This window comes from the organism of the source record quoted next, unplaced genomic scaffold (genome assembly GCF_019419815.1).
Source record: "Pyrus x bretschneideri cultivar Hongxiangsu unplaced genomic scaffold, Pyrus_bretschneideri_v1 Contig66, whole genome shotgun sequence".
NCBI classification, from domain to species: Eukaryota; Viridiplantae; Streptophyta; class Magnoliopsida; order Rosales; family Rosaceae; genus Pyrus; species Pyrus x bretschneideri.
This window is the reverse complement of record NW_025999805.1, coordinates 877,290-1,145,141: the sequence shown is the minus strand read 5'-3', so window position 1 is coordinate 1,145,141 and position 267,852 is coordinate 877,290. Positions and strand designations below refer to the sequence as shown.

General features: G+C 36.0%; 22 protein-coding genes, 2 long non-coding RNA genes and 5 pseudogenes across 48 annotated transcripts; 17 read left to right on the top strand and 12 right to left on the bottom strand.

Annotated features, from left to right (window-relative positions):
* Positions 1-21,932: 21,932 nt before the first annotated feature.
* Positions 21,933-28,458, bottom strand: LOC103951462 (annotated as a pseudogene).
* A 5,121-nt stretch (positions 28,459-33,579) lies between these two features.
* LOC103951463 lies at positions 33,580-34,746 on the top strand (annotated as a pseudogene).
* LOC103941666 (uncharacterized membrane protein YuiD-like) lies at positions 34,563-37,295 on the bottom strand. Its single transcript, XM_009351868.3, has 5 exons — positions 37,029-37,295; positions 36,573-36,729; positions 35,708-35,758; positions 35,012-35,104; positions 34,563-34,876 (listed from the first exon to the last, which is right to left on the bottom strand). Exons 1-5 carry the CDS (start codon positions 37,169-37,171, stop codon positions 34,817-34,819), a joined length of 504 nt encoding a protein of 167 aa, XP_009350143.1. The 5' UTR covers positions 37,172-37,295; the 3' UTR covers positions 34,563-34,816.
* A 15,086-nt stretch (positions 37,296-52,381) lies between these two features.
* Positions 52,382-55,476, top strand: LOC103941667 (GDP-L-galactose phosphorylase 2). Its single transcript, XM_009351869.3, has 7 exons — positions 52,382-53,183; positions 53,490-53,611; positions 53,718-53,777; positions 53,907-54,149; positions 54,238-54,423; positions 54,537-54,785; positions 54,884-55,476. Exons 1-7 carry the CDS (start codon positions 53,054-53,056, stop codon positions 55,238-55,240), a joined length of 1,347 nt encoding a protein of 448 aa, XP_009350144.2. The 5' UTR covers positions 52,382-53,053; the 3' UTR covers positions 55,241-55,476.
* Positions 55,477-59,135: 3,659 nt separating this feature from the next.
* On the top strand, positions 59,136-60,148 carry LOC103941668. 3 transcript variants are annotated; one of them, XM_009351871.3, is made up of 2 exons: positions 59,136-59,304; positions 59,643-60,148. In XM_009351871.3, the coding sequence occupies exon 2, from the start codon at positions 59,662-59,664 to the stop codon at positions 59,866-59,868; it is 207 nt and encodes a 68-aa protein (XP_009350146.1). In that variant the 5' UTR covers positions 59,136-59,304; positions 59,643-59,661; the 3' UTR covers positions 59,869-60,148. The 3 variants fall into 3 exon arrangements, with proteins under 3 accessions (XP_009350146.1, XP_048429300.1, XP_009350145.1); XM_048573343.1 differs by having other exon boundaries at positions 59,629-60,148; XM_009351870.3 differs by having other exon boundaries at positions 59,141-59,304; positions 59,649-60,148.
* A 4,895-nt stretch (positions 60,149-65,043) lies between these two features.
* LOC103941671 lies at positions 65,044-65,870 on the bottom strand (annotated as a pseudogene).
* A 1,885-nt stretch (positions 65,871-67,755) lies between these two features.
* On the bottom strand, positions 67,756-68,391 carry LOC125472184. Its single transcript, XM_048573310.1, has one exon. It carries the CDS (start codon positions 68,389-68,391, stop codon positions 67,756-67,758), a length of 636 nt encoding a protein of 211 aa, XP_048429267.1.
* An 8,541-nt stretch (positions 68,392-76,932) lies between these two features.
* LOC108866805 (uncharacterized mitochondrial protein AtMg00810-like) lies at positions 76,933-77,328 on the top strand. Its single transcript, XM_018646093.2, has one exon. It carries the CDS (start codon positions 76,933-76,935, stop codon positions 77,326-77,328), a length of 396 nt encoding a protein of 131 aa, XP_018501609.2.
* An 11,194-nt stretch (positions 77,329-88,522) lies between these two features.
* LOC103951466 lies at positions 88,523-88,984 on the top strand. The gene is made up of 2 exons (XM_048573309.1): positions 88,523-88,588; positions 88,643-88,984. Exons 1-2 carry the CDS (start codon positions 88,523-88,525, stop codon positions 88,982-88,984), a joined length of 408 nt encoding a protein of 135 aa, XP_048429266.1.
* Positions 88,985-95,080: 6,096 nt separating this feature from the next.
* LOC103951404 (adenylyltransferase and sulfurtransferase MOCS3) lies at positions 95,081-100,039 on the top strand. Its single transcript, XM_048573356.1, is given in 12 exon segments — positions 95,081-95,522; positions 96,266-96,358; positions 96,496-96,551; positions 96,784-96,848; positions 97,320-97,394; positions 97,542-97,620; positions 97,823-97,861; positions 97,994-98,102; positions 98,382-98,503; positions 99,187-99,300; positions 99,446-99,746; positions 99,749-100,039. Coding segments are annotated over 12 exon segments (1,548 nt in total). The 5' UTR covers positions 95,081-95,116; the 3' UTR covers positions 99,838-100,039.
* A 2,657-nt stretch (positions 100,040-102,696) lies between these two features.
* LOC103951406 lies at positions 102,697-103,854 on the top strand. The gene is made up of 2 exons (XM_009362762.3): positions 102,697-102,879; positions 103,395-103,854. The coding sequence occupies exons 1-2, from the start codon at positions 102,784-102,786 to the stop codon at positions 103,659-103,661; spliced, it is 363 nt and encodes a 120-aa protein (XP_009361037.1). The 5' UTR covers positions 102,697-102,783; the 3' UTR covers positions 103,662-103,854.
* A 7,791-nt stretch (positions 103,855-111,645) lies between these two features.
* LOC103951407 lies at positions 111,646-112,319 on the top strand (annotated as a pseudogene).
* A 3,850-nt stretch (positions 112,320-116,169) lies between these two features.
* LOC103951408 (endoglucanase 11-like) lies at positions 116,170-118,836 on the bottom strand. Of its 2 annotated transcripts, XM_048573353.1 has the most exons (6): positions 118,617-118,836; positions 118,243-118,455; positions 117,887-118,087; positions 117,437-117,691; positions 116,812-116,972; positions 116,510-116,723 (listed from the first exon to the last, which is right to left on the bottom strand). In XM_048573353.1, the coding sequence occupies exons 1-6, from the start codon at positions 118,815-118,817 to the stop codon at positions 116,648-116,650; spliced, it is 1,107 nt and encodes a 368-aa protein (XP_048429310.1). In that variant the 5' UTR covers positions 118,818-118,836; the 3' UTR covers positions 116,510-116,647. The 2 variants fall into 2 exon arrangements, with proteins under 2 accessions (XP_048429309.1, XP_048429310.1); XM_048573352.1 differs by having other exon boundaries at positions 116,170-116,972.
* A 3,550-nt stretch (positions 118,837-122,386) lies between these two features.
* LOC103951409 (small ubiquitin-related modifier 1) lies at positions 122,387-123,606 on the bottom strand. The gene is made up of 3 exons (XM_009362766.2): positions 123,442-123,606; positions 122,761-122,910; positions 122,387-122,657 (listed from the first exon to the last, which is right to left on the bottom strand). The coding sequence occupies exons 1-3, from the start codon at positions 123,520-123,522 to the stop codon at positions 122,592-122,594; spliced, it is 297 nt and encodes a 98-aa protein (XP_009361041.1). The 5' UTR covers positions 123,523-123,606; the 3' UTR covers positions 122,387-122,591.
* Positions 123,607-132,313: 8,707 nt separating this feature from the next.
* Positions 132,314-134,491, top strand: LOC103951410 (glucan endo-1,3-beta-glucosidase 14). Its single transcript, XM_009362767.3, has 3 exons — positions 132,314-132,473; positions 132,726-134,018; positions 134,255-134,491. The coding sequence occupies exons 1-3, from the start codon at positions 132,404-132,406 to the stop codon at positions 134,287-134,289; spliced, it is 1,398 nt and encodes a 465-aa protein (XP_009361042.1). The 5' UTR covers positions 132,314-132,403; the 3' UTR covers positions 134,290-134,491.
* A 1,286-nt stretch (positions 134,492-135,777) lies between these two features.
* LOC125472199 lies at positions 135,778-136,149 on the bottom strand. The gene is made up of 2 exons (XR_007254124.1): positions 136,093-136,149; positions 135,778-135,995 (listed from the first exon to the last, which is right to left on the bottom strand). It is a non-coding gene; the product is annotated as an uncharacterized LOC125472199 (long non-coding RNA).
* A 6,775-nt stretch (positions 136,150-142,924) lies between these two features.
* LOC103951411 (ethylene-responsive transcription factor 3-like) lies at positions 142,925-144,353 on the top strand. Of its 2 annotated transcripts, none has more exons than XM_048573274.1 (2): positions 142,925-143,762; positions 143,997-144,353. In XM_048573274.1, coding segments are annotated over exons 1-2 (675 nt in total). In that variant the 5' UTR covers positions 142,925-143,089; the 3' UTR covers positions 143,999-144,353. The 2 variants fall into 2 exon arrangements, with proteins under 2 accessions (XP_048429231.1, XP_048429230.1); XM_048573273.1 differs by having other exon boundaries at positions 143,987-144,353.
* Positions 144,354-147,644: 3,291 nt separating this feature from the next.
* LOC125472182 lies at positions 147,645-150,866 on the bottom strand (annotated as a pseudogene).
* On the top strand, positions 149,963-153,681 carry LOC103951412 (nascent polypeptide-associated complex subunit alpha-like protein). The gene is made up of 5 exons (XM_009362769.3): positions 149,963-150,117; positions 150,864-150,924; positions 152,305-152,386; positions 152,894-153,021; positions 153,134-153,681. Exons 2-5 carry the CDS (start codon positions 150,865-150,867, stop codon positions 153,464-153,466), a joined length of 603 nt encoding a protein of 200 aa, XP_009361044.1. The 5' UTR covers positions 149,963-150,117; position 150,864; the 3' UTR covers positions 153,467-153,681.
* Positions 153,682-154,031: 350 nt separating this feature from the next.
* On the top strand, positions 154,032-159,253 carry LOC103951413 (EH domain-containing protein 1-like). Its single transcript, XM_048573293.1, is given in 18 exon segments — positions 154,032-154,247; positions 154,396-154,475; positions 154,931-154,970; positions 154,973-154,998; positions 155,095-155,152; positions 155,349-155,407; positions 155,525-155,567; positions 155,648-155,709; positions 156,188-156,301; positions 156,459-156,561; positions 156,662-156,711; positions 157,500-157,628; positions 157,712-157,963; positions 158,083-158,162; positions 158,286-158,412; positions 158,534-158,677; positions 158,760-158,811; positions 158,814-159,253. Coding segments are annotated over 18 exon segments (1,635 nt in total). The 5' UTR covers positions 154,032-154,162; the 3' UTR covers positions 158,945-159,253.
* A 3,799-nt stretch (positions 159,254-163,052) lies between these two features.
* LOC103951414 (upstream activation factor subunit UAF30) lies at positions 163,053-164,835 on the top strand. The gene is made up of 3 exons (XM_009362771.3): positions 163,053-163,380; positions 163,997-164,202; positions 164,468-164,835. Exons 2-3 carry the CDS (start codon positions 164,029-164,031, stop codon positions 164,594-164,596), a joined length of 303 nt encoding a protein of 100 aa, XP_009361046.1. The 5' UTR covers positions 163,053-163,380; positions 163,997-164,028; the 3' UTR covers positions 164,597-164,835.
* A 4,338-nt stretch (positions 164,836-169,173) lies between these two features.
* LOC103951415 (mitochondrial pyruvate carrier 4) lies at positions 169,174-171,221 on the top strand. The gene is made up of 5 exons (XM_009362772.3): positions 169,174-169,352; positions 170,069-170,167; positions 170,257-170,309; positions 170,728-170,801; positions 170,985-171,221. The coding sequence occupies exons 1-5, from the start codon at positions 169,298-169,300 to the stop codon at positions 171,028-171,030; spliced, it is 327 nt and encodes a 108-aa protein (XP_009361047.1). The 5' UTR covers positions 169,174-169,297; the 3' UTR covers positions 171,031-171,221.
* A 1,898-nt stretch (positions 171,222-173,119) lies between these two features.
* Positions 173,120-176,246, top strand: LOC103951416 (MATH domain and coiled-coil domain-containing protein At3g58370). The gene is made up of 4 exons (XM_009362776.2): positions 173,120-173,280; positions 173,378-173,506; positions 173,856-174,013; positions 175,311-176,246. Exons 1-4 carry the CDS (start codon positions 173,273-173,275, stop codon positions 176,123-176,125), a joined length of 1,110 nt encoding a protein of 369 aa, XP_009361051.2. The 5' UTR covers positions 173,120-173,272; the 3' UTR covers positions 176,126-176,246.
* A 1,670-nt stretch (positions 176,247-177,916) lies between these two features.
* Positions 177,917-181,262, top strand: LOC103951418 (grpE protein homolog 2, mitochondrial). 2 transcript variants are annotated; one of them, XM_009362779.3, is made up of 6 exons: positions 177,918-178,392; positions 179,083-179,284; positions 179,372-179,565; positions 179,706-179,873; positions 180,279-180,407; positions 180,897-181,262. In XM_009362779.3, exons 1-6 carry the CDS (start codon positions 178,255-178,257, stop codon positions 180,978-180,980), a joined length of 915 nt encoding a protein of 304 aa, XP_009361054.2. In that variant the 5' UTR covers positions 177,918-178,254; the 3' UTR covers positions 180,981-181,262. The 2 variants fall into 2 exon arrangements, with proteins under 2 accessions (XP_009361053.2, XP_009361054.2); XM_009362778.3 differs by having other exon boundaries at positions 177,917-178,392; positions 179,083-179,565.
* A 97-nt stretch (positions 181,263-181,359) lies between these two features.
* On the bottom strand, positions 181,360-183,806 carry LOC103951417. 5 transcript variants are annotated; one of them, XM_009362777.3, is made up of 3 exons: positions 183,318-183,804; positions 182,694-182,839; positions 181,360-181,758 (listed from the first exon to the last, which is right to left on the bottom strand). In XM_009362777.3, exons 1-2 carry the CDS (start codon positions 183,597-183,599, stop codon positions 182,708-182,710), a joined length of 414 nt encoding a protein of 137 aa, XP_009361052.2. In that variant the 5' UTR covers positions 183,600-183,804; the 3' UTR covers positions 181,360-181,758; positions 182,694-182,707. The 5 variants fall into 5 exon arrangements, with proteins under 5 accessions (XP_009361052.2, XP_048429235.1, XP_048429236.1 ...); XM_048573278.1 differs by lacking the exon at positions 181,360-181,758 and adding an exon at positions 181,782-181,944 and having other exon boundaries at positions 183,318-183,805; XM_048573279.1 differs by lacking the exon at positions 181,360-181,758 and adding an exon at positions 181,992-182,219 and having other exon boundaries at positions 183,318-183,806.
* A 761-nt stretch (positions 183,807-184,567) lies between these two features.
* LOC103951419 lies at positions 184,568-194,427 on the bottom strand. 16 transcript variants are annotated; one of them, XR_007254096.1, is made up of 10 exons: positions 194,148-194,427; positions 191,408-191,645; positions 189,068-189,158; positions 188,873-188,943; positions 188,326-188,435; positions 188,166-188,218; positions 187,867-188,024; positions 186,239-187,541; positions 185,951-186,087; positions 184,568-185,759 (listed from the first exon to the last, which is right to left on the bottom strand). It is a non-coding gene; the product is annotated as an uncharacterized LOC103951419 (long non-coding RNA). The 16 variants fall into 16 exon arrangements; XR_007254086.1 differs by having other exon boundaries at positions 188,166-188,213; positions 194,148-194,426; XR_007254094.1 differs by lacking the exon at positions 188,166-188,218 and having other exon boundaries at positions 184,568-185,502; positions 185,677-185,759; positions 194,148-194,425.
* An 8,512-nt stretch (positions 194,428-202,939) lies between these two features.
* Positions 202,940-207,421, top strand: LOC103951420 (65-kDa microtubule-associated protein 1). The gene is made up of 10 exons (XM_009362780.3): positions 202,940-203,093; positions 204,014-204,107; positions 204,209-204,412; positions 204,534-204,782; positions 204,888-205,103; positions 205,201-205,356; positions 205,437-205,748; positions 206,176-206,263; positions 206,452-206,600; positions 206,838-207,421. Exons 2-10 carry the CDS (start codon positions 204,036-204,038, stop codon positions 207,135-207,137), a joined length of 1,746 nt encoding a protein of 581 aa, XP_009361055.1. The 5' UTR covers positions 202,940-203,093; positions 204,014-204,035; the 3' UTR covers positions 207,138-207,421.
* A 2,584-nt stretch (positions 207,422-210,005) lies between these two features.
* On the bottom strand, positions 210,006-214,172 carry LOC103951421 (indole-3-acetate O-methyltransferase 1-like). The gene is made up of 4 exons (XM_009362782.3): positions 213,917-214,172; positions 213,392-213,808; positions 211,304-211,579; positions 210,006-210,542 (listed from the first exon to the last, which is right to left on the bottom strand). The coding sequence occupies exons 1-4, from the start codon at positions 214,025-214,027 to the stop codon at positions 210,189-210,191; spliced, it is 1,158 nt and encodes a 385-aa protein (XP_009361057.2). The 5' UTR covers positions 214,028-214,172; the 3' UTR covers positions 210,006-210,188.
* An 18,518-nt stretch (positions 214,173-232,690) lies between these two features.
* LOC103951422 lies at positions 232,691-236,606 on the bottom strand. The gene is given in 4 exon segments (XM_009362783.2): positions 232,691-234,099; positions 234,101-234,366; positions 234,495-234,888; positions 235,813-236,606. Coding segments are annotated over 4 exon segments (2,364 nt in total). The 5' UTR covers positions 236,242-236,606; the 3' UTR covers positions 232,691-232,824.
* Positions 236,607-267,852: the final 31,246 nt, after the last annotated feature.

The window sequence follows — 267,852 nt, the reverse complement described above, 5'->3', positions numbered from 1 at the left end:
TATGAAGCGTGTATTATATAGAAAGTAACTGTGTTCATACCTAAACTGGACTAAGGTTCATCTAGAGGTAATATCACTCTTGCTATGGGTTATTTGCAAGAAACATTTACCAAAGACATCTAATCCATCACTGCGTACTCAGATGTCATGTTACATGACATGAGCTTTCCTTACTTTACTCTTCATCACCAATAGCCATGCATTAGCCACCTTAATTCTCTTTCTTTTATTATCCTTTACTCACTCTTTTAACGTCATTGTTTCTCTTCATCAAATAAGGAGGGGTCATCTCCCTCTCCCAACTTATGTGGATGAAACAATCATTCCTATCGAACTTATGCAACATTGATCCTTGACTTTGGTAAAGACTTGGTCATCGCGTCTGAACTATTGTCATTAGAGTGATCCTCTCAAGCTGTGGTTAATGGGCTATTGTGATGGAACCTTACATTTAAAATAAAGTATCAGAAAAACCGAACTAAGGAGAACGAAGAGATCCTGACTCGTATATAGGAAGAGAAAGTCCTCTCGAGAGAATGTATCACTTTGGACCTAGAATGGGTAGAAAAATTGAAATCTGGTACACAAACTAAAATTAAACAAAAAGAAAAACGGAATAAAAATTAATTTCCTCTTATAAAAACAATCCATTATTCTTTATGAGGCTAAATTAAATGAATACAACTTCTATCATCATGTCTAGTTCAATATCATCCCAAATATGATATGAATAATGAATAGATGTTTATATTTCAAACTACCGTATAGGAAATTAATTAAAAATAATTAATAAGGGAAGTGTTATTGACACTCCAAAAATCACATTCTACACTCCTCACAAGTGTATTTTTATTTCCTAATATAGAAAGTTTGGAGTGTAGAATGAGATTTTTGGAGTGCTAATAACAATTCCCATTAATAAATGAAAAAGATTAAGCAGGTCATAATTCAAAGGTAGATGAAATTAATTGCAATAACTCATTTATCTTGTGACAGCCCGTTCCGAATTATTTGTACCGTATGTGTGAAAAGACGATTTTGCCCCTGGACGTTATTTAGTGTTATAGGGTGTTTGGCTTGTTTTGTTTTTGGTTGGTGAGCTGCCATCTGGACCACATACCACACAAACACGCACCGTGACTTCCTTCTCTCCCTTCTCTCTCAGACTTTCTTCCATTTTCTCCCATTTCCTTTGCAAGTGTACGGACGAACTTCAAACTAACTTTCCACGCACGGATCGAAGGTTTGAAGGTTAGTTTTGGACTCTTTGCAAGCCCAGGAACTCATCCATACCATTTTTAGGACGTGAGACCTTTGAAACCCCGATTTGGTGCACTGTTCATGCACACGTGATCGTGAGGTTTTTAGATGTTTATAAGGTTATAGGGAGCTTTAGAACCTTTGCACGAAGCTCGGGGAATAATTTTGAAGTGTTTTGGATGTCGAGAAGCTAGAGTTCATCGAGTTGCAGGTTTGGCCGAAATATCGAGGCTTCTCCGACGAGATTCCATTGGTTTTAGGTCCCCCAAAGTGGTAAGGTTTTGTTGTACTCGTTGTAAGCTTTATTTTGGTACAAATTTCATGGAATTTGGTTGAGACATGAAGAAGATATTAAAGGTTGAAGTTTTTCCCAGTTCTGTCGAGAATTCGAGTTGCAGACGGCGGTGACCGACGAGGCTCATCGGAGAAGGAGGAGAATATTTCGTCAAAGTTAACGGAATATTCTAACTAGGTCAGGTAACGGCTGTTAACATCTGTTAGGGTTTTAATGCAATATTCCCTAACGGTGTTAGGGTTCCACACGCGTGCCAGGCACGTGGCAGGCGCGTGGTAGCATGTGGGAGGTTAGAAAATTATTTTAAAAATATGAGGATGTTCGTGAGGTTGAGTAGAGCATGTTGGTATATTCAAACACCCCATTTGAGCAATATATGAAAAGTTATTGCCTAAGGTTGGTTATATGCGTTAAATTGACATTTTATAGTTGTTTCGCATATAGGTGAGGACTATCCGAAGGATGAGCGCAACCACTTGAGGCTCGGGGCTTACGACCCTTCTACATATCAGTGAGTGGGTTTTTGGTTTTCCGTAAATACCTGTATACTAGAGAATTTTTCTAGAAAATGAAATTAAATGTTTTTATGTTTTTAAATGCCATGCATAGTGTTGCATATTTAGTTATGCATCAGTAGTTGCATACATGTATGCTTTGGTGCCGCGAACGCTCAGGTAAGTCAGGTGAGTATGTTGTTAATGTTAGATTTGGTGATGATGAGATTGAGTTATAGCTTATATTCCTGCACCTCAGTGATTGTGCTTTGCCAGAGTAGGGCCTAGCCTTCACGTGATCGTTTAGCTCCTGCACCGTACGCTCACCTTGGATCCAAGGCACCAGCCTGTCGTACAGACCACTTTAGGTGGTTCCGACTCGTAGGTAACTTGCGATACATCGCACAGCCTTCACGTGATCGTAGCACTGAGCGTAATTAGATACACCAGCCTATCATACAGACCACTATAATTGGTTTCGACTCGTGTGCAGGATATTGGTTGAGGAGCTATAGTTTCAGCCGTACAGGTCATTGTAGGTGACTCTGGCTGACATATTGATATTACTGGCATATTGTGATTTTGTTTTATCTCACCTGTTTGATGTTTATACTATTTGTCTGGATATTCTGACACAGCATATTCCGACATAACATATTTGAGCTTTATCGTTTTAGCATGATTTGATATATGAGTATGTATAATATTTTCTAGAAAGTATACGAGTTTTACAGAGAGGGGTTATTACTTGATATTGAAATGGTTTGAAAAACAAACTTTGTTTTTGCCCACTCACGTTTTCTGTTTTGCGCCCCTCCAAGTTTTAGGTAGCGAGGACGTGGGTGACAGAAGAGGCATTGAGGCATTTCTGACAAAGTACCCTCCATGTAGGATTTTCTAGTTTCACTTGTGTAGTGTTTGTTTTTCTGGACTGCATCTAGGATACTTGAACTCCTACTTTGCATTTTCCTTCCGTGTTTGTCACTAGTGCTCATTGATCTTTTTATTGTAAATTATCTTGTCGACTTTATTTTTCTCGTATTTTCACTCTTTTGCTTCCGCATTGTGCACTTGGTTACATCACCTCACGTGATGGCTAGCACGCTCCAAATTTTTTATCGGGGTGTGTCATATCTTATCTTTACACCCAACTTAAAAAATTATTTAATAAAATTCCAAATGTGGCCTGAAATAAATAAAAAGATTTTAAAAACAATTAGAACTTGTATATGCTCAAAGTCATCTACAAAATAAAATAGTGGTGGTGGGTTTAGGGTTATTGGGTTTGGAAAGAAAAAAACACCCATTTGATTTTCTTTTTCTTATCTATTAAGACTATCACCAACTCTTGGCCTAAAACATAAAATTTTTAGCTCAGAAAATTTAGGTTTTAACCCAGAAACAGCTTTCTACTCCAACCCTTCTAGCCTAAAATTTTAGCCCTAAATTATTAAAGAATGAATTTAGACTATTTTTTTAAAATTAACTTTTAAAAAAAGATTATGTAGACTATCCTAAATTAATTTTATGAACATTTTAACCTAAAACTATTTAAATTCCAATAAATATTAAAAAATCACTAAATCGATACATGAAACCCTATGGAAGAACATGAAAATCATGATAGAGATGTATAAACACAAAATACATGAAATACACAAGACACACATAACACATATGAAGTTGTTGACCCTAAAAACTACCAAGCCTACGTGGCGCTCATGCCGAGTAATTAATAAGCAAACTACGTCCTTCGGTTGTGTCGGCCGAGCTTGGCCGGGGAGTAAAATATGTTGATATGGCATTGGGCGCGCTATCGACTTCTTGATCTTGCCACTGCGGCCAAGGAAGGAACACGTCTCGGCCTTCGGGTTCTAGAACCTGAAGACAAGGCTGCCAGTTCTGCGAAGTTCAATATCAAATTCGGCTTTCAATGTGCCGAATGTAGTAACTTGGTAACAACTCACTTCACCGAGAAAGCTAATAAGATGGCCTCTACCAACAAGGACTCGAAAATCCTTGTCAACCGAGACTTGGATAAATAACAGTCAGTCTTGAAGCAGTGTTGTTTATCCAAACTAAAGGTGCTCCTTGATCGGCTAATTCTACGGCTCCAGTGCTGTTTATCCAAACTGAAGATGTTGTCGGTTGCCTTCACAGTGCTGTTTATCCAAACTGAAGATGTGTCGGTGGAAAAAGAAAATAAAACCCTCAAGGTGTTATAGAGGTTTATGCAGAGCAATTTATGTGTTGAATTGGAAGGGCCTTGAATGTTGCACCCCCTCTTCTATTTATAATAGCAAACCTTTTCCTGGCTGAGCTAGACTTATACTTGGACTAAAACTCTTCATCCTAATCTGGTTAGTTTTTGGCCAATCCTAAACCCAATAGGACTTTGACCCTAGTTCTCAAACAAACTAGATTCATTTCCTAAACCTCAGCATCCTTAGCCTTGAAACCCCATGTTGCACTAAGTCTCGACTACCTCATCGTTATCCAAACCAAACCTCTTCGCAGTAGGACTCAGCCGACCCATACCGGACAACCCAAAACAAGATAAGGCCAATGCTACTAGGCCGAGAAGCTATCACCGAAATGTTAAAGGCTCATTACCTAAAACCCCATGGTGCACTAAGTCTCAACTACCTCATCGTTATCCAAACCAAACCTCTTCCCAGTAGGACTCGGCCGACCCATATTGGACGGCCCAAAACAGGATAAGACCAATGCTACTAGGCCTAGAAGCTATCACCGAAATGTTGAAGGCTCACTACCTAAAACCCTTGTTCCAAGGGTATAAGTGGTCGAAATAGGAATTGGCCAAACCCCAAGGTGTCTGGCCCTTGACCACTATAGCCTAGGATGCTTAGGTCACTCGAATGGAGCCATACTTTGGCAACGAATGGAGATCTCTCGGCATCTTTGATGCCATCAAACTCTCGACTATCGAGATGAACCTAGATTGAGAGCTCGTGATGGCTGCCCTAAGCTTCTAGTGTTCTGCCACCAACACGATGATCTTTCCCTTTGGCTCCCTTAGTCCGACGATGCTGGACATTATGGCCATACTTGGCACTTCCCCCTCCGCCCTCCCAATTGACATTGTTTTTTCCGGGTATAAATTCGACTTGGACCTAAAGACAGTCTTCGAGGAACGCGTCATCGAAGCCTTGATGAAAGGAGACCAACGGTAGTCGAAGGACGACACATAAAAGCTGAACAAGAACTTCTTTAACTATAACACCCTGATCACCCATTTCACTGGCTCAGAAGGTGAAGACCTGAAGAAGGAAGAACACGGGGCCTTTTTATTCTATTAGTACAACAAGTATATCTTCTGTGCCAAGTTGAATAAGTGCCTAGCCGAGAACATACCAGTTGCTGAAGCCTTGGCCAGTGGTCATGTTCTGGCCTTTAGTCTGGTCATCCTTGCCAATCTCAACCGATGCTTCTACGGGGAAAATTGACCCCCACCAAAACGGTCCATTCTAGGTCTTCCAACTCTAGCTGCAGGTCTATTTCTCAACATTACGGCCAGAAGTCCTAGGCTTCAATTCATCTGAAGAAATGGACCTTAAGCTGGCCTCACGCCTCATTCCTTCTAACTCGGCCGAAGACATCTTCAAATTTTTCATCAGCCTAAACGAACTCTCAGACACCGAATTCCAAATTTGCCGTCGTCGGACGTACCCATCATCCATCATCCTTCCACAATCAGTGTAGGAAAAGGCCGAGGAAGCTAATCTCTGAGAGTCTTAGGTGTCTTTCATCATCAGCTGCGACCTATCCTATGGTTGCAAAGCTCGGCGAGGAAGTTGGGAAGTCTATCATCCCAATTTTCTGGCTTGTCAACTGGGCTATCTCTAAGGATGCCTCATGCCGTATCTCGATTCTTGCTCACTTTTAAGCAGAGAACGCCTCTCCGTCTCCTCGGAGAGGGAATGTAAGATCATCGAGAAGAAGTTTAAGGAGCGATGTACCAAAACTTTTTGGCGAACAACCAAAAAAGACTCTCGCTCCAAAATCCAAAGAAACGGCCCAAGGTATACATCTACTTTTATTATTTTGTTTGTTCATCCATCCAGACTTTGTTCTAACTCAAGCTCAATTTTTGTAGGTAGCCATATAATAAAACGGGTCGATGTGGTGGCGATGGCCATGACAAAAAAGAAACTTTCCCCTTCTCCTAAGAAGGCCGCAACCATCGCTCATCCTTTAGCCGTACCAGCTCTAACAGTGGCCCTTACTGCACCGGTTGTGCCGAGCAAACAGCCTCACTCAGAGGTTGAAACAACAGGCAACGTTACCCAGCCTCAAAAGCAGATCAAGAAAAATGCAAAGAAGGGGGAACGGGAAATTCTAGTCATATCAAGCCAGACCACGAGAGCAACCACTCCGAGTGTCCCTCTCCCTTCTTTTGTCGTCCAGGCCTCAACGGGAGTGCCGCAAAACCCTGTAACTCATACGGCTGAAGTTCATCCCACAACAAAAGCTGTGGTTGAAAAGGTCCTCAGTAGAGGATGGAAGTTCGGCCGTGTCAATATCAATGTATAGATCTACATCGAAATCGAGAACTTGAGCTTCATGTATATGTTGGAACCTGGCTTTCATCCCCGTATCCAATGTCTTTTGGATAACCCGTTCAGCGTTGGGGCAAGTTAGAACGAGACCAATATTATCTTGGCACGCTTTTGGTAAGCCATATAAATCATTCATCGAATGCTTCTTGTGAAACTCTCGCATGTATTCCAAAGCTTCGCTAAGGAATGGTGGGTGGAGATTCCGTCTGACTTTGATCAACGGTTCTTGTGTAGGTAACAAGGGAAGTTTGCTCTCAACTTCCTTCCAAAAGTGCTCGAGGTGAGCTTTCATCTCCCTAGGCCAAAGGAAAAGTTTGATGCGCTTTTCAGATTCTTCAATTGTGGTTTCAAAGTCTCGGTCGATCATCCTCTTCCTTGAAGTAACTCGGCCATGATTGCTAGAGGTTGTCGGTCATCTTCGCTGCCCACTGTTTCTTTCGGCTGGCATTTAGTAGCCAAATTAGCCTAGGTTACTTGTCAGCGAGCCATACAGTCTATTCGCTAGCACCTGTATTTTTGCGATTTAGATAATGCAGTATATACGCTGGTAGGAAAATTATAGCTATACCAACGTTGGTCGCGTGGCTCAGGTGGCTTAAAGGTTTTCTAGTTTGTGAATGAACTCGAACTGTTAGAGTTGCGTGCATAATAATCCTCATTATAAAACGGTACGTCGAAATCAAGTCACCGTTTGGTTGAATGTGGCCTGTCATTTCGTGTTTGAGGATCGAGCCTATCGAAAACTTTCTGACATTGGCCTGTGCTGAGCACCTTTTGAGGTGTCGTTGCAGCCACAAATGACTGTTGTGGCATTGTAGCTCCAAGTGGCTTCTCTTTTGGCTCAATTAAGATTACGTTTGCTTTGCACCGACTACACAAAACCATTGGCTTATCGACTTCCTTTACGCTGGAGTATGACATGGACTTAACAATAGCCGATCCTGAAAAGTCTTTGGGTGGTTTATTGGAAAACAAATCAATCTTTAGCCGTGGCCAAGAGTTTTGCTTTGGGACGAATTGCATTGGAATGAACTTGGCCTTCCTTTTTCCTTTGTCTTTGGGTAGATGAGCATCTACCATGCTTACCGTTGCTGAAGGGAAATGATCGACATCAACTACCATTTGTTTTTCAGGAAATTTGAGCTTACAATTATCAATCAGCTCTAAATGGCATCGCGAAATACGACACATTTGTTTGTCGTATGTTTGTTCGAGTTGTGATATTTGGAATAAGTTTTTCCTTTTAAGTCTTCGGCCTTAGGAATATTATGCCCTGGCCAAAGTTTGATAATTTTCACGAGTAGTAACTGGTCGAAGATGGCATTGGCCTTGGTGATGTCAAATGTGTACACTTTTGATATTTTAACAATAGTTTCCATAGAGGTCGAGCGGGTTTTGACATCTTTGGAGCTAACGTGAGCCAACGATTTGCATACATATGGTTTGTCAATCACTATCTCGGCCACATTTATGCTGGCGTATTGGGAGTCTTTCCCGTCGGCCGATGCATAACTGATTGTAGGGTTCTTGTAGATTGTTCCTCGGGATGGGGATTTTGATATCTTCTCTTCTCGAAGCAAATAATCATATTGCTCGACATGTTGGGCCAGTTCGTACATATCTTAGAAGTTGCCCCCAAGAATTTCTTTTTGTACTCTACATCCAGGCCATTTAAAACGAGTCTAAATAACTTGACTTTAGGGAGAGGTACTCGACACCAGTTTCTAGCCGACTTAAACCTCATAAGGTATTCTATTAGTGACTCGTCAGAAGCCTGACCCATCTTGGTTAGAAAAGACACGGACATGTCCATCCCTAGTCGGTAGAATTATTTATGAAACTTCTCGACTAGTTCCTCCCAACTTTAGATAGAGTTAGGTGGGAGGTTGATATACCATGAGAATGCTGAGCCTGTTAATGAAAATTTGAACAATCGCAGCTTATGAAAATCATTGTTGACGTCCCCACATTGAGCAGTGAATCGAGTCACGTGTTCTAATGACAATAAGGATGATTCTCCAGTGAAAAGACTGAAGTTCATGATCTTGAATCCCTTGGGGTACTCAAACTTTTCCACATAAGCAGGATATGGGTGAATGAATTTCAAAAACTTCGGCCCCTTTTTCAAGGCCAAATCAATCATTCTTTGGACTTCGACCATATCAACAGATGTCATTTTTGCCCTCTGATTGAAGCTGTCCGATCTACTGGTTGACCCACCACTTTTTTCCAAGTCAATCATTTTGAACCCAGTAGATCATGTCTCGGCATATGTCGCTGGTAATGGGTTGCTCTTGAAAAAAGGCTGGCTAATTCGATCGGCAGGTCCACTGTCATGAACTTTAAATAACATATCATGCATTTCTTCACGTACGTTCTTTATGTCATTCACCACTGTCCTCATCATAATCCTTCATTATTCCTTCAACAAAAATTCTTTTTGTCATTCTAGTAGTGATCTTCGCATCACGAGGCTGACCACCAAGACTAACTTCATTTTCTCAACATGTCGCACTTATGGCCCCGGGTGTGACGGCATCAAGAGGATTTTAAGCCAGTGACAAGTCGTCTTGACCTAGGTTTTGGGCTGTAGATGGAAGATTAGTCGCTGATTTACCCATTCCTATTTTCTTTTTACTGACCGTGTCTTAATGGTCAAGAACTTCATAGCTTTAGCACTGGGTCCCACTGGGCATGCCAAAATATTGACCCTAAAACTACCAAGCCTACGTCGCAAGCATGGCGAGTAATTAATAAGCTAATTACATCATTCGGTTGTGTGCAGGACATGCCAACTCGTCAGCAGAGCTCAGCCGGGGAGTAAAATATGTTGATGTGGTGTTGAGCGCACTACCGAATTCTTGATCTTGCGACTGCGGTCGAGGAAGGAACACGTCTCGGCCTTCGAGTTATAGAGCCTGAAGACAAGGCTGCTAGTTTTGCGAAGTTCAATATCAAATTCGGCTTTCAATGTGCCAAATGTAGTAACCTGATAACACCTCACTTCGTTGAAGGCTGATGACATGACCTCTACCAACAAGGACTCAAAAATCCTTATCGACCGAGACTTGGATAAATAACCAGTTGGTCTCGAAGCAATGCTGTTTATCCAAACTGAAGATGCTCCTTGATCGGCTAATTCTACGGCTCCAGTGATGTTTATCAAAACTGAAGATGTCAACGATTGCCTTCACAGTGCTGTTTATCCAAATTGAAAATGTGTTGGCGGAAAAAGAAAACAAAAATCTCAAGGTGTTTGAGAGGTTTACGCAGAGCAATTTGTGTGTTGAATTATAAGGGCCTTGAATGTTGCACCCCTCTTCTATTTATAGTAGCAAACATCTCCCTGGCCGAGCTAGACTTATACTTGGACTAAAACTCTTCATCCAAATCTGATTAGTTTTTTGCCAATCCTAAACGGAATAGGACTTTGAACCAAGCTCTCAAACAAACTAGATTCGTTTCCTAAACCTCAGCATCTTTAGCCTTGAAACCCCATGTTGCACTAGGTCTCAACTACCCCATCATTATCCAAACCAACCCTTCTCGCAGTAAGACTTGGCTGACCCATACCAGACAGCCCAAAACAAGATAAGACCAATGATACTGGGCCGAGAACATTTCTAAGCTCGGCTCAAAATAACATGTTGGGCCCAAACAAAAGCACATACAAAACACATGATAGAGATGTATAACACACCAAACATGTTAAACACATGATACACACGAAACACATACCAAATACATACAAAACACATGAAATGCATGAAACACAAACCTACACACATGAAATGCAAACCTTCAATCATCCTCTATATAAGCATAGGTTGAATATCTAACCATCACACAACATATTCACCAATCTTCTAACTTTCAAAGTGTTTTTGTTTTCTCAAAATCATCAATATCTCATCAATGGGTGATAGAAGAAGGCGTAGCTTGGCAATGTAGATGACATAATACCAAGCAAGCCTTGCAACTGCGGATGCAGAAAACCTTTTTATTTTAATTTGTGCCAACGGCACCATCTTCTCTAATAGAAACCCATGCCAAGCATAAAGCAACATCTTCCTCAAAGGTCCAATTACGACCTCTAATATGTTTTTTTGCCATCTTGAAAAATTTGGAAATGGGAAGAAATGGTAGAAAGAAAATTTGGAAGAATTGTAGGAGAAAAGTGAGTTTTGTGTGGATGTTTGAACAAAGACATAGATATTTATAGAGTTTTTGGGTGACTTTTGAGTTAAATAAAAAAATTAATTATTTTAGCTGTTGGATTTAAATTTGGGCCGTTAGATCTTCTTCTTTTTTTTTACCGTTAGATTTGATTATATTCTATCTCAGCCGTTGGATTCAATAAATATATAAGTATAAAACTTAAAAAAAAAAATTGAATATAGGCCGTTGGATAAACCAACGGCCAATTGATCTCAACCATTGGAGTCTAACGCAAGTGGCTGACATGCCCACGTGGGTGGGGCCATGTCGGTCTATCCCTTTAGCGCATCGCAACCCTTCGTATGGCGTTCAAGCGCTGAGTTTGACTCTAGCTAGTGGGGCCCACACCATTTTCTGAGCTAAATGTTGGCCGGATTCTGGCATTTTTTCAAGTTTTAGGTTCTAACTTCAAATTAGAACTAGGGTTGAAATGGATTGGGGGTTTAGGCCATGGGTTGGAGTTGGTCTAAAGGAAAATTGAAGAATTTGTTGGACAAAACTGTTTAATTGGACGTAAAGATAAAACAAATGGATCCACATAAAATTTCCCTAGTTAAAAATACAGGTCTTCACAGAATGTGAGAGATAATATGGCGACTTTTTGTGTAATTATACTCTGTATTTCCATTTTTATAGTGGGAACTGCTGAATTAAATTACACAAAGGCAAAAAAAGTTAGATCCAGAGACTGTCACTTTACTTATCAACTTTTATTAATTGCTATTTTTCTCAACAAATATTTTATTGGTCCCAACAAAAATGATCGTATGTATATACCATGCTTATCTTGGATTGTTCCCTCAAATTGTCTATTTGCTTTTTTGGACTTATATGTGCTACGTACTAAGTAAGTTGTTACTTGTAGAAGTTTTGAGCAAAAAATGTCAAACCTAAACCTAGGATGAGGATAATTGTATGTTAGGTAGGAGCTTGATGTAATACGCATATTATATATTTTGGTGAAATATCTAAATGAGTCTTGCTTTCGTCATTTCAGTTAGATTGAGTGTACGAGTTCAAATCTTCTACATCTATTTTGCGTATGGCGTCTATGTGATTTTTATTAATAATTGACACATGTAAAATTTTGTAAAATGTCCATAATGTTGATTTTGCCCATGGCAATCGACCGGACTAAAATAGCGGTGGGTCGTCCATGCCAAACTGATGAACTCAAGCTCCTGAAAAATTACGACTGATCAAATGAATGTTAATGATCGGTCAGCTTGCGATTTGAATTTGAATTTCTCATACATTTTTTATTAATATGGTTGGGTTCTTTGCTATCAAACTTTGATATTATGTGTATCGCATTGAAATACCTTCACAAACATATCCTAAGCAATTGAAACACGACTCCACCTAAAGAGACAAGTTTCATAGGAAGTGGTATTGGTACTGGTACGTACCTCTTGGTGAAGAGATGGTTAATTTCAACACCAATTCAGTTTTATCTTCTATACATAGGGAAGATTTTTGTAGAAAATAAACATTCTCTACTTCCTCCATATATTTCTACAACAATAAAACTCTAGACATGTCTAGTCCGAGAAAACTTTGAGACACGTCTAGTTTGAGAAAAACATTATTGATTACGGAGTGAGTTTGCGTTTATTATCACAAGGCATAGTTGTGGTTCCTTTTTTCCACAACCGTAAGTTTTAGGAGCAAACGTAAGATACATAATACATTCCTTGAAGCAACTTATATTTATTTTAACCCTTCTCCTAGCTGTTTCCCACTATATATCCAACATAAATGGTGTTGGGGTTTTTGATACAAATAGAATTCAAAGTCGATGGAGAATCGAATACACGATCTTGAATGCGAGAATAAATATCCTAAACCACTTGCTACGAACCCTTAAAATAAGTGAGGGATTCAGTTGATAACTTGATCAAATGGTCCATTCCATTGTGCGTAATAGAGAGATATTTGGGACCATGCGATCATTCGAATGCTCAAATGACGAATATTGTCCTTCTTGTTCACTCACTCACCACACCACAACAGAGATAGAAAGAGAAAAAGGGATTCAACTTTCTATATGACAAGAAAGATAAGATACAAAAATAAAAAATAAAAGGACAGAAGAGAAAAAAGATGTTTAGAAAATTTGGACACCAAGATCCTTCCAATTTCCAGTCTACTGACACCGGACGCACTACACTCCAGAGAGCAGGTGGAGATGCAAAATATCACCTTCTTTTTTTAGAGTTTGTATTGGTAGCTTGTAAATGTTACCATCAATATTTTTGTGGGAAAAATAATATTTAACATTTTGACTTTTTTAACTTTCTCCTTCTTTTTTATTTTGAAGGATTGTCCTCTTGGCACATCCAAGAAATTATGCTCTTTTTTCTTTCTAAGCATTTTAAATTGCCTCATTACTCACTAAATAATCAAACTTTCAACAACTAAATCTTCTCTTCTTCAACACTACATATGTTAATAGAATTGAATTTAGCCAAGTTGGCTAGATTGCAGAATATATGCTCCACCTTTTGCATCCAAATTCGAACTTCCCCTCTCATAATTTAGATGAATTAATTAGTGTAAGTATCCTATCGTTTGTAAAAGAGAACACACTAAATATGTATATATCCTTGAAAAAAATTTAGATGGTGGAAATAATGCTCATGCATGCATAGCGGATCCACATAGGTAACCGGTGCTCCTGGAGCCCTCCAAAAATCGAGAAAAAAGCATGTAAAGGTCTTTTAGGAATCTCTGAATGTCTGATATACGAAATAATTTTGTGTCCATCAAGTGTTTAATAAACTGCCTTCTTGCAATATCTTAGCAATATTTGGTAAAATGTGTTGACAACACTCGACATGGGATCTTGATATCCTTCGGCAAATTGCTTTGGCATTTGTCGACATGAATACAAATGACTATAGGCCCACCTACTGCTTGACAAATTTCCTCACTAAAAAAATTTTGCACAGTGCGTGCACAATTTCTATCTAAATAAAACTTAGATATTTGATACTAGAGTACCCCCAAGATTAGAATTCTGGATTTGTCACTGCATACATGTCTACTTAATTACCTTCTAATAAAGAAAATATTATTTGTATGTTATAACCTTTTAGATTCTGCCGACATCCTTCTCCACAACACCTTAATATCGTAATTTAAATTTTTTAGGCAGTACCGGAGCTAGGGTTGACTAATTTTTCGCTGATGTCAACAGTTCTTGGATTGCAGATGAGTATTAGACACAACAACTGCAAATGTTAAGCTGGCAAGAATTAAGAAGAGAAACTCGATATCAATTTATAACATGTTTCAGTATGGATCTAATAAAACACACAAAATTTCATCCCTCATTACCAATAAAATAATATTTAAACATTTGTTGAATATATGGAGATTCAGTACAAGGAATTCTATATGCATCAATATTTTTCTTTCTTTTTTTCTTAATATGTCTAAACTAGTAACTTCAGTAGTTCTGTACAAACCCAAATAATGAAATTAAGGAAGAAACATGACTTCAACTACATGGATTGTTTCCCTCTGACCCATCATAATCCCCAAAAACCAATGACATAGATTATGACATACGATAACAACATTTATAAAGTTGCAGCAGAATTATTAGCAGAATTATTAGAAGGCATGCGATAAAACTCATGAATATTCTTCCATGAGTCTTCTCTCTGCATTTTCAGCTGCTTGTAGAAGTTGCCAATAAAGTTCTCAGCTTTTGCAAAAAGCTCTTGCCCGCTAAGCTCCCCCAAAACTTCTTCTTCTTCTTCCTCCACATAACGCTTTTCCCCGATCACCTCATAATCTCCATGATCCGTCTCACCTCCCCCTATGAAGAAAAGGCTAGGCATAGAAGTACACTTCTTCACACTCTCCACTTTCACAGTGTCCACAATCTTCTCAGACTTGGATTTCTCAACAACCCTAGCCTTCTTTTCAGCATATTGCGGAGCAACAACCGTCTGATTTTCATCGTTACGGGCAACAACCCTTCTGTCGGAGGAGGCTAATTCCGTGGGAACCACAGGATTGGGAGCAAAAGAAAAACCGGTGCCGGAGCCGCTTTTCTTGTCATGGTCTGAATTAGGTTCGGTAAAAGATGAGAGGAGGCCAGCTTGCGCTCCGAGGGCGATGATAAGGAGGTTAGTGATGATGTAGAGGTAAGGAGTCCTTAGGGATGAGGACAACAAAGGTGCAAGGACGAGAAGAATAACTAGCAGAGAAAACATAAGAATCTGAAATTTTTCATTAAACTTGCTCATTGGCGTCTGCTGAGGGACTGAAAAGGTGGTGCGGGTAAAAGGATTAGAAGGATGAAATGAGAGGAGTATGAAGAATGAGAGGAGTGAGAGGGATGTGGTGTTTAGTAGTAGAGAACAAGTAAAAGGCTAGGGACATATTTATAAAGAGAGAGAGAGAGAGAGAGAGAGAGAGAGAGAGAGAGAGAGATGGAATTGTCTTGCATATAGGATCACGGCTGCAGAATATTATTATACTAGTCAAAGAAGTTATACATAAGAAATTCATAGGGAGCCAGCAGTGCCTTAATCACACTACAATTTTTATCTCATCATGCATGTCATTTTCACGATCAATTCATTTAAGCAAACGCCAATCAAATTATATACTCAAACTCACCTAACGGAGGAACATTCACTCATACACCTAAGGTTGTATCCTGTATTCAAATTCACTATGCATCTATTAGAGCATCGTAAGGAACTTGTAGTTCGTCAAGAACTTTCGCTTATGTTGTTAAGGTTCTATGCTTGATTCCTCCCTTATATAGTGTCAAGGTAAATAACTAACAATTTAAGTGGCTAAGAAGCATTCAACTTTATATCTGAGATTTTATATTTGATTCTTCCTTCTACAATCTAGTATCGACAATATCATCGTAAGTCACTTGTAGCTCATGTAGTAAAGAACATTCAACCTTACATTTGAGACTTCTACAATATTATTGTAAGAGCATCACCAATCATGCTCTCTATTTTTTATTTAAATTTTAAGAGCATTTAGCCTTACATTCGATGCTCTATGTTTGATTTCTATTTTTTTACAATATTAAATAATTAAGAACATTCAACATTATATCGTAAGTGGTCATTACTACAATGGTGGAAAGAAGTTGAACCCTTGTATGACGGTATGGGTTTGAACCCCGTCGGTAACTAATCTAACAGCTAATCTAACAAAATTTATTGTTTGACAAAAAGAAAAACCATTATATCTCAAGTTTCGTATTTGATTCCTCCCTTCCCCAACATAGAATATCATCCATTTTCTGAGCACGTTCTATAAAAAGAAAGATATAACAGCAGAGAACATGCAAGAGGGAGCGAGATTTGAATGTGATTGGACAAGGTTGATAAGGTCGGTGAAATCATATTCTTCAATTGCTTTCTTTTGTTCTTTTTGTTTCCACGGTTAACCACCTTTAGCAGAAATGTGCGGTTTCCAAGGATTAAGCTTATCGGGTCCCAAAATGAAATACTTGTGTTTAAAAATTACTAATTCACGCGTTATAAAAATGAACACGATATAATTCATATGATATAGATTCATACTATTAAAAACTACATTTATTTCAATGACATAAGTAAATCAATCATAATACGTATAGGTGTGACTGTCAGCTAATTTGAAATCTTCTTGTGGACCACCCCCCTCTTTCTCTCTCCTCTCTCTCTCTCTCTCCAAGAGAGTCCCACTTGTAGCACTAGTGCGCATGTGGTGAGTGGTACCTCACAACCCTTCCAATTCCAAGGCCCACTTGTCCATGTACTTTGGGCTTTTAGCCTCTCACAATCAAAATAAAACGACCCGATTTAAGATGCACCTGGAAGCGTCCTCAAACTTTGTCCTTTTCTTCTGTATTTCTCTGTCTTCAACTATTACAAGTTCTAGTTGTCTCGCACTCCTTAGTACAATGATAATCTCATTACGATTTACAACGCAAAAATACACGACGTTTATTTTAAAGTGTCGATAACAATCTATTAAAAATAATCTTGAAAATAAAGGTGAATTTATTTACTAAACCCTAGCTTTCAATATTTCTCAAAAGATAACCTATAAATAGATGGCTCCCAAAGAAAAGTGGATGAGGAAAAAGGATGCAAAGAGCTCACGGATTTTACTATTCAAATCAAACTTTTCTAGTTTATCCACAATTTTTCAAAAGCAATTTTATCAACTTTTTGAACAATCTCTTATCTTAAAATTTAATGGTCCAAAGAACTAAATAGATAGCTAATGTGAGAGAGTTTTTAGTTTGTTCAGAACACAGGATAGTATATTTTTTGTTGCTATACAAGCGGTGAAATAGTTGTATTAAATAATTAACAACTTAAAAAATAAAACTTTCCTTCACTTATATAAGAACAAGTGGTGTGTCAACTATATTTCGATCACAATGAAAAATTTATCTTTTAATATAGTCAATAATATATGTATAGACAGACAATTATAGGATCCACATCAGATAGCCTACACAAACATGTTGGTTGTAAGATGAGGATTTCACTTTTCCTAGGATTGGAGGTTGAGGATTCACTTTTCTACTTGGAAGAGATCCTTGGGTTGAAATAGAAAGGAAAGAAAGCAATGTTCAACGTGCTTTGCACCAACGTATCTTTTCCACGGATTTAGATTCCCCCTTATCCTTTTGATCCAAGCGCCAGATATGTCACAGTTTTCTTCGTGTATTTTTTGACCGCTATTTCGTTTAGTATGTATAATTAGATTGGAATGATTAAATCTTAATGCTCCCTTCTTCATCGCTGCCCGTTCTTTCTTCACCGACACGCAAGGAGTCCCATTCTACAAGGATAGTTGTGGTTAAATCTTTATTTTTAAGGCTGTTAAAAGTAAAAGCAAATAATTTCTCATTTGGAGGAAATTCAAAGAGGAGTAGGCATGAAAAAAAACTCGTCCCTTGTAATCTTGCAATTTTAAAAATGATTGGAATGGATAAATTTTCTTCGTGTGTAAATCATCTTAACATACCTTAAAATTAGAAGTTACCCAGTCCAATCTAATTCTACCTATCAAACGAGCCCAATTATGGTATAACCTGTCCTGGCAGCGAACAACTTATTGACTTTTGAGTTGAGAGCCTAGCAGTTAAAAATAGCTACACCGCATATAATTGGTCCCATGAAACTAGAGTCCCAGCTCACCTTGCATCCCTTCTCAATTTCTGAAAATTGACACAAGGGTTTGGAATAAAATGTTGGGTTGGAAGCAACAATCAAATAAAATTAGTACACGGGAAGCAATTGGGAGCTGATATTTCATATCAGAGCATTTCCATCCTTAAAAACTTTGCACCAGCATCCAGCGCATTTATTCACTCAAGTGAACAGTAATAGACTCCAGTGAACAGTAAAAGGTCAAAGCATCTCCACCCCTGAAAAAATGCGCTAGCACCCAGTCTAAAAATGCGCTGGCACAAACAATCTCCACTCCTACAAAATGCGCTGGCACCCGCCCCATTTAGAATTTTTTAAAATTTTATATAAAAGAATAAATAAATAAAATAGTTTTAATTTTGGATAAGATTTTTAACCAATCTCGTAATGCCACGTGTAATTATCCGAACATACTATTTGTGAATAGATTTCCGCTAAGATTTGTAACTAATCCCTATCTGTCACGTGTCACTATCTGTTTACAATAATTGAGCCAAGATTACGATAAGATTTTCAACCAATCTTATTACGCCACGTGTTATTATCCGAACGTACTATTTTGTGGATAGATTTCCGATAAGATTTTCAACTAATCCCGACGCGTCATGTGTCACTTCCTGTTTGCAATAATTTAGCCACGATTTCGATAAGATTTTCAACCAATCACGTAGTGTCACATGACATTGTCTAGAACCTCATCCTTTCTCTTTTTGTCCATATAAACCCTACATCTCTACATTCATCGTCACACCAAACTGAATCCTTCTTTTTAGCTCAGAATCCTTCTTCATCGTTTTCAAATCTTGAGTTTTTTTTTTTTACAATGTCTTCTTCAAGGAAAGTGCATAAACAATTAGTGGAGTAACAGAAAAGCTTGTTGGCACAACAGGAAGAATTGATTAAGCTCGATGAAGGTGGAGGTGGAGATGAGGCTTTTGCAATGGAGGAGGACTCGGATTATGACCATAGAAGGCAAAAGGCCTCACATTCCCGCTGTGTCATGGAAGCTGTGGGTCAGATAGCCAAACCAAGACGTGCCGCAAACTTCAATAGAAAAAGGGAAAGACGAGGTAAAGATCTCTTAGAAGATTATTTGATTCGCAACAACGTATTCCCTGATCATGTCTTGAGACGTCATTTTAGAATGCAACGAAGTTTGTTCAACAAAATCATGAGTGCTATTTGCAACCATGATCCATATTTTGTGCAAAAAGAGGATGCTTTTCGTGTTCTAGGTCTTCTTCTAGAGCAAAAAATTACAACTGCCTTGCGAATGTTTGCGTATGGAACATTTGCAAATCAAGTGGATAAGATCGCGAGGATGGGAAAAACAACTGTTCTGGAGTCCCTGATGCGGTTTTGCTCTACAATTGAAGCCATGTAAACCAATGAGTACCTCCGGACACCCACAACAAGGGACATGCGAAGGCTTCTAAGGAAAGGTGAGATGCGAGGCTTCCCTGGCATGATTGGAAACATCGACTGCATTCACTGGACTTGGAAAAACTGTCCAAGTGCGTGGCAAGGAGCTTATGGAGACAGAAAATGAGCCAAACGTATCATTTTGGAAGTGGTGGCTTCATTTGATATATGGATTTGGCATGCTTTTTTTGGTGTTCCAGGAGCTCAGAATGACCTAAAGGCCCTTGCTCAATCTCCAATGTTCGACGATCTGCTGCAAGGAAAATCACCAAGATGCACATATTGGGTTAATGGCACTAAATACGACATACCATACTACCTTGCAGACGGCATTTACCCAAGGTGGTCTACCTTTGTCAAAACAGTGCCACATCCACAGATTGAAAAAGAAAAACACTTTGCAAAATGTCAAGAGGGGTGTAGAAAGTTCGTTGGGCAATTGTCAGGTCTGCTGCTAGGCTGTTTGATGTCGAGGCTCTTCGATCCATCATGATGACGTGTATTATTCTCCACAACATGATTGTGGAAGATGAGTATGATTATGATGCCGTCAATGAATATGAGCCGGATCCGATGAACAACTCAAGAACACGTATCTATTATGCTCATAACCGGACCGAAGATCCCGTGCAACATGAGCCGTTGGAACATGATGGACGTTACAATGAATTGATCGTTCAGTGGTACACTGATGTGCAAGACCCATACTGGCACGTAACCCGCCAGAATGACTTGATTGAGCACTAGTGGGGATTGCAAGAAGGTGAAGATAATTAAAATGAGCTTGTGGTTGAAGAATAAAGTGCATTTTTTTTATTTATTTTATGTAATTTTATTTGGTGTATTTTTTTTTTTTAAGTTTATTTGGTGTTATGTAATCTTTTTTGGTGTGTGTAAATAAAGTACAAAAAAAAAATTTGAGATTGCATAAAGTTCTAAAAATAAATAAGAAATTACATAAGGTACTAATAATAAATAAGAAATTACACAAAGTACTAATAATAAATAAGAAATTACATCTATAAATAAAAATAAATAAGAAATTATACAAAGTCTCTGGAGCTAGGATATGTGGTGCTAGGATCTTCATTGCTAGGATTTGTGTAGCTATAACCCCCTCAACTTGTTTCCACATCTCTTTCACGCCTCCTTTGCACGAATGTCTCTTTTTTCCGATGTCCAAAAATATTTTGAATTTGGAGACCGTCCTACTAGAGACTTGTTCATAATGTCACAATCTGCTTAAGCTATCCTTTGTTCTCTAAGCATCTCATGTTCTCGATTAAGTGCTTCTCTAATCATCTCGTTCTCTCGATTAACTATTTCTCTTTGTCTCTCAGTCGCCGCATCACGTCTCTCAGTAGTTGCTAATATTGCTGCCATAGCAGCAACTTTTTCCTCATCTCTAGCCGCTTCACGCGCCATGTTCAGTTCACCTTGGCGAGCAAGTTCCTCCATGTATTTAGTGTAGTCATTTTTGGAAGAATTACCTTTTTTCTTTGATGCCTTTTTACCTTGAGGCCTAAGGGACTGACGAGTCGGTTGGGTCTTCGGCACTTCTTCACACGTCTCTTCCGTGTCTTCAAATGTGTCGCCTTCTTGTTCGGCCGTGTCTGGTTCTGGCGAACTGTGTAGACCCATGTCGTGCATGACAACTTCTGGACCGATTGACACAATTTTGTATCTGGGGCAATCTTTGACAATTTACCAACATTCCCATTTGTTGAATGATTTGTTGTGATTCTTCGCATTGTAGAAAGCTTGTGCTTGTAGTGTCTATAAATGTGGCATAAAACAGTATTATAAAAAATGTGGGTGTAACACAAATACATAAATTAAAATATTGATGTCGGTGGAATACATATAGATAAATAATAATATTGTCACCTAATCTACTAAACTTGTCCCACTACGTAGACTAACGGAAGCATGAGAGATAGCGTTTTTCCAACAAGTAAAGGATGCCTTGAGTTTTTTCCAACGACCTTGAAGACCTTGACTACTTCTGGAGTCTTTTCCATGTACATCGCAAAACGCTTTTGTAATTTTACTCCACATTTCTCGCTTATCCATCTCATTACCCGTAATCGGGTCATGAGTTGTGTGAACCCAACATTCACACAATGTAACATCTTCAATGAGCTTCCACGAAGACATTTTTTCTCTCAAAGTGTGGAAAATATTGAAATGTAGAAGGTGTAGAAAGTGTAGAAAATATTGAAATGTGGTGTAAGTTCGAAGATGAGGGTTAGGTATTTATAGGAAAAAAATATTTTAATTTTCTATATTTTTTCATAATTTTTAATAAATTTTAATTTAGTTAATTAATCTGAACCGTTGGATTTGAAAAATATTCAAATCCAACAGCCTATAATCTGCCACGTGGCCAACAATCATAATTCTAACCGTTGGGCCTTTTAATTTTTTTTTTTTTAATTGTGGGGGGGGGGGGAGAACATGGACCGTTGATCTGTGATCGGACGGTCCAGATCAAAAGTGAAATTCCATTTTTTTTTTACTGTTGGAAATACAACAGTCTAGAAAAACTAACCGTTAGAAATCCAATAGCAGAAAGTGGGCCACATCGCCTACCCGGGGTGGGATGTGAGTGCGCCTGCGCCGCCAGCCCCGCCTCTAAATGGCTGTTGAGTACTCACGCCCACGACCGCATAAAAGCCACGTGCCAAACAAATAGCCCGGTTCCTTGGTTAGTCAAGTTTGGACTGGCCTGGAGACCAGCTTGGGCTGGGTGCCAGGCAAGTTTGTGGGCTGGAGTGGATGGACAGAGTCCCAACCTGGTTTTCTGACTGGGTGCTGGGCTATTGTGCCTCCGATGGAAATGCTCTCATATTCACAAAAGATGCATTGGACAGCATATACAGAAGCTGGATTAGCTTAAGCAAGTTCAGGGCATGCTCACAATCAACACAGCATAGCCAACAAAACATGATAACGAAGGCGACTAAAATAGGCTTACGTTTCTTTCAGTACTGCTCGAAAGGCCCTGGCAGCTTGCATATCGCGGAGGCATGCTAGTCTCAAATATTCACATATCAAAATGTACACTGCATCTTTGGCTACGATGAGCGCTGGTCCACTCCACCTGAGTTTCAACGAGAGGGGAGATGAATGCTAACGTCATCTAAAGTCGGGCAGTCGTGTATGCTTAGCCCGTGATCGTTGGCCAAATGCAAAAGACAGATGAAACACAAATGGGGAGTGATGTCCTGAGCCGCTGCAGCACGGGAATTCACAGGAAATGTAGCCAGGATATACTTGAAGGATACGTTGTCCTTCAATTCCTTCTGTAAGTAAAATAGTATTCAGAATGAATGAAAAACCTCATTAAGTAGATAAAACAACAAAGTATATTCCTGCGGAACTTGCAAATAGATACTTAAGTTATGAGCTTGGAAAAAAAAAATATTCATGAACGTGTTGAAGAAAAAGAAAAATAATTCAGCACATGCAAACAGAATATGCTTATCACAGTAGGAGCTTCGGCAGATTCTTGCATATAACCCCAAAGAGTTTCCTTCAATGCATGAACATCAACTTGTTTTGAAGTTCTGTCGTACTGAAATTCAATTTTGCTTACCTGAAACGTCACAAGTCACAACTCAAGACGAGCAAGACTAGCACTGTTTTATGAAGTAATTTGTCTGGTGACCGTCTTTAACCAAAACTTCCTATTGCAGAACCACAACGCCCACAAGGGCGGAGTCAAGATTTTTTCCTTGGTTGGGCAAATTGAAAATAGTACTATAAAATCATATGTTTATTTTTTGCTTGTATAAACTTATATAATAATCAATATAAAAGAACAACAATATAATATAAACTATTCTCAAAATCATAACCCTAACCGATAAATTCATGGACCATATAAATAATTAACCTACTAATTAAATCAAGAATAATATAGAGATTAAGAAAGTACCAAAGATGACATTTATTGGAAAATCGCAACAGAAATTAAGGAATTGCGGAGACAAAGATTTAATTGTGGATTTAAAGAAATTATTTTTCTTTTCTTGAGTAAGAAGCACAAAGGCTAAATTACATAGGGTAAATGGTCTTTTTCTTAAAAGAATATGATAAAAAAAGGATTGTAGATAGAACTAATTTATAATTTTTAGCATAAAATGTATTATTTATTACCTATCCTCTATAAAATATACATTAAATAATAATCTCTATTGAAATTGAGTAAGCTATGAACATGATTTTACAAAAGAATAGTTCTATTTACAAACCCATTTTTACTTCCAACACAGCCTTATTAATTTTCTATTAGTGATCATCTCCAACTTATTCGATTCGAACAACCAAAAATTGGGAGGGGTGTGTGAGAAGTAAAAATAAGTGCATAGATAGCACTACTTTTACAGAAAACCTCCCTAGACTACACAGCCCATGTTAGCCTTGTGGGTGGCTACGCCATTGAACGCCCAGAATTCCCAAAAAAGTTGATTTTCTTAGTGCGTTATTATCATTACACAATGAGGACATTGTAATTTCAGATACAAAGCAATTGCACATTCAGGAAAGCAACAAAAAATGAACAAACCCAGCAAGGTAAAGATAGCGGCGTTTTCCCAACCTAATTTCAGTGGCACCCTGTAACCCATTTCAGAGAAATCTCCACTTTTTTCTTATTGCAGTTTCGCCCAATCTATTGGAACATCTACTGACCTAATCCAAAATTCCAAACGAGCACCAACTACCAATGATAAAGTTTTCATGTTCACAAAACAAAAGAAAATTTTGAAACCTGACGAGGTGGAGAGGCAAGAGTATCCGAGTCCTCAACATCGCTATGAATACATCCATCGTAATATTGGCCACTAAGCACACTCTCATTGTCCCATGATGGCAATGCTTCATCAAAATTATGACTTTGTTTCCAGGAGTTATAATCCGAAAATTAAAAATAAGAGTCATACTTCAATACTAGTAACAGTTATGCAGTAAGCGTTTTTCGTTCTAGATTAAAATAAGATTACTATCATAAGCCAATAGAACAAAAATCATTAAAAACAATACCACAAGTGGATGCTAAATGGACATATGAATCATGATGGATGTTTAAACTGAGATATACACACACACACACATATGCATACGTACGAAGAAGCTGATACCTGTATGCTGTTGTCTTCTCTTCCCGAGGCACTGCAGTCAAAATTGAAATTTTACCATTAGCCACATCAAACATAAGGATCCAGAAACTTATGAAACCTGGGCAGAAACATGAGAAAAATTGTCCAAAGCCCAATATTAAGCCTACAACTAGGACAGGCTAACCATTTGGCCATTGTTTCGAGGCACAAGACCATTGTATGATTTTAGACCTGAGAACCAGCCCTTACCACATTATGAAATTAAGCCTGTACGCAAACACAATATGAAACATGGAATTGCACAACATATTATGAGCAATAGCATGTTATCATTTGTATTCAATTCTAACTAAGTGGCAAATTTTACTTGCAGATTCTTACTGTAGCTATCACAAACTCAATCAATGGATTATCTACCCCAGATTGGCGTCCTATACTTGGAGTGAGATCATGATCACGACAGAATCTCAATCTTTCCTTGATATTTTTATCATGGATAACAACAGATTTGTATATTATAGGACTACATGGAGAAATCATTACCAGAACACTGGGAAGAAGAAACAACTTGATAAGATTCTCAGGTTGATAATGGCAGTCATCTGGTAGCCTGTTACTGACTGGTACTCTATTTGTAGGTTGAAGTAAAGACTTGGAACTTTTTGGCACAGCAAAGATATTTGGAATTTCGTCGTCTAGAGATGCTGTGAAATTAAGTTCAACTTCCTTATGGTTTGTGTTCTTTGATCTTTTAGTACCAGGTCTGCTTGGAGTGGCAGGAGCTTCCTCCGAACCTACAGAATAGATAAGAAAGACAGCAAAATCAAGGCTTACCCACAAGAAAGCAAACCGAAAAGTCATTTCCTTTGTAATACCAACCCTTAGGCCTCCAATACTTCCAGTGATCAGGACCAGCCCATAAATTTTTCTCTAACCCCAAACCTTGAAACGAAAACGTGGAAACTTTCTCAAATCTGTCATCCACATCAGCTTCATTTGATGTATGAGAGTTACTATCCTACACAAATTAGAAAACGCATTCCATTTATCTTATCCCAGGGATCCATAGAGAGGATTAGAGAATTGTTGGCGGAAGCGTGTTATGTAACAAGCAATTTATCAAGGTCTAACTGACTTCAGCATATAGCCATAACAAGTACCCTGTGATGATTATGAAATGAGAGATCTCCGAAACTCATATTCTCATGATCATCACCCAGTATTATCATTATGATAAATGTTCGATGTGTCAAAGTTTGCACCGTTAAAGGCATCCGTTTTGAGATCTGCATTCTGGCTTATATTAAAATCTAGAGATGATCGATGATTATTTTCATCAAATTGGTAAAATATCTCCTTGGGAGTAGGACATATTTCATTCTTTGCGCATATGCCCACCACCGTCTGCTCAAGAGATTCTACATAGAGACCAAAACCAATCAATGGCTGAAAGAGAAGACAAATAAAAAAGGCAAGTGAGGGAAGAAGGGGTAAGAAAGAGGTGGCAAATCAACAGATAGGGTTGTTAATGGGTAAAAGTGAGGTTCTGACAGAGGAATCCTATTATTCGTCGTGTAGTAGGTCAAATAGAATTATTATAGTTTTATTTTTCATACTACCATTAAGACCCATTTAGTTTGATTTCACCATAATCGGGTATTACACCTTCATCACCACTACCAATCTCACCACCATATTATGGTGAAATCAAACTAAACGGGTCATAATGGTTATCCATTACAACCGAATGGGTTGATTTGCCACCTCTAGATGGTTTTATTGGTCAAATCAAGCAAGAGATTCTAATCTCACTCACCTTTAGCAAAAGAGAGATCAATCAATTCCAAGGCATTACTGAGCAATGAACACTATCTGCACTTCACTGGAACTTCGTATGCATCAAAAAGCACCTGGCATCCTCCATATACTCCAAGGTTATTCAGTACCAGACCCTTGGCTCCACCATCATTCAACTGTGCAGATGTCTGATGATATAGAGGATCCGCCACCAATGTGACTAAAATTCAAAAATAAACCAAGTTAGTGTTGGAAAATCAAATAAAAACAGGTTGTTAATGGTTAAAACAAGCTGTCAGTTTCTTTCCAGGGTGTTTTTTTTCAGCAACTACAAAGATCATTGCTTCCTCCATGTGTTAGCCGAAAGGAGATTGAAAGACAGCAGAGATGTGAGCTGCTGTGTGCAAGCCGAAAGGTGGTTATTACAACCTGCCATGATGCAATGCATGTGTATGCCAACTATCAAAGTTGCTGCATGTGTTTGAAAGGGTGTAAAGATGTGGAACACCATCATTCATTATATGTATTGTTGGATTGTTTATTTTTTCAGTTTTGTATAAATAGGCCATCTTGCTAAGCCTTAGAGCATCCCATCCAAATCCCATTTCCCATTCATTTAATTTCAGCTTGTAAGCTTTAAGAGTTGTAAACTCTTCTAATATTTCAAAGTGTTTGTTATCACCAAGCTTGCTACTTCTTTCCTTTCTTTGTCCAATTTTATTGAGAGTGAAAGTGAGAGGTGTGATAGAGTTTGTAAACTTATCACCCACATATTTTGGTATTGAGTTAGCAAACTCTTGTGAATACCAACAGTTAGAACTTACAAAAAAATAAAAAGATAATAACCAAAATGGTCGTCTACGTTACCATCAAACTTCTTTATGTTAAGAGCTTTGAAGGACGATTCCACTGTGGACATCGGATCTATCTGTTAAAACTACATTCATTACTTTCAACTTGCAGTCAAATTTTGTAGTAAACAAAAGTTCACACCTTCCTCTCTGACTCTCTCCCTACCCTGCTTGTTGATGACATGGTCAACCTCAAAGCTACTAAATCCGAAAACTAACTGAAATAAAGAAAAACAAACCGCAAAATCTGTGACACAAAAATAATCAGACCTAAACCAATGTCTAAAACCACCAACCTTGCTCATCTTCAAGACATCGATTCATCCCACTTAGGACCTTATATGCCTCAGCGTGCAATGAATCCACCCTCACCGAGTAAATTTTCAACCCGGCTTCCAATGTACAACTTGCCTAGCCACTCAAAACCAATAACGTATTATCTGCATAAGTACATAAACCCAACAATCTCAAATACCAACCAATTTTCACAATAAGTGCTCCAAACCTTTTGGAAATTAGCCTGCGTGCCATTTTCGGTTTCAACCTTAATAATATTGCTAGATGATCGATAAGCTTGAGCTTCCACTGTGTTCTTCTGGGTTATTTTCTAGTGAACAGAAAACAAAACAAAAAATCACAACAACATCGAAAACTTTAAAAAATAAATTAATTAATGAGCCTCATATCTTTTCATTTTTAGCTTTAGGAATGAAAAAACTAAGAAAGGTATGATTTTTAAATATATGCTTCTTATTCCTTGTCCTTGATATGCTGATTCTAGTTCATTTTCTTGTCCGCATTTTCTCAGCAATCAAACAAACCCTCATAAAATCTAGTCAATAACAGCAAAAGTTCATAAATTTTTTCAAGATAGTAGTAATTATATTACTAAACGCAATCAATAATCTATTATTTGTATGCGATTTCATAGATTAGAAGCAGAGCGTGTGTGACTATGTACGGACATTTTCTCTGGCAAGTTTGATGCATTCTTGGAAGAGTTTGATGATCTGCTCTCTACTGAGACAATCGTCAGGCGGAGAAGAATGAGCTACAACTGTAGCCGCCTTGCGACGAATCCCGGCGGTACCTGTGCACGTTCGAGCTGGTGGTCGTTGGACCCCAAAACGAAGAGTGGACTGGTGGTGGGAGAATGTGGACGGTTCGCCACCGACCCCGTATTCCTCGGCGCAGCTGGCGGTTTTGGACTCATTGCCTCCGCCATTGATGAGAGAGAGAGCAGGTGAAATTTTGAAAAGAGGGGAATATGTGCTTGTGGGTGCAATTTCAAAACGGTTAATATTCCGATTCCAATCCCCGAGACGGGAAACGACGTGTAGTTAAAAAAATTGCTGTGGTTCCCGCCAACATGGGACTGAGAGGAGACGACATGTCGTTTATTCTACAATTCCAACCCCTTCCTCACGCATAAACCCTAAACCCTCCACGTGCAGCTCATCACTGTTCGTCAGAGGACTCTTCAGTCTCTGGTGATTTCTGTTCGATCTTTTCTGTATTTCGTGTTTTAGGGTTCCATTCTATCCACCCAACTTTCTTACATTTCTGCATTTGTTTGTCTTGTGTTCGGATGGTGAGAAAGTTTTTTAGCAAACAAAAGAAACTTAAGGGAAAAATCGAGAATTTGGATCTTAGTTTTAAACCGATGGTTGTTTAGTCGTTCTTTGTTTACTGTTAGGCAACAAAACAATGAGATTTTCAAATTGGGTTCGTTTTCTTCTGATTTTCCTCCAAGTTTCTAGGTTATGTTTGGCAGGTAAGAAAATTTTAGGAGTAGTGAAAAATGAGAATACCTTTTGGGATTTTTTTTTTTTTTTTTTTGGTTGCCTTGGCCTTTAGGGTAATCCACATTTCTGCATTGTGTTCTTTATGGTAGCACTGAGTGTTTTGGAAAGTGAGAACTGGGCATTCTTAATTGGTAATTTTGTTGTCGATGTTTCCTTTTTGTTTCTCATTTATCTCAGATCCAAAAGGAAAGAGAATTTTATGAGAAAATTGTGCAAGTATATTACATTGTGCAAGTATATTAGAGAGATTTTAGAGAGAGAAGTAGAAAAATGAAGAATTTCAGTATATTGATTTCTTAGAAATTGAGCAAGTATATTACACTGTATTTATACACTTCTCAATACTTCTATCGACCTAACTAACTAACAGACTCTCTAATCTTCATACAAGTGGCATAATCTCAGCCACACAACCTATCTCTATCATCCTCCCTCAATCTGATGCTTGGAAGATCCTAGCATGAGATTGTTACAATGAACACGAAACAATGGAGCACTAAGTCATTTGGTTAAAATGTCAGCAAACTGCTCCTTTGATGACACAAACTGCACCATAAGCTTGTTTGTTGCTACTCTCTCCAGAACAAAATGTACATCAATCTCGATGTGCTTGGTCCGTTGATGTTGTACTAGATTAAAGGACAGTGCTATAGCAAAAGGATTATCACAAAACAACACAGGAGGTGCAAATATTGGAAATTGAAGAAATGCAAGAATTTGTTGAATCCAATCAAGCTCTGCTGCTGTAGAAGACAAAGCTCGATACTCAGCCTTGGTGGAGGACCTGGATACGGTTTGTTGCTTCTTGGAAGACCAAGAAATGGGATTATTTCCTAAGAACACAACCAATCCGGTTGTAGAGCGTCAATCATTGGGATCACCTACCCAATCCGCATCACTAAAGGCATGTAAAGCCAAATCACCTCGTGAATAAGAAATACCAACATCCATAGTGCCTTTCAAATATCTCAAGATCCGTTTTACTACAGTGAAATGAGAGACCATTGGATTTTGCATGAACTGACATACTTGATGCACAGAGAAGGCAATATCAGGTCGTGTGAATGTGAGATATTGCAGGGCACCTACCACACTTCTATATAAAGTGGGATTAGAATAAGGCTCACCATCATCCTTTAATAACATGTTGTAGGGAAGCCAAGGTGTATCACAGGCCTTTGAATCCAGCATTTCTGTTTTCGCAAGTAACTCTTGGACATGTCTTTGTTGTGACAGAACCAAACCATTGGAAGTCTTAGAAATCTGAATCAGAGGACCTAAGTCCTTAATATCAAACTCAGATGTTAAATCAGTGATCACTTGTTGTATCTCAGTGGTTGCACTTCATGTGATGATTATGTCATCAACATATGACAATAATATCACAATGTGTGATCCAACAGTTTTCACAAATAAGGAAGAATCTGAGTATGTATTGTGAAGTCCCAATTTAAGCAGAAAAGTAGTGAATCTATCATTCCATGCCCCACATTCTCCATGACCTAAGAATTGACTTTAAGAAGACTGTTGAGGTTTGCTGTAATCGCTTATATAGCCCACATGAAACTGATCTATGTCGAATTCAGCACACACTTTGCACAACATAGAAACAAAAGTGGACTACGACATTACTACGAATTGAACAGTGTTTTGTTCTATACTTGTATATCCATAACTATATCTATAGTATGTCTTTTTTCTGTATCTACTATGTCAACACAATATAATTACATCTTAAAATTGCATGTTTAATTATCCTAAAGGAACACACCTAATAATTCCATGGTATGAAAGGCCAGTCATCTATGATGTTCATGCAAAACCTTATGTAGTGGAGAGTAAAGCTGGAAGCCGTGACCTCCAGATGGTATGTATATTTCCTAATCCTGTTCCAGGAAAATTCTAAGGTGTAGTCAATTTGGATTTCAAAGGATTTTAATATACTCTTTTAAGTGATGGATTCTATAGGATTATGCAGACTTCTACAAAATCCATATGATTTTAGAAGATTTGAGAAGATTCATTTAATATATTTATATGGATTTTGATAGACTTATGCAGCACTTAATCTTGGCCGTCAAATAGATCAAATGGTTATAAATGTGTCTAGGTCATAAATCTAACCAAACTGTCACATCAACCACATTTTTAATCCACAGCTTGTCCCCTCCCTCATGCTATTTTTGTCAAATGTTTTATGGGAAATTATATAGAGCATTCACACAAAGAAATGCCTCTCAGTTACATCTCTCATTCAGATACAAATCTTGATTTCGAAAACCCAAGAAGAACGAATCGATACAACTAGAGAGAGAAATGGGAAATTACCAGTAGAAGCACATTCAATATCAGCAGCACAACACCAAATCAATAACAAAAACCTAATATTTTTTTACACAATAGAAACCGTCATACTGTTTACAAATAGTTTTTGAAGTCAAATGGGAAAAACTCAAAAACCATAATCTTCAAAAAAATTTTAAAAAAAAATGGAAATTGACCTTCTTAACAGATGCAAACCAAGAAAGAGTGAGACCCAAGAACACAATGAAGAAGACAGATCCCAGAGTTCACTTTGGTGCTTATATGATAATTTGGTTAGTTGGCTTGAGAGAGAAAAGTCAGATTGAAGTTTGAAAAGATGGCTTTAAAGTCTTAAAGTAGGACATCCTCTATCTCGATCAATATTTCAAAAAACTCGCCTCGGAGTGCGCTTAGACGGTTTAGAGGTGAGGCTTAATATTTTTGCCTCTATTTTGTGGAAGTTGGTGAAATATTCGCCTAGGCTTCGTGGGGCACACCTAGACGGCTGAGGCATCCCTTTTTCATTTTTAAGTTGCAGAAATCTAGAATTCTTTGAGTTGCAGAGTCTGCTCAGCGAAGAAGATGAAAATAGCTAGGGTTTTTTTTTCTGACTTTTCATTTTTCTAAATTTTTTTATTACCCATTTTGCTAACATTTATTACTCCTATTTGCTAACCCCACTATCTTCCTTTCTCTTCACTTTTTGTTTTTCTATACTTTTTATTATCCCACTTCTTAACATTTATTGCCCTCACTTTGCTGATAATTATTACCTCATCATCTTTCTTTCTGTTCATTTTTAAGTGAAGAGCTTTTGCAAAGTATTATATATTTATATATTATATCCTATATATCTAAAAATTTAGGTTTCGTGAGGCAAACTCAAGGCTTTTGCCTAGGTGGAGCTATCCATGAAACGCCTTCGCTTTTTAAAACATTGATCTCTATGAATTTGATCGGTCATTTTCCATATGAAAGTTAAATTACGATTTACTTTCGGATAGGATACTATTGTAAGGTACAAAAGCAATCCCCACGAACAACGTACACGTCAAAGGTTAAAACACTTGCATCACCTTTCATTACGTCTATAGAACACTTCATAACCCCCTTAAATATTGTGATGAAGTTATCGTGGTGGCTAATGCCTACAGTGATGTTTCATCAACTTATCCTTTATCAAAACCCATGAGCACTTGTCATAGACTTATCCTAAGTGCTCTGCATTATTTGGTGTTTATTATTCTACCCATCAGTTCCCCAAAAGTTTCAGAATTCTTATGAAATCTTGTATCGTTAACTCCTCCCACCCATTATGTTTGGCACCCATTTTCCCTCTCAATCCTGGATATTTATGGTAAGAATTGTAATCTGCTGTCGTATTGAGTTGAACCTGGCATATTAATATCCTTTGTAGTTTCTGGTTTCCAATGAAGAGTTTATTTAAGAATTTAAGGTACATAGGTTTAAAGGGTAGTAATAGTTTTGGTGAAATTTTTCTAATAAATTTTATTTCTACGTGATTGGGTTTTTCTTTTCAGGTGTCAGTAGAGCTTCGAGTGCTGACCCGTCCCGTACCAGACTAATTACCTACAGTTTATCGAACTCTGGGTGAGAATTATGTTGAGGGTCCTGCCTTCAATTATCCATGAAACTTTGCAAGGTGTAGTTGCAAAAGCCGGCCAACTTATTACTCGGTCGGATCAGAAACAAAGATAGAAAATCTTCCATCAAATCCCTCACAGTTTACAGAGAAACACCACAACCAATTCGCCAAGAATCCGAGTTCGAGTGCAAGAACTTGGATTAGATAGTTGTATCCTGCAAGATAGACGTCCAAAGAACTGCTGCACTGGTGTAGGGACGAATTTCTGTCTTAGGAGATTGTTTCTGCAAGCCTCTATCTTCAAAAAACAAGTCAGTGATTTGTGATTTTATATATAATTACACTAAGTGTTTATGTTTTAATATATTGTATTTGTTGTTGAGTTTTTCCTTCGAAATAAAACTGTGCAAATTGTTGTATAATATATACTTAACATTTGATTGGTTCTAACAAGAGAGAGGTAAGCAGAAGGTTTATCATTTTCTTTTGGCTATAATTAGGACTATTTGGTTATGTTCAGTGGCTAGTGGGAAGTGTTTCTTGGATTATTTTGCATCTCCGGCGATCCATTTATTTCTGATGCAATTCAACTGGATGATTTTCATAACTCAAATCATTTGAAGCAGTACTGATGATGAGTAGGGTCTATTATTTCCTCTTCCTTCATGGTACATCGCAATGTACATATTATCCGAGGGAGAACTTACTAACTGTTTATTGACTGTATCTTTTTATTTCGTAGGCCGTCATGTAGGGAGATACGGAAAATTTTGACAGAATGGCAGCGAATTTTAACATTGCACTGGATGATGTGTCTATCACTAACCTGACCTTTGGAAAGGAGTTTCTGAATGCAATTGAAGCGAAACAGGTAGCTGCACAAGAGGCTGAGAGGGCAAAATTCGTTGTGGAGAAAGCCGAACAAGACAAGAAAAGTGCTGTTATCAGAGCAGAGGTGAGATGGAGGAATGCTAATTCCTCAAATTTGAATATGGTTGTCTATTTAGTGTATGTTTTTGCAACGTCTACTGATCCATAAAGTATTTCAAAATCAAAGATAGCATGGTGGTACTGGGGCGGCAACATTGATCAGTTGCCCATCCTTTCCAGGGTGAAGCCACCAGTGCAAAGCTGATCAGTCAGTCATCGCCAACAATCCGGTGTTTATCACTCTAAGGAAGATCGAGGCTGCAAGAGAAATCGCACAGGTTATCTCAGATTCCAAAAACAAGATTTACTTGAACCCCGATGAACTTTTGCCGAACATTCAGGAGACGAATGTACTGTAGTTAAGTAATCAAAGTTGTTTGAACGTGGCTGATGCATCAAAAACTGAGAAATGAAGAAACTGGATATTCCTCTTTTGTGACCACTTGCGACTTTTAATTGAGATTCACTGGTTTCATGTGTTAATATTATCTGGGAATACTGCATTTTCTTTTCGTTTTGATATTTGATGGTTCCATCACAAGTAACTGTCTCGGCAAGCTTGTATGCGGCCTTGTATGCCGGACTATTGAACCCGACCAAATGTCCCGGGCACGGTTCTGTTCAGCCAGTTATTTGGCCGGGTTGTACGGGACTTTTGAACCTATCAGATGAACCGCGAACGAGTGAAAATGCACGGCACTGTAAGTATCCGAGCTGAAAATCATCTTTATATAATTGGGTCAACAATCATACTATCATACAGCCAATTGTTTAAAGAAATTAAAACGCACTTTCTAGCGATTTTACAGTTGAATTCCTGAGTACAAACTTGGCATTCTTTTTGCTAAATCCTTACACTATCGGCTGGGAAAAAATGTTGAGAAGTCTTTTGTGGAAATGCAAATCACCGCTAAAGCCTGTGTTGTACTAATTATCTGCTAGCTGGAACTTTTCATGAGATACGCTACTATACATCCCAACACTGCACCTGCAAGAACCTGCAGCAATATGAATCGGAACAAAACAGAGATACAGGTTATGATCATACGTATTTACTGTTCATCACTGACGATCAAGGGCATAAATAAACAAAGGCTCAGCTAAATGAACACGAAGACGCAAATGTAGCAGACCTGCAATGGAGTATGACCAAGTGAATCCCGCAGAGGTCTAACACTAGAAACAGGGTGTTCTGGAGGTAGCTCACACACTATTTGATTTAATAACTGCAACAAGCAACAGATTGTACGGAATTAGAAAAGAAAAATACAATAAAAACACAATTTTGTAATAAACCAAATATACAGCAACACTTACACAAGTCACGTGAACAAGTACACGCTAAACAACCACCAAAATCAAATCACTAGTCTTTATATATAACAAAAAAACAACTAAGGTTTTGAATTGAAGATGAAAGTTTGTAACTTCAAATATAAAGGCTTGACACAAGTCCACAATCCCCAGGGCTTATCCAGAATTTTAGGTGAAGTTAACATGAAATGTCGGTAATGAATGAACACATCATGGATCCATTGTTATATGGCTTTTTTCTCTCTTTAATATAAGAGTTAACTGTGAACATGTGTGTCTACGTAATATATGCTACAAGGATAAATAAAACAATGCATAATAATAACTGATGTAAAGAGAACAATTTTAACATAGCATCCACAGAAAATAAAACAGAAGAAACTTGAAAGCAAATTGGCTCAAATGGGCATATATTCAATCAGTATGCATCCCATTCACCAAACTACCCCCAAACTTTAGTTAGTGGAATTGTACGTGTAATATCAACAAAGCATGTGGGGTTCAAAAATTCTTACTTCAGCTTGACGACCAGCATGAAGTCTTACACCAGTGGCATCATACATGACCTGCAAGAAACAGTCACCTTAGATGCATGAAACCTAATTCCACAAGAAATTGTGCATGGCAAGTAAAGTCACAAAAAAGATTGAGAACTGGGAATATAGGTATCATCTCTTTAAATTATTATCAGTTTTGATTGTGATTCTCAAGTTTCATCTTTGTTTAAGGTCAATTACCGCCTATAGTAACTTTTGTATCAAGGGCTTCTAGGACTCTACACCTATAACTGGTCAAACCTCACGTAAGACTCACATTTTCCCAGGAAACAAAAGACAACTGGGTGAGTTTAAATATCAAAATAGACAGAGTAAAAACCATAAGAAACAACAAGTTAATGGTACCAGTAAAAGGCTTCATTAGATCTTAAATCTATATTATTCACTTGACGGTTCACAAATGTGTTAGAGATCAACATTCTGGTACTTATCTTTTGTTATGTTCTCTTCAATCAAAGAAGATTGTTGGTCCAAGATTAGTCGACTAAGTTGTACAGAACCAAGATAAATGATTCCATACAAGTGAAGACAATCCAATCACAAACGGAAAGTTGATGACAAACAGGCAAAAAAGAGATAATCCTCTTGCAGATGTAGGAGTAATGAGTGTGTGAAGCAAAACAAATCAATTGCAGTTTCAAATATGACATTAATAAGAATTCGGGGTATTAAATCTATAGAGAATGCAACAAGTTCAAAAAACAAACAAAATGGGACTTTGGCGTTATGCGGAGCATTTCACATGACAATCCGAAAGATATTAAACGTGAGCATGCGAGCCTACCCAAAAAGAATGAACAAAACCTGGTTAAGAGATACATACAACACATGCCAAAACCACGGCAATGGCAAATGCAGACCCTCCGGTTCCCTCCTGTAAACCAATAGCAACTACCAACGCCGTCACAGTTGAGGAATGCGATGAGGGCATTCCTCCTGACCCAAGCATTCTTCTGGAATCCCATCTTTTCTCTTTGTACCTGCACGTCAACGACGAAATATTTTAAAACCTGAGCAAACTAAACTTTACTAAGCACACCCAAGATGGAAAAACAAAAGCCCAATATAGAATTAACAAAACCGAACAAAAATTCATCTACTTTTTAACAGAATAGTGCGTTGAGATTAACTTAATCATCCAATTAACTCAAATTGTCACGTAATTTCACAAAATCAAAAGGAACCCATAATTACTCATCTAGCAAATTTCCAGAAAATGCAAAATAACAAATCACTAGCATAAAAGTACATGTTCAAATGCAGAGAGGGAGGATGTTACCAGGTAGTGAAGAGCTTGAGAAACTGAGCAAGAGCGCAGGACAGGAAGGCAGAGAGGAGGGGGAGATTATAGGGAAGAATGGACGGCTGTGATGATGTAGATCCATTTGATGAGGCATCAGCGGCAGTGAGTACCTCGTCCATGGAAGCCCCGATGATCTGAGTCAGGGAGGTATAGAGCTCGAAGACGAGGAGATCGATGCAAAAATAAAACTAAAAATGAAACCGCGTGGTTGCGTGCCCAGCTGGAATTGGATTCGGATACTGACTCTCGAGACGTCAAAATTACAAATTTTTGACTTTCTTTTTTTTTCCCCACATATTTCTGGCTTCATAATCCTCTTTTTTTTTTTTTTTTTTTTTTTTTCAAACCAATAAGTTAAAGGAGAAAGTTTGGCTGCTGAAAAAATCAGCAACAGCTCCTACTGCTAACGAATCACGGTTGGACACGCGTTCAAGTAATTGATTTTAATCATAACTTTGACATGTGTTCATCCGTGATTAGCTAGCAGCAGGAGCTGCTGCTGATTTTTCAACAGCCAAGCTCCATTCTAAGTTAAATTTGTATCTCGCTATTCACACATCAAATTTACATCCCATACATATTTGTTAATTTGTTTTATTTTTCTTTTTTAATTTATTCGATCTGATAGTTGAAAATTGAGAGAATTTGTGTGAGAAGTAAAAATTGATGTGTGCATAGCACTACCTAATTTTTTTTTTTTTCTTTCTAAATAGTTAATTAAAGATGGTGATTATCCAAATCTAAAAAAGTTCGAATTTTTAATATACATTACTGAGTGAGTCTCATAAAAATGTATGTTCAAATGTGTTTTCGAATCTTAACCCTTTTAATACAGCATTAAATAAAATAAAAAATAATTAACTTTATTTTCATATTTGTTATGAGAACAACTTATATGAGACACGTTTACAGTTATCGTGGTGTCTCGGCACAATGGTACGTTGTCATGTGAAGAAAAACTTACACATGAGAATGCATTATAGGATGAATCGTAAAGTAAAGTAAAACACATTTACTGTTGTGTGTAAGTTCGTCTCGTTCGTAAGGACAAGCGTAGTTGGTTAAATAGCAATGACCAATCAAGGGCAACTAAATATAGGGATGGCTATTTTCTCAACGGATTGGGATCTTCGTAGGTTTTTTCCCTTAATGAGTCGAGTATGAAGAATAAAAAACATGGATGGGGATTGGATTGGAGGCAAAACTTGAATGATATTTTAACCTTATGCGTGAATAATGGCAGATTCAGGAAAAATTATTTAAAAGGTCACATGTAAAAGTTTACTAACATTTCTTAGACATATAATAACCTTAAAAATTAGCCATAGTTTAATCATTCATAATTTATAAAACAAATAACAATACAAGTTACAATTGTCTACAATGGTTTTTATATTTTGAAAACCCTGCATTATAGCTTCATTATCAATGGAAGAAAAAACATTGTTCTCAATATAAACCGTCATACGATTACTCAACCATTGGTCTCTATTCAGTTACGCAATGGACTTTCTACAATATTCATAGTGGAAAAAGCTCTCTCCACCAAAGCATTAGCAATTGGTAATAGTCAATGTAATAGCAATTAAACATGATTATATACTCCCTTCCTCCCTTCTCCACCATTTTTATTTTTATTTTTATTTTTTTGCAAGATTACCAATTCTTTTCAATTGAGAAAATTCACTACTCAAATACATATCAAAAATATAATGCCTAAGTTGATATTGAAGTGCCAAGAGTTCACAAGTAGAAAATTCATCATACCATTCAGAATTAAAGCATCGAGGAACTCTGGAAAAAGTCTTTGTGGAAAATGCTTTATTATAAGCAACTCCTCTAGGCTGACAATTCTCCTTTTGTAGGTAATAAATAAATTTAAAAAAAAAAAAAGGCTAACTTCTTTTTGAGGCATTTTATCAAGCAATTGGAAGACATGTATAAAGAGCAAATCTAACCTTCGAAAAGGTAGCACCGAAATTATTCATGAAAATTTACTGAAATTCAAAAGGACAGCTGAACTCCTTGCCCTTTAATGCATCCGTCCTTGTCTATGAACTGACCCCGTTTAGAATAATACATAATAAAATAAAGATAAAAACTCTTTTTTCACCCTTATACTGAATCTAGTTTGAAGGGCTCATGTTGTAAGTAACACGTTGGTACGGAGAAAAAATTGGGCCGCAAATGAGAATGCATTATAGAGAGCCGGGTAAGATGAATTGGGCCGAATCCTTATGCTGGCATGTTTCCACCCGAAAATGACACGCTCTTCTCAATGACATTCTTTTTTATAGGGTATAAAACTTATACTTTGCAATGATACTTTGCAGCAGTGAAAGATCAATTTTTGTAAATAGTTCAGACTACTCAATAATGTTGAAAATAAACGGTGATCGTGATTAGATTGAGAAAATAATATTTTTAATTTGTGGTCAATCTAATGGATATAAAACTGGACTACCCAGTAGTCCGGCCTATTAAAGACTTACTTATGAAACAAACTATGAGATGGGCGTATTCAAGTTGATTATATTAGTGTGCTTCCTCAGTTCAAATCATTCTATCTAGATTAGAGTATTAATGTATCTTTTTTGTAAAAAAAAAACATGTGAGATCATATTAAAAAAGTAAATAAGAAAAGAAAATTGGAGTATTGGTCCCTAAATTTTAGTCAAATAGCTTTGGTTTTTGAACTAAAAATCCATGAGTATTTAGTCACAGAACTTGTCAATATAGAACAATAATTGTTTTGAGTAACATTGTTAGGACTTACGTCACTTATTTGCCCCCTTAACCATGTATTTTGTATTAAAGTTCTAAAGATATTATCAAAATAAATGTTGCTCCGCATTGTGACAAACTCAAGGAATCTCTCAATTTTCTTTTTTCTTTTTAAAAGGGTACTAGTTGGTGACTTTGCTGACAACCCACTCTTTCGGAAGCTGGAAAAACTCACAGAGACATTTCAGCCTCCTCTTAACTATCATCGTGTGACTCAATAAAATTAATCAGGCACAATATATCTGTGTTGTTGATTACATGCTCAATGTAATAAAGTTTAGAGTTGGATACCAATATATAGGTGTTTAGGTACAAGCTTAAGAATATAAGAATAATGCAGCCATGTAGTGATAGTGGCATGAAGACCCACCCAATTCATTTTTTATGGTGATCACCTACACCCATGTGAGGAAGATATAACAATGCCAATGGATAAGGTAATCGTCCTTGGATATTCTGGTGTATGTCCTTTAATTTTTAGGACTACTACTAGCACTGTTATTTGATGGAAAAAAGACAACCTTGTGGCATGGTACATGTCACAGGTCACGTGAGTACCTCTTTGGTTGGGGAGTTGCAGGCAAAACAACTCGGGCATGTGAGCACACCTGACATTTGAATATGTAACCCGGGCATGTGGGACGTGCACATGTCCCTGTTTAGATTAACTCAGCTAAATTCAAAAACTGCTTCAACCCATATATATATAACGAACGATAATATCTAGGGTGTGAGCTTAGGGCATCTTCATTGGCTATAGGCTACAGGTCAAGATCCAACCCGAAATGTTATAAAATTCAAGCTGGACTAAAAAAATAAAAATAAAAAATAAAAAAAAGGACCCACTAGGCCAAGCTTCAACCCTTTGGCAAGTCGGGTAACCCGTTTGAGAGGTCCATTTTTTTTTATAGGCCGAAATTTAAAAAAAAAAATTAAATTTTTTTTTTCCTATAAATACCTAAGCCATTTCTCACATCCCTTTCATAAACACCCCTCCTTTACCTTTTCCAATAATCTAACTTTAAAATTTTCAATATTTTTTCAAAATGCCACATCTTCAACCAAAGGATAAATTATTGAGGGGCTAAAAAATAGCCCCCTTTAGTTGGAGTTGGTATATAAGGATAATCTAGCACTGTTCTTTAAAAATTATTTCTTGCAGAGCTATAATCCGAACGAGGGCTAAACATAGCCCTTTTGGTTGGAGATGACCTTAGCTTCACAATGGGCTAGCAATAATGTGCTTCAAATCTGCATGTGGTGGGAACCGAACCTAAGACCTCTTGTCACAACCTGTCTCTAATTTTACGATTTTATTAATTTTAAAAGAGTGAATTGACAAAAATGCTCTTGAGCCGAGATTGTTGACTTTCGCTGACCATCTTTTCATGACGCGTATGAGCTACTATTTTACCGTATTCTCGAAGGACTCGACGGTACGAACGCGTAGGTGCAAACGGAATCAAAATCGGAGTTACGATGGAGATTTTACAAAACTACGAATCCGAAAAATACTTTTGTAAAAATTACTATTTATTATTTTATATATTTCTCATAATTATTATATTTGGGGATTTTTTTAATAGTTTAATAATATTTTTAGGTCCATGGGACCCACACCTCACCCAAGCTCTCCTCTCATTTTCTGTCGTGTGTCTCATTTTCCTCCAACAAATTCGAATCTCTCTTTCTTTACTTACGCTCTCATCTCTTAGCTCCTTCTTGTCTCTCTCTCTCTCTATGCAAGTGCAGAGAATCTTGCAAACCCGATCACCATCACTTGCCGACTTCGGCGAGCCAAACCACCACACCTCTGTTAAACTAAGATCTTCATATTGAACCCAAACTATACCTTATGCGTCATTGTAGCACCATTTCTGTTCGAGGAGTTTTTCGACGAGTTCTCCACGATCCCGACCAAGGTAAGCCTCGAGATTTCCTCAATATTTCCCTTCTTGTTGCTCTAAGTTTACTTTTGAAGTTACGTGTCTGTTTTGGTGGTGTTCAAGAGTAGAAAAACCTCGAGGACAATTTTCCAGAAAATTGGTAGGGAAAAACTGTGGCTATCCGATCACTTTCAAACCAACTTACTGGCCAACACTGACCACAACTGGGCTACTAATAGGTATAGATCAACTCCTTACATTTGTAGCTTCAAGTTGGTTTTTGTATAATCGATTTTGGTGGTGAATCGAGCTAGATATTAGCCCTGGAAGTCGGCCTAGAAATCAGGCCGAATATGTGCTTCACGAAGACGGCGAGTATTGTTGTACTTGCGGGCGTGTGGGCTGAGCTTGGTGTTGCAGTGCTTGGCACGTGGAGCACACGCGTCTCCCGGGAGGTACTATGCTCCGTTGCCGTCCACGGCGGTGCCAGCGACTTTTCCGATCAGCTTTATGGCGACTCAATTCAACATGTGCGGTGGCGCGTGGCCTCCCGGGCCACCATCCCGTGGCGCGTGGGGGAATCCAAGGTCTCTCCTTAAGTTTCACGATGTATTGAATCCAAATCCGCCATCCATTCTTCGAAAACGTGTTTATACTGTTGGAAATGTGCCCTAAAACCAATCATATGATGATACTTTATGGACATTTCACATGTTAAACTAATCTAGTTTAATATTAAGGGCAAACATTATTGTTTGAGCCGTCTCATATAAATGTTATATGCTTAAACGATAAGTCCAAGGAATATGTGATTGGGAGAATGCGATCTAAAGAAGTTAGATTCATGAGACCATTCTTTCGTAGACACATCCTAAACATTCCTGATCATAGGATTGCCAATTGGGCATTGACAATCCGTTAAGATCAGTACGTGCTGTGTCTTCTCTCAGGGAGAGTGACTAGTCTCGAGTCATTGGTGTGAGTGACACCAAGACAAGCATGTAGGTGCTCAATAGAGAATGAGTTCACTGAACACGATCAACGAGGAGTTCTCATATTCATGTCACATGAGAACTCATGGTTGGGATAATGCAAAGTAGTCCTTTGACCTGAGGCATCACAGCTATCTTGTGGTTAAGTACTTGATCTTTGATTATGTCAAAGTCACTCTATCAGGGTGTCCACGGCATCGTCGGGGTTAAGCCACTTACCCATGGAGGCAAGTGAATGCGCAACAAGGGATCTCTAACCTTCAAACTGTTTGAGGGAGAATACTCTATGATATGATTTAGAATCTCTGGCCAGAGTATGAATGAGATGTTGGAATGCGTTCCAGATCACATTCAAGGTAATCATATAAGTACAAGATTCACATTGGATAGAAGACATGAATAAACTATCAAACCAAACAATGTGGTCAAGAGTATTGTATTAGAGAAAGACCGTATTGCATTTGTAATCCTAAAACTGAATAGGTTCTCCACCTCTTCTGATTAGCTTGGGTAACCATGACATGCTGCTAGGCGTCAACCATGGTTTGTGGAAGCCCTAAACGTGTATAATCACTAATGGGAGAATTGAAAGTAAGTTTCAATTCACAATCGATTAGAAAGAGTTTTTAATCGCCCACTGCCTCACTAAAAGGAACCTAATGGATCGTTCACCGAGTAAGGTAGAGTTTGAAGAAACAACGGAGATGAGTAAGAATAATTAAATGGTTTAATTATTTATCTAAGGCTAGGATTAATTAATATGTTAATTAATCAAACGAATAAGTTCGTTAAAGACCTCGGGTTAGTTTTGGGCCGCAAGGCCCAATGGGATTTGAATGTCAAGCCCATTAACTCAAGTTGTATGACAACTTGAATAAATAAAGGGCTTGAAAGCCCAATAAACCCTATAGGCCGGCCATGTTAGAAGAATAGTGCTTTTGGTCTATTAGGTCACTTATTTGAAGGGACTATATAAAAGACTTTATAGCCTAAAATTGATATATGGTAATTTTTGGGGAAATGATGAGAACACAAGCTCTCATTTCTCTCTAAAATTTCGGCCACCTTGGAGGGATCATCTAGCAATCAAACTCCTCCAATGTCACTCATTTCTTCTTCATTATGCCTTGGTGATGAATCATTAGAGGTTCTCAATTTTGGGAACTTGGAGAAACCTTTTCATCCATCCAAATCCATGGATCTAAGATGCAAGGAATGAAGGCCCTCTCTTTGGGTGATTAGCTTTTGCTTATGCAAAGAGGAATCTACAAAGGTATTGATTTCTCAACTCACTTTGTTTTGAGTTGAGTCTTGGTTCACCTATCTACTAGGCTTTGAAGTTCATGGGTTAAGTTTTGTTTTTGAGTGCATATAAACATGATTCCGCCTTTTAATTGTTAATTGCATGTTGTTGATGTTGCTCAAATGAACTTGTTTTTCACAAATCTTCCTTCATATACGTTAGTACGTTATCTATTTACGTAAATAGTTTCGTTTCTAGGTGAAACGCATTTCAAGGATCTTTGATGCCTGCGAGGCGGGTTCGACTTGATGATATGTGATAAGGTTTTTACCACCTGTAAAAGTAGGAATAAAAACACTTAAAAATACTTGCAAGAGAACAAGGTAGTTGTAGTATAAACAGCTCAAGCAAGGTCGTTTTCCGCAGGGATTGAACGAATAATTCATGTAAATACCAAATCATAATTAATTATTTGAAAACAAAGTTTGGAAGAAGTTGATTTTATGACCTATAATATTAAAAAAAAAATTTAATTAAACAATTAAATAAATTAACAAAGTAAAGAAAACAAAAGAAAACGTTTTGAAAACCAAATTGTAAAAGCCTAGGCTTCCACCGTCCACTTAACAATCCTATGTAGATTTACCAATTACTTATGAATTACCTATGCAACTTTGAAGGTTAGGTTTTCCTTATGCATATTCTACTTGTAGCATTCAAGCTAGAACGTATATCAAACATGCAATTCGTCTGTGGCATTCAAATCAAATATAAACATGCATGACTCATTACGCTTTGTGAAATCCCTTTGAAAAACCATGCAACCCCTACGACGTGGCATTCACCCTAGGTGAACTTACAACTATCAATCACAAGAAGCAATACTCAATTCCCCGGTGGCATTCCGACCGAATTGCATCCAATTACTTTTCTAAACATCCTAATGGTAGCTAACCATTAAGATATAGAGACAGTTTAAAGCACAGTTATTAATAATTCAAAGTATGCATGTATAATATCATAAGCAATTAAATAAAAACTACATATTCATGCTAAGGCTCAAGGCATCACCCTAGCAAACGAAAATTAGTTACAAACAACCATAAAACAAAATAAATTTTATTGAAATAGAAAAAGAATAGAAAACACCTAGAAAATAAACTTCAAAAACCCTATAGAGTAGTGCGTGCGTTCTCCTATGCTGTGTAGAGAACCTAATGGCAAACAAGCCTTATTTATACTACTACAAAAGAAAACCCTAAAAGGTCTTAGAATAAAATTAGGAAACATAATAAAACAGAAAATAAAAGGTTTCCTATTTGAACTAGAATTCGGGCTTCATCAGAAAATCCATCTTTTGACCAACCAAATTAACTCCAATTTGGTCCCAAAAGGTCTCTTTTTAAAGCTGAAGACATCCCCTACAAATTCTCAGAAGGAATCTTCCTCAAAATACGCCATCTTGACCTCCAAAATACTCAAAACGTCCAGAAACGTCAATCTGGGAAAGCTGCGCGCTAGGCCTTAATTTCATCGCCACGGTCAAACGGCCAGGTAGAAAAATCTGGAATTTTGGCACAATTATCTTGAAAGACTCACAAACATTCTCTAATTAGAATCACTCCAAAATTCATCCGTTTGGTCACTTTTTGCTCCAAAGGAAGTCGAATGTCCTATATTAGAAATAGATAACAAAGTATGAAAATTCTACCAAAATAACCAATAAATTAATACTAAGATTAGGGTAAAATATATGATATAATATGGACTCATCAACATGATTTTATGAATGGGTCTTTGCTTTTAAATACTATATATGTTTATCTAGTTTCCACATATATGTTTAATAAAGAATTTACTACGTATACCTAGATTAGATTAACGCTTATAAGAATTAGCTAAACGACGGAATTTACAAAAGTATGCTAAATCCTACGAGATGCACAGGTATGTGTACTGTTATGGAATTTTATATACAAATCCTACGGGATGCACAGGTATGTGTACTATTATGGAATTTTATATACGACCATGATCAATATTTTATTAGAATAATATGATGTTGACTAGATATATCAAATCATTGTGGTAGGACTATATTTACGTTGTCTGCTCATTGCGTGCTACACTGGTGTTTGTACTCACTCAGGCCAGGGCCAGGCTTCACGTGTATGGTCACATTGCACCGTACGCTCACTTTGGATCCATTGTAGGTGCCAGCCTGTCCTAGATTGCTATAGGCAATTAAGACTCCTACATTGCACCGTACGCTCACTTTTCAGCAACTCAATTCGGCGTATGCGGTGGTGCGGGGCTTCCCGGGCCGCTATCCAATGATGGCGCATGCAGAGACGGGTGGGGAAACCCAAGGTCCCTCATTAAGTTTCTCGACGTGCCCAATCTGAATTCGCTGTCTGTTCTCCGAAATTCAGCCGTTTTAAAATAGTTTCTTTATTTGCCGTACTTTGTACAAAAACACATTTATAAGTTAGTATGTTATATATTTACGTAAATGGTTTCGTTTCTAAGTGAAATGCATTGCAAGGATCTTTGATGCCTACGAAGCGGGTTCGACATGACCACATGATTTGTGAGTGGGTCTTTGCTTTTAAATACTATATATATTTATCTAGTTTCCATATATATGTTTAATAAAGAATTTACTACATATACCTATATTAGATTAACGTTTATAAGAATTAGCTAAATGACGGAATTTACGAAAGTACGCTAAACCTATGGGATGCACAAGTATGCGTACTATTATGGAATTTTATATACGGCTATGATCAATATTTTATTTGAATAGTATGTTGTTGACTAGATTTATCGAATCACTGTGGTATGACTATATTTACGTTGTCTGCTCATCGTGTGCTACACTGGTGTTTGTACTCGACCGAGTCAGGGCCAGGCTTCAAGTGTATGTTCATTTCGCACAATACGCTCACTTTGGATCCATTATAGGTACCAGTCCTGTCCTTGATTGCTATAGGCAATTAGGACTAGTATGTGAGGCACATAACGCCAATCTTCACGTGATTGTAGTACTAGAGCGTAAATCATTATTACACCCAGTCATGTTCATGTCAGAATGCCTCTGCATAGACTCGTGTGTTAGCATATGTCGATGAGATTATGTGATTTCTAGACGTTAGATGTTTATTAACGAAGTATATTGTGATGTATTGAGTTCTTGAGAAATTACAAGCTATGGTAAGTAATTTCATACTATACATAGTATGTATATTTGGAAACTATACTTGTTTTACAGCGAAAGGTTATTATGTTTTGGAAAGGATTTACAAAGTTTTATTTTTTTAGGCCCACTCACCTTTGTTTTTCGCCCCTTCAGGTTGTAGTAACTGAGCTTTCGTATTGACCAGGATTCTTGGCAATGGAGATTACCTTCGATGGTATAATTCTCAATCTACTCTACTATACTTTACTTGTGTTTTGCCTCATGTGCGAATTGGGTTCAATTTTGCTCATAAGCGCACTCTTATATTTAGGTACTTTTAGGTTTAAATTTATCCACATTTTCTACATCACTAGAATTTATGGCTTCGTTACCTCCCGGTGTCGACCAGCACAACTCGATTTGGAGTCCAAGTGGACCTCCTGGGTCGGGGTGTGTTACCTCTTACTTACAAGTAAAGAAGAATATCATTAGACCGTAGTACTAATTAACATTTCAACTTAATACTTGAATACAATTAAACTACAAATCAAATACCAATTTCATAAAGAAATAATTAGAACTGTTCAACTTATTAAAGGTAGTGTTATCTACACACTCATTTTTATTTTTCACACACCTCTCTCAATTTTTGGTTGTGTGACTATGAATGGCCGAAAATTAAAAAAGGTGTATGAGGGTTAATAATTTGGTATCGAGTTCGCCATCTACACAAATTAAACTTAAGTAATCCCGCTTAAATATACCAGTGAAAATGAATACGGTAGTGCTAAGTGAGTGACTTGAGCATCAAGAAATTGATTAATTCTTGCTTGACGTCCCCATCTCCCATTAAAAAAAATATTATTGAAAATGACTTGAAAACTTTAAGTTTTAATGAAAATGAAAAAAAAATTGTTGTAAGTGAATAGTACCAAAAGTAAATTTTTAGAGTAAAAATATTTTTAACGTTAAAAGTGAATAACATTAAAAATGTTTGGTTAAGACTTCTTAAAAAAAAAATCTACAAGCATGACGATGAGGGTAGTTAGGCTCGTAAATACTTGAAGGGCACACTGTCCATCATCAATGGTAGGTATGAAGTTGCAAGTCCATGTCATCCAAAACACAACATGGGTGGTACGAATAGTTTAGCAATTGCATCAAAACACAACATGGGTGGTACGAATAGTTTAGCAATTGCATCACGTAGTATGATTCCTCCTCAGATCCCGAATCATCAAACGTTTTCAATCAATATTTGTCTGCTTGCTCTGTGGACCGTGTACTTGTAAATTTCTTACTCGGCTCCAATTTTTTTATGATAGAATACGCGGCCCTGGTATTCTTCGTCCAGTTACCAACAGGCAAGCGTACAACCCACGTGTTACCCTCTTTGATTGGTGGGTTCCCTAAGTGGGATTAGATTAAAAGTTTTATTTCTTTTTTCTTATCTAAAGGTTTTTATCAAGAGATGTGTTATCGGCACACACATTTTTATTTCTCTCACATCTTTTTAATTTTTAGCCGTCGGATTAAATGAAATGAAGAAGATCAAATGACAGAAATTAATAAGGGGTATGAGAGAAGTAAAAAATGGTGTGTGAATAACACACCCCTTTATCAAAGACGGTATTTGAAATTCGAGAAAATTGTAGTATTGTTACTTTATTTTTAACTCAATTGCAATAATGACTTTTTAATTAAAAATTTATGATGATTGGTTCCTTACTTCATCAAAACGTGCAGTTATAGTCTTTTTCGTCAATCAGTAAGAATTTTGTCAAAATGAAACATGTTAGAATGATCATTGCTACAATTAGGTTAAAATTGATGGATCATTGCTCCAATTTGGTTAAAGTTGATGGATCATTTCTCCAATTGGGTTAAAGTTGAGGAACTATTGCTACAATTTTTGTCATTTCATTTTCCATATTTACCCCTTGATAACCTCCTCACATGTGACACATGACTCATTTTAACGGAAATTCTAACAGAGTTAACGAAAAAAACCATAACTGCACGTTTTGAAGAGTTAAGGGACTAATGGTCATGAATTTTTAGTTGAGGGACCATTACTCCAATTAGGTTAAAGTTAAGAGATCATTACTACAATTTTTTCTTAAAATTCAGATACCATTAGCCTTCTTTATTTTAGTCTTTCAATTTAAAAATTCATCAATGTCTTTCATGAAATTTACTCATACATCCATTTGGTTATTTGTTGGTATTCCTCTTCACCGAGTTTTAGGTTCAAATCTCGTGGATGACAAATTCAATACCAAATTAAGTTACATATTGTGTGGCTTAGACGAACTCCCTCTTTCCTTAGTGTAAAATTTTCGATGTATTAAAAAAAAAAATCTATCAATTATCTTGTTGGGATGCTAATGTGACACAAATGTTGAATAATATTTTTTGATTATTTAAAAAATAGTCCTCTTTTAGAATATTCATTCTTTCTTATTGGTGGATTCCTTTAAGTGGGACTATATTAGGAGAAATTTTCATTGTAACGGGAACACGGATAATACATCACGTGTTTTTATGTAAGTGGTGAGAAATTTTATATTTTAAGTTATTAACGTTTTAACACACATATTCCACAATTTATATAATAACACATAGTATATCACCCCTTGTGCAAGTTATCCTGAAAAATCTCTCTTAGATTAGATATTTAGTTCTTTTTCCTACCTTTTTGGGGCCAATAAGGAATTAAATAATGATTCACAATATCCAGAATTTGTAAAGGGGGAAGCTTCGGAGATGCAGCGCGAATTTTGGTTTTATGGATTGGGATGGTGCGATGTGGTGGTAGATCAAATGTTGCCTTTGGGGTTGGGAAATTTCCTATGTGGACGCTTGTGTTTGTGACATAAGAAAACGCGGGTTACTTTACTTGGGGTATTGCTATACTCTCTGCACTTGAGGTTGAATCGCTCTCAGTATTTGTTCCGAATCCTCTTCCAAAGGAACAAAATCTAGATTTTATTAGAGCGAATGCTTATGGGGCTCATCATGTTGTTTTGTTTATAAGATGGAGAGATGTAAGAAAGGGGCTTACTGTTTTTGGTAGATTTATCGTTTCTTGAAGTAAATGGAATAAAAAAGACTTTGATTGATTTTTGTTTTGTCATATTTAAAACTCTGTGCGGGTTAACCCATCTTTTTTATTTTGTTTTTTTTTTTTCCAAAGTTAATCCTTCTAGTTATATATGAAAGACTATAAAAATGACTCGTAAGTTAAGTGATTAAAAATATTTCTTTGTACTTGAGGTTCTAGGTCTATAAAAGAACAAAGGCTAGTACGTGGATACATCCTTAGACTTTACTATATAAAATAAAAATAAAAAATTTGTAACACACAATTAATTAATAGATTAAGATAAAAAAAAGAAAACAAAAAAAAAACCTAGGTGTCAAATTTTACATTAGAAAACCCCTTCTATAGCTAACGAATAGAAATGACATAAAATTACAATTCGGTTTTTTTTTTTTTTTTTTTTTTTTTGGGAAAATAAATTTATTAAAGAGAAAATCATCTAGGACAATATGTTCTAACTGTCACATCTCAGTCTGCATAGCAAGATATTATCCGTTTTGGGCCACGTCCTTACGGTTTTGTTTTTGGGCTTCCATCCAAAACGCATCTTACTATAAGGAGGTGAGCATGTACATATAAGGTACATCACCTCTCCTCTCCCGGGCGATGTAGGAACTTACACAAACTCCCAATTCAAATCAAAGTAGCAGGGAGGCAATAATTCTAAAAGTGGGGATTGGACACCAACACCCCAACGTTAGCAAGCTTATCGACCACAAAATTGATTTTATTATGTTTCCAGAAGTTAAAGACGATTGCAACACTTGGAAAATGAACCAACAGCTACGGAAAATCAAAACAAACACAACAGAATATCTATATTAAAATGCTTGTACACATTGCCATACCCTAATTTTCACCATGTTATCAAATTTTCAATCAGAATTTTAGCAATTGTAAATTTCCGAAATCTTGAACAATTTTTTTCATTTCAACAAAAGAGAAATGTTGTAAACAGGGATTGACAGAGTTTTAATCCGATAAACCCTTTCTCTTTCCCAATTAATTCAAGGTGGTTTAAGTATTGTTATTTGTTAACCATTAAAAACCCGTTAAACCCATTCTCTTTTTCAATTAAGGGCTAATTTGGTATTGTTGTGCTTTGGAAAAAAAAACTGTTTCTGATATACTGTGAGAATAAACAGCTGTAAAATAAAGCAGTAGAGTGTTTGATAAACTTTTTTGTAAAAGTGCTTTTGGAAAAGAAAAACAGGATGATAGTGTTTGATAAACTTTTATATAAAACAGTTGTGACTGTATGAAATGACCAAAAAAAGTATAATACTAGATATGTCATTAATTTAATTTTCTTAACATATAAAGGTGAATTTCTAAATATACTTTATTTTAAAAATAAAAATATTTATAACTTTATCTCAAATATTTATAATTAAAATATTTTAAAAAATAATTTTTAATGCCTAAAAATTAATAAATCTCTCTCTCTCTCTCTCTCTCTCTCTCCCTCTCTCTCTCTCATCTTCTTCATTCTTGTGTTTTCCCTCCCTTATCCCCTTCACACTGCAACAGCAGCCGTCATGAACAACCCTCCATTTGCTCGTCCGTCATCACCTTCACAAACAACCCTCCATTTCCATTTCCAATCCCATCATCTTCTTCTGGGCTCTGCAAATTCTAGTGGATTATTTGCAGCCGCTGCTCCCCCATCATCCTTCCCAATCAATTTGCTGAGTTGCTTTTTCTTCAACTCGCTTTTCCTCTTGGGTTAATGGTCTGTGGACGCGAGGAGCGAAAGGGAAGAGAGATAGCTGATTTAAAGTGTTTTGCCAAAATAAGCTATTTTACCAAAATAAGCTGTTTTGTTGAAGCTACTATTTCGAGCTTCTAGTTTTCAGCTTTTTTTCACCCATAACTTTGAAAAGAAAAAACTGATTTAAAGTGTTTATCAAACACTTAAAATGCTCCAACTTTTTTTCATACCTACTTTTTAAAAAATTAAGTTAAGCCAAATAGGGCTATTTCAAAGCGGTTATATATTTCAACCCTCATTTTCTTGCGTATAAAGCCAGTCTTTTTTCCCTCCATCTGTACACAAAGGGGTCCATGTTATATGGCAACCATAAGTACTAGTCAATTATTGTCCCAAAACATACACCATCAAACCAAACCAAGGCCATGGAAACCCCCCAAAATACAAATACAAACCTCACGGCACATCCTCAACCACAACCCCCCTTTTCCTCCCCATCTCTATAAATCCACGCCCTCGTCTCCTCTCCACACCCCCACAACCACAAACCCCGCCTGCTCCCCCAATTCCTCAATACCCATTTGTGTTTTTCGATTCAGTTCGAAACCAGGCGATCTTCACCTTTCTGGTTGTTTTCCTTTCTGGGTTTTAAGGAGGAAGAAGAAAGGGAGGCGTTTTGATCATTTTCTTTTCGAATTTCGTTTGGGGTAAGACCCAGGTTCGACGAGTTGTAGACATCACGGCTATACCCAGAGCTCCTCGGCCGCTCATTCATGTCCGGGGTGTCGGACGAAAGGGTTGTGTAATTGAGAGCAACCCTTCGCCGCACGGCGGGCGTGGTGCTTTGCCTTCCGAAGGCGGTAGCCCCTCTGACCTCCTCTTCCTCGCCGGTGGCGGTTCCCCTTCCTATGTTTTTCTCTTCTGCTTTTATTAGCTTTTTTTAAAGAGTTTCTTGCTTAGATTTTTAGAGATTTTTTGTTCTACAAAGCGCTCGAGTAGATCGCATTGTTGTTTTCGGGGGGGTTTTAGGTTTGGTGGTGTTTGATTTTTACTGGGAAATCGAGAAAAAAAGGGGAAAAGAGAGAGAGAAAGAAGGCGTGTATGAGCATGACTTTGAGGATCAAGAGGGTTCCCACCGTTGTTTCGAATTACCAGAAAGATGAGGCGGAGGAAGGTGCCCGCCGCGTCGGGGGTTGTGGCCGCAACTGCCTTAACCAGTGTTGCATTCCAGGTATTTGTTGAAACGTCCTCCACTTTGAATTTGAATTTTTGTGCTTTATCTTTTACGTACTTGAATTGGCGTTTTGCAAAACAAACCTCCCTGTGTGATATGTTGTCAAGAAATTGCTTCATTTGGTTATTTTCGTGTTTTTCGACGGGTTCGGGCGTTATTTTTTATCTGGGTTTTTGTCAGTTACTCAATCTATACGGGTTGGAGTAGTAGCGAAGCTTCTTTCTTTTCTTTATTTTTTTGGCATTCGAAGAAAATGATTTTTATGTTTATGACTGGGTTGTGTACCATTTTCGGTTTGCGTAGGTGCAAAACTTCCATTGTATGCCTTCAAGAAGCTGAACGTGAATGATGGTGACACGGGTTTGCTCGGACATGAGAAAAGAGAGCCTCCCGTTGCATTTCTTGACTCACTGCTTCTCGGGGAGGTAAATTGATTTACAGGAGATGAAGAAAGACTCACCAGCTTTGTTTGTTTCCTTTTGTAGTTAACAATTATTATGGAATAAAATTGTTTACCGCTCCATGGTACAGTGGGAGGATCGCATGCAGAGAGGGCTATTTCGCTATGATGTCACTGCTTGTGAAACCAAGGTGAATTCACTTACTGTTTCCTCAATTTTGTAGTTTCCATAAACGGGAATTGGAATTCGAGCTTAGGAACATACACACTATATACTTATTTGGGATATGGATACCAATTTCTTTGATAATTTGGTGTAGGTGATCCCAGGGCAATTTGGTTTCATAGCCCAGCTGAATGAGGGTCGCCATCTTAAGAAGAGGCCAACTGAGTTTCGAGTTGATAAGGTCCTCCAGCCCTTTGATTGCAGCAAGTTTAACTTCACTAAAGTTGGACAAGAGGAGGTTCTGTTCCAGTTTGAAGCCAGCGAAGATGGTGAAGTTCAGTTTTTCCCCAGCGCACCCATTGATGTTGAAAGTTCTCCAAGCGTTGTGGCAATTAATGTATGCTCTTTCTTCTTATGCATTGTTAGTTCTTTACCAGTTATTTGAGGATAAAAAGTTAAATCGTTTTTCGTCCACCATTCCACAGGTCAGTCCGATTGAATACGGCCATGTGCTGTTGATTCCTCGTATTCTTGAGCGATTGCCGCAAAGGATTGACCGGGAAAGCTTCTTGCTTGCACTTCACATGGCAGCTGAAGCAGGGAATCCTTACTTTCGATTGGGTTACAACAGCTTGGGTGCATTTGCTACCATCAATCACCTTCACTTCCAGGTTTCTAACTGCGTACCTCTCAATCAAGCTGGCCTTAAATATTGGATTCAGTTTCTGATATGGTTCACTACCATTTATAGTTGTCACTCAACAGTTTTTTCTTCCATTTATAGGCTTACTACCTGGCCGTAACCTTTCCCATTGAGAAGGCTCCTACCAAAAAAATAGCCACTTTGAATGCCGAGGTGAAGGTCTCTGAGCTTCTGAATTATCCAGTCAGAGGTCTTGTGTTTGAGGGTGGAAATACTCTGCAAGATTTGTCAAACACCGTCTCTGATGCCTGCATATGCCTTCAAGAGAACAACATACCTTACAATGTCCTTATCTCTGACTCTGGAAAGCGAATATTTCTCATGCCACAGGTATGTAGTTAATGAAACTTAATATTTCATTTGGCATATTTGTGTTATTCACGGACCGTTTCACTAACCCTGCGCGCGTATGGTCTTATGAAATGCAGTGTTATGCTGAGAAACAAGCTCTTGGGGAAGTGAGAGCAGAGATTCTGGATACACAGGTGAATCCAGCTGTGTGGGAAATTAGTGGGCATATGGTGCTAAAGAGGAAAAAGGACTATGATGAGGCGTCGGATGAAAATGCTTGGAAGCTCCTGGCAGAGGTCTCCCTTTCTGAAGAGAGGTTCCAAGAAGTGAATGCTCTTATTTTCGAAGGTATTGCTTCGGGTGATAACGGGAATGAAAACTTGCTCGAGGATCCAGAAGTTAAGCCTCGTTCTCATGAAGAAGTCAACACCATCAACAAAAGAGTGCATTGTTCTGCAGTAAATGAGCAGATTTGTCGGGTGTTTACAATGTGAATCTACTATTGCAGTCTGCGATTTGGGTTAATGTATGTGCCTTTGTTGGATGCTAGCCGATGCCTAAATAAGCAAAACTGGTTTTGCATAGTGAGCTTTTCATTGTTTGCAGTGTCTTGTGCATGTATACTGGATAACAACATTGATCTATTTTAGGGTGCTTTATGGATATGTAAAATGCTTTGTTGTGGTGGTTTCGTTTGTGGGTGAATAAATGTTTACATAATGTCGATAAATGATACCATTCTTGTAACATATTCCTTATGGATATAAAGCGTAGGCTCCTTTTGGGGTCACGACTTCACTAAAAAGTTTTGGACAAAAATGCTCTCTAAACAAAAAAGTTGAAAAGCAATCCAAAATAATACATGAAATAAAGCAGGGTAATTTCGTCATAAAAACAATGCTTTTTTATCTTCAGTATATATGAGGCCATTAGGCCCCTTAGACCATCTGCAATGGTGGGCTAAATGCTAAATTTCCCTCCAAATTCCCCCCCCCCCAATGCGAGTGGACTCGTGGGTTGTTGGACCAGTCTTGGCCCACCTACACTCCAACGCACCCCACGCGGTGCGCTTGCAAAAGTTTCCCGATAGGGGTGGGCCCCACCGTCAGGTGTGTGTCGGCCACCCACAAAAACCCAACGGCTATAATTTTGATCCTATGGCTAGGCATTAAGGACCGTTGGTTGATCCAACGGTCCAGATTCAAATTTAATTTTTTTTGGAATATGTTATTTTAAAATACATTGAATCCAATGGTTGAGATCGAATATAATAAAATCTAATGGCCCAAATTTAAATCCAACGGCTAAAATAATTAAAAAAAATTATTTAACTCAAAATTCACTCAAAAACTCTATAAATACCTATGTATTTGTTCAAATATCCATACAAAACTCAATTTTCTCTTACAATTCTTCCAATTTATCTTTCTACCATTTCTTTCCATTTCCAAATTGTTGAATTGTTGGTGAATTGAAAGTTAGCCCAGGGTTGAAAGATTGGTAAAAGTTGAAGGCTTGCTTTGTGGAAAATTTAGTGATTTTTCAATATTTATCAAAATTTAAATTTTTTTAGATTAAAATGTTCATAAAATTAATTTACGATAGTCTACATATTTATTTATTTTTTAATTAATTTAAGAAAAAAAAATAGCCTACGTTCATTCTTTAATAATCCTGGGCTAAAATTTTAGGGCAGAACAGTTGGAGCAGAAAAATTTGTTTCTGAGCTAAAAGCTAAATTTTCTGGGCTAAAATATTTGGCTTTTAGCCCAACCATTGGAGAAGGTCTCATGGGGTCATGGCTTCACCAAAAAATTTTGAACAAAAATGCCTCCCAAGCAAAAAAGTTTAAAGGCAGCCTAAAATAATGCATGAAATAAAGTAGGGGTAATTTCGTCATAAAAACAGTGCTTTTTTAAGATATATATATATACATATATATTTTTTTTAATATACTTGGAGAAAGTGAGAGGAGAGAAAAGAATAAAAAATAAAAAAAACGAAAGACCGGTGCGCACGTGAATGGGAAAGGAAAATATAATGAAAAATAAGCAAAATCATAAAAGTTGTATGATAGTGTTAGAAGGAAATGAAAATGAAATTTCAACATTTTCCTGTTTAGCGTTTCCATTTTCATTTTGTTTACATTAGATAGTGATGATGATCGTGTTTCCTTCATGTTTCCAATTTGACTTGTAAAAAAAAGGAAAATAATGAAATAAAAAATATTGAAGCAATTCACACATATAAATACATTTAAAATGTGTTAGCCGCGTTTAGCGTCACATGATTCAAAAAATGTTTGCATGCGCGTGAGCGTGTGCATGAAGGCTAGTATTCCTTCTAGACTAGGTAGCTAGTTGAGGGTCCCTCTAATCATTACCTTCTCAAAAGCAATCTTATGCTTACGTAAAAGATGACTATCAAAGTGCGCTAACGAACATACAAACAAACTACAATGATTATTTGATTAAGGAAAAACAAAGTAAGTCGAGATGGTTACAAAACCTCAAGACGCTACATTAATTGTGTCTAACTAGTTGATGATTGAATAACAAACATGGTATTTATAATAAACTTATCCTAATCCTAAAAGATCAGAAACCAAATCCATAATACTAATGGGCTAAGCTCAAAAAATCAAAAGTAAAATAAATCGAAATACTAATATTTTCCAACAATAAATAATGTAGAAGAGGATCCGAACTCGAGTCTCAGGGGAGCACCTAGCTAATGTGGTTATGCCCAAGTATGTTGTTTGCCTAGTATTGGTGCAATTAGTTCAAGATAAGGACTATGTAAGTGGAAGGACTAAGGTTTTATACCTGAAAATGTGAATGACAAGTTCGATGTTAATTATTATAGTTGCCCTATATTGTGTAACTTAACTCAAATTCTTCACCCGTAATTGAAAATTTATTGTTGTATCTTAAATATTATGAGGGGTAAGGTACAAAAAACTACCTCAACTATTGGTGTCACGACACTTTTATACCTTATCTTTTAAAATTGACAATATCATACCTCATCTTTAGAATTTGGTCCAATATTATACCTTCTGTTACTTGGCCGTTTACTTTTTAGTAAAATACTGACGTGGCTTGATTTGGGTCCCACTTTTTAGTAAAAAATTAATAAATATTATTAAAAACTAAAAAAAATCATTTAATAATTTTTAAATATTAAAATAATAAAGAAAAGTTTAAAAGGAAAAAAAAAAACCTTATGTTCGTACCCCCCACCCCTCTTCTCTCTCTTCTCCCCCATCTTCATCTTCTTCTCCCTTCCAGTCCCCTTCCTGCAACCCAAAAAAAAAGGAGGAAGAAGAAGAAGAAGGCAAAAAAAAAAAAAAAAACCGAATCTGCAACCTAGAAGAAGAAGAAGAAGAAGAAGAAGAAGAAGAAGAAGAAAAAAAAAAAAAAAACCCAAATCTGCAAAAGAAGAGGGAGGAAGAAGGAGGAAGAAGGAGGAGGAGGAAGAAGAAGAAAAATAAAAAAAATAAAAAAAACCCGAATCTGCAAATGAAGGAGAAGGAAAAAAAAAAAAAAAACCCAGATCCCATTGAGGTGGAATCGGGAAACCTTCGTGACCTCCTTTTTCTTCTTCTTCTTCCTCTTCCTCCTTCTTCTTCTTCCTCTTCTTCTTCTTCACACGGCCCGGGGGGGTGTTACTGGGTTTTTATTTTTTTTTTAAATTTAATTTTTTTTCTTTTCTTTTAATATTTAAAAAATATTAAATAATTTTTTTTAGTTTTTAATAATTTTTTAATAGAAAGTGGGTCCCGAATTAAACCACGTCAGCATCTAACTGAAAAGTAAACGGCCAAATAACGGAGGGTATAACATTGTATCAAATTCTAAAGATGAGGTATGACATTGTTAATTTTAAAAGATGAGGTATGAAAGTGTCGTGACACTAATAGTTAAGATAGTTTTTTGTACTTTACCTATTATGAGATATGAAAGAAAAATGATTCCAGGTCATTAAACAAAAAGGGTGAACTTGTCAATAATTTTTTTATCGATATTTTTTCTCATGTGTGGTCTTCTTCGGGAAGTTACTTATTTATTTATTTTAGAGTTCCACTTGTTTTCATTTCTTGCTTTTGCTCCCGATATTAATGTTGGGTTTTTTTTTTTTTTTTCTTGTCAAATAATAGATTTTGTTGAATTAAATATTAGATTAGCATTGATCGGTTTTGAACTCATACCATCTTATAAGGATTCAACATATTTTTACCATTATAGTAAAATGTCACCTGCATTTATATTGGGTTTTGAGTTATCATTTTTTGACCGTCTCTTTTTAATAAAGCATCTATTTAATAAAATAAAAAATAAAAAATAAAAAAAGGCCCTAGCCAGTCGGATTAAAATTGTAAGGTGGAGGCCCAAATGTCAGCCCGCGACAGCAAGGCCGTCGATCACATTTTGTTACACTCTGTTTTGACGACCACCAAAAACAAGGGCGGCGGAGAGGCTGATTCTGATTTTGTCCAAACCACACGATCCATCTATTTGGAAGATCTCATTCTTTCCTCGGATTTGCTTTGATCTCGGTAAGTACCACCGTACTTCGCACTTCGCACTTCGCACGCCAGTATTGTTCCACTTCGCACCTCGCACGCCATCAGATTTCTCGTACTTTCTTTATTTAAATTATATTTTGGAACCAAACCGATGCGATAAAATTTGAATGAACACCAACTGTTCGATGAAATGCTTCTACCAACCATTCGATACTCTGAATAATGTTGTTTTTTCGAGTTTTAGTATTTATTTTTGGTGATAGGAGAGGAGAGTGATTGTTTCGCGATTTTGTTTGCTTTTTTGTTACTGTTTGGGTGTGAATTTGTGAAAGGCGATGTTTGGATTGCTGACAGGTTATGGTTTAAAGTTGCAGATTGTTAGGGAAGATGAAGAAAGGGTTGCACCCTCAGATGCAATGGATATCGTACGTGACGCAGAGCGGCAGATTGATGCAGGTTATGATGACCAAAATCCACCCCGTTGGTAAAGTCTACCACTTGAAGGCGAAACGCCAAATGGCTGAGAACATCGGCCAGGTTGCCAAGTTTAAGCAGCGGTACGAGAAGCAGATTGCCCCGAAAGACGAGCCTTGAGAGCTACTTCAATGTGCATTCGAAATGCCAGAGGGGTTTGTATTCTGAGACAACTTCTAAGCACTTTTGCTGTTCTGATTATGTTTTTCATGTTGACTGCCATTGATATTTTTGGTTGGAGAACTTTTCCGATTCGTGAGTTTGAGTTCTTACCGCTCGTTTCTACTTCTGTTGTATAATTTGGCTTTGGATTACCATGTCTATTGTATGCGCATTAACAGAGTTTGTATGCCACGGTTATATTATCTACTTTGTCATCCATATGATTTGGTTTTGATCATTTTCGTCATGGATCAGTCACTGGCAACAGGGTATAGTCTAGTTTACATGGTAATTAACCTAGTTCATGTAAATAAGGAGAGCTTGTTTGTGTCTTACAAACTCATGCCACCAGCACGGGTCCGTGCTATGACCGTCCTTCAGAAACTTTTCTCGTAGACCCAGTAGGATTACTCGATACTCCATCTCTGGAAGAAAAAAAAATCATTAGATTCTCCTTCTACCATCCACCCGCGTTTTCTTGGATGCACGTTCATCTTGCAGATGCTCACTACTTGACTGAACCTGGTAGAGAATAAGAAATGCCTTACATTTCTAACAAAACCTAGAATAAAGGCCAAAGAAAAAGAAGATGCCATTGAGGTTATCACCTCATTGAGCTTCTCCCTCACCATCTTGACAGCTTGATTCATAGATTGGGAAGGAAAATACTCTCAACGAATTACAAGAGGATCGAGTGTTAGTCTAGCCAATTAACCAGCAAGATAGCATAAGAGTATGGTTTGTTTGGTGTCTAGGATTGTATTGCAACGGATAACCCCAATATATTCAAGCTATGTTGAATGAAAATATGCAAAAATTGGGTGTGACTTGAAGGCAGAAGATGAAATTACTCATTAAGGAAAATTATCCCGACCAATCTTTCCAAAAATTTAAAAATAATAACAAACCTGGTCAGAGGAAATCCATGAAAGTGGAGGATTGGTAACGTGTGAAGCAAGTTGTGATTCTCCGGAGTCCCTGAATAGAAAAGAAAGGCAATTCAGCATACCAAGTTCACAATACCTTCGACTCGAGTTTACATGCTGGGGATAACATTCAGTTGAAGTACCTGACTTATTGAGTGTAGACCCCTCAGATCTTCCAGCTGAAATCACAAATAAATATGTCATGTTCCTGGGAGATATGATAAGTTTGAACCTATTGGTCACATCACTATGCAAAAGAACATACGGTTCAGTCGTCCTACAACTTCTCTTCCCCTCCTTTCCAGCTTGTCCTTTGTATCAGAAAGAGTCTCAAATTCAGGAGCGTACGAAACATTAAGTCGATTCCCGAGGAAAGTATACTCATCCAATTTTCTCTTTGCAAACCTAAATTGTTAAAACCAAGACGGAATTGCATCCAGTCATTATCACAGTAGCCGACAAGATTGCTGATTTTCCCTTCTCATACTCAAAACCGTAATCAATCGTTCCTTGAATATACTGAGTACTCTTTTTACAGTTCCAAAATGTTTCTTGGTTAGATTGTGCACAAATCTTGACAATAGATTTCCTGCAAATATTATATTAGGTCTTGTGGCAGTGAGATACAAAATACTTTGTCTATAAACTATTCATCAGCTGGTTCACTCCCATCACCTTTCTTGAGCTTGTCATTCACAGCCAGATGAATACTTACGGGTTTACAATCTTTCAAATCAAATTTCTCCAAGAGAGTTAAAGCATACTTCATCTGATTGATAAAAATCCCATGTCCAGACTGCACAATTCCCATTCCTAAGAAGTGATATAACAAACTCAGATCTTTCATTTCATACTTATTCATCATATATATCAGCCTTGAATTCATTTATCATCTCCATACTACTTCTAGTATACACAATACCATCAACATAAATTGATACAATTAGTGACTCTACACTTTATCTTCGGAACCAGGAACAGTGAATCCCTAAGGTTGATCCACATAACCCTTTTCAGTTAGGACCATAATAAAAAATGCTGATTTAACATTTAGATGATATAATTTCCAGCTTTTCTGAGCTACAAGAGCAATAAATGTGCTTATGGTATCCAACCTAGCAACATGAGCAAAAGTCTTATTGTAATCCACTTCAGACTTTTGTGAATAGCCCTTAGCAATCAGCCTTGCCTTACGTTTCTGGTTGGTGTCATCCCAATTCAATTTGGTCTTAAACACCCATTTCACACCAGCAATGGGTTTATCTGTTGGTCTATCAACAACTCTCATGTTTCATTCTTCTTGATCATCTCAATTTCACTATCCATAGCATTCTTCTAAGCTTCATCAGTGACAACATCTTCATATTTCTCACTTCAACAATACTGAGATTACATTTTGCATAAACATCACTCAATGATCTTAGTTTCACTGGAGTAATGCTTGCAGAACTGGATTCACCAACTTCAGTCACAGATTCAGGAAATACAACCACATGATGTTTAAGCTGTCTATCTTCAAAGATTGCCACCATGTCATCAACAAACAACATAAAATATCCATGCTGAATCATATGACTAACACTCAAAAGATTTTCATCAAGACCAAGAACCAACATTACCTCCTTAATGTACCTAGTTCTATCTTTGGTTTCAATCACCGATGTACTCTTCTCTATGGCTTGAACAATTTGTCCATTGCTCATCTTGATCATGGTATTCACTGACCTGCCAACATATATCAGCAAGGATTTATATGAAGTCATATGATTACTACATCCACTATCAATGAACCACACATGCTCATTCTTTATCATTGTAGCTGAGTAGCAGGCAAAAATCTCGCTTCTAGTGGCATTTTCGTAAAATTCACTCTTTTAAAATTAATAAAATCGTAAATTTAGGGACATGCTGTCTCATTAAACCTTATATTTCAGGTATATTCTTAATTTTAATGTTTTTCATATTCATTTTAAATTGATTTATGTGTCAAAAATGCACTTAATAATGTTAATTAATTTATCGCTATTTTATGGAATCTCATACCTTCCTCAATTTAAGGATTCAATCATATATCTAAATTATTTAAGAAATTAAATATATCTAAATTATTTGTAACTTTGTTTTACACAAAAATTGTTTGTAACTTTTTTCTTCATTACTGTAACTATTGTCGTTAATGGTTATTTCTCATTCTTTTGTTTCGTCTCTAGAAATTCAATTGTGATTTGAATTGAAATGTGTCATCGTTCTTTAAAAATAAGCATTGACATGTACCAACACAATTTATTCTCAAATTGAAACATACCTATGCTAAACTAAAATGTATTCATACGAATTAAAATATATGCTTACTCAATTGAAATGCACACATGCCGAATTGAAATGTACCATATAGACTTGAAACATACCAATAATTTACACATAATGTACCAATAATGTACCAATGATGTACCAATAATATAACAAATTATCGGTACGGTATTTTTCAATATATTTTTAGAGCTTAAGATGTCCTCAAGGAACCTTCCTAAAAATATACCATATTGACCTTCAAAATACTCAAAACGTCTAGAAACGTCAATCTAAAAAAACGGTGCGTTGGGCCTTCTTTTCTTCGCCACCGTCAAACAACTTATAATTAAAATTTGGAATTTTGACACAATCACCTTGAAAGACTATTGAATCTACTCCAATTGGAATTAATCCAAAATTCCTTCATTTGATCACTTTTTGCTCAAAGTAGATTCGCATGTCCTACGATTGAAATATATAACAAAATATCAAAATTCAACCAACATAATTGTCAAAACATACTAAAAATAGAGTAGAATATATAATATAAAATCGACTCATCACATGTACGTTTCCACATATTTCGCCCTATAACGAACTATAACTTTTGTCCCAATATAGTTGAGGCAAGGAAGAAAATCGATGCCAAATATTGATAAGTGCTTTTTGGCTACCTAAGTTCCTCATTACAGTGAAAGAAAATTATTTTGTGGAACACACACACACACACACACACACACACAGGGTTATATATATATGTATATGTATATATATATATATATATATATATATATGTATATGTATATTTACACATATTTTGTCACACATTTTGTAGGGCCTATTCCATAACTTTTTTTGAAGAATTTGAACCGTCTATATTCAATTCATCATTCATAAATCATCCTTGCCGAAAATTAGAGAACTCCAAAACCATTAAGACATTCATTTGAAATGAAGAAGAAAGACATTAACACTAAAATGACTATGAACAATCATATAGTTTAGGATTTGGATAATTTTTGGTACACATGATCTTTGAGGGAAAACAATTAGATCCTTGAAATACATAACGAGCTGGGGTCCTACAAAATGTGTCAAAAAATGATTGTCACCCCCCAACCCACCCCCCACCACCCCCCCCCCCCCCCGCCCCGCGGATATGTGTGCAGGCGCGTGGGTGTGGCAAATAATGTCGTACTCATGCAAAAATTGCACGTGCTTAAAATTTTCACTATTACTATTAGTTTATTATGAATTGGATACTCACATTTTGTTATGTCTAACTCATGCCAAATTGGTGCTTGACACTACACAAGAAGAGTATATATAATTGTAAATGATCTTTAATCTAGAGATCCAAGACCACATTTACGGGTCATCTATCTATTAGGTGATGTGTTCACTTATTACTAAACACAATAGATAATAGTTGATGCAGTAAGTAAACATGTTCCATAAAATGGCTTGTTAATGTGGTCCCTTTAACATTGCTCATGCTATGTAAGAATTTTGTTTAGTGGTTAACCTACGGTACTGGCTCTTATTTTCGCCAAGTTGTTGGATGCTTAGAGACCATATGACTACACCTAATTATTTGCCGACTTGCTAGTTTCTTACAAAACTTTTATCTGCATGGACACTTTCAGATTGTAATGCTCAAGTTGGCATTTAAACGTATAAGGCAGGTAATGAAGAAGTACTAGTCTTGCAAGTTTAGACAGTCTTTGTGGACAAGTCAAATGCAATGGTATAGTCCATTGTGGCTACTCAGGCATTTTAGCTTTTGCTGCTTAGCATCAACACCCCGCTGCTCAACTCAGATTTGAAGTGTTTGAAACTATATATCTTATATTGTTAGAATTTTGTGAATGCATGGAAGATGATTTATAAGCATATGTTTCTATGTTCAATCATATAAAAGAAAAAAGAAAGTACCATCTACAATAAATCCAAGGCGTACAGTGAGAAACATGAATAAACAAATAATAGTAATAATCTTAATCTCGGAAGTCTCTTATCATTTGCACTGCAAACTTTTGAGCGTCTTGGATGACAGATCGAATGCAATGGCGCAGTCCATGGTGGAAGCCTTCTTCTTCTTCATTATAAGCATCAATTCAACCTTTCCAGTCAATGTAGCCGTGCTGTTGATAGTCAACACTCCGCTGCTCAATTCACTCCCAAAATTGGAACTGCTTAATGCACTTGAGCTCAAGCTCACCTCAACGTTCATTTTTTTGGTGGAAAGCATTCCTGCCTTGCTCTTTGGAATAACAACTTGTCCGATAGCTGTGCCTTGGTACAGAAACGTGACAGTGCTAGCATCAAACTTGTAAGGACCCCAGTTTGTGTTCTTGACCCTGATTTGCGTTGTGAATTTTGTGTCAAATGAAGGCGTTGCTGGGACAGAGGTGAGCTCTTGGACGTTGATGTTGCCTAGCCTGACCTTGGGGTCTTAACTTTCATGACTGTGAGACTAATCACAGTTATGACAATGATCTGAAACACAACGAAAATAGCAACATAAATGGCCAATTTGATTCTCTTCTTGTGTTTCAGCTCATCAGCGGATAGCAAAGACTCTGCATCACTTCTTTGGTAGCCATGGTTTTCTGGGGGTGAAGGATAAGCCTGTTGGGTCTTCTCAGCCATGTCTCTTCTTTTCTGATATAGAACTGATTAGCTTTGAGTTTTAAACGATGAAATTTTCAAGTGAGGGAGTTGTTTGCGGAATGATGGACGAGGTGTGTTGTTATATATAGCGTTTGGAGTTTGACCAATTTCAAAAAGTTATATAGTGGAATGAACTTCCTGGAAATTGAGACTTTAAGGGAAGTATTTTATCCCAAACGCAGACGCAAACGCAAACGCGTCCAAAGCCATGGTGCAAATTGTTGACTTCTAGATAATCGGTGCAGATTGTTGACGTCTAGATAATCGGTGCAGATTGTTGACTTCTAGACTAATGAATCTACTTCAATTGGAATTACTCCAAAATTCCTTCATTTGATCACTTTTTGCTCGAAGTAGCATCACTTTTTGCTCAAAGTAGATTCGCATGTCCTACGATTGAAATATATAACAAAATATCAAAATTCAACCAACATAATTGTCAAAACATCCTAAAAATAGGATAGAATATATAATATAAAATCGACTCATCACATGTACGTTTCCACATATTTCGCCCTGCAACGAACTATAACTTTTGTCCCAATATAGTTGAGGCAAGGAAGAAAATCGATGCCAAATATTGATAAGTGCTTTTTGGCTACCTAAGTTCCTCATTACAGTGAAAGAAAATTATTTTGTGGAATACACACACACACATAGGGTTATATATATATATATATATATATATATATATATATATATATATATATATATATATATATATAGACACACACACACACACACATATATATATATATATATGTATATTTACACATATTTTGTCACACATTTTGTAGGGCCTATTCCATAACTTTTTTCAAGAATTTGAACCATCTATATTCAATTCATCATTCATAAATCATCCTTGCCAAAAATTAGAGAACTCTAAAACCATTAAGACGTTCATTTGAATTGAAGAAGAAAGACATTAACACTAAAATGACTATCAACAGTCATATAATTTAGGATTTGGATGATTTTTGGTACACATGATCTTTGAGGGAAAATGGTTAGATCCTTGAAATATATAACGAGATGGGGTCCTACAAAATGTGTCAAAAAATGATTATCCCCCCCCCCCCCCAAAAAAAAATGTGCGCGCACATGCGTGTGGCAAATAATGTCGTACTCATGCAAAAATTGCACGTGCTTAAAATTTTCACTGTTACTATTAGTTAATTATGAATTGGATACTCACATTCTGTTATGTCTAACTCATGCCAAATTGGTGCTTGACACTACACAATAAGAGTATATATAATTGTAAATGATCTTTAATCTAGAGATCCAAGACCACATTTACGGGTCATCTATCTATTAGGTTATGTGTTCACTTATTAGTAACTTGTCATAATAGATAATAGTTGATGTAGTAAGTAAACATGTTCCATAAAATGGCTTGTTAATGTGGTCCCCTTAACATTGCTCATGCTATGTAAGAAAGAATTTTGTGTAGTGGTTAACTTACGGTACTGGCTCTTATTTTTGCCAAGTTGTTGCATGCTTAGAGACCATATGACTACACCTAATTATTTGCCGACTTGCTAGTTTCTTACAAAACTGTTATCTGCATGGACACTTTTAGATTGTAATGCTCAAGTTGGCATTTAAACGTATAAGGCAGGTAATGAAGATGTACTAGTCTTGCAAGTTTAGACTGTCTTGTGGACAAGTCAAATGCAATGGTATAGTCCGTCGTGCTACTCAGACATTTTAGCTTTTGCCACTTAGCGTCAACACCCCGCTGCTCAACTCAGATTTGAAGTGTTTGAAACTATATATCTTATATTGTTAGAATTTTGTGAATGCATGGAAGATGATTTATAAGCATATGTTTCTATGTTCAATCATATAAAAGAAAAAAGAAAGTACCATCTACAATAAATCCAAGGCGTACAGTGAGAAACATGAATAAACAAATAATAGTAATTATCTTCATCTCGGAAGTCTCTTATCATTTGCACTGCAAACTTTTGAGCGTCTTGGATGACAGATCGAATGCAATGGTGCAGTCCATGGTGGAAGCCTTCTTCTTCTTCATTATAAGCATCAATTCAACCTTTCCAGTCAATCTAGCCGTGCTGTTGATAGTCAATACTCCACTGCTCAATTCACTTCCAAAATTGGAACTGCTTAATGCACTTGAGCTCAAGCTCACCTCAACGTTCATTTTTTTGGTGGAAAGCATTCCTGCCTTGCTCTTTGGAATAACAACTTGTCCGATAGCTGTGCCTTGGTACAAAAATGTGACAGTGCTAGCATCAAACTTGTAAGGACCCCAGTTTGTGTTCTTGACCCTGACTTGCGTTGTGAATTTTGTGTCAAATGAAGGTGTTGCTGGGACAGAGGTGAGCTCTTGGATGTTGATGTTGCCTAGCCTAACCTTGGGGGTCTTAACTTTCATGACTGTGAGACTAATCACAGTTATGACAATGATCTGAAACACAACGAAAATAGCAACATAAATGGCCAATTTGATTCTCTTCTTGTGTTTCAGCTCATCAGCGGATAGCAAAGACTCTGCATCACTTCTTTTGTAGCCATGGTTTTCTGGGGGTGAAGGATAAGCCTGTTGGGTCTTCTCAGCCATGTCTCTTCTTTTCTGATATAGAACTGATTAGCCTTGAGTTTTAAACGATGAAATTTTCAAGTGAGGGAGTTGTTTGCGGAATGATGGACGAGGTGTGTTGTTATATATAGCGTTTGGAGTTTGACCAATTTCAAAAAGTTATATAGTGGAATGAACTTCCTGGAAATTGAGAGTTAAGGGAAGTATTTTATCGCAGACGCAGACGCAAACGCGTCCAAAGCCATGGTGCAAATTGTTGACTTCTAGATAATCGGTGCAGGTTGTTGACTTCTAGATAATCGATGACTTTGGTAAAGTGTAGGACTTTTCAGATGTTTGCTTTCAGCCGTCAGGAGATGACATTATCTCTAAGAGTCGGCACAGTATTTTTTATTTCTCACACTATTTATTAATTTTTATCTTTTGATCTTCTTCAATCCATTCAATCAAATAATCGAAAATTTGAAAGATGTGTGAAAAGTAAAGAAATTGTATGAATATCACATCCCATCTCCAAATGACAAGTGAGAACGTGATGTAGGACCTATATTTATTCTAACTTGATTTATTATTTTCCTTTTTTTGAGTAAGATAGGCAAGCAGGAATTATTTTTTCCAGTTTTCCATCTGCATTTTATTTTGAGAGCTTTATATGTAGAAACAATAATTTTTATTATATTTTAAAGAACTCCACTAATTTTTAAACATGTTAGAAAGAGATAAAAGTATAAAAATACATAAAACCCAGCTCAAAAACAGGAGAACAATGTTTGAAAATACCAACCATACCCATAAGATTTGAGGCTTTTAATAAAACCTAGCCCTCACAACTACAACAAAATTAATATGTGCTATAAGCTCAACCAATCCTCAACTATTGATGCAGAATAAGTTTTGAAACTATATGAAGTATAAGTTTGTATCATATATTACTATAATCAATTCAATCAGGCCTAAACCATTTTTGCAAAATCAGTTCAACCCGTATTTGACAATTTTTGAAGAACCAATTCAACGTTTCTTCGACAATTTTTGCAAAATCAGTTCAACCCGTCCTCGATCATTTTTGCATAATCAAATGAACCCGTCTTCGACCATTTTTGCATAATCAATTTCAAATACATGTAAAATCAGTTTTGTATACTTTTTTACTTTAAAAAAAAAAATGCAACTTAATTGACTTTAATACTTTCAAAAAAAAAAAAAATGCAACTTTCTTACTCATGTGAGGGAGGTGAGGGTTATGGAAGAACCAAGAGCATCATGGAGCACGAAATTGAATCAGTTTTATATGTTTTTTTAGTATAATCAGTTTGTATAGTTTTAGAAGAATTAGTAAATGGGGAACCCTAGTTTGTGTTGGGTTTGGTTAGATTGATTCCTACTCGGTACTTGTAAGTTCCAAAGAATTTACCTTTTTATCAATCAAATTAATTTCAAAGTTAAGTAACATCCTCCTTCAAATTAAATTAATCACTGTGTATTAATTTCATTTCTCTTGTGCAGGATCCATCATGTATTCAATCCTTGGAAAGTTGATTGAACAATGTCCAAATGTATAAGGATATACGTTTGACACTCGGTTTGTAATTTGGTCTTTTGTTCACTTGGATCAAATTTTTTTATCCTTTTAAAAATTTTGAAGGCATATTTGATGTACTTGATGAAATAATAAATTTGAATTTGGTTTTCTAAAGTCTCATTTCCAAGTGTAAATATAATTGTTTTAGCTTTTGTACTAGTCAACCTCAATGAATGATGGGAAGCTCCTTCTTGCGGCAAAAAGTTGTAGATACCCAACCTCCACATACTACATCATCTCTTTGAAGTTTGAACCCGGAGAAACAAGGCATCTAGGTGGCATGAACAACTTCAATGCTGGGGAGAGAAGTGTGAAAAGATACCAAAACTAAAGGGTATTTTGGTAAGTTAAACTCTAAAGGAAAAAAAAAAAAAGAAAAGCAAATGATGTCATCTTTTACATTTATTATTTTTTGTCTGTCCTTGAAATGTTTAAAAAGTATTGTCTCAATATTAAATTAAGTATTAAAATTATACTTTATGTGTAATTTTTTTTTCTTTTATTTAATTAATAATTCTTGTTTATTTATGCCATCTTAAATATATAGGGAAAAAAAAAAGAGAGTGCGATCGGAGTGTATAGGAGAAACAGAGTGTTGCTTCAAAGAGGATAGAATGTTCTAATTATAAAATTAAAGATTGAAAGAGCCCTGGGACTATTCATTCAAATCCAAGAGATTAAGAACTTAATTTATTTTTATAGCTAATTTTTTTGTTCACGGGTGATTGAAATGATGAATATAAAATTTGTGGCGCAACAATTCTAATTTATAATGGTAATGGAGATATCACCCCATCTGACACACTCCGACCTAGAATGTCCACCTGGATTCTGAATCGAGTTATGCTAGTCAATATCAGGAATATGACAAAATCATAAAGTGTAGTGAAATGGAAAATATGAATAAATTTAAACCTAAAAGTGGCTAAATATAAGAGTGCACTTGAGAGCGAGAATGAATCCATTTCACAAATGATGTCAAAGCTTAAGTAAAGTACAGTAAAATTAGAATAAGAATTATACCATCGGAAGTAGTCTCCGATATCCGTGTTTACCAGAAATCCTCGTCAACACGAACATTGCCATTAAATCCTGGAAGGGCTAAAAATAAGGGTGAGTGGGCCTAAAAAAATAAAACTTTATAAAAACCTTTTCGAAAACATAATAACCCTTCATCGTAAAATAAGTATAGTTTCCAAAATATCCATACTACGTATAATATGAAAATGCTTACTGTAACCTGCAATATCATAAGAATGTCATACGTCGTAATATTTCGTAAATAAACACATAACGACTGATATCACATAATCTCACATAAACAAACATATCATATCGAGTGCTCATCAATATATGCTGACACATAAGTTCATGTAGAGATATTCTGACATGAACAGGACTGGGTGTAATAATGATTTACACTCTAGTACTACAATCACATGAAGACTGACACTACACACATCACATACGAGTCCTAATTACCTATAGCAATCTAGGATAGGACTGGCACCTACAATAGATTCAAAATGAGTGTACGGTGCGAAGTGAATATAAATGTGAAGCCTGGCCCTGGTCCGGGCGAGTACTAACACCAGTGCAGTAACGATGAGCAGATAACGTAAATAAAATCATACAACAGTAAATCAATAATTTACATCGACATAATACTATTCACTGCCGTAAATATAAATAAGGCATCCTATAATAATATGCATACATATGCGTCCCATAGGATTCATAAAAATTTCATAATTTTCATCATCACAACAATTCTTATAATGTCCATTTAATTATGGCATCACTTAGAAAATGCATTATTAATATATGTATGGAAACTCAAATAATATATATACTATATAAAAGAAAAGATCTACTCACAGATAATTGCGAAGTCATAGCCGTTCGAACAAGGAAAACCGGAATCTCCGATAGTAATTGCACCTAAGCATAATATTGGGAATCCTTAGTAAAACTCAACTAAAATGATTAAATTTTGGAAAATGGAGTGCGAATTTAGAATCAGGGCGTCGAAATACGTTAAGAAGGGTCTCGGAAAATTTTCGTAAAAAGTCAACGGTTAACCCTAAAAAGTCAATTGAGCCACCCTGGAGGTTAACCATGTTCAAACTTTGAAATTTCGTTACATGAATGTCACAAACGTAGTCGGTGCGTCGAAGTTAGCCAAGAAGGGTTTCCAAGAAAATTTCGAAAAAAATCAACACAAGGAATATTCCAAGAATATTCTCAGCCCATTTCGGAATTGGCCGGGCTGGATCCCGAGTTCTGATCTAGATCGTGGGTCCGATCGCTGGTTAGAAGAAGAAGAAAGCCGGAATTTTGGCCGGGAAACTTCCACGGCTCCGTTTATCTTCAAATCTCAACCATTTCTCACAATCTACTTACCAAAATGAAGCTTAAGAGGAAAGGAATGGAATTAACCCATCACTAGGTCCTGCTGTGGTCGAAAAATGGACGGAAAAGCCTGTAACACTCTCGAAATCTCACTGGAGAATTGGGGAAGTTTCCCCTTCGTTGTTTCTGTGTTATTTCGTCACCAAAGTCGACATATAAGTCTAGAAAACAACATAAACGACGATGAGGACAAGATTTGAGGGTTTTCGATCCTTACCCAGTCGGAAACATTGAGCTTACTGGAGAAGACAATGAACAATGGCCATGGCAGCCACTGTGCAGCGTGGGAGATAGAGTTAGAGTTCATGTTTGCAGCTTAGGGTCTGGGTTTCAGTACTAAGACAAGGGTGAACCTTGATCAGCTGATGAGGATGGACAGTGATGGTATGATACTCCGACGAGTTGTGTGGTGGTGGTTCAATATCTCTGCACTTGCAGAGAAAGAGACAAGCAAGAGAGTTAAGGGAGAATTTTGATGTTAGTTTGGTGAAGCTCGCCAGATGAGAAGGGGGGCTGATTATCTCGGTGTCCGTAGTTACAGAGGAAGGAGAGAGTTAGAGTGAGAGAGACGAAGAGAGTTTGAGAGTCCTCAGGAATGGGGAAGGAAGACACGCGGAAAGAGATGAGATGAGAGGTTGGTTGAGTTGTGGGCCCCATGGATTAATTTTTTTTTTAAATAATTAAAATATCTAAATAAAGAAATTGTGTCATGATAATGGATGTTAGTTTATATGTGATGATATTGTGTTTTACATACAGGACAAGGCAACCAATATGATACTCTACCAAGGAATGAGTGATGGGGAACTCTTCACCATACCTATGACAACATTTTCAAGATCAAGGTTTGTTAATGGAATGGAACAAGATGTAAAAGCTGGTTTATTGGGAAGGATGATGAAGACGGCAATTTGGCATAAGTGACTAGGACATCCATCCAAGGAGATATTGATAGCAATGTTGAAGGCAGCAAAAGTACCAGCTAGTATAGAGTCTTCTCAGTCACTGTGTACTTCATGTATTTTAAGTAAAATGTGTAGGCAATCATTTCTTGTAAAACAAAGTAGTGCTACCTTTATGTTTGAAAAAATACATTCAGATGTATGGGGGCCTTCTCCAAAGATGTCAATTGAAGGATATAGATATTACATCATTTTTATTGATGAGCATTCAAGATTCTTGTGGATATTTCCTTGGGTTACTAAATCTGAAGCAGCTTCTGCATTTATAAAATTCCATGTTTTTGTCTCAAATCAATTCAATACTGAGATTAAACGTTTGCAAACTGATGGAGGAAGATAATATATGAGTAGATTGTTTATTAATTTTCTGGAATCAAAGGGGATTCTTCATAGAATATCATGCCCATATACTCCTCAACATAATGGCATTTCAGAAAGGAAACATAGGCATTTGGTATAAACAACATTGACCTTAATGTCTGAAGCAAATTTATCTTTTTCCTTCTAGTTTCATGCTTACTCATATACAACTTTTCTAATTAATAGATTGCCAAGCAAAGTATTACAAATGAAGTCTCCATATCAAGTGTAGTTTGATAAAATTCCTGATATTCAGAATTTAAAAGTGTTTGAACAATAGTGTATCCATTTCTCAAGCCCTATAATGCAGATAAGCTGTAAGCAAAATCTACTCAATGTGTTTCTTGGTTATGCTTTGGGATACAAGGGAGTTATATGATATAACATTGCAACAAGAAAATTGGTTTTATCAATGCATGTAATTCATGATAAGTCAGTGTTTCCCTATAAAGTTCAACTTAGTACCAAGTTCAGTACAAACTCATTGGTTCTATGTAATAATCAGAGACCTGTTGTGATTCAGGTGATAGGATTAAAAGAAAACCACAAAGTAGCACACAAATGTCCTATTAATTTTCCTTATTAACAATAAGATTTGTCAATTGTAGCATATGAAAATAATGGTCTTTCCCGCAGAAGATTGTTTTATCTAACTACTTAAAATGTCACAAAAACTAGACTATTGTCCCTACTGACCAGCCACCGAAAAATATTTATTAGACTGACTTACACTTATCTAAAGTCTACGAAATTTTATATGCAGACACTAGACACACAGAGCTACACTCACACAAATTTTTGGGATTTTTGAAGTTGACTTGCTATTTAAATTAAATCGAACAAAAATAGAATAGAAACAGATTTTAAGTAGCTCACAAATTACAAAAAACGAGTTAGGGGAATTGCTATCCACCACCAAATAATCATGCAAACATGTTATGTTTCATTCAAATTCCTTTTATTTCCGGATGAAGATGCTCAAGTTGGCTCAATGTCAGAACTCAACTTATTACTCTTTCTTATGTAGTATGTTAAGAGAATGGCGTTTTCAACTTAACTTAGTCCCTAACATGCAATCTAGAATGGCGTGTTCATAGATTTAATAAGTAGAAATCATTAAGAACGAAAAGTGTTTGAGTCATCACAAGGCATCATAAGTACTAGTGTTGTCTTATCCTAGAAATTGGTTCATATGTTAACCGCAATTAACAAGTACTACTCTAGAAGATATGTAGGTTCTCATTCGACAAGGGCAGGCACACACATATTCATAGCATTAGAATACTAGATATGCTTACTAAGTATGCATCCGTAGAAAACACATAAAGAATTCATCAATGAGACAAGTAGTGAACCAATTTTCATCCATTCATAAAAGTAATTCAAACGAAATGTCATAACAAACTTGCAATCATATTCGGGGCTTCAAAACAGCCCCTAACTGCTAAAAATTAGTTACACATAATTCTCAAACGAAAGACATGAGTTTGAGAAGATAAAACTGAAAGAAGAGAATGCCAAGATTTCCTCCTTCCTTTTCTTCCTTCCCCAACGCAGCAGCCTTGCGCTTTTTCCTTGCTTTCCTTCCTTTTTTTCTATCTTTTTTTCCACCTTTTTTCCCACCCTTTCTTTCCACCTTTTTTTCCACCCTTTTCCGCTGCAACCTACAGCCCTTTTCTTCTTTTCTACTGCCACAATTTTTTCTCCATAACTCACCCCATTAATAACCATTCAGTGATGACAATAAGTGAGAGAAAATGCTAAAACAATTGTAACTCTTTGGGCAACCTTTATGCCCATTACTCCCACTTAATTTTCCATTTCCTCTGATATTTGAATACGTGTCAGCTGGCTTGTTCTTGGCTGCATCAGTTTTGGCTGCTAGTTTTATTGGATTTATTGCTTTCAATGCTTTCTTGTCAGTTACAAACTGCTCAGCCTCTTGGGAACCTTTCAGTGTTAAAACGGCCATAACTTCATCTAGAAAAATGATATTAACAATCCGCAAAATGCTCCAGAAAATAGACATCCGTAGTTTTCCAAGCATGTATGGCTCATTCTCTAATTCATTCTGAGCTGTCCACAACTTGCTTCTAAAGTCAGCTGACCTGCACAGGAAGTTTTAACGAATTTGTTACTTAAAATTCCACTTGTGCTATTTCTTTTTTCTTTGCTTGACAAATCCCACAAAACACAAAAATAAAGTAAATAGCTCAAAAATATAAGAAACTATGTAAGAAAAGACAAGTGAATTTGATGTAAAATATATATAAATATAAGCTTATCATCAGATTCTTATTCAAAATATTACAGAAAATCAAGTTACTCATAGGGAAAACAACAGCGAGGCTGCACATAATATGTCAATCTCTATGTCTAAACATAGTGCTAATTCTGCTGGAAGATCATTATTTGGAATCAGCATTTGTCTCAGAACATTCATCACTTTCACAGGGTTCTTCATCAACTCGAGATTCCCATCCCCTCACTCCTAGTTCCCTCAGTGTATCACAAATGTTGCCTGTCCACAATGACACATAACTCGAGGTAATTCTTCCTCTTTCATCCCCTATATCATCCATTCCTGGTGAATCAAGTAATGTTTCTTTTCATCCAATGATCACTAGATTGAAGAGTGGTACAATACCACAACGAAGTTGTAAAGGATATCTGGCTGCATTATTTGAACTTCAGTCACTTTAATTAACTGAAGATACATACTTTGGTAGAGGTTTCTCATTTTTTGTTGTTAATAGTGATGTTGCTGAACCATCTACATTTAGAAAAGTTGCTACAATACCAAGTAGCAAAGTGCAATTGCAAGAAGAGTATGACTATCTTAGGGCTTAAGGAACTGATAGGTCCATTATTGGCAGCAAATGGGTATACAAAATAAAAAAGAATCTAGATGGTACTGTTTCAAGGTATAAGGCAAGGTTAGTGGCACAAGGAATTTCCCAAGAGCAAGGTGTTGACTATTCATAAACTTTTAGTCTAATAGTGAGGCATACCACAGTTGGAATTGTCTTGGCATTAGCTGCAACCAATCATTGGGACTTGAGACAACTAAATATTAAAAATGCATTCTTCCGTGGTGAATTGCAAGAAGACATTTACTTGAAACAACCTTAAGGTTTTATAGATGTGACTAAGCCAACATATGTCTGCAAACTAATTAAATTCCTATATGGACTTAAGCAAGCCCCAAGGGCTTAGAACTCTAAGTTCATAAGCTATCTACCTGCAATGGGATTTCAGGCTTCAACCTCTGATTCCAGTTTATTTGTCAAACAGTGTGAGAGTGATATTGTCATATTACTTCTCTATGTAGATGACATTATTATCACTGGTTCTAATTCTAGTAAAGTTCAAAAGGTTATCACAGAGTTGTCTGAGGTATTTGAGCTCAAAGATATGGGCAAGTTAACATATTTTCTTGGTCTGCAAGTCAATTACAAGCAGAATGGGGATATTTGTGTCAATCAGTACAAGTATATTAAAGATCTTCTTCACAAAGCTAGTATGAACTCATGTAGACCAGTATCAACACCATGTAAGCCTCATAATCCTTTGCTTGTTACTGAAGGAAATGCATTGCCAGATCCAAGTTCATATAGGAGCATTGTTAGATCATTGCAATAACTAACCTTTACAAGGCCATATATTGCATATGCAATGAATACTGTGTGTCAGTTTATGGCTACACCAACTGAGATACATTTTGGGCAGTTAAAAGAATATTAAGGTTTTTAAAAGGAGCTATGCAACATGGAATCACCTTTTCAGCTAATACAAAAGTTGGAATTATTGCATTTAGTGATGTAGATTGGGTTGCAAACTTGAATACAAGGAGATCTGTCACTGGATATGTAGTTTACATTGGAAATAATCCAGTTTCATGGCAATCAAAGAAATATGATTCAGTGTCAAGAAGCTCTACAGAAGCTGAGTATAAGGCCTTAGCTCACACAACTGCTGATGTGGCTTGGATAAGAAATATTTTGAAAGATATGGCAGTGGTGTTACATATTCCCTCTGTGATATACTGTGACAATAAATCTACCATTGCTCTTAATGCAAATCCAATGTTTCACTCAAGAAGTAAGCACCTAAACATATATTATCATTTTGTAAGAGAGAGAGAGTACAAAAATGAGATCTTCAAGTTCAATACCTGTCAACTGAGGATCAAACTACTGATATATTAACTAAGGGACTCCATAGTCTATCATTTCTCAAGCATTCTTTCAATCTCAAACTCAGGAACCCAGTTGAGATTGAGGGGGGATGTTGACTAATATACACAGTAATGATACACATCAGCAAGGTTGTTAAAAAATTGGTATTGTAGGAAGTGATGGATGGTTGTTAGTTTGTTATTAGCTTACTAGGCAACTTGTATAAAGAGCCAACACTTATTTGTAATTTGATTCATTCCGTGTAATGCAAACTTTCATTCAGTTTTCTCTCTATCATTTTCTCTTTTAATTCTTCTGCAATAGTTCTTCATTCAATTCTTCTTCTTTGATTCATAGATTAGTGTTAATACAAATTTCACAAATTTGATTCACTACTGAATTTCATCCTCGAGCTCTTTCCACAACGTCTTCTAGACCTTATTGATGCTCAATTTGAACTTCTATGGCTCTAGCCTCCACAAACTTTGTTCTAGAAATTATATTCGGCAGCTGATGTCCAACCACTCCTTCCCAAACCCCATCGCCACCATTCACTTCACGATCTTGTGGAGGTTGTTGATGTAACTAGAAGGAATTATGTCAATCATGATGTTATAAACGCAAATGGACTGAGCATTTGAGATTTGGTCGTGCTACTTGCAACCATTAATGACCTCTTCTTTTTCATCACAGAGAAAGATAAGAGAAAGGAAGGAGAAAGAATGGGAGAGAGTGAAGAGAAAGACATGAGAGAAAGTCGTAGGGTGTAGATAAGAACAGAGAAAGGTGAAGAAAGAAGGCAATCAATAAATTAAAGTGAGAAAAGGATATAATGGCTATTTTCTAATAACCTAAACCCATCATCAAAGGCAAATTCAACTCACATTATCGTTCGCCCATTATGAGGCTAAGCCCACCCCCTCCCTTAGTGTAGAGAATATCATTTGTTAAATAAAACTAACCTAAACTCATGTGGCCTGCTTCATTTACCTGTGTATAATTATTATAAATATTTTAATGACATATTCAAAACCAAAATTGACAGTTTGATTTCTGGCTAATTAGTAATTTTGACTTTTGGCTAAATAACCTTTTTTTTGTGTATAAGGTATGTCACATAGATGACTTCTTCCTAAAACCTCTGTAAGCTGTCACATAAAAGATTTCTTCCTAAAACCGTCTGCATTGACTATAAGTCTATACACTATGCACGCATTTGGTTACATTATAGCCATTTCATTCTTATACCACTAAACATCATATTTCATCTTAAATCCTTATATATAACCCATTACTCTTCCATCATTTCCACAAACAAACTCCTTCCACTTACAAGCTTTCATCCTACATAAAAAAAAAACCAACAAAAGCCAGCAGATAACTTTTGTTTCAAGTTTCAAGTTTCAACTTTCATATCAAAAATAGAGAAGGATACTAACATGGTTGGGAAAAATAATGATGCCGAATATCTTTGCAATCTAATGATGAGCTCAAACACTAGAAGAGAATCAAATTAGCTATCTACATTGGTATTTTCATTGTGTTTTAGATCATCGTCACAACAGTGATTAGTCTCACTGTAATGAAAGTTAAGACCCTGAGGGTGCGTTTGTTGCACGGGACTGTCTCGGACTGGACTAGGTGCAGGGACTAAGCTGGATTGGCTTAGACTAGACTAAACTGGACTAGCTTAGTGAAGTGTTTAGTGCAGTGTCGGACTAAAAAGCATGATTATGAAAGCCCATCCACAACAAAGCAACCCATCACAATTTTTCCCAAAAGAAATTAAATTCACACAAAAATAATCAATGTGGATTTTACGAATAAGGATAGAAACTGTACCAACAAGAACAAATAATGCTAAAGCTATATACCAAATCAAGCAAAAATATACACATATATACAAACTTAGCCAAATATATATATATATATATATATATGTATATGCGCAAACCCAGTATACCAAATGATGCAATTGATCATTTCATCTTAAATTAGAAAGAACCCACCATTTTAAACACCATCACACCAAACAAAAGATTTTCAAAAATCTGAAATTTCATATTATATTTACCAAAAAATAAGTAAATCTGAAAAAATTAAGGAGGAGATCTGATGCATACAATTGTTGTGTCTCTTGAAGACGCGTCTTTTTATCAATTTTTGGTGCCTAGATGGCCTTGGCGGCCAACATCATTTGAATGTCAGCCTCCTTCTGAGACATCTGAGTCTGTGATGCAACAGCGGTAGCCATCGTTGAGACTTCGACAGAGAAAGTGGGAAATAACCTTTAGAAAAGGAGCGAGTGGCGCTGACAGCAATTTCAGCCTCAGATCGAGTAGACCCATCGGTGGGTGGTAATCGAATTTTGGAATTCAGGCGGTGGGGTGGGACTGTCAGTGCAAAGATAGAGCAAGGCAGAGAGAGGAAGATCCGTGCGGGGAAGGATTGTGAGGATTTAACGGCAAGGTCATAGAGTAGGAAGAGGACACGATGCGAGCAGATGAAGCAGACGACGCGAAGAGCAACAGTCTTAGTAGTCCGCTTCCTTTTGGGAGGTCTCGCTAAGACCCTCTAGCGAGCTCTCTAGTCGGGACGAGTCCCCTTTAGTCCCACTTAACTTAGTCCCAACACCTATCAAACATGGGACTGTAGTCCAGTCCAGTCCCATTTAATGAGGTCAAACAAACGCACCCCGAAGGTCAAGCTAGGCAACATCAACGCCCAAGCCCTCAACTTCGTACCAGCAACATATTCATTCGACACTAAATTCACAACCCAAATCAAAGTCAAGAACACAATTTGGGGTCTATACAAGTTTGATGGATGCACTGTCACGTTTTTATACCAAGGAACGGCTGTCGGACAAGTTGTTATTCCTAAGAGCAAGGCTGGAATGCTTTCCACCAAAAAGATTATTGTTGAGGTGAGTTTGAATTCGAATGCATTGCCAAGACGTTCCGCTTTTGGAACTAAATTAAGCATATGGGTTCTTACGCTGAGCAGCCAAGCTACACTGACTGGAAAAGTAGAACTGATGTTTATCATGAAGAAAAAGAAATCTTCCACCATGGACTGCACCATGACATTTGGTTTGTCAGCAAAGATGGTCCAAACTCTACACTGTGCAAGAGGAAGAATCGCGGTAAGAAAGAGCTCCAAGCATAAAACAAAAAGTTTGGATTAGTTCTAAATGTCGAATTGATTGAGGGATGAAAACCAGTTGCTTAGGTTAAGACTCCCATTCGATTCAATCTCTCAACAGGGAGATCAGAAAAGTTTAATAGAGGTGTAGGAGGATTTAAATTGCAAGTGAACTAGACAAGTTCTTGAATTTTTATTTTTTGTGCAACATATGACTTTGTATTTTATATGATATTTATTCATTCTTTAACCAATTATATGCAAAAAAAAAAAAAAAAAATTTGTTTGTCTCACGTTTATATATGGGCCAATGAAAATTTGGGTTAAGCAACTGTAAGGCTAATTTCGGTCAAAATATTTCTGTATATACCCTGGAAACTATAGAAGCTTGGACAATATATTGATTAGAAAACAAAGTGAACAATTCTGACAAAACTATAACATTTAATGTCTTAGTCAATTGACTTGAATAACTATTACGTACCAATCAAATTATTGGTACTATGTGACTAGAAGTTCATAACTAATATCCAAGGTTATCCTTTTCCCTTTTTCTTTTTTTTTTTCTTTTTTCTTTATACATCTTTTTTGATACAAAGAATCAAAAATGCATTTTTAGTTTTCATTTTCCACAACTTGCATTTACGATCCAAACTAATACATATGTAATGAAACACAATAATTTATACTTGAATGTTGAAATTACCGAGAAAAAAAATATCTTATTGTTTCATATAATCTTCTGATGAAGCCTAAACCATCAGCCTTGTAAACCAAGAAGTAGAATGTTGAATATAGAGATTTTAGAGAGAGAAGTTGAGAGAAATTGAAGAGAGAGAGAGAGAGAGAGAGAGAGAATAGTTTTTTCTTATTTTCTTACATAATGAGGAAGTTATTACACTATGAGAGTATTTATACAAGAACCTTTATAGTTGCATATTCTAACAACTATAACTAACTCTCCTAATCTTATTACAAGTGTCACAATCCTATTTCATACAAGTTGTACATTATCTCTATCATCGCCCCTTAAACGCATGAGTGGTGGAATAACCAAGCATGAGATTGTTGTAGTGAGTTCGAAACAATGGAACTCTAAGACCCTTGGTAAGAATGTCTGCAAACTGCTCCCGAGAAGATACAAATTGCATAAACAACTTCATCTGAGCAATCCTTTCACGAACAAAGTGAACATCGATTTCAATATATTTGGTCTTTTGATGTTGAACTGGATTGAAAGAGAGAGCTATGGTTAACAGATTATCACATAAGAGCACAGGAGCACAAGGCATTTGAATATTCAAAAAAGTCAAGAGTTGTTAAATCCAATCAAGTTCAGCTACAGTGGATGACATGGCCCGATACTCTACCTATGTGGATGAGCGTGAAACAGTTTATTGTTTCTTAGAGGACCAAGATATTGGATTTGATCCCAAGAAAACAATTAACCCTATTGTAGACCTTTTGTCATTTGGGTCATCTACCCAATTTGCATCACTAAATGCCTTTAAACATACCTCACCAGCAGAATATGTAATCCTAGAAGACATTGTTCCTTTCAAATATCGTAAAATGCGTTAGACATCAGTGTAGTGAGATAACATAGGTTGTTTGCTTAAACTGACACACTTGATGCACTGAGAAAGCAATATATAGGCGAGTAGAGGTTAGGTACTGCAAAGCACCAACTATACCTTTGTATGTACTAGGATTTGGATATGAAACTTCATCCCTCAGTGATCGATTATAGGGCAAACATGGAGTGTCACAAGGTTTGCAATCACTCATTTCTATCTTGTGCAACAATTCTTGGATGTACTTGGTTTGTGATAAAAACAAACCAGTAGCTGTTTGAGATATCTGAATGCCCAAAAAATAATGGAGGGTACCCAAATCTTTAATATCAAACTCATTAGTAAGAGAATGAATGACAAGTTGAATAGCAACTATAGCACTCCTAGTTAAGATTATGTGATCAACATATAGAAGTAAAACCACTAGCTCAGAACCAACATGCTTCACAAAGAGAGAGGAACCTGAATATGTAGATTGAAAACCCAGAGAAGGAATGAATGTTGTGAATCTTTCATTCCAAGCCCTTGGGGCTTACTTTAAGCTATACAAAGACTTATGTAATTTACAAACTAAATAAGGGTACTTGGGGTCTTCAAATCCAGGTGGTTGTGCCATGCAGACTTCTTCTTGCAAGATTCCATGCAGAAACGCATTTTTAACATCAAGCTGCCTTAAGGGACAATTGAATTGAGCAACTAGTGCTAAAACTATTCTCACTGTTGTAGGTTTAACAACAAGAATGACTGTTTCTCCATAGTCCAATCTTATCTCTTAACTAAACCCATTTGCAACTAATCTAGCTTTGCGCCTTGCAACTGAACCACTTGAATTCTTTTTTATCTTAAAAATCCATTTACATCCCACTAAGTTCTTCCAAGATGGAAGGGATACAAGAGACCAAGTACCTTGAGAATGAAGGGCATCAATCCCTTCAGTTATAGCAGTTAACCACATAGATGATTTCATAGCAGATTTATATGTAACTGGTTCAATGAGAGACATATTAACCTCACTAGATGTCCCTAGAGCACTCAAGAAAGCCTTATGTTTAATTATACCACTTTTACATCTGTTCTACATCGGATGCATATTTAATGGTGCAACAGGTAACATAACTTGCAAACATTCTGGACTAAACTCAAGATCCATAGGGAGTTGAATATTTTCACTTGTTGCAACATTAATGGACTGGGACATATGTGATGATGAGGATTGTGGTGATGAACAATGTCTGAGGCATGAACAATATGACTAGGAATAAGTGCACTAGAGTTTGAAGCTTGAATAATAGGATTTGAGGATGGTGTATGGGGAAGAGAGATAGGCAACACCAATATATTGTTAGTATTGGGAATTGGTGTGATGCATGGTTGTTGTGTAGAGACAGATTGAGCACTGCTTTGTTTTGACAACTGAAGTAAACTGAGATAAGGAAACTCAGTTTCATCAAATACAACATGTCTAGAAACAAAAAATTTCCTTTTTAACCCTTCATAACAGATGTAACCTTTACATTTGGAAGCATACCCTAGAAAAACACACTTGGTTGTGTTAGCTTAAAGTTTGGTTGTGTTCTATGACCTAAGTAAAGGATAACAAGAACAACCAAATGCCTTAGGTGAGTAATGGCAGGTTTATGCCCATATAATGCTTGAAAAGGTGATTGATTGTGTAACATTGTTGTTGGCATCCTATTTATTAAGTAAATGGCTGCTTGGCAAGCAAAGGTCCAAATCTAAAAGGGAAGTTTGGCATATTGTAACAATGTAACAGTAGTTTCAGTAACATATCTATGCTTCCTCTTAGCTAACTTATTCTGTTTAGGTGTATAGAGACAAGATTTATTATGTACAATACCCTTGGATTGAAGAAAGGTTTGTAATTTATGACTAATGTATTCACCCTATCACTTTGTAAGGTTTTCATAGAAGTAGATAATTGAGTGGATACAAAAGCACAAAATGTAACAAAAACATCATAAAAGTATGATTTGTTGTATAAAGCAAACAACCAACAAAACTGGGTACACACATAGATGAGAGTAGCATAGTATTTATAACCATCAATTGATTTACATGGTGTAGGACCCAAATGTCACTGTGTACAGTATCAAATGGTATGACAAATGGTAACTTTGTAAACTTTCCCTCTAGACAACTTTGACACACATTAGAGACTATGTCTTTATTACATGTAATGTTTGCTTACTTAGTAATGAACCTATATGGTTGGTTGGATGTCTTAACCTAGTATGCCATAAGCTGGAACCAACAAGTTGTCCAAGATAAGCAACAACTGAAGATTTGGAACAATGGCGAAGCTAGGAATTAACGGGGGGAGGGGCAAAGTTAAAAGATTGAAAGGTTATAAAAAATAGCAACAACCAAATCCTTTTATATAGTAATGTCTTTCATAATTTATCAATACAAACAAATTGCAATTGTTGCCGGCGAGGTTTCATATCATGAAAAAGTCGCATAATAGGCTCATTATCAATAAAAGCAAATACATCACTCTTAATGTAAACAAGCATGCTATCACTCAACCATTGATATCCCATTTTGTTACGCAATAGTGTTTTCATAATCTTCATAGCAGAAAAAGCTCTCTCCACCGAAGCAGTTGCAACCGGTAACACCAAAGCCAATGTAAGAAGCTTATACACTAACATATAGCTTGCACACCTCCCGATCTTCACCAACACCTTTGCAAGATCACCAAATCCTCTCAATAATGAAAACTCACTATGTATCTTCATATCGTGAATATAATTATCAAGTTGAATTGGAAGATTCATGAGGTCCATACGATCAAGATCTTGAGGATAAAGTTGGGATAGACGAACAATTTTTGCCTTGTCAAAAGATGCAAAATTATTCACCGGACTCAAACGTGCCATACAAAGAAGCAACTTGGTGTTTACCTCATTGAAACAATCATTCAATTCCTTTAGTTGCATATCAAGACTTGAAAATAGAGGTCCACACGATAGTAATGGAAGTTTGTGAGTCTTGGAGCTTTACGCCTTGATTTTCTAGGTACAAAATACAAATCCTTCATGTTAGGAACGACAATATCATGCTCTTCACAAAACTTTGTATATCATCAAGCAAGTTCCCAAAATCATCATCTCTCAAGGTTGAAAATTCAATTCCAATTAAAAAATATTTCTTCTGTTGCTACTAGGACTTTAGGGGGCCACTTTGCTGTGCTCTCTGGCAGAAAGGTTGAAAAAACAAAAGGGGGAGGGACACGGTAGCATTGAGAGTCTGAGAGGGATTGAGAGTGAAAGGGGGACACGCGGTCCCCCCCATATATATATTATTTTGAAACGTACAAACGGTGCCGTTTCAGTTTTTTTTAATTTTTTTTATCAGTTTGGCCTGAATGTTAAAAAAATAGAAAATGCAGTATGCTGTGAGCAAAGAACATCAGACAGCAGGGGGAGCTGAACCAGTGAGTTTTCCGGCAAGGGGAGGCGCTGAACCATAGCTCCAGTCCTGTTTTCCGGTGAGGGGAGTGGCAGCTGCCACTCCTCACCCTCAAGTGGCTTCGCCACTAATTTGGAAGATTGGTATATAAGTAAACTAGTAGCAAGTGAGTGGACAAGATAGAGTCCATTACTGCAGAGTCCCTTGTACAAAATTCTCCATGTGGCTTTGTCTTGAATACAAAAAAATATATATATCAAAGATTAGCTAGAAATTCTTATCCAAACAAATCCTATGAAATGACAATAAATTTGTGTCAGTTTAGGAACATAAAGGATGGAATTCAATTTGATAGGATTGATAGGAGTTGTAAGTATGGAACTGCCAATATGAGAAACTCTCAAACCTTCACCATTAGTAGTTTGAACAACTTCATATTTGGAATATGGAGAAGCTATTGGAAATGTGCCCTTAAGCCAATCATATGATGACACTTTACAGATATTTCACATGCTAAACTAATCTAGCCTAAATTTTAACAGATCATCGCCACACCCCAAAGATGGAACATTCTTCACAATCAAATACCTGCCACAAAATGAATATATAAATGAAACATCGAAACAAGTTTCTACTTTCTGAAAACATAAATAAGCACCATAGGGAGACCTTGATTCATAGCAAACTGAGTAAACGCCAACTGTCGGAGGTTCATCTTTGTATCGAGGCATTTTGTTCTACAAAAATCTGAATGGAGTAACTACCAATTACTTGTGCTTATGAGCTGAAGACACTCTAGCTGCGATTAAGGTGCCTCTACATGCTCTTATTAGTTCTGCTCCTCAAAACATTTTTATGAGTGCCTGAATGCACACATATATTATCCAACTTGATCAATATTATTATCCACATACTTCCGGCGAAAAACAATTAACTAAATTTCCAGTGGAAAACAAGGAGATTGATAGAGTAACGTAGACAAAAAGCTTTCCACAATTCTATGTTTCATGAATTAGGGTTGAGATAATTAACCAAACTCTAGCCATAGCTGACTATGAAGAAGGTGATGCATCACTTTCTGTATTTTTGCATGAAATCTTATTTCAATTAATTACTCTGCTGGAAAAATGCAAGTTACCTTCTGACAACAACCATTTAACTTCAGAAAATCACTAAAATTCATCTCCACATGTATAACACACCTATGCATACATACATACATAAATATTAACACCCCACATTCGAATTTGCACCAAAATCCCTTGCTTTTGATATTAAGAGGAGTTTTCATAAACACCTAATAGGCAAGTTGTTCAAACACCACAGAATACCCAGCACAACCAATTTTAACACAAAACTTCCTAATTTTTTTCTTCTTCTGGCAATTAAGAAATTTATAAAACCAAATTAACTCATTAATATGCAATCAATGGATGGTTCTCGAATGTTTTGTTATGTTTGGACTTCACCGTTGTTGGGCTCATTTTCTGTGTTTTCTGTTGTAAATAGTGGGTATGCTTGCCCACATGTATACAGTAAAGATTCATATGCTAAATAGTAAAGTTTTTGTAAGTTTTCAAAGTAGTTACTCTATAAATAGAGCACTACGAGTGTTCAAAATATATGATACAAAAGCAATAAGAAAAGAAAGATAAGTTATACTATTTTCAGTATCCTCTTATTTCTCTCTAATCTGCAATCATTTTGTGTAATATTTTGTAACAGCCTCGCCCCTATCCCTAGCAAAAGGTCATTTCTTTAACTTTTGCCTATTTATAACACGTTATCAGCACGATTCTCTAACCCTAAAACATTTTCTCATTTCTCTTCGCCGAAAAGAAAAAAACAAATGTTTCCTCTAAGGTTTTTACTATTCTTCTACTTCCTCTGCCTCAATTGCTGGATATACCCTCGCGAAGAATTGTTTGCACCATGGTTACTTCTAGTTCTCAACCTAACAGTTACTTATATCTTTGATTTCTTGTTTGGTGTAACTCTTGACTACTAACCCAATGTTTATTTATGCAATCCAAAATGGTGCGGTATCATTGCCTATCTTGGACTGCAGATTTAATTTTACTGCAAATTTTAGGTGGAGCGGTATAATCACCCACCATATCCTGCATATTTAAATTTGCCTGCCATTTAATTTTATTGCAATTTTAGGTGGTGTGGAATAATCACCCACCCTGCTCTGCATATTTAAATTTTATCGCAATTTTAGGTGGTGCTGGTATAATCGTCCACCCTGCTCTATATATTTAAATTTTCCTGCTGTTTAAAGTGATGTGGAATTAATCGCCCATCCTATATTTGTTTAGATGAAAATGGTGCGGTACAATCACCCTTCTCATTAATCATGTAAATCTCGAGTCTGAAGATTCAAGTACTTATCATTTTGGCCTGAAGATCAAAATTTGTAAGAACCAGAAATTGTAACAATATATTCCTCCAGAATACATATTATTACAAGTTCTTACACACCTCATTTTTCTTTCATAAAAGAAAATGACGAACTTGGCAAAACTTCATTTTGTCACCCCGGATATTACTGGAAAGAACTACCTTAATTGGGTAATGGATGCCAAGATCCCTCTGGAGGCAGGAAATCTTGGGGATACCATCTAGGAGGATACCGGTGCATCCTCTCAAGATCGGGCGAAGCCCATGATCTTTATCCATCGCCACCTTGGTGAGGGACTAAAGAGCAAGTACCTCATAGTTGAAGATCTATTAACCCTCTGGAAGGCACTGAAAAATAGATATAACTACCAGAAAACGGTGATTCTTCCAATGGCTCGTTATGAGTGGGCTCACCTAAGGATCCAGGATTTCAAGACGGCGGCTGAATACAATTCTACAATGTTCAGAATTAGTTCCCAGTTGAAGCTTTGTGGAGAAACAATAACTGAGGAAGATATGCTGGAAAAGACTGTCAGCACATTTCATGCCTCCAACGTGTTCATGTAGCAGCAGTATAGAGAAAGAGGCTTTACTAAGTACAACCAGCTGATATCTGTACTCCTTGTAGCTGAGCAAAACAATAAGCTTCTGATGAAGAATCATTAGTCCCGGCCTACTGGATTTGCACCATTCCCAGAGGTGAATGTTCTTCCCTTGAAAGGAATACCACATCCTCTTGTGGTAATAATTACAAACGAGGACACGGCCACAAGAGAGGCTGGTCGAATGGAAAAGGCAAGAACCATGGTGTCCAGTTTCATAATCAGGTTCCAAGGCATAATACAGGCTCGAGCTTTAAGAATGCAAATTGCCAAAAAGGCAAGGCTCATATGAACACTCCTAGAAATCCTAAAGGAGTTTGCCATAGGTGTGGTGGCAATGGGCACTGGGCGCGTAACTGTCGTACGCCAAAACATCTGGTGGATCTATATCAAGCATCCCTTAAGGAGAAAGGTATCGAGACCAATTTCCTCAACCAATGGAAATACTTGATCCAGTGTCCAATTTATTAGGACAATTGAACACAACCCACCTAGATGTTTCAGACTGTATTACTGATAGAGGAAATGAAGTTTATGGGTCCAATTAAATCATTTATGTTTAATATACTCTTGTTATTTGTACTTGTGGTTTAATGCTCGCATTTTCAATTCAATTAAAGTAGTATTCCAATATGAATAAATTGCTTTTTAACTGTAATTTCTTTACTTAGAGAACATGGATAACAATTATGGTTATTCTCAAAACAAGAGCAATAGCAGAGATTTTTGTCTTGCAGACTGCGCAACCATGCATTCAATACTTCGAGATCAAAAGTATTTCTCGAACTTGGTACGTGCAAAAGTAAAGGTAACAACAATATCAGGGCAATCAGATGTAATTGAAGGCTCAAGAAAAGCCCATATTATGATACCAAATGGAACAATATTGTTCATATAGAATGCGTTGTACGTTACTCAATCCACTCGAAATTTGTTGAGTCTTAAAAACATACGTCTAAATGGATACCAAATTAAAACGAAAAGTGCAAAAAATGTGGAATATTTATGCATTACCTCTAATGATACCCAGAAGCGTATATTGGAGAAGTTACGTGGTTTATCGAGTGGATTGTATTATACATACATAAAGACAATTGAGGTACATGTTGTCATAAACCAGAAGTTCATAGATTCAAAAGTTTACATGCTTTGGCATCACCATCTGGGTCATCCAGGATCCACCATGATGTGTAGGATCATTACCAAGTCTAATGGACATCCATTATTGAGCAGACACATTACTACCTCAAATGATATCCCTTGCAAGGCTTGTTCTCAAGGGAAGTTGGTAAGTAGACCATCACAACTAAAGGTTGATGCTGAATCCCCATCATTTTTGCAAAGAATTCAAGGGGATATCTATGGGCCTATTCAACCACCTTGTGAACCATTTGGGTATTTTATGGTTTTGGTTGATGCATCTACCCAATGGTCACATGTTTGCCTATTGTCTACTCGAAATGTAGCTTTTGTGAAACTTCTTGCTCAAATATTTAAGTTGCGAGCACAATTCCCAAATCATCCTATTAAGTCAATCCGACTTGATAACGCTGGTCAATTTACATCTTAAACCTTTGATGATTACTGTATGACACTAGGCATTGATGTTGAACACCCTATTCCTTATGTCCATACTCAAAATGGTTTAGCAAAGGATTTGTTAGTCTCTGCATAAGGACATGGCATTTTACATGCTGCATCATTGGTTCGATTGAGACCCATAGCCAACCACCAATACTCATCAATACAACTCGTGTTTGGACATCAGCCAAACATTTCACATTTACGAGTTTTTGGTTATGCTGTTTATGTGTCTATTGCATCGCCACAACATACTAAAATGGGACCTCAGCGTAAACTGGGAATTTATGTGGGTTTTGATTCACCATCTATCATTAGATATTTGGGACCTTTGAGAAGTGATATGTTTACAGCTCGTTTTGCTGATTGTCATTTTGATGAGATAGTCTTCCCGTCGATAGGGGGAGAAAAAACCGTTCCAAAAGAACAGCAATAGCTGACATGGGTTGTTCCCACCTTGTTTCATTTTGATTCGCGAAGCATTCAATGTCAAAATGAAGTGAAAATGATCGTTCATCTTCAAAGTATTGCTAATCAAATGTCAGATGCATTTAATGATGCTTCGAAAGTGACTAAGTCACATATACCAGCTGCAAATGCACCTGCAAGAATTTATGTCCCTGTTGAACAAAATAAAGTGGCAGCGAATGATTCATCTAGTGAATGCTTGAAGCGTGGTAGACCCCCAAGTTCAAAAGATTCAGCCCCTCAAAAGAGAAAGATAAGGGCACAGTTGAACCCAAATGGAATCATTCAAGAAAAGAAAATGAATGATAAATCCACATTCATGATTTTGTACCTCCAGAAAAATATCCTTGATGAGACATTTTTCCCTGAAGAGACAGAAGTACATGAAAGCAAAGAAATATCCATAAATTATGCATGAACTAATGAATTGTGGGATCGAAATGAAATAATCATCGACGACATGTTTGCATTTGCAATAGCCACTGAAATTATATTAAGCAATGACACTAAGCCCCGCGCTGTTGAAGAATGCAAACAGAGACAAGATTGGCCTAAGTGAAAAGATGCAATCCAGGTAGAATTAAATTCCTTGGAAAGGCAAAGTGTTTTTAGACCAGTAGTCCAAACCCTGCCTGGTGTAAACCCCGTGGGTTATAAATGGGTATTCACAAGGAAACACAATGAGAAAAACGAGATTGCAAGGTATAAAGCACGACTCGTTGCACAAGGTTTTTCACAAAGACCTGGAATTGATTATGAAGAGACATACTCTCCTATAATAGATGCAATTACGTTCCGTTACTTAATAAGTTTGGTGGTTTCAGAAAAACTTGACATGCGACTTATGGATGTCATCACCGCGTATCTATATGGAGAATTAGATATTGACATATATATATATGAAAGTCAAAGAAAGACTTAAGTTGCCTGAAGCAACTAACAAACCACGAGGTATGTTCTCAATTAAATTAAGGCGATCATTATATGGGCTGAAACAATCTGGACGAATGTGGTATAATGGTCTCAGTGAGTATTTGATTAAAGAATGATATACCAATGATGTCATCTGCCCTTGTGTGTTCATTAAGAAATCAAATATTGGATTTCCTATAGTGGCAGTATATGTCGATGATATGAACCTCGTTGGAACCCCTGAAGAGCTCAATAAAACTATTGAATATCTAAAAAGCGAATTTAAAATGAAAGACGTTGGGAAAACAAAATATTGTCTCGGCCTGCTGATCAAGCATTATGTTAATGGAATTTTGGTCCATCAATCAGCTTACATTGGAAAAATACTAAAGCGATTTGGCATGGACAAAGCTTATCCATGTAGCACCCCAATGGTCGTTCGTTCTTTGGACATTAAGAAAGATCCATTCGGTCCAAAGGAAGATGATGAACTGGTCGTTGGTCCAGAAGTACCATATTTGAGTCCAATAGGTGCTTTATTGTATTTAGCACAATGTAGTAGACCAAATATAGCTTTTTCAGTCAACTTGTTAGCAAGGTATAGCTCTGCTCCAACAATTCGTCATTGAAAGGGAATCAAAGATGTATTGCGATACCTTCGTGGAACAACAGACATGGGTCTCTTCTACTCAGAGAAATCCACAAATAACCATATTCTTGTTGGATATGCAGGTGCTGGTTTCCTCTCTGATCCGCACAAAGCCCGCTCACAAAATGGATATGTGTTCACTAATGGAGATACTACAATTTCACGGCGATCAACAAACCAAACATTAGTTGCTACATCTTCCAATCACTCGGAAATAATTGCTTTACATGAAGCAAGTCGTGAATGTTCTTGGTTAAGATCAATGATACATCACATCCGGAATTCATGTGGTCTACCTTCAAAGACAGACAATCCAACTGTCATCCATGAAGATAATGTAGTCTGTGTTGCCCAAATGAAGGAAGGATTCATCAAGGGCGATAAAACTAAACACATATCTCCAAGATTTTTTAGTGTACATGAGCTTCAGAATGCCAAAGTGATTGAGGTCAGACAAATCCATTCCAATGAAAATTTGGCAAACTTGTTCACCAAATCTCTACCAAAGTGCACATTTCAGAAGTTAGTGTAGGGAATCGAATTAAGTCGGCTTACAAATTTGAAGAATGCGGAATCAGGGGGAGATACAATTCAGGGGGAGCATCCATAATACATGTATGTTGTACTCTTTTTCCTTCAATTAGGATTTTTTCCACTGGGTTTTTCCTATCAAGGTTTTAACGAGGCAACTTAAGAATGTTCAACACCATATCAACAAACCTGGTAAAGTTGTATTCTTTTTCCTTCGCTATGGTTTTTTCCAAGCAAGGTTTTAACGAGACAACTGATGTTGATATGTGGGCATCCAGTGTTGTAAACAATGGGTATGTTTGCCCACATGTATACATTAAAGATTCATATGCTAAATAGTGAAGTTTTTGTAAGTTTTCAAAGTCGTTACTCTATAAATAGAGCACTACGAGTGTTCAAAATATATGATACAGAAGCAATAAGAAAAGAAAGATAAGTTAGAATATTTTCAGTATACTCTTATTTCTCTCTAGTTTGCAATCATTTTGTGTAATATTTTGCAACAGCCTCGCTCATATCCTTAGCCAAAGGTTATTTCTTTAACTTTTGCCTATTTATAACATTTTCTTTGTTTTTAGGCCCCTTTTTTGTTTGTTTATAGGAATAATTTGGGGCTTTGTTTGTTTTGTAAGTGTGTGTTTGTTTTAATAAAGAGTAAATTACACAGAATTACCTCAACTATTGGGTCATTAACAGTTTCATACATCGTCTTTAAAAAGTTTCAATGTCATAACGTATCTTTGAATTTGTTGCAATGTCATACCTTTCGTCAATTGTCTGTCAATTCCTCCGTTAAATGCTAGCGTGGCTTGTGACATGGCACATTTTCTATTAAAAAACCAATAAAATATTTATTAAAAACTAAAAAAAAAAAAAAATCATTTAATATTTTTTAATTATTAAAATAATAATTAATTAAAGAAAAGGTATCAAACCCCCTGGTCCAACCCTTTTCTGCCCCACCCCTGCAACCTTGAAAGAAAGAAGAAGAAGAAGAAAAAAATAAATAAATAACCCACCCTATGTTCGTCTCCCCCCCCCTCCCCACCCCATGCAACCTAGAAAGAAAAAAGAAGAAGAAGCAGAAGAAGAAAAACTCATCTTCATCTTCCCCGACCCCCTTCCCTACAAGCCACCCATTTCTTCCTCCTTCCATTTTCCCCTTCCCTCCTCCTCCGCACCCACCCTCGCTCCCACTACCTACAACCCAGGAAAGAAAAAAAAAACCATCTTCATCTTCCCCGATCCCCCTTTTCCTGCACCCCAGATCCCGTCTTTTGCTGATTCTGCAGGTGGAGAAATTGGGCACAGAGAAAATGGGGGGAATGGGTGTGGATTTGAAGAGTGGGGTGTGTAAAGGAGGGAAGAGGGTGGGTGCAAGGGTTGGTGCAAAGGAGGAGAGAAGGGGAAGACAAGAGGGGGAAGAAAAGGTAGGTTGCAGATCCTGTCTTTTGCCGATTTTGCAGGTGGAGAAATCGGGCACGGAGAAAATGGGAGGAATGGGTGTGGATTTAAGGAGTGGGGTGTGTAGAGGAGGGAAGAGGGTGAGTGCAAGGGTGGGTGCGGAGGAGGAGGGAAGGGGAAGACAGGAGGGGGGAAGAAATGGGTGGGTTGTAGGGAAGAGGGGGTCAGTGAAGATGATGATGGATTTTTTTCTTCTTCTTCTTCTTTCTTTCTTTCTAGGCTGCAGAGGGTGGGGGGAGAAGGGGGTGGAGGTGGGGGAAGACGAAAGTGGATGGCTTTTTTATTTTTATTTTTATTTTTATTTTTATTATTTTAATATTTAAAAAATATTAAATAATTTTTTTATTTTTAATAATATTTTTACTGAAAATGACAAGATTGCCCTTTATAAGCGAAACCATACGCCACCCTTTGCACAATGGGAGAAAAGAGAACCAGAGAGAGAGAGGGCTTTAAGTTTTAACGGCGTCAAGGACGCGACGGCTTGACCGAATGAGCCAAATGACAGGATTGCCCCTTATAAGTGAAACATCGACAAAACCCGCAGAGACTCGCGCGCAGCGACCGGCTCTTCCAAACCTCCAAAGCTCCCTGCTCAGCTCAGCTTTTACTCTGTGTGACTGCGATTCCATGGATTCCGATCGCGGCGGTGAGGCCTCTGTGATTCTTCGCCAGCTCCAAGACTTGAAGGCCAGTAAGAGCGAAATAGAGCGCCAAATGTCGGCCCTCGAAGCTCAGCTCCGAGAGATTACCCTTCAGAAACCGAACGGCAGCGTTTCTAATGGCTCTTGTCCTCCCCATATACCGTCCGTTGATTCGGGCTATGGTCACGATTTGTCGCCTCAGATGATTCACCGCTACAGTCGCCACCTCTTGCTCCCATCTTTCGGAGTCCAAGGTAATTTTACAAGTCCCCATGTGCGTGTATGTGTACATGTATGGCATGCATAAGTTACAAAGTTATAACCTTTCTAATGTAAGTAGGGTCTAGAATTATCCAAAAGTGCTCACTTCTAGTAGTAATTTTAGAGGCCGTTTAATAATTATTTCGTTTTCAATTTTTATTTTTAATTTTTTGAAAACTTAAATCTTGTTTAATAACTATTTTCAGTACTGAAAACTAAAAATCAAAGATAAAAAACTATAAACTTAAAACGAAATGATTGTCACAAAAGAACTTAGTTCTCGTTTGTGTTTAGAATTAAATTGGAATGGATAATCCACTATATTTATATTAAAGGTGGATTAAAGGGAGTGGTGAATGATTTTATATTTGTGGGATTTAAAGGGGTTAGACAGGTAGGAAACTTGTCCATTGTAATTCTACCATTTTGGGGATTGAAATGGATAAGTTTACTTAATGAGTAATCTGTCTTCGACATTCAAGTTGGACACAGTTTTTTATTTCTTCCCTCAACATACTTGTTGAATTAGTGGGTTATGTATTTCAATTCAATCCTAGATGCCAAACGAGGCCTCATATTCTTGTAAAATAAATAAAAGTTGAGGCATTGAGATGAAAGAATGAATTTTGAGCTTTGTAATTAATTCATATAACATCTATGTAAACGATGAGATGATTTTTGCATCTTTTTTAATGGCTGAGATTTTCTAATTGGACTTATATCCTAACTGGCTCAGGGCAGTCAAAGCTCTTGAAGTCATCGATTTTGGTGGTCGGAGCTGGAGGGTTAGGCTCGCCTGTTCTGCTGTATCTTGCAGCCTGTGGTGTTGGTAATGTTTCCAGATAATTGGGATTTTAACAATGGCTGCTATAGATACTGTATTTATGATGATTTGATACCATGAAACTGAAATTGAACTCTTATTATTTCGGGAACTGTATACTTGTAATGGGACTGTATCTTTAGGCCGCTTGGGGATCGTTGATCATGATGTGGTTGAGCTCAATAATATGCACAGACAGGTACAAGTTGGAAATCATGTTCCTATTCTTGTTCTTCATATTGTTCACTAACTTTAATATCATGTATTTAATGGTATATAAGCTATCAATGCTGACTGGTAATGCTCAGTTAAATTACTGTTGGGAGCCACACTTAAGTGTGTTTTTTAGGCAGAGTTTGTGCGTGAGCGAATGTATGTGGATATTTTTTCACTTTATTAATGAATTTTTACTTCTTTTTTTTTCTTATTAGATTATCCATACTGAAGGTTTTATTGGTCAGCCAAAAGTGAAATCTGCTGCAGCGGCTTGTCATTCGTATGTTTGTCTTTGGTTATTTTTCAGCGTAAATGAATGACCTATGTTGAATTAGTATTTCAAACGATACACTAACCTTTGTTTTCTATTAAAATTTCTGTTTGAGGGCTTCTGTTAACACTCAGAAGGTGAATGAGTAAACGAGCACTAAGTTTTTTCTTTTAGACTTCCAATTTTACCCTTGTCCCCCCCTCCCCCCCCCCCCCCTCCCCTCTCCTCTCTTCCCAAAAGAAAGCCAGAGAGGAAGAGAGGAGGGGGTATTTAGCAGTTGAGTTGGCGGGAGGCGGCTGTGGACAGGGACAGGGGGTAATTTTTTTTCAATGAGTTGGAAGCTTGTTGGAAAGAAATTTGTGCTGTGTCCACTCATTCAATTGCTTCTAACAGGAAAACTCTTCTGTTTTTTATTTGGTTGAAACCCTCCTGTTTTAGCATAATTATTTTGCATCATTCTAACATGGATTCATATCCCAGGATTAACTCCACTATTCAGGTTGTGGAGTACCAAGAACCATTACGTACATCCAATGCTTTGGAAATTATGAGCAAGTATCCTTGAAAATTTCCACTTTTTTAATTCTCTTTTGTTTCTTTATTGTAATTCAGAGATACACTTTTACAAACAATCCTACATACTAATTTTTGGTCCCAAAGTGCTGAAATATTGTATCATCCTTAACTGTTGACATCTCTAAGATATGATATAGTCGTAGATGCAACGGACAATGCTCCTAGTCGTTACATGATTAGCGATTGTTGTGTGGTGATAGGGAAGGTACATTGGCTCCTTGAGATGATGCTACAAAGGCACTATGTGTTACCTTTTTCATTACTAGCTCATGGTTGCAACATATAAGTATATGTATATATAATTGTATGGATTTGTAGGCTGTTCTTGTATTGTTTTAACTTTCCATTTACTCATTTATTCAATTTTCTCCACTAAGTACTAATGGGTATCATATATACTCTTACAGCCTCTTGTATCTGGTGCTGCAGTGGGATTAGAAGGGCAGGTACATTGTGTAGAAATCTTATTTGGTCCTTTTGTAATATATGATTGTCTATAATGAGGTAGTATAATTGTCATTTGCAGTATTTTATCATGTTAAAGATTCCAAGTATCTACCCCAAATATATTTGTGCAGCTCACAGTTTTCAATTACAATGGTGGTCCGTGCTATCGATGCCTATTTCCAACTCCACCACCTACAACCGCATGCCAAAGATGTTCTGATGCTGGTGTCCTAGGCGTTGGTATGTCAATAAATTGTTTATATTAAAAAATCATGGAATACAAAGTTATGAACTGCTGGAAAAATGCCTATTAATATTCCCAGTCTGCTGCAGTACAAAGTGAAATGTTTTATGAAGAGAGAGTAGTTTGATGACTTGCATAGTGGTTAGGAGGAAATTTGGTAATCCGGAGTTTAATCATCATTCATATCTTGTTTGATTTAAAGTATCTCACGTAGTATTTCATTCCTTGCTTGAGAAACCAAGTCCTTCTTTCTTACTACTCCTCTATCATTCCAGTTCCAGGTGTCATCGGCTGTCTCCAAGCCCTAGAAGCTATTAAGATTGCAAGTGGAGTTGGCGAACCACTCTCAGAACGCATGCTTTTATTTGATGCATTTTCAGGACGGATACGAAATGTATGCTTCTTTGTCCTGTACCTGACATTACTTCCAGCTGTGATTCCTAGACTTTAATTTGCTTTGATTTTATGAATGCATTAGTCTTGGAACAAGAATTGTTGAAGCCAGAGTGGCTTTGTATTAGTGTAACCTCAGTATGTTAGTTATTTAAGACGTGTTTGGATGTGCTTTTAAAATGGCTAAAAGTGCTTTTAGAGAAAATGTTTTTGGGTTCCAAAAGCACTTTAAGTGCTTTCAGCAAGAAGCACCAGTTATGTGCTTCTTCCAGGAAGCACTTTATGTGCTTTTCAGGATTTACTTGCATTTTTACTAAGGATTGTTTCCAAAAACATTTGGTGAGCGCTTTCAGTTATTTTAAAAGCACATCCAAACGAGCCCTTAGGCTTTTGGACCAATGGACCTCCTGCACAATGACCATTCGTCCTTCCTTCCCCTTACCACCTCTCAATTCTTTAAATATTAGATTACATGTTCAATTTTAAATCAAATTGTACCAAAGTCTTATAAGAAGATGGATATCATCCTACTACCTGGACTTGTTGCCTCGCTTTTTGGTATCTGGATTTGTTCTGTTCTTTTAGAACTGAAAATGAACTAGCTTCACAGTTGAGTTCTCTCGCTCATCAGATATGGCACATTTTTCTGCTGGTGTGTGCTTTATTTATTTTATTTTCATTGCAGGTAAGATTCGAGGAAGGTCACTGCAGTGCGTAGTGTGTGGTGAGAATGCACCATTCTCTAAGCAGCAGTTTCAAGAATTTGATTATGAAAACTTCACTCAGTCTCCACTGACTCCGGTAAATATTTGTCTTATAATTTTTTTTTTCTTGAAGGATTTTGAAGTATCTGATTTTTAAATGTATAATTGGATTTTTCACCGTATAATGAGAACTGGTATATTTTTCTGGTCACAAACACAATATTGCTGTTTGCTCTATGCAGTTACCTTTGAAGTTAAACCTACTTGAGCCAGACTCCAGAATAAATAGTAAAGAGTACAAGGAGAAACTAGTTAGTGGCGAGGCACATGTTTTGGTCGACGTTCGTCCAGAACATCACTTCAAGATTGTTTCTCTGCCCAATTCCTTAAACATCCCGCTCCCACGTTTGGAAGCTCGGTTACCGGAAATAACTTCAGCCTTAAAGGAAAAGGAAGACCATAGGGGTACTGATTCTGGTTCAGGTGGGCAAGTATATGTAATATGTAGAAGGGGTAACGATTCTCAAAGGGCTGTTCAGTATCTCCACAGATGGGTTTCACATCGGCCAAAGACATCATCGGAGGACTGGAGGGCTGGGCGCATGAGGTCGATCCAAACGTCCCTACTTATTAGCAGGACTAAGTTCTGGAACTTGTGTGCACTCTATACCCTCTGTCTTTCCCCGTCCGAGTGTTCACGTATATTTCGTGATATACAGTATTTATATTGGGTATTAGTGTTGTATTTTCATGTATTGTACACATAAAGTGGTAATTCGGTTGGAATTTTTTGTCCTTTTTCCTCGTAGACAAGCCATTTACTGGCATTGACGTTTCGTAGTGTTCTCTCTGCTTATGTGTAATTTTGCATGTTTTACACTCATGGAATCTGTTTTTTTATGCTTGCAATCGTGGCCTGAAGGGAATACAAAAATTAAAATGCAAATTAGACAAAAGAATCGAAACTTCATTCCCAAGTCTTGCGGGAATCCAAATGGTTGAAAATAAACCACTCACATGATGCCATGTCAGCATGAGTATGACCACTCACAGGATGCCATGTCAGCATGAGTATGACCACTCACAGGATGCCATGTCAGCATGAGGGTAAGATTTCACACCGGACAAAATCTAAAAGGAATAGATATTTATCCCTGTCTATGTAAACTCAACTCTATAAAAAGACGTGTTTGAACATTTGAATTGCGACAGTCAAAATTTAGTCATGCAAATCCAATCGTCTACTGTTAGAACCTGCGGTCCCAGTTTAGGCGACTTTTCACCTCATTTTGCAGGCCTTAACCAAAGAGGAGAGAAAAAGAGCTTCAAACTATCCACCATTATTGAATTATCAAAGTTAAGTCCTTAATTTAGAATTATTCTACACTAGTATGTTAATAAAAGCAGTAGAAGTAGTCAATAATTCCATGAATCATCAATTCAAGTGACATGAAATTAGCAAGGGAGGATTAATTTAGATTGAAGATCGGTCATATGGCACTTGGATTTCCATCAAACAAAAGATCTAGGGGGATTTCTAGAGTTTAATAAATAGTTTAATGGTTCCTCTTAGGATCTATTTAGTTCATAGAATGGGATATTTACAAATAAATTCTTATGTACATTCCTAGTATATTCTTAAACTTGGGGCTTAAATAGTGTAACTAAAAAACAAATACATATAGATCGCATGAAAGAAATTGATCATCAATAATATGGGCTACGTGCATAGACAAATAAACGTACATGTGCATGGCATCGTTCGTGCTCTTAACAGCATCGTCAAAACATGAAAGCCCCAGCTCCTATTTCCTTGCATGGAACTGCAATTTGAGAACCAAATAACCAAACTATCTCACATGGCACACAGGACTCTAGATTCTAGAAGAGAGAGGTGACCAAACTAAGACTACAAATTTACGCACGAACAATTCCAAAAATTAAGAACTCTACTACTCCACCAATGAGGAAACGGAGGACAAATCTGCCAGTTGATCCTCGCTTAGTAAACGGTGAACATATTAATCCAGGTTACAATTCTTCTTGGACAAAATGTCTATCTATTTTAACATTTTTAGGCTAATCGTGTTGCACTAGATTGTGAACAATATCAATCGCAACCCTTATACCACATTTCAATTGCGTAAGCTTTTGAGGTCCAAATCCCAACTGAATGTTGTACAATTATCAGAGAGACGGGCCGAGGGCCCACTTCCAACAACACCGATATTACCTTTAACTTGGTAATTAACACCTGCACAATCAGTTAGGTGTGGGGTTTTACCACAAAAGGTCTCGGTGTTAGTTAGAATAGGGAAATCTATTTCAATTGCTTTTCTCCTTCCCCTCTAGCCGATGTGGGATTCAACACGCCCCCGTACGTGAGACCCCATTTTTGTGATCCACACATCGGCAACCACGTGGAGCCAAGGGGACTCACCCTACACGGGGGCCAAGAGACACCCCATCATCATGCGAGACCAAGGGGCTCCACCCATGATGTGGCAGTAAGGGCCTGCTCCCTGGCTCTGATACCATGTTGAATTTTTCAAGTCGACGGTCCGAGGGCCCCACTCCATCAACACCGATATTGTCTCCAACCCAATTTTTGAGATCCACACATCGGTAACCACGTGGAGCCAAGGGGCACACCATCATCGCGTAGGGCCAAGGGGGTCCACCCATCACGTGGTAGTACGGGCTGCTCTCTGACTTTGACACCATGTTGAATTTTTCAAGTCGACGGGCTGAGGGATCCACTCTATCAACACCGATACTATCCCCAACTTATTAATTATCACATGCACAATTAGTCAGGTGTGAGGTTTTACTACAAAAGACCTCGATGTTAGTTAGAGTGAAATAATTTTATTTAAATTGCTTTTCTCTTTTTCCTCTAGCCGATGTGAGATTCAACAAATGTCAATTCCAAATCCCTTAAAGCTCAGCCTCAACAATTTATCTAGCAATAATTTTTTATTTCTTGCCCCAACTACAAATGTGAAAATAATCTAAAGTTGAAAATCTATCAATAATTGAGCATGCCAAATTTTCATTTCTATATCGAAAAACATCTAAGTGAGGATGTGAGGATGCTTTAAATACATAAACCATTTACACTTCTAGTATCTCAAAAACAATCAACAAAACTATTATGTTTAATACTAACCACACTTTACGAAATATCTGGCCTCCACTTTCGAAATCCAAATTTTGTTCAAAATTGGGGTTGTTAATGTGGTGGGGTAATGCATGGTTAAGATATTTTCATACAAAGTGTTGTTAATCCTCTGATCACTAATCAAAAGAGGGACCAAATTTCCACACATCCTAAGGGACACAAAAGATATCACAACGTTTGCATGCCTCAAATGACATGGCAAATTTACACAGGACCACGTGTCTATATAAATCACTGACATGACTCAGAAGAGAAGACGCGTGTATTGGCATTTACCTCTGCATTATTGTCATTGCATTTCTGACCTTCATCCATATATTGGCACTTCCTTTCCTTCTCTTTTTATTGCAATCTGGAAAATTAGTACATCAAAAGCTAGTTAGTGCGTTCGACTTCAAGATGGCAGGCCGTATTTTTACCCTCCACACCTTCCCATCAAGGTCAAGATCCACAGTTTTGAAGTCATTAGCAGCATGTCATTACACAACCAAGCAGGTTAGTTTCGGTTCATCACTTGTTCATTTACTTCATAAATTATGAATGATTTACACACATGTTTTGCGTCAAAGTAACTAATTAATTGTGCTATAGTTTGTATTTTTTTAAGCAAATTACTTAATAAGGAAATGATTTGAACTTCGTGATTTCTTATTCTGCACTTTCCTCTTTATTTTTGTCGATTTTTCTAATTTATTCAATCTATGTTAATTCTTCGTTGATTTTACATCTTTAAACAAACAAAAAAGTGCATGAGGCGACATGCAAAATCACTTGTACTATTTCAATATTCCTGGTTTACTGTAGCAAGTTCTGAATTTAAATTTCATGAATTATGATACATTTCGAATCAAAAGAAAAATTATCTTTTGAATCAAAATAAGATAACATTCATTGAGTGGTGATATTTGTACTGTATATGATTGAGTGAATCAGTTGGAATTGGAACTTTTCATTCTGGTCAGTGTTGGAATTGGAACTTGATTGCTATGCTATCTGAATTTTGAATTCAGAGATATAGCAGCCAAGGGAGCAAGGGAGAGCACCACGGCTACACAGGTATAGAAGAGAGAGCATCTTCTACGGCTGAGGAGTTCAAGAGAATGGCCGAGGAGAAGCTGAAGGCGGCGGAGCAAGGTGTGGCCAGCCAGACAGTGGACCAGACATACGATGGGACAGAGGAAGCTACCGTGGGTGACTCTAACGTCGACTCTGTCAAGAATAGGTACAAGGAACATGAGCCCGGGGCTGACTACAAAAGGAGGCCACATGACGACTAAATTAAATCATATATTCATGTATAATTTGCATCCGAAAAGAAACAGAGAGGCAGAGAGCTACCTTATTTGTGTTTCAAAACTATGTAATGTAGTAGGTTTTTTACATAAGAAAGTCACCAAGCGCCTAGCATAGTTGTTTTTGTACACCTTGGTATAATTTGAGCAATAAAACGAAGGGTTAAACGATAAAAAAGGGTTTAAGTACGACAACTGTGATTTCAAATTGATCCTAAATTGAAAATCGTTCAAAATGTTCCACATAACTATCTTAAATTTTGAAAATTATCATACATTTACTAGGTCACGGACAAATATTAAAGTGGGTATCGACTCTTACGACATTTATGGAGATCTGAATATCTAAATTGTTTTGTCAAGCAATTTTAGGTGCAACTTGGCTGAATAACTAAATCGATTTGTCAATCAATTTTGGTGGCTAAAAGGGGTTGGTTTAGGAATTTAGATCTTAAAAGATCACCATAAGTGAAAATTAGCTTCAATATTTGTTTTCGCTATAATAACATCCACTTAATGCTTGTGATTTCATGGATGTTTAATTTTTAAAATATTGGCTTCGTTATTATGGGAGTTTATATAGAGAGACAAAAAATTTGACTATATTTCAATGAATTCTACTTGTGTTTAAACATATCAATGAAGACAAAAACATAAAAACTACTAAAGCCCAGCCCAAAAATATTTAAACAATATTTTAAAATATCAACCATACCCCCAAGGCTTTATGGTTGTAAATAAAAACTAACCCTCATAACTCCAATAAAATTAATATGTGCTAAAAACTCAACTTATGCCTGACTATTTCTGCATAATCAATTTTGAAACTATATGCAAATTCAGTTTATATCTTTTTATTACTAGAATCAATTCAACTCCCTTAACCATTTTTGCAGAATCAGTTCAATCGGTTCAATCAGTTCTTGACCATTTTTGCAGAATTAGTTCAACTTGTCCTCGACCGTTTTTGCAAAATCAATTTAACCCGTCCTCGACTATTTTTACAAAATCAGTTCAACCCATCTTCAACATTCAACCCGTCTTCGACTATTTTTGCATAATCAGTTCAACCTGTCCTCGATCATTTTTGCAAAATCAATTCAACCCCTCGACCATTTTTGCAGAATCAGTTCAACCCGTCTTCGACTATTTTTGTAGAATCAGTTCAACTCACCCTCAATCGTTTTTGCAGAATCAGTTCACCCCCTCGACTATTTTTGCAAAATCAGTTCAACCCCACTTCGACTATATTTGTATAATCAGTTCAACTCGTCCTTCGATCATTTTTGCATTTTGTGTAGAATTAGTTCAACCCGTCTTTGAATATTTTTGTAAAATTAGTTCAGCCTGTCTTTTTTGCAGAATCAATATAACCTGTAAATATAAATATTTTGTTTCATCACCGTAAATGTTAAAAAGAGAATTGCCAGCCAAACTCGCAGCTAAAAAGAGTCATGCACGAGTCGCTAGACACCTGTTCCGCAACTTAAAGTATTTAATTTCAATGTGAGGCCATTTTAAGAAAAGTAAAATAAAAATAAGAAAAACTAGAAAACTATCCATTTTGGGCCCATTGTTTTCACCTCCATCACCCTTCACCGTCCTTATGCAAGATTGCAACACAGTCTCCACCTTCAACCAAAATGGTTCCACCACCACCACCAAACTAACTCATTTTTTTTCTTTCAATTTTCGTTTCTTAATTTTTCTTTCTTTGTATAATTTACAGTTTAATTTTATAAACCAATTACGAGATTCCAATTAAAACAGCGTGCAGTAATCAAACTTGATTTTGATGTCTCCATGTACATTTGAAATTTGAAAGGTGGTGATAAGTAGAGAGTTGAATCAAAACCTCTCATATGAACCTAGTGTGGAAGTTTAGACGGAGAGAGAAAGGGGCTTGGCTAGGGTAAGGACTAATGAGATATGGGAGTGCCAGTAGTGGATTGGGTGGGTGGAAGTTTTATTGACGGTTTGCCGACAGCGGAACAAAGTGGGGTGGGTGGGTGGAAGTCTTATTGGCAATTTGTTTCCTTCAAAATTCATATAAAATTCTAATTCGATGACATAACAGAGGAAAAAATGTCTGATCTTGAAAAAACGAATGTACGCGGAGATGGGATGAACAAATTACCAAGCAAGAGACATTTAACTATAGACTCACTTTCATATCCTCCAACTGCTAAAGGGCAATTTTTAGTATAATCAATTTGTATAGGGTATTTGTGTAACTTACACTCAAGAGAGAAAAAAGAAAAAAAAAAAAAAAAAAAGGCAATGATGTCATCTATCACATGTATTAACTTTTGTCTCTCCTTGAAAGTTTAAAAAGTGTTGTCTCAATATAAAATTAAGTATTAAAAGTATACTTTGTGTGTAATTTTTCCTTATTTAAAATGTTTTAAGAAAGGGGTTTTTGAACTTTAATCCTTGAAGAAGATTAAAATTCAATAAAAACCTTGGGTTAGATTGGATATTGATTTTAATCCTCTAATGTGTACTTAATCCAAATTCATATTATATTTTTGTTTTAATATTTAATAGATATCTTATTTAATGTCATTACATTAAAATTTATAATTATTATACACATTTAATTCATTAATTTTATTTTACTTGCTTTAATTAGTGTACTTAAACGTCCCTATCATAATATATTTTACTAAAGAGTGGTAATATGCCCACCCCAATGTCTTATTTTTCCACCCACCTTATATTTACCATAAAAAGTGAAAAAAATACATCAACTCTTTTCCCACCCACCATTATTTCTAAAATAACCCTACATATTTCTTTTTCAATTCTTTCTTGCTTTAAAAAAATTATTACAAATAAAAAAAAACAATTATCACTAAATGAAAATACCCAAGAACTCCAAATATCACCAGTAGCAGCCCTCTCCCCAAAAAATTTACAGACTCATCACAACCGACTCCCCAAATCCCCAACACCAAGCGCCCCTCCTATGTCACCAACCATCGCAGCACTATCACGTCTCGAAAACCGCTCCAGTACCTAATTTCTATCATTTTCAATTTGAATTCAAACCACACAAGAGAGAGTGTGATTAAATTGGAAGAGCTTCACTCATAGTTTGGTGCTGCACTGACTTTCCCTAACATTAAATTCCTCCAAATTCAGTATATGGTAGGTATCCAAATTGTTCCAATACACCAAACACAATCGGAGTTCAATGAGTGTCGGATTTGTGAGTACCCTAATGTAATATGGACTATGAGCTTATCTTCTCATCTATCTCAACATTATAATAGTCTTAAAGACTAACTTGCTCTACTCTCTGGTGAAGCTTGATCACACCTTCCACAACATGCGCTTTATTGTGAGCCTCGAGGCTTTTCTTTGTCAAGTCCAAATTCACCCTCTTCTTGATAAGTTTAATTTCTGAACTTCCTTCCCCAGGAAAGCTTGTGGGGTTCATGATATTTTTTTCTTTTTCTTATTTATGATATTTTAGGTTTTTTATTTTTTATTTTTTATTTTTTTATCAGTATAACTAATAATTTGTTTAAAAAGAATCAATATAACTAATAATTATGTGGCAAGACATGATTGGTTGGTCTTTAGGTCTTTAAAGGTCATATTATATTAGGATAAATTTGTCAATAAGAGTATCATTTTATAGTGGGTGTGGAAATAACACAAATGGGGTGGGATTAATAGCACTCTTACTAAATTAGTGTACCGAAATGTTCGCACCTAAATATATTGCAGTGAATTAGTGGCACGTAAGAAATATGCAAAAACATAAGTGTACCGAAAAATTTCGTACCTAAATATATGATACTAAACTAGTGTACCAAAATGTCGATACCTAAATATATTATACTAAACTAGTGTACCGAAATGTCCATACCTAACGAAATGTTCATACCTAAATATATTGTGGTGAAATAGTGGCACATAAGAAAATATGCAAAAACATAAGTGTACCTAAAAATCTCTACAAAAATATTTTCTTATATAAGTTACCTACCATAATAAGAATTAAAATTGATAATATTTTCATAAAATTTAATTTGAACACCATAAAATTACAAATAAAAAAGAAAGACATTGAATACATATGCTGGCATTAAATAGAGCCTAGGGACTAAAATCAATTTTTAATCTTCTATAAAAAAAATTTCTAAACTTCATCTTATTTAGGGATTAAAATCTAGTTTTCTATTTAAGAAATTGATGTGTGTGTAAAATCAACCAAAAAGGTTGAGAAGTTAAACTTGAGAAATTTTTCAATGTGACCGGAACACGGATGGTACACCATGTGCTTTATATAAGTGGTGAAATTTTTTATTTTTTAAGTAATTAATTTTTTAACACACATATCCCATCATTTACATAATGATACATGGTGTACCACTCCGTGTTCCGATTACATTGAAAAATCTCTTGTTAAACCTAAAACAAAAAACCTAGAAATAACGAGTACATTTTGTTTCTCAATTTGTTGTATATATGTATGACACACCCTGACCCAGAATGTCCACTTGACCTCCGAATCGAGCTATGGTTGCCAACACTTAGAAGGTGATGAAGTCATAACTATGTAGTATGGTGGAATATGTTAATAAATTTGAACCTAAAAGTGTCTAAATACAAGAGTGCACTGTGAACAGGAATGAACCCATTTTACACGTGATGACAAAGCATAAGTACAGTACAGTAAAATAGAGTGAGAAATTATACCATCGAAGGTAATTGTCTACCCCAAGATTTGCCAAGAATCCTCATCGATATGAAAGCTTAGCTACTAAAACCTGGAGGGATGAAAAACAAAGGTGAGTGGGCCTGAAAATAAAGTTTTAATAAAAACCTTTGAAAACGTTATAACTCCTCATCGTAAAACATACATAGATTCCAAAATATACATACTACGTATAGTATGAAAATACTTACCATAGCCTGCAAAACCTAAATAAGGCATGACATCCCAAAATCACAAATCTCAACAATAATATAAGTAAAATCAGGTGCTCAACAACCTATGCTAGCACACTAGTCGGAGTCGCCTAATGTGACATGTACGATTGAACCTATTGCTCATCAATCTATGCTAGCACACGAGTCGAAGTTACCTAATGCGAACTGTATGACAGGACTAGGTGTAATCATAATATATGCTCTAGTACTACGATCACGTGAAGACTGGCGATAATCACGGTCACCTTCGAGTCAGAGTCACCTAATGCGACCTGTATGACAAGACTAGCACCTACTTGGATCCAAGGCGAGCGTGCGGTGCGGAGGTGAACATACACGTGAAGGACTGGCCTTGGCCCGGGGTGAGCACTAACATCGGGATGCAACAATGATGAGCAAACTACATAAATATAAGCATGCCATAATGATGAAATAATTCTAATCAACATAATAAACTTACTTGCGCATCTCGTAGGATTATTTTGGCATTTCACAACAGTGCAACATTTCTTATAACGTTATTTAATCATGGCATCAAAGATTATAAGTATACCTGAGTCAATCACATCACCCTGCAGGATGCCCAAAGTAACCCCGACTCTTTATTTTTGTGCCTACTCACCCTTTTGTTTTTCGCCCCTCCAAGTCCTAAATAGCCGACCTACTCTGTGGCACACAAGGATCACCCAGCGATTCTAACATATCTCTATTTAATGTAGGAACTATTTCTAGTTGTGTACTCAGTACTTTTCTAGTTTCGACTGCACTATTTGTTATCTATGCTCTGAACATTTGTAGTTTATGGGTTCTACCCACTACTGCACACTCACTTTATTAGTTAAATAAGTTCTAGTTTTGGTTTTAATTTATCCACATTTTTACATCATTCACACTTTGGTTACGTCACCTTGGGGTAACGGCCAGCATGCCTCGACTCTGGTCGGAATGTGTCATGTAGGTGGCAATCAGGTTGTGTTCGAGTTACTATTTATATCTTATCTCGTATTCGTGTTGTGATCAAAATGTAAATCAATTAAAAAATATCCATAAAAAAAAAAAAAAAACTTATGTGAGTACGTTAATTGAGTTTAGTCGTGTTACCATGTCTGTTCGGAATTGCCACCCTACTTTCGTACTGGAATCGTCCTTCAGCACACCATGCAATGTACGCCACCTTCCTCAAAGTTACAGTTTCTTGCATTATTGTTTTTGGACGATTTAAATGGCGTGAGTAGGGCAAATTAACTCTGGGGTATAACCAGTTGTATACACAGATTTCTGAGCCAGGCTTGTCAAACTGATGGGTAGGAACCACGAGATTTCTGGAAATGGTTCACACATAAGCGATAAGCCGTGTCCACTCCAGGGTCAACTAGTAGTACATTATGATTCCTCAAACAAAACCCTGCCTTTGGACATCCTCTTGCTTTTATATTTACCATCCTTATAACATTAGATTTCTTTGGTTAATCATTTACATCTGATTCCAGAAAGGAGAAATGGAAAAATGAGAGAGAGAGAGAGAGAGAGAGAGAGGGAGAGGGATGGAGGGAGTGCAGACTTTTACTTGCGTCGGCTTCCCACCATCCGAAGATATTATCTCCAAAGTACTCAAATTAGGCAATAGTCTAAAAAGAGATACCACTGCCGGGACTAGGTTATCACGAAACAGATAATCTGCAAACACAAATAAGAAACATTCTCTGGTGCTGGCATGGAACCTTCCTTAGCCAGAACATACAAGTTATAAACACAAAACTTAATAGAATAAGGAAGAAACCCAAAAATCAATTCGAATGGTATCGTTATATTTTGGTAAATCCAGTCGATTGAATGATTCTTAATCATTATGGTTTACAGTTCAACAATGTTTGTCAGTTTCCTTAAGCTCTCAACGTTTGGCAAAGCATTCCTGACAAACATTTCAAACCAAACTAAAAGCATAAACATGAATTTATTCTTCCTTAAGGTACATGAATTACCCAACTTTGATTGTTATGCAGTTAGAGATCGATGATAGTCCACCTAAACATACTAAATATTTTTTCAAAAGTAAAAAAACGAGCTACAAGAGTAATTTCGTTTTACCATGGCAATCTGTTGGTTTAGAGTAAGATGTTTAACCCTGCATATACTGCGAAGAACCTCAACCAAGCTCCCTGCGTCATCTACTTCACGTACCATAAGAAGATCAACTCTTTTTAAACAAGTACATTTCTCCGGATTTAGGGGAAGTGCACACGTACAGTTCTCCAGATTCAGGAACTGCAGAAGTGATCTTCATAGAAGCATTTGCAGGAAGATGATAACCATTTTGAGAAACCCCTTTCTTGTCTCGATATATCTCAAGTCCAAGCATTCCAGACTAGAGGAAAATGTGGAGGGCTTATTAGGAACTACAGAACTGAAGGTGCAACAGTAGAGTCCTTAGAGACGCACAATGAAAGACGCAAAATGGTACTGACGGAGTCTGGAAAAATTCTTCTTCATCTACATTGATATGAAGATCAAGCATTTCCGATTTACACCTCCCTGCAATTTCGACCCAGTCATCAGCCAAAATTACTCGTTCCTGCAGATGTCGGATGATCCTCTATTAACACAATAGCTCTCTCAGCCTTTCATGCTTTCCTCGTCACATTTACACATCCATCTAATACGAAAGCGCTGTATCGTATTACCTCGGAGATGAATCTAGAACCTCCAAAGAATCCAACAACCTAATTCGCTTTTAAACCAAGTGGAGTCTTGTTAAACTTGGGTTGGATTGGGAGGGTGCATGGAAAGGTTGGACCAATAGGAGGCGACTGTTTTAGTTTCACAATCCGTGGCACAGGCAAAATATGACATCCCATTCGTTAATTAAGGGTCGTAAAAACACAAAAGGCGGATATAATGACCATCTGATCAGAAAGCGCGACAAAAAAAGTAAATGTGAAACGAGGCGACCCACAACTCCACCGCCTCTTTGAGCACTATATATAGTTTACGCACGGACGAAACACAGCGACAGGTGCGAATTAAGTTTCTGAGAACAGAATCTCCTATCTTCTCCAAACCTAATTTCGGTTTCGAGATGGCCCGTACAAAGCAAACTGCTCGCAAGTCCACCGGAGGCAAGGCTCCAAGGAAGCAACTTGCGGCCACGATATATAGGAAAGCAGCCCCAACCACCGGAGGCGTGAAGAAGCCGCACAGATACCGCCCATGGAACCGTCGCTCTCCGAGAAATCCGCAAGTACCAGAAGAGCACAGAGCTTCTGATCAGGAAGCTGCCGTTCCAGAGGCTGGTTCGTGAGATAGCGCAGGACTTCAAGACGGATCTTCGTTTCCAGAGCCACGCTGTGTTTGCACTGCAGGAGGCTGCGGAGGCGTACCTTGTTGGGTTGTTTGAGGACACCAACCTGTGCGCCATTCATGCTAAGCGCGTCACAATCATGCCCAAGGATGTCCAACTTGCCAGGAGAATCCGGGGCGAGAGAGCTTAAGGAAGGAAGAGATTGAAGCAAGATTTGATTTGATTTGGACTAGAAAAATATGTTTTGTTTTTTAAGGTTTATAATTTGTTTGGTTAATTTGTAATCTTTAACAATTCAAGGCTTGTTTTCTTTGGTTGCAATTGCAATTGTGGTTGAACCTCCTCTAGGGGTGTATTCAATTAGAATTTTGAGGGATTTTAATTCTTTTAATGAATCTAGGATATTCAATCAGGATTTTAAGTATTCTCTGAAATTCAAGGTGTATTCAATTAGAATTTTAAGATAATTTATTAAAATCCTTCGAAATCTGAGTGTATTCAATTAAGATTTTAAAGAAGTTTATAACATTTCAGGTGTATTCAATTAGAAATTGATTTTAAAAAATTTGTGAAAGTTGAGGAATTAGAGAGAAATGGAGAGATTTCGTAGTGTATTTTAAGCCTCCACAAATCTCACCTCTCCCCATGAGATTTCGAGATAATTGAATCAAAATTTATATAGAATCTCTACAAATCAATTAAAGTCCATAAAAATCCATGGATTTATAAATCCATTAAAGTCTCAAATTCTCAATTGAATACACCCTCTAAATTATAATCCACTTGATAAATGCAGGTGTAGGTGTGTGTGTGTTTTTTTTAAACAAAACCATAATATCTTTAACCAGTTTCATCCCTATCCTCAAATATATTCTATTCAAATTCCTGTTATATAATTTAATTGAAAAATAATTGAAATTAGAAAACTGAAAGCCGCCCCGGCGCGGCTGGCGGTTGGTTCCTCTATCGTCGCCGGGAGCTCTTAGTGCGGAGACGTTAGGATAAGAAAATAAAATAAAATGTTAAAGAAATTCAAAAACATTAAGGTCTCGTTTGGTTGAAATCCCTACATATGGTTTATTATGCTTCTCTGCTGCAGGATGACGTTGTTTTCATTTTTGCCTAGAAAGATTGTGTTAGTGGGTTAAATAGTTAGCAGTTAAGAGGGAGGAGAATTGGTTAGGATCGAACCCACACCACAAATCATAGACGTGGTCATTTTCCACCACTAGGTAAACACTGCACCTATTTTCGCCTTTACATTCTCATAAGTTGGTACAAAATGGTCAGTAACTGACATAAAAATTAAGACATATTAATTCTGCTCAAATCAAATACATGAAGGCCAAATCAGTGAGAAAGCACAAAAAGAACAAAGACCAACCAAAATCTTGGAAGTTTGAGTTGAATCTAAAATCCGTTAATATCATAAGTTATCCTCCAGCTTATTGAGTTTGTGCTATCATTCTTACAACCACATTATCTTTGTTGTGAAGAAATGTTTGTTTCACTCAATTAACAACTAGATTGAGTAGCATTAGATCTCATATTAGTTGTCTCAATTGGTAGAAGAAAGGCCTTAGATGCGACTCAAATGAATATAATGACGTTACATATATACTTGCGGCAGATTTTGATACCTAGTTGTAATTTTCGCATCTAGTGACTAGCTTTTATTGTGCTGAAATTTCACGACAAAACTTCATTAATTTATTCCTCATTGTATTTGCTTTTGGAAATTATATATTATAGTATAAAATATTGTAATATATAATTTTAATAATTGAATGGAAAATAGTGTTAACCATATTTCTTAGAAAGGTTATGTTATTTAGGTGCATTCCCTTGTCAAATGATGTATACTTATAGATGAAAAGTTACATCTCTTTAACAAGAAGTACTTGGGTTCTATATAAACTCATAAAACCATTATCATTAAGAATAGAAGAAAAAAATGTTAATTCTTACTCTTGAGAAATAAGGTTTCCCCACTCTATTTCTCTCATTCTTCGTTTGTCTTCCGAGTCATGTCTTGAGAGTACGGAATATATAAAGTTCATCAGAGTCCGAGGATTGAAGTGTTTTGACATCGGATGATAAATTGTTGAATCATGGGAGACAGACGCCTACTGAACTACAAGCACAAAAGTAGGCGTGAAATTCTATCTTTAGGACATTGCATTTATGCAAGCCTCAATCTCTAAGCTTGTTAATATTTCTAACTTTCTCTCTAGTTGTTTGTATTAATCTCATATATAATTGATGTTGTGAATTTCTTTATGACTATTATTATTGAAATTCTTGTGTTACTTCCCTATTTTCTATTATTGTTCCATCAATCTAAAGACATAAATTTTTCTTTATGCAATAATTAAAAAATATGACAATTCTCATAAAGCAGTGGCTAGATATTGGAAATAGAATAAGTTGTATATGACGTAAACCCTAACCCTCTTCAAGAAGGAAGGATCCCTGCATCTAATGATGAAATTGAGACATGAATATTTCCAATTTACATAGAAAGATTTAATTTGATCATTGGGCTAGATAAGGGGTAGTTGGTTGTATATATAGTGAGTTGTGGGAATTGTTGATGATAATTAGAAGATATTACTGCAAAACAATTGCATGTTTGGTTCTATAATCTTGTATGCGATATACTAGATGATGTTTGAGGTTTTTAAAAGGATGCACCACTTGGCAGAAGGCACTAGAACGCAATGCCATAAACCACAGAGATGTAACCTTGCAGTGCCAAGAATGATTATGGCCTAATGCTTCTTTCAAGACGAGTTATTTCATGGCAACTAAAAACCGAGTGTTGCCATAAGTCAAGAGTATATAAGTTACTTGAGAAATCCATAATTCATTTGAGATGAATTAATTAACATTGTCTTGGAAAGATGACGATTGAATTGTGGGGGCCGAGGCAAAAAGAGCGATAACATTCTTGTGTGGGGGGGGTTTGAGACCCATGTCAATTTTGAAATCTTATAAGCTAAAAGATGAAAGCCAATAGGTGCTTTTCCAAAAACTGCTAGTGAGGCATTAAGGCCCTAATTATAAGAAGATATAGTCTTCATTGCTTCCTAATTAAAGTACGTAAAAATGATCAATTGAGTGATATCATTAAAACAACCACAATTATGAAAGAACACTTGGGGTTTGTTATAAGTAACTTGCTAATTGAATGACATTCAAGATGTCATCTCTTGTAATGAGTAATTGTTTAAGGTATGGCAAGGTTAGAGACCTTCTTACAAATACCTTAAATGTGGGGGAGTTTACCCAAGTGTTAGCCAATTACTTAGTAATTAAGTCCTAATATAATTTTAAGGACTTGACATTTCAAACGACTACTCTCATATGAAATATAATTTCATAACAACATAGTGAAAGTCAACATCGTGGATCCAATATTAAAGGATTGACTAGAGAGTAAGTTGATCATCGAGGGAAATGAGGATAAAGCCAACATAACTAATGAATCAATCGGGCGGAAACCTAACTTAGTTGATTGGAGATCCCATGGTCTAAGTTCAATAGGCAAACTGGTTGGGCATGATTCTAAGAAGTTAACACATTATATACCTCATTCCTATGATGGTAGAAGTGTGTTGTCTGCAGAATTTTTGGGGTGTATATTTATACTTATAATGACAGTGATATCTTATAAAGAAGAGGAATATAGCAGATTATTCTTAATCAATGGTCACCTATATGAGAGTAGAAGTGGGTCGTTTCTATGAGTATGAGATGACTAAATTCTCTAAAGCTCTCATGAATCTGGGATTTGTTTAGGACCAAAATGAACACAACCGTATGAATTGTAATATATTAGGATAAGAGATGTGTGTTGCTTATTGTCTCGGTTTATTGCTGCAGTGAACAGTTCAAGATCTTCCACATCCACTGCGTCACCAAGTAAATCCGATAAGTATTCATTAGGGTAGGTTCAAGTGAGACAGAGGCTTCCACATCCACATCCATTGAAGTGCTTTGACTTCAGATTATAGATTGTTGAATCATGTGAGACAGATGCCTACCGAACTACAAGCACAAGAGTAGATGCGAAATTATGTCTTTTAGACATTGCATTTATACAAGACTCAATCTCTAAGTCTGTTAGTATTTCTAACTTTCTCTCTAGTTGTTTATATTAATCTCATATATAATTGATGTTGTGAATTTCTTTATAATTATTGTTATTGGAATTCTTGTGTCATTTCCATATTTTCTATTATTGCTCCATCATTTGCTTCTTTGTATATATAGTTATACATTTTTTTACAAGTATATATGATTATACATTGATATAGCACTGTATGTTGAGTTGTTTATCAAAATTATGAGGCCAATTGAAAGACATTTTCATACATACACGTCTTATTAACTAGCTAGCTTGAAGCTATTAATGGTTGATTAGGAGACAGATAATCACCTTCTAATCTATCCAATTTAGCAAGAACTCCCACTAATGTTGCAGTATTATAAGTGCACGCCTCAGTCTGCATGTAATTCCACCTTTCATCTCTGAATCCATCGTTGCCATCAGGCCCACCGACCAGTGCCCCAACAAGCACGTTAGGGTTTGGACCCTGCCTCCCATACCAGTTATCGTACCCCTGAGTGCACCCAATGAAACCCTTGTTCTTCTTATACGAATCAACGGATGCTCCTCTGTGATGCAGCCTTCGAGGGTATTTTGGTCCATACCCAACCAAGTAGCTCATGCCCGTTGGATTGGACCCCAGAATGTAATTAACCTGTGATTTGGTAAAAGATAAGATTTCTTGTGGGCCCACCTGTCCTTTGTCGCAAGTAAGATTGTGATGAGAGGCTTGGATGTAATCAGAGTATATTGTGAGTAAAAACGCTGCGTTTGAAACGTACTGCATGTTGTTCCATTGGCGGATGTACAATAATCCTCCTGGGGTGCGTTGCACGTTGGTTACATTGTTTTTGTCAAGGCAAGCACACATGTAAAACTCTGCTTTAGAACGGTACTGTTGCAGTATGTGCATGTGTTGCTTGTGCTTCTCTTCCCTTAGAAACTAGAAAAGAAAACGTATGTGAGAGCTAAGGAATTGAAACCATCAAGTTAAATATTTGTAAATATGAGTAAGCACATGGTAAATCACATCTATAATAGAGGATCCCGAAGCTCGTTGGCTTAAGTAACTGGAGTCTTAGATGCAATATTTACGGTGAGGCATTGTTGCATTATGAGCCTCACAATACATAATTGGATCATGAAAATCTATGCAGCATGAACTTATTATAATTTCTTTTAGCAAAAAAGAATTAGCAATACAAGAAAAATTGACAATCGATTATTTTCACAAAATGCCTTGTGTAAAACCCCTACTATTTGCCAACCCATTAGCCACTGATATGCTTTTTACCCACTCTATTTGCTACTAGTACACAGTTTATAGCATAATGTACAACTAATATTAGCGATTATTGTCGGTTTTTCTTGTAGTATATAAACGTAGTAAATGTTAAGTTTAGTTACCATTGAAGCAATGATTTGAACACCAGCATACTTGACATCCCAGCTGAACTCTTTCATGGCCCAAGTAGTGCCCCCAAGAGACTGAGCATTGTTCAAAACATAGTTCAAATAATCCTCATTGTTTGTAGCTTTGTACAACCACAAAGCTGCCCAAAGCAACTCATCCATGTAACCACTCCAAGATGTGTAGTGCCCTTTCACCACTTCAATACTCTCATCATACTTCCCTCTATATTTGTCACCAAATTCAAACAACTGCCAACAAATCCAATTCCCTGATTAGTTATTAATGTTAAAGACATTGAATAAATTTGTAAAAGATATTTGAAAGTGCATATTTTGACCAATACCATTATACTTTGGTAACCAGCACACCAACCCTTGCATAGATGTGTATCAACCTGTATATTTTTGTATATAGGGCAACATCACACTAATTAAATATGTTACCTGTTGTGCATGGTGTAGAAGTAGGCCAGAGTAATGTGGGTTGGTTTTCCTAAACACAATGGCAGCCGCTGCTGTAGCGGCCGCAGTCTCACCGGCAATATCTGATCCGGGATGATTCTCATCGACCTTGTAGGCTTGTCGAGAGGTCGTCATGTCCTCCGGCCTTTGCCAACAGTAGTGATCAGTAGATCCATCGCCAACCTAACAATCATATACGCAATAAATTTATTGAAGGACTCGAAGTTATTGATGGTTTGAAATATTATGTTGCAAACTGAATCTATACCACTTTTAATTTTAAATTCTAATAACAAGTCAGACTGTGAGATGTTTCCACAGTTTTATTTCATTATTACCTCAGCCCACAAAACATTTGGGTGAGTATGAGCCTTGATGAAATAATCAGTCCCCCATTTGATAGCTTCTAAGGCATGATTGTACTCTCCAGCATCCTCCATTTGTTTGCCGTACTCAATTACACCCCAAGAGAGCATTGTTATTGTAAAAGCCATTGGCAGACCAAATTTCACATTATCACCAGCATCATAGTACCCTCCCACCAAGTCTACCTGAAAAATATACATGAATACATACGCCAAACAAAATGCATCACACCAATCACGTATACACCTTATTTAAACGATAATTACGATTGATGGATGCTAACCAACTGAGCTACTAACATGTTGAATATGATTGAAGATTTGTAATGATAAAATGGATGACTGACCCCTTGTTCTAGGCCGTCGTTGAGGCCGGAATGGTGACGCCAGGTGACCCGTTGGTTGTGGGGCAAGCGGCCGGAACGTTGGGACTCAAAGTAGAGGAGACTCTTGGAGAGAGCTTCGCCGTAGTCGAAGGACTGAGACAAGGAAAAGAGTGTGAAAATGGAGAGTAGAGAAACCCATTGGAGGACAATACCTTGCTTCATGTCCTCCGTAATAATATTGTGTTTCTCACTCTCTTTCCTTCCAAACCCTCCCACAGGATCCCCTATTTATACTCCTGCTCAATTCGTGTGAGGTCAAGACCACGCGAGCTTAAATGGATGCCCCCCATTTGATTGGTTCAGTTAGCAAATCAACATGTTTTTTTTTTTATACAACGATATATTTACAATAAAAAGTGAGTGAATAATAATCATAATTTATAAGCAATTGATTATGATGACTTTATTTTTTAAGTAAGATTTCTATTTATTTTGGAACCCCAAACTTTATCCGGATGTTCTTTTTAAAGATTCTATTAAGATTAATCATGTCAATAAAATTCGACCGCTTCAACTAAAAAAAATGCATACTCAACAAATGAAAAACATTATAGTTGTGTCCACAAATTGGTAGGTGATTCTGAATCGCATATTAGAACATATCTTATAATATGAAACTCATTTCTATCAATAATTTACAGTATTTAAAATATAATTAATTTAAATCAATAATAAATAAGAATTAGAAGCAAAAAATTCCACAAAATAAAGACTCCTGATTGAGTTTTGAAATTGACTAAATACATATCAAGTGCTCCCACGCGGAATCAGGCTTACCTAATCAACGTTTTGACCAAATTCAGGAAATAATATCTGGCATAATTTTGCCCCAAATATTTTCTTAGCCAGATTTTAGTTGCATAACCTTTCTGTACATGGAATGGTATCTGGAGGCAGTGCTGGCTTTATAAGACGTTGGTTGGGCATTTAAATTTGGAAAGCCAACGTATCCTACAAATATAATATTTGAATAATTTCACGAGTGTATTAATTATCAAATGTCAATTAAATTTACATTTTTTTATTTTCTTTTTTATACATCGATACATCTTTACTAGTCTCTATACTCTAATCTCTAATATTAAAAAATAAAAAAATTTAGTATCCCAGGACTTTAAAATATTTGGACATAAAAACCCCTCAAACTAAAAAAAAAATGAACTGGAGTGAAATTCCTGGGAAATGAAAATAAATCAACGTGAAAAAAAAAGTGGAAGGAGAGGGAGAAAGCCAAACTGAAGGACATGGTTTCTACATTGATACATTTCTATTTGTAAGTGTAAGATTTTAGGTTGTTTGATGAGTTTGAACAATATTATTGTTAATATATTGTAAAATTAAGCATAATCTCCTTAATATAGATAATATCATTTGTTCAAAAAAGAAAAAAAAAAGGGATATAAGTTTTAAGGGGGCATTTTCAAAGAACAAAAAAAGAATAAAATAAGGGAATTGTTATTAACACTCTAAAAATCTCATTCTATACTTCAAACTTTCTATATTTAGAAAGAAAAATACAGTTATGAGAAGTGTAGAATGAGATTTTTGAAGTGCCAATAACACTACTATGAAATGAAGAAATAAAAGCCTGCAACTCCACAGGAGAGAAGTTGAACATGTTGTGGTTTGAAACTGCTATGTGCAGTTGCTTTTTTGGTTTATCGCTTTCTTCCACCAGGCAAAAGCTGAACCCAAGGGGGGGCCGAACCAACTCCTCCTCCATTTTAGGAGAGAGAAGGGGTGAGAAAAAGGTAGAAGAAACTGACAGTTGCTGCCGTCAATTTTCAAACCCTATCTATAATCACAAGTCCCATCACAAGAATCTGACAGCAGTTTTCAAACCCCATCGATAATGACAAGGAAGATCACAAACTCTGCGTTTGGGGTTTCTCCATCTCTAGAGAAAGAAGCGACTCTGGAATCGGAGGCTAAGACAGTAAGAGCGGGATTGACGGCATGCTTGGGGTTTCTCCACCTACAGGGTGCTTCAAAGGGGTGGTGGAGCTGGTGGTTTCTTTTGCAGTTTTAGCATAATCTAATGGCGGAGGCGGAGGCGGAGGCAGTTAGAGCGGGATTGACGGCATGCTTGGAACGAGGTTTTGCTAATGCGGTGGTTGTATACGGTTGTGTGAGGGGAAGACAACGGAGATGGGTGGAAGGGATTATCCATGACATTCGTGTCCTTGCTTCCCATTTGCAAACCCTTGTGTTTGGCAGCTTGGTTTGGCTTCTATCCTCGAAGGTGCAGTAATCAAGCGGTGAATGTACCATCCGTGTTTCAGTTAATGATTATTGCGTACCCGTGAGATACCACCGTATTTCAATCACAACGCAAATTTCTTCATGTAGCTACGTTTGGTTTTAAAGCAGAGTGTTATGAGAGGGATGCCTCTGAAGCCAATCCGACTCTTAAATATTTTTGTTGTTGATGTTAATAAATTACACTACCGTTTGACAAAAAGAACGCCGTACACAGCAATTTTTCATCCGCAATGGTCTATTCAAACTCAACTAAGAATTAGTCTCAATAACGTCACCAATTAATAAATGTTCGCCACAGCCTTTATGTAATCAGTAATAGGTGAACACATAGAACAAGAGATGAGAGTTGGATCAGAAAATTCCATTTCACAGCAAAGAAAACTTGGTAGAGTATGGCACACGCTTTCGACATTTTGGTCCCCTGGTTTGGCGACAGGCCAAGGTCTTCCGACGGGATGTTGCAACCATCACAGTCGGTCCATCAGGTTAGCTGCGGCCACCTAATTTCTTGAAAACAATCCATGGTCGTAAGCTGGTAATCACGGTGCAGAAGGAGTTGCAAGATGGAAGATCATAAAGTATTTCGATGCTGAAAACAGAGTGTACTGTTCAAGTATTTCGATGGAACATCAAACAACTCAAATCTACCAAGCAAATGCAACAGGCAAAGCACTCTTTAACAATACGTTGGCGTTGCCCCCAATTTCATCCAAAAATCAGAGAGTACTATGACAGCTATTGAAAGGTAAAATACTATTTCAATAAGTTTACCAAAAGAAGTACTAAAACACTCAAATTTAAGAGCTTGTTTGGTGTCTAGCAATGCAATGGATTAGCTAACTCACTGTATTCAAAGATGTCAACAGAAGAAATGAGATGGATTGTTTCTTTCATGTCTAATCACCTCCACCTTCAATATAGATTGATTCACGAGTTATCCAATCCACTCCAAAGCTAGGTACCAAAGAAACCCCTAAATAATCCTACGATGACCTGACAGCAGAGAAGCTTAGACAGGACAAACTGCTTCCTAATGCAAAAGGGCGAAAAACGTAAGCTGGGCTGGAAAACAAATGTGAAGCAGCAGCTAAGAACGAATTAAATGCTAACAACACTTCATCAAGTGTCAATGATGACAAATTTTCGTGTCACAATGTCATTGATTTTTTGATGTGATTCATGGTCTTGTATCCAAAACCAACACTAATCACCCACGATGATCATCCTCAACATTCAACAAGCAATTGACAAGTCAAGCAACAATTTCATCTTGACGAGTCAATTGACAGCCAAGGATTTGTCACGCAGACCATCTCATGATGCATCCATCTGCTTCCTCATGATCAAACTTCAACCATTATTCACAAACCTGTAGACCACCATTGACACACGAAAAGAAATACAAGTCGCATGAAGAACAGCCAGATACTAGTGCCAAGAATACAAGAATAAGCCACACAGAGAGAAAGTAGACGAGAAACCATACCTCATATACTTTGAAACCATAACACCGTACTTAATACACACACAATTGCCAAGTATTGACAATCATCTAGCAATAAAGCTTAAAACGACTAGTAGCGTTGATAGATACTAAAAGTACAGACATCGCCCTTCGAGATAGTTTACATATACTTAGCTCCTACTAGGAAAACAACCTTCCATATTCATTGATTAGGCAAAAGAACCTCCAGTTTGATGCAGCATTGCATCTATTTCATCCCCATCTTCCATTTCCAACTGCAGGAGAAGAAATAATAGTCAGTCGGAATTCAATAACCAAACATCAAAATCAACATTCACACACATACTGACATATCGGGAGAGTGAGAAAGAAACGAACCTCATCAGGGGTCTGCTCGGCTCTGAGACGACGGCCATCAAACAGGAATGCAATAGAGTTGAACTCCACCGACTGTCTGTCGCAGTAAGCATTCATAAGCTTCTTCAGCTGGGTACTTCTCTTGATCCTGAAAAACACTTCATTCCCATCCTACATAATCAAACCAATATATTTTCAGCATTAGCAATAAATCACATACAAAGAGCACCAATGTGTTTATTGTCACCAAACCTTAAGATCGCTTAGTAAAATTCCAAAAATTTGTGAAGTAAAAGGAGAAAACATTCAAGGCTGATATCAAATTCCTCTTTCATAAAACAATCCCTAATCTCTAAAATATTAAGAAAATAAGGTCAGTTTAAGGTTTATTGAACAGCAATTTCAGGCACCACATCAAAAAATAAAGGGCACATGCAAAGAAATTAAAATATAAAAAAATCAAAATACCAAACATCACAAAATTTCTAAAATTTAGGAAAAATAGCAAATCCTAACTCATATGGGAAAATTCTAACAAGGGAAAAAAAAAACATAAAACATAGGAGAGACAAAACATGCTTGATGAAACATTCAAAACCAAAAACATAAAAACAAAACAAAACTCAATTTTCCAGGGTATATGTTGCTCAAGATTAACACAAATTTCCATAAACAGAAACAAAACCCTAAGAGAGAGAGGACCTGGCCCTTGACTTTGAGGTTGATGTGGGCGGCCTGATCGGTGGGCTTCTTGTCCTCCTCCTGGTTCGTGACGCCTGACATTTTTCTTTGATTCTTCTCTGTGTGATCCGAGTGCAGAGAGAGAGAGAGAGACTCTGTTTATGAGATGGGAGACCTACCACCACTTCCAAACACTCTTAAAACTCAATCAAAACAAAGTTTGTGCCTGTCTCTCTCCACCCAACTGTCGTACATTATTGAGCCCAGTTAGTTAGGCCTCACATATTCATTTAAGCTAAGCCCATTTAGATTAGTCTCTCAAATTGGGCTTCAGTTGGGTTTGGATTGGAATGCTTGTGGTCTCTAAGAGCATTATCACCTATTTAGGGAATTTGGATGTAGGACTGGACTTATGATAGTTACCATTCATTTAAATTAGTAAATTGCCGTCACTTGGTAATACGGTCTAGTGGTATTCTATTTTATTTTTACGTGAGAGGTCTTAGATTCGATTCACGTCAAGGGCAAAGTTGAATCACATTATTATGGCAAACCCAAAGTAAGGCTTAGCTCACTCTCTCAATCTCTTAGTTTAGATATTATCGTTTGTTAAAAATAAAAAAAATAAATTGTTCATAGTTGGTACTATTGACTCTCAGCCCATTATGAATAATGACATGGTTGTTACTGTTCACAATTTTTTTAATGTATAATTCAATTATTTATTTAGTATTGAACAGATGAGATTAATTTTAAAAAAATAAGTGACTCTGATTATACCACGTATCCATGTCTATCAAAATTCTTGTTTAGAATTTCATAAATGAATTTTTCTGCATCTTAAAATCCTAGTAATTACATGTAACCGTTTGATTTTTTATTTTTTATTTGATTTCTTCTAATTTTTTTCTGAATATTTAAAATTTATGATCACGTGTCCATGCCTGTATTAATTATCGTTTTTTTTTAATACATCGATATTTTTACACTTGGAGAGGGGGAGTTCGGTTAAGCCACATAATGGACAACCTAATTTGGTATCAAATTCACCATCTACTGAGATTCGAACCTAAGACCTATCACTTCCAAGTAAAGAAGAATACTACCAGACCGTAATACTGAATGGCAATTATTGTTTCTAGTATAAGTATTGTAATACCCTGATAATATATATTTTTTTTTTTTAATATGCGATTTAGTTATGAATTTCAAATTAATTGAAGATTAAGAAATTCAAATGAACGGAAATGTGAAATCCTGTTCCTGGACTTTATTATTAATTACGAATTTTCTAGTCGTATTTAGAGTTACAACGTATTTATATTTACGGAGTATATTTGTTCGAAAAGTGACAAAAAGATGAAAATACCCCTAGTTGGCTAAACAGAATTATACGAGGACATATTTTATCCTTATATGTTTCGTCGTATTTCTTGGCATATTTGGATAAAGGTCGATCCTATGAGCGCATACGCGAAACTGTTCGTGAAACGACGTTATAACGAAGAAGATACAAATGAGCGAATGTAAGGGTAAAATGGTCATTTGACCATTAATCTGGAGGCTTCAGTTTTGTTGGAGCAATAATTTGGGTGTCACGCGTGTAGCTACGGTTGGAGAGAAAAGAAGAGAAATGAGGGAAATGAGAGAGGGGCTGCCCAATCAGGAAGGGAGGAAATGAGGGAAGTGAGGGAACCGGATCCCTCTTTTGACCCGTTTCCCTGCATTGGCACACCCCAACCCAAAATGTCAATTAGGACTCCGAATCAAGCTGTGATGCTAACACTAGGAAGGTGACGAAGCCATAAAGTGTAGTGATGTGGAAAATGTGAATAAATTTAAACCTAAAGGTGCTTAAATACAAGAGTGCGCTGTGAGCGGGAATGAACCCAATTCACAAGTGATGACAAAATATAAGTACAGTACAGTAAAATAGGGTGAGAATTATACCATCGATGATAATCGCCTACACCAAGATTTGCCAATAATCCTTGTTGGTATGAAAACTCTGATACTAACACCTAGAAGGGTGAAAAACAAGGGTGAGTGGGCCTAAAAAAAAAAAATTTAATAAAAACCTTTTGAAAGTGTTATAACTCATCGCCGTAAAACCCGTATAGTTTCCAGAAAATAATACTACTACATAGGTATAAAAACCAATGCCCAAGAGCAGCAAAAACTGAAGTATGCTATGTCATAATATCTCAGCAATAATAAATGTAAGCCAAGTGTGAAACCAATATAAAATAGTATGCCAGCCAGAGTCACCTAACGTGACCTGTACGACTGGACCTGTAGCTCATCTATCTAGGCTAGCACACGAATCAGAGTCACCTAGTGTGACCTCTACGATAGGCTGGGTATAAATATATACGCTCAAGTGCTACGGTCATTTGAAAGATGTGCGATAAATCACGGGTCACTTACGAGTCGGAACCACCTATTGTGGTCTGTACGACAGGCTGGCACCAGACTTGGATCCAATGTGAGCGTGTGGTGCGGGAGGTGAACAATCATGTGAAGGCTCGCCCTAGCCCCGGGAGGAGCACTAATATCGTGGTGCAGCCATGATGAGCTCTAAATAAATATGTGCATACCAATGCAATAAAACTCATTCAATCACATAATACTCACCTGAAGCTTACATGAGTCTCCGTAGCATCACACAATACAATTCACAAGTGTAACAATGCAATATTTAAAATGTAACTTATTTACGACATGGCAAGCAAAGCATAGTTCCATATAAAAACATTTCTAGGAAACCGTAAAGTTTATATATATATATATATATATATATATCTACATATACATATTTGTATATATATATATATACACACACACTATAAAAGGGAAAAATACCCACTTACCTGAGGTCCACGCTACAACTCCCTAGCACGAATATCGAGGCATCATGAACAATCGTCGCCTAAAACAAATATTCAGTCATGTCTCAGAATTCTTATCGATAGAACACGTAACTTACATAAAACACATCCCCAAAGATGTTCTAGAATGATTTGAGACCCATTAACCAAAAGTCAACCGTCAGTCAAAAATCGACGGTAGAGTCCAGACCCCTACGTAACTCGATCTGGAAGATCCGCATCACATATTTTTAATCTGAAAACTTCCAAAAATCCACATTATGCTTCTAAAACATCATACTAAAGTTTCATTAGGATCCAATGGACCTTTATGTAAGTAGATTTAAGCTTTTGAGAGTTCAAATGTCATTGCTTTTGACTTAATGGACCTTCATGTAAGTAGATTTAAACTTTTTAGCAGATACAATATCCAAGCAGACATATTTTCAATATTTGTAATTTTGCATTCGTCATTTTATATCTTCTTTTCAGTTAGTAAGGTTCAGTTCAAATATTTGTTTGATTTTAGCACATGGCATGGTCAGGGCATATTCAAATTTTTGTTCTCTCAGACTAGCTCCCTCTCAGTTAATCAGCTAATTGGATAAATATTTAGAAAGAACAAAAGGTCTTAGATGGCTCGTACCTTGCCAACAGCTTAGCCAATTATCGATTATGACATCATAATTGACACAATTCCTTCCAGAACCATCAACGACCTCCACGAGATCATAAAGCGGATGGTGGCAACATGGTTCAGGAATGAGTAGTCGCACGTGTACATTAGCCTCTGGAGAAACAGGAAACGAACATTGCAACGCAGCGTCTAAATCCAAATAATGTCTGAGGTGTGAAGCGTAGGAGGCATACAAGTGATGGAAAAAATCAGAACCAGGAAACAGACACTGCAACATAATGTCTGAATCCAAATGTAAAAATAGAATCAGGAAACGGACACTGCGTTGAAGTGTTTGAATTCAAATGCAAAAAACAAGTGTCACGCGAGGTCTAAAGTGTAGGAGGCGTGTGAAGGATGGAAAATGAACCAGTAAACAAACACTGCAACATATAGTCTGAATCCATATATGTAAAAAAACAGAACCAGAAAAGGGGACACTATGTTGAAGTGTCTGAATCCAAATGTAGAAAACAAAAGTCGCGTGAAGTGTGAAGCGTAGGAGGCATGTGAGTGATAAAAATAAATAAATAAATAAAATCTAGGAAATGGACACTACAACACAGCGTCTGAATTCAAATGTAAAAAATAGAACCATGATATAGACGTTGTGCTGAAGTGCCAAAATTCGTATTGACCTATTCCAACATATAAAAAAATATGAGAAATGAGGATGTTAGTTGAAGTGGGTGTCAGCTGTAGTAGTAGATTTTGTAATTTTTGTTTATTTTAAATACATTTAAGTATCATAATATATGATTGAACGATTTATAATTAACACAAATATTGTTAATATATTTTTTATAGTGAAACTTTTTATTGATTTTATACAAAATCAACCTATATATATTATAAAAAAAATTAAAAAAAGGTTAAAAGAGTGGCCTACTTGCAACTCTTAGAGCACTTCTAGTGTAGGAAGGCCCCATACGGACAGAAAGTACAATTTTTATGAACAGATTTCAATAAGATTTTTAACCAATTTCATCCTACGACGTGTCCTTACCTATTTAGAATTGTTGAAAATATTGAAATGTGGTGTAAGGTGGGAGAAAATGGTAAGGTATTTATAAAAAATAAATAAATAAATATTTTTTTTTAATTTTGTCGGATTTTTAATTAGTTTTAAAAACAAATTTATTAACTTGATTAATATGGACTATCGAATTACAAAAAATTTGAAATCCAATAGTCCAGAATGAGATACGTGGCCCACCCAAACATTTCTTATTTTTATTCTTTTTCTAAAAAAAATTTAAAGCTAAAAAAACTAGACCGTTGATCTAGAAATCAAATGGTTCAAATTCAAAATGACTAAGTGGGGCTGACACACGGGCCCCATCATCTTAAAATATGCCCGAGACATGCCCTCACGCGCTTGACACAAAAAATTTATAATGTGGCTGACGTCAGCCTTGCATCACTCCCCCTCAAGCAGTCGAGCCTTGGACTCCCGCTTGCCCTCTCCCACGTACTCCCCCTTAGCCCAATTGCCCGAATGGGCTATGAGCTAGTTTAGGAGGGGATTGGATTGCAAATAGAGCTTGTCCACTGGGCTAAAGAGCACGCTAGAAGTGCTTTTACTCACATAAAGAAAAATTTATGGACTTGATGTACTAGAAAGTACTTTTTGATGATCAAATTACTGTATGATTATTCTTGTAAGTACTAATTTTTTAAAATGGTCTTAGATTTTTAGTTGAAGGAAATACTAATGTGGTAAGGCAGGTAACTCGTTTACCATTGGGGACGATGGTGAATTCCTAATTTGAAATTACGAGTATGAAGGCGAGAATGAAGTGAAAATACTTGAGGGAGATAGAGATAAAGATGAGAATGGCATTACCCATCATCGCTTTGACTCATTGCCAATCCTGCGCTCATGTTTCCTAGGGTTTCAAAGCCTAAGCCTTGCCCAAATCCCAATCCCAAAACGCAACACACATGCGAAATAATTTCCAAAAACAAATAGTCTTCGCATCACCGACAAATTCTTAGCGGAGAAGGAAAGAGATGTCCCAACGAAATATCCTGCATGCAATCAACAAATTGTAGTTAATTAAATGTGGGCAACTTACCACCGCAGCAAAGTGACAAAGTATCCAAAAATCCCAAACACATGGGGTGAATAATGTGTGTCGACATGCACCTCTGTATACGTTTTGGTAACCAGAAATTAATCTCTGGCAACCAACCAACCACATGAATGTTGGGACCAAATAATAGCCCATGCACCTGCCTCTTTTAGCGTTTACTGTTGCCCTCTAAACAAGTCAAAGTAATGGAGTTAAATTTGTCTCCCTTTCCCAGCTGAACAAGTTTGAGCATGATTCACTAACTTCGACATTTCCTCCCAACTACACTACCTACTTCTAACGTATTCAGTAAGAAAACCAAATTCCAAATATATATGTATAGAGCATGGGAAAGGGATGATCTCTACGCGCGTTGTTACCTCAGCACCACTTATGGTTTTTCCTTTCTTAATCGATGGGGATAGGAGAGATTTAGAGCCAAGATTGGAGAAAGAATGACCACACACTTGTACAAGAAGTACCACACATAAGGGTTTTGCGAGATTAGCCTCTTTATCATTGTCTAAATATGCATAGCGCCAACCCTCTTTTGGAGAAAAGAGGATCTGACCAATCACCACAAGATCAAAACCTACATAGCCAGTTTGTAGTAGTTTCGTTAACAATATTTCATTACAAAGCGTGTTCGTCCAAAAGATATTACTTATGAAAATGCACTTATAAAGTGTGTTTTAAAACGTCTCTTAGTTAGATCTAGGTCTCCAATGATACAAAAAGCGTTTTTGTGTGTCAGAAAGCATGCAATTTGATTCAACGTTATAAGTTAACAAAAAAAACCCCAACTAACTAATCATACTACTGAGTTTGAGAGACTCTTGCATGTCCCTGGAGTTATATTCCTTTCTTCCATATCACTCATTATAATCACATGAGATTTAGGAAGAGAGGGATACACGCTTAGGGAAAACTGAAGTCTTTCCTCTTAATTAATTTGGAGATATCCAATTGGTAAATATTTGTTTGTGTTTTGGGAGAGTTATGGTATCTTATGTATAGGCCTCAACTACTTGGGGGTTAGATTGATATGTCTCACAAAGTAACAAATCAATGATCACTACGAGAGACCAGCCGAGTACCTGGTTAATTAGCCGTTGTAAATGATAACGTTGTTGATTCTCTGATATTCTTTCAACCCTAAACCATAATTGGTAGGGTCTCTATCTAGCTAATCCAGCTACTTAAAAACAAATGAGTTGTTTGGTTTCACATGATCAAACCAGGGAAGGTAATTAACTAAAATAATACAAAATTAATGCTTTCGGGAAATGATGTTTAAGTAATACGACATGTAGCACAGTTGCGGAAAATACGAAATTGAGCAGTTTTGAGCACGCATGCATCTGGTCAGAATAAGCCATGCTTACAGCTTAATTAATTTGGATTTTCCAAACTAAACCAACCCAGAATTTGCATACATTATCCCTTGCCTTGCACTATTTGGAATTTTGGAGCAATGTGAACCAATCTACATACACCATAACAAAACTTGTGTCTTATGGCCTCATAATATTATAATTGATGGTTTTAATATTAAGTAAGAAGATATTTATAGTGGCTCAATATTTATCTAATTCATTATTGTACAATTATATACTCTAGTTTTTTTTTTTTTGGACGTAATTATATACTTTAGTTGTTTTGGACAATTGACATGACAATCTAGTCGCTATGGTTTGGACTAAGATTCTTTCTGGATTTCTTTCATTCGGATCCTTCAATTATGGAGCTAGAGAGAGAGAGATATGAAAAAAAGGGAAGAAGAGGGAAGAAAATGAACAAAAGAAGGTTAAAATGTAAGAAGATGAAAGGTGATAAACATGAGAAGGTGAAGATGGACGAAGATGAACAAGAGAAGATGAAGGTGAACAGGAAATTAATTCTTGACCGTTTGATTTTCGGTTGAACGAAGATGAATAAAGAATCTAAAAGATCCGAATAGAAGAGATCTGGAGAGGATCATATTCCTTTGAGTTTATTTATTTTTGTGTCTCTTTTCCTTTGTGTCTTGCAAAATGAATAAATAACTCCATTAAGATTTAATTCTCTTCTAATACATGTGAATGTGGTTTATGATCGAGCACATTTGATATTCATTAATTAATTAGCTCAACAATCTGAACAATATACGTTATAACATAATACATATAGTTGGAGTACCACATTAGAAAGAATCATACGAAATCTTCTTACATTCTTTTCTTGACAAAATGTTGTACAGCATTGACCCCAAAATATTATAAGGGATTATATTCACACACCTCAAATACTTCTCTCATACCTTTTTAATTTTTTTAATATTTTCTACACACCACTAACACTTGATAGAACAATATTAAAAAATTAAAAGGGTGTGGGAGAAGTAATTTGATATGTGTGAATATAATCTCTCAATATTATATGTTTCGTGATGATGATTCATTGATTGATGATAAAATAAAGGTATACATTAACATAGAGTTCCATTCGAATACGGACCAAAGATTATTTTTGTTAAATGAGAGTAAGATATTTACGAGTTTTAAAATACCAAATAAAGATTAAATAATATTTTGTTAAATGAGGGTGAGATATTTACGAATTCTAAAATTCCAAAAATCTTGTGTTAAACAGTTATATTACTAAGTGTTATTAACCCACGAGATATATTACGTTTTAACATGAGTCAATTAGTATCAGTACGACTTTCGCAAGACCTTAATGCTTCGGAGAAAGCAAAGAAAACAAAGCATAGAAGACAAACCAACGTTCACATTTGGGACATGATTGAAACAACACTCATTTTCCCCTAAAACATCATAATTGCAATATCCGTGCAAGCTCCATGCAGCAAGCAAGCAATGGATCTGACGCATCGTGACACTGACAAGTCGGCCACCAAACGCACAACCCCTCGAAAGAAAAACCACATATTCCATCCGTCTGATTCAATCAAGCGCCACGTGTACGGTCAAAACAGAGATAAACCCCGATCAGATGGGGTAGGAGACCCATACTAGAATTTATTCAAAAAACCAAACACCCAACACCAACAGCATGCAACAAACAACGGTCGTGTTGATATGTGCTTCCGCCCGTTGCGATATGTGGAGTGTGGAGCGGAAATAGCCATTTTTCTGCCATTGGCAGATGTCTCTCTCTCACGTGGGTCCTACAAACTCAATCCCACCTCCTTCCCTCTCTTTTCCCACTAAACCCACTCCCTCCCTCCCTCAATCTCAATATCTCCACTCCACCACCTTGTAATATTTTAGTCTATAAATAAACCCTAAAATACTCCTTAACAAAAACTCCCATCAACCCTAATCATTTCGTGCTCTGCTTCTCTCAGAAACCAGAGCATCGGCATGGCCACCTTCACATTCCCTCTCTTCCTCTCTCTCCTCCTCCCAATCTTCGCCTTTGCAGCTTCCGCTGGTACGTAATATTTTTCATATATGCATATACGTTTGTTGAGATTTTCTAGCATGCACCGCTTTATAATATATATATCAAAATCCTTGTATGTTATATATGCTTGTTTATTAATTTTTTGATCCTACGTTCAACTATTCATTAGTCTATTGCATGTCATAGTACAATTTTTGTACATTTTCTGCTAATTAATTACCTTGATGTAAAATGAAACTCACTAAGTTTAATCGGTTTGTTTTTGTTTTTTATTTGCAGAAACAGGTACTGTTGGAATAAACTACGGCCGGATAGCCGACAACTTACCGCCGCCCGAAAAAGTGGTGGCACTCCTCAAATCCCAAGGCATCAACAAGGTGAAGCTCTACGACACCGACGCCACCGTCCTCACGGCCCTCGCTAACTCCGGCATTAGCGTCGTCGTCGCCCTCCCCAACGATCTCCTCTCTTCCGCCGCAAGCGACCCCTCCTTCGCCGACAAATGGGTCCAATCCAACATCTCCCACTACCACCCCAAAACCCAAATCGAAGCCATCGCCGTCGGCAATGAGGTCTTTGTCGACCCAAACAACACCACCCAATTCCTCGTCCCCGCCATTAAAAACATCCAGTCTTCCCTCGTCAAGTACAACCTCAGCTCCATCAAACTCTCTTCCCCAATTGCCCTCAGCTCCCTCAATTCCTCGTACCCGCCTTCTGCCGGAGCCTTCAAACCCGACTTAATCGAGCCCGTCATCAAACCCCTTTTGGAATTTTTAACCCAGACATCGTCGTATTTGATGATAAACGCCTACCCGTTTTTCGCGTACGAGTCCACCTCCGACAAGATTTCTCTCGACTACGCTCTGTTCCGGACCAACCCGGGAAATCCAGACTCGGGTAACGGCCTGAAATACTACAGTTTGCTAGAGGCCCAAATCGACGCCGTTTTCGCGGCCATGTCGGCTGTGGGACATGGCGACGTAAAGGTGGTGGTGACTGAGACCGGATGGCCCTCCAAAGGTGACGAGAACGAGATTGGCTCAGGGCAAGCCAATGCGGCGGCGTATAATGGAAACTTGGTGAGGAGAGTTTTGACGGGAGGTGGGACCCCCTTGAAGCCAAAGGACCCACTCAACGTCTATCTATTCGCCCTGTTTAACGAGGATCAGAAGCCCGGGCCCACATCGGAGAGGAACTACGGACTGTTTTATCCGGACGAGACGAAGGTTTACGGCATAACGCTTACGGCGGCCGGCCTGAGTGGGGACCAGTCATCTCCGGCCAATGAGAGTAAGGTTCTGGTCCCGACTGCGTCGCCTTCCGCCGGGAGCACGTGGTGCGTGGCGAATGCGAAGGCAGGGGAGGAGAAGCTTCAGGCCGCACTGGATTATGCTTGCGGGGAGGGAGGAGCTGACTGTCGTCCGATTCAGGAGGGGTCCACGTGTTTCACTCCTAACACGCTTGAGGCGCACGCTTCGTATGCGTTCAACAGTTTTTATCAGAAGAGAGCGCGCGGGACTGGCACGTGCAATTTCGGCGGTGCTGCCTACGTTGTTGCTCAACCTCCAAGTACGGAACACTCTCCTTTATTATTTCATCTCTAAATTTCATGATTTAATTAATTTAATTTTATATTATTTTAATTTCTTAGCATACCAAATTAATGGCCTGTACTAAAATTGATCAATTGTTACTCAAAAGGGTGATGGCTTTTGTTTTGCGAGTAATAATCTAGCACGCAATTAGAAGTTAGAATGGTTTTATACTAAGCATACTAATTTTGTTTTGTTTTGTTTTGTTGACAGAGTATGGGACGTGCGAGTTTCCGACAGGTTACTGAAGGAAGAAATTAAGATGAGGGTTGTTTTAGTTTGATGAGTAATTATTCTGATAGGTCTGATGTTAGTTGGGACTTATCTTATATTTTAGTGCTACATTTATATGGATTATAGAGCAGTAGAAACCCATTTTATTACATTTGTATTTGCATTTATTTATTTATTGTTATCATCATTATTTAATGAATATAGTAATTTCGATTAGTTGTGTTTGGTTTGACATATTTCTCGATGTCAATTATCTTATGGTAGGCTACAAAGCTTCTGTTCAAAATTAAAATATATGACATAATAGTCTTATTACTTATGTAGAATAATAAAAAAATTAGATTGTTATGCATAAGTTTTAAGTTACTCAGGTGCAACATATTTATCGAGAAATGAATATGACAGAGATCTATTTGTGCATTTTCTCGTAATATTTTCATTAAGCTTTTGTAGATTGGGCTCAATGGGCTCGGTTGTTGTTCAAGATCAGGCAAACCTGGGTTGATCTTGCAAACCCAAAACGTGGTCCTCTCTCTTCTGCAATTAAATGTGATCGATCCCAATTAGGATTCCGGCAATTCTTGTGGGATTGAAGCATGTCTATGATGTTTTTTTTTTTTTTTTTAGACAAACGATATTATTTATACTAAATAAAAGGAGGGGGTTATAATGTGCTAGCAATAATGTAATTCAAATTCACTTTTAATGAGAATGGAACCTAGGAGGGGGTTACAATGTGCTAGCAATAATGTGGTTCAAATTTGCTTTTAACGAGAATAGAACTTAAGACCTCTCATTTACAAGTAAAAGAGGAATACTACTAGACCATAGTACGAAGTGACAACTATGATGCTTTTAGGCTTCCAAACCCAATTTTTGGTTCTATATGAAAAGAAAACACCTGCCAATTTAGTGGGCGAGGGTTGCAATTAGACATGAAAAAATTAGGCACGACACGAAAAGTTAGTGGTTTTTGGGTTAAGCAATAAAAAGTCGTGTTAATCGACACAACTTATGTGGGGAGCATGCTGAAAGTCTAGGACCTAATTACGTTCTTTGGGAGTCTTAATTGAATGTGGGTATGTCAATATGTGGCTGAATAACCAAGCATATATTGCATTTTGGGTATGCATGATCTGAATTTGTCATTGAACGATTACAGCCAAGAAAGGAGCCTCTTTGACACTGAAAACAAAGTCGTGGCAATCATTAAGTAGTCAGAATCCACAACAAATCAAACGTAAAGGTTCCATTACCATTAACGAGAATGAGATTGAATGATTCTCGAATTCACAATATTATAACAAATGTACAATCATTAATATCCAAACCTTAAATGTTGAACTCTAAACTCATCATATTATATCAAAGATTGAACACTTACTTATTTATTTTTTTCGATTTGCAACGCTGGCAAATGCCTTATACCAAAATGTATTTTGTATTAGGAAAAATGTATTACATACACATAATATGTTTTGTATAATTGAGGTATACGCAAGTTAAAATCCAAAGAAAATGTTTCTGGTACAACATGAAGAGAAATGTGAGATCTGAATTTGAAAGATGACTTCTTCGTACCAAAAAAATTAAAACAAAATAAATAAAGTTACCGCAAATTACTATTCCACCCTTTTAATCATTGCCTCCTTGCCTACACCCATTATTCGTTGGCCTTCAAGTTTTCAACCCCTCTCTTCATTCACCCAAACCAAATTCCCTACCAAAGCAGTGAATATAACTCACCAACAAATAAAGAAAATCATATGATAAAATAACAACCATGAAAAATAGAAGGGTAAAGTACAAAAAACTACCTTAACTATTGATATCATGACACTTTCATACCTTATCTTTGAAAACCCATTAACCCTCCTGCGGAAGAAGAAGAAGGAGACGGAGAAGGAGAAGGAGGAAGAAGAAGAAGAAGAAGAAGAGGAAAAAAAGGAGGAGGAAGAAAAAAAATTTTTTTTTTTTTTTTTTTTTTTGAAAACCCATCAAACCCCAAATCCACCACTCTCATCCATTCTCCGCATCTTTTCCGCACCCATCCTCCACCTTCTCTACGCACCCATCTTCCCGCCGACGAGATATGGGTTTCCTTTTTTTTTTTTTTTTTTTCTGGATTGCAAGAGGGAGAAGAGGGGGCGGGGAGGGGGAAACTGAGTGTGGATGTGCGGGAAGACAAATTGGATTTTTTTTTTTTTTTTTTTTTTTTTTGGGGTTTGCAGGTTGGGGAAGAAGATGAAGATGGGGGAGAAGAGAGAGGAAGGGGGGAGGGGGTAGGGAGGGATGAAATGAGGGTTTTTTATTTTTAACTTTTTATTATTATTTTAATATTTAAAAAATATTAAATAATTTTTTTTAGTTTTTAATAATTTATTAATGATTTTTTTAATAGAAAGTGGGTCTCGAATCAAGCCACGTCAGCATTTAACTGAAAAGTAAATGGCTAAGTAACATAAGGTATAACATTGGACCAAATTCTAAAGATGAGGTATGACATTGTCAATTTTAAAAGATAAGGTATGAAAGTGCCATGACACCAATAGTTGAGATAGTTTTTTGTATTTTACCCAAAAAAGAAATGTACTTTTGTATTCACAAAGCAGTTAATAAAGGGGTGTGATATCCACACACCCCATTTTACTTCTCACACACCCTCCTAATTTTCGGCCATCGAATCGAATGAAACGAAGAAGATCAACAGACATAAATTAATAAGGGGTGTGTGAGGAGTAATTTGGGGTGTGTGGATCTCCTTTTTCTTCCTGATCCGAAGCCATCTCTCCCTTTCTTCCCTTTCTCCCCTGCGTTCCATCTCTCTCTCTTTCTTCTCTATCTCTCTCACCTTCACCTTCACCTTCATCCATTCTTCATCTTCTTCCTTCGTCCATTCTTCACCTTTTTATTTTAAAAAAATTTGGACCAAAAAAAATCCAGATTTTTTTTTTTTTTTTTTTTTTTTTGCAGTGGGTGCTTGGGACAAGAGCGGCGAGGTAACAAGAATGCAGGGCCTAATTCGGTGGGCCCGACACGAAGGATCGACAGGTGGGGAGAAGGGGGTGGGGAAGACGGGTGGGAAGGGTTTCTGGGTTTTGGGATTTTGGGGATGCAGGTGCCCAAAGAGAGAGAAGAGAAAGAGGCGAGAGAAAGAGAGAGAGGAGAGAGAGAGGGTGGTGGAGGAAGGTTAGGGGGGGAGGGACGGGTGGGAAGGTTTCTGGGTTTGGGGGATGTAGGTGCACATAGAGGGAGAAGAGAGGCGAGAGAGAGAGGTCCCACAATTTTATATAAAAAAATATTTTAATTTTTAATTTTTTAATATTTAATTATTAAAAATATATTTTATTTTTTTTAATCCATTTGGATTAGTAAGTGGACCCGTCTCTAGCTACGTCAGCACTTAACAGAGAAATTAACAGAAAAACTGACGGAGTTCTGACATTGGCACAAATTGGTAAGATGAGATATGAAAGTGTCGTTAAACTTAAAGTTGAGGTAGTTTTGTGTAATTTACCCTTTTAAATAATTTGATATTAAACTCGTAGTAAATTGGCACTGAAAATTAAAAAAGAAAAACACTAAACAGTAGCACTAATGTTCACTTATAATTAAGGGAATTAATACTTAACTATAGCACTAAATATGACATGCTAATTAGATTTGAACGCAATGGAAAAGCTGAAAAAGGCATTTTTGAAAAGAAATTCATAATATACAAATTTGAAAAGAACATTTGGGGGAACAAGAATGATAAAGGAAGGGGCAGAGCAATAGAGTCCGGGTCGGTTTGTGGGGGCAAGAGAGAGGTTGAGAAACCGAGAAAGGAAGAACCAAGGAAACCAACGAAAAAGAAACAACCGAAAAAGCTATTAATTTTGACCACATAAGGGCCAATTTCATCTTAGCCAGAGAACCCAGAACCCTGAAACAATTAAATTCAACACAATAAAATACAATATAAAATTAGAGAACTTGGGGTTTTTTCTTCTTTCTTTTTTTTTTTATGGAAGAAAGGTAATAACAATACTAACAACACACCAATGTTACAAAGAAAGAGGTTCAATTACAAGAGAAACACAAAATAAGACATGGACCCCCAAAACAAAGCCCAAACAAAGGTTTTGAGCCCAAAAACAGAAAAACCAAACAGCAAACCCTAAACACCCAAGTCGAAACTCTACCCAAACCCTAAACCAAACAGATCCGAAAATATATGGGGTTGAAGAAAGCCATAGCCAAATTCGAAGGGTAGGAAGAGGAAGGAAGAAAACCATGGAGGTGGAAGATGAGAGAGGGGAAAGATCGAAGACGATTAGTGGAAAATACACAAGAAAAGTGACCATAAGAGGAAAAGAAAGCAGGGGAAACCGATAGCCACCGACCCTGGCTTGAGCTAGGGCCGGTGAAGAGAAGGGATGGTTGATTTGGAAACTGCTACACACAGGTGATAAGAAACTCTCACACTAAAGGAGAGTAGACCTCTCACGAAGGAGAGAAGTTAAAAAAAAATAAATAAATAAAAAATAAAAAGGGAGAAATTGGGTTTAGGAGCCTTAATACAAAGCTACCAATAAAACAAAGCCTATTTTAAATGGGGGGTTTTAACGAAACATTTTCGGTACTGTTCATTTTTAACGAAAATGATATTTTTACTCTAAAAATCATAGTACTATTCACTTACAACACATTTTTGTCATTTTGATTAAAACTCAAAGTTTTCAAATCCTTTTCATTAATTTTCCTTTTTCCAAATTATCTAATTTGTACTTGTTCTCTTTTGTGCAAGCTATTAGCCTATTAAGCTAAGCCTTCTACATAGTAACCAAAATGAGTGTTATCAGTTTATATCTCTGTTACTTTTTTTTTTTTTTTTTTGGACAAAGGTAACTTTCATTATCAAGAAAGAGAATTATAGACAAAAGGGCCCAAATACACAATAAACACGACCCCCAACACTAAACAAAAGCCCAACCCGAGAGAAGGGCCCAAAACAAAAAACCTTACAAGACTAGATTCCTCCACCGCCGATCCAGCATCCCAAACCAGAGAGCTCACCAAACACATCCCCAAAGAAGAAGGCTCCATCGTCCTCCACCAAACGCCACACAAATCGAAACCACAGCCACCAAAGAAAAAAGCCAGAAGGAAAGAACTTTCCCCCAGCAACAAAGTCGAAAACAGCATACAATTGGAAGGTGGTGGTGTGGACACCATATAAGCCGAAGCTCTGCACACCTGCCTAGAAAACCGCAAAACGCGGGTGGAAGAAATGGTTGTAGAATCAGACATGTGTGAGAACGATGTAGGACTGAAGCAAATGGAAAAGTCAAAAAATGGCGGGCTTAGAGTCATGGAAGTGGAAAAACTTGATGGAGAAGAGGAAAATGGAAGGTTGGAAGTGGGACTGTAGGAGCGAGACCGATGAAAGGTTAGATAAGAGGTCGCAGGGGGGATTACTAAAAAAGACAGTCAGAAAAAACATGGAGAAAGCCAAGCTCACAAAGAAGGAAGAAAGACAAAAGAAGAAAAAGAAAAAGGGAGGCCACCGACCCCTGGCCTCTGCTAAGGCTGGCGGCAGAGCAAGTGGATGGAATTGGGAGCACTCACACACAGGTGAGAAAGTCTCTCACACATAGAGAAGTTCTCTCACGCAAAGAGAATGATCAAGTAGTCTTCACTCAATGGATTAATTGATGAGAAGGAAAAGGAAATTTTAAGGAGATTCTCTCAGAAGTGAATTTTTTTAAGAAAAACTAATGGAAATAGCTTGAAAACTTTGAGTTTTAATTAAAATGACAAAAAGGTGTTGTAAGTGAATAGTACCATAAGTTACTTTTTAGAGGAAAAATGTCATTTTCGTTAAAAATGAACAGTACTAGGAGTGTATCGGTAAAACTCCCCTTTTTTTTTTTAACTTCTCTCTACCGTGAGAGTTTTTCCCGTCTTTCTATAAGAGTTTTCCCCTTTTTTGATGTGTTCCCCCTCCTCTACGTCTTGATATGTCCTTCTCTTCTCATCTTTCTGGCATCCCATTACCACTTCTCTTTCCTACTCGGAGAAGCTGTTCGGGTTTAGATGATGAGTTTGGTGAGGCGATGCTCGGTGATAGGGTGGATTGGTGCATATCAAGATGTACTATTCCGATGAAGATGAGTGTAGTGGACTTCTCGATTTTGTGTTTTTATGTCGTTAGGCCTTAGCTGTTTGGCTGAACTTTTGTTGGATTGTCTGGTTGACCCCTTTTTTTGCTTGTTTATGTTTCTCTGTTTGTGGTCCTTTTGTTTGTAATCTGTATCTTTGGTGTTAATAAAATCTTCCTTGACCCAAAAGAAAAAGTGAATTTTTTTTATGGATTATCTATCACCTCATGTTTTTGGCATAATGTTTTATAAAATTAAAACTAAAATTAACGTTAAACTTTGGTGGTTGAGAGTCCACGAAGAATTCCTTTTGAGAGAGTCCACTTAGCATTTCTTGTGAGCTAATACTTGACAACTTAAACTACTTTTCTTAGCAAACCTATAATACTGCACCCTGCATCTGTGCGTTTGCGCAAGGGTTAGTTTAAAAGCTTCAAGAAGTCATTGGAGCTTTAAACGCCACCTTCTTTTGCTTCTATTTTTCAGTTGCTCAATTTAAAGTATGGTGAACTTCAAACCTTATTAGTTGCAACTGTGATGAAATGAAAGTTGTATAATCCAGTGCTCAATTGAATAATCATATTTTGCACCAGCTGTGGACAGTGCGATACATATTATGTCGATGCTATCTTCATCTTTTGTCATTATTACGTTCATATTCCACCCATGTCATTTGCATACTCCATCGACATCAGATACATATTCCCTCCAAATCATTCTGTCGAGATCATCTATATTATAGCTCTGAACATGATAGTTTCGTTTTCAGCTCCTCATTAATACAATTTTTTTTTAAACAATGGGAATTATGACATTTCAAAAATCTAATTATGCATTCTTATAAGAGGTTTTTTTTTTTTTTTTTTCCAAACATAGAAAGTTTGAGGTGCATAATTAAATTTTTTTTATGTGAACGTTTGGACAAATACATAAGTACTTATAGAGTTTTGGAGTGAATTTTGATTTCAATAATTTTTTTAATGCATTCGCCATTGGATTTAATTTGTGTTGTTAGATTTTTTATTTTATTTTTTAGATTTGATCATATTCGATCTCAATCGTTTGATTTAATGTATTTATAAATTTTTTTTTTTAAACTAAATCTGGACCGTTGGTTGAACCTACGATCCGACCATGTCGGCCGTTAAAAAAAAATAATCGTTAGTCTTTCTACAAGTGGTCGATAGCATTAGCAACTGGGTCTCAACGCTGGGTCGCAACCACTAACCTTAGCTCATTTTTAAGCTGAATTGGCCTAGAAAAAGTTTTAACCCAAAATCTATTTTTTAGCCCAATGATTAGAGAATTTTTGGACAAGTTTAGAACTTAAATTTTGAATTTTAACCCAACCATTGAGTTGGTCTCAATATAAATAAAGGGGTGTGATATCCACACACATTTTTTTACTTACACACCTTTCTAATTTTCCTCTGTCGAATCGGATTAATTGAAGAAGATGAAATGATAGAAATCAACAAAATGTGTGTGAGAAGTAAAAAAGGATGTGTAGATAACACACACCTAAATAAAAATATACTTTCATAATCACTAGGTTTGAAGTGACAACATATTTTGTAAATACAATATCTTCCCAATTCAAACAACAAACTTATCACCGAATTGAGTAAATATAGTGGAAATTCATCATCCATGACCTACAAAAGATATCTATGCATGCTAACCATCATAAGCTAATACAAAAATGCTAAACCAAAATAATCACATTGATAAGCATTGGGTAAGTTTGTCGATCATAATATTTGGCTACTCAAATGATGAGTAAGAGTTTCTATTTAAAATAGTTCTTTGTTGATTTATAGATCTTTATGTTTATGATCAAAACGGTTCATATTATAAATCACTCTATAAAAATCGTCTCTGCAAAAAAGCAATTAAAAACTAAGGTCGTTTAGTTATTGTGTACTATCTATTCATTTGCTACAATAAATTAACAAATGATCTTATTTTTAATTTATTTTTTGCACAAATAATCTTTACAAAATGATTCATAATATGAAAAGTTATGATCATAAACATAAAACTCTATAATTTAAACACAAAGAATTTTGATTAAGAGTAGCCAAGTATTGTTGTAATTGTTCTTGAGTTGTATTTAAGTGAAGGGCACTATCGGCAATGAGGGCTATCACTCAATACAGTTTTGAAGCTGGCCATTTTTTTTTATGGAGGCAGATTGTCTGCCTTATGCTCGTGTGCTTTTTTCATCTTTTTTTTATTTGTGCGGTCATAATTAAGCCATGTTAATATTTTATATTTTTATTACTTTTTGTCTTATTATCTATATAAAAAATTAATATAAAATGTAACGTGATTTAACTGTGACCGTACAAAATAGAAAGAGATGTGAATTGAAGGGCAGACAATCTGCTTATTTTTTTATTGGTGATTGTCCAAAGAAGGCTATTAAATAACCCCAAAAAAAAAAAAATCACAAATATCATTATTATTTAACATATTTTTTGTGTAGAAGAGAAGGTGGTGCTGGTGCCCTCCAGTACTTCTCCCACCCATCCCTCAAAGAAAACCTACCCCCATATCCTCTCTCTCTCTCTCCTCCCTAAAACCCAAATTTCAATATCCCCAATCAATATCCCTCCGACACCCAATTGTTTCTATGACCATCAGACTCTGAAAAGCCTGATTCTTGGCCATGAGGAGGGGCAGAGGAGCAGCCACGAGAGCCGCAGCGCCGCCGGCCGAACCCACCGGATACAGACCCAGTATTGGAAAAGAGGTCCGGTACCGAGGGGTGCGGAGAAGACCGTGGGGTCGGTTTGCTGCCGAGATCCGGGACCCGTGGAAGAAGACCCGGGTCTGGCTCGGCACGTTCGACTCGGCCGAAGACGCCGCCCGAGCTTATGATGCCGCCGCTCGGATCCTCCGCGGCCCCAAGGCCAAGACCAACTTCCCGATCTCCTGTGCTTACCCGCCCTTTTACAACAACCCTACCGACCCAGCTATCGAGGCAAAGCTTTTCGGGTCGGGTTACGGGTTTCAGGACAATCCGGTTGTACATCCTCAGAGACCCGCATCCAGCAGCCTGAGCTCCACCGTGGAGTCGTTCAGTGGGCCCCGGCCGCCGCCTCAATTTACGACGATGGCTGCCGAGTTGTCACGGCCTAAACGACAGCCGAGGACCCCGCCTATGGTTCCGGAGGACTGCCACAGCGACTGCGACTCGTCGTCATCGGTGGTTGAGGACGACGAGGATTTCGTTGCGTCGTCGTCGTTTCGCAAGGCCCCGCTGCCCTTCGATCTTAATTTCCCACCGTTGGATGTGGATGGGGATTTGGGCGGTGGGGTGGACGGTCATGATCTTCGATGTACGGCTCTATGCCTTTGATTGTTTGTTGTTATTATTATGTTGTTGATCGTTTGATGAGCATGATGATCAATCATTCAATTTTCTTTTCACTTTTAAATATATAAATTCTCTCTCTTTTTGTTTTATGATTACAAGCATGGTGTTTGATGAGAATTGCTTAAAGATTTATTTTAAAGGACTTTTTTCAAGTGAAACTCGGCAACTTTAATATGGATCGTTTAGGATTTTCGAGGAGAGGTTTGAATCCGGAACGCAATGAGATGAAAAGGCAAAAGGATTGAGTGTTCGATATGGGTTTTTTCGTTGTCACCAAGTTTTGAAACGGATTCAATTTGCATGGACAGATTTGGGGAATGCAAGGAGAAAACAAACACTCTTTGCTAATTTTGGTATGTATCAATTTGTTTAGATGGTACATTTGTAAACAAACCTCATTTGCTCGTCATTTTGCTTATAATGGAGTAAAATAAATCATTGGCCTAACTTGTTTTTCCATTAGTCCTTGGCTGTGTTATGTGATCAATTCTTTGTACCTCACTCGGCACGATAAAGCCGGCCTTGTTCAATGAGATAAAATCGACTCTACTCAGTGGGATAATGCTTGGTCCTCGTTGTTTTTTCGTTATGTCATAAAGGTGAAAATTTGATGCTCACTTTCAGCTTGTGTTGAACGCATCTTCATGTTGACATGTCTTGGAGGGTAAACAAAAACTCATTACTAATGTAATGGCTTTAAACTTAGTGCCAAATTGCACTAATAATCTACGTAGTTCACTTAAAATTTTCGCTTTGAGTAATGTATTGGCACTTTAAAAAAATTATTCTGCACATACTATCACAAAAATATGGGAGTGGTCTAAAATGATTTTTGCAGAGCGGTAATATCAACATCTTTTTAAGTTTTGTTATTATAATTGTTCCTTGGTTTCATTTTCACCGTTGTTTGATTCGTTTTCATTTTAGGTCAATTCGTCAATTAAGTTGATTTTTTCATTTAATTTTAATCGTCACATTTAAACAATTCAAGTAAGAAGAAATTTTACCTCATTTGAGACAGACTGGACTAATAGTGCTAACATAATGAAACAACAAACACAATAGTACAACAAAGAAACTACAAGGATGGATGAATGGTACAAAATTGAGTAAAGTAGAAGAAAAGGATGATATTACAAACTTGAGTAAACTTGAAGAATTATAAGTGCAATTTAGGATGTTGCTTAGTAAGAGGGGAAGGCAAGGCACGGAAAGAGGTCAACAATTTCTGCACAATACACGCCATGCACTCCCTCAAAACTAGTGGAGGCCAATATCTTTGAACTTGGACTTTAGAAATTCAAATACCCTTGAACCTGGACTTAAGAATTTTACATGTACAAATAGTAATGGTGGGGCCAGGGTCACCCCCATTTTTATTCTCTTTGAATATTAATTGTTGTGGGGTTTGTTGCTGGAGAGGGGGGATTGTGATGCTGCTTCAGCTTGAGGGAGAAAGTCCCAATAAGATAGGCTTTTTTTTTTTTTTTTTTTTTCCCCCTGAGATGGCATCTCTCTGCTGCCTGCACTTTCAAATCTGAGTGAATGGAGAGATTTTTCAGGTTAAATCGCAATAAACTAAGATCTAGTGACAGTTCTCTTCATTTGTAATTGAGAAGTTTTATATTTGAATCTCGTAGATGGTGAATTTGATACGAACTTAGATTGCTAATTGTGTGGTTTAGTCGAACTCCCTCATTCCCTTAATATAAAATACAAACAATCGTAATAAACTACATGTCATAATATAAGTAAATTAACATTGAAAAGTATCGCTCTTCACTTTCTACTTGTATTAAAAAATATGATGTACGGTGTACCACTTGTAATATAAAAGAATCTCTCGAGTTAATGACGTGATATTTTGAAATTCAACTTAATTTTGCATTGGGAGGCAGGCACAAGGCCAAGGCCAGCTAGTCTGGGTAACGTAGATTTCGTGGGTAGTGCACTAGGCAATGAAATTACAAATACAATACAAGCAGTAGCAGACACTATTTTTTCCGGGATGTGCAATAACTTTGGGCCTCTCGTTGTCGGGTTTTCTTATTCATTTTCTTCTCTTCTCATTTTGTTACTTTTTATGCGAGTAATGTCGATAAAAGAAGAACTAAATTCGAGATGTCGAGTGCATGATGGAAATGTTCTTAATGAATTGAGTTATCAAATTTATGCTTTTTTGCTTTTGGTTTTCGGGCTGGTGGTTAAAAGTTAAAACGGTTCATTGACTTGGAAAGAAAAGGAAAGTGGAAAGGGTTCACATTGATCATCAATGCAAGGGGAATTCATGGCAAAGGTACCCGACAATATTTACTCAATCCATACAATAGTTACTGCTCTTTCTTTACTTCCTCTCCGACATCGGACCAACCTTAGAGGCAAACCTTAGAGACAAATGAACAACTTACGAGCAAGGTTCTAAAAAATGCTAGGATGTAGTCGGACGACGAACTGGAGCCTAGCGCTTAGGCGGTTAGACAGACTCCTAGGGCTAGGGTTAAGAAATCTAATATCTAAAAAGGGTGCTATAGAACTCATCCTAACTTAAATTAGAATGATATAATATGAATAAAAATAAGAAAACATGGAGCAAGCTTATGGTGTTCATTTAGTATAACAAGTCCTTATAATTTAAGTAAATCTATTATATTTCGTATAAATAAGTGTTTGCTTATACTTAAATATATATAACTTCATCCTAAACTATAAAATAGAATGACATATTTATTATGAAATATTGAAACATAATGAAAACATGGAGGACAAGCATAAAATATGTGTTCATTTAAGTATTCAACAAATCTCTTATAATTTATTGAAAAAAAAATAAAATGTAAAATTAAAGTTATCTATTTTCTATCAAAATGAGTCGCAACTTAGGCGGTTGCCTAGACGAGTCTAGGCAAGCTAGGCGGTTTAGGTAGGCGTCAGCAGGTCTAGGCGCCAATTCTTAATTTTTAAACGCTTAGGCATTAATCAGGGCGATGGCCAGCCGCCTAACGCCTAGGTGAGGATTTTTAGAATAGTGCTTAGGAGGACTAAAAATTGAAAGCAAATTTTGAAAAATTGAATAAAGTAGTTCCAGTTCTTAGTTTTTTAAAAACTGAAAGTAGTATGAGTTTTCTATTTAAAAAAAAAAATGAAAACAAAAACTAAAATATGAAATGAAATATTATCAAACAACCCCTTAACAAGAGCATCTCCAATTTTTATTTTTTCACTAGCTCTCCCCTTCCAAAAATCCTAGTATGCTACCTTCAGAGTCTTCACACTCCGGATATGGTTGGGGGCTAGTGGCAACTTCTCCCTTTCTTGTCCTTCCTCTCTTCCCCCTCTCCTCCATCATAGCCTTCTCTCCTCTCCTTTCCCATCCGCGACTCTACTTTCTGACCCTACATCACCTGCCTTTCCTCAGCCTCATCTCCCCCTCAGTTCCATGGATTTCAGTCTCATACCCAAATCCATCATCTTGCTCTTTATGGTCTTTAAGAGTAGTTTCAGTGTATAAAGGCTTCCCATGTCAACAAGCAATTGAATCCCTCTAGTGAATAGTAACTACCTTTAATGAACAGTAATTGCCTTTTACATTTATACCCCTAAACTGGATAGCCTAGACAATTTGTACTAAAATATTAGTATTTTTTGCTTATAAAATAATAAAAAATAATTTTATTTTAAATTTCGGATAGGATTTTAACCGATCTCGTTACGCCATGTGTCATTATCCAAAAGTACAATTTTTGTGGATAAGTTTCGATAAGATTTTTAATCAATTTCGTTGCGTGAAGTATCCTTACTTGTTTAAAATCGTTGAAAATATTGAAATGTGGTGTAAGGTGGGAGAAAATGGTAAGGTATTTATAGAAAAAATTTTGAAACTTTAGGATTTTTAATTATTTTAAAACTTTTTTTATTAACCTAATTAATCTGAATTGTTGGATTACAAAAAATTTGTAAGCCAACTGTCCAGATTGTGACAAGTGGCCTACCGTAACATTTCTTTTTCTTTTTTTTTTTTTTTTTTTTTGTAAAGCGGAAAAACAAGGATCGTTGATTTGGAAATCAAGCTGTTCAGATTCAACAGCTACTGAGCGGGCTACCACGCAAGCCCCACCGCCTGAAATCTTGTTGGTGACACGCCCCCCCACGCATGTGTGGTTTGCACGCACCTAAGGCAAATTTTTTTATAATGTAGCTGATGTCATGCTGACGTCAGCCTTGTATCAATCCCTCCTCAAGCGCTTAGGCTTGGGACTTGCGCTTGAGCTCTCCCGCTTGCTCCTCTTCAACCCAATTGCCCAAATGGGCTGACATCACTTTGGCATGGGATTGGATTGCAAATGGAGTTGGTCTATAGAGCAAAAGAGCAATTTAGAGTTGCTCTAAGTGGAAGATGAACTAACTGATATGGTTTCAAGAATTGCCATAGGAGATTGTTGATTTGTTAATTAGAGATTGTCCTAATCTATGAATTAGCGCAAATTTTTTCTTAACCAAAGTCCATATAATATAAAAAGCACTCTATCCTCTAACATGTTTATTCATTCAAAATATATCAGTGTAAATGGTTTTTTTTGGTTAAATTACACTTTACCACCTCAGGTTCAAGGTTTATTGTAACTTCATACAAGTTATTAAAAAAATTTCACTTTCATATCTTACGTACTATTTTATTTCAATATAATACATTTGTTATATTTTCTATTTGTTGGTCCATTAAGTGCTGATGTGGCTGCCAATTTTGTGCCATGTGGCAAAAATTTTTTTTTTTTTTATACATTTAAAATATTATAATAATTTACCATATTAAAAAAAAAATTTTGAAACCCAGAAACTGAGAAACCCGTTCCCCACGACCCACCTCCCCCGCAACCCCTCACCCTTCCCCCAGCAACGCCGCTACTGTCATCCTCCGGAAACCGGACAAGAACAATGGGACAAACGTAGTGATGAACACAATAATCGTTGACACTCTCAAGCATACCATCAGTCCCACGCTTGGTGGCGCCGAACCCTCAGCTCCCCATGATCACAGCACTGAGCCCTAGCCTCTCAACCTCCAAGCAGAGCCGCTCCTTCATGTCATGGTCCTTGACGATGTGGATCTTGTACGGAATCTGCGCCTCCTTTAAGGGCTTGGAGAGATTGGCGACCTTGGAGCTAGTGAAGGCATTGAAGGCGTTCTTGAGTTTCTTCTGTTTGACGGAATCGTGCAAGGTGTGGTTGTCGACGAAATCGACATCGTCGTTGGTGTTGATGGAGAGGTCGACTCAGCCCCAGTCGGAGCCGAAAAGGACGGAGGTGGGGCTGACGTGGAGGAGGATGACGGCATCACCGTCGTCGAATATCGGATTGGGGATGGGGGAAGGGGTTGCGGTTGATGGGGGATGAGGGAAGGGGTGGGCACGGGTGGGGATTCTGGGAAGACGAAGGGGATCTGAGTTTTTTTTTTTAATTTTTCTGTAAATAATTATTTTAATATTTTAAATTTTTTACTTAGTTTTTAGCCATGTGGCATAAATATGACAGTTACGTCAGCATAAATGTGATAGCCACGTCATCACTTAACGGACCAATAGATGAAAAATATAACGGATCTATTCTTTTGAAATAAAATAGCATTTGAGGTATAAAAGTGAAATATTTTAAAGACGTTGTAAGGAATTGAAATCGACCCTAAACTTGAGGTGGTAAAGTGTAATTTACTTTTTTTTTTTTTAATTATCAGAAAACTAATGAAAATGACTTAAAAACTTTGAGTTTTAAACAAAATAAATGGTAAAGTGAACAGTATCATGATTAACTTTTTAGTGTAAATATGTGATTTTTCGTTAAAGTGAATAGTACTGAAAGCTTTTCGTTAAAATTCTTTATTTTTTTTATTTTTAATAAATGATATTATCTAAATTAAGAGGGAGATGTAGGCTTAGTCTCACAATAAGCTATAAATAATGTAATTCAAATTCGTTTTTGACGAGAATAAATTTAATATCTATTACTTACAAATAAAGAAAAATAACAATAGATTGTAGTATTAAGTGTGAAAATGACCTATTTGATTTTTCTTTTTGTCGTAAATTGGTTTAGCTTATAATACACAGACAAAAAAAAAAAAACATAAAATGGATTCCTGGCCGCACGATCTGTGTGAACGGTCAAGACTAAACGGTCCAGGATTGAGATCTGAATCCCTAAACCCTAAAAAACACGCTCAACCCTGAAAACTTGGTTCGCCTCGCGCAGCTGCTTTTGCCTCCACAGTCCACCCTCTTCAGTCTTCCCTTTCACGCTGCTGCTTCCTCTGCTCCAACTCCAAGGTAACTCTTCCTTCTTCTCTCTCTCGTATCTCTCTCCATCGCTCTCGCGTTCTTTGTTTCTCCCTCTCAAGTTGTCCGTTCCCTTTGCAAATTGATTTCGTATCTTCCTTGATTTGTTTTCTGGATCTAATTAAGGTATTGTTCTCTCTGATATGATTAATTGATCTTATAATTTTTGGATTTTATGTTTTTTTTTTTATGTTCAAATTGAGAATATTTTCTATCATTTCGAAACTTTGGTACTGGAAAATTCATGTCTTCGCTGCTTGGCATGTTGTAGCTAAGTGCCCAGCTATATATATATATATCATGTAGTTAAGTGCTGAATCGGGTTATCTTATAACTTTTTTTCTGAACCGAAATGTCTAGATTAGATTAAAAAAAAGTTTGGTTGATTAGATTTCTAATTTTTGAGGAAATTTTATTTTTAAAAACTTAAGTTGATTGTTGATAAATGGCAACACAGAACCTTTTATTTTCCTGAACTGAAATTTGATTTGATTGGTTTTCAATTTAAAATTTTATGGTTGATGTTGTTCTGTTTATTCTCTTGTTTTTGATATTTTATTTATATTCTAGATGCTTGATATTATGAAGATCAACCCTTTTTTTCTCATCTGAATAAGAATAATGTATCACCAAAACTTTGTTTAAACTAATTGTGATCAAGTCTGTAATCGCTGATTGCCAATTCGCTAGCAAACATGAATTACACATTATAAAATTTTGTTACCTAATTGTGACAGCATGACTGCCCAAACTCAAGAAGAGCTCCTTGCTGCCCAGCTTGAACAGGCAAAAGTTCATGTAATCTCTCTCTTCTCTCTCTCTCTCTCTCTTATTCCTTCTTTCTCGTCGTTTTTAATGGGGTTCTCTTTCAATTGAGTTGAGGCATGCTTTATGTGATATTTTATTTAATTTGTCTTATGCATTCAGAGTTTCTTCTTGTTTTTATTTTTGAATGTTGATATTACTTGGACTTTATGAGGTTCTGCTAAAAGATACAGAAAATGTGTTGGAAAGATCTTTACAGTTGAAAAGTGATTTTATTCGTTGTGTGTTTGCTGTTTAGCTGCATTGCTGTTTGATTTTTCGATACAGTTTTGCAGTGATGAGCGAATGTGAAATACATTCCTACTAAGTGAAGTCAGCTATAACCACAAGAAGGGTTTAGCTTTTATGTATTGCTATTTTGTTGTCTGCCTTTAGAATTAGTATGGTGTCTTTCTTAGATGGATTCATATCCAGTTTACTTTGCATATCTATTTTGTTATGTTATAGATTGGGTTTAACGGAAACATTTCTTTACAGCATTGGAGAAAATAACTTTGTCATTTTTTCCGTATTGGTTTGGCTCGTGATGGTTACAAATTACAACATGTTAAGCTAGATGGCAGAGGCACTGGCAAGGGTTCTTTTCTTTATTCATTCATTTGTACTTTAGCTAATCTTTATATCACTTTGGATGAGCATTATACTCAAGTGAAATACTGCTACACTTTTCTTTGGCTATAGATAGAGCTAATTTGAATGGGCCAGTTGTCCCGAAATTTTTTGTTAGGTGCTTCATTGTTTCAATTTCTGCAGCAGTCACTAAGTTTGTATCAACCTGGTCATATTTGTGTTTTCTTCCCTATTGGATCCATTACAAATTGTTATTGCAATTTCTAATCAATTTTTATGGATGATTCTGATACCAGATCAAATAATCACACAGCATTACTCTTGTTTGAACTTTGAAGTTCACTCATTCGACTTTGTTACCTCTTTGCGTGAATTTAATTAACTGGAGTATTTTACTTGAGTTCTCTGAAGCGATTAGATTGTTTTTCTGGTTACATTTAATTAGAAGTGATTATTTTGTGCTGTCATCTGTTGACTGGGTTAGTGCCAAATATGTTGACTTAATTGGGTGCTGGCTACTATGAAACAATCCTGAACTGCCAAACATATCATAACAACTCACTATTGTAAGTTGATTTTTCTATTTATGAGAGGTTAGTGGGAGAAAGAATGTGGCTAGTCCTTGGAGGTTCATAATGAAAGTGTGCAGGCTACGCCCTTCCTTAATATGTATTCTTCCTTGTATTTGTGTTGATGTTTAATTGTGGAGGATAGTGAATAAATATTTCAAGGTGCTTCATCTTTTTCTTTTATGGTGCATGAAATTGAGTGAAATGGTTGTAGGATGATGAACCGATAGTCGAGGACGAAGATGACGACGACGATGATGATGATGAAGATGACGACCATGATGACGATGTTGAAGGTAAATTGCACTGTGAAGATTTAAATGTGATGCCAAACTGTTTTATGTTTTTTCCCCTCTAAATGCACCCACTCTCCCAAGCATACAGTTTTCTTGAAGATCTTGTGAATGTCATCTCTCCACTGACATAAAAGCCATAGGAAAAAGGTTGTGTTTCTTCTTCAATATGTTATGCAATGCTTATGTCTTCTTAGTTTAGCTCAGTTTGTCTCTGTTTCTGGTTCTTTTTGAGAAGCGGTATGCCTATTTATTATCTGGTTGTGTGACTGTAAGTGTCAAAAGTTAGATATGAGATTTTGAGACAATTTTGGTTGAACTTATTAACTGAATTCTTTTGTTTAGCCGTTAAGAACACCTTCAGATAATAATTTTGACTCATCCCTCCTGCTATATATATATATTGGGGGCGGTGGTTTGGAAGTTGTACATTTTCTCTTGTATAGCTTACAAGCCAATCTTTTTTGCTTATTATTGGTGTAATTTCTTGTCAAAATGGCATTGTGGCAGGACATGGAGATGGAAGTGGTAGGTCTAAGCAGAGCAGAAGTGAAAAGAAGAGTCGCAAGGCGATGTTGAAACTTGGAATGAAAGCAATTCCAGGTGTCAGCCGTGTGACTGTCAAGAAGAGCAAGAATGTAAGTGTTGATTTGTTGCTTTGTTTCTTCTTTTGATTGCTATAACGCATTTTGTGTCGGCTTCTAGGAGATTTATTTTAAAGATTTAATGTAGTAATGTTTGTTCTTTCAGATACTGTTTGTCATCTCAAAGCCAGATGTCTTTAAGAGCCCCGCTTCCGATACATATGTCATTTTTGGGGAAGCAAAGATTGAGGACTTGAGCTCACAACTTCAAACTCAGGCCGCGGAGCAGTTCAAGGCTCCTAACCTAAATACTGTGACAGCAAACCCCGAGCCATCAACTTTGGCTCAAGATGATGAAGATGTGGACGAAACTGGTGTAGAACCCAAGGACATTGAGTTGGTGATGACTCAAGCTGGAGTTTCAAGATCAAGAGCAGTTACGGCACTCAAAGCAGCAAATGGTGACATTGTTACTGCCATCATGGAATTAACAAACTGAGCTGCATTGTAGCGGTGGAACTTTACTTTCGATGAATTTTTCCTTTTTTACCTTTGCATCGTCGTGTCCACTTGAGAATTTGAAGTTCAAATTTCGGGTTTTTTTTTTGTTTTTTTTAATGAAATATTTTATGTATGGGAATGAAATAACTATGTTGTGATGAATGGTTTACATTGTGTTTCATCTGAATTCGAATATAAATCCATTCATAATCATACTATCGTGTACGGATTGTCAGATAGAATGCATAGTCGATCGGAAAGGGATTCTCACCTGATTCTTTTCATCAAATCTATTAATCCGGATCTTGAAATTTGATCTAGGTTTCCCATCGCCAATAATTTGTAAGGTTTATTGTAAGGTATATGAGATTTAAAACCAGTGGTCTCTATCACATGGTTACATTGCAATGTTACACATTTTAGCAGTAGTCATCCTTCCAATTATTTCGCGTGCAAGTTGTGAAATATACAGGCTATACAGCCTACAGCTACGAAAACGAAATAAACGTCGCCGTTTCACGCCTAAACTTTCCAAGGAACCCCGATTAAAAAGTTAACGTCCCGTCATGCCTTACAAGAGTTAAACTTAAACCCTTTCCGTCGGTACCAAGGACAAACCCTCGAAAGAGCGTTTCCGTTTTCGAAAATTTGAAATCCCAATTTTCGATCAGATTATTCTCTCTGGTTACGATTTATGGAAATTTCTTCAGTTCCGATCAGTTCGTGCTCGAAAGAGCATCAGAATATATACCAGGAATGGTTTCGATTCGCTGATGCAGGTACATACTTGCACTTTACACTGTTCCGCACAAGCACGCATTTTATTTTCTTCACATTTCTTTTTTCTGGGAAAATTTCTTAGTTCTCCGTTTAGTTCCTGAGAAAATTGAGCAACTGTAAGTTGAGTTTCGGTTTTGGTATGTTCAGACACTGATGGCCGCATTACCGGGAGCGATGCTATAAAGTTCTTCGGCATGTCCAATCTGAATCGGCAGGATCTCAAGCAGGTTAATTTGCGTTTTATTTTGTTTATTTGATATTTTCTTTTACCAAGTTAGTGCGTCTCGTTTTCTTCTGTTTTTTTCTGTAATTCAATACCCTTAGTATTCGGTGGATTTGTTTTTTATGCAGAGGTTAGTGTAAGCTCAGTTAATGCGTTTTCGTACTCATTTTCTAAATACATTTTGTTAGGATTGGGGGTTTGTATTCTGTTGAGCAATACTGGAGTTATTGTGACGCGTAATATGCTAGTAGAGCCGTTGAAGTTGGCATCGAGTTTTGCAGATTGGGTTACTTTGATATATTCAAGCTTAAGATTATGTTCTAGTAGATCTATGCCAAACATTTTACGTTACATTTGTAGCAGAAGCCCCTTCCTTTTTTCTTTGGTTAGACTATGTTACTTGAATTTTTCCAGCCTTATTTATAGAGGGTTTTTAATAAGTTCGTTCCTTTTCTTAAGGTTTGGGCCATGGCCGATTCTAAGAGGCAGGGATATCTTGGTTCAGTGAGTTTGTTGCCGCTATGCAGGTTATTTTATAAACTGTTAATTTTCTTTTTCATAAATAGCAAAAAATCAAATATTTGGATTTATAGGAATCTGACATGTTACTTTTTCATTTCTAGCTAGTTTCTCTTGCACAAGCTGGACATGATATCACACACGGTTTATTGAATAGCAATGGTAGGTTTCTTTTGTTTAACTTTGTAATTATATCCATGCTTGGATTGGTAGAATCTCAGTATAAGTTGACGACTTGTAATACCTGCTTCTTCATAAATATGAATAGCGCACAAGTATTTTTTGTTTACTTATTTATTAGTTTTTAAATCTTGTTTGGCACACTCATCTAACTTAAACTTTGAACGCTGTGTTTCAGTTGACTTGGAAAGTTTGAAACCTCCTGTTATGGAGGGTTTGGATGCATTACTATTAGCGGTACATATGCTTTTTATACCTTTCTTATTTGTTTTACTCATTATTGTGGATTTATTTATTTTAATCAATTCATTGTATTTGGCCAAGGAATTTGATTTCGTTTACTTAATTATTCAGAAGAAAAAGCATTCGCACAAGTCAAATGAAAACAAAGTAAATGGTGAGGAGGTTCTCTAACTATGAGATGTGTACTGTCACTTTTGGTTTTGGCTGTCTATTTACAAATAATCTGTGACGCAGGAACTGCTGTGGTGCCACAAACATCTTCGGCACTTTGGTTTTCATCAAAATCATCAAAAAAGGTGTATGTTGTTTCTTATTTTTGGAGGCAATTGCCCTTTTGCTTTCATGATATTCAGAAAAAAGGATTTATCCTAAAATTGTTTCTATTGGATACTAACTTGAATTTTCTTATTTTGATAAGTTGACTTTAGTTTTTCATTGTGAGAAATTTTTTATAGTATTGCATTCCAGTCTCTCCGAGTTGTTATACTTGAAGCTGATTGCAAAAATACTTATGTTTTTAGTAGGTTAAGTTTACCAGTGATCATGTGAAAGCGTTGAGTCAATTAAGACTCTGTGTCCACAACAAAGGCTAGAAGAGGTCATTTTACATAGTGAAAAAAAATGGAGAGAGCTTTTGTATACGTCATTTTTAGGAGTGTTTTTTTATGCGTGATATGTCGCAGCGTTGATAATAAATTCTCCTGTACATGTTGGGTAGACATGATTTGTGCACTCTGTTTAACACCTTACAAAAAGTATTTGGCATATGTCTAGGTACCACTTTCTTCTGTAACATCAATTATTGATGGGTTGAAGAGACTGTATGTTCAGAAGCTGAAGCCATTAGAAGTTACATACAAGTTCAACGATTTTGTATCCCCATTACTGGTGAGTGAGCATTACTCCTTCCATCTAGTTCTTTCATCAGATTTAATGCCCAGTCACTGATAGTTTTATTTCATTTTTTCATTGGATCTTCTCAAACTTCTGTCTAATCGTGGTATGCTATAGATATCAATTGATATTTATTTGCTTTATTTTGCAGAGAAATAGTGATTTTGATGCCAAACCCATGGTTATGCTTTTGGGTCAATACTCCACTGGGAAAACAACATTCATTAAACATTTGCTTAAAAGTAGTTATCCAGGCAAGTTATCCTCTGGGAAAGTGTCTTTGTGTAGTTGTTTGTCTTGCACAGAAAGTTTGTTCATCCTATGCCATTCCTTATCTTATTTCACTTTTGACAGGAGCTCACATTGGTCCGGAGCCTACAACCGATAGATTTGTTGTTGTTATGGTAATTGCCAATCTATCTCCTTTTATGTTGTCATTAAGGCAGTCTTGAATTGCTTAGCAATTAAAAGTTAACATAAATGTTTTATACGCTTGCATGCAAGTTAAAAAGCCATATAATAAGAATAAGGCTTTACAGGACTCAGTAAGAATGTAGTAGAAATTAAACTTGTTAAACAGATAGCCATCCATGGCTTTGGCTTGCCTTAAACTTTTGTGTTTTGAATTTAAAGAAACTTTTCCTTTATATTAATGTGTCCCCCTTTTTATTAATTTTCAGTAGGGGTATATATCCTTTAACATTTTCATTAAAACTAAGGGGCTTTGGCACATTTTGTAAATGTAATCTTGCATTTTGGTCTATATATTAGGGATTTCAAATTTCAGTAGTCTGGATAGGGTACTAAACTATTATTAGCCTAGTTCTAGGAATTTGGAGAGAAACTGGGGGACATTTTGTGTTTCTGGCCATTGTCAATAAAACAATATTTCTTGCATCTCTCGGAAATGCTTCTGCAAGGCTTAGCAGTTGTACATGTGCATTTTCCTTTTTGCCTTTTGGGTGTCACTAATACAAAAAATGATGTTTTAGAGAAGATTCTAAGATTTTCTTCACTTGTTACCTTATATTTCTTAAGAAAGTTGTTTGGTTTAGTGTTAAGATATATTCTGTTGCTTTTTGTAGACATTAAATTTTTTTAAATTCCATTTGCAGTATTGTCCGTTGTTTTTTGTTTTCTGTTAAGTTTCTGAAATTAATATTGTTTACTAGCTAATCCTTCTTGCATGTAGTCTGGGCCTGATGAAAGAAGTGTTCCTGGGAATACTATTGCCGTCCAAGCTGACATGCCATTTAGCGGTCTCACAACTTTTGGAACAGCATTCTTGTCAAAGTTTGAGTGTTCTCAAATGCCACATTCAGTGAGTTATCTTTCAGAATCACCTTGACATTCTCCCAAATTGCCCATTGAAACACCCAAAGCTTACACATTTTTATCTCCAAGCTGCTAGAACACATTACTTTTGTGGATACTCCTGGAGTTTTATCTGGAGAGAAGCAACGGACACATCGAGCCTACGATTTTACTGGGGTAACTTCGTGGTTTGCTGCAAAGTGTGACCTCATTCTACTTCTGTTTGATCCTCACAAACTCGATGTTAGTGATGAGTTCAAGCGTGTTATTTCATCTTTACATGGCCATGATGATAAAATTCGTGTTGTTCTGAACAAGGCGGATCAAATTGATACTCAGCAAGTAAGATAGACAACATATGAATCTCTTTGATTATTTTCCGTCTACATATTTTTTTGGGAATTTAATTAGGTCATTGGATTGATGTTGCGCCCAAATCATTTTTCATTCTTGGTATGCAGTTGATGAGAGTTTATGGAGCATTGATGTGGTCACTTGGGAAGGTTCTTAATACTCCTGAGGTCATGCGAGTTTATATCGGGTAGCCTCTCCATCCTTGCATCATTAATTCCTTGGAAGCAAATCCTATAGTTTCAAATACATTCCAATGTTTCCTAGCAAATACCTTGGTTCGATCCTTGCAAGCTAATTTTCTCTTTTGCAGCTCATTCAATGACAAACCTGTAAATGAGGCTGCTACGGGTCCAGTCGGGAGAGAACTCTTTGAAAGGGAACAGGAGGATCTTCTTGCTGATTTAAAGGATATTCCAAAGAAGGCTTGTGATCGCAGAGTGAGTTTGTTATATTTATGTATCTCATATCTTTACTTACCAAGTTGCTCTCTTGTTAGAAAACTGAATGTTTCTTGCAGATTCCAACGGAATGGAATTTTAATGACCTTTTTTTTCGCAGATCAATGAATTTGTGAAGCGTGCCAGAGCTGCCAAGATACATGCTTACATAATTAGCCATTTAAGGAAGGAGATGCCTGCCATGTTGGGGAAATCTAAGGCTCAACGGAAGCTTATTGATAATTTGGAAAATGAATTTAAAAAGGTACTGTTCCCTCCCTCCCTCCCTCCCTCCCCTGCGTATGTGCATTCTTTACTTTATAATGCTCACACTAGACGCTGTACAGGTCCAGAGGGAGCACCATCTACCTCCAGGGGATTTCCCGAACGTAGACCACTACAGGAGATCTTGACTGGTTACAGCATTGACAAATTGGAGAGGTTAAAGCCTAAGATGATAGATGCTGTCGATGAAATGCTGGGTTATGATATCCCGGAACTCTTGAAGAAATTCAGAAATCCATACGACTAATGGGTGCAAACAGTTTTGAGAAGTATCATGAACTATGGTGGCTTTGAAGTGTACATGTTGATGGAGCATTGCTCTTCTTGAGCATCTTGGTGGTGGTTGTAAGTTTCTAACATAATATGGTTTCAACTCGTACATGTTCCGGGATTTAGATAGTGCCAATCGCTAGGCTCCTTATTTGTAATGTCAGTTTTGTTGGGAAATGATTTAGGACCAAGGTCAAGGCTAAAACATTTGCTCCTACTATCAAAGTTCGCAAGGATGGTAAATTGTATGTGAATGAAAATTTTATGTACATTATTATTCCTGAGAGCACTGTTTTAAAAATCTTTGGGTGGTGCTAGGCAATTGGCCACCGTTCCGATTAATCCTTAAGTGTTTGAAAATCAGGAAATGGCGTCTACACCTTCCGTCTACCCTGCCTACCTGCCTAGGTCGCAACTTTTACTTATACAGAGAATATTTTTTTGTCAAATAGGTAACTTTTATTTTGCATTTTATTATTTCGATAAAATGAAAGAGACTTTTTGAATACTCGAATAAACACTCGTTATATAATTATTCCCTATATTTTCAATAGGTTTTTATACTTTATAATTATGTTATTTTATTTTGTAATTTATGTATTACGGTACAGTTATGTATTTTTGTAAGTATAAATAGACACTTATTTATACAATATATAATAAATTTACTTAAATTGACATAGTTCGCTTAGGCCCTACTTAGCCACCTTGGCGCTAAGTCCAAGACCACTACTCGACTAGCGCCTAACATCTTTTAGAATCTTGTTTAAGAGGTTTACAAGCTCTATTGTCTTGGTCGCAGGTTTGTGTATTTGTTGAATTCTTTGTCCAATTGTAGTTTCATAGAGCAACTAGGAATTCATCATATTCCTGTGCTCGACACTTGACGTACGTATAGCATTTAGGCAGGTTTTTTCAAATATGTAAGATGGTTGTAAGGATTTTGTAGCACAAGTGGTTACTCATGAATAGAGGTGCACGACGGGTCAAGTCGCCCAACACAGCACGAGTCAACTCGCTTAAAGTTGGCCTAGAACTCGTACAAATATTTTGTGCAGTGGTCAAGTACAACATGCACCATGGCTCGGTCTGAGTCAAGGTTTTTCGACACCTTATGTAGATTATGTTAGAATAAAGGTGGATCGTGTAGGACTATTTTATTAAATACTACAAGCAACAACGGATGTCAGAGTGAGCTAAACCTCATTTGCTAATATTATTGATCATAACACTATGGAACAGATAAAATTAAAGATGTAGGAATGAAAGAGTGAGCTAAACCTTACAATAGGCTAGCAACAATGTAGTTTAAATTCCTTTTTGGTGAGAATCGAACCTAAGGCCTCTTACTTACAAGTGAAGATGAATACCACTAGATCGTAATACTAAGTGGCTCCTCCAGTCAAGTTTTAATTAAAAAAATAATATGATTGAAATTTATATTCCTATTCTTATTAGAACATTAATTCTGTGAAGATTCCTTCCGTTGACTGAACAAGACAGCATAAAAAACGCCCAAAAAGAAGTCATTGAAAAAATTAAGAAGCTCTTCAATGTCGTAGAAGGAAATTTCTCTCAAAAATGTCATCTTCAATACTTATAGCCCACACAAGCGTAAAAGGTCCATCTGCCAACATAGCACATCTACTTTCATTTAATTGCCACGATCAAACGGTTAAGAATTAAGGGCTGTACATTTGACACAAACTTCACTCTCTAAGGAATCGTCTCCAATGGAATTACTTCAAAGTTCCTTTGTCTCGTCACTTTTTTAGCAAAGTGGATTCCACTTGTCCTACAATAAAAAAAAAAAAGTATAAAAAATCACCAATATATTTATAACATAACTAATAATATGGTAAAATGTAGTATAACATTAACTCATCAGGTCCAAAAACAATAAGGAAGTTATCTATTGGTTAAGGATTATCATAACAATAAGCGATAAGTATCAATTTACTTGATCTGCACGTCCCGTGACAAGTTACTTTCGTTTCTGTGTGCCTCTTACAACCTTCATCTTTGCCTAAAGTCACACTGACATTCAAGGGCAACAAGCAATCTCGATTGGCCCATCCCAACAAATTCTCGACATCGCCTCTCGCACAATATATCGAGAATTTGTTGTGTGCATTAAAAACACCGTCACTTGCTACCTTTCCATGGGTTATTATATGAGTGGATTTTATGAATATGTCTCACTTCAAGGTTATATTCATATGTAACAAATATAGTATAATAATATCACGTATTGGTGTTTTGAATACATTAAAAAGATGGAATAATTAGAATCCCCTGTAATTTTTTAACAACTTTTAGACCAAACATTTGTTACTTTTTAAGATTTGATTAAGACGCTTTAACCAACAACACGTCAGCATTTGTTGTTTATTTAAATTACATAGTTTTATAAGCTCAAATTCTAATTATTGGTTTCCAAATATGTCATTTTAAGAGTTTTTATTTATTTTTATTTTTATGTGGCCCCTTTTTAGGGGAATATTTTTTGCTTGTTGATAACGTTTGGAAATTAATCTTCACGTTTGAAATTTATGATCTCCCATGTTAGAAATTCGAATGGAATTTTTCATTTTAATTAGTGGTTGTTTTTACAAATTTATCTTGTTCCCGTTTTGCAACAAGAGAGGATCTTGTGTTTGCTTGACTTCACATCAGTGTTATTGGAGCTTGATTTAAAGAGTGCAGTTAATATGAATAATGCGCATGGAGAATGTTTTTCTGTAGCAAGCTGTATTTTGGAAGAGATTGGTTTCGAAGTTTTAATTGTGCTTGGTAGGGATTAGATAGCAACCAAGCAACTAATCAGGTTGTGAAGAAAAGGAACTGTGACTTTCTCTTATGGATTGAGGATCCTCCAGTATGGGTGGTATATTTTCTTGATACATATATGGTTTTTCCTAAATGATTTTTTGAGAATGGAGTGCAAACTTGGTTCGTGTGCTACAAAAAACACAAACAATATTTGGTACGTTCCAAACTCACATTGCACAAACAATATTTAGTACGTTTTAATTACAATAACAACACATTTGCTATGGTAATTACGTTACGTACCAAATGATTGATACGTTCAAAATTAAATATTAGTTTACGTACCAAATGACTGGTACGTTCAAACTAATATTATTTTATGTACCAAATGACTGGTATGTTTAAAATTAATATTAGTTTACGTACCAAATAAGTGGTACGTTTAAAATTAATATTAGTTTACGTACCAAATAAGTGGTACGTTCAAAAGTAACATCACTTTATGTACCAAATGACGGGTAGGTTCAAAATTAATATTATTTACGTACCAAATTAATGTCTGGTACGTCCAAAATAAATATTACTTTAAGTACAAAATAAGTGTTACAGACTAAATTATCATTACGTGTCGTGCAAAAAAACTGCTACGTTACAAACTCGCTTTACATGCCGTATCAAATACATATACATACCAAAATGTACATTAAATAACGTACCAAAGCACAAAGCAAAGCGTACCTATATTCTGCGTTCATGATTAACTAATAGTTCAATTGCGGTTACAAATTAAGAGGGTTAGAAGAGGAGTGGAAGACCTTTTTTTTCATAAGAAAAACAAAATCATGCACGAGGGACATAAGTTGTCATGCAGGTGGAAAAATTTTCTGGTAGGAAATAATTATGATTAATATATATTATGAAATTCAAATGCTTCTTATCTGCAGGGAGGATATGTATTATGCGGTATTTGTTTTAATTCAAACTCTGAGATATAAGTTAGGCAAGAATTTAGGAAACTTTTTTTTTTTTTTTTTTTGGTTATCGTGAAGAGTTTAGGATTCTGGGCATCAGTGTTTTGCTTTGATAAAATCTATGACAGGTTTTGTAATTTAAGTACTATAAAATGGGCAAATAAAAATCACGTGGCATCAAAATCGTAGGAAAATGTTTAATCAAATTTCTAAAGTGAACAGATGTTTAGTCTAAAAAATTAAAAAAAGTAGACGTCTATATCAAAACGCCCTAAAGAAGATTACTCCAATATTGCTTGTATAAAAGAGAAACAATGTAAGATTTATTTTCAATAGTCTGACCTACGGAGTGCGAAAAATAAACGATCAAATTGAATATAGAAAACACCATTTTTAGTTAATTGCCGATGTATTGAATATAAAGCTGGACTACTCCGAACTATAGAAAACTTATCTAATAAAGTTCATATATTCCAATACGAGCATACCAACTTGAAATTTCATATCTTCCAATGAAGTTGCCTAATTTACCCAAAAATTAGCCTAATTCCCAATCATAAATTATCAATTGCAAGCGTGGGTCGATTAAGGTCAAGGTACTGCAGCCTATCAATCAGGATTTACAGAGAGCAAGAAGCTAGAGATCCTCTGTTCGTCTCTGCTCCATTAGGTGAATTATTACCTTGCAATTTCTCGATACCAACATCTCACGAAATTAATCATTGCTATGATCATTGTTATTTTAACTCTACGATCCCTTTAATACCAAATTTGGGGTTAAATTAGCTATTATTTTTATCCATTGAATTATTACCTTGTGGAGGCTGGTGTTTATAGCACACCAGGTGTTTGATAAAATTCCTCTTAAGCTCTGTTTCTGTTTTGACAACGGAAATTGCCCCTTTAAGTGCAATTCTAAGCTTTTTTGGAGCTTTTTTGGAGGTGAACTTAGAGTTCGTTTGGACGTGCTTTTAATATAGCTTAATGCGTTTTTGGTGAAAATGTTTTTAGAACCATTTTAAAGTTCTTCTTACAGAAAACACTTAAAGTGCTTTTGAAACCAAAAGCATTTTCTTTAAAAGCGTTTTCAGTCATTTTAAAAGCACATTCAAACGAACATTTATATGGTATACATTGTTTTAACGGTTTAGTCTAATATGCAGTTTATGTTCAAATTAAAGAAACTTGTTTGAACTGGGTAACAGAAGTGGTGGGAAATCTGTGTATATGATTAATGTAAAAGTTTACTGGTCATTGACTCAATGGTTCCTGATTTTCATTTTTAGAAAGAAAGTTGAGGCAGGAGTGAGTGATAAAAATGTTGCCGCCGATGATGAAGAAGGCCATTACAGATAACCCAAAGAAGCTGGCCAACTTGATTGACCTCGTAAATCTTCCTTCTACACTGCGAGAGTTCACGGGTCAGTCTCAGATTTCTCGTCTTGGATGTTTCATGCGTGTCTGGTCATACATCAAGGACAACAATCTCCAGGTTCCTTAAATTTATCTATTTGTTTGTTAGTGATAAGTACTCCATGTGTTCTTGCAAATTAAAGTGCGATCAGTTGTATTTAATCATATGAAGTAAAATATGGTGCTGTATTAGTCTTTCTGTGTTGCTTTGTCTTAGTTATAGCGCTTGATGTTTGCTGTTCAATTGCAATTAAGAGGCAGTTCTTAGTTTTGCTCATCGAAATCTGTTTTAGTGCTTTCATGGTATAGATTTTTTTAAATACTGAAGTGGTGTGCTTGCATAGGATCCGAACAACAAGAATGTGGTCAATTGTGACGAAAAGTTGAAGAGCGTTTTGTTGGGCAAGCCTCAAGTTGAGTTATCTGAACTTCCTACACTGATCAAGCTCCATTTCCCCAAAGAGCCAAAGTAAAATTCCCAATTCAAGTTGAGGTGCACATTTTCTCCCCCATGGTAATCTTTTCTCTAAGAAGCATTTTACAATCTTGGTACCTTATGTTGTAAGAAACTATTTCAGGAGTAATTGCAGCCTCAGTCAGCCATTTTACGTTATGTTCTATTTTCATGTCATGCCCTTTTACTTGCTATCAGTATGGTTTTGTAAGACCTTAACGGTAGTTTTAAAAGGTAATATATGTTTTTGTTTAAATACTCAGCTTATCTGTATGACCTCTCTGTTGGTGTCAAATTTAGATTCGGAATCTGTAAGTGACATTACAATTGAAATTATAGTGAAAGCATGACAACAAAACTCAACGAAAAACGCTGGGTTTCGGATGATTTCTGAGAGAATATCATATGGGTTTGAAAGAACAAGTTGAAATATAACTAGTTCCATGTTGAGCATTCTCACCCAATTCCTGTAACTTCACATTGAAACTTTTGGCCTCATCATTGTACTCCTCAATACAAACACTCCTAAAAAGGATATCTGTAGTTCTCTCCAGTGGCAGGCAGCTCATTGGAGGACGGCCGCCTGAGACATCTTCCTGACCTCCAAGATGGTAAAGCGCCCTGTTGAAATTTCTAGCAATTCCTAGTAGAAAGTTTTGGTGCTCCTCAATGGAAAACTCCGATGCTCTGCCTGAAAATACAAAGTAATTTTCTAGAAATCATTAGTTCCTATACTCTTCAGGTAAAGTGCTTCTCCCAGGACCTTGTTAGCTTTATTGTTGCCTAGGTAGCTTCGCAGGTTCTTCTGATATTCCTTATAGTACTCCAATTCCTTCCAAAAAGATATCACAAACTGCACAACCAGTATAGCAGCTGTAAATAAAACAAGCCTCTATTTCTTGACTTTAACTTAGTATAACTATTTTGATTTGAAACGACACGAAAGCAATATGATTGAAATGATTAGAACTCAGAATTAACTGAGATTCTGGAAATTGTTGGAAACAACTGTTTTGTCTTTATATTAGTTTTCATTTTCACTTTTCACTTGGTAGATTCACTCATGCATCATTGACGCTAATTAGGCGTACTAGGTTGAGTCAGAATGCGACTTAAAAGCACATCGGAAGTAGTTTGTGATATCTGGTTGTTGGAAAACCGGCCAGTAGGCCAGCCTCCATAGAAATCGCGACCGTAGGGTTCAAAGTCTTATCTTTAAAACTGTTGATATCTGGTTGTTGTTCCCTGTATCCACAGTAGTCTCCAAAGACAATGATTGCTGGAACTTTCGCACACACCATAGAATCTGCACTAGGAGATGAGCAAGCAGGAGCCATTGAATGGCCTTAACTGTCATTTTTCGCTTCTCTTGAACTCACCAGTTTAGAGTATAAAAATGCAGTAGGTTGTTGGTAGGGATGATATGAATTTATACGAAATGGAAGAAGCTGATGGAAATGGAGGTTTATGAAGTTTGTTGAGACTTTAATTTCTGTTGGTGTTTTGTATGTGAGAGAGTCAATGGTGGAGGAGGTAAGGAAAATAGGAGTGGCCTAATTTGTAACTGAATCTGAACCTAATAATAATTAGTCATGCGAGATTCTGTTTTAGGGATAATAAAAAAATGAAGGAAGCTAAACCTGGCTTTGTATCGAGGTTTTAAATTTTTTTTATTTGACTCTAGTAGATGTGGAAGTCACACTTGCACTTACACCTTCATGATGCCTTTTTGTTCTTCAGTGTACGTGTGACTTCCACATCAATTCAAAAATGGTCACATATTTGTCATGTCATCAATTTAGTAAGGGTTATGCACACATTCATTTTTACCTCTATATATCATTGTTAATTTTTGTCCATTAATCTTCTTCAATTCATTCGATCCATGACCGGAAATTGAGAAGGGTGTGAGACGTAAAAATTGGTATGCGGATATCACCACCCTTTAACGAAAGACCATACAATCACAGCTACATAAACAAAAATAATAAATTGATACGATTTCAAAACTTCAATGAGGAATATGAGAAAATTGAAGCCTCGTAAACTCACTTTTACTATAGGTAGCACTCCACCAAACCAAAGAGGCCTAGCAAACCATAATTATATAAACTCTCTCAAAGAATTAGTTAATCTCTCAAATCACATAAAATTATGTGACCGCATTGAATTGGCTCAGGACTAATGAGAGTTTGCAGCTTACAAAAAGATGTGTCTATTTATGGAGACAAAAGTTGCATCTTATGATTTAAGAGACTTATCATGGACTCTCCACCACTTTATGTTTTTGACATAATTTTCGTGCTAACATTATAAATCATTGTGTAAAAAACAAGAGGTGGTGAAGAGTTCAAGAAGAGACCTACTTTTGAAAGAGTTTCTTTAGCATTTCTCTTTATTTAAAACATAAATAAAAAGTTGTATCATTTCACTTCAAATAAAACGTATACATTTTGTTTTTTTTTTTTTAGTACATTGATATTTTTACACTTAAGGAAATTGGGAGTTTGGCTAAGCCACACAATGGGCAACCTAATTTGGTATCGAATTTGCCATCCACGAGATTCGAACCTAAGACATCTCACTTGTCACATCCCGGCCCGGGGTGGATCACTTCCCAGGCCCGCTCCACCACCGTAGCACGATATTGTCCGCTTTGGGCTTACCATTCCCTCACGGTTTTGTTTTTGGGAACTCACGAGCAACTTCCCAGTGGGTCACCCATCATGGGATTGCTTTAGCCCCATTCTCGCTTAACTTCGGAGTTCCCAGAGCCTAACTCTGGCTGCGTGTGTGCCGACGAGGACGTCGGGCCCCTAAGGGGGGTGGATTGTGACATCCCATATCGCCCAGTGGAGTGATCCTTAAATGTATATTCTCATCCTACTTAGCACGAGGCCTTTTGGGAGCTCACTGGCTTCGGGTTCCATGGGAACTCCGAAGTTAAGCGAGAATGGGGCTAGAGCAATCCCATGATGGGTGACCCACTGGGAAGTTGCTCGTGAGTTCCCAAAAAGCCTCGTGCTAAGTAGGATGAGAATATACATTTAAGGATCACTCCCCTGGGCGATGTAGGATGTCACATCACTTCCAAGTAAAGAGGAATATTATTAGACCGTAGTACCGAGTGGCAACGTAGACATCTTGTTAGTTATATACAATTACCATTCGACCTGACAATAATTTAATGTCGAACTCGTTATTTCATGCGAGTTGAATTAATGGTAGTGGTAAGAAAAAGCATGATTGAAGAAAGAAAATGTTGTAGTTAGAGTGAGCATGTATGATGGTGTAATTTCTAGTAGATTGTATTTAGGATTCTTATGTAATATAATAGATCTTAGGCTTTCTTACTTTTAGGACAAGTAAGCCCGTTATGTTTACTATAAATAAAGGCACAATGTAACTATATATATATAAAGTTCCCGAAGGACTTACATTGCACTGAATTCTTTTTCTTACATCAGCAACAAGAGCTTTAGAAAATTGAAGTCAAGTAGACCCGAACCAAGAAAAATCATGATTGAAGAAAGAAAATGTTGTAGTTAGAGTGAGCATGTATGATGGTGTAATTTCTAGTATATTGTATTTAGTATTCTTATGTAATATAAAAGATCGTAGGCTTTCTTACTTTTAGGATAAGTAAGCCCATTATATTTATTACCATATATTCCTATAAGGATCTTAATACACAAATATATATATATATATATATATATATATGAAGTTCCTAAAGGACTTTCATTGTACTGAATTCTTTTTCTCACATCAGCAACAAGAGCTTTAAGTAGATCTGAACCAAGACAAACTTGCCGACCTTTTCATAAAGTCATTGTCGAAACCTACTTTTTAGAAGCTTATTCAAGGAATTGGTATGCGTAAATTGTTTGATTTACAATGCTTATAGTTCTCATTAAAAGTTTTGTCAAACTCAGAGGAGTATTCTAAAGTATACTCATTTGACCTTAATGTACTACAATCAAGATCATTTTCTCCCATTGAGTTATTGTAGCCTGACGAGGTTTTGATGAGGCAACTACTCTAGTTGGTCATACCTTCTTTTGCGTTTTACTTATGTTATGAAGATGTTAGTCCTTTACTCATTATATTTACTCACTTTTCTCCTTAGACTATTGGTGGATTTTGTCCCATCTTGAATTTTACTTTAGCCAGATTTTGTGAGGTTTATCCATAAATGCATTCTTCCTTGTTCTGAAACTCGCATTCGCTACTTGTGCCACTGGACGAGACGACTTCATCAACTGCTTTTACATCATCCATGAGGATCTGATGCGTCATTTACTTAAGTATTTACCCACTCAAGAGGGAGTATTGTAATTAGAATTGTAGTACAAATGTAATTCTGTAATTCCTAATAGATTGTATTTAGAATTCTTAGGAAATCTAGAAAGTCTTAAGCTTTCTTACTTGTAGAAAAAATAAGTCCGTATGTTTACTATAAATTAAGACACAAAGTAGGAGTGAAAATAGGCAAAAGAAAGTTCATTCTTTGGTTGGGTTGCCCAATATTTCTGTCAACGGCCCAACTTCGTTGACCGACTTGATAAAGTTGATAAATAGAAAGTGTATTATAAACAATGGCTTCAGAGCTTACAATCTTGCACTTGCTCGAAGTCCCGAAGTAGGTGGCACGAGACGAGGTGGTAACTGAAACCTCACTCTGTTTTTCCGGAATCTCACAGAGACAGCGCTCGATCCCATGGCAGCTTCCAAGGTCCAAGCTTTCTGGAACCACCCCGCAGGCCCTAAAACAAGTTTGTTCTTTCATCTTTTTTTGCCTCTTTCAGTTTTCTCCAATAGCTCTTATATGTCTTCGAGGGTTTTAGAAATAATTATGCTGTAAAAGATTTAATCCTTCAAAAGATTGAATTTTGGCATCTTGGTTTTGGTTAATCAGGCAGATAATCAGGTTTTGAAAACGGAATACGCAATTTTTTTACTACAATTTTTGAAACGGAATGGCAGGATTTGTCAGTTTTGATTGTTTACAGGATTATTGTTAATTTCAGAGAAAGCTAGTCAATATAACCTGATAATTTAATGTCATAAAAACCTTGGGGAATTGACCAAAATGATCATTTTTTCAAATCTCAATTGCTGAAATGATCAGTTTTTCAATTTGTCCTTAGATATCTGATTGCTATGTCGTCGATTTGATTTTGATCAGTTCAGCAATTGGGGGATTTGTATTCCGATCATTTTAGCCAATTTTCCTAAAAGTTTAAACCCCTATTTTGGAGATGAATAATTTCTTTTAGTCTCAAGAACTCCCAATTAGAGATAATATCAGTACCAAGTCTCTGCTCTAATCCTTAATAGAAGTCTCTGGTCCTACTCAAAAGTACAAATATTTGGGAAGCAGAAAAAATTCAGCATTACAAATCTCGAAATGTGTCATGATAAAACTGAGGTGTCTAGGTGGGGCTATTGAGCCATGTTATTTTAGTGACTCATATATCTCATGATACAGTTCACTTCTGGGCTCCAACTTTTAAATGGGGTATTAGCATAGCAAATATTGCTGATTTCTCAAAGCCACCGGAGACGCTGTCTTATCCTCAGCAACTAGGTACGCACCTTTTAGGAAATAGCTTTTCAAGCAGTCCATTTGATCTGTGCTTAGAATTGTGTTGTCATACCTCAAGTATCATTGTGCAGCTGTTACATGCACTGGACTTATTTGGTCTCGTTACAGTATGGTGATTACTCCGGTATGTTTTGTTTCTAGCTCTGAAGGATGTTATCGTTCAACACTTAGCTTTCGTTTATAACGATTAAGTCTGAATTTCATGATTTAAAAAATACTGATTGCTTGACAAAGCTGTAAATCCTGCTAAATAACCACCAACATCACAAATTATCATCTTTATGCACGGTACAGTAATAATGAGATACGAAAGAGGAGTTAATCTTCTGAAAATGAAGGTAAGTGGAGATTCTTCTGTTCGGTGGAGAATCCTCCAATCTAAAATGTGTACTATAAGTTTATAACCACTTCATTCTGCACTGAGTATTTCCTTTTAAGTTTAGAATTTAGATTCACTTTAATGTTTAAGAAAACTACTTCTTGATGCTTCCGACAACTTTACTTGCAGCTAAAGCTTTCGTAATATTATTCTGAAACTGCAGAAAAACTGGAATCTGTTTAGTGTCAATGTTGCAATGGCTGGGACAGGCTTGTATCAACTTTCCCGCAAAATCACGTAAGCTGGATTCTAGTAAAATATATATTCATATGGTTAATAATAAATGGTTTGGGAATTAATTTTATCTTTGGTGGAAAGTAGCATTTATGAGGAAAGGGAGATTTTCTTGCAAAATTATCAGAACATGCTCACATTTGCAATTTTTTTCATGCTTTTAATTGCCTTTCCTACTACTTACAGGCACGACTACTCTTCCGACACTGAAACAGCTGTAGCAAAAGAGTAAATCACAAACCTTTCAGCAGGTACATGGTTCATGCTGCAAGCTTTTCTATATGTGAAATATATGAAAGAACCTGTGCATCCGCTTGTAGTTTCGGTTATCTTTAGCTTGTAATTTTGGACCGAATATTTTCAATCGCCTACCTAAGAATTAATTTTATCTTTGATGGACTTAATGTCCAGAAGTTTTTCGGAGTTCATGCTTCCTAAGAATTCTTCAGTTTTTATTACTTTTGTCCTTGATTGCTGTTTTTTGTGCAATAATTGATATACACTAATATGTTGTTACTACTTGACCATTGATGATATTTTGCGATTTGCAGTCTCGTGTTAAATTTAATGACGTACATGTTTGACAAGTACATTATCAAAATAAACCGCAATTTATTATATTCCTTGATACAAACAATATTGGGGGAGGGACCCGAACTCGGGAGCTCAGGCATAAGGGTGAATGTTTTAACACAATTTTTTTTGTTCGCGTCAATAAAACATAACCTTGGTCTTGCCCTTTCAACTAATTTACATCTTTACCAAATCCACCAACAAACCCAAATTCACCGGGCAATGGAGTGTGTAAGCAACTTATTCCAAATTTGTTTTGCATAGGATACACAATTGAGGCGACAAGGAAGAAGAAGGATGCCTTCTATGAACCATGTCAAAAGTATTGAGGAAGAGAGAGTTAAAGAGAGGGAGAAGAAGTGAGGTGGCAGCAAGAGAGAGGTTCGAGGGTTCTGGAAGGGGACACGGGACAGAGGAAAAGGACTGGTGTGGGCCTCACATGGCTCACAAAACAAAATACAAAATATCTCCAACATGAAATTACCAATTTGTCTTCTGTATTTGGTGTTTCGTAAAATCTTAATTGTAGCTCCAAATTTGGTTCCGTTTGCACCCACTTGTTCATATTGTCGAGTACTTTGAGAATATGTGTGTGTGTGTGAGAGACTTTGGGTCAAGCCCAATAATAATTAAATAGGTACGAGACTTAATTAATAAAATATTAACGTAAACGGCCTACTTGCCCACTTGCTTAACAAATCCAACAAATAAACCATCGATATTACGGTCTGCAACCTGCATACCGACAACTCACTGTTGTCTCAATAAACAAGTAATAAATTCACAAGAGTGCAAAATTATCATTTTGCCCCTTATTGGGAAACATGTATAAATTGTCCGACTTACAACCATTCATGCTCACGTGTTTGAAAGAACACATACCACCTAGAGGTATGTGCAAAAGAAAAGTGTGATAAGGACTCGAATGTCCACGAAGGTTTTCCACCTGTAAAGGGCATTTTAGTAATTTTCCAAGGCTCAGGAATAAAATAATATTAAACTCGGGATGGAATGTCACAAATGATATGGTTGTAGATGATTGGATTATTAATTAAGTTTTGGTTAATGTGCTTATCTCTTATTGGTGACACATCATTTGGTTTAAAAATTTGGTCTTCCTAACATTATCCTTAGTATATACCTGCATCATACAACCGGTTCGTATAATTTATCTTGTACGAGCCGCCTTAGCCTAGTTTGGTATTGTTGTGTTTTTTAAAAAACTGCTTTCTACTATGTCATGAAAATAAACAGCTTTAAAATAAAGTTGTTGAGTCTTTGATAAACCTTTTTTTTTTTTTTTTTGTAAAGTGCTTTTAACAAAAAAAAAAAAAAACAATATCTGAGTATTTGATAAACTTTTATATAAATTGTTGTAAATATATTAAATGACTAAAAATAGTATGATATTTAATGTAATATAATAATTGTCAGAGAAAACAATGTCTATGCCAAGATTGTAATTTTGTAACATATGTGAAGGTATATTTGTTATTTAAAAATTTCATTAAATAACACTAATTTCTATGCTTTGAAAAGAAAAAAAAAACATTTTTTTTAGAAGCATGATAAACCCAACTTCTGCTTTTCTATGCTTTTTTGCTGTCATCTTTTAAAAAAGTACATTTTATTTTTATGATAAAATTTGATGTTTCAGATTTCTTTTAATAAACTGTTTTTTCAAAAAAAAAAAATCACAATCCAAACTAGACCTTAAATAAATAAATAAAAAGCCGGTCGGGTAAAGTAGTAATTGCATTCGTCACTGAGAGTGAGAGTGACTCTCACTTTAGCTCAGCAGCTCTCGTCAGGGTTTGCTTTGCAGTTTCCGTTTCTAGGTCTGAGCTGAGCTTTTGCCAGGTATTCAGAGTCCATCTTTTTGCTTGCGGCTCTCTGGTTCCATGGAAACGTAGGTCTCCCCTCTCCTCCGATGCTTTTAATTCTTCAGATTCATTTGGTCTCTTTGTTGCTGCTTGCTTTCTTATGGGTTTGAATTGAAATGGTAGATTGAAGGGTCAGAAGAAGGTGACGGACGACCTTGTATCCGTGGATTTCTCATGGAAAGTTGAAAACTTCTCCAAGTTGAATAACTTCAAGCATTACTCTGATATTTTCTCAGTTGGAGATTATAAATGGTATTATTTTCCTACTATATCTTGCTAATTAACATGCTTCCGTAAAGCCTTTACGATTTGATTGGATTGGATTGGATATCTCACTAACTTCAAGATGTGTTGGAGGGAGGAAGAAATTGAGGCCAAGTTCTCAGCTTTTTGTTTAAGCTGAAGGTAAAAGATGGAAGGGATTGGAAAGGATAAGTTTCCTTCATGACTAGTCAGTCTGATTCCTTCAACTTGGACAAAATTTGGAACTAGTGAGTTATCAGATCTAACCCAATCCTAAGCACCAAACATGGCGGTATGCCGTAACTTTGTGACATGTAATGGTTTTGAGTTTGAACTTTGCATTGTTTGGTTTGGTCAGGCAAATCCTTTTGTATCCAAGAGGGAACAATGTAGACTTCTTGTCGGTGTATTTGGTTGTCGCAGAGTCTTCAAAATTGCCACCTGGGTGGTCGAGATATGCTGCTTTCAGCTTGACTTTGGTCAATCAACTTCACCCCAGCAACTCAAAAACATTGGGTACTTTTGCTTTTCTGTTTTCGTTGTTCACTTCGCATTGTTTGTTTTCTTGTTATCCTATCTATTTTATGGCAGATATAATTGATTACAATCAAATGGAACTAGTGATTATTGCATCATTTTGTGGACATTTTGTTATGATTCGAATTCAGTTATACGCTCACTACAAAGGAATAATTTTCTGTGTGACTGCAAATTCATTCCTGATTGCTTCTTTATCACAGTGTATTAAAAGCGTGAGGCTGTGGGCGAGGCTTCCGAGGGATAGCCCGGCCTAGGCGTGAGGCGTGAGGCGAGAGGCGAAGCCTCACGGGGCCTAAATTTTTTAATATATACACTGAGCGTATACATATATTATATTAAAAAAAAAAAGATTATTAACCAATAATCATCCTGAGCACACACATATATTTTATTATATATATAAATATAAAATAGAGGATGAAAAACATAATGAGCACACATATAACAATGCATGTAGAATATATATATATATATATATATATATATATATATATAGATGATGAAAAGCACAAGGAGCACACATATAACAATGCATGTAGACAGCACACACATCCATTATATAAAAAATAAAAATCAGAAAAAAAAAGGCAGAGAGACGATAGTGCAAGGAAGATGTATGAGACAGTTAAAACCCTACCCAAAATTTGGATTTGGGAGTTAAAAAAAAGAAAAAAAGAAAAAAAAAGAGAAGCCCTGAGGTGCACATTATGTATGCCCACTCCCTCAAAATAGAGGCGGCAACCCTCAAGCCCAGCCTCAGAGGGCGCCTAGGCGCCCCCTGAGGCGAGCCTTTTAAAACATATACAAGATACTGCGCAAAGACATGAAATTTGTGAATTTGTTTCTCTTGTTTGTTCTGAAGAAAGCTATAACTAGACATGAAGTAGAATGGTAGTGGTACTTATATATATTTCTCTTGTTTGTTCTGAACCATTTTATCTCTTTCTATGGAACTACGTTCGTGATTAAGAGACTCTAATTTGGAGTATTCTGATCTTTGACCATGCTTACTGTGGAAAGATTTGGACCTTGAATCTGGTTGTATAGTTAGCAAATTTAACCACTTACTAGAGCCTTATTGTGGGTGTGTGTATATGAAAATTTGTTTATTATGGTCTCTGTTGATCGATGAAAACTTAATTGAGTTTGTATATGAAAAGTAATAATTTGCTACAGGCTTCACTTGTCATTATTTCTTTATGACGTGGTAATCAGCTGTGTCTATTTTTAACGTTTTCTTAATACTTTTATCCTTGTTGTTTTGATTTTGCAGACACCGAGCATTTGTTCAATAAAAGGGTAAGTGACTGGGGCTTCCCGTCATTAATTCCTCTAAATGACTTTTGTAACCCTAGTAAAGGGTATCTTGTGGATGATATGTGTATCATTAGGGCCAAAGTTGCTGTCCATAAAGCTGAAATTAAGATCTTAGAACGCCAAGCAAGTAGTTCTGCACCTATTAAGCCCTCAGACAAAAAACGTAAAGCGCTGGAAAGTGTGCAGGCCATCCTAACCATCCCCGACCTTACTCATGTTCCTCCTGGCCCTCCCTTAGTCAAGGAACCTGAGGATCTGTCTTCCCCCCCACTTGGAGAGCTTGAGGATTTTAGGGGTTTAGGGAAAATAGAGAAAGCTTTTGTTCCACTACTAGATGAGGTTTGTTCATGGCATCCTTCACTGATTGAATGCCAACGCAAGAGAAGTCGCATGTTTACTGAGTGGGCGTTCACAGCCTTGGGCCGGCTTTTGCATTTTATGAAGACGAAAAAGGTCGAGGACATGACAGACGAGGCATGTGAGGAACTGAAACTTTTGTGGGAGGAGCTTGAGGCCTTCAAATTTGACTTGGCTTGGCTGGAGCCTAGTGTTCAAAGGGCCTTGGGTATGAAGAAGATTGTGGAAAGTTCAGGGAAGTTGAAAAGACTGAGAAAGGATGTGGACGCTTTACAAACACAAACGAAGAGGCTGAGGGCTGAGCTAGCTGTTGCGGAGGTAAATCTTGAGGCAGCGGTAAGAGATTTAAACAAGACTCAAGAAGGCTTGGACGAGATAGACATCAACGGGGAACTAGGTTACGGTAGGGGTTAGCCTTATTTTATGATTCTCTGTTGACATGCATCCCAACTTTGTTTATGTAGGATTTTCAAGTTGTACGAATAAACAAATAAACTTGTAAGTTTGTTATGCAGGATTCTCTTTTTCCTCTTGATTATATTTTTATTCAATTCAATCAGTAAAATAATGAGTGTATCGGAAGCAAAGAAGGGTGCGGAGAGTAGTAGACATATCAAATTGAACTGCCATAGCTTAGTTTGTTACATATGTTTGTTGAAGAATTCATATGTTTCAACTGAAGTGAGTAATGGGATGGTCTAGATTGGCCGATGTAGAGAGAATGTGAAGGTGATATTGTTTTGCGCCTTGGATTTGATTCTAATCAAACGGATGTAAATGAAATAGAAATACAAGTCCTGAAGGAAATTGCATAAGAATAATATAAACTAGGGTGCTTGAATTTAAATGAAATAGAAATACAAGTGCGGGAAGTAAATTGCATAAGAATAATATAAACTAGGGCGACGTTATGCTACTCCTAAAATAGGAATTGAAGAGAAGATAAAACAACAATTTGTGTGTTGGTCGGGGACTTTTTCTCTTCTTCAAAGCTTGTGTTTAGAGCACTTCCATCGGGGGTGGGATAGGCCGGCAGACAGCCAAAAAAATAGCCCGGCACCTAGGGAAGTCTCTCCAGCCCACAGGATTGCCTGGCACCCAACCCAAGATGGTCTCTAGGCTAGCCCAAAATTGATAGACCTTGGGACCGGCTCGTATGACGCCACGCTAATGTCAGGGATGGAATCGGCGACTTGGATCTACAGATGCGATGCAGCCGTGAAGTGTGAGTCCACCGCGGAGAGAGAGAGAGAGAGAGAGAGAGAGAACGTTTGAACTCAAAGAGGGATTCGAATCGCTAAGAGAGATCTAGCAGCACCGAAACCCTTGGACCAGCAAAAGCAAACAAAGGGAGAGAGATCTAAGGAGAGCTCAAGCTCTCGACTTCAATGGTAGGATCTCGCACCATGCACCAATGCTGCATGCAAGGCCATGGTTGGGTTCCTTGAGCTCTAGGGATTACAAAAATAATATTTTGTGTTTGATTTGTTTAAGGTTTTGAAGAGGAAGGAGAAGGAGAGCTCACAGGAGTGAGCTGGAAAAGAGAAAGAGAGGGAGAGAAAATAGAGAGAGAGAGAGAGAGAAGAGAAAGAACCAATCAAATGATTGGGTAACGAAATAGGTTTTTAAAACTTATTAAAATCATTATTTTAAAGGTCCAATTGGAGATTCATTTTATTTAATCGTATTTTAATAAAATGGACTAGGCTATTTTTTGTTAGGGATGGAGATGCATTTAGCCTATTACTGTTTATTGGGATCTATCACTGTTCATTGAGTGGATAAATGAGCTCGGTGTTGGCGCAAAGTTTTTAAGGGTGAAATTCCTCTTATAGGTGAGTCCAATCATGGCTGGCAATTAATTGGCTTGTGATTATGACAATAAGTGAAAATCTTCCTCAATTAGTGATAACTAAAATTGACTAGCCTGAAGCCACTTGCAAAAGAGAGAGATCTTTACCAGATCCTTTTTGTGCGAAGATCCTTTAATTACATCTGTTTATCATACATTGTGCGGTCAGTTTTTGTCAAGTACTATTTATATTTAATTTTAAATAAAAAAATTTACAATGATTTCTGACTGCACGATATATAATGAACAAATATAATTAAAGAATTTCCAGAATCCTCGCAAAAGAAATCCGGCGAGATCCTCTGATTGCGAAAACCTTCGGCACGTTACGTTGGTCACCTTCAAGCCACTTGCGAAGTTGCGACCATATATCGGGAGCGCCACCCGAAAAGCTTCTAGAGTCTTCTAAACCCGAAAGCAAAAGCCTCTCCTCAAGAACCCAATTGGTGTTCTGACGGAAACACCCTCCCCAAGACGACCAAAATATTCCCATCCGCAAGGGTAATTTCGTCACCCGGAAAATCCCACCGGCAAGAACCTTGTTTCGTGTCTCTGTTTTTCTTTCTCTCCAAGCACAACATTTTTCTCTCACTTCCCTTCACAAACCCCTCCCCCTACAAGGCCACCGCAGTCTCTCTCTCTCTAGATTCCCAAATTTTGATTCCCATTTTGCCCCTCGAATTCCCCCGCCATGTTCGTGCCCAGGGTTTTAGCTCGGGCCTCGAGGACCCTCCCGAGGAGCGCAATGTTCGTGGCTGCTCCACAGAATCATCACTTGCCAATCCTGTGCAATCAGTCCCATGCTCTGATCCACGAATTTTCCTCCAAGGTGCTGTAAAATTCCCCTTTTTTTTCAATTTTTCTCACTAGGGTTTTGCTAGGGTTTTAGGTTTTCTGCAAATTTCACTAATTTAATTTGGTTCCAATTCCCGTTCCTTGTTATCTAGCGCCAGGGTTTTATGTAATTCATTGTTCTTAGTCATGATGATGGTTGTATGATTTTGGATTCCAAGTTTTTTTTTTTTTTTTTTTTTTTTTTTGAATTTATTTTTTTATTCTGTTAATATTTGGTTTGTGATATATAGTTAAATAGTTTCAAATTTTTGTATCAGAAATTAATATAGGCTGTTTTTGCTAGTGGATTTTGAATTAGTTGATTAGTTCATTTGTTCTGTATAATTGGCACCAGATGATATTTTTTTCAACAACATAATTTGACTTCAAATGATAATTAATATCATATAACCTATGATATAGATATCCAAACCTAAGTTTGTGTCGCCTTAATTTCTATGCTTATTTTCAAATCTGTTAACTTTAACCAACAATGTTAATTTTTTTTAGTTTTGCCTTTTGGTCATAGTTATTTTGACTTTCTGCTGGCCGCTGAGTATGAGGTTTCGTTTACACTGAGGGTTGAAGCATACAATTTTGTATTCTGTTGGAAGAGCTTAAAGCATACACAGTTTGCTCAAAGTGGTTTATTTGATTATGTTTCTCATTTGTTGTCAAACAACAGATTGTTCCGAGGCAGGTGTCCCTATTGCATCATGCAACCCCAACTTCTTCTATCTCTCAAATATTTGGGTTCTCTTCTTCTGCATCGCCTCAGCCTGAAAAGGAACATGGAACTGCTGTAGAGAATGGTGGCGCTTCAATAAATGGAGAGCCAGAAAAAGCAAGTGGAGATGCGAAAGTTGCTGATCAAACGAAAGAGTCAGGTTATATATCAGATTCCCAGTCTACCATGTCTCCGCCTGTCAAAAGAAGGAGAGGAGGTACTAAACGAACTGCATTTTCTGATTCAGATTCAGAGAGTGAGGGTGATTTAACTATGGATGACCTGGTAAAACTTGTGACTGAGAAGGAAGATCTTCTGAAGGAGAAACATGAAGAATTCAAGAAAATGCAAGATAAATTCCTCCGAAGTTACGCAGAGATTGAAAACGTCATGGAGAGAACAAAGCGTGAAGCAGAGAATTCAAAGAAATTTGCCATACAGGTCCTGGTTCCTGTCCTCAGAAACTTGTTATCTGCTTCTCTTTTTACCTCGTTCTTGTTTGCACGCTTGGTCCTTTTTTTTATCGAGAAAAAAATTTGTCTGAAGTCCAACTCTGAAGAGTTTCCATAAACATGTTGCAGAATTTTGCAAAGAGTTTACTAGATGTTGCAGACAATCTGGCCAGAGCTTCTTCAGTTGTCAAAGAAAGTTTCTCAAAACTTGACGAGTCCAAGGACTCTGGTGGAGCATTCCCACTTCTGAAAACACTTCTAGAAGGTGTTGAAATGACCGAGAAACAACTTTTAGAGGTACACTGTTTTCATCACTAATTGTAATCACTCATTGTATTCCTTCAAGATTTGGGTGGCTTTATAAAGCTGAGATAACATTGTTTTAAAGTTGTTGAATTCGCATTCTGTTTCTCATATAGTCAAAACTCGAAAGTGAAAATTATGTCAGCATCTTTGGCTGTTTTCTTTTCATCGCTAATAGATTATACCGTTTCCAGTTAGTCTCATATATTTTGTGAACCTACCGTTTCCAGTTAGTCTCATATATTTTGTGTCAATCACACTCATTCTCGCATGTTGTATTTTCTATTTCATGTTCCATTTTGTGTGTAGTTGTGTACTGGACCTACCGGTTAATGGTTTTGTTAGCAAGAGTGGAAATTAAATACAGAGTTATAACGTATAAATGCATTTTGCCTTCAGGTATTTAGAAAGTACGGAGTAGAAAAGTATGATCCTACAAATGAAGCATTTGACCCAAACAGGCATAACGCAGTATTCAGTTTACAAGATGCTTCCAAGCCTCCAGGCACTGTTGCGGTGGTTCTCAAGGTACAAAATATATAATCAATTCTTTTGCATTTCTTTTCAAATGAGAAGGAAATTTACTACTGCTTGGCATTAGTAGTAGTACTATAAGTTTACAAGTTGGAAGCCTCGGGGTGATACTTTATGTGCTGCGATTGAAACTCCAATGGACATCCTGACATCTTACAAGTTTGAGATAAAAAATTTTGGAATTTAATAAATATGTCCTGTTTCTCTCTACTAGAGTAAATCCTCAGTTGAAAAAATGGCATGAGCTTGATGTTGTTAGAAAACCAGCCATATTCAAAATAGCTTTTGGAGGCACATCAGGAATGTGACTATTGAAAGAATCCAAACAGTTGCTTGACTCTTTAGGTTATACTATATTGTTCAACAAAATAGGCTTTTCCTTACAAATATGTGGGTGGAATTTAATTAACGTTTGTTAAAATGATTAAGTTACTATAGCACTAAGTGCACAAGTAAATACCGTGATGCGATTGTGTATTGCAGGCGGGATACATGCTTCATGAACGAGTTGTTCGGCCAGCTGAGGTTGGTGTAACTACGGAAGCGGAGAACAACGCAGACAATTAAATGGCAGCTAACAAAATTTTCCAAGTTACGGCTTCGCGGTGCAACAGATAAAGTTACAATTTATTTTTTCCGCTTATGTTTGAGAAACTTGAATAAGATTAAATCTTATTCCTGTGACTTAAAAAGAGTCCAAACTTTATTTTTCAGCCTGACAATTTTTTCCGCCCAATCATATATATTAGTTTTGTAATATATTCCTCTTGTTTTAAGTTTTCGAGAGGTTCAACTTTTGAGCTTGTTGATGGTAACCAAGATTAAACAGTTGCTTCTGCTTTCGGTTTTCGTTGTACTGCTGGAGCAGTGTGGTTAGTTTTTCATGTTGTAGCTTCTGGATTCTGCCGGAGCAAGAGTTTTTAAGAAACCGTGTATTCTTTGTATGTACAGAATCAAAACGACCACTTATACCACGAAACCTTAAACCACCCTCTTAGACCCATACAGAGAGTGGCTCATAGCCACATGGGTAATCTTTACAAACAGTCGAGTCGAACACTCAGAAACATCATGTGCTCGTTGATCATGTACTACTACTTACTAACCATATATGAGATGGGATAATCCACAAACTAATCCTACGGCTTAGTTACATGCATCATAAGCAGTATCGTACTAAAGAGAAATCACACGCTGAGCATCAATCCAACCAAAATCTCTCTGAGCTTCCTTTCTTCATCTGAACCAGTAAATCAAGATTGGAACTGTGACCTTTCAAGCCCAAATCTAAATCCAGATGGCTCCTGTTTGAATCCTGCACGCCAGATTGGTTCTCGTCCAACTCCTGCAGCGCGGACTTCATCGGGTTAATAACTTATTGCATAGTAAATTACTCTACATTTTCTCCACTACAGCAAGAGCACCCAAAAGTATCGTGGCCTTGTTTGCTTGATGCGGACAAGACAATTAACATTATCTTCATCTTCACATTGCTTTGAGAGAGTATCATAGTTGCTAATGGTGTTGGTTCCTAAAGTAGTTTCATATAAAACCTCACACGCTTATATAACCCATAAGAGTTGAAAGAGTCGAAAGATATTTGATAAGTGGCAGGAACCATGACATTAAAGTTTATAAAATCAAAAAACATATGAGCAGGGAGTTTGATATGATTTTGGATGGCAACTATCAGCTCTCGGGGGTCAGCTTCCCCTATTTCACCACTCAAAAAGGAGCATCTTGCAGCAATGAAGGTCTTGACTAAAGTGCCATAAAGCATCTTGCAGCAACGAAGATATTGAATTTCTAGCGACGTACAGTACAAGATGGGTCATTCTTCCCAGAAAATTTAACCACTACTTGTGTTTGTCTTTTTGTGTGCGTGTGTGGATACGTACCCTGCAAGAAAGAACAGAATACAATACTTGCTCCTCCTAGACCAACACCACAGCCAGATGTTGCAGACCTCATGGCCATAGCACCATGGCCAGTGACTGGTGGTGGGTGTTTATTTTATGCTTTATTTTTATCTTATAATTTCATTTGCAAAAGAACTTCACTGGGAATACTGCGTGATTTCATAGAATGACCCACAAATAATACTCATGGACTAAAGAAACCAAGTGACAGCCAATACCACCACCCACATGCTCATTCTGCAACGCTAAATATTATTTCAACCTCTGGGAAAGGGCACGAGAACACAAAAAGACATCCAAATGAAAAAAAAAAAAGAAAAAAAAAAAAAAGATAACTGAGCAGGAGTGCAATAAGTCTCACCTCATCTTGTTCCTTCATAATTTGATCAATGTTTGGTTTCCATGCATCTCATCACTCGGGGTAACTGATTCATCAACCTCACTAGTTTTCTCAGCATCTCCAACCTTTTTCTGAATTCCCATTTTCTGTTCCTCTACCACAGAAACCTGCACAATGAACCAATCATATGCAATTAACAAAGACCATTCAACAGTATCAAACTTCTATTGTATGGAATCCGGGAGTCGAGAACTCATATTTCAAAATAGTTCTATTCATGGGATCACGCAAGTTAAACTTTCATGAATGCAAGAAAGCATAACATTAGTCCTCAATTGCAGTGCCATAATACATTGGCAAACAACTAATAGCGATCACACTTTAACAAAATTAAAGCCAGTACACTGTAAACTCATACAAGTTCTTTTCACAAAAATAGCAGCTACAATTCCTATCTAGGTGAATCATAAAAATCCAGACTTGGAAACGCACTATACAGCACAGTCCATTGAAAGCTTCAAAGACATCCTCCAAAATAATCAAAAAACCAAAAACAAAAACCCACAATTTCCCATAAACCCTAAGAACAAATACACAGCAATTGAAACACAGATATGCATGTATGCATGTTGGTGGTCTACTTACGGGCGTGTAGCGGAACTTCCGGTGAGGGGGCTCATCCGGAGCGGCGGCACGTTCGGCGGGGGAGTTGGCGGGAGAGATTGGGGTCCAGCGGCAGAGGACGAGGCGAGAGCTATTGCCGTTGTTGTTGGATTGGGAGTGAGGGTTTTGGTAAGTAAGAGAGGGGGATGAAGAGGACACGTGGACCCACCTCTTCTTCCACCTCCGGACGGGGCCGTTGAAGACGGTGGTTGTCTGGCCATACCTAGAGGACGCCCTGCCCAATCTCGACCCGAGTCCTTCCATTTTCGACCCGCTTTTTCCTTCTTCGGCTCTCGAGAGTGACTGAGCCAGTGTGGGTGACTATTTCACGTACGAGGTAAAGAGATGGAGATGGTTTGTTGCCTCGTACGACCTCGTTTCCATGTTCTGTTACAACGTTTTGTTGTCAAACACACGCGACAGGCGACACCGTTCTGCTGACGGTTAGCAACCGTATTACTCCCCCCTCTCATTTGAAAAAAGGTACGCTTAGTGTGTACTATTATTTGTATTATCTTTCTAATAGAACAAAAGCCCGTCAATTCATATGGATTATTTTTCTATTAAAAAGATAATACAAATGATAGTACAAATAGATGGTAAGTATAATTTTTTTTTTTTTGAAAAATGATCACCACACTTCTTTTTTTCTTTCTTCATTTTTGTTTAATTTAGTTTGTTATTTTTACTAAATTTATGAAGTAGGATTCTCCTCCATCCTAATCTCTCTCCCTTTCTTCTCCTCCTATTTGAACAGTTATGGTTAAGTCACGTTAACGTTTTGTGTTAATTTTTAATAGCCAGAAAAAGACAAAAAACAGTTTGTGAAAAGAGGGGAGGGAAGTGGATGAGAATACGATGGGAGAAAATTCTACTCTTAAATTTATAACTATAGTAAAAATACAAAGACCAAGTCTACATTACGGTGAAAAGTCAAGGACCAATAATGAGTCTCGTTGATAAATTTTATGTCATGCCACGTAATTAAATTGATTGAAAATCTCATGGAATGATCAAATATTGCAATGCTTTGTTAAGGTTATAGATCCTAATTGACAAATTTTAGTTTATAACTAGCTATAAATACCCGTGTATTGCTGCAGGTTTTAAAACACGATTAAATTGTGTTGAAAGACTTGAAAAATGATCTTGGAAAATAGCAACAATATTGATAATAAATAAATTGGAAAAGCTTTGCAAACAAAAGGTTAAATTTTGTGAAATTAGGGACAAACATAAAAGTTTTCAATTGCATTATAGCAGTTAGAACTATGTTTGGATCAGCACCATCATATTTACATACAAAAATGAGCATATACTTTCACTTAGAGATACAAAAAATATGACAGTTATATATGATGCCTTAATAGTTCCATATGTCCTAAAAACTAAACTAGCTTCTGTACACAAAAAATTAACAAATGCTGGTATATGGAGGTCTGGGAAATATTGTTGGAAGATATGGCAGCAAAAAAATGCAAAATATCCTTCAACAGAACAGGAAAAGTGTTGTTGCAGCAGTTTCATGACTGTTAACATTGACAAACTAAGTTGTACAGACAGAAAAAAAAATGAAAAGCATTTAAATAGTGGTTAGAGTTATAGTGATGCAGATGTGAAGGAAAAAATTGACCAAAATGAATGCATACTTAGTCCTTTTTTGAAACGATGGTATCTGTTTTTGCAAGAGCCGGATGCGAATTTTTTTTTTTTCAGTGATTTCACAGGGATTTCATCAAATTCATTTGGGTCAACTTCTGAAACTTCTTCTGCTTCACTGTTTTAAATGTGTATATCAAATGAGTACATTTGATTGAACAAAAAAGAGAAAATGTTGCCTAAACGTAATTAATTGTATTGTTCATTTGGAAAATTTTTCTTTTAAAAAAAAAGATGTCTAAGAGGTATACTTCAAACAAAGGAAGATTAGTAGAAGATATAAATTTTTGAAGACACAGAAGCAAAAAGAAAGCATCAGATTTGATGAAAGCATGGACATCGAATGCAAACCTCTGTTCACTGCCACTAAAAAGGTATATTCTCACAGATTCCCTCTTTCATTTATGTGATTGATCGCTTGTTTCAGGTGGTAAGATCGAAGATGATACAGTAGTGGATGATATTGTGCTTTCTCTTGCTAGCATTTGTGAGATTATTGGTTTGATAGCTGAATCCTTAGAGACATTAAAAATTAGCAAATCGCTTGAGTTGAAACTATTCCTTCAATTTCCAAATCACAAGTGAAAGATCTTCTTTTGATCAATCAATCTCAAAAACTCATTGGGCAACTACTGTTGGTCAATCAATCTTTGGTTCAAGACTAAATCTTTGCAAGGCATACCAAACAGTTTTTCTCCAGACTTGCCAATTATCAAGGCATTGATTTCTTTAGTGCTATCTTCAAGAATTAAATTAACTTTATACCTACATTTAAAAATTGAATTGCATCAGTTTTTCATGCTTTATAACTCGTTGGTCACAAGTAGAGTAATAAATTTGAAACAAAAGAGGTTACATATCTAAACCAATCTTTGATTTGTAAAGAAAGGACACGGTGCCAAAAATGAAAAAAAAAAAAAATTGGGAAAACAATATACTTGTATATTAAACATTACCAAGGTGTTGGTATCTGGCTAGGGTGTTTTTGACAAATGAGTTGCCCAGTTGTTGGATCTTTTTGCATTTGCTTGACACAATTTGGTCAAGCATTATACCACCGATTATAACGTGTGTCAAAACGTTTGACTGATGCCTAACACAGGAATGTATCATTTTGTAAAATGTTTTGTAACACATGTCGAGCAAAAAAAGCAAGAAGAAACTTAGTTTTTGTTAAATAAGTAACAATATAAATGCTTGTTGTTGAAAAAAAAAGATACCAGCACATAAATTGTTTTTTATACCTTATATAGATCAGGATCTAAAAAAACCAGCTTATCTATTGTCACTCTTTTTGCAGTACACAAAACTTCAGTCTCATTCACTTATCTTGAAGAAGGTAGCAGTAAGTATAAAAAAAAAGTAACCAAGTTTGAAAAATAAGTTTCTTTGTAGGTAGAAATAGGAAGCACAATTATAGATGTCCACTCACATTGATTTGTATGAGTAAACCTCTAGGATGTCCGGGTCAATGAAAAAAAGTGAGGAACCAGTACTATTCAAGACGAGCTTATTTGGAGATCCCAAAAATAATAACAAATGATAAAACAAACATGAGTAAATATTTTCTATTTGATGATAGATGTTTAAAAGTGCAAGAAAAATTATAATCAATAGGTTTAAGAGCGTGGAAAAATAATTTGAAGATGCATGGCTAAAAACGAAACACAAATCGTAATGAATAGATTGAAATACTTGGTAACCAACATATAATAAACAAAACAAATGCTTTGTCATAAAGGACAATAATGTAATACACTAAAATTCAATAATGATAAAATACTAGAATAGTGTATAGCAACTACTGTAATAAAAAAAGAAAAAATGAGCTTCAGTTAAATCAGTTACCTAGATAAAGCTTGACTTTTAAACTTGTAAATACAACGATAATGGGCAAAGACATTGTGTGGACCGATAAAAAAGAAAAAGTTTCCTCAACATCTCCCCACAATGTAACAGACAACTCTTATTTTTTGTATAGAAAACAAATAAAAAACAAAGATGAATTTTTTTTTTTTTCCACCGTAACAAATGAAATGTTAATAATTTAGAACTGCAGTACTAAGACAAAAGAATAACCTGATATTCTCAATGCGTATATCACACTTCTAGGCTGTTCTTTGATTAATTTGTTTTGGTTTCAAGTGCTGGACCGCAGTCAGATGGTCAATTACATCTTACAATTTAAAAAGTTAGCGCAAAAACTATGCCATAACTCATTTGATTTAAAAAAAAAACAGAAATGTTTTCAATTAATAGACATGTAGAGACACACATGTAGACAAATAAATATGTTTTAATATTACCTGTAAGAATATCATCCATTAGAAAAAATTGATGTCACGGAATCGGTGGATAGACGGCATATAGTTTTCTAAACACTGTTTTAGCAGTGAATATAAGCTGGGTATCATGTGGCACGACTTTATACTGCCCTCTGATCTTAATTGTTTGAAAATTCATGACTTCGCAGCAATCACCAGCCTGAATCTTTGAGGCAACAACTTCATAATCAATGTCTGATGCAGAAACTTCAACTGCATTGTTCTTCACAATTGATCACGTCCAGAAAAAAAAAAAGAAAAAAAAGAATTAAAAAGGTAATCAACAAAAAAAAAAAAAAGATAAAAAAACATTACATTTTGATACAGAGAGATTAAATCGACACAATTAGTAAATAGATTCATTCAAAATATGTAAACCATCAAAAGAAAGATTTATAAAGCACTTTATAGATGCATAAAAATGAAACAAAAAACACAATTATAAAGACATAAATACAAATCAACAAATAATAAACGAAAAGAAAACCAATGACATAACTATTACTGATAAAATTCCTAATGAAAATTATAAGACAATGATCACTTACTGTTTCATTAACTAAGATACAGTGGAATGTCACGTATTTTTGACCACTTGCAGGAATGCTTGATTTCCATACCCTACACACACGAATCTTTATTTTGTCTGCTTTAGTGTAGGGACGTAATTCAGCAATAGGGGTGAGCTTCACGGTTTCCATTTAACCTGCTCAAAGAGAATATAAATTTTACAAACTTAAGAATCACCATAAGACAAATTTGAAAAGAAATACGAAAGAAAAGACTGATTTTTTTTTTTTTAAAAGAAAAAAAAAAGTGTACTTGACTCATCAACCAAAGGATTTACCATTTAATTGCAGTTTGAGCCTTTGTCAATATCCATTATATCCATGAACTACACTAATTGATCGTCATTGTAAATGACCAGTGAATATTTGTTCCATGTATGTATGTAGATATAGAGACTAATCCAAAATTAAGATATGTAGGAAATATTTGAGTTTTACCTGATTACCGGCGAAACAAAGGCTCAAAAATAAGATTTGAACTTAGGTATGAACTCATATTTGAACTCGAATTTGATCGATGGCTGCTACCTCTTTCTTTGAGCACTAAGCTGGCAATTAAAGAAAATACTATAAATTTTGAGACATGCAATTCAAATTATAAACAAAAGCCTAAACTTTAAACATGCAATCCAAAATTAAGTTTTATCATAGTAATATTGTAAACTTATGGAGGTTGGAGAGACTGATCCTGAAATGAATTACCAAATATATTATCACCAAATTAAACTAAACGTTCTTTGTAAACAAAGTATGCAATGTAGGTAAGCTTACACAAAACCTACCAAAAGCAGCAGATGCCATTTAGTTCTGAAATAATAAAACTATAATACATAAAATTAACTTAGTGAAGACTCATATCTATTTATTTCACCCAAAAAATTGTGAGCAAAAAATTCCCTAAAATATGATGCCCTAACATTACAGGCAAAATTACTTGATGTGAAAAAAAACCCTAAAAGCTGAGAATTGGGTTTGTGGATATTACCGATGAAATAGAGAAGTAGTAGGCAAACTTCTACGCTTCTCTTCCTCTTTCTCTAATTGAAATTGAGTTCTCTGTGAAGTGGAGTTAAAGTTTACATAAATGTCAAAAAATGAACTTCTTTGCAAGAGAATACAATAATTTATGATGAAAATCTATAAATACCAATCAAAATTATATAGGGGAAAGAAACCGTACCAAATTTGAGGCACAAATGATCAAACTCTGAAGCTCTTCATTTCTCAGTTTTTTTCCAGCAACCAAATAAACTTTAAAAAACCTGTAGAATCTAGAGCAAGCATTAAAGAAAGTCAACAGTGTAAGGCATAAATGTTTGCCGTAATAAAAAATAAATGATGTTTTCCTAGTTATATTTCAGGGTAATCTAAAAATGTCTTCCTCCTTGATATGAACAATATATAGTAATAGCTTGTCATTAGTTGAACAATCTATAGGTTTTAACAAAATTAAAATAAGAACCTATGTGGAAAATGCTGAAAATTATGTGTAAACCAACACCAAGTTAAAATGACATTAAACTGAATGGAAAAACTATTCTGCCTTTTAACAAATTGAAAACACTGCACTTACGAATTATGAGCAAAAATATAAAATAAAATAAAAATTGAAAATAAGATTGCATATAGAAAATTTATAATTTGAAAAAATGGAATAACATTGGTATTGTTTGGGGAATTGGGAAGAAAAAAAAAAAAAGAGGAAGGGTTTGAGTGCTGAGTGCAACCTGCTTTTGGTACCCTTAAAGGAAAAGCAATTAATTCGATAACCATTAAGTTGAAAAGAAGAAATTGTAATGAAATTGGGGTCTCAGCTCCTAGTCACTAAATAGTACTATTCTGCCTTTTGAGGGACTCCACCAAGAGGTTCTTGGAGAAAAAGTCTCCCACACCTCAACTCAATCCAAACTACATCCTTATATGGATTAACCTACATCCTTGTATGGATTAACCTACATCCTTGAAAAAGAAGAAATTATCATCAAATTCTAAATCCAAGCTATCAGAAAAATGTAATCCTTACTAGATTAACAAAGTTAACAACAAAACAAACCAAAAAGCCTAAACCAAAACAAGAAAATAAATTAAATGACAATGAAAGAGTAAAACATGTACGAGCAAGGCAGGGGTTTACAAACTCTGTTTGTTCCTTCAAACAGGCATAAAAGAGACTCGAGTTTTGCCAATTACCCCACAATTGCAGATAATTATAACCATATTCTATTCTAATTCTAAAAAGTAGGTGTCAATCAAATTATTAAGCCAGCAAAACAGAAGAAAAAAAATGTTAAAGAAAGAGAAACATAAATTGCTTATCATGGATTTTGAACAGAAAAAAAAAATGTTAGAAATTTAGAATACAGAGGTCACTAATTCTTTTGCACACATATCTTTGCAACTCAAACACGTAGTTTTGATAATGTTTGCTTGTCTGTGACTTAAAAACATTTTACCAAGACTTATTAGCTTTTTTCAAACCTTTCATGTAAAATTATATTCTTTCACTGATATAAAAATAAATTGAAAGTACAGCTCCAATAAAGCTTGAGGGGTTTAACAATATTTTCTCATCTATTTAAAGGGTTTTAACAATATGAAATTACATTCAAACTTCAATCGAGTTGCATAATTAATCCATAGTGAGTAATAGGTGCATATATACTTTTCTTCCCTTTTGAAATAAATATGTTTCCAGCCATTTTTTATGATCTAAAGGAAAACGTCTTTATGAATTAGTTGTAGAATTTCCCTGAATGGCTTTCCCCCAGCACCTGGTTTCATGGATTGCCAGAAATCATGGTTCCAGATCTCAACTTAAACAATTATTTGTATTTAATCTGCATAATTTTACTAAAAATATTTTAGCTTTCTCAACAACAACATTTAAACCCCATTTCACTAAATTAACAAATAACTACATAGAAATCATTTTAATGAGCAAAACCCACGAAATTAAACATGGAAGGAAAGTAACTGAGACACATACTTCAGATACAAAGAGAATAAAAAAAACCCAACAATTTGATAGTATTTCTTTCTTGTATTATCAAGATGTATACTGCAACATGCTAGAATGTTAAATCTACTCAAATATGGAATGTGCCAACATAAAGACATGGACTCCATACTTTGGCCTACCAAAAACTCTGGATGCTTACCTCAGATTGTTTGTATGAAATTTTTTTTTCTCTTTCAAGCCATTTCAAGCCATGCTTTATTGATACCCTATCCTATCTTATTTAATTAGTATTTTCAATACGTAGGTTTTAATGTTTTTGTAACTCTTAAGCATCAGGTGCATGCCAAAAGGGATATGATGACTATGTTTCACAATATAAAGACACATCAAACCTTAGAAAGTTTAAACGATATCTACAAATTAACTTGTACTGTTTATCACATGTGAAGATTGGTAGACTATGGAATGAATAATATGTAAATAAAAAATTGAAAGCGATTGATAGCCAAACCCTAAAATCACCACAACATGCATGAGTTCTACAAGAGTTTTAGAGCTTACATAGAAAAAGAATGACGTCAGAATCAGAGGAAATGGGAGGTGATAGGATTGTAGTAGAGGTCAGGGTGAAAAGGAAAGCAGCGGGTGTATCCACCAGGACCAGGACAATCCACCATAAGCAAATATAGGAAGAAAATACAATTGTTAAGTGTCACCCAACCAATTCCGCAAGTTGAGATAGGAAGTCAAGCTATTCCTCACCATGGAATCATATGAATTACTTGGCCAAGCTAATCTCCTGTATCCATTAACACATATATTGTTGGAGACTAAGATTTTATATTGTTGAAATGCTTAATTACGTTATTTAATTATATACAATGACATTAGTGAAAACTAAGATTCTATAAATGACGATATGAATACATTGAGTGGTGAACTAATCAAGTTCCAAATGAATGGGAGTTGTTAAATGCACTTTGAAATAGTCATCTTGTGCACTTCATTAGTGAATTGTTTAAGTTACCATCTATTGGTAGAAGTATACATTCCACAATCTGTTACATTAAGATAAGGTGTACTTTGAGGATGATTAGATTGATTCCAATTTTTAGAAGTCATGATCATGGCTTACAGTATTGTGAGTAGACATTAGAGACCATGTGCGAAAATTATAAACTGGATTCTTTATTAACATAATCTTCCATGAAAATACTAACAATGTTAAATAGTATGCTCATATCAAATTGCGAACTTAAACTGCACTCATTATTAGTAGCTAATAAAAATCATAAATAACATTAAACCCCAGTAATACTTCAAAGGAGAAAAGAAAAAAAAAATGATAGTATTGGATCAAACCTAAATCTTGAAATACAGAGGAAAGTATTGATGGAAACACAGTTTGTATACAAAGTAGGATTGTGAGAGCAAAATCCCAAGTGTATATAAAAGTACTTTGCCAAATCAATGAACTTATTACTATGAAATTAGCAATGGTGTTGCGAAGATCGTTCTAACTCATTCCCTTAAAAATAGATTTTCGTATGAGAAACTCCATGTTGTTACAGAAACAGAACACCATTATATGCAACTCTCATTCCAAATTTTTTAATGTTGGACATCGCAGACAAAACACCATTAGAAGCCCTAACTACAAACTTACATAAACATAAAAAAACACCTCACCCAACCTGAGGAATAAATTCTGAAGGACCCACCCCTATATACGAACTTAAAATTTCATTTTTTAAGGTTTAACCAAAACCCATAACTCATGCGTCTCTTTCCTATAAATAATTTGAAACCCACTATTTTTAACCTTAAACATTTATCGTGCTGAAAAATATCACTTAAGCATCTTAAGCCAAAAAAGAAAAAGATAGGCCAACACCAACAGATCAAACTACACTATACACCACGATAAATCCATAACAGGTCCTACATGTAACACAAATTTTCAAGTCGAAGTTCCTTAAGCCTTTGATAAAGCCAAATTAAGCTGTTCCAATTAGTGGTAAAAACATATTAAGCACACAATTCCCAATATTACCAAGAGCAAGCAACTCTGGTAAAATTGAGAAAAAGAAAAAAAAATCCCAACTTCTAGAAACTAAGAAGAATTTGTACTTTATATGGAAATTGAAGGTTTACCTGTAGATAGGCCAGCATAAAAAATAAACGGAATAGGGAGAGGCGAGTTGAATATCATTAACCACGATTTGATTCCAATTAACAAACAAAGAAAAACAATCAAATTTCAATGGTAATCACATGACATTCTTCATCAATTGAATATCATTAACCACGATTTGACTCCAATTAACAAACAAAGAAAAAAAATCAATAACATTTTTTCTACCTCTAATAATGTGACACATCCTCAAAAGGTGCTTGCCTGGGTTTGAAATAGGCACACCTTGTTTTCTAGCTTATTTGTATACTTCACTTTTCTCTCATTTTACCTCAGATTCAATTGCCTATTAGTTAAACACCATTCAAACCCAATTTTGCCTATTAGTTATCCACAAAAGGTAACGCAAAGAATTCCTACGCAGATCAAAAGAAATCCACAAAATTTAGCCAAATGTAATCTCTAAAGATTTTGGAGAACACAAAGACCAATTTCTCCTAGTTTAATTTTGATAAATGCAAAATAAACACAAACAAGCCGAAAACAGCAAAACAAAAATACCTAAAAACAACAGGATCCAAACCTCAAAATCTCTTAAAAGGTAGAAAACGTAAACAAAAACACGAATACACACATATGTCAATTTTGAAAACAAACAGAAAATCATTATTCACCAAGCTTTTCCTATCAAGAAGAACAACAGATTAAGAAAAACATATCATGGATTCCCAATATAAAACTTCATTCTCCATATATAAATTCAGGGTGTGTGTAAAGCTTGTCACTTTAGATCTTTCATAAAAAAAATTATTATCAATCGCATTTTATAGTGTTCAATCAAGACTTACAACACACAAAAATAAAAAATCTACCTGTGAAAAACCCCCAAAGGGAGAAAGCAAAAACACTGACCTTTACCATACACAGTTTTCAAATTTGTACACAAAAGCACAACACAACCAAAGATCAGTTTCCAATGAAACAAAGAACAAAACCATGGAAAAAATCCACACGGAACAAAATCGAAATCTTATACCAAAAACCTGCGGACAACAACAAAACCCCCAAATTTTGAAAACACATGTCTAAATAAGAAACCCATTGGTAGAATAAAAAATCAGAGAAAATAAAACCAAACTAATGCACTAAGAAAAGCAAAGAACTCACCAGGAGAATTTAGGTTTTGCAAGTTCAAGATCCATAGAACCCAACCCACCAACCCAAATAAGGTACATCGGCGGACGAATTTTTCCCCAGCAAAGTGACTCCACACTGGCAAAGACAAAGATCAGCAAAAGAAAAGGCACCAAGGGTTCAAAAGTGGCAGAAAGTGATACGAAAGAGTGGGAGAAGTCGAGAAAAGGAACAAAGAAAAATGAAATAACAAGGGAAAAAAGAGAACAAAAGTAGAAAGAGGTTGACCAGCCGATGATCAACATGCGTCTAACATGGACAAAATCGAGATTTTCCACCCTAAACACCATAGAGAAGAACAACATGAGGAAAAAGTGAGGGGCAAAAACGTCCACGCACTGGTCATCCACAATGACCACCCGAACTAGGTTTTAGTATGTATGATTTGTAGTTCTTTTCTTGAATACGAAATAATATTGATACTAAAGAGTTGGGGTTGAGCTCAATCATACAATGAGCTTACTATAATAATTTGATATAAAACTCACCCTATTCGAGCGTCGAACTTACGACTTTTTCCTTGCAAATGAAAAAAAAAATTACAATTAAAAAAGAATGTATTAAACCATAGCATTCAGTGACAATTCAAATAACTAATGCCATTATGAAAATTAGGGAATGGGATGGGTACTAATTTGGTGAAATCTTTAGTGTACATAAAATAAAATGGACTAATTACATTTTACACTGTTGAAATCTAAAATAATTTTTAGAGTTTTAATTTTTTTATTTTATTTTACAGCATAAGGTAATAAATTGTATCAATTAATGTCTTTATTTGATCATTTCATTAAATTGATGACATATAAACATGAGACTCTTATATGGGGTAACATGTAAGTTACATTTCTATCATATTGACAAAAAAATTCATCAATTTAATGAAAAATATTATAAATTGACATAATTAAAAACTTTATAGTGTAAAACGAGAAAAATAAAATCTTATAATTTATTTTAAAAATCACCTCAAGCCTAAAAGTCTAAAATGCAAGTTATTAGAAATAAAATTAACATTGATAAAAAGAAAGAAATAAAATTAACAAATGCAAGAGAGCATTTGTTATATTTAAACATTATTTTCTCTTATATTGCACTTTTATTTGGGTTTTTCAATTGAAGTTTTATTTTTTGGAAATTTGTTAACTTTTATTTCATCTTCCTCTAGTGTGTCTGCAGGGATGAAGGAATGATAAAAGATGTATGCATTTGGGTTTTTGGAGGCTGAAGATTGGGTCTTTGACTAGTTATAAGTTTTGTACTATAGTATGGGCTAAATTTGTACTTCTTCCTTTTTCATGTATTCCCTATAAACATTGCATATCAAAGATTTAACATTAGTAAAGAAGTTTATTTCTTTAACTAGGACTAAAGTTTTGATTATTTGTTGTTAATGCATAGGTCTAATTTTATCGGATCTCCTCAAGGGGAGAGAATCATGAATTTTTATTGACAATTAAGTATAAAAATCTCCGGTAAGTGAGAGGTCTTAGGTTCGATTCTCGCCAAAGACCAAAGGCGATTTGAACCACATTATTGTTAGCTCATTGTGAAGTTAAGCCTACCCCCTCCCCCTTAGTATAAATAATATCGTTTATTAAAAAAAAGTATTCCACACATATTCCATGGACAAAGACAATCTATCTACTGTTGGAGCAATAATAGAAATATATGAAAAAATAACAATATAATTCCAATGATAATAATCATAAAGAAATTCACAACATCAATTATACATGAGATTAATATAAACAACTAGAGAAAAAGTTAGAATAACTGACAAACTTGGAGATTGAGGCTTGCATAAATACAATGCCCTTAAGGTAGAATTTCGCCCCTACTCTTGTGCTTGTAATTCGGTAGGCACCCATCTCCCAGGATTCAACAATCTATAATCCGAAGTCAAAGCACTTCAATCTTCGGACTCTAGAGAACTTTATATATTTCAGACTCTCAAGACACGACTCGGAATTTAACAAATGAAGCATGAGAGAAATAAAGTGGGGAAACCCTATTTCTCAAGAGTAAAAATTAACTCTAATTTTCTATATGTAATACCAATGGTTTCATGGATTTATATAGAATCCAATTTCTACTTATTAAAGAGATATAACTTTTCATCTATAAGTATACATCACTTATCAAGGGAACACACCTAAACAACATAACCCTTCTAAGAAATTGGTTAACAATATTTTTCATTCAATTATTAAAATTATATATTACAATATTTCATATTATAATATATATAATTTCCAACAATCTCCTACATGAATGAAAAATTAGGAAGAATTTGAGAGTACACACGGACAAGAGATGCATCGGGAGAGGTGTCTTTTGGACTTGAACCTACCCTAGTGAATATTTATCGGATTTACTTAGTAACGCAGTGAATATAGAATCTTGAACTGTTCACCGCAGTAGTAAACCGAGACAATAAGCAACGCACACCACTAATCTTAATATATTCTGGTTTATACAGTTGTGTTCATTTTGGTCCTGAACAAATTCCGGATTCATGAGAGTTTTAGAGAATTTAACCATCTCATATTCATAGAAGCGACCCACTTCTACTCTCACATAGTTGACCACTGATTAAGAATAGTCTGCTTTATTCCTCTTATTTATAAGATATCACTATCATTAAGTATAAATATACATCCTAAAACTTCTGCAGACAACACACTTCTTCAACCATAGGAATGAGGTATATAGTGTGTTAACTTCTTTGAATCATGCCCAACCAGTTTGCCTATTGAACTTAGACCATGGGATCTCCAATCAACTAAGTTAGGTTTCCACTTGGCTGATTCATTAGTTATGTTGGCTTTAGCCTCATTCCCTTCGATGATCAACTTACTCTCTAGTCAAACCTTTAATAATTGGTATCAATAAGGTTGACTACTCTTATGGTGTGCACTTCCATATTATGAAATTATATTTCATACGAGAGTAGTTGTTTGACATTGTTTGAAATGTCAAGTGCTCAAAATTTATATTAGGACTTAATTATTAAGTAATTTGCTAACAATAAGCACTTGGGTAAACTCCCCCACATTTAAGGTATTTGTAAGAAGATCTCTAAGCTTGCCATACCTTAAACAATTACTCATTATAAGAGATGACAACTTAAATGTCATTCAATTAGTAAACTACTTGTAACCAAACCCTACAATTCTTTCATAATTGTAGTTTCTTTTAATGCTATCATTAAATCGATCATATTTTCCACTTTAAGAAGTAAGGAACAACTAAGATAGGCTTTATCTATCTTTTTAGGCCTTCATGCCTCACTAGAAATTATGAGAAAATCACTTCTTTGCTTTTATTCTTTCCTTGCTCTTACTAACATGCATGACGCAATGGCCATGTCCATTCATATGTGTACTTAATAAGCATCATTATGTCGAATTCAAATCTGCGAAATGTCTTTCACATTTTCAGTATGGTCTTGTCCTTTCTAAAAGAGCCCCACACTTTCATGATTATTTTTTTATATTAATATCACTTTAAATGACACTCAATATCATCTTGGGCCTCTTGTAATTTATAAATATATCACTTCGAAGAAAGCATATAAATAATTTTGCAACATTATTATCACTATATGATAATACATCCAGTCAGTATGTAGAAGTTTACATACCAGCCCATGAACAAATTTAAATATGTCAATGACTAGTTGGAAAGGTCGTATCCTTTCACTGTCAAAAGCAGCACTTCAAATGGAATGCTTTTTCTTTGAATCTCACATGGCAGATTTCAATTTTCAATTCCACCACATTACAAAACCATCCATTTGTTAAATAGTTGCATCTTTCTGCGACTTAACCGCCACATGGTTCAATATAAGTCTTCGACCTTCACCCCATAATTAAATAAGCATTTTTTGACGTTGATAGATAACTCATCTAAAATGAGTTCAGTTTATCAGTTTATTTTTGTTGCTTCTCAAAGCCAAATTCATCCACTTTCTGGGTTCTTATCATGACTGAACATGACTAAAGACTAAACCCAATTTTGCATATGCACACATATGCCTGAGTAATTGTTCAATGTCCTTCATATGTATTCCACTCCTTCCATGAATAAATATGAATAATCTGCACTTATCTTATATTCTATGATACCATGGAAGTTGGATTCATATCTTCTACAAGAGTTTTCCAAACTGTTTCAATACAAATTTAAAACAACACCATTTTATTTGGGTAGTCACTCTTCATCAAGAGCTTTCGCTAACATCTTTATGAATATAAGGGTTTTTTCAACAAAACCTGATTAACATCCTTGTGCCCAATCAAATATTGATTTCAATTGTCCCAAGAAAGAACATTATTGCCCCTTTAGATTTGAAAATAATGTAAATTTTTGAATCAAGCCATTTCACTTAGCCTTAACTGTCACCTCCTTTCTAATAAAAATGTCAATGTCAAACATACTTGCCAGATATTCATGAATGATGCAATTGAATCATGAGAATCGCATATGTGAAACAAAAGATTCATGATTGCAGTGTAACATATATTATCAATATATCCATGTTTTCTCTGAAAGAAACACTCTGGGCATCAGCCCATATGACAATTCAAATTTTAACATGGTGGTAAATGGCCAGAGACATCAATACCCTATCACTGTCATATGTAGAAATATCTATTTATTAATTTTCTTATAATCTCATACGCATGGCAGATTCATTTTAGTGAGAATAACCAGGTCAAGAAGCCATATATGTTGTAACATACATATGCAGACAATGAAAGCACACATATAACTGCCAGATGAAAACCGAAAAACATCTTCCAGTATATACACAATGCAATTACCACTAGTGTGGCAACATACAATCATTATGGTATATATCAAGAACATCAAATAAACTAATACACATCAATATGCACATAAAATCCAGCCCCATAAATTTTCCAAAGCAAAATCAGAGTTTCTTCTACTTAGCGTTTAGGGCTATGTTCAATGTTGTTGATTTTAACTTCTTCTATTATGTACTCAGACTCATACTCTCTAATATTGCACGAGAAAAAAAATTCTATCTTTAGATTGTTAGAGCAATAATAGAAAATATGAAAAAATAACAATATAATTCCAATGATAATAATCATAAAGAAATTCACAACATCAATTATACATGAGATTAATATAAACATCTGGAGAAAAAAGTTAGAATAACTGACAAACTTGGAGATTGAGGCTTGCATAAATGCAATGTCCTAAAGATAGAATTTTGCCCATACTCTTGTGCTTGTAGTTCGGTAGGCGTCCATCTCCCAGGATTCAACAATCTATAATCCGAAGTCAAAGCACTTCAATCTTCGAACTCTAGCGAACTTTATATATTCCATACTCTCAAGACACGACTCGGAATTTGACAAACGAAGCATAAGAGAAATAAAGTGGGGAAACTCTATTTCTCAAGAGTAAAAATTAACTCTAGTTTTCTATATGTAATACCAATGGTTTCATGGGTTTATATAGAATCCAATTTCTACTTATTAAAGAGATGTAACTTTTCATCTATAAATATACATCACTTATCAAGGGAATACACCTAAACAACATAACCTTTCTAAGAAATTGGTTAACAATATTTTTCATTCAATTATTAAAATTATATATTACATTATTTCATATTATAATATATAATCCAACAGCTACCACACTTCGTAAAGTTTTTATTTTCATTTTCTTACAGAGAAGATCGGACTTTTGATAGGATTATTGTAAATAACACTTACAATAGCACTGAACAACAACGATTGCGTAGGAATTCCTTGTTCCCAATGCTCTTGTCAAATTGTTCAAGCATTTTACTGTTTTAGGCAACCATCTATGAGCGTATATGTTCGTAGATAATCTTAATCTCTCGTCTCAAATATATGTCAACTACGAATGACTAGATTTTGTTTTTAGAGTACGTAAGCAGTCTAACACAGAGGTTAGATGCAGTCATGATATAAGGAAAAATTACAAAGTTGTTGAACCATCAACTTGTTTTGGTCATGTCTCGGAGATAGGGCATGATATATGAACAATTACTTAGTGATGTCACATGTCAATCTTAGATGTATCTCGGGATTGGAGAGTGAGAGGGGTGTAGTCAATCCAAAATTTAATAGACATTTTTAGAGTCCGCCCAAATCTAGGTGTATTAAAAAATTACAATTTTGTAGGATTTCATTAAGTTGTGTGGATTTTGTGGGATATGTTCAAATATTTATTTTGTAATTTTTTATCGGAAAGTTGAACGAAGACTTCGTGGGTAATGGTGAATTTGTAATGGTTGGCGATGGCGGTGGGAGAGTGGAAGTGGTGAAGAGCAATGACTCTCGACTATCTGTTGGGTTACCAACTCCATCGTCTTAAAAATCTATCAAAATCATAAACCAAATCCACATAAATCCTTAAAATCCATACATAATTCGCAAGAGTTTTCAAATCCTATCAAATCTACTATTTTTGAAGTCTTTCAAATTCTTCTTAAATTTTAGGTTGACTACACCTCCTTGATGAATTTGGTGTAAATTGACTATTTCTAAACAATTTAGAGGCTACATTGACGAGAGGGAAACAGTTACTAAATATAAAAAATTTCTACCACCTAGTTCTTAGTTTATTTTTTCTTGAAAATGAGATTAACTTGTGGATTTGCCACGACAGTCCATTCTTTCGGAGGTGAGAAGACTCACAGAGACATTTTAGCCTCCCATGCCCACCATTATGTGATTCACGAGCCCTAGAAATTAAACTCAAGACTTGTCGTGTGGTTTACAAGCCTGAAAATTTTTCCCGACTACTTATTGTAATTTTACTTCCACATTATGTTCAAATATTTCTGTTATAAGAATCTATTGGGTCTTCGCAACGGTGTTGAATACAATTAGTGTGAGACTTAGTATTCTATAATTACAAAGAAAAATATACATTTGAAGAATATAAAATGAAAATTTTAAAATGTTAATAATAATTCTCATAAAATATCCAAAATTAAAATCTTGAGTTCATCTCATCTCTCAACATATACACCTTGCATTGCATGCAGGTAATTGGATTACAAATGCACATCAAGATTGAGACCACTGGGATTCGTGATGACACCTAACCCATGGCCAGTGACCACCCCCAATCAATGCCATTATTCTTCAACTCAATCACAGAAATGCCACTTCCTTTTTCTTTTTATATAAATGAAAAAAAACCCTTTGGAATTGAACATTTGATGTATTTTAGCAATTTGACTGTACTTAGGGGTGGCCCAGTGGGCTGAATGATTTGAGTCTTTTTAAACTAACCAGAAATTAATCATACTCCTCGAAGTGTGTAATACCTCAAACTTTGGCAGAAAACAAAACAAACATTGGGCTAAAAGTCAAATTACTTTCTAAAATTTCCCCCCAAACGTACTCCAACCTAAGGAAAAATTTTGAGTTAAATGCTAAATGCTAAACCAATGCCAAATTCCTCCCCAAATTTAGCCCAGAAATTGGGGTGGACTCTACCCAATATTTATCGGAATTTAAATTTTTTTAGATTAAAATGTTCATAAAATTAATTTACGATAGTCTACATATTTATTTTTTAAAAAAATTTAATTTAACAAAAAAAAAAACCTAAATTCATTCTTTAATAATCCTGGGCTAAAATTTTAGGGTAGAATAATTGGAATAGAAAAACTATTTTTAGGCTAAAAACTAAATTTTTTGAGCTAAAAAATTTGAATTTTAGCCCAACCATTGGAGATGGTCTTAGGTTTTTGTGACCCTTCAGTACAAGTTTAGAATCTTAGGGCATTTTCTGTGTATTTTTTATTTCTTTTGAAGTAGTATAGCTGGAATACAAATTGTGATTTGAAACCAAAGCGTTTGCAAATACAAATGCGTTTTAAAAGTTACTAAGGTGAAATTTTCTCATTTATATAATTATTTTAATAATTTTGGTAGAATTAAAAAGTTAATAATATTAAAGGTACAACAATTAAAATATATTACCATATGATGTGACATTTTTTTTTTTTTTTTTTTTTTAAAACAACGACGGCAATTCATTAGAAAATAGAAAGCACGATATAAAGCAGCAAGTTGGAAAAGAAACCAGAGCTAAGAGATTATTATTAGAAAATAAAACATTCAAGGTGATGTATGGCGATGCCTATGAGAAGTATTAGAAATATAAAGCATCAGCGCTTTAGAGTCCTCCACGATATGTTCAACGGGGACAAATCAAGAGAACCTTGTTCAAAACTATCACGATCTGAAGTGAATCTTTTTTAAAAATAAAATTTTATAATTTTTTATGCGACGTCAATATGACGTGACACATTATACATGATACGTAAAGTTCGTTTATTCACTTTCTCTAGTGATTGCCAAATTCTAAGCGCATGGGTGAGTGCCAGTGCCATGTGTTGTAGTTTTTCTAATTTTTGTGGCCTTGCCAAAATTGTGAAGAGGTATGATATCTATACACCCTATTTTACTTCTCACATATTTTTTTTTAATTTTCGATTCTCAGATCAGATGAATTAAAAAATATAAACAAACAGAAATTACACCCCAATTGTGAAATTGTTCCAAGTTGTCATTGACCATCCGAGACCCAGACAAAAAACCAGTCAAACAAGCAAACACCCCTACTCTCACTCTGCCGCAGTCCCAAATTCGTAATTAACCACAGAATCCAGGGCATTAGAAATCAGAATTTTCGGAACAATTAGATTATGGTACATAAGGGCCCCACCTTTGTCTCATCATCTGCACACTGTTTTTTTCTTTCCTTCTCTGTCCTTTGGTAGCTTCCATCTCTCTCTCTCTCAAATGTTGCACTGAGGAAGAACACCCATTCAGTCTTTCAGATCTGAAAAACCCCAAACCCCAGAAATACCTAACCTTCAAGGACGATCTGGTAAGCTTTTTCTCTGCTACTCTCTCTCAGCTTTTCTGTGTTTTTCTTGGTTTTTGGGGGTTTGTTCAAGTTCTCGAGGGATCTGAAGTTTTTGGGTTCTTGATTGAATGTGGGTCTTAATGGGTTTTTGGTGGGTAATGCATTTTTTATGAGGGTAATTTCTTGGTCGGTTTTGTGTTTACTGTAGTGAATTTTGGGTGATTAGGTTAGTGGGGTTTGTATTTGGGTTTGGGCATGATGTGTTTTGTTCTGGATGATTGGTTGTTGGTTATGAACTTGGAATCTTGGATTTATTTTTTCTTATTTGGTTAATTAAGTGGGATTTTATGTAATGCACTACTAATATTAGTGCTTTGTTTTTGGGTGGTGAGAAAATGGGAGGAAAACAAGTTAGCTGTTTTGGTTGTTGTCTTCTTTGTTAAGATTTATAAGATTTGGGAATCTTTATGGAAGAAACTAATGATATATGGTTCAATTGTTTGTGGTTCTTTGATTTGGTACTTCGATTGAAATTCTTGTTTGGTCTGTGACATGATGTGATCAGTGTGATTTGTGTTTGTAACTTCATCTTGTACCAAAATATAGTTCTGGGATTAAGAGATTCGTCGTTGATAGATGTGATTCCAGAACCCAGAAGAAATATAGATGGTGTCTCTGTAATAATGTTTAGAGGTACCATGTTTTGATTTCTAATACCCCAATTAATGGTTGGGCTTGAACATGGCTACTCAGTATTTCCGTCGTCTTCTGAGGTTCTTTCATGCTTGTGATCTTTTCTTATGCTTGAGTCCTTTTACAGATTAGTTATCGTCTTATACGGCTGAAGACGTGGTATTTATGTATTATTTTTCTGGCTAAGTTCTCTCTTGCTGTTTTTTGAAAAAGCTTTAAATGCCTTCCGAAAATTTTCGATGATGCAGTTAACGTAGTGATTTCACAAAAATGGCTGTAGCGGACGCTCAAAACCCTCGTGTTGGAGAAACCACTTGCGGTTCTTTGCTGCAGAAACTGCAGGTGACTTACATTTTTTACCTTTGTTTGTCTGTCCTTTTCTACCCCACCGCTTCTTTGTATGTACTTTAAAGATTGGCTGAACTAATCCATGATTAATGCAGGAAATTTGGAATGAAGTTGGCGAGAGTGATGAAGAGCGAGACAAAATGCTTCTTCAGTTAGACCAAGAGTGCCTAGACGTATACAAGAGGAAGGTCGAGCTGGCAGCAAAGTCAAGGGCACAGCTTCTTCAGGCATTGTCTGATTCCAGACTTGAACTTTCCAGTCTTCTATCAGCTCTTGGAGAAAAAACTTTTACTGGAGTTGTGAGTACTTGCATACATATTCCTCATATGTACGGATTATTAGTTATTGCTACGTTAAAGCACGTTAATAGTACTATCAAAGTATATGGTAAGTAATAGTGAACTGTTAATTTGATTACAGCCTGAGGAGACTTCAGGGACAATCAAGGAACAGCTTGCGGCTATAGCGCCACTACTGGAACAGCTGTGGAAACAGAAAGAGGAGAGAGTAAAGGAGTTTACTGATGTTCAGTTACAAATTCAAAAAATTTGTGGCGAAATTGCTGGGAACTCGAACCTCAGCGAGAGTCCTGCGGTTGATGAGTCTGATCTATCCCTGAAAAAATTAGATGAATTTCAATCCCAACTTCACGATCTTCAAAAGGAAAAGGTAAATATATCTTATCCTTGCGAACAGGAAAAGATGCACTATCACAGCAGTCTACACTTAATCTGGAATACAATTATAATATTAATTGCTCATTTGATCTGGCAGAGTGAAAGATTGCACAAGGTGCTTGAATTTGTTAGTACAGTGCATGATCTTTGTGCTGTACTTGGACTGGACTTCTTGAGTACTGTTACGGAGGTTCATCCTAGCTTAAAGGACTCAACTGGTGTGCAATCCAAAAGCATTAGCAATGATACTCTATCTAGGCTGGCAAATACTGTCTTAGCACTAAAAGAAGATAAGAAGCAGAGGCTGCATAAGGTATTTATTTTTTCCCTTTTTTTTCCATTAATTGTGCTTGTACAAAGATGAAAGCTGGACTTTTGAATCAAATTTGATTTGTGTCTTCACTCTGAAGCTTCAAGAGTCAGCAACTCAGCTAATTGATCTGTGGAATCTGATGGATACCCCTGACGAGGAAAGGAAATTATTTGAACATGTTACCTGTAACATATCAGCTTCAGTAGATGAAGTTACTGTTCCTGGGTCTCTTGCGCTGGATTTGATTGAGCAGGTATATGAAGTGTATGATATTCAATGGTTTGTTAAACTGTTTATCATTGTTTACTCATTTCCCCGAATTGTATTTTCAAGACTGAGGTCGAAGTTGAGCGGCTTGATCAGCTGAAATCAAGTAGGATGAAGGAGATTGCGTTCAAGAAGCAAGCAGAGCTAGAGGAGATATTTGCTCGAGCACATATAGAAATAGATACAGAAGCTGCCAGAGAAAAGATTATGGAACTCATTGATTCTGGGAATGTTGAACCTACTGAATTACTGGCTGACATGGATGATCAGATAGCGAAAGCGAAGGATGAAGCTCTAAGCAGAAAGGATATATTGGACAAGGTTGAGAAATGGATGTCAGCCTGTGAAGAAGAGAGTTGGCTTGAGGACTACAATCGTGTAAGTAAACTCTCCCTCAAAATAAATCTGCCTACGTGTGCATGTGTATTGGGGAGGGGGGAGAGGCATGGACTTGAACCTCCATTCTCATATTTGTCTAATGATTGCCATCTGTTTTTACATCGAGTTTTGGCTCAAGTGTTGTGCATTTTAGGAATGCACATACCCTTTGCCTTTCCTACGATCCTATCCACTCCCCATCATTTAGGGTTGAACTACCTAAACCTTCCCCCATAATAAAAGGACAGGGTGGTTAAGAGTAATCATTTAGTCTTTAAACCAATAACTGGCCTAGGAGATTCTACTTAAAAGGATGGATTGTAATGCATAACTTTGCACCTACACAGGCCACTTGAGTTTTGCTGATTCTTTATACTTAAACCACTTGAAGTGTTTCATTGTAACCAACAATTTCTTGGTGGAACAGGATGAAAACAGGTATAATGCGAGTAGAGGTGCGCACCTAAACCTCAAGCGTGCAGAGAAAGCACGTATTCTGGTTAACAAAATTCCAGGTATGAGGGATAACACATTATGATGACTGTGCATCTTACAGATGCAAAAATCATAATTATATGGAAGTTTTGTTGGCCTGCAGTATGCTGTTGGTAGAAGAAATTAAACAGGCATTGCTGCCAATCAGTATACCTTGACCACCCATTATCTTCCAACTTCTTACTATTTCATTTTCTTGGCAATGCAGCTCTTGTAGACACATTGGTAGCCAAAACTCGTGGCTGGGAGGAAGATCGTGGCATATCATTTACTTATGATGGTGTTCCTCTCCTCGCTATGCTGGATGAGTATGCCATGCTTAGGCAAGAAAGAGAAGAAGAGAAGCGGAGGATGAGGGTATGTTTCATTTGAATAGATAATTAAATGCTCATTGATGATTATTTGAGGTGATTAGAGGGTCACTGATGATTATATGAGTTCTAATATGTGCCTGAGTATTAAACCAGTGACGTCTGATATGAACTGAATCTAAATCTGACATTACAGTAGCCTGTATGGTTTTGGTTATTACATAGCAGTCTGACTTCATTGTCCTCATGTATCAAATGGGATTATGTCTGATGGATTTTGCAGGACCAGAAGAAGTACCAAGACCTACAACACACAGAACAAGAAGCCCCATTTGGTTCAAAGCCTAGCCCTGCACGACCAGTTGGCACAAAGAAGGTAGTAGGTCCTCGTGCAAATGGAGGCGCCAATGGAACTCCTAGCAGACGTCTATCACTTAATGCTCATCAAAATGGAAGCAGGTCTGTAACGAAAGATGGGAAGAGAGATCTGAGGCCTGTCGCTCCTATGAACTACGTTGAAATGGCAAAAGAGGATGCTGCCTCCCACATTTCTGGCACTGACACAGTTTCGGCTTCACCATAATTAAGAAGGGAGAGTACTGTAGGTTGCACACACCTCTGTCTAAGTTTAGTGTTTTTACTAGTTACTGTAGTAGGGATATAATGTATGATTCAGTGAGGGTAAATTGAAGAGTGAACTGTGACGTATGTACCTGTGCATGTTTGTTTTGGCATTCGGAGGCTTTCTAAATACGTGTTGCTTTCTCTGATCTTCAAGTTTTGATGTATATTGTAGCAAGCATGATGGGGCCTGTGCCGGTAGCGATTCTGTGTTGGAAATAAAATCCTGCCAATGCATTCTTGCCAGTGGACTCTTGTATTTCGGTCCAGTTTATGGTTCTTGTTTCTTTTATTGTTTTGCTTTGCATGATTGCTACACCATATCAAAAGTTTAATTTGAATTTCCTGTCTCGGTTGCAATGAACTTGCCATCCTGCTCATTCATGTACTAATACATTTTCCCCACTCAAAACACCCCTTTTTATATTTGTTCGTTGGATTGAGTTAATCAAACTGGAAATAAAGGACATAATTAAACAAAAGTACGTAGGAGGATGAAAATGATGTGTGTTTATCTTTTTTGAAACTAAACCAGACAAATATTGTCAACGATTAATGAACGATTAGGAATCTTATTTTCATACGAAGGATAAAAATAAAAAAAAAAAAAAGAAGCTGAAATTAAAAATGTAAAAAAACAATGACAAGACAGATCTTTCATTTTCACCATCCTAAGGGGATTATAGATTGGATAGATGGTAGATGTAACCAAGGCAACAGTTTTATAATTTTAAATGAAACTGTATGTAAATTAATAAGTTAGCTTTGAGATTAGAACTATTTGATAAATTGGCATTAGCGTTGTGTTGTCTTGTGGGTTGTAATCTAACAAATCGTCTGCTAAGAATGACTTTGTGTTTATCTACAAAATAAGCTAGCTGCTAAATAAAACAAATTCGTCTGCTAAGAATGGCTTCGTGTTTATGCGGAGATGCTCTGCTCTTTAACTTTACGCCTCCAGTCCATAGAGGTACGATACGTTGTTTTGTTGTCACGAAACGATAACAATTTTATTACAATATTAAAAGTTGAGATAAATATAAAAGAGAATATTCGAGATAACATTTAAGAAGTTCTTAATCTGAAAATTATTTTAGCAAAACATAAAAATCCAACCTGACCAAGCTAATTGCCACCGGTACATTTGAGAGCGAGGCAAGCCCGAGAATAAACAATGAAATACGTCCAAATTTTGAAATCATTCACCCAAACTTAGAGAACTGGTATTGGATGATAATACGTTGATAAGAAAGATGTTACCTCGCCAACAAATTTCCAAATAATTTATTGGAGAATCCAAGGAATCCAAAGCAGAATAAATATGCACGAAGTATACTCATATGTATGCTGTACACTATATATCAAAAGTAAATATTATCTTCCATCTATGAGCACTATTTTGTGGCTCCTAATGTGAAAGAATAATAAAGAAATGGGTGTCAATTATTACTATTGCTTTGCCCAGTTTCCAAGCCCTGAGAGATTGCCATTGTCTACGGTAAAGGAAGAACATGGGAGCCTCATATCATCAGTTATTGAGTTTTTGAAGCCAAAATGCTTCTGTGGACGAAACAAGAACCTGTGGGAAAAATTGGAGCAGTCCAATAACGAGCAGACGAAGAAGAAGAAGCAGCAGATGACAGTGGTTAAGAAGGAGGAGCTCATTTTGTAAGAGTGGTTCTTAGCATCATCGCCGTGCCGAAAAGACGATATTTATAGTAGGGTTTGTAACAACAGTGAAGGGGAATACTATGGTTCTGGAGGGAATTGGGTTTATCCATCTTTAGGTGGAGAGGATTCAGATGATGTTACCTCCAATTCTAGGGACAGTTTTTCTTTGCTGAAGCTGTTGACTGATGAAAGTGGAAAAAGTGATGCCCATGATCCTTGCTTGTGCAGAAGTGAAAGTAGTGGAAAGGTAAAGAAAAGGGTCAGCTTTAAACTACCAGAAGAGGCTGATATATTCATTTTCTGTTCACCTGATCATCAAAATGGTTGTGAAGAGGGGAATTTAGTAACGTATTAGATACAGTTCACACGCACACACATACGCGCGCGCGCGCGCGCACACACATATATATATATTTGTGTACGTGTGTATATATATACAGCTTGCTTGCTGCTTGTTCTTGGGTCATTTGAAAATTGTAGATTTTCATAAAGGGAGGGTGAAAAATATGTAAGAGTTTCCATCGTACTTACCATTTACATTGGACCCATCACCCTACTCCTCGCCATCACTATTGGACCCAAACTTTTGCAGTCTGTTCTTAATTATAAGGGTTTTCCAGATAAGTCATTTATCAGCACATGTTATCTAACAACTAATTATGTACATTCAAAATAATGTACATTTATGAAGTTAAGCTATAATAAATCAACTATTTTTAATTAATAATCTAAAATGAACAAGAAAAATAGTGTATTTTGCTCAAGTAATTACCATGTGTGTTACAGAAAATTGTTGGATTACAATTTGAATTAGCATTGAGGATCACTAGATGCTCTTAGTGAGAATAATTATCCGGTTAAGAACTGATACCAAATAATTAACAAGGCAGCCTACACGAATAAAAAACTAGCAAGTAATTCAAAACTTTTGAAAAGAAGAACACCTTTGTTTAGTTAGCAACTGAAATAACTACCATTGCTCACAACCCAGCAACGTTGTTTAAAAACAATTAAAATTGCAGTTAAGAAAGAGTGAAAAGTAGAGGTATCTAAATAAAGTAACATTCCAAAAAGCCAAAAGGTGTTAGGTAGAATTTGAAACTCCTCACTCATACAACTATCACATGATACTAGGCACAATAACATGCCTAAAAGGAGATTAAAGTAAAAGGGATTTGTAACTTTGTACTAAAGTTTCATTTACTTAATCCATTTCAAAGGAACACAAAGTCACAACGCCTCATAGGCATATTAATAAAGGTTACTACCACAGTTAATAATAACATTAACAACACAACACAAGCACACGAAAGAAAGAAAAGAAAAAGGGCACACTCCCTAATTAAGCTAGAGAAAGGGAGGCCACTATGTGAAAGAATTGTAACTTCTCCAGTAGCTCTTTGGCTTGGCTTGTGCCCCTTTTCTCCACCCTTGAGAACAATTCATTGCCGAGGTGGTCACCGATGTGTGCATCGATGAGGACTCCGGCCACGCTCCTACAACTGTTGGCAAGGGCTCGACCAACTTCAGCGGCATCATCGGGTTGGCTCACAACAAGGGGGCTTCCTCCTTTGAAAATCTCGAGCTTGTTTATGGTGAATGAGCCATCAGCCTCTACTACCTCCTTGAAGTCTTGTAAACTTGATGCATACACAGGAATGTTGAAACTGTCACGTTTCTCACTAGTGATAAGTCCCTGCAAAAATTGAGATAGTCTTCGTTGAGACAGATTTTGTATGCTTTAATTTTTCAATTAATTTATTTCGTGGCTAATTTAAAACGGATTCATAATGAAACGGAGAATAAAATTATAGTGTATATAAAAATACCAACAATGAAAGATTTTGCAATAATAAGTTAACCACTTTTTAGGGGATCATATACGTACAAGTAATATTGGGTTTTTATTATTTTTAATTTTTTAATTTTCAAATATCTTTATTTTGATGAACACTGATCACCTGACTTATCCAAATGCCCTTTGTCCTGAGATACAAGAAATGATGACTTTGGTTTTAAAAAAACAACCCATCTTAGTCATCCATTGGTCAATAATATGGACCACCCGGCAGCCAATAATATATAGTTATTATTATGTCGACAGAACTAATCTACAAATGGAAGGGCCAGATCAGTTTTAGGGATAGCATCCAACGGCTAGAATCACCCCGACTTAATCATGACCAGTGAAAATTCATAATAAATGTCTTGTGAAACCAATAACACCTAATCTAATCATGCAGATCTCCTTTCTCGTTTGCTTATTTGTTTATTTGTTTTTTGGTGTTTAATTTCTCTTTTGCTTTTTGGTCTGCCAATTAAATATAATGTGACAAAAAAAGATAGTTACTTAGGTCGATAACCCTATAAGGTATTATGCATGCACATTGCACACAAAACAAACATTATCATATAATGTTTTTTTCTTGTGACATATATAACTATGTATATGATTACCTCTTGGACAAGATCATCCCAAGCATCCTGAAAGTGAGTCCCAAAGAGAAGGCCTGGGCCACTTTGGTCAGTAGGGTCTACTGAGGTCCTACCCAAGCAAACAAGAAACATGGAGCCTCCTTTCTTGAGCTCCTTGGCTCTCGACCTGAGAAAGCTTGCCAAGTCTGTCTGAAACTGCTTCTTGTATGCAGTGACTGTGCTCTCATTCGCACCATGGATAAACACCCTTCCTTTGTTGTAGGCTGCTGATCTTTTGTCCAGCACACTCTCTGGCACCTGGGTCCCCGCACAAGACATTATTATTGTTAATCTAGAGGTGTCAAAGTTTTGTTTCTTATGAGCGGTATTGAAAGAGAAGAAAAATCAAACTTAAAACCTTGAATATATAAATAGTACATATTGTTAACTATTTGATCTACAAGAGTTTTACATGTTCATCTTTATAAGGGCTTGATTACGATACATGTATTTACTTAATAAATTCACTATCTAACAGTCATATATAATTCTTTTCTCGATATGTTCAATGTCTAGATATGGACTTGGAAGCCTGCTAAGGCTCAGACGTAATCATGCCAGCCATAGAAACATTAGCAGAAGAAGCTGCAGTTTGTAGACCTTGCTTCTCTTATGATTTTTTCTACTCTACTTTTTTTAGAAAAGTGATTGATATCAAAGAGAGTGTAAGTCTAGTCACTCAACTAACGTAGATATATTAATTAAATACATGTACACCTTTTGAATTTTAACTACACAACAAGATTATTCAATAGTTGTTGAAAATCCCAAGCATTTTGTAAAAAAGCATGCATCATGAGCCATGTTGCTTAAATTCTTCAAGACATTTGACCAGGCTCACCCACCTTTGTTTGATTTTTTGGTCCAAGTCATTTGACTTTTTAGTCATTGCATTCAATGTAATTTAACTTGGATAGTGCTATTCACATTTATCTTTATCTTTAGCATATTTTTATTATTTTTATCATTAATTTTCTATAATTCATTCAATCTGATAACTGAAATGAAGAGAGATGTGAGAGTAAAAGTAAGTGTGTGAGTATCACTACCCTTTAATTCTCAGTTACTAGCTAGCTACTTTTTTTTTGGTCGAATAGTTACTCTAGCCACTTGAGTACCCGGGAAAAGTATGTAGCTATATAACTTACTAAATTGCTCTTGAACGACTTGAATGTAATGATTTAGAAGCTCTTGTTTCCAATTAAATACCAAGACATGGGTTAATTTAATCTAGCCTTGAAAATTGATTAGCCAATCTAGCTAAGTGTAATTAAGGTTTTAAACATAAAGTTCAATTTAAAAAGAGTGTACACATATCATTTCAACATCTGTCTAATTCAAGGGTAATACCATATGGAACGTACACACTCGATTGCGTGTAGAATACGATAACAATCAAACATAAAAACGAAGAATTTGAGATGAAAACGAATAAGTTAAAAATTGAGCAATGTAATTCAATGTATATTATTCTAAATTTGTATAAATATACGTAGTACTAAAATCCTAGTCAGATAACTAATAGAGTTGAATAGCATATAAACAAAAGGGTACTAAAATCCTATAGTCAGATAACTAAGTTGAATAGCATATAATTAAACAAAGGTTTCCCTTTATGGTATCGACGTATATCTTAACTTTTTGCCATTATCTGGCATCGGTTCAGAGATCATTTTCTTCTTTAATATAGATAATATTGTTTGTTCCAAAAAAAAAAAAAAAAAAAAAAGACATTTTAAGAGGACGAACATCCACACATAATTGTCTTTTATGAACAGTTCCTTTTAACACTCGAGACCATAATTCATGGCATTTAACTTTTTGACCTATTCAAAATCGGCAAGAAAATCGTATAGTTTTTCTTTCTTTGCCTATTTTTAAGCTTCTTTTTTTTTTTTTTGCACTAGTGTGGATTTAGCATATTTTCCTTGGAAACATACGAGTATTAATTGGTTTTTCATATTTGTCATCACCAACCTAGAATTTTGTACATACTACGTTAGACTATTAAAAAATCCCATGTAATTAGGTAACTAAAAAAGATTACTAGCTACTTAGTTACTTAATTACCTGAGAGAGCCAATGCAAGGAGAACGCTGAGTGAAAAAGGTCAATGGACCTCGACGGGAAGAGCCGCCGGTAAAATGAGCCAGGGACGCCAGCAGCAAAGTAGGAGCGGTGGTTGTCGGCAGCGAGGGTCTCCTCCATGCTACCGCCGTGGTTGGCCATAGGAGGGATGAGCTGGAAGAGGGTGTTGAAGTCATTGCTGGGGAGATCAGAGAAAAATGCCGAGAACTCAGGGGGGTCACATCCCAAGTCCTCATAGCGCTTGGTCATGTGTTTGATGATCACATCTATTATGTAGATGGTGTTGCTTCCGCTTGAGCATCCAAGGTCCACAACCACAAATGGCACTTCAGGGGAGCTCAGTTGCACACTGTCTAGGGTTTCTTTTAGCAGGTGAAGCATAGATCTTGCATGTATGGCCTGAAAATTTAATTAAACCACAATTATTTGGATAATAACAAATACTGAAACATATTAAGTGTTAAATACATAAATAAAATAAATTAATTGAATGGACTAGCTAATTACCTGAGCTTGGGAATTGTTGGCATAGCTGGACTCTCCTTTGCCTCCTTTCATGCTAAATATCTTCTCGAGCTTTATACTAGAAACTACAACGTTATTTCCCTTGGGAGCCATAAGAAATTAAGAATATGATGAGTGAGAAGTAGTATTGGTGTTTAAGATTTATAAGTGTGATGTGAGGGTGAAGGGTGGAGTTGGTAAATGGTGGAGTATATATAGAGGGAGGAGGGAGAAAATCAGAGGGAAAGAGAGTTGTTTTTAGAAGAGTGACAAAAAAGTATGATGATATAGTAGTGCATTTTGGAGTGGCATAATGGCGAGCTAGCTCTTTTAAGTTTTAATTGTGTTCCCTAAAGAATTTTCCATGTGCACCAAGTTGGGGGTGATGTGACATTGCTCCTTAATTAGCTTAAAAGACAATTTTAAATACTGAGTAATATTTTAATTAGCTTAAAAGACAATTTTTTAAAATACTGAGTAATTTTATGGGTTTATCAAATTTTAGTTTTCTTTTGTAGTTAATTAAAGAAAAATGAAATATTATCCTTGCATTATTAACAAAAACAAACACGGTGACCAAGACGATGGGTAGCTTTGTTTGCTTGTCGGTGCGTGTGGTTTTCTTGGCTAGCTTACTTGTTGTTTCTTTTGACTTATGAATATATCGTTGCTTAAATAAAATAAAATAAAAACACGATGACCAAATTAATAAAATAAAAACTAGAAAAAAACTTGATAAAGAATTAAAGTATTTCCAACAAACTGGCCTACTTTAGCCTAAAAACTCTCATATCAAACTTCAACAACCTAGCTATCTCAAATGCTAAATTCACTTGATGAATAGTTGCTAGCTAAATCTAAACAAAATGAAAGAGAATTTAGCTTAAAGTTAAACTGAAAATACTGCAAAAATGACTTGACTTAATATTCCATCTCCTTTTTGGCTCTCTGCAAGCAGACTTCCGTCACTTCCCTTTCTAAACTTGATCGACAAATGCTGATCCTCTGTTCGGATCTATTCCCACCTTAGACTAAAGAGCTGAATGTTTTGACCCTATAATTTATCCTCAAATCGAGCAGAAGGATGATTTCTCTTTCTTCTGCTTCTGCGAGGGGTCAGTACCAGTAGGCCCAATTGTGTTAGTCTAAGCAAAATTAGGGTTGTGGTAATTGCTTCATTTGTTTTTAATTTGAATTGATTAGCCCTCTTATGATAGATTAGTTTTCATTTTCTTATTATCATTTTTCAAACACAATAAATATTTAGTATTTATGAAAATGCTCATTGTAATAGTACTTGAGTAATTTTCGTGCTAAATTAACAAAATTATTCTCATACATTGTTGTAAATGCTGCTTAAAATCTATAAAATCTGCATAGATCAAATTAAATCAAAGTCAGGGATTTGGCTACAATACTTATATGTATTTAATACAATTACTATATCGACAGTCATCTGATTATTGTAATAAATACATATATTTATTCACATAAATTATAACTAACTGTAAGATGGTGATTGTATTAAATACATGTAACAATTGTAGTTAATTCGTAAAGTTAAATTGTAATTATTGACTAAAATTGTCTATTTAATCATTTTTAATCTCAAAAACAAGTAATCACTCATTAATCTTTACCCTAATCACTTGATAATTTCCAATTGTAATTTCGTGTCTATTTGATAAAGAAATTGAGTCTAAAATAAAGTGTTTACAAAATAAAGGAATAAAAAGTATTAAAGAAAAAGGTTAGATATACAAAGATGAAAAAGAAAAAAGAAGACAAAAGCCAACCTGGGATTGGGAATTGTTGGCATCTCCTTTGCGTGTGTTGGCGTTCTGAACCTTCATATCGGAAACAACTTGTAGTCCACTGGAAGCCATAGTTGTATGGTTATATGGAATTCGAGAAGAAAATAACCAATATGCAGAGACAATGTCAATCGAAAAAGATTAACAAAAAAAATGCAGAGACAATGAGAACTATTGCATTTAATATATATATATATATATACACAAACCTTACTCTCAAAAAACCACTGGCGTGACTAGTGGGTTGAGAGCCAAGATAATTGCAACCGATCAGGAAAAAGACTGGATTAATTAGTTAACTAGTTTCAGTAATAGTAGTGAAATACAAACAACTCAAGCTAGGAGGGAGCCAGAATCCATGGTGGTGGTAGGTTTTTTTAACAGTTTCCTCGATCTATATATATCCGAGAGGATTCGATGCTATATAAGTACAATATCAATTTCTTTCCAAGTTCGTAAGATTTAAATCCTAAAGTTACCAAATATAATATGCTGGTAACGTTAGCTTTAACTGACAAAGTTTCTGAAAACAAGGAAAGAAAGAAAAAACTGACAAAGTTATGTAACGGTTCAGTAAACCATTGCCGAGTGCTTCTATTGGATTTATGTAACGGTTCAATAAACCATTGCCGAGTGCTTCTATCTTAATCCAATAAAACCTCTATTTCTACCCAGAAAAGTTTTAAAATTCTTATTTTTCTCGTCATGCCATTTTGGTCCTTATCAGTATAATTGTCAAGCTAAACTTTAATTTTGTAACGTAAATACTTAGTCAGCCCATCTTATGCTTATATTGAGTCATACCGATGAAAAATAAGACAAGTCTAGAAACTTTTAAGACCATTTATATTTTAATTCATTATTCATTAATATCTTTGCGAAAAATAAGACAAGTCTAGAAACTTTTAAGACATTCATTTGTAATGAAACAAATAGACGAATAGACATTTTTTATAGACATGATTTTTTAGCAAAGACCTATATCGGATTATTAAAATATATTACGAAATGAGCATTACAAAATAAGTGTAAAAAAATGTGTAGCCAAATGAGCAAAGATGAAGCAACACCTAGTTGTTGTCAATTGATACTTTTTATTTTTTATTTTTTTTATTTATATTTTTTTACAACAATATATTTTACACTAAGGGGAGGGGGAGTTCGATTCAGCCACACAATAGGCAACCTAATTTATTATCGAATTCGTCATTCACGAGATTTGAACCTAAGACCTCTCACTTACAAGTAGAGAAGAATACAATCAGACTGTAGTATTGAGTGACATCAATTGATACCTTTTAAAGACCTTAATTTAATCGAATATTGCTTGTGTTGATAGCTATGCTAGAGATAGATTGATGTTGGACTGAATTAAGAAGAAAGGCGGAATTAAAAAAAAGGGGTGTGATATCCACACACCCCATTTTACTTTTCACACACCTTTTTAATTTTCGGCCGTCGGATCGGATGAATTAAAGAAGATCAACGGACAGAAATTATCAAGGGGTGTGTGAGAAGTAAAATGGGGTGTGTGGATAGCACACCCCTAAAAAAAATCTACAAATGTACCGACCCACTTAGCTCGGACTGATCCGCGGCCAAAGAGTAGGGGGAAACGAGAACTATTGCTTGTAAACATAATATAACTTTTCATTATTTTACATAATCATACATAGAGTGCACTAAATATTAGAAAATCTCATTGAGTCCATATGAGAGTTTTTAACACAATCGTGGTCATGGAGCCTTGTCATTTGGAATGCTACTATTACAAGGATGTAGTCGCTGTATCTTGGGGGAAAAGCGCCGATCAACCATGAGCACCGTAGTGGAGCATAAACTTGTGTTAAGAACAGAGTATCTAACACTTGCCTCAACTGTATTAATTTCTAGGTTTTTCTAATCCATTATGTCATGTTCATTTAACATTAGTTATTCATGTGCATGCATTATTTTGATATATAAATGTATGAATTATTTCTTAATTTTTTATATGATTTCATTTAGCAAGTAGACCCTAGTTATTCCAACAATATCTATACAAGTCTATGACTTGAGACCAAGAAATACTAAGCGCATAAGAATTACCGAACCCTACGAGTTCTCCTACCCAAACAATTTTTTTTTCTTGCTAAACTTACGAAAAATTTGCTAAGAAATGTAATTGCGTGCCTAAGCTCCCCACCAAGGCTGCCCTTCAAATATCAATATATGTTTTTTTTATTTTCTTTTTACATGATTGTTTAAGACGATATTTGCATAACCTCACCTATCTAATTATTTCTTTATTTGCTTATGGCTTATTAATTGATCTGCCATTTGAAATTGTCTTTTAGTCTTACTTTACTCCGTGAAACTGGTTTCGTCACACTTTGTTCCATGAAATAGTAATTTTTGTCTCATTTAGTCTCTGTTCACCTCCTTTTTGTCCATTATGTCAAATAAACATTAAATTAAAGGATAATATGACATTTTATTTTTATCCAACTAGCTCTTTGCGATCCAACTTGCATGCTAAAACAATGTCATTTCCATTTTCAATAACTCTTATTCAAACCCCCATCTGTCTCTCTTGTGGATTACTGTGGAGCTGTAGCTACAGTCACTGGCAAAAACAAATAAGGGTTTGTGTTTTAAAATCTATTTCAAGCTACTCATCGATTCCAATGTCTGCAACCACAGCTCTACATCAATCCTCAAGAGATGTAGATGGGGATTTGAATAAGAATAATAAAAAATGAATTTGGGATTGTTTTATCATGCAAATTGGAGGTAAAAAATTGTGTTAAAAATCAAATGTCCATACTATCCTTTAATTCAACGTTTATTTGACAAAATAGACAAAAATAAGGTGAACTGAAATTAAATAAGACAAAAATGGCAGTTTCAGGGGGGTAAAGTGTGGACAAAATCAATTTAAGGGTGTAAAATGAGACTAGTTGGCATTTTCAGGGGCAAATCAATTAATAAGCTTTTATTTTTTTTAGGTCTAGTGGTAGTCCTCTTTACTTATAAGTGAAAAGTTTTAGGTCAAATTCTTAGCAAAATCAAAGTTGAACCATATTATTATGACAAGCCCATTGTAAGACTTAGTCCAATCCCTCACCTCCATAGCGGAGATACTATCTTTTGTTAAAAAAGAAGAAGGAAACAATAGAGTGTATATTAAATATGTACGTGTGTATACATGTCTTACATTTCGGTTAGCATCATTATGAGATATAAACATTTTTGTTACAGTGAAATTTGTACGTGTCGTACATATTGGTTATGAAACAATTTAGAGATAATTATTGGCCAAATTTAACTTAATTAAGGCATAGATGATTAGGAAGCTCCATTAGAACAAATTATGTACAGGATCACTTCAAGATGCAACTTTTAAGTTTATTTTTTCAGAGAGTTCAATTTTATTGTCGGCTTACGAGAACTTTCATTGGATAATGAGGATCAAATCGTATCTATTAAAAGCCAAATGATGATTGATTATTCTCTTATTAATTTATTTAACCATCACCCCAGAAATCAATAGGTTCAATTTGTACCTAACATTTTTTAATTACTAATTAGGGTTCTAGCCTTTGTTGGATTAGTGTTGGTAGTTAAGCAAAAGCCAACAAAGCCACCCTCACGCTCTTCTTCAACATGTATGTTCTACTTTCCAAATTATAACCAAATTAGAAAAACAAGATAGACACAAATGTATAGAGATTCTAAATTTAGTACTTGCACTCTATATACAGCATTATTTGCATCCAATAAACAGTGTTCTAAAAAATTCCGTTATAAAACGCTTTATAGTTCTACTTGAATCTCATCATAATTTGGAAAAATAGAAATATTAACTTTAATGTAAAGTTGTAGGATTGTTGATTTGTGGTCTTTCTAACAAGTCAATCCACTTTTCTAACCGAAAGGGAAAGGGCTTCGTTTAGTTGGTTCTTCGTTCAAATGCCAAAAGAAAAGTCATTAACATCGGTGCGACTTGCTTATTTTGTTTATTAAAATGAGAGAGAATTTTACCGACACATGAAATCATGATTGATAAACAATTATATTATGTAAGAACATTTAGGTAACATTTCATGTGAATGAAAATTTGACAGATTAGTTATACCTATACTAGAAGAAGGGAGGTATCTTTCTCAATAGTTAGATATACTCCAACATAGGCCAAATTATGAGATTATTACTGGTAATATGTTTAAAATTATCTTTCTCACTTAAGTTGACAATATAGTAATATAGCATAAGAACCTTATGGAGTCTAACAAGAAAGCATTTCTCATCAAAAGAAAATTACTCCGGCTGTTGCACATATTATGTATTTACGTTTATGTGTACAACAACAACAACAACAAAGTTCTATTCCATTAAGAAGGGTTGGTTATATGCATCCTAGAACGCCACTGTGTTTGGTTTTGCACCAAGTCTTCCATTAGCTCTAAATACTCCATGCCTTTTCCTACAGCCTCTATCCAAGTCTTCTTAGATCTTCCTCTATCTTTTTTGCTCTGAGCCTCTGTCTCATAATGGCATTTTTTAATCGGAACATCTGTAGATCTTTGTTTTATATGTCCAAACCACATTAACCGATTTTCTCTCATCTTATTTTCATCAATTGTGGCCAATCCTACTTTGTCTCAAATATCATCGTTCTAAATTTTGTCAATATTGTACCTACGTTTAAGTGTTGCAAATATTATGTATTGACGTTGAAATGTAATTTTGTAAATTAGAAGTAGGGTTTATCATGGTCCATCGGATTAGGTCTACGATCATAGTAACTTTTAAGAACTCCTAAAGCCTAGGAGAAGTCAAATAAAGGGTTTTTAAAATAAAATAAAAAAAATTTACTCATTGTGTTTATGGTCAAAATCTATTTTGGCCATTGTGTTTTTAATTTAGCTAATTTAGACACTGGCCTACAAATTTTGTAATCTTGGTCAATTCCGTTATCTTTATGTTAAAATGCGTGTTATGAAGTGAACAAATAGAACCACAACTCTCATGTTTTTTTCTTCTTTCTCTCTCTAGATTTATTCTGCAACACTTGAACATTTTTTTTCATGAGGAAAACAACCACTTAGTCCTTTATTATTCATTCTCAATATCAAATATTCGAAAATTTACATCCAAAATAGAGACCTTGGAGAATATTACCCCAAAAAAGGAGACCATAGAAAATTGTTGAGCTACATACGCACTCTAAAAAAAAGTGGGAATGCTAGGCACAATTTCTTCGTTAACCTATCGGTGACCCTAATGTGTTTTTTAAATTTAACTCTGAAGACCCGGAGTCTTGCTCTTGCTTTTCCTGATTGCTCTATACTTTCACTCTCTGTGACATGGACATACATAGGGGAGATGTGATTCATATGGATTACGGACCCTCTTTTTGCAACTTCTTTCTCAAAGTCTACAACACACCGTGATGGTCGCCGGTTCACATGAAACAAGGCCAGACCATTTCTTCTTCTTCTCCATCACCTTTATCTCTGGTTTCCCAATTAACTACCCTCTATATATTTAATATTATATATAGCCATACATAGCTTTTGCTTTTATAATCGGAAAGGGATCCGGAGGATCCCTTTCTCCTAGTCCATTAAGTTCGGGGATCTGAACTGTTGAAATTTGATCCAAGAGCTAAAGTTATTATAACTTTTAAAATGAGTTCTTATTTGTAACCATTGAATCAAATTTCAACGATCTGGAATTCTAAACTTGATGGATTAGCTAGGAGGAAGGATTCGAAAAGGATCCCTTTACTTTATAATCTATGCTTCACATTCCTCCCATTCAAGCCATGCAAAAGGTCCACATAAAGTGATCAAGTAACCTCTTTCTGTTATTATAATAGTAAGTGGATGTGGATGTGACTACTCTTATTTTGAATTGATATTGGCCGTTGGATGGTTGGGAGAGAGTACTACTTGAATTAGTTTATTATTATTTTGGGGTTTCTTGAAGAAAAGGGTGGGAAAGGTTTGAAGAGGAAATTGCAGCAATGGTCCTAAATTCTTTAACTAAATTGAAGTAATGGTTTGTCAAGTAAAATCCATAATTATTGGTCTCTTAATTCATCAAAATGTGCAGTTATGGTCTTTTTCATCAACTCCGTCATCAAGGGGGGAAATATGGAAAACAAAATGAAAAAACTAGTCCCTCATCCAATTGTAGCAATAATCCTTCAACTTTAACCTAATTGGAGAAACGGTCTACCAACTTTAACCGGATTGTAGCAATGGTCATTTTATCATGATTTATTTTGACAAAATTTTGAAGAAGTTAACGAAAATGACTATACCTGCACATTTTCATAAGTTGAATGACTAATAGACACAGATTTTTAGTTAAAAGATCAACTCTCCAATTTAATTAAAATTAAAAAAAAAACTATTACTACAATTTTCTCAATTTAAAATATGGCTGAGTTAGAGTGGTCAAAAAAGAGAGGGCAGTTATTTACTTTGGTTCTTGTGTTGTGTGTCATGTGCTTTTGTTTGCTATTCGCTATGCCCCTCGTATTGAGGGGAGATTTTAAGGGAGGGTTTTCTTTGTCACCTTATATTCATTTTTGTCTAAGATTCCATGTACATGTTAAAATGGATCTTATGAGACCATAAACGCAAAATTTTCCCTTTATACGTATTGTAGGCAAAATAAGCAAACGAATAACGTGACCCCGAAGTTCGTATCAATCATAAATCTCTCAATATTTAAATTTTGGAGATGGGGCCATTAGGTCAAGGCCTTAGAAAAAATGGTAAGTTTGTAATTGCTGCTTCAGGGGCGGGTAATCTCCTATGGGAACAAATGGGACCAGTAGTCCTATTGCTATCAATATTATTTTTTCCATTGCAAATTCATCCTGTACTTGATCTGTTATATAATATATATACACAGCGGTTGCAGTTAACTGACGACCAATATTTGCGTACGTGGAGGACTTTCAACTGTCGTTGCATGCATGTGAACTGTACCGTCGTAATCAAGAAGGATTAGCAATTGTATATGCAATGAAGGTTACATATACTTTTCTTCGTCACAACGAAAAAACACAATCAGCTGCTACCTCAACCTCTTACAAGCATGTCACCAAACGTCTTATCTCTACTTTAAAGATAACATCAATATAGCTAAGGCAAACTGAGACAACATATTGTTGCATGGGGGAGATGGACTCCACTTGCTACAATATATAGATCCGCCAGTGCTTGTGACCCTTTGTCGTTAGCATATGTTTAATTACGATTAATCATAGTTAGAAATTAAGTAGTTTGACACTAGTTTGGGGTGTTTGAAGCAACTCCATTCTATATTTGTAGATAGATGATAGATCACGAGAGCCTATAGAAATATAGGTAAAGTAGGCTACAATTTCTGTGCCAAGAGACAAATTCAAACTAATTAGCTTGTAATTAGGGATTTGGTTACAAGTAATAAACTGTAGAAGTGTGATTTCAGTTGTAGGCATGAGACTGCTACACATATTCTACTGGGTAAGATATTCTTAGCCTCTTAAAGGTAGACTAAGAGAGAGTGCCACTAGAAAATGCTTATCCATTTACAAAACCTTATCCAAGAAGCATAATTTTGTAACACAACGGAGGAACAGCCTTCCCACAATCATCCAAACACAGTCATACCTTGGTACTAATTTATGAGGCAAAATCAAACATGGGTTGGGTTATTTGGCGACAAAGATAAGCCCCTATGTGCTATAGATATATTCATGCAAACATTTACTAGGTTTTAGCCTCTTCCATTTTATTCTTTTATTAAAAATGATCGATCTCATTTCTCAATTAGTTTTTAATGTATTATAAAATCTAAAGGAGTAGGACTTTTGCAATGCTTGATTGGTGTACAAGATTCAACTTGCACATCCCTATAAACGCTGTTTCCTACGAGTGTGTGTCCATAAGAAATATAAGTTGAAATTTAGGTCATGTTCCAAATGATTTTTGTGAGGGGAGAAAAGCAACTCAAAAATCTAATGGTACTACCATCCAACAAATGTGTGCTACGTGTTTAAAAATGAAAAAATAGATAAAAAAAAAGTATTTAATACCAAAGAGGCACACACTTAATTATTGTTCTTAAAGTGACAATAATTGTAATAAACAGTACTATTGGGTGGTGGTGCCTCTAAGATAATGTCTTTCTTACACAACAAATTTTCTCCTAAGGATGATGGTGGTGACATGATGGACATCAAAGACGTATTCTGAGTCGTTGCAGTGTGCTTTGTGTTCTGTGTTAAAGTTTATGCATTAAGATATTTTAGGTTTGATGGATCTTAATCGATAGATGTAGTAGAAAACAAACCATCATATCCAAAAGGATATAGGTTCTCTAGCTAGCTATAGCAACTAATTGATTCAACGTCATTGGGAATTGAAGGCCTGCATGAAATTTAGGGTTTTTGAAATTTTCTAATGAGACATGTAGCGATCAGATCACGAGAATCAAGCAAACAATTTTTGTTAAATGGTCACGTATTTTGTTTCTTTGCTTTTTTCTTTTTCGCCATGCTATATGGTTGAAGCTCAAGGATTTGTTTTCAATTGCTTGGTTGGTTTACTTTATTTTGTATCTCAAGTAAAAGAGCAGTTAATTCTCTTTTCACTAATATGTTCTAGTAGGGAGTGTTTGGTAAATAGACGGGATAAAGTGTGAAAGAATTGGACAAGATGGAATGGAGGTTCCACGCTACGTTTGGTACGCGCCGGCCAAAATAGGACACTCTGTTCTTCGTTTAGTACGCACAAGGTGGAATGGAGCGGAAAGATTAAATAACCAATGTACCCCTATTTTGTTTGTTGTTTGGTATAATGTTATGGGACGGAAGAGACAATTTTTTAATTGTTCATATTAGAGTATATATATGCTTATTTATGATATATTTGTTACAATAACACTTATTAAATATTAATACTTATTAAAAAAACGCAATAAGTAATGAAGAGTTTTTTTGGTAACGTAAGGGTAAATCATTCCAAAACTAACTCAATAAATTATTACTAAAATTTCGAGTCCTTGAGACTCAGATCATATCATTAGATAAATGGCCTCCTATCTATTTAAGTGGATTCAAAATAATGGTACCCAAGATTCATATTATAACTCCAATTGACAAGGTCATCTACCATAACATTTTTCTTCTAGTAAACATGAACCAACTTGCAATCTATTATGCGTATAAATTGTCTGTATTGGTCAATGATGTTGGCAAAAGAATGAAAGCTAGTATTAGCTATAGTTTAATTAAATTAACCAATATAGCTGAGTCCACCTCCACACAAAGACTTGAAATACTTTTGTTTACAAACGGTAGACCAAAATAAAACTCCCAAATTTCAGCATCAACCACCTGCCATTTGTGCAAATTGACCGGAAACACACCCAGTAAATCACCATTATTATCCCGTAATACTCCCCCAGCACCTATATATCTAGAAGTGTTGGACCGAAAGTCATTCACATTAAGCTTCACCTTCTCTTCAGGAGGCGAGTCCCGAGCTAGAGACAATAGCACTCACGACTACTAATGCATACAGTATGAGAGGTGTCAACCCACTCGTTCACAACCTTAACAATGATACTTTAGGGAAGATGCGGCATACCAAAGTTTATCCCCAAAAATTTGTTTATTCTTTCATTTGCATATGTACCAGCACGTGAAAATAAATATACTATTCCACCCAATTTGTTTAGACTATATTGTTCATGCTTCGACATCAAGGTTAAAAGACAAACGTACCTGCCAGGGCATTCCCATCAACTCCCCAAATACTCCTTGCTCAATCCCAAAGTAAATGAAGAATGGTTTCTAAAAGCCATAGCATAAAGTACAAGAGGAATCAATCAACAGTCAAGTTTCTCTTGGCCCTTTGCTCATTTGTTAGAAGCCTATCATTTGTAATTATTAACCAAAGAAAGATCTTAATTTTTGGAGGGTACTTTAGTATCCATATAAAATACCATGGAGGATCAACCATTCATCTCCGTAGAAAAAGAGCTCATAAGTTGTTTTGACACTGAATTGACCATACGAAGTGTGTTCCCATATTTGCTTATCCATGCCAACGCCAAAAACATTACCATGGTGACTAGCTATTCTTTGAATTAACTCTTTTGGAAGATCATATTGATTGCAAAACATACTTTGTGCTTGAAAATGATAGATTCTTGTGACCTAAAAAAAATTCTAGAACTTATAAATGTGCAAATAAGGGAAGATGCAACTGGACAAAAAAATAAATGAAATATTCCAACTTGAACATTCGTCAAGCCTTGAAAAAAAAAAAATGTCTTGCTAAAACAATTATGAAAGCATCACGTATTAATACAGTTCATCCTACTTATAGAATGGCATATAGTTCATCCTATTTATAGCAAACACCCAAATGGTCACGTGCCATCTATATACATCTTAATGAAATCTGACTTGTGTGAGTGATCCAAAGTACACCAAATATGCAACATATTAGTATCTTTCACTAACTTTATTGCAACTCGTAGCACCTGATTGTATGGGAGACTCATGACCTGAAGCTCAGAAGGTAACCTTGCTTTTACTTCCCCTAAAGTAAAACTTTCATCCAACCTCTTCATTCTAGTAATTGCTCTATCGCAACCTGCATCCATAATCGCTGCAAGATCTACATCTCTATCATTCCTCTTCCTCTTCCTTTGCCGTTGTCTATACAACAACAATTTTGCGTTCATAGGATACACTTGTGCCAGTATAATCCACACGTTCATAAGAACAAAGAAATGAGTTTCAAGTTCATCCATGCCTTAATATGGAACAAGACAAACATGTATGAGTGCATGAATGAAGGAGGAAAGGAAAGATGTATATGATGGAAACAAAACAGAAAATATGATTTTATTGATAGTAATATTTATAAATTACAAATTAATAAGAGTAATGAGGACAATGCAAATAATAACGAAAAATAGAAATGAGTAAGAATTTACTAACAGATAGATGAATGATAAAGGTTTGAAAGCTTGCAATATCCTTACATAGTTCTTATATGCTTCTGTCACTAGAATTCAACTATTAAAATCAAAGTTGTTGCACTAGGGTTTTGATCCTATCGAACTTACCGAGTCTCTCTCCAAAAAGTACTAACGTTCTATAAAAAATCAGGTTGTAAAAAGTTGAGTTTTTGAATAAAAACTAGTTGGTGAATTTATAGAAATGTCCGCGTCCTTTGGGTTAGGATGAAAAACTGTCTTTTGCAGTTATGTCGTTTGATTTGACAACTAATCTTTTTAGTTAATAATATTTCATTTGAATTCAAACTCAAAGTCATCTGAAAACCGAAAACATATGTAAGGATTTGGATCAATTCTGGGACCTCAAGGCCCAAGGCCTTGTCTTGGTCAATCTAATTATGGGCTGCATCATGTTTACTACATACCAACCGCATTTAACACAATCCAATTTAGACTTAATTGGATTAATAGTTTCGTGGTGATATGATAGTTGAAAAATTGCTCCATTGGTAAAAAATAAAATAAATAAGATTTAAGCCCCTGTGATGAAATTTGTTTAGATTTAGGCCCAAAATTAAAAATTTCGCCAAATCTTCCTTAATTGTTAGCACATGAGGTTCACATGTGAGGCTAAAAATATAAAGTTAGCCTCACATGTAAGCTTCACGTGCTAAGACCAACTCCAACCCTTGGTGAGTCTCAAATTTTCCCTTCTATCCCCCCTCCCCCAATTTCATTTCAACCCTTGTTCTAAAATGGGGTTTAAGTGTTAGAAATAAAAAAAAAAAGCCAAATTCTGGCCAAGATTTAGGCTAAAGTTAGTGGATTGGCCCACTTGTGCGAGTGGGAAACCAACAATTGGAGATCACTTCCCCACCGACGAGCCATACTCTCCCAACTCTCCAGCGCCTGCAAGGTGGGGACCCCGCCCACTTGTCAGCAATAAAGTTGAGCCCAACAGCTCCTTTTTTGATCAACGGCTCACATTCAAATGGTCGTTGGTCATCCAACGGTCCACATTTAATTTAGTTAATGTTGTTTTATATTTATTCTTTAATAATCTAGGGCTAAAAGTTTAGGTTTTAAGGGTTGGAGTAGAAAAGTTGTTTCTGGGTTAAAACCTAAATTTTTTGGGCAAAAAATTTTAGGTTTTACCCAAGGATTGGAGATGGTCTAACAATTGAAGAAGAGTTTTATTTTAGCCTCATATGTGTGGCTCACGTACTAATAATTAACGGAGAGTTAATGAAAATTTTAATTTTGAACACAAATCCTAACAGACTTCACCATAAGGGTTTAAAATTAAATCCTAATTTTTTTTTTTATCATATGGGCTATCTTACGACTATCCTATTCCTACAGGAACTAATAATCCAATTAGACCTCCAATTGATTAAGTCTAATAGTGTAAAACTTATAAAATGAATCTCCAACAAACCAATCCACCCATGTGGATGTTTTTCTCCATTCAAAACTAGTATATGAGTACGGATATTTCAATCAAGCGCAAAAGGTGTAGATGGGATGAGCCCCAAAATTAGCCCTTCCAAACAATTAAATTAGAAATTGGCCATTCAGATTGAATCACAATCAACCAACAAAAGATCAAACTTAAACAAAATTTAACAATTCCACTAACTTTTTCGGTTTTTCCCCAAGTTTGAAATCTATAAGGCGTTTCAAACACTGCTTTGTGCGGCATAAGAAACCCAAAAACTTAATAAGAAATTCAAATCCAACAAAAAGAACCCAAATTCAACATAAAAACTTGTTTATCCCACTTAATCACTGCCCTGAACAGCAAAACAGAAAAAGAAAAAATTGCAACAAAAAAAAAAATCGAAACCTCTCGGAGCTGCAAAAATACAATATCCAATCCTAACTCCTAACAACGCAACAAAAACACAATCTTTAGAGAAAAAAAAAGAAGAAATAGCAGACGAAATCGAAAAAGATGAAACCTTGGATATGACATTATCTAACGATTCTAACCCTGTATGGCAGAAATGTCAAAGGCAGAAATGTCAAAGGCCGACGTACAGCGAGTTGAAAAGTGGAGGAGGCGTTGATGTCGTGGTCGAGCACCTCGAAGCGGAAAGGAAGTTGTCACAGAGTGAGGATGCGGCCTGAAAGTTGTTGTCGCAGGGTGACGGGGCGGGTGACGTAGGGTTTGCTTTGTGATTTGGGTAGTGGAATTATTGACAAAGAGGAGTGTTTTGTCGCGTCAAACGTGAGATAAACTATTTTTGTCTCACTGTGTTTCGTCTCATCCCAATCTGCTATCCAACGTGCCCGTGTGCCTGTAATATGTTTGATGCACTAGATGATTATCTTATGTTCAAACAGTACATCATTCATCTAATAGATACTTATTACGGTGTTACCAATTATAAGAGAAATTCTGTCGCATACATAATCTTGTTAGTTAATTTGGACTGGTGCAATTGCAATATGGCACTACGATGAGAGATCATAAGTTAGTCTTACTATAATTATGCAGAATGTCTCTTGTCGGGTTGTCTTGTGCAAGAATGAATCCATCTATATCAAGATTTGCCTCAATTATTAGATGTATAGATTTGGAATATACAATACGACAAATAAGCAGTGTACCGCTCTAGTTAAAAGGCAGCAACATTTTGGTCACTGTCTATGAAAAAACAGACATGGTTCATTGAAGTCTCAAGACTCTCAAGTAAAGAAGATATGCACCATAAAACAAAGAGAACTTTTCATTGAGGGATTTATCTTTGATATTTTCTGCTTGGCATTATTAGTTGTTCGGGGAGGAGAATTGGTGGGGGTTGAATCCGTACTAGGGTGCATAAGCATCACTACTTGCCGCCATTGCGGTAAAACACCATCTGCTTACTACCTTAAGTTATGTTGTTGGTCCATTTGTTAGATATCAACTTTATCTTTTACTCATCATTTGACGCATCCTACTGTTGAAGAATCGGATCTCATATGGCAAAATATCATATAGTTAATATATTAGAGTTTCTACTCTAATACCAGGGCTTTTTTGATAACACCAACATCTACTAAAAGTAAATTAGAAAGTGTTTTTTGGAATGTGAGTATTTTTTTAACCCAAAAGTAAGCTTTTTCTTCTGAACGTTCTCGAAAGCATTTTTAATGATCTAAATCCAATATTCGTTATTCTATAAGAACTTCCATAAGGGCATGTAAGCTCTTGATACCATTACACTTAAAAAAAAAACGCTTCAAACTCAATACTACATAAAAAGACCATGCTTTGCACGAAAACATGACTAAAAAATTGCAACTACGAACCAATTAGAGCATAACAAATAGATAATTAGAGTTCTCCAATTGAGCTCCTTGAAGCTTTCTTTTCCCTGATTTACGAAAAGGTACTCATTAAGTCCATGGTTTCCTACCCCAAAAAAAACAGGTACTCTTAAGGTTGGGAACTTGGGAGAGGCCTTAATTAAACAGCGCCAAATTAAAGTGCCTCTCCTCTCTTCAAACTGCTGAAACCAAGTAATGAATGGATCTGGCTCTCCTATGCATTACCAGCAAATTTTGCTTCAGCCAACGACCACCACCATTCACATTAAAATGCCTTCTCCAAAACAAAAAATTCAAATTCACCGGCAAACAAACGTACATGGTATAAATAAGAAAAGGCAGTTCAACAGTCTGAAGTACTAGACAACCCCTCGGAATCCGACAGTATCATATACCTGAGAGCACTAATGGGAAACCGTAGAGCCAATGAGATACTGTCAATGATGACAGAGGCGAAAGACGTTCATTTCTAATTAATAATACTAACACGATAACAATAACAAGAATGAAGCGCCTATGCAGGGGCTTTGGGGCTGAAAGATTATAGCTTGAATTGCTATTGCGACTACAATACAACCTAAGGCTACAGCTACATATTGTACAATACATGAATGTTGAAACTCCCTTTGCAGATTAGCTCAAGCATGCCCCATTTTTGCACTAGGCTACCTGTATTGACACAATAACTCAGTATAGATCGTTGAAAGAGTTCGAGCATAGCAAAGGGTTACAAATTTAAAGTCAGATGAAAAAGAAAATAAATCGTTTGCTCAGTTACAGACGTTCTGAAACAAGGGAACATCTATGAGGTCCAAAGCATCACAAGCTCAAAAGGCTAAGAACCCAACAATACAGCATAAAAGAACTAATGGTATATCACACCACATCAATTTTTTTGGTGATACAGGCAGGTGAACTTCACACCACATTCTTAAATGGTTGAAAATATACCTTTTTTTCTCTCTACTAAATGATCAGAGGCAAATGAGTCGGTTAACATACAAATTCTCAGTAATTTATTATTAATGCTCTTTATTCGTCAATATTTATAAAGCTACTATGCACCATTGCAATATGAAGGTAAAAGGAACACTCAATTGGTAATTGTCAATGTAGTTTAATAAGTCCTGCGAGAAGCCTACTCCAAATTTCAATATAATAAACCTAAATTATAATATCACAACAGTTTCACATACCTGATCAAAGAGAGCATGTTCGAGTTTCCATAACCAAGAAGAATAACCACCAAAAAAATATACATGCATAAGTGGATTACTCGGGAACAGGCTCCAATACCCCTTTAAACTCATCATAAATCCATCTGTAAATATAAAAATAAATAAATAAAATTATTAAAGAACAAGGTGAAAATATTAAGAAACAAATGGAATTATCCTACCACATAACAGGCTAAAAAACGGCTACTCACAGCAAGTCCACGTGTGCACACATACAGTGTGAGTGAGTTTTTTTTTTTTTTTTTTTTTGGGGGGGGGGGGGGGGTTGTGTGGGAAGAGTATAGAATCTAGGCATTTGTGGAGATAACACAGTAACATGCACAGAACAATTATTTATTTCTGTGCCATGTAAGAACTAAAGAGCCTTACTTGCAGAGGAAGATTGGTTGTAATTCATTATCTGCCTCATATCCTAACTGGCTCCGTCTTTCAGTTTCTACACTGAACTTAGCAGGAGAAAGAACTTCACAAGGACCACGAATCAAACCAGCCATTACATTGCTATCATGATTAGACTCATAGACCTGCAACACAAACAAAGAAAAAATATTAACTACCATATGGATGCTGTAATATTGTACTCTACATGTCAATACAAAATGGGAGTGAGAGGCCTTTAAATCACCAGAGTGTTAAATAGAATTGCACCATACATAGTACCATTATATAGATATATTATATTGGTGCATGTGTTCGCAGTCATGTCCACCACGACAAAATCAGTAGTCCTATTCTACTAGTCAACTGATATGCCAACCACTGAGTTTTAATGTTGATGTGAACATCTTACAACAGAGAGAAATACATAGAACAGTACTTTTTGGTCATCTCATAGAACAAAAGTTTACCTCATTGCTTTCAGGTGTAGATGGGCGACCAACGTTCTCTGGTAAGTCACCAGGAAAGTAGCACCTGTTGACAATAGCCCACTTTGACCCAGTTTTTCTATCCTCCCACATGGACTGCAATGAAATTACAAAGTTCATTACAAACCTTCTAATATAAAGAAAAAACTCAATATAACCCTAAACAAATGACAATGTTTCTAAAACAAACAATAAGTGATTCCACTAGACTTAGTGACCAAAAATAACAGACGACTCTATTCCAAAGACTAATTTCAGTAACAACATAATGTAATTCTCCAAAATGCTACTACTGACGTATCAAGGGATGCTTAATAATTCACTTACCTGAAGCTTTGAAGGTATCAATTTTCCATGACTAGACTGGAAAAGAGCATGATCTCGCAGTTGATATGTTACCCCATCAATGCAACAAGTATGGTAATATATTTTTTCATCACCACCTTGAACTGCATCGCCAATCCATTGAACAGCTTTCAAGCCATCTGAAGAAAAACCGAAATGCTCTAGAGACCTACCACTAGCTACAGAAATTTCACAAGTATTTGCTTGTGCACCGCTTTGGTCATTCCGTTTGATGTCATATCTTAAAGAGGAGCCAGAGTTTCCTACAGAGTGAGAAGTATCTGGGTCTTCCAATGCAGAATTCTGGTCATGGAATATCATTGATGGAACTTCTGAAGAGTTGGGCAGCCAAGCACCGTCCACAACTTGTGTGTTGGAAGGGGGTTGGGAATGATCGGACTTACCAGTATCCTTGTTGGAAAAATCAGCAGAAGCTTCTGGTTTTGATTCAAAATGTATCTCTTCAACTCTAGATGGTTCAGTAGTTTCTTTTGGTTCAACAGGAGGCTCTGCTTTTGAATCAGAAGGTCTCTCTTCAACTCTAGATGATTCAGTAGTTTCTTTTGGTTCAGCAAGAGGCTCTGCTTTTGATTCAGCAGGAAGCTCCGCTTTTGATTCAGAAGGATGTTCTGCTTTTGATCCAGGTGTCTCTTCAACTCTAAATGATCCAGTAGTTTCTTTTGGTTCAGCAGTAGGCACTCTGCTTTTGATTCAGCAGGGCACTCCGCTTTTGATTCAGCAGCAGGTTCTGCTTTTGATTCAGAAGGTCTCTCTTCAACTCCAGATGATTCAGTAGTTTCTTTTGGTTCAAGAGGAGGCTCTACTTTTGATTCATCAGGATGCTCCGCTTTTGATTCAGCAGGATGCTCTGCTTTTGACTCAGCAGGAGATTCTGCAATTGATTCAGAATCTTCAACTCTAGATGATTCAGTAGTTTCTTTTGGTTCAGAATGAGGGTCTGATTTTGATTCAGAACATTTCTCCTCAGATCTTTCACTTGACGGGTAACTTCCAGAAAGAGGATTCTCATCCCTATTTTTACTGCTTGATACGAGATTCTTCCGTTGAGATTCTTTTGCAGTTAAAATCTTTAGATCTGGTGCTGACTCAATGTGATTGCTGCTCCCACCACCTATACCAGCAGTATTCTGCAAAACAGAACTTCCATTTGCAGCTATATTCGGCTGGTTGACCCTTGGATCTAAATTTTCCAGTTTATTCTCCAAGGACATTTGAATTCCAGCTGTGTTAGAAGGAACTTTTACTTGTATATTACTTCTCATCACACGTCCATACTTCGGAGGCAAGGGCTTTCCATTGCTCAGTGACAGGCATCTCATGCAGTGCCACTCACCTCTAGGAATTCCTCTCTGGTTAGATGACTGTGCACACATTATGTGATATCCTCTCTCACACGCATCACAAATAAGAACGTTATCCACCTCATTGATCGTAAGCTGGCAACTCTGGCAAGTCAAAGTCTTACTCATGTAATCCCTTGACGGAGGAATCCATGTAGGATGATCAGGAGGCTGTGGTTGTAATAATTTCTGAATAACTTTGGCAATTTCATTGTGATTATTAGAAAGCTGAAGGAGTTTTAACAAAGTGCATCTGTTGCAAAGGCTGATGTACAACGGGTAGATTTCCAGAAGCTGATTGAGAGACAAATGGTTTAGTATTCTGATTCCGCGCAGCTACAGAAGTCATCTGTTGCATACTGATACCAGTACTTCCGTCAACTTTGACAGGTGTATAGTTTGGCACCTTGTGTTCTGGTCCACTTTTAGCAGATTGAGCTTGCACTGACCAAGCTGGAGCATTCACTGGTGGATGTGGATGATTTGCAAACGAATTTGCTGCACATAGAAAATATGGTGTAAATACTTACATAGGCAGAGAGGAGATAGAATCAGTAGTAATGAAGTAAAAAAAATTCCAAAAAAGATACCTTTCCGTACAAGTAAAGTTAAAGGACATCAATTACCTTGTACTTGAAATGCATAAGAAGACGCATTTGCATTTGGTCCTCCGTCTGATCTGAACTGTGCTCTTTCAACTTTAGGCACCGTTGGGGAAGAAGAATCTCTTCCTAGATGACTACTAGGAAAACCACTAGACACCATGGATGCTCTAACATCATTGTTGGGAAACTGATACTGTGTAGGTGAGGGAGTTGCCGTAGATGCATGAAAAAGAGATGGAGAAACGGGGAAACCTCCCGAGGAAATTGGTGCATGACTTGGTTTGCTTGTAGGAATCATATGAACGTTATGTGGCATCCCATGGGTTTCAGCCGCTGCATTTAAGCTTGTTTTTAATGGGTGAGATGGATGTGCAGCAGGTTGAGCTTGTGCAGAGAATTTCTTGGATTCTTCCATCTAGAAAAGAATTTCAAGTTCAGAAAAAAACATTGTACAGAGTCCAAAAAATCCTAAATTGGTTGTTCGGCAGCCTTATATGCTGTAATATGGCATCAGCCACAATGTCAATAACTTCTTGGTCGAATGACTTTAAACTTCACAACTAGCTACTATTCTGAACACTAGCACACTCGCTTACAGAACTCTGATATTTTTTTTAATAAAAATGAAACCTTTCAGTATAACCGAGGACCATCACTATGCAGTTAAGTGCATATATACTCATGATGAAGGTAACCAACAAGCCCAACATATTCTTCCATCTAGAAAAAGAATTTCAAGTTCAGAAAAAATAGTTTTACAGTCCAAAAAATCCTAAATTGATAGTTCGGAACAATCATATGCTGTAATATTGCAGTAGCCATAAAATGTCAAAGACAACTTCTTGGTCGAGTGACTTTAAACTTCACAACTAGATACTAATCCAAACATTAGCACACCGCTTACAGAACTCTGATACTTGTTTGAATAAAAATGAAACCTTTCAGTATAACCAAAGACTATCACTATGCAGTTAACTGCATATATAATCATGACGAAAGTAACCAACAAGCCCAACATGTTCACATCAACTAAGCCAAATAGCTCCACCGTGACCAATTAAGAAATCATAACAAAAAATGCTTCCTCCCTTAATTTCTCAAAAACCATGCAAATATACCTTAAACGCATACAAAATCAAAACGCCAAACCATATGAACTATATTATTATCAGTCCATTACGAACAATTTATAATTCAGAATTAAAAGTTTCTTTCTTTTTTTATTCAACACTTTCCCACCAACCAAACAACAAATCATACAAATCTAGACTAAAAACCCTACCCAACAATCTCCAAACTCAAAATCAAACCATATCCAATCAAACAATTGAGTCCTTACCTTCCTCTTCGTCTGTGAAAACTTCTCGGAAATCGTCAACTTGGGACCCCGGAACCCTAATCTCTGTTCCTTAAGCTTAGCATTAAGCCCCAAATCCTCAATCACAGCGCCAATTGCATCCCTGCCCACAATATCCTTAGGCGCCAAACCTTCACACAGCTCCACCAGCTTCGACCTAGCTTCCCCCATAAGCCCAATCTCCGGCTCCGTGGGCTTCTTCCCCCCTCGGATCTTGGCCATGGTTGACAAGGCCAGAACAATCTCCGCCACTCTCCTCAGATCCTTCTCCGAATTGGGTCCCAATCTGGGCTTCTTGTTCAACTGGGTCCCCAAATCTCCTTCTCCTCCATTCTCAATCGGCCTCTTTTCCCCAATTGAGACCGCCGGCGGGGGCAGCTGAGTGGGTTCGGCGTTCAGGGGTGGATCCATAATTAAGGCGCTGGGAGAGCGAAGCCCCTAAACAAGGCCGTTTTAGGAGCAAAGGAAAGGGAGCTCAAAGAGAGACAGAAGGCGAGAGAGAAACCCTAGAGAGGCCAGAGGGACGGAGAGGCTTAGCCGTTGGGCGGGTTGGGGGATTTGAAAGGGCGAAAATTTTGTGAGGGAGAAACCGAGAAAGAATAAAGCTTTTTTGGCGGGTAAATTTGAGGGTTTTTTTTGGGTGAGTGATTAAAATTTGATAATATGGTGAGTTTGCGAGCGAGTTAGAGAGAGAGATTTGGGTTTCAATTCGATGGGGGAACGAGTGAGTGGACGAGCAGGGCGAGATTTAGAGAGAGAAGGAGTAGAGAGAGAGAGAGGGTTATTTCGTCTTTTAGACATGGATGCACCGTGGGCCTTGGATATAAATAGATACGCGTTAGAGTTTTGGACTGTCCCCATCTTGTTTTAGAGGTTTTTCTTTTGTCAAACATCTATTCTAGAGTTACACCCATCTGGCCCTATATCCAAAGAGATCTGAACCGTTTATTTTGTAAGTCTTAATTTATAGATTATTTTTGTAAAAATTTAAGTTAATCCAAAATCATTTGCTTATTTGATTACGACAATGAAATTTCATTGTTTCTTATAGAACAAAGTGTTCGTCCATTTTTTTTAATTTAATTAGATGTCTTAAATATTTTTGATTTGGATAATATTTTGTAAGGATGATCTATGAGGTCCAACGACGGTTCGGATCATTGAAGTTCAATATGATGTGGGGCCCACAACTAATCTTCACTTTAAAAAAAAAAAAGAAAGAGGAATCCATTCTCGTCCCACTTATTGTTTTATTTTGTTTGTTTTTTGTTTTTTTGTCAAAAATAATAAATAAATAAATGGTGTAAAATTTGGCTCTTCAAGAATTACGAAAGAACTTCTCCTTAAAATATCTTGTGATCTCTGGCTACAAAAGAATGCTCTTCAAGATAATTGTAAGTATGGTTATGCACCCACACTCAACCTCCAATTTCTATTCATGTCCTTCTCCAGGGTTGACTCTCTTTAATAAGAATTGTGACCTGCATTTGTTAGTACCAATATTCCTAGATCCTTTCTCTTGTTACTATTTGCATCAGAATTTTGATCATTCGTATCAGATTCCCCAAATGCGAATTTATATTCGCCATGTCTCTCACATGAAAATATTATTTGAGGTATCACTTCCACCTTCATCAAACCCCTCACACATCAGATCTCTTGACAACAATAATCATGTTATTCATTTTTTTTTTTTTTTTGGGGTGTAAGTCCAATCAAGCAAATCGATTTTACTTTTGAACACTTGCACATACAACAAATAAAGTTTGGCTATTTATAAAGCTTTTACAATATACTAAAAATAGTTATCTTATTAGTTGTAAAGGTGTTTGTGTAGTCAACCAAGTTTGATTGCTTATAAGGCTTTTATAATATACTAAAAATAATTACCTCGTTAGTTGTAATTATGTTTTTGTACTTGACCATGCTATTTGTTGCAACCTCAGTTTCCCCTACAGAAGCATCGCCTTGTGGGTCATCATGTTTAAGTATACAAAAAATTTGTAACAAACTCCTCATTCATATTAAGGGTTTGCTGAAATAGTTTTCTAAATTTAGAAGGCGACAACTGAAAAACCATGAAAATGATGAACTAGTATAATATTCGGCAATAGTTTGCCGAAATATTTTAATTTGCGGCAAGGAGCTACGTACCCAAATTATGTAGAATACTTCGTCAAGGATCTACTAAAACTTTTCTACACGATTTAGGGTTTATGCTAATTTATTAAGAACCAGCAACATAAAAATTCATCAAAATTGTTGATTTGCATGTGCTTAATAGAAATTAAATATAGCTTAATTTGACAAGCTTTATAAATTTACAGAGATAAAGGGAGACGTGAAAGTTTTGGCCGTGCTACCTTTACCAATCGATGATGGAAGAGAAGTGGGGAGGAACAACAGAGAGGGAAGCCAATCGAGACATATATGGTTACGCATCATCAACCATACTTTTTCAAGGGATATCATTCATAACACAGTTATAGGAAGCTGCTAGTGAGCAAAATAGTAAGAAAACCATCAAGCAAATATATCCCGAATATTTATCAAGATATCGAACAATTTGCATAACGAGGTCTCTGAAATCACTAAAACAATGAAAAAAATATATATATAATCTTATCTTATGTGGAGCTTCCAGAATGTTGATTTTATGTTCCATTTGTTTTTTTTTTTTGTTTTTTTTTTTTTTTTTTTTCCAATCAAAGTGTTTGTAGTTTTATTGGTTACAGTTTTGTTCTACAATAGAGAGTGAGATTGGCTTTAAGAGTTGAAGATAAATAATCTTTGGATGTACGAAATTACACATTATAATTTATAAGTGATTTGAGTGCATTCATAATTTTTATTTAAAAAAAACCCTTAAGAGATGGAAATTATCATTGCACATAAGTGTATATCAACCATTTAAATTTTAATACAGGATGTATTATACGATATACAGGGTGTTCATAAAAAATTCTATATGTTTAATCTTGTATATGGTGAGTTTGATGATAATTTTTAAGGAAGACTAATGAAAAGGGCTTGAAAACTTTGAGTTTTAACGAAAATGACAAAAAAATGTTGTAAGTGAATAGTACCAAGAGTGACTTTTTAGAGTAAAAATGTGGTTTTTTTTATCAAAGTGAACAGTACCGGAAGTGTTTGGTTAAAACTCCCTAATCTTTATTTATTTATTTATTTTGGAACAAACGAGACTATCTATACTAAGGGAGGGGGTAGGCTTAGTCTTATAATGGGCTAACAATAATGTAGTTCAAATTCGCCTTTGACGAGAATCGAACCTAAGTCCTCTCACTTATAAATAAAGAGGAATACCACAAGAAAAACGTAATACTTCCATCCAGAAAAAATAAAAAATAATGATTATTGTATAGACCCCAAATCTCACCCAAATATTTCCAACCGGTGGCAGTGGAATCCGCTAGAACAAGAGAACCAATCATCAGGGGATGCCGCCTCTCAGACTTTTTTTGCCCAAACCAATGTAACTCTTCATGCAGCAAGATACCAGGTTCAGTCATTTGTATTCATGTAGTAGGGAAAGAAGCACTCATTTGTGCTAATGGAGATGGTTAAGTGGGTTTCTTGTCAATCTTGGCACCAGTAGACTAGGGTTTAGCCATCATCAATAACAATCCTATGCAATTTTATCAATTACTTATGAATTTCCACATACATGCTTTGAATGTTAGATTTTCCTAATGCATATTTTCCTTGTGATGTTCAAGCGAAAACGTATATCTAACATGCAATCTGTCTGTGATATTTAGATCAAATATAAACATGCAAAACTCATTAAGTTTGTGAAAACCGTTTGAAAAACCATACAACCTTTAAGAGCGTGATGTTCGTCTTAATTGAACTTACAATTACTAATTACTAGAAGTCCTTTTCAATTTCAAGGTGATGTTCCAACAGAAATTGCATCAATTACATGTCTAAATATCCTAATGGTGATCAATCATTAAAATATATAGATAGTTTTAGGAAATTGTTATTGACACTCCAAAAATCTCATTTTGCACTCCAAACTTTCTATAATTAGTAAGAAAATGACACTTATGAGGAGTGTAGAATGAAATTTTTAGAGTGTTAATAATAGTTCCGTAGTTTTAATCACAATGATTAATAATTCAAAGCAAACATGCATCCATTTATAAGCAAATTAATAAAATCACATATTCATGCTAAGGCTCATGGCCTCGCCCTAGCAATAGAAATTAGTTACGCATACTCATAATAAAAATCAAAGAAAATATCATTAACTAGAAAAATGATTGAAAACACCTTGTAGGTAAAAATTTTGAAATTCTCCAAAGCTTTGCTAAGTTCTCTCAATGTCGCGTAGAGAACTTAATGGCTAAAAAGTCTTATTTATACTACTACAAATTAAAGCCCTCATAGAAAAGGTTTTCTAAAAACTAGGAGATAAAATAATAAAAGGATAACTTAAAAACACACTCCAAATCCGAAATTTGTTCAGCAAAGAAATAGCCATGTTTCTAGACCTTCAACATTCCAAAACAAGCTCAAAATGACTTGAATTAAGGGAGTTTTAATGAAAAGCCCATGATACTATTCACTTTAACGAAAAATCATATTTTTACACTAAAAAGTCAATACAGGTACTATTCACTTTACCCTTTATTTTGTCCTTATCATTAAAACTCAAAGCTTTTAAGCCATTTTCATTAGTTTTCATTTGAATTAAATATTAGGACCTCCTCTTCGAGTTCCAAGAAGAGCCCAATCCACAATCCATCATCTTCTAGCCCAAAAGTCACAACAAGCTTTGTAGCCCAATCTGCCAGCACTGCATGCTGGGCATAAATTAATTCGCCACGATCAGATGGTTTGAAATAAAATAATGAAATTTTGACACAACCTTCTTGAAAGACTCACAAACCCGCTCCAATTGGAATCACTCAAAAATTCCACCGTTTGATTACTTTTATGCTTAGAACAAGTTCGCATGTCCTACATTAAAAGTACATAACAAAGTATCAAAATCTCACCAAAATAATGACCAAAATATACCAATAATAGGGAATAATATATAGCATAACATCAACTCATCATTCATTTTAAGTGATAAATATGTTATACGCTTATTTCAAACGGTCCAAAATCAAAACTTCATAAATCTCTCTTAAGACCATCTCCAACCCATAAGATACAGCCTAAAATATAAAAATCCCCCAAACCATCTTCAACCATTAAGCTAAAATAAGCCGTGGTGAGAAAATATATCTTAGGACTAGATTTCCCTCATGATTTAAGCCTAGCTTAAATTATTCTAGACCCACCAAATTGTCATATTTCAAACCTTTTTTTTTTAATTTTTTTTATTTATAATCTAACAGCTATGACCAAATATGATCAAATCTAATGGTAAAAAAAAAAAGATTTGACGGTGCAAAATTAAATATAACGTCTAAAATAATTTAAGAAAATTATTTAAATCACATTTAACTTAAAACTTTATAAATACCTATGTACTTGTATGATTTTGAATTACTTATTGGAATTTAAACTTTTTTAGATTAAAATATTCATAAAATTAAATTAGGATTGTTACATCCCACATCGCCTAGGGGAGTGGATCATGTAAGCCTTATATGTATATTCCCATCTCTACCTAGCACGAGGCCTTTTGGGAGCTCACTGGTTTTGGGTTCCATCGGAATTCCGAAGTTAAGTGAGTTTGCGCGAGAGTAATCCCAGGATAGGTGATCCACTGGGAAGTTCTCGTGTGAGTTCCCAGAAACAAAACCATGATCGCATGGTCGGGGCCCAAAGTGGACAATATCGTGCTACGGTGGAGTCGAGTCGGGGATGTGGTGGGGGCCCGGGCCGGGATGTGACAATTTGGTATCAGAGCCAATCCCTGGCCGGATGTGTGCCAATGAGGACGTCGGGCCCCTAAGGGGGGGTGGATTGTTACATCCCACATCGCCCAGGGGAGTGGATCTTATAAGCCTTATATGTATATTCCCATCTCTACCTAGTACAAGGCCTTTTGGGAACTCACTGGTTTCGGGTTCCATCGAAACTCTAAAGTTAAGTGAGTTTGCGTGAGAGCAATCCTAAGATGGGTGACCCACTGGGAAGTTCTCATGAGAGTTTTCAGAAACAAAACCGTGAGGGCGTGGTCGACGCCCAAAGCGGATAATATCGTGCTACAATGGAGTCGAGCCCAGGATGTGGTGGGGGCCAGGGCCGGGATGTGACAAGGATAATCTACATAAATTTTATTTTAAAAAATTTTACCGAAAAAGAAAAATTAGGTGAAAATCATTATTTAATAATATCGGGCTCAAATGTTAAGCCATAAGGTCATCTCTAACCGACCCGACCAAAGGGCTATAGGCCAAAACATAACTAGTTTTGACACACAACTCATCTCCAATGGAGGGCTGCACCAAAAAAATTTGGGACCCATTGGGCAAAATATAGCCAAATGGCCAGAAGGATGGGCAAACATAGCCAACTTCCATGATAGTACTGAAACAATTTGTTTGAGTATGAATTTGGACTTAGCTGTGCTGCTAGCTGACCTCATGTAGCTTTTATTTTATTTTATTTTTTATTTTTTATTTTTTTTAAGACGAAATAAAAAATAAATAAAAAATCTAATTTTTTCCTATAAATACGTAAGTCATTTCTACATCATTTCTCACATCTTTTTCACCATTCCATACTATCTTACCTCATTTTAATGTCTAAGTTCTTAACATGCAAGTAAAATTAAAATATTTAATAACTTGAAACTTAAACAACATGAAACTTAAAACAACATTTAGTGACAAGTGACCCTATGTTTGGAAACCTTATTTTAATATGATAATGTAATTCAATTAACCGATAAAATTAAAGAACAAACTTAAAATGATAAATTATTGAGGGGCTAAAAAACAGCCCCTTCGGTTGGAGATTGTATATAGATATGACCTATCACTGTTCATTAAAAATAATTTCTTGCAGGGCTATAATCTAGACGGGGCTAAACATAGCCCCTTCGGTTGGAGATGGCCTAAGGGTTGGAGGAGAAAAACAGTTTCTTGGTTATGACTTAAAATTTTCTGGCTCAGATTTTTAAATTTTATCCCCAAGGGTTGGAAATGGTCCAAAGAAGGGTAAATTAAGTGACAAAAACAAAATAAAAAATACAGTCTTGGTAAGGAAGGTAATACAAGTTGTGAAGTACCAACTGGAGAAGAAGCTTTATTTCTTCAGTAACAGTTTTGTCTGCCACTCCTTTAAGTAAATTATCAACATCCCCCTTTATAGCTTCAGCTAAGTGGCACATTCCTGAAGCTGAATCTCTTTCCCAAAATGCACAAAAACATCGCTTTCTCGTTCATCCTCTCACTCGTCCTTGAAAGAAGAAGGGAGACATGCCATCGGGAGAAAGGAGCTCTAGTCATTGTGGTTCCAGAATTTTAGACTTTATTACATTGTCTAGATAAAACGATAGCAAACAATAAACAAAAGAGAGAATAATTGTACTACAATTTCTAGTAAGAAAAGAGAAACATTTTTCACGGGTCAAGATAGTTAGGTATTTATCATAATATTTAATCGTACACGTTTAATGTTTGTAAAGAGTTTTTCTCTTGCTGGTTTGTAATGTGCCAGTATCTTTGACCAGGATACCACTGATTGCTCTTGATTACGAACCGCCAAGGTTGCAAATTATCATATTGTTATCCTTTCTCCATTCTTCATAATGCAGCATCCTTAGTAACTTATGTATCATGTTCTCTTTGCAGGATTTAAGTTATAGAAGCATCAGTGAGAGTTGATGCTATAGCTACTGCAGGATTTAAGTTATCATGGACAAAATAAGTTGATCTGATTCGGTACGTTCTCTTTACTTATCTGAACTCTCCCTCGAATTATAGTTTATTGCTCATATACAATTCCATTAAGCTTTACGGAGTTAGTTAATCATGTTCTGTTGGTTTACTTCTTAGTTAGATGGGTTCTTTCGTTTTCTTCATAATCAGGAACAACGGCGGAGCCAATGAAGGCTCATGGTAGTCTGCTGACCTTCTCAAATTAATAGATTATGCATTTGTATATGTTTAGATTTGATTTTGTATATCTTGTTCTCAAGGCATGACTGTAACATCCCAGATCGACCAATGGAGAGGGGGGTGATGTGCCTTATATGTACATGCCCACCTTCATATAGCATGAGGCATTTTGGAAGCTCACTGGCTTCGGGTTTAATCGGATCTTTAAAGTTAAGAGAGTTCGGGTGAGAGCAATCCTAGGATGGATGACCCTCTGGGAAGTTCTTGTGTGAGTTCTTAGAAACAAAACCGCGAGGGCGTGGTCGGGGCCCAAAGCGGACAATATCATGCTACGGCGGAGTCGAGATTGGGATGTGACAGAATGGTATTAGAGCCACTCTGCTGTGTGATGCGAGTGTGTCGACAAGGACGTCGGGCCCCTAAGGGGGGTGGATTGTAACATCCCACATCGACCAACGGAGAGGAGGGGATGATGTGCCTTATATGTACATACCCACCTCCATATAGCATGAGGCCTTTTGGGAGTTCATTGGCTTTGGGTTCCATCGGAACTCTGAAGTTAAGCAAGTTCGGACGAGAGCAATCCTAGGATGGGTGACCCTCCGGGAAGTTCTCGTGTGAGTTCTCAGAAACAAAACCGTGAGGGCGTGGTCGGGGAGGGGGGGCAAAGAGGACAATATCATGCTATGACGGGGTGAGACTAGGATGTGACAATGACCGTTTTCACTGTCTGGACCTTTAATGAAATAAAAGCTAACATAAATTTCACAAATATGCAAATTATGAGTTGTTGACCCGTATGTTTTTGGGGCTCATAAAATATAAAAATGGTAATACAAATGCTAAATATGGTAATAGTTGTGGTTAATTCTTGAAATAAATTTGAATATTAATGAAATTTACTACCCGGCAATTATTATGGCACCTCAATCCGTGTAAATCAACTAGGAAAACCTAAGGCTTTTGGGTTATTATTAGATGATTTATTTTGTTTTGTCTTAGTTTTTGTTAATTTAGTTGACTCTCTTTAGTAAATTTTATAGCTCCACACTGCTCAGGAATCCACTCATCCATCAAGAATAAAACACTCACACTTTCAAGTGTTTGATCCTTATCGTAGGAAAAGATCTACAAGTTCAAGATTTGTTTTTTACTTTGTTACTTACTAATACCGTACTTCCAATATAATCGAAAATGATGTGCATCTCTGGATTTTTATCTGTAGAATGGTGATGTGCGTGGATTGGACCCTTGTTACGAAAAATGAAGCCACACTTAAGACTGGTGATATTGTGTCGATTAGAGAAAAAGGAAGACTAAAAGTGAGTTTCCATGTTTAAGAAACTTATCTCATTTTAGTCCTACCATTCCTCGTGAATTGAAAGTGATAAGTTTTAAGTTTTCTTAATGAGTAACTCCTCTTTTACCTTCATTGTGGACGGGTTACTTCTACAATTTGCATACATTCATGTAGGGTCATATCTTTTGCTTTCTTGCATGCAGTGTACGCTACTAAATAGTATTAAAATGAGGCCAACATAATAAATTAGTATTGAAATCGCAATTTAAACTAATCAAATCTAAAACATTTCACTTATAAGGAATACATTAACAAAACAACTTTTTAATCTTTAGATTAGTTGTTTTCATATATGGCCCCTTCAATGGTGAAGTCAATACTAGCATTGAAAAATCAATGTGGACGGAGCTCCACGTAGAGGTGGAGTTGGCAAGTTTGCCATTTTATTCTCATTGTTTGAACTATTACTTTTTTTTTTTAAGACTAGCGGGTGACTTCGCAACGGCAGTCTACTCTTTTGGAAGTCACTATATATGCATGTGGGTTTATTCTAAACTTATTACTACCGAGAATATTATGTATCATATCAATTAATTATTTAAAATTGAATTTAATGTACTATAGATACATAAATTGATTACGTAGCAACAGTCACATAATTTGGTGACTTATTTTACTTTCATTAAACTTGAGTCATTAAAAAATAACGAACTTGAAAACTCTTCTACTATTGAATAGAGAAGTGCGATAATTGATAAATAAGTTTACTTGCACAATTTATGGATATTCTGAGAAGTACTTATCCTAGCATGATAGAAATGCATATGCATGTTCCATATTTTGTTCCCATACCGAATAACTTTTACTTGCCTTAATTAGTTCCATTGTGACCATAGGCTTCCAAGTTGTAGGCATATATACAAAATAAATGACAATAATTCTTCACTTTTTAACAAATTTAATCTCTTACGTCACATTTTTATTTTGATATAGTAGGAATAATAATGCACAAGAAATACGTTTGTCAATTTATTGAAGAACAATTAAGGCAAGTCACGTTCTTTTTTCTACTTGTCATCTCTTTTTCAAGCAATGATAGTCACTAACACGGCAAGCAAGATCAATTCACGGATGTCACAACTCTATTGTAATAAACTAGTCAATCAAATAATTTGCAAATAAGTAATATTTGTGCAAAAGAATAAATAGCTATGTGATTGTTGAGATTTAAACAATTTATGGGAACTTGTAAGTTGCGTTTATCGTACCAAATAAATACAAAATTTAGAAACTCTAGTATATGATACCTCACATTAGTAAATACGTTGCTAAAGTAGTTTTAAAGGAAAATGCGTTTTTCATCTTACGAATGATTCGCACCTTTGCCTCATCCCTTATAAGTGTAGAACTCCTTGCGTCAAAATTTCAACAGCATCTAAGGGATCATTTTCTGAGAAAATCAAAAGTTACACATTTTTTCCACCATCATGGCCGCACTAAACATGTTTCCAAATTGTGGTCATTTCGCTTTTGGCGAGTTGCGCACTTCCAATGTTGGCGCATTTGGATGACTCAACGGCTATGGTTGAGTGCAAAAAACATTTCAGTATAAAGTATGCATTAGACGTGTACAACTATATTTTCAAAGAGAAGAAAATTGGTGACAGCAGTTGTCGGGCACTTGTGGCGATGGGAAGATCGTGCCATAACATTTTTGTGAACAACACTTTTACTTATGAACATACCGGGAACAGAACTGCCATTCAAGCCAGGGCTGACCGATATTTAATCATTGTATAATTGTAAATTCTGTCCCACCTCCTTCTTCTTTATCTTAAACAGAGAATTAAACTTCTCTAGGGCTAATAAATTTGTGGCATGTTTCAAGAGAAAGAATAAAATTTTGATAAATTTGATTTGATGCATTATTACCACTTCACTTAATAGCTTTGAGTTGTAAACCATTTTCTTCAAGATTGAGGAATAAACAATAGCAATCAAACAACTACCATGCTAATTCAGAAAACTTCGTGAAACAACGTAAGTAATATAGATCAATTTTATATTTGTTCGGCCTTTATATGTGCATTACGTTCCGATATTGTAGCTACACAGCATATTGATATGTCATACTTATCTTTTTAGAAAATTATATTACTTGGCCAAATTTAGCCATGTGCGATACTATTGTCGAGACATGGCTACTCGTATGATCGCGATCTTCCTTGTAACAGTCATATGTGCCTTCTTTATTGTTTCCCGACCAAACGATGTTGAAATAGGTTTATGAAAGACTCTTGATCCACTCTCATTAGAATTGTGATTCAAGTTGTTATGCACATACTATAGTTTGTAGAAGTGTTTTCATTTTGCACACGTCCACATCTTTTTTTTTTTTTTTTTGTCTAAATAACCAAAACTAAAATATTTTTTGAATGATTCGACACTTATCAAGGACACAACTCCAGGTTGTTAACATTATATTCAGGTGTGTGGGACATGTGTATTGTGCCATATGCACTAGGGTGCGATATTATATTTGTGCTAAAATCAGTTTACCAAGAAAGGGGTGCTCATTTTCTTAATCTAATGTACTTCAATGATTCTTCGCTTCTTAACAAATTTAATATCTTACATCACATTTTCATATTCATATAGTAGGAAAAATAATGCTTGAGAAATGCGTTTGCCTATTTACGGCAGAACAATAAAGGCTAGGCGCGTTCTTTTTCCTGCTTGTCGTCTCTTTTTCACGCAATGATAGTCACTAGCGTGCAAGTTCAATTCACAGTTTTCACAACTCTATTGTAATAAACCATTCAATCAATTAATTTGCAAATAAGTAATATTGGTGCGAAATAATAAATAGCTATGTGATTGTTGATATTTAAACAATTTATGGGAACTTGTAAGTTGCGTTTATTGTACCAAATAAATACCAAATTTAGAAACTCTCGTATTTGATACCTCGTAGCAATAAATACGTTGCTAAAGTAGTTTTAAAGGAAAATGCTTTTTTCATCTTACGAATGACTCACACCTTTGCCTCATCACTTATAAGTGTAGAACTCCTTGCGACAAAGTTCAACAGCATCTAAGGGATCATTTTCTGAGAAAATCAAAAGTTACGCATTCTTTCCACCATTATGGCCGGACTAAACATGTTTCCAATTTTGGTCATTTTGGTTTTGGCGAGTTGCGCACTTCCAACGTTGGGGCATTTGGATGACTTACTGGCCGTGGTTGAGTGCAAAAAATATTTCAGCATAAAGTATGCATTCGACGTGTACAACTAAATTTTCAAAGGGAAGAAAATTGATGACGGTAGTTGCTGGGCTCTTGTGGCGTTGGGAAGACCATGCCATAATGTTTTCGTGAATAACATTTTTACATATGAACACATCGGGAATAGAACTGCCATTCAAGCTAGGGCTGATCGAGTGTTTAATCATTATATAATTGTAAATTTCATCATACCTTCTTCCTCTCTATCTTAAACAAACAATTGAACTTCTCTAGGGCTAATAAATTTGTGGGATGTTTTGTGAGTTAGAATAAAATTTTGATAAATTTGATTTGATGCGTTATTACGACTTCACCTTGTTGCTTGGAGTTGTAAACCATTTTCTTCATGAATGAGGAATGACCAATAGCACTAAAACAACTACCACACTAATTTAGAAAACTTCGTGAAACATCGTAAGTAATATAGATTAGTTTTATATTTGTTTAGCCTTTATATGTGCATTACGTTCTGATATTGCAACTACATTGCATATTGATATGTCATGTTTATCCTTTTCGAAAATTATATTGGTCGGCCAAATTCAGGAACGTGCAAAACTATTGTCGATTATGTGGCTACTCGTAAGATCACGATCTTCTTTGTAACAGTCATACGTGCCTTCTTTATTGTTTCTGGATCTAAGTTGAGAAGGTTGGAAACTTCGCCATATCGTATTGCTCAAAATTTTTACAAAACAATGTTGAAATAGGTTTATGAAAGACTCTTGACCCACTTTATTAGAATTTTGATTCTAGTTGTTATGCACATACTACAGTTCGAAAAAGTGTGTTCATTTTGCACACCTTCGCATCTTTTTTTTTTTTTTTTTTTTGGTCTGAATAATCAAAACTAAAATTTTTGTTGAATGATTCGACACTTATCAAGGACACAACTTCATGTCGTTAACATTATATTCAAGCATGTGGGACATGCATATTGTGCCATATGCACTAGGGTGCGATATTATATTTGTGCTAAAATCAGTTTACCAGAAAGGGATGCTCATTTTCTTAATCTATTGTACTTCAACGATTCTTCGCTTCTTAACAAATTTAATCTCTTACGTCACATTTTCATTTTGATGTAGTAGGAAAAACAATGCTCGAGATATGTGTTCGCCTATTTGTGGCAGAACAATTAAGGCTAGGCGCGTTTTTTTCTTGCTTGTCGTCTCTTTTTCACGCAATGATAGTCACTAACACGACAAGCGCGCAAGTTCAGTTCACAGTTTTCGCAACTCTATTGTAATAAACTAGTCAATGAATTAATTTGCGAATAAGTAATATTTGTTCAAAATAATAAATATCTATGTGATTGTTGATATTTAAACAATTTATGGGAACTTGTAAGTTGCGTTTATCGTACCAAATAAATACCAAATGTAGAAACTCTCGTATTTGATACCTTGCAGAAATAAATACGTTGCTAAAATAGTTTTAAAGGAAAATGCGTTTTTCATCTTACAAACGACTTGCACCTTTGTCTCATTGCTTATAAGTGTAGAACTCCTTGCGTCAAATTTCAACATCATCTAAGGGATCATTTTCTGAGAAATCAAAACTTACACATTCTTTTCACCATTATGGCCAGACTAAATATGTTTCCAATTTTGGTCATTTTGCTTTTGGCGAGTTGTGCACTTCCAATGTTGGCACATTTGGATGACTCGCCGGCCGTGGTTGAGTGCAAAAAACATTTCAGCATAAAGTATGCATTCGATGTGTACAACTATATTTTCAAAGGGAAGAAAATTAGTGACCGTAGTTGCCGGGCTCTTGTGGCGTTGGAAAGACGGAACCATAATGTTTTTGGGAACAACACTTTTACTTATGAACACAACGGGAACAAAACTGTCATTCAAGCTAGGGCTAACCAAGTGTTTAATCATTGTATAATTGTAAATTCCATCATACCTTCTTCCTCTCTATCTTAAACAGACAATTGAACTTCTTCAGGGCTAATAAATTTGTGGGATGTTTCATGAGTTAGAATAAAATTTTGATAAATTTGATTTGATGCGTTATTACGAGTTCACTTTGTTACTTTGAGTTGTAAACCATTTTATTCATGATTGAGGATTGACCAATATCAATCAAACAACTACCACGCTAATTTAGAAAACTTCGTGAAACATCTTAAGTAATATAGATCAGTTTTATATTTGTTCAGCCTTTATATGTGCATTACGTCCCGATATTATAGCTACATCGCATATTGATATGTCATGTTTCTCCTTTTAGAAAATTATATTGGTCGGCCAAATTCAGGCATGTGCGAAACTATTGTCGAGACATAGCTGCTCGTATGATCGCGATCTTCCTTGTAGCAGTCATACGTGCCTTCTTTATTGTTTCCAGATCAAAGTTTAAAAAGATGGAAACATCGCCATATTGTATTGCTCAAAATTCTTACAAAATGATGTTGAAATAGGATTATGAAAGACACTTGATCCGCTCTTATGAGAATTTTCATTCAAGTTGTTATGCACAAATTACAGTTCGTAAAAGCGTTTTCATTTTGCACACCTTCGCATCTTTTTTTTTATTTTTTATTTTTTTTTATCTTTTTCATTTTTGTCTGAATAACGTAAACTAAAATATTTGTTGAATGATTTGACACTTATCAAAGACATAACTTTAGGTCGTTAACATTATATTCAGGCGTGTGGGACACAAGTATTGTGCCTTATGCACTAGGGTGCGATATTATATTTGTGCTAAAATCAGTTTACCAAGAAAGGGGTGCTCATTTTCTTAATCTATTGTACTTCAACGATTCTTTGCTTCTTAAAAAATTTAATCTCTTATGTCACGTTTATATTTTGATATAGTAGGAGTAATAATGCTCGACAAATGCGTTTGTTCATTTACGGCAGAACAAATGAGGCTAGTCGCATTTTTTTTCCTGCTTGTCGTCCCTTTTTTAGGCAATGATAGTCGCTAACACGACAAGCGCACAAGTTAAATTCACGGTTTTCACAACTCTATTGCAATAAACTAGTCAATCAATTAATTTGCAAATAAGTAATATTTGTCTAAAATAATAAATAGCTATGTGATTGTTGATATTTAAACAATTTATGGGAACTTGTGAGTTACGTTTATCGTACCAAATAAATACCAAATTTAGAAACTCTCGTATTTGATACCTCGCAGCAATAAATACGTTGCTAAAGTAGTTTTAAAGGAAAATGCGTCTTTGATCTTATGAATGACTCGCTCCTTTGCCTCATCGCTTATAAGTTTAGAACTCTTTTCGTCAAAGTTCAACATCATCTAAGGGATCATTTTCTGAGAAAATCAAAAGTTACACATTTTTTCCACCATTATGGCCGGACTAAACATGTTTCCAATTTTGATCATTTTGCTTTTGGTGAGATGCACACTTCCAACATTGGCGCATTTGGATGACTCGCCGGCCGTGGTTGAGTGCAAAAAACATTTCAGCATAAAGTATGCATTCGACGTGTACAACTATATTTTCAAAGGGAAGAAAATTGGCGACGGTAGTTGTCGGGCCCTTGTGGCGTTGGGAAAACGGTGCCACAATGTTTTCGTGAACAACACTTTTACTTATGAACACACCGGGAACAAAATTGCCATTCAAGCCAGGGCTGACCGAGTATTTAATCATTGTATAATTATAAATTCCGCCCCACCTCACTCTTCTCTATCTTAAATAGAGAATTGAATAAATTTGCGGGATGTTTCATGAGATAAAATAAAATTTGCATATATTTGATTTGATGCCTTATCACAACTTCGCTTTGTTGCCTTGAGTTGTAAACCATTTTCTTCATCAATGAGGAAATGAACAATAGCAAAAAAACAACCACCACTCTAATTTAGAAAATTTCGTGCAACATCGTATGTAGTATAGTTCAGTTTTATAATTCTTTAGCCCTTATATGTGCATTACATTCCGATATTGCAGCTACAACGCATATTGATATGCCATCCTTATCTGTTTCGATAATGATATTGCTCGACCAAATTCAGGCATGTGCAAAACTATTGTCGATTATGTAGCTACTTGTAGGATCACGATCTTCCTTGTAACAGTCATACGTGCCTTCTTTATTGTTTCTGGATCTAAGTTGAGAAAGATGGAAACTTTGCCATATCGTATTGCTCAAAATTTTTACAAAACGATGTTGAAATAGGTTTATGAAAGACTCTTGACCCACTTTAATTATAATTTTGATTCGTTGTTATGCACATACTACAGTTTGAAAAAGTGTGTTCATTTCGCACACCTTTGCATCTTTTTTTTTTTTTTTTTGGGTCTGCATAATCAAAACTAAAATATTTGTTGAATGATTAGAAACTTATCACACAACTTCAGGTTGTTAACATTATGTTCAGGTGTGTGGGACATGTGTATTGTGTCATATGCACAAGGGTCCGATATTATATTTGTGCTAAAATCAGTTTACCAGAGAGGGATGCTCATTTTGTTAATCTATTGTACTTCAACGATTCTTCGCTTCTTAACAAATTTAATCTCTTACTTCACGTTTCATTTTGATGTAGTAGGAAAAAAATTGCTCGAGATATGCGTTTGCCTATTTACGGCAGAACAATTAAGGCTAGGCACGTTTTTTTCCTGCTTGTCGTCTCTTTTTCACGCAATGATAGTCACTAACACGACAAGTGGGCAAGTTCAGTTCACAGTTTTCGCAACTCTATTGTAATAAACTAGTCAATGAATTAATTTGCGAATAAGTAATATTTGTTCAAAATAATAAATATCTATGTGATTGTTGATATTTAAACAATTTATGGGAACTTGTAAGTTGCGTTTATCGTACCAAATAAATACCAAATTTAGAAACTCTCGTATTTGATACCTTGTAGAAATAAATACGTTGCTAAAATAGTTTTAAGGAAAATGCGTTTTTCATCTTACAAATGGTTCGCACCTTTGCCTTATTGCTTATAAGTGTAGAACTCCTTGCGTCAAAGTTCGACAACATCTAAGGGATCATTGTCCGAGAAAATCAAAAGTTACGCATTCTTTCCACCATTATGGTCGGACTAAACATGTTTCCAATTTTGGTCATTTTGCTTTTGGCGAGTTGCGCACTTCCGACGTTGGCGCATTTGGATGACTCGCCAGCCGTGGTTGAGTGCAAAAAATATTTCAGCATAAAGTATGCATTTGACGTGTACAACTATATTTTCAAAGGGAAGAAAATTGGTGATGGTAGTTGTTGGGCGCTTGTGGCGTTGGGAAGACCGTGCCATAATGTTTTCGTGAACAACACTTTTACTTATGAACACACCCGGAACAGAACTATCATTCAAGCCAGGGCTGACCGAGTATTTAATCATTGTATAATTGTAAATTCTGCCCCACCTCATTCTTCTCTATCTTAAACAGAGAATTGAATAAATTTGTGTGATGTTTCAATAGATAAAATAATATTTTGACATATTTGATTTGATGCCTTATTACAACTTTACTTTGTTGCCTTGAGTTGTAAACCATTTTCTTCATCAATGAGGAATGAACTATAGCAAAAGCATAACTACCACGTTAATTTAGAAAACTTCGTGAAACATTGTAAGTAATATAGATCAGTTTTATATTTGTTCGGCCCTTATATGTGCATTACGTTCCGATATCGCGGCTACACAGCATACTGGTATGTCATGCTTATCTTTTTAAATAATTATATCACTCAACCATACTCAGGCATGTGCAAAACTATTGTCGAGTATGTGGCTACTCGTAGGATCAGGATCTTCCTTGTAACAGTCATACGTGCCTTCTTTATTGTTTCTGGATCTAAGTTAAGAAAGATGGAAATTTCGCCATAATGTATTGCTCAAAATTTTTACAAAATGATGTTGAAATAGGTTTATGAAAGACTCTTGACCGACTTTTATTAGAATTTTGATTCTAGTTGTTATGCATATACTACAGTTTGAAAAAGTGTGTTCATTTTGCACACCTTCGCATCTTTTTTTTTTCTTTTTCTTTTTTGTCTAATTAATCAAAACTAAAATATTGGTTGAATGATTCGACACTTATTAAGGACACAACTTCAGGTTGTTAACATTATATTCAAGCGTGCGGGGCGTGTGTATTGTACCATATGCAGTAGGTGGGATATTATATTTGCGCTAAAATCAGTTACCAGAAAGGGATGCTCATTTTCTTAATCTATTGTACTTCAACGATTCTTTGCTTCTTAACAAATTTAATCTTACGACACGTTTTCATTTTGATGTAGTAGGAAAAACAATGCTCGAGATATGTGTTCGCCTATTTACGGCAGAACAATTAAGGCTAGGCACTTTTTTTTTCCTGCATGTCGTCTCTTTCACGCAATGATAGTCACTAACATGACAAGTGCGCAAGTTTAGTTCACAGTTTTTGCAACTTTATTGTAATAAACTAGTCAATCAATTAATTTGCGAATAAGTAATATTTGTGCGAAATAATAAATATCTATGTGATTGTTGATATTTAAGCAATATATGGGAACTTGTAAGTTGCGTTTATCGTACCAAATAAATACCAAATTTAGAAACTCTCGTATTTGATACCTCGTAGAAATAAATACGTTGCTAAAGTAGTTTAAAAGGAAAATGCATTTTTCATCTTACGAATGACTCGCACCTTTGCCTCATCACTTATAAGTGTACAACTTATTGCGTCAAAGTTCAACAGCATCTAAGGGATCATTTTCTGAGAAAATCAAAAGTTACACATTCTTTCCACCATTATGGCCGGACTAAACATGTTTCCAATTTTGGTCATTTTGCTTTTGGCGAGTTGCGCACTTCCAACGTTGGCGCATTTGGATGACTTGCCAGCCGTGGTTGAGTGCAAAAAATATTTTCAAAGGGAAGAAAATTGGTGGCGGTAGTTGTCGGGTGCTTGTGGCGTTGGGAAGACCGTGCCATAATGTTTTCGTGAATAACACTTTTACATATGAACACCCCGGGAACAGAACTGCCATTCAAGCCAGGGCTGACAGAGTATTTAATCATTGTATAATTGTAAATTCTACCCCACCTCATTCTTCTCTATCTTAAACAGAGAATTGAATAAATTTGTGGGATGTTTCATGAGATAAAATAAAATTTTAAGATATTTGATTTGATGCCATATTATAATTTCACTTTGTTGCCTTGAGTTGTAAACCATTTTTTTCATCAATGAGGAATAAACAATGGCAAAAAAAAACTACCACGCTAATTTAGAAAACTTCGTAAAACATTGTAAGTAATGTAGTTTAGTTTTATATTTGCTCGGCCCTTATTTCATAATTTAGACTGCAAACCACTCATTGCTTCTTGATAAGTGACAAGATCATCTGATATGCCTTCATTCAGTTGTACTTCTTGAAAGTACACAAAATAATCATCTGGTATTGCTGATCTCCTAACTCTTTGTGGCATCACCCTTCTTTCATTAATGGTTGACTAATTTATGCTTGCGGAGTTGAGGCTGCATTAATACTTGTGGTAGGCATATTAACATTTGTAGCAGATGCGCCACTTTGCAAATCAAAGTCTTCAAACTAAAACTCAACGACATGTTGTGAATCAAAATTTTCCTCGTGGCTTTTACCCTCACTTAGATCACCCTACTCTTCAAATTCCATTGTTGATGCCACTTGAAAATCACTTGATGCTTTTTTATCTTCAATAAATTTGGCAGCATTGGATTCAAAGATTCTATTTGAGAGATTTTATGCATAAAATCTATAACCCTTTGATTTATTAGGAAATCCCACACAATGACATGAAACTATCCTTGAATCCAATTTCTTTTCAGCGAGATTATACATTATAGCCCCAAACATGCATGTGATTTAAACTTGGCTTTCTCCCTGTCTATAATTCAAAAGGTGTTTTACAAACTGACTTACCGGGAACACGGTTCAATATGTAGTTCGACATTTTCATAGCTTCACCCCATAAGATTGTGGAAGTGTTGAACAACTCATCATGCTTTTAACCATTTCAATCAGTGTTTTATTTCTCCTCTTAGCCACGCCATTTTGTTGTGGCGTGCCTAGAGTAGTGTAATGTGCTTGAATACCACACTCCTCTAAGCATTAAACCAAAGGCCCCTTAGATTGACATGCCTCAGTGTACCTGCCATAGTATTCACCTCCTCTATTAGACCTTAAAATTTTAATAGACAACTTCAATTGTTTCTCTACTTCAGTTTTAAAAACTTTGAAACAATTTAACACTGTTTTTCTGAAATTAAATAAAGGTATGAAAACCTTGAATAATCATCAATAAAGGCCACAAAATAAATATTTACATAGATTGTTTTGGGAAAGGTCCACAAACATTGGAGTGGATAATCTCCAATAGTTTTTTACTTCTAATTAAAGTCTTTTTCTTAGTTTTAATCATCTTCCTCTTAAAACATTCAATACAGCTTTCGAAATTTGAGAAGTCTAATGCAGGCATAATCTTATCTTTAATCATACGATCCATTCTTGTTTTAGATATGTGCCCTAATCTCCTATGCCAAAGCATGGAAGATTTTTCATTCATAACAAGTCTTTTAGTTGATGTAGATGATTCAATATTAAAACAAATATTTTCATTGCAAACAAAACAAGGTACTTGCCATAATTCATTAACTAAAAATCAGACTCCAAGTACATCTCTTGGATTATTTTTCATGTAAATCCTGACACTTTTGTTGTCTCCATCGAAAGCAAGGCTAGTTTTTACATGTTTCGAAACAGAAAGTAAATTCCTTCTAGGTGAAGGTACATATAAAACATCAACTAAATCTAAAACAAAGCCACTAGATAACTTGAGCTTGAGGTCGCCTAATGCCTCCACAACCACTTTATTCCCATTGCCAACATATATTTGAAACACTTCATTTCTTGTTGTTGTACCTCTTCTTGTGAAACCCTGAAATGAATTGGTGATGTGAATTGAACAACCAGTGTTAAACCACCAGAATTTGGAAGGACTTCAATAAGATTAGATTCAAAACACACCAAAATTTTGACCAAAATACCTTTCTTAGTTTTCAGATCTTTGAGTTTCTCATAGTCCTTTTTCATGTGACCAATTCTTTTGCAAAAAATAGTACCTTATATTATCCATTATATCCTTATCATTCTCATCAGGTTTTTTGGAGGAGGATGCAGTCATGGCAACACTACTATTAAAGATCAGTTTAAGGGCCTTACCAAAATAAAAGAATGGTTTCTTCCCTTTGTTAGTGTGCTCAAAGTTAACTACAACATTCCCTTTGTCAGTGTGCTCAAAGTTAACTTCAACATGATTGATTTTACGCCTAAGCCTGCATTCCTCCTAAGTAGCAATTGAAATCAGTTCATCCATGGACATTTCTCATTCTAAGTACTGTAAATAACCTTCAACTGATCATAGCATGAAGGCAAGGAAGTCAGCGCCATGTGGACCACAAAAGCCTCATCAACTAGAACTTCCAAATCCTTCAATTTGGCTGCAGTGTTCACCAACTTTAGAATATGCTTTCTTACACCCTTTCCTTCGTCGAACTTCAGAGATGTAAGTGTTGTCATCAATTTTCCCATTTTAGCCTTCTCAAACTCCTTAAATTTTGCTCCAATGGCATCAAGGAAATCTTTTGCCTTGTCATAACCAGTAATGCCACCTCTAACAATATCACTCATGGTTCTTTTCATAACCATTGGTGACATCCTGTTAGCCTTCTCCCATTTCTTATGTTTGTGCCTTTCTTCAACAATTGAGGCATCTGTTAGTGCATCAAGTTCATCTTCTTGGAGTGCAAGATCTAGATCCATTAGTCCCAGCAAGATTTCTATATCTTGCTTACACTTTTTGAAATTGCCACCACTTAATGGTTCAACAGATGAGAGACTGAGAGCAGATGAATTTGCTGAAGCAACCATGGAAATATTAGTCACAAAATAAGAGTATGTAGTTATTAAAGCAAGTTTACATAACACTTTTAAGTGAAAAGTATAAATCGCCTTCCATATTGCATATATTGGCTACATTCTTTCATAATCGAAAAATACATCAAATCTTGGGACTAGACAATTGCAAACTCTCACATTGAATGATTCATCAAATTTATTAACCTTTATGCAATTTATATATATTTCTCTTTTGAAAAATATATGAACATGCTATGAATCTTTTAACGATATGCAATAACAGTATTCACTTTGATGAATATCTGAAGTTAACCAAGAACTGCATTGCTCAAGAGATATATAAAACATTTCAAAACACATTATCACAATAACAAAGCAGTAAAATGAATCTAGGACTTGTCATTAGGCTCTGATACCAAATGTTAGAATTTTACAAGTTGTAGTACATAATAAATGCTCATGCATATTGTCGATGTAGAAACCTATTGCATAACAAGTATCCCAAATTACATTTGTGTGACTATATAAGATACTTGAAGTAGCCATGTTCGAAACGAATAATGTAATTCTTCTTCTTGTTTAAGACCTTCTGGTCCAAAAGGTGATAGAACCCCTTAATGTTTAGAGCGATTTCTTCACAAGAAGGGAATCAGTTACCTGTAGTTTTAGCAAGAAATAGATAACAGTTATCATTTGTTGCAAGTTATCCATTTATCCTTATTTATAAGAAGTAGTCATCCGCGGTTAACTTTTTAATCAGTTTATAATATATAGGCAACAGAAGATTCACAATTATAATATTAGTCAAGTCCAACTAGGTTTCTAATATTATATGTAGTTCACAAAAGGGTCTCAAACCTTTTGTATCACCAATCCTGATTTTAGTGAAGAACATATCCAAGATATTTCTACATTACGAATGCAGAAATTGTTGCAACGAGATGTAACAATTGGGGCAGTTTTGTATCAATTGGAACCTAAAGAAGCCATTTTGCTACAGTTAGATGTGGAATTATTAGATCAAAAAACTCAATATCTCATTGAATTTCAATTGCAACATTTACATTCTCTTTTGAAAGATTATGAAGTAGTGTTTCTTACTCCTACATCCTTACTTCCTCACAGGAGTCATGATCACAGAATTCCATTAATACATAGTAGTATGCCACCTAATAGCAAGCCTTACAAAAATGGTCCAATACAGAAAACTGAAATAGAAAAACGTGTAGCAAAATTGTTAAAGGCTGGTTTCATTAGAGTTAGCAACAATCCATACTCTTCTCCAGTGATAATAGTGAGGAAAAAAAAGAAGGTACTTAGCGTATTTGCATGGACTACATAGGGCTGAATTGCATCACAATTAAAGATAAGTTTCTTATACCTCTAATTGATGAGTGATTGGATGAGCTCTATGGTGCACAATATTTCTCAAAATTAGACTTAAGGGTAGGATACCATCAAGTCTAAAAGCATCCAGATGATATTGAGATAACTGCATTTACGACACATGATGGACACTATGAATTTATAGTTATGCCATTTGGTTTAACAAATGCTCCAATTCCAATGTCTTATGAATGAGATTTTTAGACCACATTTAAGAAAATTTATTTTAGTTTTCTTTGATGATATCTTGGTATACAGCTTTACATGGCAGTTGCATTTAGATCATCTCAGAGTGGTGTTTAACACATTGAAGAAACATAGTTTGATTGTCAAGCAATCTAAGTGGCATTTGGCAAATCTCAAGTGGAATATTAAAGCCACATTGTGTCTAAACATGGAGTTTCTGCAGATCCTACTAAGTTGGAATCAATTGCAAAGTGGCCTAGACCAAATTCTGTGAAAGCATTAAGGGGATTTCTTGGTTTAACTGGATATTATAGAACGTTTATACCTCATTCTAGTAAGATAATTAGTCCATTGACTGCTTTGACTAAAAAAGATTATTTTAAGTGGACTCCAGCAACTACTGAAGCGTTTCCATCTTTCTAATAGGCAATTTTATCTCCACAAGTGCTTGCATTACCAAATTTTAGTAAACCATTTATCATTGAGACTAATGCATCTAGTCACGGTACTGGTGCAGTACTCTAACAAAAAGGCAGACCAATCGCTTTCACTAGCAAGGCTATTTGTCCAAGAAATTAGGTGTTGTTAGCCTATGAGAGGGAAATGTTGTCAGCCCTTCATGCCATTCACAAGTGGTAGTCATACATAGTTGGAAACCACTTCATTATTCAAACTGATCATCATAATTCGAACTACTTCCTTCAAGGAAGAGCACACACTTTGGGAAGTCCAGAATTATTGTTTGGCTTTCCTTGTCAAATCTTGTAAATTGTACCACACGTGCTTTAAATAGATTTAGGGTTCAATGTCACTTTTGGAATCTTCATGTTGGAAATATTCTTTCAAAAGTTTAACTTCTTACATGAAAGGATTGTTCATACATACGCATTTCACGTCATTATTTCCAGTGGGTTTTTTTAGTCAAAATTCTCGCAGCTTTTTAGTTTGTTGGGCATAAACTTTAAGATAACCTACATGGGCTTGCTGACAATTTTTTCCCCGAGAGTGCTTTCCAACCCTAGGTCTTTCCAGATTTATTTTACACATGACACGTGGCTTTTCAACCCCTCTCTTACCTGAAACTCAGCCCTCTTTATAAGCCATTCTAGATTTGTTTTTGGGTTTTGAGATTGGAAAATTTTTGAAGCTTTATTTTTCATTTCCATCTCAGATTTCCTATGAGCATCAGGCATATTTTACGGGTAATGTTCTTCATTGAATATTTCTAAACCTATCTTTGAATTTGCTTTCTTAAATTCGTGTGATATGCTCATTTATTTTGGCTAAGAGTTTTACATTTTTAGAAAATAGTTGATTTTAGCTTTGAGCTACCTCTTATGTTCTTACTTGAAAATCGTAGCCACAAAATCACACTCATGCACTAAATACCCGCATCATTGCGTATTAGGGTAGCATTGTTTTTGTGATTTTGATTTTGATTTTAGGTCAAGTTTTTCCAAGTTTCAAATTTGTGAACGGACCTATTTTTTAGATTCTCGTTAGTTTCATCTTTCAAGTGTTTGACTGGTGAAACTAACTAGACATCGAATCTAGATTTGCACATCATTGCCATATCATCATATGCATAGTTTGTGTTTTGGTTTGGGTGCCACAAGTTGAAGAGCTCAGGAGGAGTTGTCATTTCATGAAGACAAAGGAATCCATCTCGTGTAAGGCAAGGTTGCACAAAGGTAAAGCTACTCCATAGATAGGGATCTAGGAGTTGAGCTTGTGTGGTATTTGTATGAACCTTGATTATACTAGTGGATTGGACTCAGTGGAGAGTCCCCGATTTTTTAACCCAGAGGTGGATTTTTCTGGCCAAAAACTTCCTTGTGTTCAATACTATACATAGCATTCTTTATGACCAAATCACTATTGCTAGAGATAAACGTTGCAAGGTTTGCTAGTATTGACACGTTGTTAACCAAGTAAACATAACTGAAGATCACACTATCTTGTATTAGCATTATAAGTTTGCTTGGTTTATATACTTGTGGGCACTTAACAATTTGTATGCAGTTGAATAGTACGTTTGACTAGTCTGTACAGTTGATTTCAAAATTTACACTGCGTATTATAAGCAATGAACTGAATTGTTGTTGACTAGGATAACTTGTAGTGAACTAAGTTTGATTCGTAAGTTTGCATTTGTTTAATTGATACGAATTTGTACTTAGTTGACTAGTGAACTTGACTAGTCAATCTAGCATGCGTTAATTCATAATTGCTTTGTCATTGCTATTTGCATAATGGACTAATATGTAAATGTTTTCAAGCTTAGGGATTATTGTCGTGAAACTAATATGGGCAGACTTTGATTAGTTGAACATATTGGTCAGTTAGGTTTTGTTTCTGCAACTGCATTTTTTATCACTCACTAAGTTGTAACTAATTGACTAGCTCATTTGACTAGTCTATTGTGCAAAGTTAAATTTTTATTTGCTGGAGATTCCGCCCATTACCCAATTTCAATTTGTATCAAAACCTTGCTCTAGATATACATATAGTGATCTCTGGGAGTTACTGGTATTTGGTGGAATCTAACAGAACAGACTATGTTGCATGGTATGAAAGGTTTCAAAAGTGGTGAATGGTCTATTTGCGGCAAAGAAACTGATAGACTTTTGGTCACAAGGAGGTTGCCTCTGCTTTACTTTTATGAATGCCACTTGTGTGAATCTTGTAACTTGGGAAAGCACTTCATCATGTCTCACTTGGGAGTCTATTTCACTGGAATTCACAATGCTTCTCATCTGGTGGATATAACTCTTAGTGTTCATACCTTGATGAAGGTTCGTGGTATGATGAAGAATCTTGATAGTTGGATGAATTGGAAATCAAAGGTACGTTTCTCTTTCTTTTGTGATTGCAAATGTTGCTCTTGTCATGATTACTTGTGTCTTTATGTTGTAGTTGTTGTATTTATTCAAAAACCAAACATATTGACTTGCGACATCACTTCATTAATGATCTCATGAAGGGTATATTTCTTACTTTAATCTTTGTGCCAACTGAAAAACAGCTAGCTGTCTTTATGCTAAAATAAATAGGTTGAATAGATATGTTTCCAAGTTTTTCTAGTATGTCTAGTTTCTATGCATGTTTCTTCCTTATCAGTTGACTCATCAGTTAATTGTAATTTTCTCTTTGAATGCATCTCTTAACTATCATGCATTGTTAGTATTTTGTGGAATAATCTTGGATAATTTTTCCACTGTCATGTCAAAGGTTTTCCCTATTACTTCAAATAGCCTTTGAAAAATCATTTTTCTCACCTCACAAAAGCTTGGGTTGATTTGAGGGTTAAGTTCACTTTGGTCTTGATTAAGTTGTAGTGACTTTACTTACTTTATAATCTGGACCATGTGTCAATTCTCTTCTTCTTTTTTGTCCTTTTCCTAAATCAAAACAAAAATTAAAATAGGAGAGTGTTGTATGAGAGGGGTGTCTTAAAAAAAAAAAAAATCACGTATCATCAAAAATGGGAAATCCCATCATTTTGGCCTTCCATGCAATATCATGATGTTTTGCATCGAGATCCCCTCTACAGGTCTTGAATTCAAATTCTAAACATCAAATGGTGTCTCATAAATATTCACCTATCATTCAAATAACCTTAGCATATCTCAAATTGGTGCCTCACAAAGTTCCTCACCAAAGTTCACTTTCTTTCAAGGCATGTGTCTTGGTTTTTGCAAGTCTTGTCCCTTGTTCATATTTTGAAGAGAGTAATGTTTCTTAAGCTTAATTGATTATTAAAAATTTGTTTAGCCTTTTAATTAACTTTGGGCCTACTGGCATAGAGCTATGATTTTAAGAAGGCTATCATTTGTCCCTTTTCCTATACTTTGACACATCATTGTTGCATCATGAGCAAGTGTTAATCTTAATATTACTATCCATGTATGCCTTTGAAGAATTTTCATTTGAGAGCTGCATTGCAGGTTTATTTCTCAAAGTTCTTGAATTGATAATCATACCTTGTGAGCAAAGATATTCAAACTACTTTGTGTTTCAATTCCCTTGTGGATTGTCTCGTTAGCTGTAGTTTATTGGTGCTGAGATTATGCATATCTTTCTTGATCTCAATTTTTTTTTTGTCCAAATTGTTTGGGTACATTGTTGTGTGCTTTTGCACAAAACCATTTTTAACTGGACATGTTTCCTTATCTTACGAGTAACTTGTTATTATCAGAAGAATGAAAAATTTCAGGGTCACTTATGTCATTTGGGATTGTCAATTTGTAAGGAATGCTCTTATCTATTTTTGATATGGAATCAACTCAGTCACGTCTCTCAGGTTTTCACCATATGACTATCTTGTCATTACTTATGCTGACACTACTAAGTCTGAGTATCTCCTAAGTGCCTGTATATATATATATATATATATATATATATATATATATATATATATATATTTCATTGTATCACTTTGTGTTGATATTGTGCATTGTTCTCCATCTTCACATATGGATAGTACAGGGGATTCATGTGCCTTCTAAGAGCACTCATTTTGGGGGAGTAAAGTATTTTGTTGAGAGTTTATGTTATGGGGGAGTGAGTTTGTGAGTGTTCAGTATCCTAATAGAGCACTTCTTATGGGAGAGTTCATTTTCTTGTGATAATGGATTATTGGAATATTGAAAACTCTCATTCTGTTGTACTTGGTTATGCTACTCTTGTGTTGGTTGTTGAAGGTTGCCTTGAATATATTCCTTGATCATGCCATGTACTTTTATTGGTTAGTACGGAGAATTGTACCTTATCTTACATATATTTATGTTCTTGGTTTGCTCTTATTCTCTCGTTGCACCATTTTCATTCAATACCGTTTGCATTATCTTGTTATCTTGTTTGTCATTTGTGCTCTTGGAAATTAAGTCCTCATCCTTTGTGGGGGAGTTGGTTCATTTACATGCGCTTACTTGTTGCTTAATCGTTGCTTCACCTTACTTGGACATACTTGCTTCACCTTGCTTGAACATGCTTATATGATCTATTGCTAATTCTTTATCCGCTGTGTTTTTGCTATCCTTGCATTGTGTATTTGCTGCAATTTTTTATGCTTTTGATCTCGTGCATCCACTTAGTCTGTAGACTTGTAGGTTTATGAGGGAGTTTGTGTCTAGGACAGTGCTAATTATGGGGGTGTTCATTTTTTTAGGCAAACTTAACCTATTTTGACTTTGTTGTATTTGAACTTTCCTTCTATTTAACCTTGTTTGTGCTCGTCTGATGTCAGTTTGAGTTAGGTGACTATATATCTTTGACGACGAGTTCTATTCTTAGGAGTTCTAGCTGTTGGGGGGAGTTCAATTTATTTTCTTGATTATTTGAACAATGGTGTTTTCTTTGTAGTTGAAACTCTCTTTTTGTTGTATCTTACAATGCTACTCTCGGCTTAGCCATTGTTGGTTTTCCTGAACAAATGGGTGTTTTCAACAAATTACATTGACATGCTGTTATGCTTTTAATATGTTGGTATTGAAAATTGTACTTTGTGCTTAAACTTCTCTGCTATTATGTCTTTGTTGTTGGTTCTTATATACATTGTTTGTGGTTGCACATTACTGTCCTGTGCTCAATTGACATATCATTTTCTTTTGTTTGATGAAACTGGCAGTCTATTCATTTTAACTCCTTTGTCTTTGCCATGACAAAATGGGGGAGAAAATTTTTGGTTGTGTTTTTACCTTGCAAGCTTTTTACAATGATAAATTTCACTTGTTCATTTCAAGATCTGTTGTTTTGCAAGATACGTTCCGTCGTTCATCTCTTGAGTGTGGGTGAGTAAAATTAGCTTTAGACTTGGGGTATTTTGTCAAGGAAAGCCAAATGGGGAGATTGCAAAGTCTAGAATTATTGTTTGGCTTTCCTTGCCAAATCTTGTAAATTGTACCACACGTGCTCTAAATAGATTTAGGGTTCAATGTCACTTTTGGAATCTTCCTACTGGAAATATTCTTTCAAAAGCTTAACTTCTTACATCAAAGGCTTGTTCATACATATGCATTTCATGTCATTATTTCTAGTTCATTCTATCTAGTGGTTTTGTCTAGTCAAAATTCTTGTCGCTTTCTAGTTTGCTGGGCACACACTTTAAGACAACCCACATGGGCTTTCTGACAATTTTTTCTCCGAGAGTGTTTTCCAACCCTAGATCTTTCCAGATTGATTTTACACATGACATGTGGCTTTTCATCCCTTCTCTTTGACTGAAACTCAACCCTCTTTATAAAGCCATTCTAGGGTTTATTTGTTTTTGGGCTTTCAGATTGGCAATTTTTTTGAAGCTTTATTATTCATCTCCATTTCAGATCTCCTAGGAGCATCAAGCATATTTTATGGGTAATGTTCTCATTGAATATTTCCAAACCTATCTTTGAATTTGCTTGCTTAAATTTGTTTGATATGCTCATTTGTTTTGGCTAAGAGTTTTACATTTTTAGAAAATAGTTGATTTTAGCTTTGAACTATCTCTTGTGTTCTTACTTGAAAACCCTAGCCACAAAATAACACTCATGCACTAAATACCCACATCATTCAATATTAGGGTAACATTGTTTTTGTAATTTTGATTTCTGTTTTAAGTCAAATTTTTCCAAGTTTCGTCGGTGCGGTAAGAAATCTAAAACTGGGCATCATATTATTTGAATTTACATTTTCAGGATGTATGTTCGGAATTTTATTTTATTTTTTTAAATCTCAAGGGGTTAATATGGCTATATATTTCACATTGAGTTAGGGTTTTGCAACCAAATAATTAGGTACGGTAATCATGGGATGCATGAGGCTCGTAGGCTGCAAAACGCTTCAATTTTTTTTTTCAATAAATGGGTGATTTCTGGACGCACTAATCTGTTGCTAGTAATTAGCTAGGACTCGCAACATTTTTTTATAGAATGAGATTATGTTTGTGTTATTAAAAATAAAAAAATATAAACAAAAACAAGGAATAAGGCATCGGGTCTGAAGGGATTTAAAAACAATTAATGGAGAAGAGATTTAAAAACGAAACCAAAAACTTGAAAAAATGCATGGCCATTGGATGAATGGAGAAGGAAGAGAAGGAAATACGTAAGCATGATAATTATATTATATAGGATGAACGATGAACAGGGAAAAGGGAGAAGAAAGAGTTAAATGAGAGAGGGAGAAAATTAATGAAAAACAATTAACGAGATGAGAGAGAATATAAAAATCTTAATTAAAATATTTTTAGAATTTTATTCCCAATCCATTTTTTTTAAATAAAAGAAATTAATTGGACTTATTAAATTACATCTCAACTATTAAAAGTGTATAAATCTAATGGTTAATTTGTCTTTTCAAGAATCATTAATCCACCTTTTATTCCGTACAATTAATTGTATAGGTCAAAAATGTAATTAAGGGTATTTTAGGCATTCAAAAAATGTACAATGAGTGAAGTAAAACATAATTAATAAATTTTCTTGTGTAGAGCCTAGTCAATGTGTTTTATTCAAGTAAACAAATTATGTTGGGTTTTATGTAACAAAAAATAAGTTTCATGGGTTAAAGTCATATTTTCAAATTAATACTAAGATTAAAGTAAAATATAAGGAAATGTTATTAACACTCCAAAAATTCATTCTACACTTCTCACAAGTGCATTTTTTCTTTCTAATTATAGAAAGGTTGGAGTGCAAAATAATATTTTTAAAATGCCAATAATAATTCCCAAAATATATAGTATAATATTGGCTTATCAAATTACAAAATGATCAATTAGCAGACTAGTATCCAACTAAAAGCTCAAAAGAACTTGATGAACTTATGCGAGGAGTGAGAGGAAAAGAGATAAGAGTCCTTTGATAGGAGAGCTTGTTGGTTAAGGGAAGAAGAGGATGAAAGAAAGCAAAAGCCACAACTGCTTTTTGGACAATCGACGCTGCTATGAAACTGGTGG

Excerpts from the sequence above, each read along its gene's own strand:
- LOC103951406 (XM_009362762.3), top strand. The coding sequence starts at position 102,784 with ATGGCAGGCCGTATTTTTACCCTCCACACCTTCCCATCAAGGTCAAGA. Across the intron at positions 102,880-103,394 it reads GTCATTACACAACCAAGCAG|AGATATAGCAGCCAAGGGAG; the intron begins GTTAGTTTCGGT and ends TTTTGAATTCAG.
- LOC103951409 (XM_009362766.2), bottom strand. The coding sequence starts at position 123,522 with ATGTCAGGCGTCACGAACCAGGAGGAGGACAAGAAGCCCACCGATCAG. Across the intron at positions 122,911-123,441 it reads ACCTCAAAGTCAAGGGCCAG|GATGGGAATGAAGTGTTTTT; the intron begins GTCCTCTCTCTC and ends TTGATTATGTAG. Across the intron at positions 122,658-122,760 it reads CCGAGCAGACCCCTGATGAG|TTGGAAATGGAAGATGGGGA; the intron begins GTTCGTTTCTTT and ends CTTCTCCTGCAG.
- LOC103941668 (XM_009351871.3), top strand. The coding sequence starts at position 59,662 with ATGAAGAAAGGGTTGCACCCTCAGATGCAATGGATATCGTACGTGACG.
- LOC103951420 (XM_009362780.3), top strand. The coding sequence starts at position 204,036 with ATGGCTGTAGCGGACGCTCAAAACCCTCGTGTTGGAGAAACCACTTGC. Across the intron at positions 204,413-204,533 it reads AAAAAACTTTTACTGGAGTT|CCTGAGGAGACTTCAGGGAC; the intron begins GTGAGTACTTGC and ends ATTTGATTACAG. Across the intron at positions 206,264-206,451 it reads TCTGGTTAACAAAATTCCAG|CTCTTGTAGACACATTGGTA; the intron begins GTATGAGGGATA and ends TTGGCAATGCAG.
- LOC103951414 (XM_009362771.3), top strand. The coding sequence starts at position 164,029 with ATGTTGCCGCCGATGATGAAGAAGGCCATTACAGATAACCCAAAGAAG. Across the intron at positions 164,203-164,467 it reads TCAAGGACAACAATCTCCAG|GATCCGAACAACAAGAATGT; the intron begins GTTCCTTAAATT and ends GTGCTTGCATAG.
- LOC103951408 (XM_048573352.1), bottom strand. The coding sequence starts at position 118,817 with ATGAAGCAAGGTATTGTCCTCCAATGGGTTTCTCTACTCTCCATTTTC. Across the intron at positions 118,456-118,616 it reads ACGACGGCCTAGAACAAGGG|GTAGACTTGGTGGGAGGGTA; the intron begins GTCAGTCATCCA and ends TATATTTTTCAG. Across the intron at positions 117,692-117,886 it reads TTCTACACCATGCACAACAG|TTGTTTGAATTTGGTGACAA; the intron begins GTAACATATTTA and ends ATTTGTTGGCAG.
- LOC103951411 (XM_048573274.1), top strand. The coding sequence starts at position 143,090 with ATGAGGAGGGGCAGAGGAGCAGCCACGAGAGCCGCAGCGCCGCCGGCC.
- LOC103951417 (XM_048573279.1), bottom strand. The coding sequence starts at position 183,599 with ATGGAAGGACTCGGGTCGAGATTGGGCAGGGCGTCCTCTAGGTATGGC. Across the intron at positions 182,840-183,317 it reads GGAAGTTCCGCTACACGCCC|GTTTCTGTGGTAGAGGAACA; the intron begins GTAAGTAGACCA and ends TTCATTGTGCAG.
- LOC103941667 (XM_009351869.3), top strand. The coding sequence starts at position 53,054 with ATGAGCATGACTTTGAGGATCAAGAGGGTTCCCACCGTTGTTTCGAAT. Across the intron at positions 53,184-53,489 it reads TAACCAGTGTTGCATTCCAG|GTGCAAAACTTCCATTGTAT; the intron begins GTATTTGTTGAA and ends CGGTTTGCGTAG. Across the intron at positions 54,150-54,237 it reads CAAGCGTTGTGGCAATTAAT|GTCAGTCCGATTGAATACGG; the intron begins GTATGCTCTTTC and ends ACCATTCCACAG.
- LOC103951418 (XM_009362778.3), top strand. The coding sequence starts at position 178,255 with ATGTTCGTGCCCAGGGTTTTAGCTCGGGCCTCGAGGACCCTCCCGAGG. Across the intron at positions 179,874-180,278 it reads CCGAGAAACAACTTTTAGAG|GTATTTAGAAAGTACGGAGT; the intron begins GTACACTGTTTT and ends TTTTGCCTTCAG. Across the intron at positions 180,408-180,896 it reads CTGTTGCGGTGGTTCTCAAG|GCGGGATACATGCTTCATGA; the intron begins GTACAAAATATA and ends TGTGTATTGCAG.
- LOC125472184 (XM_048573310.1), bottom strand. The coding sequence starts at position 68,391 with ATGGCTGAGAAGACCCAACAGGCTTATCCTTCACCCCCAGAAAACCAT.
- LOC103951466 (XM_048573309.1), top strand. The coding sequence starts at position 88,523 with ATGACGAACTTGGCAAAACTTCATTTTGTCACCCCGGATATTACTGGA. Across the intron at positions 88,589-88,642 it reads GAAAGAACTACCTTAATTGG|GAGGATACCGGTGCATCCTC; the intron begins GTAATGGATGCC and ends GATACCATCTAG.
- LOC108866805 (XM_018646093.2), top strand. The coding sequence starts at position 76,933 with ATGGGATTTCAGGCTTCAACCTCTGATTCCAGTTTATTTGTCAAACAG.
- LOC103951416 (XM_009362776.2), top strand. Across the intron at positions 173,507-173,855 it reads TCAGTTGGAGATTATAAATG|GCAAATCCTTTTGTATCCAA; the intron begins GTATTATTTTCC and ends TGGTTTGGTCAG. Across the intron at positions 174,014-175,310 it reads CAGCAACTCAAAAACATTGG|ACACCGAGCATTTGTTCAAT; the intron begins GTACTTTTGCTT and ends TTGATTTTGCAG.
- LOC103951410 (XM_009362767.3), top strand. The coding sequence starts at position 132,404 with ATGGCCACCTTCACATTCCCTCTCTTCCTCTCTCTCCTCCTCCCAATC. Across the intron at positions 132,474-132,725 it reads CGCCTTTGCAGCTTCCGCTG|AAACAGGTACTGTTGGAATA; the intron begins GTACGTAATATT and ends TTTTATTTGCAG. Across the intron at positions 134,019-134,254 it reads CGTTGTTGCTCAACCTCCAA|AGTATGGGACGTGCGAGTTT; the intron begins GTACGGAACACT and ends TTTTGTTGACAG.
- LOC103941666 (XM_009351868.3), bottom strand. The coding sequence starts at position 37,171 with ATGGACGAGGTACTCACTGCCGCTGATGCCTCATCAAATGGATCTACA. Across the intron at positions 36,730-37,028 it reads CTCAAGCTCTTCACTACCTG|GTACAAAGAGAAAAGATGGG; the intron begins GTAACATCCTCC and ends GTTGACGTGCAG. Across the intron at positions 35,759-36,572 it reads CCGTGGTTTTGGCATGTGTT|GTCATGTATGATGCCACTGG; the intron begins GTATGTATCTCT and ends TGTTTCTTGCAG.
- LOC103951412 (XM_009362769.3), top strand. The coding sequence starts at position 150,865 with ATGACTGCCCAAACTCAAGAAGAGCTCCTTGCTGCCCAGCTTGAACAG. Across the intron at positions 150,925-152,304 it reads TTGAACAGGCAAAAGTTCAT|GATGATGAACCGATAGTCGA; the intron begins GTAATCTCTCTC and ends AAATGGTTGTAG. Across the intron at positions 153,022-153,133 it reads CTGTCAAGAAGAGCAAGAAT|ATACTGTTTGTCATCTCAAA; the intron begins GTAAGTGTTGAT and ends TTGTTCTTTCAG.
- LOC103951415 (XM_009362772.3), top strand. The coding sequence starts at position 169,298 with ATGGCAGCTTCCAAGGTCCAAGCTTTCTGGAACCACCCCGCAGGCCCT. Across the intron at positions 170,168-170,256 it reads GTCTTATCCTCAGCAACTAG|CTGTTACATGCACTGGACTT; the intron begins GTACGCACCTTT and ends ATCATTGTGCAG. Across the intron at positions 170,310-170,727 it reads ACAGTATGGTGATTACTCCG|AAAAACTGGAATCTGTTTAG; the intron begins GTATGTTTTGTT and ends CTGAAACTGCAG.
- LOC103951421 (XM_009362782.3), bottom strand. The coding sequence starts at position 214,027 with ATGGCTCCCAAGGGAAATAACGTTGTAGTTTCTAGTATAAAGCTCGAG. Across the intron at positions 213,809-213,916 it reads CCAACAATTCCCAAGCTCAG|GCCATACATGCAAGATCTAT; the intron begins GTAATTAGCTAG and ends TTAAATTTTCAG. Across the intron at positions 211,580-213,391 it reads CCTTGCATTGGCTCTCTCAG|GTGCCAGAGAGTGTGCTGGA; the intron begins GTAATTAAGTAA and ends GCGGGGACCCAG.